General features: G+C 45.4%; 1 protein-coding gene across 1 annotated transcript; it reads left to right on the forward strand.

The window, feature by feature from the left end:
* Positions 1 to 28,775: 28,775 nt before the first annotated feature.
* Positions 28,776 to 219,948, forward strand: LOC128830151 (disintegrin and metalloproteinase domain-containing protein 20-like). Its single transcript, XM_054015910.1, has 21 exons — positions 28,776 to 28,818; positions 31,555 to 31,637; positions 33,753 to 33,817; positions 39,348 to 39,426; positions 52,149 to 52,225; positions 52,756 to 52,963; positions 60,637 to 60,708; positions 69,800 to 69,871; positions 80,655 to 80,824; positions 90,929 to 91,010; positions 109,216 to 109,373; positions 121,163 to 121,337; positions 133,153 to 133,242; positions 138,451 to 138,643; positions 149,183 to 149,288; positions 159,765 to 159,948; positions 169,111 to 169,188; positions 176,079 to 176,190; positions 197,199 to 197,313; positions 212,925 to 212,976; positions 219,892 to 219,948. Exons 1-21 carry the CDS (start codon positions 28,776 to 28,778, stop codon positions 219,931 to 219,933), a joined length of 2,256 nt encoding a protein of 751 aa, XP_053871885.1. The 3' UTR covers positions 219,934 to 219,948.
* The last annotated feature ends 700 nt before the right edge of the window (positions 219,949 to 220,648 follow it).

Genomic DNA, 220,648 nt, shown 5'->3' on the forward strand with positions numbered 1-220,648 from the left:
AAGAAACTGGTGATGGATGCTCCCACACTTGGGTGGGGAACTCACCTGGACCACATTCAAACCCAAACCTATGACAACATGAAACAACTTTTACGGTGCATAAACTATGACCAACATCAGTGGCAGCTTTGTGGCGATTTGAAGGTTGTTGCTCTCTTGCTTGGTCTGCAGACTGGATACACAAAGTACTGCTGTTTTCTCTGCGAATGGGATAGTCGTGCAAGAGATTCCCACTACATCAAGAAAGATTGGCCACTCTGACAGTCATTGGAGCCTGGGAGAAAAAGTGTTCAGCATCCACCACTTGTTGAATCAAGGAAGATTTTGTTACCACCCTTACACATCAAGCAGGGTCTGATGAAGAACTTTGTCAAGGCCATTGACAAAACACAAGCAGCTTTCAAGTACCTCCGTGGAAAATTTCCAAGGTTAAGTGAAGCTAAGATAAAGGAAGGTGTCTTTGTTGGTCCTCAGATTCGTGAACTTCTTCGAGATGATGCATTTGACCATGCACTGCGTGGCAAGGAAAAGATGGCATGGAAAGCCTTCCAGTTAGTGGCAATAAATTTTCTTGGAAACAACAAAGCAGACAATTACAGGTTGTTGGTGGAAAACCTGCTCAAGGCATACAAAAGCCTTGGTTACAACATGTCACTAAAGATACATTTTTTGCACTCTCATCTAGATTTTTTTTCCACCGAACTGCGGAGCAGTGAGTGACGAGCACGGCGAGCGATTTCACCAGGACATTGCAACAATGGAGAAACGCTATCAGGGCAAATGGAGCCTATCAATGCTTGCAGACTATTGCTGGACAGTGACAAGAGATGCTCCATTTAATGAATACAAGAGACAAGCAAAGAAGCGCCGAGTAGACACTGAATAGGTCTAAACTATGTACATAATAGTTTTTGCCTTTTGTTTCATAATAAATTTTATTTATATAACCCTTTTGCTGATTTTTAGTGTTACATAAACAGGACAGGTGAAATATTATCATGTAAAGCAACCATAAACACATGAAAAGACCTGGGTTTACAATTTATGATTAAAACTCTACTATCTACACAATATACATAGACATAAAATGTAAAAACTTAAATATCTTAGAAACAGTAGCCAATCAGTTGTTTTAATTGTCATATTTGAATTCAGCACATCAAAATACATAATAAATAGCACATTTTATCTCTGAAGCAGATGACTTCTCAAAAATTGTAGACCAGTGTAATTACTCGAAACAGTAAGGTGAGTGAGGCAATATCTTTCATTGGGCCAACTTCTGTTGTTGAAAGAGACAACTTTCCAAGCTTATCCAGCGCTCTTCTTCAGTTCCTGAAGAAGTATGTCTTTTTCATCACCAGAAGTTGGTCCAATAAAAGACAATGATTCACCCACCTTTTCTCTCTAATATCCTGGGACCAGCACTTCTACAACAATACTGCAAACATGAAAGAAGAAAGAACAGTTACTTTGCATACACTAACTGTAGTTCCTCAGGATGTGTTGTCCACATGTTTTCCATGACCTGCCCTCCTCCACTTCTGTGGACTCCTACAACAGCTGAGTTCTGTACTGGTGAAGGAGCTGAGGGATGGTTTGGGCCAGTCCACCCTTGATACCCTTGAGCAAGATGGGCTGGACAGGCATAGGTGCAGACACAGCCTCAGCAGACTGTGCTGGCCAAAAGAGTTTTGTCTTGAGTGCATGAGGCACGTGCACACCAGAAGTGGAATACATGGGGACAACACATCCTGAATCACAGTTACTTTAAGGCCAATAAATATTCTTTCTCCCTCTACACAGCAAGTCCTAGCGTCTCCTCCAGAAACTTCTCTCCTGCACAAATATGCAGTTACACATACTCTGATGCTGCTAACATGGAGATACCTGGAGGCAGCCAGATACATGAGTGAAGGCTGTTGCTCTGCAGTATATGTATCTCCCAGAATCCTTTTCCCATGTGGTGCCTTGAGTGTTAGTGCCAGAGCCATAGAGAAGTGCTTCTCTATGTCCATGGGATGGATCACTGGGGGGACCCTGTCTGGCACATATATTCCTTTGCCATGGAGTTGCACTGTAGCTTCCATGCTTCCTGTGAGTCCGAATTTGCTCACGGAAGGTAGTAGGTGTAGAGTACAGTGGGTCTCTTCTTGAACTGAATGGGTTAGCTATTGGCATATCACAGTAATGTTTTGTGATCTTTACTGGGTATCTGTTCATTTGTGGCTGCAGTTCTGGGTGTTGGGTATGATCTTTAAAGCTCTATATAGCCCGGGACACAAGTGTTTGAGAGACAGACTCTCTCACAGTGGCAGCTTAGCATTAGCTGGGGTACTCTGGTAGAATTACCATGATTGGCAGAAAGAGATCATTCTCATTTGAGAATGTGTACATAATTGTAGACTGTTATCATGTCCCCCATTAGTCATTGCTCAACCAAGCTGTAAGTTTTTATCTATTATATTTTCCTTATGAATCAAGCCTTCTAGATCCCTGATAGTTTTGTTATTTTTTCTTTACTCCCTCTAATTTTTAAATATATTTCCGTCACTGTAGTGCTGAAAAATGAACACAATTCTAGGTGTGGTCACTCTAGGCCCATATAGAAAGAAGTATTCCCTCCTTGCTCCAAGGTCTGATGCTTGTACATATACGGCCTGAAACTTCAAGGCCTTTTTGGGGGATGGGGGCAGCTATATTACATCCCAAATTCATGTGCAATATGACAACCATGTAACTGTGTCACACTGCCTACCCAGCTGTTGACAACACGTGGTATTCATGATTAGGGAGAATGCACAGCAGAAACAAGCAGCAGTGCTGGAACCTTGCGTGCAGACAAAACAAATGTGGAGGCCTCGTTGCTAGTATTGTTAGAGAATGTACATATGAGATAGCTAGATGTGTGTGTGAGGCATGCACACTTCATACAGGGACAAGCCTCAGTTTCTACGGAAATGTTTGTTACAGTTATATGAGTAAGTCCTAAGTGCAAACAAAGTGTAATGTTCTGTGTCTGTTTCTTTCCAAGTGTCCAGTAGTGAGATTGTCATTATGGGAATAGCAATAGGAAGCATCCTTCTTCTTCTTCTGGTTCTCAGCTTTGCTGTGCATAAAAGAGCTCAAATTGCTCGGATCTTTAGCAGGTAAGTAAAATTTCATTCACATTTACACTATATGATAAAATTTCTAATCCCAGTTCTCCCAGTGTTACACTTGGCAGTAAGCCTGCCACGCATTGCTGGCCACCTGCAAAAGCACCTCTGTTATATTTACTAACTGGTCCATTATTAGCCTAGGGTACTGCCACAGATCTGGTTGGGCTCCCGGCTGCTGGATGCTCTCCTGACTGTTGTGAGAAAATTCAAACTAGACCGTGTTGGAAATTTTCTTCCAAAACTGAGTGTAGTCAGAAAATACCAATTAGGCAGAATGAAATGTTTCATCAAATCTAGTAACAGATGCAACTAAACTTCATCAATCACCATCTCCCCGCAGTGCCAGGGGATGGGGAAGGACAGCACTGCTGTGCTTTACCTTCCCACCTTTCCCGTAGCTACAGGGGGGCAGGCAGGCAGAGCATCAGAAGCTCTGCCTCCCCACTTTCCCAGCTGGCTCTAGGGGACAGACAGGCAGAGCACCATGACAGCACCTTACTTGCTCTGGGAACTCGAGGGGATTGACAGGGAAGCAGAGGGAAGGGGCTTTCTGCCTCTCCAGCAGCAGGGCTTATGAAATTGATTAGAGCCTTCCTTGAATGTAGCTGGGGTGCTAAAAACATATGTTTTGGTTGTCCCAAAGTGGAATTTTTCTTCAAAGTCTTTCTGCAGTTTTTGGTGGCTTTGACATTCTGTCCAGCTTTGGGATTAAATTTTCTCAAAACCATGACGGCTAGCTGGAACTTCGCTTGCTCTTCAGCAATCTTGGCAGTGTCCCCTTTTTCTTCTTGTAAATAGTTTAGTTAGTTCTAGAGTTAGTATAGATAGATAGTTGTTGGGGGGGTTTTCCCCAATGTACTCGTCGCCTCACTGGGGCATGCCTGGGTCCCCAGGGTTTAAACTCTGCAAGGACTGTGGGAAGGTCATGCCGAAGAGTGACCCGCACTCTTCTTGCCTACGGTGCCTCGGAGAGAGCCACAAAGGGACATGTGCACTATCTGCAGGGCATTTTGCCCCAGGACTCTCAAAGACAGAGAGCAAAGGCTCAAGGTATTGCTAATGGAAGCGGCCCTGCGGCCACATTCGGACCCTGGGCCGGCCGACCCGGTACCCAGCACTTCAACCTCGGTGCGCAGCGCCCTGGTACCGGTAATACGTCATGAGTCCAAAACCTCAAAACCCCGGCACCGGAGAGAGTCGGCACATAGAAAATCGGCATCCATGAGGCACCGTTTACCATCCCTGGTGCCGGTTAAAAAGAAGAGGCCAGTGAGGGGACATTCACCCCACCAGGACCCCACGAGTGCTGAGGGACAAGCCGTGCTACAGACTCATTCTGCTACTCCGTTGACTCCTGCCCCGGAGAGGGTACGGTCAAGTCCGGACAGGCCTACATCCCCGGACCTCGTCGAGGAAGTGCGCCTCCCATCGACGACAAAGGAGTTTGAGGCAGCCTCAGACCTACTAACCCTCCCGGTGCCAGCGTCGCCACACCGGTGGAAAGAGCCTCCAACCATGGCCCGACCCCCTATACAATCACGGGGCAAGCCGGCTATGTTGTCGCCGCGATCCCCGCATCGCGCCACCCCAGCAGCACCGGAGCAGAGAGAACATTCTCCAGCCCAGCAGCACCGCGCTCCAGCAACAGTGGGTACTGCTCCCCCTAGGTCCTCCTATTTGGAAACCTCAGACTCGGAGGCGGAGTCGTACCACTCCAGTAGATCGAGGAGCAGGCGGTCGACCTCACGGGCGAGCCTCCAGCTTTATCCGCAGCAGTGGCAACTGCAGTGGCAATCGCCCCCCCAGTGGCCGTTCTGGACTCCCTGGGCCTACCAGTCCGTGGGACAGGCGTACAGGCCCCGCTCAAGATCCGCATTGATCTCATCGACGTCGATGGCTCCAGCTCAAATGCCTCCACCACCGGCACCGCCGTCTGACAGGAGTGTGCCACAACAGACCCCGGCACCACCTAGTCAGGCACCGGCACCGGAGGGGACCATGGTTCCGACGCCGCAGGCACCGCCCAGCACGCCTCATTGTTCAGTGTCGACCCCGGTACCAGCCGCGGTGCCACATCCTGCACCCGCACCGGCCATGCAACCAGAGTACCGTGTGCCGCAGGCCCCCATGGGAGCCGAGGGTATAGAGGAAGGCCCTTTGCAGGTGATCTCCTCCTCTTCCTCTCCGGATGAGGAGGTCACGGGTACTTCAGCGGCACCGGCCCTAGAGGACAACAGGATCCTCCAACAGCTACTTACACGTGCAGCCCAGAGCCTCTCGATCCAAGCTGAGGAGATCGAGGTGGATACGGATCCAGTGGTCGACATCCTGGCCCCATTAGGCCCATCCAGGATAGCCCTGCCCCTGATAAAAGCTATTGCGGATACATCCCGCACCATGTGGCAGACATCAGCCTCATTAGTCGCCATGGCCAAGAGGACAGAGAGGTGATATTTTGTCCCCTCCAAGGGCCATGAACACATTTATGCCCACCCTCTGCCGGACTCCCTAGTGGTTGATGCGGCCAACCAAAGGGAGTGTCAGGGGTTCCAAGGGGCTACACCGAAAAACAGGGAGGCCAAGAAGTTGGACCTGTTTGGGAGAAAGGTGTACTCCACAGGGGGGCTGCAGTTGCATATAGCCAATCAACAAGCTATAGTGAGCCGATATGGTCACAACACATGCTCGGCACTGTCTAGGTTCACTGAACCCCTTCCTCAGGAATCGCAAACAGAGTTCTCAGCCCTAGTTGAAGAAGGGAATTTAATTACCCGAGCATCCCTCCAGGCAGCCTTGGATGCGGTTGATGCAGCCTCACGCACATTGGCGACTGGGCTGGTCATGAGGCGGGGAGCCTGGCTTCAGGTCTCAGGCCTTCCACATGAGGTCCAACAGATCATCCAGGATCTCCCCTTTGAAGGGCCAATGCTCTTCTCTGAAAAGACAGATAAGAGGCTGCATAGCTTAAAGGACTCGAAGGCTACCCTTCGATTGCCGGGCTTACACGCCCCAGTTACCCAACGTAGGCAGTTCAGGACACCTCAGGCCCTGTGGCCGTACCAGCCTCAGAACTGCACGGACGCTTTGCGTAGGTGGGCCAGGATCGGCAGAAGGAGGCAGCAACAACAGCCCTCCAGCCCGTCATCTGCCCAACCAAGGCCACCACCAGGGCCTAGGCCCCCATTTTGATGGGACAGTTGGGGACGACCTACCGGTCACAACTCTGGATCCGTCCAACCCTACCTTTTTGTCATGTCTGTCCCCCTTCTATCGTGCTTGGGCCCGAATCACATCGGACAGTTGGGTACTCCGCACAGTAGAGAGGGGATATTCTATCTAGTTCTCCTCCCTCCCTCCCCACCAACCCCCCTCCCCGTCCCTCTTCAGGGACCCCTCTCACGAGCAACTTCTAATTCAGGAAGTGCAATCCCTCCTTGCAGCAGGGGCAGTGGAGGAAGTTCCTCAGGGGTTCAGGGGCAGGGGCTTCTATTCCCGCTATTTCCTAATACCGAAAGCGAAAGGGGGCCTCAGACCTATTCTGGACTTGCAGCATCTAAACAAGTTTGTAAAAAAGCTCAAGTTCTGCATGGTCTCCCTATCCTCCATCATACCTTCCATGGGTCCAGGAGACTGGTATGCCGCCCTCGACTTAAAGGACGCATACTTTCATATCACAATAATTCCTCAGCACAGGCGTTGCCTCAGATTTTTCGTAGGCAATGCCCATCTTCAGTTTACAGTTCTACCCTTCGGACTGTCAGCAGCCCCAAGGGTCTTCACGAAGTGCATGGCAGTCGTGGCAGTCTTCCTGCGCAAGCAGGGAATTCAGGTTTTTCCCTACCTGGACGATTGGCTCATCAAAGGCTGTGCCAAGGAAGGTGGAGGCTCAGGTGGTCTTCATCAGGAAGACCTTTCTCGAGCTTGGCCTCCTAATGAACGAGGCCAAGTCCACATTATCTCCAACCCAAAGAATAGAATTTATCGGGGCGGTCCTGGATTCGACACATGCCAGAGCGTACCTCCCAGAGTCCAGATTCTGGACTATGTCCAACATTATTCTCGGTCTCCAATGTTACTCGACCACTACAGCAAGAAATTGCCTCAAGTTAATGGGTCACATGTGGTGAGCCACGCCAGGCTCAGACTGCGCCCGCTTCAGTCCTGGTTGGCAAAGGTGTACCGGCCAGCAAGGGACTCCCTAGACTCCATAGTAATGCTCCCTCAACTGGTGCTGGATTCCCTCCAGTGGTGGCTTGACCCATGGGAGGTCTGTGCGGGAGTACCCTTTCTCAGCCCCCAGCCCTCTCTGTCCCTGGTAACGGACGCGTCGGAGCTGGGGTGGGGAGCGCATCTGGGGAACCTCAGAACCCAAGGTCTTTGGTCACGAGAGGACCTTTCTTTACACATCAATGTCAGGGAGTTATGAGCGGTGCGTCTGGCATGCATGACCTTTAAACCCCACCTAGCAGGCAGGTGTGTTTCTATCCTTACGGACAACACACCAGTGATGTTCTATATCAACAAACAGGGTGGTGCACGCTCCTCTCCCCTGTGCCGGGAAGCCCTCGCATTATGGGACTTTTGTGTACAGAACGCAATTCACCTGACAGCAGCTTACTTACCGGGGAAGCAGAACTGGCTGGCAGACGCTCTCAGCCGCTTGTTCCACGGTCACGAGTGGTCTATCCGCCGGGATGTAGTGCTCTCAATTTTCTGACTTTGGGGCCATCTCCAGATAGACCTGTTTGCCTTGAGAGGGAACAGGAAGTGTCAGCAATTCTGCTCCCTCATGGGACGCAGTCCGGGGTCCCTGACGGATGCCTTCCTCCTCTCCTGGGAAGACGGCCTACTTTACGCTTTCCCCCCGATTCCCATGGTTCACAGGGTAATCCTCAAGGTTCGCAGGGATCACGCTCATGTCATCCTGATAGCGCCGGCCTGGCCGCACCAACACTGGTACACGTCGCTCCTGCACATGTCCATATGGGCGCCCCTCAGGCTGCCCCTGCCCCCAGACTTGATCACACAGGATCGGGGTCGTCTACGTCACCTGAACCTAGAGTCGCTCTACCTCACAGCCTGGATGCTCCATGGCTAAACCCTGTGGAGAAGCAATGCTCTCGTCAGGTGAGGCAGGTCCTTCTTGGTAGTAGAAAACCCTCCACCAGGACCACATACATGTCCAAGTGGAAGCGCTTCTCCATCTGGGCCGAGCAGTGGGGTCAGGCTCCTTTGATCGCTCTGATCCCTCTCATACTGGACTATTTGCTTCATCTGAGACAACTAGGACTCTCCCCCTCTTTGGTTCGAGTCCACTTAGCGGCTATCTCAGTGTTCCACCCTAGAGCGGGAGGTAGCTCAGTTTTTGCAAACCAGTTGGTTAGTTGCTTCCTCAAGGGCCTGGACAGACTGTTCCCACATACTCGTCAACCAGTCCCAGCTTGGGACCTCAATTTGGTCCTATCCGCCCTCACAGGGCCACCTTTCGAGCCTCTGGCTTCGTGCTTGCTGTTATATCTTTCATATAAGGTCGCGTTTCTAGTGGCTATCACATCAGCCAGGAGAGTCTCAGAGCTCAGAGCACTGACATCAGAGCCTCCATACACTGTCTTCTATAAAGACAAGGTCCAACTCAGGCTGCACCCTGCGTTCCTTCCTAAAGTAGTCTACCAGTTTCACATGTGTCAAGACATCTTTCTCCCGGTATTCTATCCGAAGCCACACTCCTCCGCTAAGGAGCGTAGGATGCACTCCCTGGACGTTCGCAGGGCCCTGGCATTCTATATTGAAAGGACTAAACCTTTCAGGAAATCAACCCAACTTTTTGTCGCTGTGGCTGACAGGATGAAAGGGCTCCTGGTCTCGTCACAGCGGATCTCCTCTTGGATTAAAACCTGCATCCGAGAATGTTACCGTCGGGCTAACATACCGGCCCCACCTATCACGGCCCACTCCACAAGAGCGCAGGCCTCCTCCGCTGCATTACTGGCACAGGTCCCGACGCAGGAAATTTGTAGAGCGGCCACGTGGTCCTCAATCCACACCTTTACGGCGCACTATGCCATCACGCGCCAGGTCAGAGATGATGCAGCCTTTGGCAATGCAGTACTCCAGTCTGCAGTGACTCCGACCCCACCACCTAGGTTCAGGCTTGTGAGTCACCTGCTTGGAATGGACATGAACAATCACTCAACGAAGAAAAAAGGGTTACTCACCTTTTTGTAACTGTTGTTCTTCGAGATGTGTTGTTCATGTCCATTCCAATACCCACCCTCCTGCCCCTCTGTCGGAGTGCCGGCAAGAAGGAACTGAGGGGATGGAGGGTCGGCGGGCTCCTATATACAGCGCCATGAAGGCGTCACTCCAGGGGGCGCAGAAGCCGACCCTACGGACACTGCTATGGTAAAAATCTTCCGGCTGGCGTGCACGCGGTGCGCACACACCTGCTTAGAATGGACATGCACAACATATCTCGAAGAACAACAGTTACAAAAAGGTGAGTAACCGTTTTGTTTTTTTTTTGGCCTCAGGCAGCCCCACCATGCTACACCTGCAAGGCATGCCAATCTTGGAGCAAGAAATTAAAAAGGGAGAAGCCCAATTCAAAAAGACCCAGCCATAGGAGGTGGACATATCTCTCCCCACTAGTTTACAGAAAGGAGTACTGTGGAGGATGGAACTGCCAAGGGGGTTCTACAAATATTTCCGGGTAGCCTTTGAGGATACTGAGCTGGGCTATGGCTTGTCAGGTATATCCTGAAAGGAGGGAGGCCAGGGACTTGTTAGGACTATTTTTTGTTGTGTTTTTCCTTTGTTACCTTTCCACTGAGGCCTTCAGAGGGCTTGGGAAGAATATTTTTAAGCAGGCCACAGTAGGAAGACGTCCATGGAAGAAGCAGGAGATCTGAAGAAGTGGACCTTAGGGCTGGAACCTAGGGTAGAGGGTGGGACTGAGTTCCCCTCCTGAACACCAATGGAAACCCTAACAAAGGCTCTGGATAAGTGTCATAATGCCTAGTGGACCTAAAGTCAGTTTAGAACTCTGGAACAAGGCTGACAGACTGTTACTGGAGTGCACACTGACTTACCCTGAAAGGGGTGAGACTAAAGAGTGACTTGGCCAGAAGGTCGAGTCACAAGAAAAAGAGGAGCCACCTGAAAACCTGAATGACTGGTCAGTGAGGCTATGGAGAGGGAAAACCTGACTAGGGGAAAACTTACTCATCCCCAAGGCAGTCATACGGCTGATGAGCCTGTTTGTCTCATTCCCAAAACTTCTGTTCTTCTGTAACAGGGTTCATGACCTGCCCTCTTCCTGGGGCCTGCTTGCTGCCCCCAATAAGGCTCAGAGAGTCTTCAGGGTTGTGCAACACCTGTGTCTTTATTTACTTAAGGTTGTCCCACCACCAGTGTCTATTTATATACAAGCTTTACAGGATTAGTCACCTCCTTTACAGGCAGAGACAGCCTTCAGCTAGGAGGCCTCCACTTCCCTCCCTGACTGTCCCCTGCCTTCTGGCTCCCTCCCAGCCTTTATAGCCCTTGGCTTGTCAGGCCAGCAGGTGTTGCCAATCCTCAGACTGGCATCAGGCCTTTTCCATCAGCCCCAATCTGTTTCCCCTGATTGGACCTGACTGGGCAGGGGCTAATTAGGTGCTTTTGCACCAGCACCCTGCTACACCGTCCAATAGCCTTCCTTTTTTCCCCTCCTGGCAGTCCTTTTTAAAGCCCTGTTATCTGACCTTTGTCCCTTTGTCCTGTTTGGGGATTTTTTTGTTCTTTTCAAGTAATGACCCTATGAGTGTTCCACTTCAGGTGTGAACACACCTTTGATTGGAGATTTTTGATAGCGATGCCTTTTTGGTGTCAGATGACCTGCCCTCAGTTAGTGCTCAATGGTCTTGGCCTGAGATGGGTGACTGTAGCAATACAAGAGACACTCTGATGTTTCTAAAGTCTCAGTACTGACCTCTGCACCCTCCACACCATCCATGGCCTCTGGATCACAGAAAACTACTGTGCAGTTAGATCGCCAGATGCCCACAAAGACCAGAGTAGCACCGGTACTGACCCCTCTCAGCTTGGTCTCCCCTCTTTTCAGTTGACCTCTGGTCCTGGAGAAGTTTAGCTTCCCTAAAGACCTCTTTGTCTCAGATGAATCCAAGTCTCCTCTGCTCATAGGTACGCAGGGTCTTTCGGTATCCCACTCGTCCTCTGTACTGTCTTTTTCCCAAGTACCAACATACCACTCTGTACTGAAAATACAATTCATAGGGACATACTTGGATTCATTGACAACCAGGGTCTACCTCCTCACAGATGGATTCATAACATTAGCATATCTAGTTAGGACCATTCAGGGGAGTCCATGAACCTCAGTAAGGAACTGTGTACAGCTCCTGAGTCATTTGGCAGCCTGCACCTTCGTGACTGATCATGCAAAACTATTCGTCCTAGACGGGTGGAAAAATCAACTCAATGTCTGTGCTGACATTCCTTTCATTTGCCCACCTCCAACAACAACCTTCACAATGGATACATCTCTCTTGAGATAGGGAGCTCACCTCAGTACTCTCACAACTCAGGGCAGATGGTCACCTCAGGAAACCAATCTTCACATCAACCGGTTTGAACTCCTGGGTAGTCAGGAATGCTTGCCATCATTTCTCACCTCTCATCGGGGCAAATCAATTAGATCATGATGGACAATGTGGCCTGCATAGTCTACATCAATAAACAGGGAGGAATAAGGTCCCCATCTCCATGTGCTAAAGCCACAAAGCTGTGGAACTGGTATATAGCCCATGAGACCCAAATTTCAGCTGTCTACCTTCCGGGTGTTCAAAACACCCCAGCAGATATTCTCAGTAGGTGCTTCTCCAAGGACTATGAATGGGATCTGGCCTCTCAAACTCTCCATTGTATTACTCCTGGAGGAATTCTGTGCTACTGCGGAATGCAGAATTTTGCAGAATTCCCTGTTTTTCCTGCAGAATTTCTTGCTGCCATGAGGGGCTACTGGACTCTGCAGAGCCCAGCTTGCAGTGAGCAGAGCACCGAGCCTGGTGGGGTTGGAGGGTGCATGCTCTTTGATCCTAATTCTCCCAGGAGGGGAGAGGACCTTGGAGACCCAGCCAGCTCTGGTAAATGGTGAGGAAGGGCAGGGCCCCACCACACCATGTCCCCTGGCAGTTCAGTAAAGAAGTTGGGGGGAATAAAGGCTCTGGGGGTACTTGTCTCTGGGTTGGCGGCTCCCCTGCAGCTGGGCTCTGTGGAGAAAGGGGGACTGGCATCTGGGGTCTGCCCCATGGCTGGGCTCTGTGGGTAGTGGGGGGATGACATCTCGGAGCTGCACCGGGACTGGGCTCTGTAGGGAGGGGAGGCTGGTGTCTGGGAGGGTGTCCCGTGGATGGGCACTGTAGGGGTGTGTGTGCTGGTGTCTGGGCCAGGGTCTGCCCTGCAGCTAGGCTGTGGGGAGGGGAGATTGGTGTGTGGGCCAGGAGGTGCCCCATGGCTCGGTTCTTAGGGGATCGGAGTGTGAGTGTCTGGGCCAGGGGTTGCCCTTCAGCTGGGTTCTGAGGGGTTGCGACCGCAGGTGTCTGGGCCCCATGGCCACACACAGCCCCCTGAAGCACACTCCAACTGGAACTGTGTTGTTATAGGGGTTTCTTTAACTCTCTACTCCTGGAGGAATCTTTTTTGCTCTTTTCTGTATTGTTGATAGATATTCTGAGATAAATTACCAAATTAATTGAAAATATGCAGAATTTTGCAGAATTTTTAAATATTGTGTGCGGAATTTTTAATTTTTTGGCACAAAATTCCCCAAGGAATACACAGCTCCTAAAGTGGGGACTTCCAGAGGTGGATCTGTTTGCCACCTCAAGAAACAATAAGTGTCCTTTATTCTGCTCAAGAGGAGGTCTAGGCCACCACTCTCTGGGAGACGCCTTTCTCCTGTCATGGATGAAGGGACTATTCTATGTGTTTCATCCAACACTGCTAATACTAAGGGAGTTGAACAAGATCAGGCAGGACAATGCCAGGATTATACTTATAGTACTGACCTCGCTGAGACAGGCTTGGTGTCCTTACCAGTTTCAGCTACATGTCCATCCAAACTTTCGATCATTCCCCATTTCCTCTCCCAGGAAGCAGGTCATGTACTTCACCCTAACTTATATATCCTCTGCCTGAGGGCATGGCTCCTTGTGAGTCACCGGGTTATAATCCACCTGCTCTGCAGTAGTAAACAAGTGTTCCTGAACAGTAGAGGTGAGTCAACCCAAATTACTTGCCTGCAGAAGTGAAATAGATTCAGCAATTAGTGTCAATACCGCTGACATCTGCCAGGATCTGTGTCGCTGTCAGTGATCCTGTATTACCTGTTGGACCTAAAGAAATCAGGATTATCACTTAGCTCAAATAAGGTTCACTTGGCTGCGGTATCAGCCTTTCATCGTCCAATAGCACAGTTTTCTATATTTCTCACTCTATATCTTCAAGTTTATTAAAAGTTTGGGGAACCTCTACCTCCAAGTTAAGGACCCCACTCCAATTGGCGACCTCAGTCTGGTACTTAATATCTCATGAGAACAGTATTTGAAGCAATGGCATCTTCACTTTTATATGAAGACTGCCCTCTTAGTAGCCATCACTTTGGGCCTCAGGTGTTCTTCAAGGAAAAGATTTCTTTACATCCACACCCTGAATGCTTACCTAAGGTACTATCAGAATATCATTTTAAGCAGTCCATTCATCTACCGAAGTTTTCCCAAAAAATTATGTCTCAACCTCTTTTCATACACTAGATGTTACCTTTCTGTCTAGATAGGACCAAACAATTTTGCAGATCACCAAGACTTTTTGTATCCATCAGAGACAAATCCAGAAAGTCTACAATCTCTGCTCAGAGACTCTTGAGGGGCATCTCTGGGTGTATCACCACATGCTATGATTCAGCTGGTGCTCAACTCCCCTAAAGGGTAATAGCACATTCTACCAGATGACAAGCAATATCCACTGCATTACTCAAAAATGTTCCAGTATCTGAGATATTTAGGGAACCTACATGGGGTCCATTACATACATTTTCTAAGCACTGTGCCTTGATCCAGGCTACCAGATCCAATGCGGAACTTGGTAATGAGGCACTATTGTCAGACGGGCTGATTTTAAAATGGCTCACTTTAGTAGCTTCTGTTTAACAGCCTCCAGAGATACTAGTGGAATGGAAAGAGTGTTGCTATCACCATATGATGATATAGTATACCTGTTTTTACGTGAATATAGAACAGAAATATTTATTGAACATAACTGCCTTTTCTGCTTTATTATTGATAATTCTCTAATTTCCATTTAGTAATGGACGAATACCATTGTCTGGATTCTTTTTGTTCTAAATATATTTTCCAAACTCCTTCTTATTGTCCTTAACCATGCTGGCTGTAGGATGTAGGAACATCTTATCTGATCTAGCACTGGGTACCTCAACTGCCACAGTTTCCCTTCTGCCTGAAGTCTTCCACAGTTGGTAGGCTGCTCTGGTGCCTTCGGTGGGTTTATTGGCATTTTTCCCTTTGGCCAAACCTCAATTTAGCCTCAGTCCCCTTTCAGGGATCAAAGTTTATATGAAGTGCTATGGAAAACCTGGAGTGAGAAATGCCAGAGAGATAGAGGATGGCAGAAGGCAGCATTTGCAAATTGGTGCCAGTTACTGAAGATGAAAGAGCAACCCATTCATCCAGACTGGTTTAATCTGAAATACAGAAACATGATTACATGGTTCATTAAGACAGGTTTCAGAGTGGTAGCCATGTTAGTCTGTATCAGCAAAAAGAATGAGGCATACTTGTGGCACCTTAGAGACTAACAAATTTATTTGGGCATAAGCTTTCGTGGGCTAAAACCCACTTCTTCAAATGCATGCAGTGGAAAATAAAATAGGAATATATATATATATATGTATACAGAGAATATGAAAAAATGGGGGTTGCCATACCAACTCTAATGAGACTAATCAATTAAGGTGGGCTATTATCAGCAAGAGAAGAAAAAAATTTGTAGTGATAATCAGGATGGCCGATTCCAAACAGTTGACAAGAAGGTGTGAGTAACAGTAGGGGGAAAATTAGCATGCAGAAATAGTTTTTACTTTGTGTAATGACTCATCCACTCCCAGTCTTTATTCAAGCCTAATTTAATAGTGTCCAGTTTGCAAATTAGTTCCAGTTCTGCAGTTTCTCGTTGGAGTCTGTTTTTGAAGTTTTGTTGTTGAAGAATTGCAACTTTTAGGTCTGTAATTGAGTGTACAGGGAGGTTGAAGTGTTCTCCGACTGGTTTTTGAACATTATAATTCTTGACGTCTGATTTGTGTCCATTTATTCTTTTGCGTAGAGCCTGTCCGGTTTGGCCAATGTACCTGGCAGAGAGGCATTGCTGGCACATGATGGCATATATCACATTGGTAGATATGCAGGTGAACAAGCCCCTGATGGTGTGGCTGATGTGATTAGGTCCTCCGATGGTGTCCCTTGAATAGATATGTGGACAGAGTTGGCAATGGGCTTTGTTGCAAGGATAGGTTCCTGGGTTAGTGTTTTTGTTGTGTGGTGTGTAGTTGCTGGTGAGTATTTGCTTCCGACTGGGGGCTGTCTGTAAGCGAGGACTGGCCTGTCTGCCAATATCTGTGAAAGTGAGGGATCGTCCTGCAGGATAGGTTGTAGATCCTTAATGATGCGCTGGAGAGGTTTTAGTTGGGGGCTGAAGGTGACGGCTGGGTACTCTTCTGGCTCTGTCAATCTGTTTCTTCACTTCAGCATGTGGGTATTGTAGTTTTAAGAACGCTTGATAGAGATCCTGTAGGTGTTTGTCTCTGTCTGAGGGATTGGAGCAAATGTGGTTGTATCTTAGAGCTTGGCTGTAGACAATGGATCGTGTGATGTGGTCTGGATGAAAGCTGGAGGCATGTAGGTAAGTATAGCGGTCAGTAGGTTTCCGATATAGGATGGTGTTTATGTGATCATCACTTATTAGCACTGTAGTGTCCAGGAAGAGGATCTCTTGTATGGACTGGTCCAGGCTGAGGTTGATGGTGGGATGGAAATTATTGAAATCATGATGGAATTCCTCAAGTGCTTCTTTTCCATGGATCCAGATGATGAAGATGTCATCAATGTAGTGCAAGTAGACTAGGGGCACTAGGGGATGAGAACTGAGGAAGTATTGTTCTAAGTCAGCCATAAAAATGTTGGCATATTGTGGGGCCATGTGGGTACCCATAGCAGTGCCGCTGACTTGAAGGTATACATTGTCCCCAAATGTGAAATAGTTGTGGATGAGGACAAAGTCACAAAGTTCAGCCACCAGGTTTGCCATGACATTATCAGGGATACTGTTCCTGACGGCTTGTAGTCCATCTTTGTGTGGAATGTTGGTGTAGAGGGCTTCTACATCCATAGTGGCCAGGATGGTGTTTTCTAGAAGATCACCAATGGATTGTAGTTTCCTCAGGAAGTCAGTGGTGTCTCGAAGATAGCTAGGAGTGCTGGTAGCATAGGGCAAGGAGAGAGTCTACATAGCCAGACAATCCTGCTGTCAGGGTGCCAATGCCTGAGATGATGGGGCATCCAGGATTTCCAGATTTATGGATTTTGGGTAGCAGATAGAATACCCCTGGTCGGGATTCTAGGGGTGTGTCTGTGCAGATTTGTTCCTGTGCTTTTTCAGGGAGTTTCTTGAGCAGGTGGTGCAGTTTCTTTTGGTAACCCTCAGTGGGATCAGAGGGTAATGGCCTGCAGAATGTGGTGTTAGAGAGCTGCCTAGCAGCCTCTCATTCATACTCCGACCTATTCATGATGACGACAGCACCTCCTTTGTCAGCCTTTTTGATTATGATATCAGAGTTGTTCCTGAGGCTGTGGATGGCATTGTGTTCTGCACAGCTGTCATGTAACACAGCTGGTTTGATAGATTTTAATAAGCATCTTCTCAAAACCATGCATAATAATTACAATTTCAGCTTGTTCACCAACTGTATTGTCTAAATAGTATGTGGTTTGTACCGTAGGTTCTCCAGAAAAAGACAGGCAACACAACGTGATTCTGGTGCTGCAGACACAGTAAGTGTTTTTCATATGGATTGCTTCAGTTACTCTCAAATATGTGAAGAGCATATGAGCATTTTCTATTCTGGAAGATAATCAAAACTTCTCTTCCTTTTTTTCTAATTTGAAAAAATGATCATGCATATCTGAAAATAGTAAAGCCAGAATATGACAGGAGGAGCACCAGTATTGCAACTACTACAGATAAGATTCCCAAATCCATCCCATCTTAGGCTTTGGTACACTCGTGGATTCACAGCGCTTCCGCAGCAGCGCTGCCGAGGGGAATAGCTTACAGCGCTGCGAGCGAGCATGCAGCGCTGCAGGTGCTGATTACACTGGTGCTTTACAGCGCTGCACTCACTGCGCTCAGGGGGGGTGTTTTTTCACACCCCTGAGCGCAGCAAGTGCAGCGCTGTGAATTGCCAGTGTAGCCAAGGCCTTAATCTTTTATTTTTAGTTCCTTTTAGCTTTCCATAACATTCACTTTTGGGGATGAAATTTTTGAAGCTCACAGTTTGCTTTTATTTTAGTTGATATGTTTTTGTTTTGTTTTGTTGAATTATAAGCAAAAAAGTTATTGAGCTATTTTACAAACAAGGAGAATGAGAGTGAAATACACTTTCCCAACACAAAAAATCACTGCAAGCTATCTCTCTGAACAGCAATTGTAACGTACACACCTCCTGGGTATGGAGTTCCATCCTATCTAGTGGCACTGAGACCACTTAGGGTAGGTCTTCACTGCAGGGCGGGGGTCGATTTAAGATACGCAAATTCAGCTACGCTATTCGCGTAGCTGAATTCGACCTATCGGAGCCGACTTACCCCGCTGTGAGGATGGCGGCAAAATCGACCTCCGCGGCTCCCCGTCGAAGGAGCTTACTCCCACCTCCGCTGGTGGAATAAGAGCATCGATTCGGGGAACAATTGTCGCATCCCGATGAGACGTGATAATTCGATTCCCGGGAGATCGATTTCTACCCGCCGATTCAGGTGGATTGTGTAGACCTAGCCTTAGAGAGAGAGAAAGATTAATGAGTCTGTTCTATGGTGTTAGCTAAGCGCCATTTGGCTTTTAGCTCATGCAATAAAGGCTCATGCATTTAGCTCTAGAGGTTCCATGTTCAATCCCGCCCGCTGGCAACCGGAATCTGTCAGTGTTACATTGTAGCACAGAAACATTTTGGGGTAGCAAGTTGATATATGAAAGGAAAATAGTCCTTAGAGAGAAGTGCTTTTCAGTGAAAATCAGCTTTGATATGGGCGTAGCATGACAGAAACTCTGGATTCATAACAGTAGAATTCAGTTCAGAATCAGGCCTATTGCCTCACTGAGTTTACACCATGTTCGGGACAGGAGACCCTGGAAATGTCTTAAAAATAGATCCAGATTATAGAATTTCATTTTTATTTTTTTAATTAATAACTAAGAAATACTATCAAAACTACTCTGAGTAAATCATAGATTCATAAATTCCAAGGCCAGAAGGGACCATTGTGATCATCTAGTCTGACCTCCTGTATAACACAGAACTTCCCCCAAATTATTCCTAGAGCAGATCTTGTAGAAAAACATCCAATTTTGATTTTAAAATTGTCAGTGATGGAGAATCCACTGGGATCCTTGGTAAGTTGTTCCAATAGTTAACAGTGAAAGTAATTAAAACTTTACACCATATTTCCAGTCTGAATTTGTGTCATTTCAACTTTCAGCCATTGGATTGTGTTATATCTTTCTCTGATCAATTAAAGAGCCTACTATTAAATATTTCTTTCCTGTGTAGATACGTATAGTCACCCCTAAATCTTCTATATGTTAAACTAAATATATTGAACTCTTTGAGTCTATCACTATAAGAAATGTTTTCTAATATTTCAATCATTTCTTGTGGCTCTTCTCTGAACCCTCTCCAGTTTATTAACATCCTTCTTGACTACTTGATACAGTATTCCAGCAGCAGTTGCACTAGTGCCAAATACAGAGGTAAAATAACCACTCTACTTCTACTAAAGACTCCCCTATTTATCCATCTCAGGATCACATTAGCTTTTTTGGACATGGAATTTAGCTAATTATCCACCATGATCACCAAATCTTTTTCAGAATCACTGCTTCTCAGGATAGAATCCCCCATTCAGTAATTATGGCCTACATTCTTTGTTCCTAGATATATACATTTACATTTAGCCATATTAAAAATGCATACTGTTTGTTTGTGCCCATCTTATCAAGTGGCTGAGAACATTCTGTATCAGTGACCAGTCCTCTTTGTTATTTACTATTCCCCCAATGTTTGTGTCATCTGTAAACTATATCAGTGGTAATTTTATATTTTCTTCCTGGTCATTAATACAAATGTTAAATTAGACCCAAGAACTGATCCCTGTGGGACCCCACTAGAAGCACACCCGTTGGATGATTCCCCATTTACAATTACTTTTTGAGACCTAATCATTAGCCAGCTTTTAATCCATTTGATGTGTGCCATGTTAATCTTTCTAGATTTTAAATCAAAATAGTCACTGTTTAGGGCAACTGCATCTGTATTTCCCCCTCATTGTCCAGCAGTGGCACCCATTGTAGGCTCCTGGCTCTTCAGCCATCATCTCTCTTTGGCAGAGATCTACATCTCTCCTAATCCTGAATGGGGTTTTCTAGGCCACACTGTTCCCTGTCTACACTGTGAGTTCCCCGGTAAGCCAGCACATTTATTCTTAAGGTGAAAGCATTAAAAACACAGATTAAAATAATACAAGTACTAACAGACACATGCTAAAAATCTTCCCAGCGGTCACCCCACTGCAACTCCACCCCAATGGCAGGTATCAGTCCTTCCAAATCTTACCCCCACCTACTGGGGACAAAAGGTCCTGTCCATTTGCTGGATCAGAAAGAAATGCCTGAGTCAGTTTAAACTCAGGCTATTTATCCAAAAGTCCTTTCTTTGTCCATTGGCCTCTGGAGAATCCAGTTTGAACTAATATATGCAAGCATCACCCAGGGAGGTGGTACATCTCTGGAGATGTTTAAGGGTCCTAGGCACCATTTGAGCCTTTCTCTCTCTCTCCATGGTATAATAAGAGCTAATTTAGACACAATTGAAAGTCTTGTTACATACTGCAGAGCTGAAATCACTGATACCTAGGTCTAAGTATTAGACCTACTTTTGGGCAGTGTCTCTATTGCAAGAGACTGCACAGTGTGCACCAGCAGTGAGGCTCCCCCACTAACAGCTGAAATCACTGAGAGCTGTGCTACGTGTGTGTGGGGGGGCCCTGAAGAAATCTTGGCAAGTGGCCAGCCGGGCAGCTGGTGAAGAGATGTGGCAAGCGGCCAGCAGGGTGGCTGGTGGAGAGGCACAGCCAGCAGGGCGGCTGGTGGAGAGTGTCAGAGAAGAGCCCCACAGAGGTGTGGCAATCAGCCGTTGGGGCAATGAGCAAGTGCCCATGCAGTGCAGTGTGTAAGGTGCCTCCTTACCCCTCCCTTGCCTTCCACACAGGGTGGGAGGTGACCTCTGCAGATGAACCTCTGGACTCTGCGGCTGGCCTGGCCAAGGACAGCAACTGTGAGTGGGGTACAGAGAAGGGATGGGCACATTAAAAGGACTTTTGGGTTGATGGACTTAAGACTCTGAGGGGAAAAGAACACTGCCCTACTTACTTGGGGTTGGGTCTTTTGCTCATGGTTTGTGTTTATGATCCCTAGTTGTGGTGTTTTCCCAAATTAATGCTGAGTTAATTCCCTCCTTTTATTAAAAGTTTTGCTACACTCAGACTCTGTGCTTGTGAGAGTGGAATTATTGCCACCTACAGGCACTCAGGGATGGCGTGTAATTATCCCAGGTCACTGGGTGGGGGCTCGAGCCAGTTTTGTGTTGTATTGTTGATAAGGAACACTTAGATACTGAACCCGGCCCTTGTTGCTCCTGGCTCCACCCGGCAGAAGGGTTACAAAAGCATCAAATATATATGTGACTGGTCTGGACTTTATTCTGTTTGCACATTATTAGTGAGACCAAATCATGATCTCTTGTATCTAATTTACCATTAATTTTGAGCTCTGTGATCAGTTCCTTTTTCTTTTTCATGATGAGGTATAATAAAAAAATCCCCCGTGCTGGATTCAACACTCTTTGAGTTAGGAAATGATCATCTGAAAACTGACTATGTAAAAACAGGTCCTTCTTACTTAATAGACTTGCTTCCTGTGTATATCCAGCCACAGCAACAGATGTTCCTGAACAAAGTAAGTTTTTACTCTGTGGCCCTTCATAGTCCAGCAGAAACAACATCACTATGAGAAATCACACATCAGCAGAACTGTGAACTAAGTTCTGAAGACACGTTGCTGGTACTTGAGCAAATATCTCAGCTTGGCGATCAGATGCCATGGGAGTTTATGGTGCTGGCAGTCTGACTGAGAATGTTCAATCCAGAGTCACTGAGACTGATGCAAAGAATTAATGTAGCTTCTCTGTAATGATCTTGTCTTCCTTGAGTGCCCCTTAGCACCTCAATCATCCAGTGGCCCCACTGATTTTTTGGCAGGCTTCCTGCTTCTGATGTACTTAGCAATTTTTTGCTGTTAACGTCTGGGTCTTTTGCTAGTTGCTCTTGAAATTCTACCTAATTAAGAATATAAGAGTGGGCATACTGTATCAGACCAATGGTCCATCTAGTCTACTATCCTGTCTTCTGACAGTGGCCAGTGGCAGATGTTTCAGAATGAACAGAACAGGCAATCGTTGATTGATATCCTTTCTCGTCCACTCCCAGCTTCTGGCAATCAGAGGCTAGGGACACTCCGAGCACGGGGTTGCATCCCTGACCATCGTGTCTAATAGCCATTGATGGACCTATCCTCCATGAACTTATTTAGTTCTTCTTTGAACCCGGTTATACTTTTGGCCTTCACAACATCCCCTGGCAAGGAGTTTCACTGGCGATAGGGTGGGATTCTCCCTAATGGAGCTACTTAGTGGACTGGGATCTAAGTGAACCAAGTTATACTGGAAATTTTACAACTAAATCAGTGTAAATACTCAAGAGTGAAAAATGCATTGCAAGATGCTATACACAGACACACACACAGTTGTAGGAAAAATGTGTAATGATCTATGAAATTTGAAAACCAGCATGTGAGCATGTGATGCAATATCCCAAAGCACTCTCACAAGGGACATAGTTAAGGTTGTTTATGCAACTGGCTGAGGCTTGGAGGCATGAGGATTTTGTATTGTCAATTTGTTTATTTATATCTCAAGTAATCCTGGACTTCGTGGTTATTTATGTTTTAATGTTGCAATAGTTTTCTAAGGGATAAGATGGATGAATAGCGAGACCCTTATTATAAATCTTAAGAAATAAATAAAATGTCCTGACTTGAGGGCTTAGCTTGAGGACTCTTTTGAAATGTTTTGGAATAGTAATACGTATCACACAGAAACTGGTAGGTTTACCAAATAATGTTTCTATGTTGTACAAACTTTTGCTTCTTCAAAAATAGTTCCAAAGGAATATGGCAGCTTAGACCTCTGAATGCTAGATCGTGAATGACTGTGGGCAGGATACATAAAGTTTGCCAGTTACATAGACCATGCTTTAATCATTATACTGTTTTTTTGTTTTGTTTTGTTTTAGAAGAGTGTGAAGAAGAAAAGCAGTATTCAGTCTAAAAAGTAGAGGGGAAGCTATTTGTTTAACAAAACAGAGGATACTGGAAGATTGAAAAAACAATGTTTTTTTTATCAGTTCAGCCACTGAAAGAACATGTGGAACACTGCTGAGATAGTGGTGTGTCAAAATTCCCAGTTACGTGGGATTTATGGAGAATTACCTAGTTTTGAAATTGTCAGTTTATTTTGTTCTTCTGTTCCATTTTATTTGAATAAACAGGTTTTGTCCTTATTTATGCTTTTCTTTCTGTATTCACATAAGTGTCTTCTCAGAGCTTCATAGAATCTCATCCTGCTTCTAAGTTGGTTCTGTCCTCTGTATCCATAAGACGTATCCCTAGAACTCTCTATCCCTAAGAAGCAGAAACTTAGCTGTTCTTTGAGTGCATGCACATATGCTTTCCACTGTATGTGTATACACACCTCAAGTACAGTTCTCAGAGAACTCTTTCCCTCACTGGGGGACTTGAGCATCCTCTGTTGCCACACACCACTGCAGGCTTGCATAAGAGGGTGGAGCAGCTCCCAACCTATCTCGGTCCCTTCTTACCACCAGTGGTGGTTGTGGAAGCAATCTCAAACTTGTTTGGATAAGTGCTTCCCTGACTCATGTCTGTGTGTGTCTGTGCGTGTGTCCCTATCAAATTCACAGCTGCAAAAAACACATTATGGACCATGAAATCTGGTCTCCCCAGTGAAATCTGCTGAGAAAAGGCAGAGCTGGGGGCACCCCAGCTGGGGCTTCTACCATGTACTGGGCTCCAGCTGCTAGTCCTGGCAGGGCTGGGGAGGAGCTGCACTTCCTCTTCTCCTGCAAGGGCTGCTCCTGGAGCTGTGTCAGACTAACCTCTGTGAACCTCCCCAGCTGCAGCTTCTTCACACTCCCCTCTGGCTTCCTTTCCCTATTGCTCCCCAGCTGCAGGGGGAGGGGTCACTACACAGAGAGCAGCCACGGAGCTGCCACTCCCTGGCTCCAGACCCAGAACTTGGGAGTTAAAGGGGCCTCGGACTGGCTGTGGGTGGGGTGGGGTCCACAATGCCCCCTCATTTGTAAGGCCAGCCCTGCACCCCCAAAAAAGTGATGACCCCCCATACCATTCGACCCTCATGTATACGCTATCTGCTGCTCTGTGGTTTCCCAGCTCTATGGCTGCACCTCTGTCTGTAGCAGCACAGAAATAAGGGTAGCAATACCTTGACCCCCCTACAATAGCCTTGCAACCCCCCCCCCCAACCCTCTTTTGGTTTGGGACCTTATGGTTATAGCACCATGAAAGTTCAGATGTAAATATCTGAAACTGTGAAATTGATTATTTTTAAAATCATATGACTGTAAAATTAACCAATATGGACCATGAATTTGGTAGAGCCCTAGAGAGAGAGAGAGAGAGTTGGTTAGTTAAGTTTAAGTTAGTTTTAAGTGCTAGGTTTTAGTTTAGGTCTTTTTGACAAGTTTTTATCTTTCAGAACCAGGCATCACACCTGCATGCTTAAAATGTTTGGGAGAATCTCATATCATAGAGAAATGTCACATTTGTAAAGGATTTAAGCTCCACTCAATGAAATAAAGAGTGGTGAGGCTCAAGTGTTTACTCTCCCCCAACCCCATAGTTGTTGGGCTCCTGCCCAAAGCTCCGGGATTTAAGCCCTTCGGCTCCTGCTCCAAGCCCATGCCGATGGGCGACCACCATGACTCTTGCCTTAACTGTCTGGGGGAATCTCACCAGGTGGAGAAGTGCAGGATCTGCAAGGGTTTCCATCCCAAGACCAAGAAGGAGCAGGACTTTTGCCTGAGACAGCCCCTTATGGAGGCGGCTCTTAGCCCCCAGCCTCCATCAGCGAGACAAGACCCGGCACCCAGTGCTTTGGTGCGCAGTGCTCTTGCTTTGGTGGCAGGAATGGTACCGCGATTAGACTCTGACAAAGAGCTGCGGCACCGGTGCTCCCTGGCATCCGCCGGCACTGTCAGACGAGCCACGGCACTGTTCCCGTTCTCGGTGCCGTTCGCTGTCCCAGCATCTCTTGCAGGCCAAAAGGGCAGGTGAGTTAATTGCCCTAGTGTCAGAGTCTCTATACAGGTTTCCATAATGTTAAGGTTTATCTTCACCCTCACCTGAAATTTCTCACCAAAGTAGTCTCTAATTTTCATGTTAAGGAGGCAATCTGCTAATGTTCTTTTTGTAATATCATGGATTGACTAACCTAGCACTGACCTTACCCTAGTGCACTTGCATAGTTAGTGTGTTGATCAATTTGTATATAGCTAACTTTAGAATAGTTAGTGTAGGTTATTTGGTAGGGGGTTGGGCAGGGATTGATACATTTGTAGTTTTGATAGTATTGGGTTTAATTTTGGGTAATCATTCAGTCCTTTTTGGTTGACCTGGTTTTAGTCTCCATGACCAAACAAATATCTCCCAGTTCTTGAAGTGATTGTCCATAGAGATGTGACACTGGGTATGCACGCCTCCCAGGCTCACGATTGGAATCTTTTTGAATAGCATGTCTGTTGGTGCCCCACCTGCACCCTGGAAGTCCTCACAACCATTATAGCTGGGAATATAATTGGCAGGGTAGTCTCAACTGCCATTCAATACCTTCCTATCACCCTTGGCAGTGACAGGGAACCCTGTGTTTTCTGCATCTCTTGCACCTATAGAGAGATTTATTTAGAGTTAGTTTTCAGCTATTTCCTTAGTTAAGCTTATTTAAACTATTGTTTTTTTAAATACTTAGTTACTCCATGGTATTGATAGGTTTCCTTGCCCCACCCCCACCCCTTGTAAAAAGGCTAGACTCCCCTGTACATAGTCCCAAAATGGCCAAAGTTAAATCACTAGGATTCAAGATCTGCCTGCACTGTGATGCAGCAATGCCAATAAATGATGGGTACTGTTGTATTAATTAAGATGGAATATATTGGCTAAAAGTGTTAACATAACCCAGTCACTGTCTGACATTAAACTTGGACAAAGTTTGGGGGTTGGTATACAGAGACCGCAGTTTGCTTAGTAATATAGCAAACCCACAAATAAAATCCCCATATTATTAAAAATAAAGAAAAGAAGGAAAAATACTTAATCCATTTGAAATATTAAGCATTAAATAAGATGTTCATTTTAACAACGTCCCTTATTCCCTTTCCATTTAGCTAAGAGAGACTTTTTAAAGGAGAAAAAAAACCTCGTTTGACAGTCTCTTTGATGACAATATCTTGTTGGGATACCATTAAAATTAACTGACAACCAAGGCCCCAAAACCAAAGCACCTAAAATCTGTAATAAGAAAAATGGTGATAAGACTTGGCCATACAAAAATGCAAAAATTTTGGAGTTTGAGTAAAATAAAAATCACCTGACAAATGTGTGGTTGCAGAGGATAAAAAATGCTGACATTAAAGAATCATAGTGTGCTCTCCAAAAATCCCGCTTCTAATAGATTGGGGGGTGGAGGGTAATATACACATACTGATCTATAGCACTAAAATGAAGAATTAATAATGATAAGATTTGTTAGTTATACTTTAAATAATTTGTAATTATGGATAATGACTATGTAGAGATTAGGCAGCATGCCGCCAAGGTTTTGCCTGTCATGGATGTATTTTTTTAGTTTCCCTTTGATATAATTTGCTGACTTAATGAATATGATAATACTGGTAAAATAAGTTATGTGTTGTGTTGGAAGATGTAAGCAAGAGGTACAAACATGCAATGATAAATTTTAGAAAAACCTTTTTCTGGGAGACTTAGAAACAAGGTGACCCAGATCAATGTTATCCAGAAACTGCAAATTAAAGAGAAAAAAGGTGGAACTAGATAAATAAAGCTTGAAGGAAAGTTGGGCAATGGAGAATGTGAAAATATATAGGAATCCAAGAGAAACTGGGCCCAAAATTAGAGAAACACTGGACCAAAGAGTGAAGAACGAGGCTGAAGATTATAGCAGAGGATCATCACCAAGCTGGTCAAGGAGACCTTAAAGACATTTATGAGAGAGTTCCATCCCCATGCTGGCCTTATTGGACACCCTAGGAAGTCCCTCAATTGACAAAGATGGATTTGATTATCCATTCCAGACATAGACTTCCTCCACTTCTGTCTGTTTTGGAGGTGTGACGTTATCTGATTAAAATATGATCACATAGACATTGTTGCAACCACTGTTATATATTTGCAACAAATCTTGTACAAAGGTTGTCAAGAAAGGTATCTATGGAAAGGTTATGATTTCCTGAATATGATTACATTATTTGTATGCATGTATCATTTTTGTATTTGAAGCTATGAGTATTGGATCAATACCTGGATTTCAAATGTTTTTTCCTGGGGTAATGCCCACAAGGTATTTAACCTGCACATCTTGAAGGGACTATTCAAATTAAGTGGCTCATGAAAAGGACACTTAACTCATAGTGGAAGACGCCCATCTATGCTGAATGGACTGTCCTGTGAATGTTCTGTCTGGGATATAGGTAATGGCTTCCTGCTATGACTAAGCGAAGTCATGCATGGACATGTGACTTGCCCATGTGACTCCAAAAACCATCTTGCTACCTGTAATTTTCCACAGAGAGCTTTGTTTGAAACAATGGATTTCCCTCCATATGGCAGAAGCTATAAAGGGCACTGGAAGCACCTCCATTTTGCCTCTTTTCTGCTCCAGCCTCGTTCCTGCTCAAGCCGCTGGACTATAAACTTACACTAAAGGAATTGAGGACCTTCCAATGATTTGGAAGCAACCAGAGATTTGACTTACGCCAGCAGTTTATTCCTTAGCCCTGCTACACTGCTGACTGGGAGCCTCCCGAGGTAAGCGCCGCTTGGTGGGAGTCCGCACCCCCTCATCCCCTCCCACACCCCAGCCCCCTGCCCCATCCCCCTCCCCCTCCCGGAGCCAGCACCCCATACCCCCTCCTACACGCCAACCCCCCAGCCACACCAACCCCCCTGCCCCAGCCCTGATCCCCCTCCCAGAGCCTGCACCCCCACACCCTCCTGCACCCCAAACTCCCTGCCCCAACCCTGAGCCTCCTCCCACACTGCGAACCCCTCAGCCCTAGTCCAGAGCCTGCACCCGCTCGTGTACCCCAACCCCCTGCCCCAGCCGGGTGAAAGTGAGTGAGGGTGGGGAAGAGCGAGAGAAAGAGGGGGCAGGGCCTCAGGGAAGGGGTGGGGCATGGGGCATGGCCTTGGGGCAGGGTGGGGCAAGGATGTCTGAGTTTGTGTGATGAGAGAGTTGGCAACGCTAGGTGGGAGGGTGTTGAGCTAGGAAAGGGCGGGGATAGGATGGGGTGGCAGGTGGAGTAGAGGGGGTGGGGCTGGGCCTGAGGCAGTTGGAGGAAGGGGAAGGGAGGGGACGTGGGCCTGAGGCAGTTGGGCTGGAGCGGAGCTGGCACTAGGGCAGTTGGAGGGGAGGGGGCGGGGCTGGCCCTGAGGCAGTTAGAGGGGAGGGGGCTGGCACTAGGGCAGTTGGAGGGCGGGGGGGGTGGCACTAGGGCAGTTGGAGGGCGGGGGGGTGGCACTAGGGCAGTTAGAGGGGAGGGGGCTGGCACTAGGGCAGTTGGAGGGCGGGGGGGTGGCACTAGGGCAGTTGGAGGAAGGGGAAGGGAGGGGTCGTGGGCCTGAGGCAGTTGGGCTGGAGCGGAGCTGGCACTAGGGCAGTTGGAGGGCGGGGGGCTGGCCCTGAGGCAATTGGAGGAAGGGGAGGGGACGTGGGTCTGAGGCAGTTGAAGCAGGGCTGGCACTAGGGCAGTTGAGCCGAGGGGGCGGGAGACACTGTCTCTGCTCTTGCTGCAGGTGCTTGGCCGGTGTCTGTGAGGAGCCGCGGGGATGGGGCTGCAGGTCTGGGCCCTGCTCCTGCTCCTCAGCCCAGGTGAGACGGGCAGGGAGTCTGGTGGAGATGCCAGAGCGGGTAGATATTTGGGGTCATGCTTGCAAGGCAGAGGCCAAGCAGGGAAGGGGGGAGCCAGGAGTCAGAGCAGGGCTGTGAGGGAAAACGGCCAGAACAGGAGGAGGAGCAGGACTGAGGCACAATGCAGGGAACAGGGGCTTGAGGGGAGGGGGAATATGGGGCTTGGGGGCAGCAGGGAGCACTGGGGGTAAATCAAGGAGGTGGGGGGATTTGTGAAGCTGGAGCAGGGTGCACTGACGGGAGATTCAGGAGGTGCCAGAGCGGGACTAGGAGCAGGATCTGCTGAGAGCAGATCAGGGCCCGGAACCAGGCAGGAGGCAGAAAGAGGCTGTGGGCCTGAGGATTCATGGAGGCAAACTCGGAAGGGGGCAAAGGGACTCTCTTGGGGGTAGGAGGAAAGGGAGCATGGATGACCAAGGGGAGAAAGGAGGGGTTAGAGCCAGGGCGAGGGGCTGTGAAGTGTTTGGATCCTGGAGCAGGGTGGCCCTGAGCACCAGCTGGAAAGGGGCGAGTGCTGTAGCAGGGAGGGTGCTGGGTGGGAAGTGGCTGATGTGACTTCTTTTGAGGCTGGTGTGTGTGAGGAACCGCTAAGGCTTCCTCCTGTGGGTTGCAGGGTCGGGCTGATGCTGGGACTTTGCTCCTGCCCCAGATTAATAGGGAGGAGGAAGTGGTGTCTCTCAGGGGATGGGGGAAGACACCGCGGTGTCACATGGGGAAGGGTAGAGGGGCCAATTCATTGAGGCTGAAGGAGAGATGGGGGAGGGGCCTTCCAGGTGGGATTCAAATGGAGGCACTGCAGGGAATGGGGAATCAGGCTCACTGACTTTTCCGGGAGGAAGAGAAGGATTTTTGTGGGGGTAGGGGCAGAACAGGGTGGGGAGCAAGGGCGAGGTGTGGAGTAGGGAGTTTGGTGTCATGGCTGTGGTCAAGAGGTAGTGTGGGGGTAGGGCAGGGCCCACAGAAGGCTCGATTGGTGCTTGAACAGGGAAGGTGGTGTGGGCCCCTCAGAGGGTTAGTGTTCTGGCGGAGAGCTAAGGTGTGGTGGTTGTGAGGGAAATAGGCATGCTGAGGATGTTTGGGAGCAGTCCAAGGGGTTCAGGGTAGCTGAGCATGGAGTGGGGCTCCCTAAAGGAAGTTTTCAGCAGCTGTTGTGAGTGGGGAGCAATGCCAGCTGAGGGCAGTTTGTAGGGGATTGAATCAGGGGCACAGAGTGAGACTAGACTAGGTGAATTTGGGAGGAAAGAATATGGAGGGGACATGGGGTTTGTTGAAGGCTTTATTTGGGGTATGGAGCAGTGAGGCAGAGTGAGTTCCTCTGAGGGGTGGTTTGGGATACACAGGAAGGAGTACAGTTTGCTGAAAGGGGATGTTGCGGGGACTGCAGGGAGACATGGAGCAGGATCTGCCAATGAGGCTTTGAGAGGCACTGAGGAGTGTGGAATAAATCCTGCTCAGGGGCCCAGGTGTACTGGCACAGGGAGCGGGGTAGTGGGGCCTGCCAAGATTAAAACAAAAGTGTTCACGGATAGGGCCTGTGTAGGGCAGGCACGTGGAGTGAGAGTCCCTGGGAGAGGCAAATTTTTGGAGCAGTGGAGCAGGGCCTGCAGACTGGGCAGAACCTGGGGTGGCAAGGTTGGAGAAAAGAGAAGAAAGAGAAAAAGAGAGACTTGCTTAACTGGGGACAGATTAGGTAGTGAACCTTATTAAGAAGAGCTTGATGTGTGAGCAGTTTGGGCAGTGGAGCAGTGACCTGAGTCAGCTGATGAAAGCTTGGGCAGATGGCGAAGGCAGGAGAGGAGTGCAGTCTGGTGAAGATGATGTGAGAGTGGTGCAGCAGGAAAGGGTTTGTGACTGTGAAAAAGGGAATAGCCCTAGAAGGGATATTTATGAGTAATGAAACAGGAAGAAGGAAACTGGTCTTGCCCAGTAGAGTTTCGGAGTGCCTGACAAAAGAGAGGTCTAGATGATGGGGGTATAGCTGGCAGTGCAAAATATGGATAGGGGGAATATGACTGAATAAGGGGGTAGTTTGACACTGAGTAAGGGGGGTAAACGTTCTTCTGAGGAGAGGTTTGCAGTGGATGGAGTGTGGCATACTGAGTGTGGTTTGCAATCGTAGGTGATGAAGTGGTGTCCACTGTGATTGAAGGGGCAGAGAATAGGGATCATTGAAGAGTACAGTGCAGCAGTGGGGCTATGGGGCTTGCCATGGTTGAGAGTTGTGAGATGCAGAGGAGGGATAGAGGAGCAGGGCTTAATGTGGGGTGTATTAGAAGAATGAAGTTGGCTGTGATGGGATAAGATGGACCAGGGAGGGTGTAGTCTGGTAGAGGGGATAAGTGTTTGCTTGGAAGAGAGAACCTATTGATGGGGGAATACAGTGAGGTTGGTCAGAGAATCAGGAGGATGGAAGGGGCCTGATGGAGAAATTGGCTTGGGTTTGGTTTGGGAAAAAGAACCAAAGGAGTAGTAATGCTACTGTGTTCTCTCTGTGTCTAAGCTTATTAAATGATTTACAAATATTATTGAATTGAGACACAGATTTCATCGCTATCCCTGGAATTGTTCCTCCTTCACACATTGTACAGGGTGACTTCTGTATAAAATGATTTGCAGTGTCAGAATCCAGAAGCACGTATCCAAATAACTGTAAACTTATATTCTGTTTAACTTATTTGAAACTATTTCTCTTTCTAGGCTTTTCTGAGACTTTAAAATTATCTTATTCTGAAGTAATAGTTCCAAGAAAGCTGGAACCAAGAGATGGCATAGACAACAAGGTAGTACTACTTTCTAAGAAAATTGGAATTGCTTTATTGACTCGGACTAATGATCCCTGAATCGAGTCTTTGGTAACTGCCAGTACCAAATGTTTCAGCGGGAGGTGTAACCACTTCTATAATAAAGTATGTAGGGCAGAAAGTTTCTTCCTTATCCTGAGCAATTAGTGGTTTGGTTCTCCTCTGAAGCACAAGGTTTGATAATCCTTAATATAGTCTCTGCTTACCTGTGTAACTGCACTTGACATTTTTATGAGTGGAACTCAGTGTGCATTAATAACATTTATAATGTTATGGAAGTAAAACATGTAGTATATTATTCATTGCAAGGAGCTAAGGAATTCAGAAGGTACTTATATGGCTCCCATTAACAAGGGATATAAGCACTACACAATGTTTAAAATCTTTATCCTCACAACACTCCCGTAAAGTAGGGAAGTACCTCTGTGACTTGGCAACCCCCAATTTTAAAGAATAGTTATGCCATTATAAGGATTCTTGTCTGTAACTTCTGGTAGTGGGAAATAACCCATTTGTCTGGACTGGTATAAAACCCCTGAGAAATAGTTCTGGCATGCTGATTTTATTGATAATCTGTCTTGAATTCCTCCTAGAGTACTAGGATTGGAAGTTCATGCTGTACATTCTTTGAAGGGGAATTTTGCTTGGTATGTGAGGTATAGAATTTGACCTATGTTGTCATAGTTTAGGGATTCTTAATATATCTTTTCCTACTGGAAATATTCTACAAGACTTTTCTGAGCAACAAATGGTATAATAAAAATCTAGAAGAATGCAAGTTTTATGACCCAAATCTTAACCAAGTGAGGGTTAAGTACTGAGTGAAACATTCTCCCTGTAACCCTGTAAAGTAAAACAGACAAAAAAACAAAAATGAACTGAGCACTATAAACTGAATTTCAACCTTCTGTGTCCATGTTTGATTCCTCGGGAACAACTCCATCCTCATTTTTGAACTGGAAATGGAGATTTGTGCTGTGGCTAAATGCCACAATATAGCCCTTATAATAAAAGTACGACCCGTAGTCTCTGACTAAGACAGTGACTTAGGGCCAGAGATTTGAAAGTATTTGGGTGTCTAAATATTCAGATGGGAGCCTAAATACCTTTCAAAAGACTTTGGGCTATGGGCCAGATTTTTAAACGCACAAAATCTAAAGAATGCCTGTATCATGGAACACCATAAGGAAGTATGGTGTAAATCAGCTTCCCCTGGCAGCCAGTCCTGAGAATGGACTGGCATTTGTGGAATTCATGCTCTACACTTCATATAATAACTATGAGGTTGAGACCCTTTTTTTTGTGGAGCACGCATGCTATTGAAGAATAAATCACAATAGTCACTGAAAAGGTGTTATCCTGCAGAGCAATGTGCAGTTCTGAGCAGCCGTAAAGATGAGGCTGCTGCCATATTAAGATAGTCAGAGCATCCTACTCTATTCAATTTGATTCTACCCATTATTCCAAAATCGTTATTCAGCCTCATTTTGAGACTGCATAGTAGTGCTGTGGCAATGGTCTCAATTTTTAGGCTCTGTCTTTGCTAGGGGCATTTTCTAAATGTTTCCCATTTTTGCTTACACTGATTGAGCTACACCAATTTTAGCAATGCTGGGGAGCCTCATATAAACAGGATCCTAATACTGCTCATGGTGATCTAGTTGGATCAGTATTGGCAACTTTGGGAAATATTTAGCAAACATAATTGCTGTAAAAAGCAACAGAGGGTCCTGTGGCACCTTTAAGACTAACAGAAGTATTGGGAGCATAAGCTTTCGTGGGTAAGAACCTCACTTCTTCAGATGCAAGTAATGGAAATCTCCAGAGGCCGGTATAAATCAGTATGGAGATAACGAGGTTAGTTCAATCAGGGAGGGTGAGATGCTCTGCTAGCAGCTGAGGTGTGAACACCAAGGGAGGAACACCTTCGTTGCTGTAGCGAGACCTTAAATGAAAGGAGAAGAAAATCTTCTCTGAACACAATCTGAGGAAATGTATGAATACAATTTTTATGAAATGGAATACAGTATAGGGATTGATTAGTCAGAGTTTTAGAATACTATTGAATTCTACTTTTTTATTTGAATGTTCTAGGAGAAGTTGTCTTATCTAATTAAAGTAGAAGGAAAGCTCCATATCATTCATCTACTACAGAAGAAGTAAGTGACTGTTTTCTTCCAAACCTTCAATCTGCTCTTTTTTTAGAGAAATAGGTGTACATGGGGCTTTACAATCAAGTATGAAGACAAAAGCTCCTGGCCCCAGAAGCTGTCAATCTAGATATGGAGAAATAACAGAAGTGGTAAAAAAGTAGAAGACGGGATGCAAGGAAAACTGCTTTTATAGGGGACATTAGTTAGAGCAATAATAATAATTAGAGGGACAAACATCTCCATACTTTAAAATTAAAGCTACTTTTCATTATAAAGTTGATTTTTACATGCTTTCTAACTTTGCCAAGAGCAAACCAATTCACATGAAACTCTACACCCATGTAATCTTATGCCATGGAAGGATATTTCAGAAAGGCTTGAGATATACTAGACAATATATGTTAACTATATGAGAACTCAAAACAGTAGTCTCTTCTTGGAGATGGGCTCTGCATATCAGCACCAATGAGATTTGTGCCTCCCTGTGCTGCTGACCTTTGGCAATCTTCTTGAAAAGAGGTGTCCATGGAGACCACACAATAACTACCTCCCAGAGCTACCATTCAAAGCTAATATTAGTAAATGTCATACAATCCCATATTGCATTGGCTTCTTCTTTTTGGCATGTAACTGCAGGTATTGGAGATCCTCATTCTATGCCTGGAGAGAAGTTCTTAATTTGTATCTGAAATCTCCTGTCAGATGATTCAAGTTACTACAGTTTTAGAAAATGTTGATGCTTTTAGATAGCTCTTGCACTGTTTCTCAGTTTAAATTCCTAGATGAACTGAGACTTCAGTTCCTGGCTCATTTCTGATGAGTAGAGCCCTGCACTGATACAAAATTTACATCCGCGGATGCAGCTATCCGCAGATATAAAGAAGATATCCATGGAGCTGCAGGACTCTAGCGACAATGAGTGAGACCAGCAGGGCCATGGCCAGAGACCGGCAAAAGCAACAGCATATCGGGCCACTGCTCCCAGGAGCCAGTTCCCACACCGGGCAGTTTCATCAGCATAGCTGTGCTGCCCCCAGCCCTACCCACTAGGGTGGGCACAAGGCTCACTGGCAGTTGTCCCTGGTCACGCTAGTGCATACAAACTGCTAACACAGTCCCTGACAGGAGTCGCACATGACTGCGTGGATCGGACTCCTGTTTGGGAGCATGCGAACTGCTTCACACATTAATGTGACTAGGGTCAGCTGCCAGTGAGCCTGGTGACTGCCCCACTGGGCAAAACTGGGGGTGACACAGCAGCACTGGAGGAGCTGGGTGCTGGCTCTGGCAAATGGCAGCCCAACATGCTTCTTTCACCACTGCAGTTCCTGGCCCCATCGCTGGCCATGGCCCTGATGGTCTTGCTTGTTGTCACTAGAGCCCTGCAGCTCCACAGATATCTGCTTTATATCCATGGATATCTGCATCACAGATTTAAATTTTGTATCCGCGCAGGGCTACTGATAAGACCCTAAAGATCCAACAGGAGAGACCTGTCATATCATTTCATGCACCTCTGTCTTGCCAGAATTGGATCTATGTACTTGCTGCCTGATATGCATCAGGGATGTTCATTCTATGGAGTGTTATTCTTTTTGCTGGGCATTTACACCCTGGGCACAAAAGAACAGATACACTCAGCTCCAAGCTTGTCTAATTACAGACCTTAGAATAGAGCTCTTCAGGTTCCTTCTCTTATCAGTCCCCTTTCCTGTGCAAGGAAAGTGTAGGGCATCATCTGCTTTGAAACCCCCTCTTGTATTAGCTTTGATGGAATATATGGGCCCAAAAATCACCATGATCCAGTCACTGTGCAGTGTTAAACAAGGTTTTGTGTTTGGTATACTGAAACCTCAGCCTGATTAGTGCCGTGGCACAAAGGCCATTAAAAAGCCATTTAACATTTTTAATAAAGATACAGCAAAAGAAGGAAGAACAGATAAAGCATTTGAAATGTAAAATATTTAAAAAGGCTTAATATCTCTCTGTAGCCCTGTCTATAGTTACAGGTTACTTTAACCAATTCCTGAACCCCAAGGTGAGGGTTTACATCTATTTTGATCTGTGAGCTCAGCCCCCAAGATCAACTACAGTAGAGAGGTAATCAATAGAAGGGGGACCCCATGGTGCACAACAGAGATTACATAAAATGCTCTTTAGGTAATACAGTGCACTCCTTTTATAAGAATCACATCCATCCCGGATTATTTGATTCCTATAAGTACTTGATACTTACAAGTGTTGTCAGATGTTTGTGTGTGTGTGTTCTTTTTGCATGCTGCATTGACTCTGGATAAATAGCCCATACAGCAGGCTCTGATCAAACTGCCTAATAAAACCACAAGACTTGGTTTAGTAGTGAAGGCGCCCGGCCAAGTTTATTGTTGACAAAGTACGGTAATAGCACCTGGCAGACTCTATGAGGATACTAAGACATGTATGTCCATGACATTGGACACAGCTCAGTCAGTGGTGGGACTTTCCACTGCCCCCTAGGTTGAACGAAGGGTTAAAGCGAGGTATTCCAACATTTATAGACTGAGACAAACAATATGGGATAAACAGCTTACGTATTGTTTTATGTGTTTCATGAGACGTGTTTGTTACCTCCCCTTGTATTTTCCCCCTGATGTTTCAGACAACATATGACTATTCATCACTTTTGTCAAACCATTTTATTGTGTGCCAGGTTGGGGTGTTTTTGTGCTGGACTGCTGGAATGTGTTTACATATTCAGTGTGTTTTACCAATGCTAGCAATACTGGTGCCGAGTTCATTTATCGGACACTGGCTTGCAGGCAAGCATCTGCTTTTGACAGGGCCTGACTCTTGCTCATAGCATAACTTTTGCTGACTTTGGTTCAGGCCTCAGGCCTTGCACCAGGCCATGCTTCAGGCTCCTTTCTACTACATTTCCCCACATGTTGTCTTTTTATGGGGAGGATGTTTACCCATAATGCATGGACTGAAGATGAGCCAGTGGGCTAACACTGTTATTGGCAAAAAGAAGAACAGGAGTACTTGTGGCACCTTAGAGACTAACAAATTTATTAGAGCATAAGCTTTCGTGGACTACAGCCCACTTCTTCGGATGCATATAGAATGGAACATATATTGAGGAGATATATATACACACATACAGAGAGCATAAACAGGTGGGAGTTGTCTTACCAACTCTGAGAGGCCAATTAATTAAGAGAAAAAAAACTTTTGAAGTGATAATCAAGCTAGCCCAGTACAGACAGTTAAGAAGTGTGAGAATACTTACAAGGGGACTAGTTGAGATGTGCTGGAGCTGTTATTGCTTTTGCTATTGAAGTTTGATTCCATTTACTAGAAAAAAAGACTCAAACACAAAAGGAGAAATAAAAAATCAGCAAAGATGAAAAATGAAGTTTCTGTCTCCATTGCTGACTCTCATTTGCAAACTTTCTGCTGGAAAAACTCAGACATAGCACAGGGTCTGAGGAGCCACCTCGAGACCTAGCAAACTTGTAACAGCATTGGGCTGTTTAAGGGTACAGACGCCCCCCGACTTCCGCAATCGTTCTGTTCTGAAAAGCCTTGCGTAACTCAAATTTTGTGTAAGTCGGAAACGTATACCCGTACATTACGCAAAAATTTCTGCAATTCGAAAATCCTATTTCTGGCTTATGGAGCTTTTTCCATAAGTGCAAATTTGCGTAAGTCAGGTCTTGCATAACCCGGGGAGTGTCTGTATTGTGTTTAGCTGCCCTTCTGATCACAGGCTTGCAACAGTGTTGCAGAATATAGTTTTTGCCTGCTTAGCCATACTCTTATTAAAGGAAGGGAAAGGGGGATGTATAAGAAAAAAAATAATTTGGGGAAGTTAAAGGACACTTACTTATGGGAGAGCGGGGGAAGAGACAAAGTCTCACCACCCAGATGGGGTTTGGGATTTAGTTAGAGCCAGTGGAGGTGGCGATGTCATCTGGATCCCTCTCTCTGGCCCATTCTAGTCTGGACATCTCTTGGGATTAAAGGAAAGAAGGCCTGGTGTCTTATGGGATTGGCAGGCATGATGGTGAATTTCACTCCTTCCCTTTTTCTCAACTTTAAGTCAGCCATTGTCACAATACCTCCCCCACCCAAAGTCTCTTATTTTATAAACCTGAAAAAGAAGAATGGGTGGAATAACCCATCTCCTCATTATTTTGTCCACCAATTAGACCTAATTTCTGACACACCGATTTTGGTTTATTAATTTCTGGTTCCACACTTTTTTTGTTTACCAAGGAATCTTAACACAGTCTTTGAGTTATATCTGTGGGCCTTCTTGTTTAGACCAGAGGTTCTCAAACTGGGGGGCAGGTCCCCTTTGGGGGGCACAGAATGTATTGTCAGGGAGCATGAAAAGCTTTAGAGGGGGGAAGTACTATGCACATATTACCCACAACAAAGAATAAGTAGCGAAGTTGATTCCTCCAGACATATTGGGTCCTCAAATGGCTCTATGCATTTTGGTAATGTGTGAGTGATGCCTAGTAGATAAGGCACTGGATTTGGATTCTATTCCCCTCTACCACTGGTCTATTGGGCAACCTTGGATGCGTCACTTCATCATCTTGGGCATTAGTTTCCCCGTGTCTAAAATAGACATAATGGTATCTCTGCATCAGATACACTCAATTCAAGTTTTCACGTTTTTCTTCACAACCAGGAAAACTAGGACTATTTTTGTAATTAATGCATAGATTCTGGAGCACAGCTTTGTGGCAAGAAGCAAATTCTGCAGCAAATTCACTTCTGCAGAATGCATCGGGTCTTGACTAGATTCACAGAAGACCATTTAGGTGAAATCCCACTGACTTCAGTGAGAGCTAGAAACGTAAATACCTTTGAGGAGCTGGGCCTTAGTCCATATGTAATCAACAGTTCACATGTATCAAGACTGCAAGCAGCAACTGTTGTAATTTTTGGATCTGGTTTTATGAATATGCTATGAATAGACAATTCACCAAAAGTACCTTTATTTCCCAAAGGCTGATCAGCTTCTTACCAAAGGAAGTACATCCTGTTTGCTGTACTGAACGTCACTATGATAATGCTTCCCTAAGACTATAAGCAATGGCCTGTTACATATAGTAGAGCTACAAGGAGGACTCACCACATCATCCAGGTGGTCTTTGCTGTCCAATAGGCCCGCTGAGCTGAAGCTTGATGCTCAAATCCCTCTTTTTGTATTCTATGCCAAAGTGCCAGTTGCACATGTTTGTGTCAGCTGGTGTTTTCCTTGTCTCAGACACATCCTCATGCAACAGTTGCAGGTTTCCTCTCAATGCAATTTTAACTAGCTTGAACTATTTTGCGGTTTTAGCTGACCGAAAAATAACCCCTTCCATTCTTATGAAAACAACATTAATTTGCCTAACAACAGCAGAGCTAATTATAACCAATTTTACCTAACGACTGCCTACCATATATTTATATCAAGCGCCGTCTTGCATTATATATATTGCTTCAGCAGGATCCTCTGCTTTTGAATTTCTAATTTTTAAAAACCTTTTATTTTCAGAATGTTCATAGCCCCAAATTTCCCAGTTTTTACTTACAATGAGAAGGGAGACTTGATAACAGATTATCCATATATACAGGTAAGCATGAGACATGTATCTTAGAGAGTACAATAGTGAGTAAAATTAAATTGCCATGCTCTAAAGACTGGATGGATGAAGGTTGTCAGTTTTGATAAATTCCTGGATCTTCAACTGGCTTTTAATTTGCGGGACTTTTCTGTGTAGTGAGACAAGCATATCCTGGGCTGAAAGCTGATGAATTTAACCTTAGGTATGGTTAATAAACCCCTGATTAATAACCTCTCCTTAGGTCTTAGTTCCTTCTGAGCAGCTGACACATCCAGCAGTTGAGTTCCCCCACTGATTAAAGGCCACTTGCTAGTTGTGGTACTTCTTACCAGGTGATACCAGAGCATTCAATATTCTCTGTCACTGTCTTCTGCCAGTTCTTTCATAGCCTTCTTTGCTTACACATTTCATGGTTAATCACCCTGAGGTAAAATACAAAATTTTTAAAATTCATTAGCCAAATTCTAACTGAAAGAGGGGACAACATGAAGAAAATGGGCTGTCAAACTGCTGAAAGATGCAAAGATTTAAAAAAATGTTTTAAAAAAATAGTTGACCATTCCTACTCTCTGTTCTCATTTTCTCCTTCCCTTGTTAAAAGTGAGCAGGGCTCATCTTCTCTGAATAGCTGCAAAATATTTTTGCTTTAAAATCAAATTACTAGAGAGCGGTGGCTATATTCTGCCAAGTATACAAGGAATGTAGAGGCAAATGAATAGTTACTGGAGGGCCAATAGTCTTGCTGACCTGTAGAAGGAAGTAGATTTGGAGAGTACGATGACGGGAAGGGCCCAGTCCTTTTCCCACTGAAGAAAATGTCTGAACTCCCATTGACTTCACTAGGAGGAGGATTGTGCCTGAAGGAACGAAATTGAACAGAGATTTAAAAAAAAAACTTTTAGCAGTTTGAAAGTCTCATTCTCCTTGATTTACTGGTATTTATTCCTTCTTTTGTGTAAGCTTTGTTGCCCTTTAACATCAACTGAAGGGAGTGAGAAGTGGAAGAGGCCAAAATTGTTGCTAGTCATCATCTTAATTTCACCATTCAGGAGCGAATCAGAAGAGAGATCACAGTAGCCAGATGAGCTAGAAAGATATTATTGACATTCTTAGCTCGCCCTTGCACATGCATTGTTGGTAGATGGGCATTATGGAACATGGTGCCCCAATAACCCCTTAATTTCCTTTCCAGTGCGTATATAGTTAAGCTGACTCTTCCTCCATCTTGAGATATGCTTTTTCCATCCCAGTATAAATAGAATCATAGAGTATCAGGGTTGGAAGGGACATCAGAAGGGCATTTAGTCCAACCCTCTGCTTAAAGCAGGACTAATCCCCAAACGGATGTTTAACCCAGTTCCCTAAATGGCCCTCACAAGGATTGATCTCACAACCCTGGGTTTAATAAGCCAAATGCTCAAACCACTGAGCTATCCCTCCCCCCATACATGGAGATATACCTATCTCATAGAACTGGAAGGGGGCCTGAAAGGTCATCAAGTCCAGCCCCCTGCCTTCACTAGCAGGACCAAGTACTGATTTTGCCCCAGATCCCTAAGTGGCCGCCTCAAAGATTGAACTCAGAACCCTGGCCAATGCTCAAACCACTGAGCTATCCCTCCCCCTCCCCAAAATACTGTCAAATGTGGAGCGGGTGCAGCAAAGGAGGCAATGCAATTCACAAAAGTGGAACTGAGGTCTGGGTTCACTTCCCAACTTTATCTCTGACCAGTTGTGTGGCACTGGGAAAGTCACTTTACATCTTGTCTCAACGATTTGTCTGTCTTGTCTATGTAGAATGTAAGCTCTTCAGAGCAGGGACTTTCTCTTACTATGGGCTTGTCTACACTTCAAACACTACAGTGGCACAACTGCAGTGCTGCACCTGTGTTGCTGCAGGGCTTCAATATAGTCACTAGCTACACTGACCTGAGGGATTCTTCCATCTGCATAGGTAATCCACCTCCCCAAGAGGTGACAGCTAGGTTAAGAAAAGAATTATTCCATCGACCTACCGGTATCTACACTGGGGGTTAGGTTGGCTTACATGCCGCTCAGTGTTTGGGGTTTTACAGCCCTGAGCAGCACATCTACGTTGACCTATTTTTTTAGTATAGACCAGGCCTATATGTTTTCATAGTGTTGCTCAGTTAATTTTGATGGAATAAATATGCCCAGAGAGTCAAAAGTGTTAGTGTGAGTCCATCACTGTACAGTGTTCAAGAGGGCATACAGAATACAATACAGAGATCTTGGGCTGCTTAGTGCCATAGCAAACACACCATTAAAATTTTTGTCCACCTTTTATTAAAGATATAGAAAAAGAAGCAAAAAAGAGTTGAAGCATTTGAAATGTAAAGTATTAATTAAGGCTTTTGTGTTAAAAATATCCCTTATTTCTTTTCCCTTTAGCTATAGAGAGTTTTTAGAAGATCCTCACCCCCATCTGACAGTTTGTTAGGTGATATTAAAGATACTGATATATGTCCTTTTTTGTTGTGGGAAAGAGAAACAGTTGAGATGGGATGGAACTGCTGTTGTTTAAAGTCTAATCCTGCTTCCTTTAGGACAAAAAATGAGAAACACACACAAAGGAGGAGAGAAAACAATGGTAGAAATGCAGCTTCTGTCTCTGGTGCTGACTTTTACTTGCAACGTCATTGCTGGAGAAACACAGGCACGGCACATATTCTTATAAGACACTCCTATACCTAGCAGGAGGTTTAGGGCATTGTTTTTCATTACCTTTCTGGTCACAGGCTTACAGCTGTGTTACAAAATACAGTCACGGCCAGCTAAGCCAAACTGTTATTGAACAAAAGGCAAAAGGAGAGAGTTTGGAAAGAGAAGAAATGAGGTGGGGAAGGAAAAGGATGAATATTGGGGGAAGGGGCATGACAGACTTACAGTCCAGGTGGTGGTCAGAATTAGCCAGATTCGGTGGAGGTGGTGATATTGGTGTCTTTCTTTGTCTGTCATCCAGTCTGGTCAGGCTATCTCTCATGAGGAGAATGGTGAATGTCCAACAGTGTTATGGTGGATCCTGGCCCCAGGAGACTGTGTGGGTGGCAGCCATGATGATGAAGCTTGTTCCTCCCAGTCCTCCTGTCTTCCAGCCAGCAGATACATCTCTGAAATCATAATTTCTCCCCAAAGTTTCTTTGTTTTTAAGGATCCCAAAAGGCAGTGATACCTAGAATGTCCCAGAATGTCCCATGCTCTCATTTTAGTCACTCATTAGACCTGATTTGCAACACATCAGTTTAGGACCACTGATTTCTTGCCCCATACTACTTTTGTTGACCAGACATTATTTCAGCACAGTCCTTGAGTTACATCACTACGTTTTTTTGTTTGGATTAATTCAGCCTTTTTGTTTCCCTTTTGTATCTTTCCCCATTAACATTTGTTACAAGTGATTGGAACATTTAAGCCACTGCTGCTCTGGATTCCCCTCAGAGCAGTCCTAATAGGTGTCCAAGAGCGGGTGCTTGCTAGGCTCTATGACAGAATGGTAGCACAGATGAGATCTACATGTTAATCTGTGAATCTTTTTTTAAGACACTTTTGCCAGAGAATTATACTTTTGCTCTTTACACTGAAAGCCGGGAGTAGGTCTGTTAATTTGTCTCATGTATAAGTTAATTAGCAAGCATGAATTATGAACACCTCATGAAAGAGCAGCTTCTAAGCATGTGTGCATTGCTGCTGATCACAAGAAATCTGAGTAGGTGACCATGCGGTGCTCATGCCTTGAGTCAGGATGGGGCACTGACTCCAGACCACAGTCCAGAAGGGCTCCCTTTTTCCTCTGGGAGGCAGGCAGTTGACAGAAGAGATGGTGCCACAGACTTTTTCATGGATGATTCAGCAGACATAGCAGAAAGGGCAAGAGGTCCAGAACTGTGGAGCCTGGAGTGGAGAAGACTGTACTTGGAGGAGAGATTGTTGGAGCTGGTATCCAGGTATCAGAGAGAGCTGATAGAACTGGATCAACAGAAGCTTGTTGACCAGGTCAAACACAGCTGGCTCAAAGAGGAGAAGAGAGTCAAGTCATGCCCATGGGACCAAAGAACAAGGACTTATATATATAACAGGCCTTAACAGCAACTAAAAGGCAATCAGGTGGGGATAGAATGAATCCCATCACTCTGCCTCTAGCCTGAGTCAATATGGACACCAAAGGATGCTCTGGGATTCTGCTTGTGGAAATATGGGAGGTTATTTAATTTGATGTGTTAATCTGCATAATGATGTAATAGGATTAATCTCTGAAGTTTCAGGTGCAAACCATCAAGGCCAGACTCAGAGGCTCAGAGGCTCGATCTCTGTCTACCCTCACCTGGGAAACTAAGTCAATGCTGAGTGTGTCTGTGGCCCAGATTTCAGCTGAGAGCAGCAAGATACTGGTACAGCTAGGAGAAGATCTGGGCCAGACCTCCTCTGGGAGCAGGGAAGATTATGGCACAGCTGACAGGTGTTATGATTCAAAACTTCTCAGGAAAGGGGAAACTCAGGCACAGGCAAAAGGTGCCATGTGTCAGAGTTCCCCTAGATTGAGTGAAACAGAGAATAGTAAAGAGTGTTGCCAAAATTACAATATCACCAGAGGGTGGGAAAAGCTCCCGAGGGGTGTGAAACAACCACTGGAAGAGTGTAATGGAAAGGAGGTAGAAAAATTCTCCTTAATCTATGCCTTCAGGTTATTTGGTCATGATGTAATTAAACTTGAGGGAGATGGAGGAAGAAACACACCTCACCTCTCCCCAGGCGGGGTGAAGAAGGGAATTCTACCTCGCCCAAGGACAGCGACCACTCCTCTCTCAGAAGGAGACCCAAGGCTCTTGGGACCACCTCAATGTATCAGAAATACCAGAGTGATGAGCATAATGGGGGGACCGCTAACTCTGCAGTTAGTTTCCCCTTCTCTGGGATAATGATGGAGGAGATTTATACGATGTAGGTAGGAACCTACCTATGATGTTTTCATGAAATTGTATTTTGGTACGATCATTGGAATCGTTTAATGACTGAATGCATGTTTTAAGTTTGAATTAATAAGTAGTAACAGAAGATGCACTGTCTGAAGCTGGGGTGCCAAAATAGCCCTGGAGTACTGGTCAATAAGGGAGATTCCTGTCAATAAGGGAGAAATGTGATGGATTGGGAATACGTCTGTACAATTTACAAATTCTGGTTCAAGTTGGGAAGTTGTACTATGAAAACCTGCTGTATTATGAGTGCCTATATGCATGTGGATCCATCATTGCTGACAGGTCTGTAGCAGGTATACACAGGTACACACCAGGCAGAAATACAATGGGATGGTGCTTAGGACCCTACGCCTCTATTCAGGATCAATCCACCTGAACAATGGGTGAGCTGCATTCTTTGCAAATCAGTTTAGCTGACTATCCTGAAGGGAAGGGGAAAGAGCAATGGAAAGATACCCAAAGGACAGACTAAAGGAATCCAAGGGGTTTAAATTAGCGAGCCACACAGAAACAGGGAGAGCCACACAAGCAGGAAGCTTTGTGATCAATGAGAGGAAAAAAACACAATCATAGAATCATAGAAGATTAGGGTTGGAAGAGACCTCAGGAGGTTATTTAGTCCAACCCCCTGCTCAAAGCAGGACCAACCCCAACTAAATCATCCCAGGAAGGGCTTTGTCAAGACGGACCTTAAAAACCTCTAAGGATGGAGATTCCACCACCTCCCTAGGTAATCCATTCCAGTGCTTCACCACCCTCCTAGTGAAATAGTGTATCCTACTACCAACCTAGACCTCCCCCACTGCAACTTGAGACCATTGCTCCTTGTTCTGTCATCTGCCACCACTGAGAACAGCCGAGCTCCCTCCTCTTTGGAACTCCCCTTTAGATAGTTGAAGGCTGCTATCAAATCCCCCCTCCCTCTTCTCTTCTGCAGACTAAATAAGCCCAGTTCCCTCAGCCTCTCCTCGTAAGTCATGTGCCCCAACCCCCTAATCATTTTTGTTGCCCTCCGCTGGACTCTCTGCAATATGTTCACATCCTTTCTGTAATGGGGGTCCCAAAACTGGACGCAATAGTCCAGATGTGGCCTCACCAGTGCTGAATAGAGGGGAATAATCACTTCCCTCGATGTGCTGGCAATGCTTGTACTAATGCAGCCCAATATGCTGTTGGCCTTGGCAACAAGGACACACTGCTGACTCATATCCAGCTTCACATCCATTGTAATCCCCAGGTCTTTTCTGCAGAACTGCTGCTTAGCCAGTCGGTCCCAGCCTGTAGCAATGCATGGGATTCTTCCATCCTAAGTGCAGGACTCTGCACTTGTCCTTGTTGGACCTCATCAGATTTCTTTTGGCCCAATCCTTCAATTTGTCTAGGTTATTCCGGACCCTATCCCTACCCTCCAGCATATCTACCTCTTCCCCTCAGTTTATTGTCATCTGCGAACTTGCTGAGGGTGCAATCCATCCCATCATCAAGATCAATAATTAAGATGTTGAATAAAACCGGTCCCAGGACCAACCCTTGGGTCACTCTGCTTGATGCTGGCTGCCAACTAGAGATTGAGCTGATGATAAGTACCCGTTGAGCCCAACAATCTAGCCAGCTTTCTTTCCACCTTATAGTCCATTCATCCAATCCATACTTCTTTAACTTGCTGGCAAGAATACTGTGGGAGACCGTATCAAAAGCTTTCCTAAAGTCAAGGTATATGACTTTCCCCATATCCACAGAACCAGTTATCTTATCATAGAAGGCAATCAGGTTCGTCAGGCATGAGTTGCCCTTGGTGAATCCATGTTGACTGTTCCTGATCACTTTCCTCTCCTCCAAGTGCTTCAAAATATATTCCTAGGGGACCTGCTCCATGATTTTTCCAGGGACTGAGGTGAAACTGACTGGTCTGTAGTTACCCGGATTCTCCTTGTTTCCTTTTTTAAAGATGGGCAATGTGTTGGAACCCTATGGTACAGTGGGGCCTTGCCTACTGTAGCGGGATGATCACCTGCTCCTGCCTGGATGGGCTTAAAACAGCTCTGGAGAGGGCGGGGGCAGGGGGAAAAGCTGGGCTGATTGGGAAGCAGCCGCAGCTGGGGCCACGCCCTAAAGAGGCCCAGCTGACCCTATAAAAGCCAGGGAAGCCAGGAGCAGACAGACTCTGTCTCTGCCTTTAGAGGGAGAAGGGCCTGGCTGCTGGGGAGTGTACCTGGGTACCTAAGGTGGAGCAGGGCTGGGGGAAGGCAAGAGGAGCTGGAGAGCTCTGGCCTGGAAATACCCGAGGCTGCCGGCGTAGTATAAGGCTGAATAGGTACTGAGGTTTCAGGTGCAGCCCAAGGGTAGGTAGAGGCAGCAGGTCCAAACCCACCTGTGATGAGTGGCTTATATACTGAAGTCTGCCCCAGTGATTGGGGGCTAGATGGGGACTGGGCAGTAGCCATATACTGAGGTGAGGTGGGGATAGGGGGTGGGGGTTCCCCTGGAAGGGGGAGACCCAGAGACTGTGGTGTTACTGCCAGGGGGCAGCAACCCAGTGGAAAGGGGCACCGGGGTCTGGGAGGGACACGGGGGCACAGTGATAGTGAGACGTCGGCCAACAGAGGTCTCTCCGAAGGCTGGAAGCTAATTCCCTGAGAGACCTGCTTTTCTGAGCCCAGATGACCCCAAGAACTCTGGGTAACCCAGGGGACTCTGATATGATCCCAAACAGTGCCCTGGTGTGGTAAGTAAACTGATACAGGTATAGTGCATGTAATGCTTACTGTTTTGTATGATCTGTGCTCTCCTGTGCGTTACATACTGGAGTAGGTCTGTTTTGTCCACTTATTACAACAGTGTCTGCACAATGGGTCCTTGATCTTGCTCTAGGTATTTAGGCCCTCCTGTAGAATAAATAAAAAATTAATAGTAAACTTCAGTCCTGCTTGTGAGTATCCTTTCTAGCATCCCCCACGTCTGACAGTTTGACTCTCCCTTTGAGTATCCACTTGTTTTTTTAAGCAATTTGAAGGGGAAGATTGGTTTATTTTCTAAAGAAGTATTCCCAAATCTCTTATTAAGGCTCTGTTGGAAATGACTTGAATCAAATAGTTCTTAACTTTACTGTAGTTGTCTTCCAAAGTGGAAAAATAATATTGTTCTGGAATTGGTCTGCCTCCAGTTGGTGGGCAGAACGGGAAGAGCCCCATGTCTGGATATAGAGGCTCCTAGGAAGAAAATACAAGGTAAGACTGCATTTTCACTTCAGTTTCTTGCTAACACTCCTAATACATCAGAAGCTTGTTTCAGATGGTGTCAGATTTTCATATAAACCTGTAATCTTTCCTGAACCTCTTAAAAACAGAACAACGCTTGAAGCAGAACAACCTGGAACAACGCTTCCTCAGCTCTCGTACACTCACGCCCCTTCTCTACCTACGCTACATTGATGACATCTTCATCATCTGGACCCATTGGAAGGAGACTCTGGAAGAATTACACCACGATTTCAACAGCTTCCACCCCACCATCAACCTCAACTTGGACCAATCTACATGGCAGGTCCACTTCCTAGACACCACAGTACAAATAAGTGATGGTCACATTAACACCACCCTATACCGAAAACCCATCGACCACTATGCCTACCTTTATGCCTCCAGCTTCCATCCCGGACACACCACATGATCCATCGTCTACAGCCAAGCGCTGAGGTACAACCGCATTTGCTCCAACCCCTCAGACACAGACCAACACCTACAAGATCTTCACCAAGCATTTTCTCAAAACTACGATACCCACAAGAGGAAATAAGGAAACAAATCAACAGAGCCAGAAGTGCACCTAGAAGCCTCCTACTGCAAGACAAGCCCAAGAAAGAAACCAACAGAACTCCACTGGCCATCACCTACAGTCCTCAGCTAAAACCTCTCCAACGCATCATCAGTGATCTACAGCCCATCCTGGACAATGATCCCTCGCTTTCACAGGCCTTGGGAGGCAGGCCAGTCCTCGCTCACAGACAACCCACCAACCTTAAGCATATTCTCACCAGCAACCACACACCGCACCATAGTAACTCTAACTCAGGAACCAATCCATGCAACAAACCTCGATGCCAAGTCTGCCCACATATTTACACCAGTGACACCATCACAGGACCTTACCAGATCAGCCACAACATCACCCGTTCATTCACCTGCACATCCACCAATGTGATATACGCCATCACGTGCCAGCAATGCCCCTCTGCTATGTACATTGGCCAAACTGGACAGTCCTTAGGTAAAATGATAAATGGACACAAGTCAGATATTAGGAATGGCAATATACAAAAGCCTGTAGGGGAACATGTCAATCTCCCTGGACACAATAGCAGATTTAAAGGTAGCCATCCTGCAGCAAAAAAACTTCAGGACCAGACTTCAAAGAGAAACTGCTGAGCTTCAGTTCATTTGCAAATTTGATACCATCAGCTCAGGATTAAACAAAGACTGAATGGCTAGCCAAGTACAAAAGCAGTTTCTCCTCCCTTGGTGTTCACACCTCAACTGCTAGAAGAGGGCCTCATCCTCCCTGATTGAACTAACCCCGTTATCTCTAGACTGATTCTTGCCTGCATATTTATACCTGCCTCTGGAAATTTCCACTACATGCATCTGAGGTGCCAGAGGGCTCTTTGTCGCTTTTTGAAAAAGCAGGTGATTCAAGGTTGTGCAGTTTCAGTGTTATGTTGACTATGCTTCAGCACTCTTCCTTCCTTGGACATAATTGTATTAGAAAAATTCATGTAATTTCCAGTTGTCTTATTTTTCTGTTAATAACTAATTCCACTGGTCTACAATTTTCGAGAAATCATCTGCTTCAGAGATAAAATGTGCTATTTATTTTGTATTTTGATGTGCTGAATTCAAATAAGACAATTAAAACAACTGGCAACTGTTTCTAAGATATTTAAGTTTTTACATTTTATGTCTATGTATATTCTGTAGATAGTAGAGTTTTAATCATAAATTGTAAACCTAGGTCTTTTCATGTGTTTATGGTTGCTTTACATGATATTTCACCTGTCCTGTTTATGTAACACTTTAAAAATCAGCAAAAGGGTTATATAAATAGTTTTTTGCCTTTTTGTTTCATAATAAATTTTATTATGTACATAGTTTAGTCCTATTCAGTGTCTACTCGGCGCTTCTTGGCTTGTCTCTTGTATTCATTAAATGGAGCATCTCTTGTCACTGTCCAGCAATAGTTCGCAAGAATTGATGGGCTCCATTTGACCTGATAGCGTTTCTCCATTGTTGCAATGTCCTGGTGAAATCGCTCGCCGTGCTCGTCGCTCACTGCTCCGCAGTTCGGTGGAAAAAAATCTAGATGAGAGTGCAAAAAATGTATCTTTAGTGACATGTTGCAACCAAGGCTTTTGTATGCCTTGAGGAGGTTTTCCACCAACAACCTGTAGTTGTCTGCCTTGTTGTTTCCGAGAAAATTTATTGCCACTAACTGGAAGGCTTACCATGCCATCTTTTCCTTGCCATGCAGTGCATGGTCAAATGCATCATCTCGAAGAAGTTCACGAATCTGAGGACCAACAAAGACACCTTCCTTTATCTTAGCTTCACTTAACCTTGGAAATTTTCCACGGAGGTACTTGAAAGCTGCTTGTGTTTTGTCAATGGCCTTGACAAAGCTCTTCATCAGACCCAGCTTGATGTGTAAGGGTGGTAACAAAATCTTCCTTGATTCAAAAAGTGGTGGATGCTGAACACTTTTCCTCCCAGGCTCCAATGACTGTCGGAGTGGCCAATCTTTCTTGATGTAGTGGGAATCTCTTGCACGACTATCCCATTCACAGAGAAAACAGCAGTACTTTGTGTATCCAGTCTGCAGAACAAGCAAGAGAGCAACAACCTTCAAATCGCCACAAAGCTGCCACTGATGTTGGTCATAGTTTATGCACCTCAAAAAGTTGTTTCATGTTGTCATAGGTTTCCTTCATATGGACTGCATGACCAACTGGAATTGATGGCAAAACATTGCCATTATGCAGTAAAACAGCTTTAAGACTCGTCTTCAATGAATCAATGAACAGTCTCCACTCATCTGGATCGTGAACGATGTTGAGGGCTGCCATCACACCATCGATGTTGTTGCAGGCTACAATATCACCTTCCATGAAGAAGAATGGGACAAGATCCTTTTGACAGTCACGGAACATGGAAACACTAACATCACCTGCCAGGAGATTCCACTGCTGTAGTCTGGAGCCCAACAGCTCTGCCTTACTCTTGGGTAGTTCCAAATCCCTGACAAGGTCATTCAGTTTACCTTGTGTTATGAGGTGTGGTTCAGAGAAGGAGGATGGGAGAAAATGTGGGTCCTGTGACATTGATGGTTCAGGACCAGAAGTTTCATCCTCTTCCTCTTCCTCGTCTGACTCAAGTGAGAATGATTCTGGTGCATCAGGAACCAGCAGTCCTTCTCCGTGGGGTACTGGGCGTATAGCTGATGGAATGTTTGGATAATGCACAGTCCACTTTTTCTTCTTTGACACACCTTTCCCAACTGGAGGCACCATGCAGAAGTAACAATTGCTGGTATGATCTGTTGGCTCTCTCCAAATCCTTGGCACTGCAAAAGGCATAGATTTCCTTTTCCTGTTCAACCACTGGCGAAGATTTGTTACACAAGTGTTGCAGCATATGTGTGGGGCCCACCTCTTGTCCTGATCTCCAATTTTGCAGCCAAAATAAAGGTGATAGGCTTTCTTAACCATAGTGGTTATACTGTGCTTTTGTGATGCAAAAGTCACTTCACCACAAACATAGCAGAAGTTATTGCACTGTTCACACAAGTACGAGGCATCTCTGCTCACTTTGACTAAACAGAAATGTGTCCCTTTGCAAAATCAAACACTGACAAATAAGAGAGCACGACACTGTATGATTTCTAGAGCTGATATAGGGCAATTTGTTCAGCAGAGTGATGTAAGCTTCGTTATGATTGCATCATCCATGACTTCTATGAATAACATGATGCAATTCATATCATATATGATGCAATACCAGCTTCAGATTGCATCATTCATTGTTTTGCCTAAAAAGCAAGTACTGTCCAAACCCAGTCATAGATTTATTCATAGATCCAGTCAAAGATGTATTTTAGTCATTTCTGGTTTAAACTGAGATCCCTTCCCTTTATAACTCACTTATCCTCTGCCATTCCCAAATCAAGGGTCATATATACTGACCCAATAGCATACCTTGAAAACTAGAGCCAATCAACAATTTTAAGCATCATTTTCGTTCTCAGTGACCCAGAATTAGTAAAGTTTGACTACAAGTATTTCAGAAGCATTTTGGCTGTAGAGCAGTATTATTGATGGTAAGGTAGTAGAAGCGTTAATAGTAAGGTATTAGGAATTCATTGTGTGAAAGGTGTAATATTTGAGAACCTCTCTTTGAAGCTCACTCAATCTCTGCTGCATTGTCTCTGCACTGTTAACATGAGTGAAAAGCAGCAAAACTTGGTTTTGACACCAAAGTCAGCAGATCTGACTACACAGGAGAACAGATCTGCTGAGTGAAAAGGTGTCATTTGTACACTCCTTTTTCATATTAGAACCCCATTTTGAGATCAGATGCAAACAAAATTAGACTTTGCACTGTGTATATTTAATTTTGTGTAACTAGTATCTGTTATTCTGTTTGACTAATATTAATGATAGAAAAGAAAAACTTTTTTTTGACCTTGCAGGATGATTGCTACTACTCTGGATATGTAGAGGATGTCCCAGAATCTGTTGCAGTTCTCAGCACCTGCTCTGGACTCTGGTAATGTAGACTCCTCAGTATGCTAGACTGCAAACATTATGAATTTTCTTCTTCTGAAACGGAAAGGTAGATTGAACATAACAGAATAACTGGTTAGTGCCCCTTTATCTTTTCCTAATGCAGATTTCATGCTAATCAGTTGTTAAGTGTCATTTGCTATTACTGCATAGGGCTAGAATCACAAGTCTGTAATCTTAATTTTTATGTGTGTTGTGCAGTATGTAGTGCAGTGATCATGGATCTGTGGCTTGATGGCCATTCGGGGCTCTTCGGGCTCTTAAGTGTGCCTCTCAAAGGTGGCTGTGTTACCAAGAACATTTCTATTCAATTGTAAATTGGAAATGTTTTTCCCTCAATAGCACTTTCCTGTCAGGACGCAAAGGAGGAGATTTCAGTAAAAGTTCTGTAAAATCTGCATTATACATCAAAAATAATTCAGATGGAAAATTCCTGACCAGTTCTAATATGTTTGCAGAGTTTTTTTAATTTTCTCAAGTCTCTAAATCACACTTCAATTTTGCAATTCTTAGGGGCCATTTGATGATTTACGATTTAAACTATGAAATTGAACCTGTTAAATCTTCCTCTACATTTCAACATGTTATTTATCGAATGGCAGCTGATGAAGATTCACCTGATCAATGTGGAGTAACTGATGAAGGTATCAAAGATCAAGCCACTAAAGGCAGAGAACATCAAATATCTATGGTTCAGATGGAGAGACAACTTGAAGTAGATGTAAGTGTTTTTTATGGGCTCACATAAAGTAAATGCATATTATGTAGAACGGGGTAATCAATAGGCAGAATGCGGGCCAAATCTGGACTACCATATGCTTTTGAATGGACTCCACCATCTTTTTTTTTTTTTACTCATTATTTGTTTTTTTAATTATTTTCTCTGGAGTCTGGACCTTGATTATACCTTGACCAAGAAATTTGTGCCTTAACAAAAGATAATTCACTATCTGTGATGTAGAACATACTAAGCTATGCATGTTAGGCCCATTTTTCAAACTCATTGTTGGAAGTAACCTCAGTTGTGCTGGAAATTCATTTTGTAGTCAGGGGAACTAATTAATTCTGTTACCCCTGAGTTTACCATCCATAAGTCTGGTAGCTAAAAGCATTCCTATCTATTGATTGTGAAAGAAGTAGTTTGTCACCATCATGGAATCTATTCAGCGTGTGCCTAAATGCCCCAGTTGGTAGTTCCAGCTCTATTTCCCTTTGCTGATTTCTTTCTAGAAATGTTTTCAATTCTGCTTTGACTTGATTTTTTCAGGGGCAGATAAATTCCAGTATTCCACTTCCATCTGGCAGAAGAAGGTCATTCCTCCCCCCCTCCCCCCGTCTGTTTTACTTAGTGGAGTAGGCGAGCTGTCACACCTTTCTCCTCCTTCTTGCATCTTGACCCATAGGTCTAAATGAAGGGGAGTGCACTGGGAGCAGGTAGGTGAGATTAGGCCTCAGTTCTCCAGTGCCTGTCTCCCCTAGCTGTGGAGATAACCCACAATGCACAGAAGCTACAATACATCTCAGGAGGATCCCTCCTACATGAAAGACTAGGTCTATGCCAGACCCTGCTAGGACCCAGATCTGCAACCATCCAATAAACAGTCCCTGGGAAAGACAGAAGATTCGAAACCAAGGAAAAGGTTATGGTCTGTGGGACATGTGGCTAGACACTAGCTGAAAGAAATCCTCCTGGCATATGCAAGCTCCTGGGCTAAACCCCCTGCTAATAACATTTTATATATGTTATCCCTTCTCCTACCCACACCTAAGTCTCCTCACTCCCCTGGAAGACTACAGTTTGGGCCTCAGTGGGGTACTGTGGTGAGGTCTGTGAACCCCACACTGGAGAAGTAAGGATTAAGGAGCAGCTCTAGGCCCAGAAAGCCCCACCCAGCTGCCCCTACTGGGCATGCTCACAGTCGACGCTGAGCTCAAAACGGAGCAGTTTAGCTCAGTCTGGGAAGATGGAGCAAGAGAACAGTTGAGTGTTGCAGACTCTGGTCGAGAAGCCACAAACGCTCCATGCAGCTGGACCCAGTCCTCCATGCTAAGCCACCACAGGCCTTTCAATCACAGAGCTCAGCAACAATGAGCTGCAACTGTGAGAGGAAGACCCTTTGGAGCATGGATAGGAGAACTCCAGAAGGGACTCGGAGGCAAACCAGCAGCACCAACAGAGGAACAGAAGCCAGTGTAGAAAGTTGTCCAGGGATCAGGCATAGAGGCGCCTGTCTCATTTTGGATTTACTGCTTCATTGGGCCCTGGGCTGGAACCAAGTAGAGTAGGGAGAACCCGGGTTCCCTTACTCCCAGCCATTGATGCTTGCTGCTGGGTGACATAACCCAGAGAACTGCCACCAGGTGATGCTGCTGCGACTGGACCAAAGGCCACCGCCTCCGATACATGGTGGAGAATATGGGCAACACCTGAGTCCTGTGAAAAGTGTAACTCCCCCTCCTGTTCACTGGCCCACTATGAGGTTGTAGAGGTTGTTCAAATAGGGGAAGCCTGCCTTGCGACTTTTTACTCTACTTTGGGAAACTGAGCCTGGGGCTCCTCTATGTGCTCTGCATTGTGTGTCAGTGTGTGTTCACCGCAGACTAGACCCACTCAGACAAACTATCAGGAACAAGGTTTATTCTGTAAAGAACAAAGAACAGGATTACAGTCCAGCAGCCTCCTCTCTGCTTGCCTGCTACATGATCCCAGCTCAGTCAGTGATGAGACCTCCTGCTGAGAGAGCAGAGGGTACATTGTACAACACAATCCCGTTTACAAACATGTTCTAACTCTCACAATATCTAAACCCTAAAACAAATAAGCCCATGTTCTCCTTTTGTCTCATTTAAACTCCTCTCAGGGTGCTTTTTAAGCCCTTTTTGGTCCTACCTATAAAGAACATAGAACAGGATTACAGTCCAGCAGCATCCTCTCTGCTTGCCTGCTATGTGATCCCAGCTCAGTCAGTGCTGAGACCTCCTGCTGGGGGGGAGAGGGTACATCCTGGCAGGAACCAGGAATTTCTCCCAACATGCTGCAGTTTCAAGTCCACAACTTGTAGTTCCCAGGGCTGCTGTTGAAGCACACTGGACCTTGGGCAACAAAAGGACCACTGATTAAATGATCCTAAAGAGGTCACAGATACAGAAAAGCTGATTAAATTAATTTTGGAGAACCCGCAACAGCAAGGGCAGATACTGCAACAGATTGTTGCCCAGCAACAACAGCTAATTTGCGAGCTGGCGGCCCAGAACCAGGCACAACAAGAACACCTGATCCAGCAGGTGGCAATGCTATTACAACTCCAGGGGGCATCCAACATCACAGTTCCTGAGTCTGTAGTAGGTCCTAAAACTGCTCTCCTCTGCAAGATTCCCACCTGGCTTATGAAAATGGGCCCTGGAAATGACCCCAAACTTTCCTGGTCACCTTTGAATGGGTAGCCACCATAACATTGGCCACCCAAATAGCCCCATACTTGACCAGCCCTGTGCAAGAAGCATATAGGAGTTTGGACCCCACTGAAGCACTAGACTACACCAAGGTAAAAGCAGCCTGTGACGTTGTGCAGTCTATATGGTTTTATAAAAATTTAATAAGTGAATATAATGTAACTGAAATATGCTTCATGCAAAAGCTCTCTTGTAAGGTATCATTACAAAACTTATAATCTACTGAGTGTGATCATCCTATTTGTATAAATGTACCACTCTTGTACCTGAAACTAAAAATATAAAATATAACTCTGAGGGCCTATTGTAATTATATTAAGGGTGGGCCATTAATGGTGGTTTGGAATCTTGATCACTCCCATTAACTACGACCATTGTCTGCAAATGGCTGTGTTTTACCTGTAAGTCTTCCTGTATATGTGTGTGCTGGCAAGTGGATAATGAAGTCTTGCAGTGACATGTAATCATGTCACCTGAACTGGAATCCATCTTTAACCTGGTGCTTTTCCAGTGGGGGGGGGGTGGAAACCCAGAGGGACAAAGGATTCCCACCTCATGCAAAAGATATATAAAGGGGTGGAACAGAACAAAGGGAAGAGAGGAGAGGAGCCATCATGAAGAATCCCCTAGCTACCACCTGAGCTGGAACAAGAGTTGTACCAGGGGAAAGAATTGTGCCCAGGCCTGGAAGGTGTCCAGTCTGAGGAAAAAACTTACTGAAGTATCTCTGAGGGTGAGATTATCTGTATTCAGTTTAATTAGACATAGATTTGCACATTTTATTTTATTTTGCTTGGTGACTTACTTTGTTTTCTCTGTTACTACTTGGAACCACTTAAATCCTACTTTCTGTATTTAATAAAATCACTTTTTACTTATTAACTATCTCAGAATATGTATTAATACCTGGGGGAGCAAACAACTGTGCATCTCTCTCTATCAGTGTTATAGAGGGCGAACAATTTATGAGTTTACCCTGCATAAGCTTTATACAGGGTAAAATGGATTTATTTGGGTATAGACCCCATTGGGAGTTGGGTATCTGAGTGCTAAAGACAAGCACACTTCTGTGAGCTGCTTTCAGGTAAACCTGCCGCTTTGGGGCAAGTAATTCAGACCTTGGGTCTGTGTTGGAGCAGACGGGAGTGTCTGGCTCAGCAAGACAGGGTGCTGGAGTCCTGAGCTGGCAGGGAAAACAGGGATAGAAGTAGTCTTGACACATCAGGGGGCAGCTCCCAGGGGGGTTTCTGTGATCCAACCCATCACAGAGCCATACTATATTGTTTAGATACCAATCCCAAGTTGTTTCACTGGAGGTTTCTCAAAGAGAGATCACTAGCCCTGTGTGGTGGTCAAAAGGACCAGTGTTGGCACTGGTTATACCCAGAAAAACAGACCGGAGTGAAGGTGGTGGAAATTATTGTGTTAGGATAGTTCATCCATATTCTCCCAGTCGTGATGAAGGAATGGGTGAAGCGCTATCCACCATCAACCCTCGCAGAGGCCATGACCCTAATGGAGAACTACTAGTGTGCTGAGAGACCAGCCTTACTGACAGTGAGGGAAGTGCCCCTGGAAGCAAGTTTCTGATCCCTAGCAGGTGCCAGTTCAGAGGGAAGGTTGAGAACAGCTAAAATGGTCATCATCCTAGGAGATGGCCCTGGCTGCAGGGAGAGACCTAACTGCAGAGGTGGAACGGCGAGAAGGTTTGTGCTCCCAAAGAGGGGGATATGCCCTATCAGGAGGACCCACGGCACCAGAGGTGGGCCAACCAATAGCAGATCGAGGGACGTGATCATTCCCCTCTATTCGACATTGGTGAGGCCTCATCTGGAGTACTGTGTCCAGTTTTGGGCTCCACACTACAAGAAGGATGTGGAAAAATTGGAAGGAGTACAGCAGAGGGCAACAAAAATGATTAGGGGGTTGGAGCACATGACTTATGAGGAGAGGCTGAGGGAACTGGGATTGTTTAGTCTGCAGAAGAGAAGAATGAGGGGGGATTTGATAGCTGCTTTCAACTACCTGAAAGGGGGTTCCAAAGAGGATGGATCTAGACTGTTCTCAGTGGTACCTGATGACAGAACAAGGAGTAATGGTCTCAAGTTGCAGTTGGGGAGGTTTAGGTTGGATATTAGGAAAAACTTTTTCACTAGGAGGGTGGTGAAGCACTGGAATGGGTTACCTAGGGAGGTGGTGGAATCTCCTTCCTTAGAGGTTTTTAAGGTCAGGCTCCACAAAGCCCTGGTTAGGATGATTTAGTTGGGAATTGGTCCTGCTTTGAGCAGGGGGTTGGACTAGATGACCTCCTGAGGTCCCTTCCAACCCTGATATTCTATGACCCCGAAGGGGAAGTGCTTAGAGTGTGGATGGCAGGGGCAGTTCAGGTGGGAGTGTCCCTTTGTGAACTGCAATTATGGGGAGGCATGGTCAGCAGGCACCTGAAAGAGGACACAACTAGGATGTTGCTACCAGTATGGATCAATGGCACCAAAATAATGGGCCTGGTGGACTTCAGATGTAGCCAGACCATCATGTAGACTAGCCTGCTGGAGTCCCCTGACATGGTGGGGGCACCCTATTGACATCCACTCTACCCATAGCGATGTGCTGCCCTACCCCATCACAAAAGTGCAAGTGGAAGTCGAGGGCCATATTGAGACTCACAGAGTCAGCTTAGTGACCACTCTGATCTACCCAGTAATATTGGGACAAGACTGGAGATGGTTTGGAGAACTCCAGCAGCTGTGGAAAAAGAACCTCCCTCCCCAACACAGGCTGAACAAAACCTAAAAATGAGAGGGCTTATGTGACAGGAGAAGGCAGAGGTCCTGGCTGGCGACCCTCAGGCCAGCCAGGAATGCTGACCAACCAGCCACCACACCCAACCTTCACCCAGTTTTAGGACCTAAAAAGGAACTTCCCACTGGGACTTCAGTCTTTTTCTGCATCAAGGATTGTGGGATTCGGTGGGTTACAGCAAGCAACTGCAGGTAGTTTTGGTTTTCCACTGGAAAAACATAAAGAGCCACGTTTCTAAGGAAACCCATTAGTAAAGGAAAACGATTATATTTTAATAGTAGCACTTACCCAGCACTGTCAGTTAGCTTCATGCAATTCTATCATTCTTCAGAATACTATTTTCTTGGCACCAACACTGAATTTGAGAATTGTAGGACACGATGGGACCTTGAGAGGTCATGTAGTCCAGTCCCCTGAACTCATGGCAGGACTAAGTAGTATTTAGACCATCCCTGACAGGTGTTTGTCAAACCTGCTCTTAAAAATCTCCAGTGATGGAGATTCCACATCCTCCCTAGGTTAACCTGTGTTCAATCACCCTAAAAGTTAGGAAGATTTTCCTAATGTCCAACGTAAGCCACCTTTGCTGCAATTTAAGCCCATTGCTTCTTGTCCTATCATCAGAGGTTAATGAGAACAATTTTTCTCCCTCCTCCTTGTAATAACTTTTTATGTACTTGAAAACTGTTGTTATGTTTCCTTTCAGTCTTCTCTTCTCCAGACTAAACAAACCCGTTTTTTTCATTTTTCCCTCATAAGTCATGTTTTCTAGACCTTTCGTTCTTTTTGTTTCTCTTCTCTGGATGTTCTCCGACTTCTTCACATCTCTCCTGAAGTGTGGGACACAGAAATGGACATTATACTCCAGTTAATGCCTAATAGTGCAGAATAGAGCAGAAGAATCACTTCTCATGTCTTGCTTACAACACTCCTGCTAATACGTCCCAGAATGATTTCTTTTTTTGCAACAGTGTTACACTGTTCACTCATATTTAGCTTGTGATCTACTATGACCCCAGATCCCTTTCTGCAGTACTCCTTCCTCGGCAGTCACTTCCCATTTTGTCTGTGTGCAACTAATTGTTCCTTCCTCAATGGAGTACTTTGCATTTGTTCTTATTGAAAATTTCATCCTATTTCCTTCAGGCCATTTCTCCAGTTGATCCCGATCATTTTGAATTTTAATCCTATCCTCCACAGCACTTGCAACCCCTCCAATCTTGGTATCGTCTACAAACTTTATAAGTGTTCTCTTTATGCCATTATCTAAACCATTGATGAAGATCTTGAACAGAACTGGACCTAGAACTGATTCCTGCAGCTTATGCCCAAATAAATCTGTTAGTCTTTAAGGTGCGACTGGACTCCCTGTTGACTCTATTATCTAGTCTTTTTATAACTAACTTTTACAAAACACAGCGCTCATAGTAGATCACAAGCTAGTAGATCACCTCTCCTAACTTCCATAAACTATTTATCAACAAACATTTCTAACAATCTTAGTCATAATAAACTTCTATATCAAAGACACCCAAATTCAAGGTTTCCATCCACTTATTTTCTTTCAGTATCAATTTGTTAACTCCCATTCTGATGAGCAGAAACTGAAGCCAAAGGCTAATTTTGACCTTGCTTCCAGAAGCCCTGCTTATTCCAATTAATCCTTAACTATGTAGTGTTCTATTTTACTAACTCATGGGGGCTGAATGCATTCAATATGGTTGCACTCAGTTTGATCAAAATCTCGGGGGCACACACTCCTGAAATCCAGAGCAACAGCAAGACCCCAATCGATGTGCCTTTCCAGCTTGACTGTGAACTGTTCTCTGGGAATGGTTTTCCAACCAGTTATGCACTTACCTTATAGTAGCTCCATCTAGGTTGGATTTCCCTAGTTTGTTTATGAGAAGGTTGTGTGAGACAGTATCAAAAGCCTTACTAAAATCAAGGTATACCATATCTACTGCTTCCCCCCATCCACAAGGATTATTACCCTGTCAAAGAATTATAATTCTGTACGATTTTCCTGTTGTGTGGGTGACATAATACAGGAGGGTATGATTCAGAAGTGTATTTCACATGCAGTTAAACACATCAATTTATTTTACGTAACCCTGCTTTACATGTCTTTTCTTCCAGAAATATGAACTAGACACTTTGTACACATCTACCAGATATTTAGAGTGTTATTTTGCTGCAGACAAAGCAAAGGTAAGTATTTTTTTCTAACTTTAAATTATTTTATCAGTGATCCTTCTGCACTTAAGTCACCCATTAAAAGTATATATGCAACATTGACGTTCGATTTAAGCATTAGGATGTGAATCATTCTGCTTAGTCATTGGCTAGAAATATAAATATACCCTTCAGTTGATGAAAGTTGGATATTTTAAAATCAGCCGGTCCAGATAACTTGCATTGAACAGTTTTAAGAGAGCTCGCTGAGTAACCTGCTGAACCACTCATGTTGATTTTCAATAAGTCTTAGAAAACTGGGGACGTTTCAGAAGACTGGAAGAAAGCTAATGTTGTGCCAATATTTAAAAAGGGTAAATTTGATGACCCAGTTAATTATAGGCCTGTCAGACCCGCATCAATCCCAGGCAAGATAATGGACTTGCTGATACAGAAATTGATTAATAAAGAATTAGAGAAGGGTAATATAATTAATGACAATTAACATGGATTTATGGAAAATAGATCCTGTCATACTAGCCTGATACCTTTTTTCATAAGATTACACGTTGGGTTTATAAAGTAATAGTGTTGATGTAACAGACTTCTTTAAGTCATTTGGCTTGTACTGCAGAACATTTTGATTAAAAAAATGGAATGATATAAACTTAAGATGACATACATTACATGGATTAAAATTGGCTAACTGGTTACTTCTTTGAGTAGTGTCCCTGTGGGTGCTGCACTTCAGATTCTGGTGCATCCCTGCATCATAGATTGGAGATTTTCAGTAGCAGTGCTCAGTCGGGGTGTACATGTGCAGTAGTCCTCACACGGTGCCATTGGCATCTCATCTAGCGCTCATGTGACCCAACCCTTTCAGTTTCTTCTCAACCATTCTTGACTGCAGACAGAGCTCAGTGGCAGTGCTGCCTTTTCACTTACTCTAGAAATAAATAAGTTAGTTTTAATTTAGTAAGTCTCTGTACTTAGTTAGCTTAGTTAGATAGTTTTCTCCAAAAATGAAAACCCCCTAAACCCCATTTTTATTGTTCTTTCCCCCTTCCCCACTGGGGAACTTTTAACAGTCATGATGCCAGATTCTCCATGTTTTAAACGATGTGACTCTTGCTGTGAGGCTATGCCAGTCTCCGATGGCCATTCTATGTGTGTCTAATGTTTTGAGGAGACTCATATCCCTCAAAAATGTGCCCACTGCAGTAACCTGAAAGCCAGGGCACAGTGTGACAGAGACCTTCACTTCAAAATGATCCTAATGGAAAAGTTCCTCAGACTACTGATACAGGACCAAAACCAGTGTCATCAGATAGCTCCCTGGGCAAAACCTCTGCTAAAGAAAGTGCTCAGTCTTCCAAAGTTTCTAGGAAACAAGCCGTGATCTCCCCTCACAGGGACACTTAGAAGAAGATGTCCCCAGTGAGGTAGCTGTCCTCGTTGCCAAGCTCGACTAGATTTATTATATTTTAGGCTCTGGGCACCTCCGGCACCATCCCTCTGCGGACTTCTGCTGAGGCCAACCATACCAACAAATTGTCGAGGCACAGACAGTGCGTGACACTAGACCGGGATATCATACAGGAGGATCTGGATGACCTTGTAAACTGGAGTAATAGAAATAGGATGAAATTTAATAGTGAAAAGTGCAAGGTCATGCATTTAGGGATTAATAACAAAAAAATTTGTTATAAGCTGGGGACTCATCAGTTGGAAGTAACAGAGGAGGAGAAGGACCTCAGAGTATTGGTTGATCACAGGATGACTATGAGCTGCCAATGTGATATGGCCATGAAAAAAGCTAATGCGGTCTTGGGATGCATCAGGTGAGGTATTTCCAGTAGAGATAATGAGATGTTAGTACCGTTATACAAGGCACTGGTGAGACCTCATCTGGAATACTGTGTGCAGTTCTTGTCTCCCATGTTTAAGAAGGATGAATTCAAACTGTAACAGGTATAGAGAAGGGCTATCAGGATGATCCGAGGAATGGAAAACCTGTCTTATGAAAGGAGTCTCAAAAAGCTTGACTTGTTTAGCCTAACCAAAAGAAGGCTGAGGGGAGATATGATTGTTCTCTATAAATTTATCAGAGGGATAAATACCAGGGAGGGAGAGGAATTATTTAAGCTCAGTACCAATGTGGACACAAGAACAAATGAATATAAACTGGCCATCAGGAAGTTTAGACTTGAAATTAGACGAAGGTTTCTAACCATCAGAGGAGCGAAGTTCTGGAACAGCCTTCCAAGGGAAGCAGTGGGGGCAAAAGACATATCTGGCTTCAATACTAAGCTTGATTTGTTTATGGAGGGAATGGTATGATGGGATAGCCTAATTTTGGCAATTAATTGATCTTTGACTATTAGCAGTAAATATGCCCAATAACCTATGATGGGATGTTAGATGGGGTGGGATCTGAGTTACTACGGACAATCCTTTCCTGGGTGTCTGGCTGGTGAGTCTTGCCCACATGCTCAGGGTTTAGCTGATCGCCATATTTGGGGTCAGGAAGGAATTTTCTTCCAGGCAGATTGGCAGAGGCCCTGGGGGGGTTTCGCCTTCCTCTGCAGCGTGGGGTATGAGTAACGTGCCGGAGGGTTCTCTGCACCTTGAAATCTTTAAACCATGATTTGAGGACTTCAATAGCTCAGACATAGATTAGGAGTTTATTACAGGAGTGGGTGGGTGAGATTCTGTGGCCTGCATTGTGCAGGAGATCAGACTAGACAATCATAATGGTCCCTTCTAACCTTAAAGTCTATGAATCAATGCCACCGGCACCGACGCAGTCATCGGTACTGACCAACAGACCAAGAACGGCACCGACTGTTCCGACCAAGGCCATGCACAAAACGGTAACACTACCAATCAAATCTACAACAATGGCAACATCAGCACCAAAACAGGTGGCTTCACAACAGTTTCTGCAACACAGAGACACTGAAGTGAGGGGCAGTGACTGTGAGATGGTGAAGTTCAGAATCCTGACAAAAGGAAGAAAGGAGAGTAGCAGAATACGGACTCTGGACTCCAGAAAAGCAGACTTTGACTCCCTCAGGGAACTGATGGGCAGGGTCCTCTGGGAGAATAACATAAGGGGGAAAGGAGTCCAGGAGAGCTGGCAGTATTTTAAAGAATCCTTATTGTGGCTGCAGGAACAAACCATCCCAATGTGTAGAAAGAATAGTAAATATGTCAGGCGACCACCTTGACTTAACAGTAAAATCCTTGCTGATCTTGAACACAAAAAAGAAGCTCACAAGAAGTGGAAGCTTGGACAAATGACCAGGGAGGAGTATAAAAATATTGCTCAGGCATGCAGGAGTGAAATCAGGAAGGCCAAATCACAATTGGAGTTGCAGCTAGCAAGGGATGTTAAGGTGAAGGAGAAGGGTTTCTACAGGTATGTTAGCAACAAGAAGAAGGTCAGGAAGAGTGTGGGCCCCTTACTGAATGGGGGAGGCAAACTAGTGACAGAGGATGTGGAAAAAGCTAATGTAGACAATGTGTTTTTTGCCTCTGTCTTCACAAACAAGGTCAGCTCCCAGACTACTGCACTGGGCAGCACAGTATGGGGAGAAGGTGACAGCCACCTGTGGAGAAAGAAGTGGTTCAGGATTATTTAGAAAATCTGGACGAGCACAAGTCCATGGGGCCCGATGTGCTGCATCCGAGGGTGCTAAAGGAGTTGGTGGATGTGATTGCAGAGCCATTAGACATTGTCTTTGAAAACTCCTGGCGATCAGGGGAGGTCCCAGATGACTGGAAAAAGGCTAATTTAGTGCCCTCTTTAAAAAAGGGAAGAAGGAGGATCCGGGGAACTACAGGCCAGTCCGCCTCACCTCAGTCCCTGGAAAAATCATGTCGCAGGTCCTCAAGGAATCAATTTTGAAGCACTTTGAGGACAGGAAAGTGATCTGGAACAGTCAGCATGGATTCACCAAGTGCAAGTCATGCCTGTCCAACCTAATTGACTTCTATGATGAGATAACTGGCTCTGTGAATGAGCGGAAATCAGTGGACATGTTTTCCTTGACTTTAGCAAAGCTTTTGATACAGTCTCCCACAAGTATTCTTGCCAGCAAGTTAAAGAAGTATGGGCTGGATGAATGGACTATAAAATGGATAGAAAACTGGCTAGATTATCAGGCTCAGCAGGTAGTGCTCAATGGCTCCATGTCTACTTGGCAGCTGGTATCAAGCAGAGTGCTCCAAGGGTTGGTCCTGGGGCAGGTTTTGTTCAATATCTTCATTAATGATCTGGAGGATGGCGTGATTTGCACTCTTGGGAAGTTTGCAGATGATACTAAACTGGGAGGAGTGGTAGATATGCTGGAGGGTAGGCATAGGATACAGAGAGACCTAGACAAATTAGAGGATTGGGTCAAAAGAAATCTGATGAAGTTCAACAAGGACAAGTGTAAAGTCCTGTACTTAGGACAGAAGAATCCCATGCACTGCTACAGACTAGGGACCGAGTGGAGATGCAGCAGTTCTGCAGAAAAAGAACTAGGGGTTAGAGTGGACGAGAAGCTGGATATGAGTCAACAGTGTGCCCTTGTTGCGAAGAAGGTTAATGGCATTTTGGGCTATATAAATAGGAGCATTGCCAGCAGATTGAGGGACGTGATCATTCCCCTCTATTCTGCATTGGTGAGGCCTCATCTGGAGTACTGTGTCCAGTTTTTGGCCCCACACTACAAGAAGGGTGTAGAAAAATTGGAAAGAGTCCATTGTAGGGCAAGAAAAATGATTAGGGGGCTGGAGCACATGACTTATGAGGAGAGGCTGAGGGAACTGGGATTATTTAGTCTGCAGAAGAGAAGAATGAGGGGGGATTTGATAGCTGCTTTCAACTACCTGAAAGGGGGTTCCAAAGAGGATGGATCTAGACTGTTCTCAGTGGTACCAGATGACAGAACAAGAAGTAATGGTCTCAAGTTGCAGTGGAGGAGGTGTAGGTTGGATATTAGGAAAATCTATTTCACTAGGAGGGTGTTGAAGCCCTGGAATGGGTTACCTAGGGAGGTGGTGGAATCTCCATCCTTAGAGGTTTTTAAGGCCCAGCTCGACAAAGCCCTGGCTGTGATGATTTCGTTGGGGATTGGTCCTGCTTTAAGCAGGGGGTTGGACTAGATGACCTCCTGAGGTCCCTTCCAACCCTGGTATTCTGTGATTCTAAGTCTTTTCGATGCCACAATCACCCCTGCTCAGCACTGATGGATCTCTGGGCTGAATGTCGGAGCAGATACCCATTTCACCTGCTCCCCCACCTATCTCCAGTGAAGATGATGAGGATTTACATGGGAGCCACTTCTCTTCCCAACATTCCTCTCCCACAGAATGAAGATCACCATGAGAAGCAATGAAAACTAAGACCTGTCAGAGTCATGAGATGCAGCAATGGTATGGATCTGTCCACCGATGCTCTTTCATATGCAGTGTGCCCCGGGATCTGTGGTGGCATATAGGGCTCACTACACCAGACCCTTTACTCCAACCAGGGACAAGATCCAATCACTACCACCATCCTTAAGCAGGGAGACTTTGGAGGCACCGGAGGCCTTGGCAAACTAGAGGGAAGAGGACACAGACAAAGACGGCATTTCACCGCCCCACAACTCATCCTCTTCCCCTGATGAAGCAGTAATTCCACTGCCTCCAACCATGATGGATGATCTGAATCAATTTCAAGAACTCTTTAAAAGTGTAGCCACCAGCCAACACATCCCACTAGTATAAGAAAGCCACCACAAGTTGCTGCAAATCCTGCACACATCCACATAATCCAGATAGCATTACCACATAATCCAAAATAGCATTACCCATAAATGATGCAATAATGGAACCAGTGGAGAACATTTTGCAGACTCCAGGAACAATACTACCTACCTGTAAAAGAGCAGACAGAAAATACTTCATACCAGTTAAAGGGATAGACTTCCTCTTTTCTTATCCACAACCTAATTTCCTAGTTGTGGAAACCACAAATCACTGTGGCAAACAACCCCAATACCGGTCCACTCCCCAGGACAAAGAAAACAAATGCTTAGACCTTTTCGGCCAAAAAGTGTACTTGTTGGCTACACTACAATTCTGGGTTCTCAGTTATTCAGCCCTGCTAGCCAAATACAACTTTGACAAATACTGTAAACCTTCAGTGCTGCACAAGCAGGACACTGCATCATTGAAGCATTCCACCTCTATGAGAATGGTACCCACAACTCTTTCAGTTCCATCTGCATCTAGGACAACCAGTAAGATGGCCTTGGTACTGGGAAGACAACATACCTCTGTTACAGTCTTGGTGCCCCACAAGACCTCCTCATCAGTACAATCTACTTTGACCAAAGTGGACTTGGCAGAGTGGCATATTCCCTCAGTACCAGCAATGGAATGGGACCCAGCTCTTCAAACTCAGATTCCTGAGGGAACTACTCCTTTGCTAGTCGAAACAGGAGATTATCGGTACTGAGACAAGCATGATCACATGATCTCCTTTCCCTGGTACTGCTTGACTCTCCCACACCTTCAGAGGTGTTAAGGCTTCCCCTCTTGATGAGAACGACTTTTCCTCCAATTTTAATATTTTGATCAACGGTTCCCTGAAACTTCAGACAAGGGATTTCTATCCTGACACTTTTGACAAGAGGAGGGACTTGCATCAAAGAGCGACCCATGTTCCCCTAACCTGGTTCAGGCACCAGTACATGCCACTCCAGGTGCATGGTGGGCCTCTCCAGTGGCCATACTGGGATCGTTGGGCTGCATATCATCAGCAATTTTCCCATACCTCTAGTCTCTCTCATGGGGAATATAGGAGAAATGCATCCCTACTGCAGCTGCTCCTCCTTCATTACCTCAGGCACAAGAATCCTTTGACGAGTAGGAGTCCAGAGCATATAAAGAGGTTACTTCCCCCAAAAATACTTCTTTATCTTCTCCCGATGAAGCGGTTATGCCTCCCACATCGACTGTCGCTGATGACTTCAGACACTTCCAAGAGCTAATGAAGCACATTGCGGATTCTCTCCAGATCCCTTTGGAAGAAATCAGAGAGACACAACATAAGGTCCTGGACATTCTCCAGTGGACTCCCTCTACCTGAGTTGCCCTGCCTATTAACAAAGGCCTGCCAAATCCATCTCATAGACCTCTGTGATGATCCACTGATATGCAAATAGGCCAATAAGAAATATTACATGCCAGCTAAAGATTCTGAATTTTTGTGCATCCATCCAAAACTGAACTTCCTGGTTATGGAGGCAGTGAATGAATTTTGCAGACAACACCATGTGAAGGCCACACCAACTAAGGACCAATACTGCCTAGATCTATTTGATAGGAAAACCTACTCAAACACAACTCCTTAATTGAGGATAATGAACTATCAAGCTCTCATGGCTACATATAATCATTACAATTATGCCATCTTTATTGAGCAGCTGCAGGCTGATCAGTGTGACCAGTTTCAGGATATTATTGATAGTCTAATTCTAGCTATAATTCCATCATTGGAACCAGAGGGATTCATCTTTGGCGATTGACATTCAGGATGCCTATTTTCATATTGCAATTCACCTATCTCAAAAAACGCATGAGTGTTTTCAAAGATTCTGGCAGTGGTTCTGGCAGTGTTCTGACAGAACAAAGAGCAATAGTCTCAAGTTACAGTGCGGGAGGTCTAGGTTGGATATTAGGAAAAACTATTTCACTAGGAGGGTGGTGAAGCACTGGAATGGATTACCTAGGGAAGTGGTGGAATCTCCATCCTTAACGGTTTTTAAGGCTCAGCTTGACAAAGCCCTGGCTGGGATGATTTAGTTGGTGTTGGTCCTGCTTTGAGCAGGGGATTGGACTTGATGACCTCCTGAGGTCTCTTCCAACTATAATCTTCTATGATTCTGTGATTCTATAATTCTATGGTTGCAGCTTGCTTTTGACATATGGGAATTATAGTTTTTTCCTACCTCAACAACTGCCTACTCAAGGGCTGGTCTCACAGTAAGGTTTTTGAATACCATAAAGAGTGAGAGATTTCTGATCAGTGAGCTAGGATTTTCACTGAACTAGGGTTGCAGCTAAACCTTGAAAAATCCATGTTGAGCCTGGTACAAAGAACAGAGTTCTTAGGAGCCGCCCTAGATGCTATATCAGCGAGGGCTTATCTTCCCTCCAGTAGATTCTCTAAGTGTCATCTGCAAATTTGTCTGCTCTCTATTCCTACATCGAGGTCATTAGTAAAGATGTTAAACAATACTGGACCCAGAACAGATCCCTGTGAAACCCCACTTGAGACCTCCCTCCAATCTGATATCATTTTATTAATACTTACTCTTCGTTTGTGTAAGAAGTTGTGTAACCAGTTAATAGTAGTTTTGCCAAGCCAACATTTCTCTATCCTACCCATCAGAATGTCATGTGGAACTGTATCAAAAGCCTTGCTGAAGTCCAGATATATTTTGTCCACTGCATTCCTCCTAACCACCAGACCAGTTACCCTGTCAAAGAAGGAAATCAAGGTGGTTTGGCATGATTTGTTCTTAGTAAATCCATGCTGACTGCTAGTGACTACCCCTTCATCCTCCAGGTATTTTCAAATTGAATGTTTTAAACATAGCTCTAGCAGCTTCCCAGGTATTGAAGTCAGGGTGATTGGTCTATAGTTCCCCGGCTCCTACTTATACCTTTTTTTAAAGATGGAGACTAAGTTCTCTCTTCTCCAGTCTTCCGGGACCTCTCCTGTGATCCATAAGTTTGCAAATATTATTGGCCTTTCTGGGGATGACTTCACCACAATCTATAATTACCTACACGCAGAACAAATATTTGATAATGGGCTCTTCAAGCTATATCAAAGGATGAAAATCCTGACAGAATATTTTAAGAGGAGCAAAATCACAAAAATATAATTGTCATGAAAATGGAAAAGCTAGATTAATAACAAAACATTAGAGAAGTGAAATGATATGTTGGCATTTTTGTGTGAATTACAATTAATTTGGAGAAAATTTTCATGAAACAACTGCTCCTCTTTAAAGATCTCACATAGAATTGATTTTCTGTTCAGAATGGAGATTCTAACGGGTTTTGGTCTTTTTACTTCTAGTTTCTTTTTGAAGATTCCAATGAAACTTTGTTGACATTGAAGATGGTTCAATATATCCATTTGACAAGTGAGGTGAATTATTTACTCTTATTTATTATGGGCACAATTGTGACTGATGTTATACATCTACACTGGGGAATCAGAGGGCATAAGTTTCCCTCTTAGTCCCCTGCACTGGTTATCTGTATAGAGGGTAGAAGCTCTGGTATAGATTAAATCCAAATGATTTATTATTTTCTCCTATTGAAAGAAAAGCCAGTTATCATTTGAGAAGGAAATCTGTATTTTGGAAGAAAGCAAGCCAGCTTTGTTTCTGTACTTCAACTATTTATCATATTCATGTCCTTTTTTATAAGTTCTAACAGTTTTTTCTACTAGGTCATTGGAAACTGGATGGTATGGGGAAATGTAATTGTTTTATCCCATTTGTGTGGGTACTCCTCTTTAGGTGAGTCTGAGTCCCTGCACCTGCGATCAGAGATTCTTAGTAGCAGTATCAGTTTGGGGTACACGTGCTCCCCCGTCTCATGCTGTTCCCTGGTGTCTATATAGCACTGTGCGGCCAAACTCTCCATCACCGTGCCTCAATGGGTCGCAACTGAGAATACCAAATTCAGGACAAACTGCTGAGAAATGGGGCAGACTCACCCCAAACTGGTAGTTATTTTTCAATAAGATATACCAAACCACCAACAAAAGTAAACTTCTGTCTCACTATACTGGCTAACAAGAAGTCAGAAATGCAGTCTCACTAGGTAGCCCAGCCCTGGTTTCACCACCCATATAGGAGATGAGTGGTTAATTAAAGCCAATTTAAACAACCAAAGGGTTCTTCTGATCCCAAAGGACCAATCACATACCTGTTACATAACTGCACTCAGAAACAAAGCAATGTACAACTTTAGAGCTTACAAGTCCACTCGGTCGTACTTCTTGTTCAGCCAATCACTAAGACAAAGAAGTTTGTTTACATTTATGAGAGAGAATGCTGCCTGCTTCTGATTTACAATATCAACTGAAAGTATGGCACTGTTGTAGCCAGCATTGCAAGCAGGGCCGGTGGAAGGATGTTTCGCGCCCTAAGCAAAACTTCCACCTTGCGCCCCCCGTGTCCCCGAGCTCCCCCCCGAGGCGCCCCCCTTGCGGCAGCTCCCCACCCCCCCACCCTCAGGAACCCCCCTCCCCTCCCCATGGCAGCTCCCCACCCTGAGGCACCCCCCCCCGCGGCAGCTCCCCACCCCCCACCCTGAGGCACCCCCCCCCACTCCAGCTCACCCCTGCTCTGCCTCCTCCCCGAGCACGCTGTGGCTGCTTCACTTCAATCAGCTTAGGCGCCGCAAGCCTGGGAGGCAGGAGAAGTGAAGCAGCCACGGCGTGCTCGGGGAGGAGGCGGGGCAGGGGTGAGCTGAGGCGGGGAGTTCCCCTGCATGCGCCCCCCCCTTGCTGCAGGCGGCCCTCCCCGCGCTCCACTGCCCCAGCTCCCTCCGCCTAAATGCCGACGGTGACCAGGGCGGCCGAAGATACGGCCACCGCAGTTGCTGCCGAAGAAAATGGCACCCCCCAAATCCTAGTGCCCTAGGCGACCGCCTAGGTCGCCTAAATGGTTGCACCGGCCCTGATTGGAAGGTATTTACATGCCAGAGATGCTAAACATTCGTATGCCCCTTCATGCTTTGGCCACCATTCCAGAGGACATTCTTTCATGCTGATGATGCTCGTTAAAAAAATAATGGTTAAATAAATTTGTGACTGAACTCCTTGGGGGAGAATTGTATGCCCCTACTCTGTTTTACCCGCATTTTGCCATATATTTTGTGTTGTGGCAGTCTTGAATAATGACCCACCACATGTTGTTCGATTTAAGAACACTTTCACTGCAGATTTGACAAAAGGCAAAGAAGGTACCAATGTGAGATTTCTAAAGATAACTATAGCACTCAACCCAAGATTTAGGAATCTGAAGTGCCTTCCAAAATCTGAGATGGACGAGGTGTAGAACAAGCTTTCAGAAGTCTAAAAAGAGCAAAACTTCAATGTGGAAACTACCGAACCCTAACCACCAAAAAAGAAAATCAACCTTCTCTTGGTTGCATCTGACTCACATTATGAAAATGAACATGCGTCTATCCACATTGCTTTGGATCATTATTGAGCAGAACCCGTCATCAGCATGGAAGCATGTCCTCTGGAATGGTGTGCAAAGTAAAAAGGGACATATGACTCTACCGCATCTGGCACAAAAATATTTTGTGACTCCGGCTACAACGGTGCCATGTGAACGCCTTTTCTCACTTTCAGGTGACTTTGTAAACACGAAGCAGGCAGCATTATATCCCATAAATGTAAACAAACTTGTTTGTCTGAGCAATTGGCTGAACAAGAAGTAGGACTGAGTGGAGTGGTAGACGCTAAAGTTTTATGTTTTATTTTTGAGAGCAGTTATTTCTGATAGATAATTCTACATTTGTAAGTTCAACTTTCATGATAAAGAGATTGCACTACAGTACTTGTATTAGGTGAATTGAAAAAATACTCTTTCTTTTGTTTTTTACAGTGCAAATATTTGTAATGAAAATAAATATAAAGGGAGCACTGAACACTTTGTATTCTGTCTTTAATTGAAATCAATATATTTGAAAATGTAGAAAACATCCAAAATATTGAAGTAAATGATATTCTATTATTGTTTAACTGTACAATTAATAGCGATAATTTTTTAATCACTTGACTGCCCTAGTTCTCAGTCTTTACCCATCCTATCACTAAATGACTCCTTAAGGGTATTTGGAACCTCTGTCTGGAAATTCAAGTTCCCATCCCACGCTGGGACCTTAACGTAGTACTGCGGTGTCTCACTGGTCCCCCATTCGAACCCATAATGATATGTTTACTCATGCACCTATCGATGAAGGTGGCCTTCCTCATTGCTATCACATCCATATGATGAGTGGGAGAACTAGGGGCTCACAGCATACCCTCCATATACAGTCTTCTTCAAAGACAAGGTCACTTTAAGACTGCATCTTAGATTTCTACCCAAAATATCTTTCTCATTCCACCTGCATTCAACCCATCCACCTGCCATCGTTCTTCCCTAAACCTCAGGAGAACAAATGAGAGGCAAAGTTCCACACTCTAGATGTCAGATGGGCATTAGCATTCTATATTGAAAGGACAACTGAAAAAGGCTAATATAGTGCCCATCTTTAAAAAAGGGAAGAAGGAGAACCCAGGGAACTACAGACCACTCAGCCTCAACTCAGTCCCTGGAAAAATCATGGAGGAGGTCCCCTAGGAATATATTTTGAAGCACTTGGAGGAGAGGAAGGTGATCAGGAACAGTCAACATGGATTCACCAAGGGCAAGTCATGCCTGACCAACTGATTGCCTTCTATGATGAAATAACTGGCTCTATGGATATTTTGATAGGGATGGACATGATATATCTTGACTTTAGCAAAGCTTTTGATATGGTCTCTCACAGTATTCTTGCCATCAAGTTAAAAAAGTATGGATTGGATTATTGGACTATAAGGTGGATAGAATGCTAGCTAGATCGTCAGGTTCAGTGGGTAGTGATCAACAGCTCGATGTTTAGTTGGCAGCCAGTATCAAGCAGAGTGTCCCAGAGGTCAGTCCTGGAGCCGGTTTTGTTCAGATTTTTCATTAATGATCTGGATGATGGAATGGATTGCACCCTCAGAAAATTTGTGGATGACACTAAGATGGAGACAGAGGTACATACACTAGAGGGTAGGGATGGGCTCCAGAGTGACCTAGAAAAATTGGAGGATTGGGTCATAAGAAATCCGATGAGATTCAACAAGGACTAGTGCAGAGTCCTGCACTTAGGATGGAAGAATCCCATGCACTGCTACAGAATAGAGACCGGCTGGCTAAGTGCCAATTCTGCAGAAAAGGACTTAGGGATTACAGTGGTTGAGAAGCCGGATATGAGTCAACAGTGTGCCCTTGTTGCCAAGAAGACAACCGGCATATTGGGCTGCATTAGTAGGAGCATTGCCAGCAGATCGAGGGAAGTGATTATTCCCTTCTATTCGGCACTAGTGAGGCCACATCTGGAGTATTGCATCCAATTTTGGGGCCCCCACTATAGAAAGGATGTGGACAAATTGGAGAGAATCCAGTGGAGGGCAACGAAAATGATTAGGGGGCTGGGGCACATGACTTACGAAGAGAGGCTGAGGGAACTGGGCTTATTTAGTATGCAGAAGAGAAGAGAGGGGGGATTTGATAGCAGCCTTCAACTACCTGAAGGGGGGTTCCAAGGGGTTGGTGATAGACTGTTCTCAGTGGTGGCAGATGACAGAAGAAGAAGCAATGGTCTCAAGCTGAAGTGGAGGAGGTCTAGTTTTTATATTAGGAAAAACTATTTCACTAGGAAGGTAGTGAAGCACTGGAATGGGTTCCCTAGGGAGGTGGTGGAATCTCCATCCTTGGAGGTTTTTAAGGTCAGGCTTGACAAAGCCCTGGCTGGGATGATTTAGTTGGGGTTTGTCCTGCTTTGAGCAGGGGGTTGAACTAGATGATCTTATGAGGTGTCTTCCAACCCTAATCTTTTATCATTCTATGATTCTATGCCGAAACCCTTCATGAAGTCACCCAAGCTATTCCTTTCTGTTATGGAAAGATCTAAAGGATCAGCCATATCCAAGCAAAGGCTCTCAAAATGGATTTCCTGGTGCGTTCTCCTTTGCTACCACCAACATGATCTGCAACGCCCACTGGGAACTTGAACACACTCCACCATATCACTACCTCAGTAGCCTTCCTGAACAATGTACCCATCACAGACATCTGTGAATCAGCCACCTGGGCGTAAGCCCACACCTTCAGGGAGCATTATGCAATAGAGCAAGATTCAACCTCAGATGCTCTGTTAGGACTAACTGTCTTATCATTGTTTGCAGGTCCAAGTCTGAAACACCAGCCTTCCAACAAGGGGCACTGCTCTACGGTCACCTAAAGCGGAGCACCCACAGGGACACAGCTTGAAGAAGAAGAGAGGGTTATTTACCTTGTGCAGTAATTGAGGTTCTTCAAGATATGTATCCCTGTGGGTGCTCCACTATCTGCCTTTTTCCCCTCTACTTCAGAGTTCAGACATGCAGAAGGAATTGAGGGTGATTTGGCTGCACAGCACTATATATATAGCCTCCAGTGCGAGACAGGGAGCGCGTGTGCGGCCCAAATGGGCACTGCTACTATGAATCTCCAGGCGGGGGGACACAGACTCACCTAAAGTGGAGCACCCACAGGAACACACATCTCGAAGAACTTCAATTACTGCACAAAGTGAATAACCCTCTTGTATTGTAAGAACCTATGGGACTAGAACCTGGGACCGAGCGGTGGAGGGGTAGGGTCTGTGCTGCTGGCACTTCTGCATCACCAGTGGAAGCTTAGGCTGTGTTGCTGCTGAAAGACTCTGCAGGAAGTACTTCCCAGCAGGGCCTGAGTGGCAGCCCCTTACAGCCCATTGATTGGCTGATGCTCGTATTTAAACCAGGAAGTCATTATGGGAAGCTATCTGAGCAACAATGCAGACTGCCTGCCTGCTTCTTTCTGCTTCAGACCTTGGTTGCTGTAGACCCTGGACTCCAGCTTCTGACCATGGTTTCTCCTCGATCTTGTTATTTGCTACCTGACCCCAACTTCCTGATATCCTGACCTGTTTGGATGCTAACTGGTATCTGCTTCCCCCGTGCAACTTGTTGCTTGACTCTGACTTACTGGCATTCTGACCTGGGTCGCTCCTGACCCCATTACTCATCTCCGGACTACAACTTAGCAGCTGACTGGTGTACACAGGCTACCCATTGCTCAGCCCTGATAGGTGTGAAGCATGGCTCCATTTCTTAATACTCTGGGTAATATAATTAATATCTTGATGATCACTTTACTCCAACTTAAAAGTACTTAAAATGAAATACTTACAGGTCCATCAATGTTGCTGTTGAGGCAAGCAATTTTTCTGGCTTCCATCAACCTGCAGGATACAGACCTCCCTACATCTATCATCCTACTTATTCAATATGAGTCACCATAGGACCTCAGCATTTTCAATATCAGGAGACCTTTCTCCTGTCTTTAGAAGATTTTCGTGATTAGTCGCTAACACTCCTTCACCAGAACTTTCCCATTTTAGCATAGCTGGGCAATTGGCTCATAAAAGCCTCGAAACACCAATTGGTCTTGTGCACATCAAGCACTAATAATCTGTCTCGCCTGTGATTTATTAAGCACAGCAAGAACAAGCACATCCCAGGTCAATGAAAGGTTTGTTGGGGAGCTTTACTCAACCCCAAGAGAGGGGTAGACCCCCTAGGGCAAGACAGAGCCAAAAAGACCACCTGTCAAGTCATGATGCTCAGGGAAATGCAGACTGCATCAGCCAAACAATGCAACTCTTCTGGCTAAATTCCTCCACTCTTGGTGTGTTGGTTGAGTTGTTATGGCAAGAGGTCTTCCTTCTAATATGGGGAACACCCAAAGTGGAACTCTTGTCCTACACAAGCTGCCAAACTTGCACTGGTTCAGTTGAGTCCTGGCAAACTTCACTGGAGATTCAAGTAGTGAAAATCATTGTTTCCTTGTAAACATGTAAGCAAACACAACCCATGAGGCAGGGAGAGTGCTATGAACTATGAGGATCTCCTGGGCCCTAAACTAAATAACTCCTTTCACCATATGCTTTTCCTGAATAAAGGACTGATACCTTCTTGCAAATGGTTGGTCCTTGACTGTTTTAAAATATTTTTGAAAGTTCGCATCCTCCTAGCCTCTTGGAAGCCGTGGTGTTCAGTAGTCACTCTGGGCTCAAGTGCTTGAAGGAAATCCTCTTTATTCATTGACACAGTTCCAGCTGCTTTTGCATAGCAGAACACAGGCTTTTGCAGAACTCCTTTGCCAAACTTCCTGTCTAGGAGGTTAAACCACTTCAAGGTACAGTTCCCACTACCACATCTTTCTTTCCCAGCCAAAACTTAATAATGAGAGCACTTAACAAACAACAATGATATAACACATAATTCCAAATACTTGTAACCAAGCTGCTATCAAAACTTACTAACAATGTTAAATTAATATCTGTGGTTTTTGCACTGTTGCTTGGTCTTGCGAGTTTCCTATGCAATATCAGTACCACTGTTGTCAGAATGTAGTATATTCATTTGTTCTGGCAGGGTCCATGTCCCAGGGCTTGTTTGTGTTTAACCTGTTATGGTTGTGGCCTAGCTGAGACCTTCTAAGGCCAAATGGCAAACTAAGTTCCACTTATCTCCCTACCTTCTTCAAGTAGGAGAAGGTGTTGCCCATTGCTTGGTATATGTCTTTCTGAGATTACCACCCCCTAAAGCTTCAGGGCAATCTCATATGATACCACTGCTGTTTACAACTACTAATTTCCATCATAGATGTGCACTGCATAATTTTCATGAAGTGGTGGCAGCTTGCAGGACACCTAGTCATGTGACTTTTTTGTTGTTTGGTTGTTCAATTAGTTGTTTAGATTAATCTGTCCCTTTGTATTTCTGCAAATCCCCAGTTCCTCTGACAACTTCTGGTATTGCAGACATTTTAGTTGTCAGCTTTCTCTTAAACATAGTATAGGTAGGTGACAATCCATGTTTCATCCTGTAACTTAACAATGCTAAGTATGGCTCAAAGGCCTAGTCTGTAGACTTTTTTCAGTAGCCACTTTATTATTTTTAACATCATTTTCCACCAACGCATAGGAGCTCATGCCCACTGAATTGCAGCCCACTATCAGACATTTAGTGTCGGGTATGTCATGTTTAGGAAGAATATAAGCACAATTGGTTGTTTAGCTGAAGTACCTTCTAGTAAAGCTATCTCAGGTAAGTGAGAATAATACTCTAGGATGAGTAGTACATAGTTCTTTCCAGTTAATGGAAACAAATATATGCCTAATTTTCTCCCAGAGGTTAGTTTTTCGTGGGCAAACAACACAGGCTCTTTTGCCTGACTTGGTCTGCATTTCTGGCATATGCATCAAACCATGACAATTTCCTCAATGTTGGTGTTTATTTGAGGCCAGTATAAAACATCTTTAGGCCTTCTCTTAGATTTTTCAGTCCCTAAATGACCTTCATGTATTCTTTTTAACATATTTTTCTGCAACATCTGAGGGATCGCCATGCTGTCTTTAAACAAAATCCTATCTAGGATGGAGCACTTCCCCCGGAATTGGTGATAGGGGCTGAGGACATGCTATCCTGGCCACCCTATGCTAATAACCTTAATCACTTTCTGCAGGTTCACATCCTGAGGTGTTGCTATGGCAATCACAATCCACATTTCTTTTGAGACAGAGTCGGTGTTTTTATTTATTTTGTTTTATCTAGCTAGCTAGCTATCCTAATTGACATGTACAATGTCTATCTCTGGATTTTTGTTCTAGGGAGTGTGTCTACAGCCACCAAATCTCTCTCGGGTTTGTATTTGTTTGGCAAATCATACATTTGTAATTGAAAAAATTATCTCTATATTCATGGGGGTGGGGGGAGAAAAGAGAGGTTGTCAGCCTCCTGTGGGTAATGGCAATAGTTGATTAATGGTCAGTTATGTGGATTCCCAGAAATAGACTTGAAACTTTATACACCCATGTACATCTTGCTGTGTTAACGTCTCTCCCAGGTATGTTATTTCCATGACATGGAATTTTCATTTTTGTTTGTTTAGCTTTAGCCCTGGAGCTTTTGCTCTTTCCAAAGCTGCCCAGAGCCTCTGGTCATGCACTTCTACTATTTTCCCCCAGATCAGATCATCTAGGAAAACTTTAATACCCTCTATAATAACATCAACAATTTCTTGTGTTTTCCATTGAAACATCTCAGTTGCCAACGCAACCTGAATGGCCGTCTGCAGAAACTGTCCACCCCAAACGGTGCATGGAATGTGCACAAACTGTTTTTGGAAGAGCACCTGCCAGAAATCTGCATCCACTGTAGAAAAATATTTGGCATCAGCCATGTTCCCCAACATATTTCCTCATATAGGTAGTGGAGAAATTTCTCCCTTTTTATATATTTAATTATTTTGTGTTTATACAGAAGTGAAGAGTTCTGTGTCTCTTTTTTTTCCCCCTACAAAGATCAATGAGTGTACATGCTCTGTTGGTTCTTCTGCTTGCTCTGTGATTCCCTGAGCAACGAGCCTGTCTAGATGCTATTTTAGCCTCCGCCTTAGGGTCAGGAGAACTTTCCTAGGGTCATGAATCGTGGGGTAGGTGCACTCTGTACTCTGTTGAGACCTTTGCTATGCCCTGCAAGATGTCCTCAAATTCTTTCTCGGTTGTTTTGGTCCCTGGTCCCCCCAATGAGTGCACTCTGTTGATGAGATCAAGGGCTTCAGTTAAGATACTTTTATCCCAATAATCGGCAGACCCTCCTTATATGGGTTTTCACAGGGAAAAGGTACCCTATTGCCCCTATTCTAAGTTCCTTCCTATGGTTATTTCTGAATTCCATGTCAACCAAAGCATCCTTTTTCTTCTAAAACCCCATGCTTCTGCCAAAGTGAAAAGACTTCTTTCCCTCAATGTCAGACATGCCCTTGTTAGTACAGAGGCAGGGCATGCTTCACAAGAGCACAAGCTGCCTCTACAGACAAAGGGGCTGCTATGCTATGCCTAGCCATAAGGGGACACAGCAACCTGTGCTTGGTCAGGAGCTCTCCAACTTCCAGTAGTCAGATACCTGAAAAGGCTTCTGAATTTCAAACCTCCATTTAAAAATAAAGGGAGTAAAGAAACAGCCCTCACTGCATGCCCATTCTCCCCTGGGCTCCCATTGCTATCCAGCACTGTGCTAAGTGTCTGGGAATATGGGAGTTCTCCTGCCGTATCCCTAAGTTTCCACTGATACCCTGCCATGTTAAGGGATATGGATGATGATAATGAACAGGCTTTGCTCATCTGCCCCCTCTGCTTCTTTCCCCTTTAGGAGTGGGAAGGGGGTGAGTGGGAGACAAAGGCCTTAGCTGGTTTATGGTGGTGTTTCCAGGTCTGTCCATTCTCCCTTGCCGAAAAGACCCTATAAATATCAATGGGGAGAAGAAGAACCATCATGAATAGCTTTTAAAATAATGTTTTTTCCCCCTAAATGTAAGGACATACTTATTTAAAAGTATGTAAGGACATACTTATTTAAAAGCATCTAAATGCTCTACCAGAAACTTAAATTTTGGAAATCTGTTGTTTTTTTTATCTCAATTTTGAATGTCCCTTTAAAAAGTTTGACTTCATATTAGTACAGTTAATACATAGGTCTTCTATCAAGCTTCATTCAGTTTAGCATTCTGCCAACATTTGGTGGATTGTTCTCTGTCGTATAATTTAAAGTCATTAATAGTAACCCCCCCTACTCATTTCCAGTATCAGCATACATGAGGGCCCCCCCAGAGCTGTGCATGAGAGTGGTTATTTCGTGTTAATTCATGAGACAGAACGTAGAAGTGACTTTCACCAGAACAGAGAAACTGCCTGTACACAAATTACAGCCAATTGCACACACACAAAAAACAAATAAAAAATATATTTTTTCTGATAAATTCTTTCCGCTTTAGTAGTCATGAGTTTTGTTTGTAACTATAATATGTAAACATTTTTCCAGCCAGAAATAAGATTATTCAGATCAGCAACAGGATCCCTTTAACGTTATGGTTTTATTCTGAGCTGCAGAGCAGCTTCTGTGGCTGAAGAGGTAAACAGGAACACTGACTGGGGAGTGACACCAGCAATGTGGATTATGTGAAGGATGATAGCTTCAAAGCATTACATGTAGATGCCTTTTTTAATATTTATGTTTTTAGATGTACCGTCCATTTGGTCTTCATGTTGTTCTTATTGGATTAGAGCTTTGGACAGAAAGGGATCTCATTACAATTACACACCGTTTGGGTGACAGTCTTGGATTTTATTCAGCTTATGCTGGAAAGTTCCTTATGGGCCGTGTACATTTCGACCACACAGAATTAATTTTGTAAGGTTCTTTTATTTTAATCTTTTAAATATATGGTAATACTGTTCTTTATATTTATTACTGTCAATATCAAATTCAGACCCTAAAGATATTTTGCATGATTTGGTTTGGAAACTACACAAAGTACCCCGCCCAAAATGCTTCCATTATTCTCCTGCATAGCCCAACTGGCCATTGCAGCATTAGCTTTTCCTTTGGGTTCTGTAGCCTAAGGGGCTTAAGCAGCTTGATAGTCTCCATCTACCTGGGAAAATCCTCAGTTCATTCTTAAAGACTAACAGATTTATTTGGCCATAAGCTTTTGTGGGTAAAAAACCCCACTTCTTCAGATGCATGGATTTTCACTCCATGCATCTGAAGAAGTGGGGGATTTTTTTACCCATGAAAGCTTATGCCCAAATAAATCCATTAGTCTACGGACTCCTCATAGTCTGTAGCCACAAAAACAAACACGGCTACCCCTCTGGTACTCAGTTCATTCTATTTCCTATGCAACAGCACACATGGCTTCCAGACCTCCTGACCCCCACTGGACAAAGCAAATGAGAAACCCAGTTCAAATTCTAAATGTTTGGCAAATTGTACAGTTTTTTATTCAGTTTGTTTCTTGTAATTGATTTTTGGGGCAGATTTGCTGAGGCTTCAGCTCTACGGCACTCTGCTTTATTCACTATTCAGGAACCAGGGCCCCAGTGTGCTAGGAACTGTTCAAACATTCATAGATTATAAATCCAGAAGTGATCATTGATCGTCTTGTCTAGCCTGCACAACACAGCTCAAACGACGTGCCTGAATTAATTCCTGTTTGAACAAGAGCATATCTTTTAGAAAAACACCCAATCTTTGGTAAAGTGTTCCAATGGGTTAACTACCCTCACTGTAAAAATATGTTCCTTATTTCTAGTCTGTTTCGCTAGCCTCAACTTCCAACCATTGGATCTTGTTACAGCTTTGTCTGCTAGACTGAAGAGCCCTCTATTATCAGATTCCAGTTCCTCATGTAGTGTGACAAAGTTCCTCCTCTATCTTGGTGGGTCCTGTGCTTATTGGCGGATTTTCTTGCCTCAGAGATTCACCATGTGGGTTGGGGAACAGCCCAGAGACCTTCCTCTCTGGAAGAACCCACAGTCCAGGTCAATTGGGAGGTTTGGGGGGAACCCGGGCCCGCCCTCTACTCCGGGTTCCAGCCCAGGGCCCTGTGGACTGCAGCTGTCTATAGTGCGTCCTGTAACAGCTGCATGACAGCTACAACTCCCTGGGCTACTTCCCCATGGCCTCCTCCAAACACCTTCCTTATTTTTACTACAGGACCTTCCTCCTGGTGTCTGAGAACACTTGTGCTCCTCAGTCCTCCAGCAGCACTCGCTCTCAGTTCCTTGTGCCTCTTGCTCCCAGCTTCTCACACTCGCACCACAAACTGAAGTGAGCTCCTTTTTAAAACCCAGCTGCCCTGATTAGCCTGCCTTAATTGATTCTAGAAGCTTCTTCTTAATTGGCTCCAGGTGTCCTAATTAGCCTGCCTGCCTGCCTTAACTGGTTCTAGCAGGTTCCTCATTACTCTAGTACAGCCCCTGCTTTGGTCTCTCAGGGAAAAGAAAACTACTCATCCAGTGACCAGTATATTTGCCCTCTACCAGACTCCTGTACCCCACTGGTCTGGGTCTGTCACAGTAGGTATGGACAGGCCTTGATCAAGTCACCCTTTAACCTTCTCTTTGATAACCTAGACAGATTAAGCTCCTTGAGTATTTCACTATAAGGCATGTTTCCATTCCTTTAATTATTCTCAAGGTCCTTGTCTTAATCCTCTCCGGTTTTCAACAACCTTCTTGAATTGTGGACACCAGACCTGGACAAAATATTCCAGTAGCTGTTGGCCCAGTACAAAATACAGGGCTGATATAATCTCTCTCTTCTACTCAATATCCCCCTGTTTATACAGACCCTGCCTCAGCTACTATAGCTAACTGCCCCCAAGAAGCTCGTATGGGTGCTAGGGCTTTGCCCCAGATGACGGTAAATCAGCCTTTTTCTCTTTCCCTTATGTTTCTGTCTAGTACAGGATATATATGAACTCTGATCTGGAGGAATATGAAGAAAAACTCGGGAAAGATTCCTTGATCATAAGGAAAGAATTTAATATCATTCATATACATCTGGGGCCCTCTGCAGAGTCAAAGACAAAACAAGAAAACAAAGAGGGAGAGATGACTAGGTATATTTCCTTTGAACTTCAAGGAAGGGAGATGTGTGTCCCACTGTACTCCTTCCTGGAAGAAGTGAATGTGAAAACAGAAGCGCCGTAATAAATATAAATGGTTCAATGAGAAGGCTCAGGATTTGTATGTTGTGTTCAAAACTGACACTTCCCAAGGTGAATGTAGCCATTTGCTTTTCCGGTAAAGGATTCATTAATTTCACCTGAAGTGTACTTCCTCTTTCTTATATATATGACATCCATGCTCCATAAGTTTTCAGACAGCAGTTGACATGTCAGATCAGGGTCGGCGCACAACATTTTGGCACCTAAGGCGGGGAGCTCAAATGATGCCCCCATGCCCCCTCGCTTGGGCCAAACTCAGCCATCAGATCCACAAATTTAACATTGTTTGGCACATACAGCTGATCTGAAGTACCACACAGTGCTAGGTTTTGAGTAGCAAGCATTCTCACAATGACAATGAGCCTTTTCAAAACATTTTGCCAGTAAAGAGATTCTGATGCAATCTTCTCTTGATGCTGATCATCTATGGTGGCCTTTAACCTTAGTTTCATCTCAAGCTCTTTCTACCTATGGAATGCTTTCTGGTGATTTGCTACCTTCTCATGACATGCCAGATTTCTAGCCAGATTTTTCCAGTCCTTTGTTCCTGTTGAACCCAATGTGGCTGGAACATTAGACTGGAAGAGTTTGCAACAAAAACAGTATGCAGCATTCTGGGTTTTTGAGTACATAAGCCATGGCCTCTCTATTTTGTCACCATTGGGGATTTCACGCCAGTAATGTGTTGGATGGAAACGTCTATTTTCATTGTCTTTGTGGAACATGAAGTTTTTCACTTGCTGTGGCCCATGCAGTACAAGGAAATCCCTCAGGCTATTGCTCAAGTGGGTTCACAGTCCTGGATCATCTAAACTTGAACTAAGCTCAGCAGCAGCTGTTTCTTGAACCTCATCCACACTCTTCTCTGATCTACACTTTTCTTCAGCAATGTACATGGTTACGTCCATTTGAGATGGAGATATGGATGCTGCAGTAGCTGCCAGGTCACCTGCACTCTGACTAACTGGAAGATCAGGCATCTCCTCACCACTCACATTCTCACTGGGGGCAGAAGGCTCACCGTGAACATGTTTTTTAAATATATGGAGCTATACCTATCTCATAGTGCTGGAAGGGACCTCAAACAGTCATGGAGTCCAGCCCCCTGCCTTCACTAGCAGGACCAATTACTGATTTTTGTCCCAGATCCCTAAGTGGCCCCCTCAAGGATTGAACTCACAACTCTGGGTTGAGTAGGTCAATGCTCAAACCACTGAGCTATCCCTCCCCCTCTTCTCAACCTGCTGAGCTATCCCTCCCCTCTTCTGTGTCTATGTATCTCAGAAGAGCTCCTTCCTGATTAGATAGAAAAGCTTCCTTTGCTTCCTTTCTTTTTCTGAATGCTGCCCCAGAGGGGTGTTTTCTTCTTTCACTCATGACTGCTGTTCTGTGCCAGCTATAGTGGCTCTCAACACTCAGTTGAAGGGGACAAATAAGCAGGCTGGTAGCAGGGCCTGAGTGAGGGAAGATATCAGCATCTTAAGGGCTTAACTGGCTCCTACTACTTCAGTTGACTGCCTGTTCTCCTCAAGTGGGTTCAGGGAAGCAGTAGGAATCAGGAAGCTCCCTGAGAAGCTAGTGTTAATCAGTCCAGGCTCCTGAGGGTGCTAGAGAGGTACATAAGAGGCTCCTCCTCCTCTCTCTCCCTGCAGCTCTTGCTGCTTTCTGTTATTCCCTCTCACCTTTTCTCCTGCCTACCTGTTATGTCTCTTGTGCCCTCCTTCCTCCAGCACAGCACTCCACCATCTCTGTGCATCTAGAGCAGAGAGAGTACATATGCACCAGCAGAAGACACGATTTTCTACACTCTGGGTCCTAGTGGCGCCCCAACAGTCTGGCACCTGAGGCGGCCGCCTCAGTTCGCCTCATGGTAAGACCGGCCCTGTGTCAGATGTATTGTTGGACCCCTGTGTTTTTCTCCAAAGCACTGGCAACCAGTACAGTAGCCACAAGACACCTTTTAGTTTGGGTCCCGGAAGGCTGATGTTCAAGCTGATGTTCAGCCTTTATGGTTTCCACCAGCTAGTGGTTCTCAACCAGTCTGGCAGTGTTGACCAGACACCTAGCAATGTGTTCCTGCAGGGTGGGGAGAAGAGAGGCAGGAAGCAGCAGGCTGCCAGCTGACTGCTGGATGAGCTCCTCCCCAACCACAGTGGGCTGCTTCGCCCTCCTTGCTGATAGGAGTGCTTCAGCAGGGCTGCGTGGCGTCATCTCCACCTCAGCCGGCCCCAGCCCCGCCTCCTGCCAGGACCGGAGTTGCAAACTTTGAATGTTTTTACCCCACAGCTGGGCCATAGCTGTGTGCTAATTAGGCCACATGTGGCCCATGGGCCACAGGTTGAGAACCACTGATATATGGAGACATATATGACACTGGAGGATATCTTCCTCCTTTATCTATAGTCTCCCATCCTCTCGGGCCCAGGCCTCCTCCGGGACTTTACTACACCGGAGGATGATACTACTCAGTATCTCAGGAGCTGTCTCTTCTCCAACCATTGGGCAGGAGTACCCTGGTACCGATGGCTCCACCATTGGAAGGGGAGCAGTTTTCTGACTCAGACTCATCAGACCATCTGGCCACTTCTCCATCTTCTTGGACAGAGATGTGTCCTGACTAGCAGTTGAGCAGATCAGATTGCTACTCCCCCAAATATGACTTCCCCAGGCATGACATTGTACCCGATGACATTGGGTCCCTCACAATTAGTGGAATCCTCTTTCTGGCCTTTTTGGGGCCTGTGGGATTTCTATGACAGATGCCTGGGACCCGTGAAGGAATCTTACCACACTTCTCCTTCTCAGCTCCCATCGGATCTGTTGAAGTGTGAGGAGGAGGAGCATATTGTGAGGAGGAACATATTGACCCATATGCACAAGTACTGGGAGTACCAATATGAATCTCATCCTTGTCTCCAGATGAAGCAGTCACTCCTTCCTCTTCATGTCCGCTAGAGAATTGATAGGCAATACCAGGAGCTACTGCAGAGGATTGCCAATGACCTCCAGATACTGCTGGAGGAGGTCCAAGACATACAAAAACAATTCCTGGATATTTTGTAATCTGAGTCGAGAGGTGCTCTTTCATCCCCACCAAGGGAGCTGAATTTCTTTTCTCCCACCCAACACTCAAGTCTCTGGTGGTAGAGGCATGTATGGAGAGGGATAGGTCCCAATACCAAAGAACTACCACCAAGACTAACAAAGACTCAAAGAGGTTGGATTACATGGAGAAAAAGGTCTTTTCCTTTATGGGCCTGGAATTCCATATTACTAACAATCAAGCCTTGTTATCAAAATATTATTTTAACAGCTGTTCCAGGCTGGTGGACTTTAAGGACCACTCCGAGGACAGAGTCCAATTTTGGTCCTTCATATAGGACCAAAGGGCAAGGAGGGAAAGAAGATTCTCTCTTTCATGCTGCAGTGAATGCAGCAAATATGGCATCCAGAAACCTGGCCACTGGCACAGTCACAGGGAGGAATTCTTAACTACAGTCTTTGTGTTTTCTCAGGGATATCCAGAATACCATACAGAACCTGCCCTATGATGAGTTAAATCTCTTCATTGAGAAAATGGATGAGTTCCTATACTTGTTAAAGAATTCAAGATCGACTTTTCACTTCCTGGAGATTTACACTCTAGCTGCAAGGAAAAAACAGCAGAGACAAGCCTACAGGGCAAGGCCACCCCCTCCTCAAGCATTCTACCACCAGCATCCAGTTGAGCCTCTGAGAAAACATCAGAGTGCTCAGAGGCCTTGCTTCAAAGCCCCCTCTACCCCCATAACCTCTACCCAATCCCAACCACCTGCAAAGGGCTACTTTTGACATATTGATTGAGACCCACTCCCACCATCACTCACCTCTTCCCCTATTATTTTGGGGGGCCATATTGCACTCTTCACCCACAATTGGGAATTGATCACAACAGACAGTTGGCTTTTGAAAGGTTGCTATTGCCTACAGGTCAGTTCAGTGATGCAGTTTCTGCTCCATATTCTAGCAGCTTTTGGCATCTGCATAAACAGAGAAAAGTTGGTTTATCATCTATAGAGACAATAAATGTCATCAGACTCTGTTTCATTGAAAGTGTTCCTTCCCACAAAAAGATTTTAGTTAATGAGCAGCCTGATCGCTTGGATTACTTGCAGACCAAGAACTATGGGGAGAATGTGCCTCTCGGTATTAGACTATATGACCTTGTGCACTTATGTAATGCTGTGTGAACACCTTCATCCACAATGTCTGCAGGCCTGGCTCTGGTGAGAGTACTCACCAGATAGAGATTTCATCAACTCCAGAGTGAGTGTTCCCACCAAAGTCATCACCTCCCCCATCTGGTGGTCAGACCCAAAGAGAGTGAGAATGAGCATTCCCTTCAACACTTTCATCCCTACTGCCACCATTAGAACAGACATTTCTCTTCGGGGTCGGGATGCCCACCTGAAAGGCCACACTGCTCAAGGTACCTGAACTCCATGAGAGACCTGAGAGCAGTCTGCCTGGCTTGCACAGCCTTTCTCCCACTTATACATTCAATACATATCTAAGTGGTGTTGGGCAATATTTAGTTGGTGTTGGTCCTGCTTTGAGCAGGGGATTGGACTAAATGACGTCCTGTGGTCTCTTCCAACCCTAATATTCTATGATTCTGTGATTATCACCATGGCCTTTTACATAAACAAACAGCACAGAACAAAATCTCTTTCTGTTTACCTGGAAGCAGTCAGGGTTTGAAACTGGTGCTTCAGAATCTGCATCACCATACAAATTGCATACCTCCCAGCGGAAAACCTGAGCAGGCACTTCTCTGCAGACCATGAGTGAGAGATTCACAACTCTGCCCTGAGCAAACTAGAAGAACAGGAGTACTTGTGGCACCTTAGAGACTAACAAATTTATTAGAGCATAAGCTTTCGTGGACTACAGCCCACTTCTTCGGATGCACTGAGCAAACTATTCACTCTGTGAGGTGCACCTCAATTTGATATCTTTGTGTCCCAAACTAACAGAATACTTCCCTGTTTTTCTCCAGAGGAGCTATGGGCCACAGCTCCTAGGGCAGCACTCTGCTATTGTGATGGAGAAACAATCTCAGATATGCCTTTCTTTCCATTCCTCTGCTAAAACAGGTTCTGAGAAAGATCCATCATGACAGGGCTAGAGTCATTCTCCTAACACCCATTTGACCTAGACAGTTTTGATTCCTAGAGCTCCTAAAAATATCATTCTGTCCCTGAATCATGATCCACCCCTTTCCAGACCTCCTAACTCAGGAGGGGGATAGAATCAGACACCTTAATCGAGACTCACTCCGTCTCACGGCCTGGTGTTCGGACGGGCATTGGAAATAGAATGCTCCTCTTCTGCAGCTGTTCAGGCTGTCCATACCCAAAGTAGGGAAGATTCAACTAGGACCTGCTAACTAGCTAAATGGAGATGTTTCTCTGCCTGGGTGTAGCATAATCATCCATCTACAGGTACTGCAGGTATTCTGGTCATTTTGGATTGTATCTGGTCTCTAAAAAAAGTAGGCCTTTTCATTAGCTCACTGTATGTCCATCTCACAGCAATTAGTGCCTTCCTTCCTCCAGTAGACAGGCATTCTGTTTTCATTCACCCAAGTACCTTTTCTTTAGTGGTCAAATCTACACCTCAATGGGACCTCAATCTCGTCCTGTGAACCCTCACCAGATCTCCATTTCAACCCTTGGTGAAGCCTTTCATGTCCTACCTGTCCTGAAAAGCTGCATTTTCAGTTATCACTTCGGCCAGGAGAGTGAGTGAGTTGAGAGAACTCATGGCAGACCCCCCCTTATATGGGTTTTCACAGGGAAAAGGTACCCTATTGCCCCTATTCTAAGTTCCTTCCTATTATTATTTCTGAATTCCATGTCAACCAAAGCATCCTTGTACCTATCTTTTTTTTCTGAAACCCCATGCTTCTGCCAAAGTGAAAAGACTTCTTTCCCTCAATGTCAGACATGCCCTGGTTAGTACAGAGTCAGGGCATGCTTCACAAGCGCACAAGCTGCCTCTACAGCATCTCTGCAGGAAATTCCAATACTAGACATATGCATGATGGCCAGCTGGAGCTCCATCCACACGCTTGCTAGATATGAGGTGCTGAGTGAGGCTTCTGCTGCAGAGGGGCAGTGGAAACTGAAGTACTGCAAGCATCTTTGCTGCTGGCTTCCTCACACTCCAGTCAGCATTGCTTGTCAACCACTCTTGTAGAATACACTTAGGGACCAGCACTCGAAGAAGAAATGATACTCATCTGTAACTGGAGGTTCTTCGAGATGTGTGGTCCGTATCTTTAATCCACTTCCTGCCCTCTGTACTCTCTGCTCTAAATTCTATTGGGTTTGCAGTAAGAACAGGAACTGGAAAGGCATCAGCCTACGCTGCTTCTTATGCCTTTGGTCGGGAGCATGAGGAGATGTTCTGTGCACGTGTGGGCTGATGGACATTGCTTATTAGAATTTCCAGACTCAGGCACAGGGTATGCATGCAATATCCATGTGTGGAATACTGATAAAGACCACACATTTTAAAGAACTTCCAGTTACAGGTCAGAAAATGGAGGTTACATATTTTTGACATTTTCTAGTTAGTTTTGTTGTCTAGTTAACCAACCACCTGAAAGAAATTTTACAAGTGTTACTAGTTATAGATTCAGATTTGGAGCTGCAGCATGGGTGAGAACCTAGGAGAGGGTACCAAAAGATTTCATATTTTTGATCTGTCAAGGTGCTGTTTGTTAACAGAGAAGGTTTGGGTATCGAGATCCCGGAGTTAGGAATCTGTGTTTGGAGACACAGAAAACAAATTAAGCTGGTGAAACTTTGGATTTCATTCCCTCAATTGTTTTATTCTTTCACAACCCCCTTCTAGCTCTCCGAGACCCATATTCAAGAAAGCACTTAAGCACATGCCTGACCTTTAAGCATGTGGCTAAATCCCACTGAAGTCATTGGGATATACATGGGCTTAAGTACTGTGCTAAATTGGAACGTGAAAGTGCAGGCAGTCATAGTAGGCTTACTCAGAGCCCACCAACAGCCCTATCATTTTAAGCTCAGGTACCAGAATTCTTGAAGGCAATTTCTAGAATTAAATCACCTGTCAGATATCCTATATCAAAATGAAATCAGCAGCTGGAATCAAATAGATATTTTGTTATTGCGTATAAAAGGTCACAAGCTGGGTGTATCTGTATACTTTTACCAAACACTGCAAAGTAGACTTCACCTCATTGGGTGGTGATGGGCCTGTCTAAGCTGCCATGTTTATGTAAATATTTTCATTACCCCTTTTGCTGTACTACTGTAACCCAGCTAACCAGTGGGGAAAATAATTTGGGACAGAAGATCAGATGATAATTTGTACAGTTACATGAAAGCCAATTTAAATCAGCTGAGGATCTGGCCCTAGGTATGTAAGAATGGGACAACTGAATTCTTACATGTGTATTTGTCCTCACATAACATAAGTGACTTATCTTTTAACATGGTCACTGCTCTCAGCAAAAGTCACTTCAGCAAAGATGTTTGCAGTTGGTTTTGATGGGGCAGACTTTAGCTAGTAAGTAACTCTGGATTGGTGCACATTTATGTTATGAGAAGAGGTATTTACAAGTAAGAACAAATTGTTTTCTTATAGTTCTAAATACAGATCTATCACTCTTTTACTTAGACTGAATTTATTTACAACTATAGAGAACAGTTTAATATCAATTGAACATTTTGTATCATTTACTGTATTTTGTATTATAGGGGTGGAAGATATCCAGGGGGTCTTGGATTTTCATATGGAGACAATCTGTGCACTAGAATTCCCTCAGTAGCTGTTGTCAAAGTATGTGAATATATAGTCCATAGTATGTACACTTCAAAAATTGATATCTTAAATAATGTAAATATTTTCATCAGTAAGATTATGCTAATAATTGATTGTTTCATAGCATTTAAGCCTAGAAGTATTAGATCATCTAGACTGACTTCCTGTATATCACAAGGCATTAAATTTCACGCAGTTATCCCAAGATAAAGCCCAATGACTTTAGTTAGACCAAAGCCTTTCAGTCCTTAGGTGACTAAACTGTTATGTGCCACAGGCAGAGAACAGGAGAGACCAAGGTGCTACCAGGGCTCATGCAATGGTAAGGAATTGACTAGGTGAGTTTTACCTAGATGATCCCAGCATGCGATACTCATCCCATGCTGCAGAAGAAGGAGGAAAAAATCCAAAGTCCCTGCCAAGCATATATGGGGGGGAAATTCCTTCCTGAAAATCTGGTGCTCAGTTGGACCCTGAGAATATGAACAGGGCATACCAGCCAGTCATCTAAGAAAGAGGATTCCCTGCACCTCCTCAAAGTCCTGGTCCACCCATCCAGTGTCTCAACTCCAGCTCTGGGTAATTGAATACACTCTGGTGCTTCAGAGAAAGATGGGAAAAACCCAGAGCACATCTGGTCAATTGTGCATTTCAGGAGCAGGAGGAAATCCTTCCTGACCCATGCAAACAACCAACTGAAACCCTGAAGCATTCAATTTAATTATATTCCTTGTCCTATTGCAGAACTGCAAGTGTTATGAGCACATTGAGGGCAATGCAGATCTTTCTGTTCTCTCCATGGCTCATGAAGAGAGATAATGAACAAGGGTTTCATAGATTCACAGATTTCAGAGTCAGAACGGAGCACTTTGACCATCCAGCCAACAACCCATATAGAAAGGCTGTAGAATCTCTCCCAGAATCTTGATTAAAGTATATCTTTTAGAAAGATATCTAATCTGATTTTAAAGACTCCAAGTGCCGATAAACTGTTCCAATGTTTAATTACCCTTTCTGCTAGGAAATTGCATCTTATTTCAAGGTTGAATTTGTCTAACTTCAACTTTCAGCCATTGGATCTTGTTATGACTTTGTCAGCAAGACTGAAAAAAACCCTTTATCAGATATCTGGTCCATGTATGAGAGAGGATCCCCAGGGTGCAACCTGGAACTGGGGTACCCCTGAGTCCTCTGTCCCACCAGACTCGGCTTCCTCTCACTGTGATGTGTGACAAACTGCAAACCTCTGCCAAGTACTGCACTTACACAGGCATCCAAAGGCAAGGACATACCCAGCTGAGTTTTATGAATACTTCTCCCTGCCACTCATGAGCTAACAATAGAGAGGTTCCAGGAAATTCCCTCCAGCTCCCAAGCCTTGCACCCCAGAGCTATACTGTCCTACCCTGGTCAAAAGCCTGACAAGTGTAAGTTTATTACCCAGTCCACCCCTCCCTCAATGTGGAGAGGACATGCACCAGCTTTTGTACCTGAGCTGAGGTTTCCCAAGCACTTCAAGCAAAATACACTGTTTTAGTTAAAATATAAAACAGATGTATTGACTACGGAAAGATAGATTGTAAGTGATTATAAGGGATAGGCATAAAAAAGTCAGAGATAGTTACTAAGGAAAACAAGATAAATGCACAGTCTAAATCTGAGACCTCATTACACTAGGTAGTATTTAGATTAGCAATTTTCTCACCGCACTGAATGTTACAGTCCTTAGTACACAGGCTTCCCCATGAAGCCTGGACCAGTCTCCTCTGTTGAGGTTTTCATCTTCTCAGTGTGCTTGTTGCTTCCAGCATAGGTGGGGGAGGAGAAAGGCCAAGACATGCTGCAATTGTTCCTTATTTTATACTCTCAATCCATGTGCCTGGAAGACACTTGCACAGACATGTCCCGGCAAGCTTTGTTGAGTCACAGTGATCACATGCCTAGTGGGCTTTGTTGAGTCGCAGTGATCCAGTAAGCCTCCATTGTGTGGATTTGGGAAACTCTCACGGAATTGTAAATCCCTTGAGTACAGCTCCCCTGCTGATTAAAGGTCATGGAGCACCCTCCTGGGTGGAGGTACTTTGTATATTTCAGTGACACACAGCAAAATCTTATAACTTTATACACACTAATGATATATCTATTTGGACAGAACAGGAAGTTTCAGCAGGTCATGACCTTTCGTATGATACCTTACATGGTATGCTTTGTGTGAAAGATCACAACCATATATGGATGATGAATATGGGGGTTACAGGGTGCCATGTTGAGGTACAGTGTGTCACAGTGTGTAAAAGCTATACACAATAATCAAGTCATCGCTCAAATGTCAATAAGCTGAATAAGTTAAGCTCCTTAAGCCTCACATCATAAAACTACTTCTTCTTCTGCTTGCTCATATCCATTCCAGGTTAGGTGTATGCATGCCACCTGCACAGTTGTCAGAGATTTTCCCCTCAGTGGTATCCATTGGGCCGGCTCTAGCACCCACTAGTGCTGCATGCTCATGTGCCGATATAAGGGACCTGTCAGTCTCCGCATCCTCTCAGTTCCTTCTTAATGCCAGTGACAGTAATTGGAACCCTCTTGCTTTGGCAAACTCTTACTCACTGGTTTAGTCCTTTTCACTGTTTTTGCTATCCCAGTTCTTTATTTTCTCAGTTTGGACTGTTGTAGATTAATGATATATAGTTAGGTGGCACTTCTTGCCCTGTTAGCGGAGTTTTGTTCGCACCCAGTACTGGAACATGCATTGGTTCTCGGGTTTTAAACCCTGTACCTCCTGCAGCAAGCCCATGCCTGTGAGTGACCCCACTCGTTGTCTGAAGTTCCTGGGAGAGACTCATATAACGGACTACTGCCAGGTCTGTCAAGACTTCAAGCCCCATAAGAACAGCCATACTGGGTCAGATTAAAGATCCATATTCACCAGTATCCTGTCTTCCAACAGTGGCCAATGCCAGGTGCCCCAGAAGGTACGAATAGAACAGGTAATTGTCAAGTGATCCGTTCCCTGTCACCCATTCCTAGCTTCTGGCAAACAGAGGCTAGGGACACCATCCCTTCCCAGGCTGGCTAATATGCGAGATCCCTACCCTCTGTGCTGATAGCGCCAAAGGCAGGCACCTCAGCCCCGGCTCACGCCTCAACTAGGCTCCCACAGACTGTTGAGGCAGAAATTCAACCTCCCGGACAGGGAAAGATTCCGCGGCACTGAGCGCCTCAGCGCTAAAAATAACCGCGGTGCCTGCTGCATGTTCTGCCCCGGTGCAGACAAAGACATCGGCACCGCACGCCTCTGGGCTAAAAATAGCCGCGGTTCTGACCGCGCGCTCTGCCCCTGTGCCAGGAAAAATCTCGGCACCGAGCCTGCCTCCCGCCCCCGTACCCACAGTGGAGCCTCTGCAGAGTACCTCCAACCAACCAGGGCTGGCTCTGGCTTTCTGGCCGCCCCAAGCAAAAAAAAAAAAAAAAACCTGCGGCGCGGCCGGAGCCAGGGTGCAGGGGGACTCCCTGCCCTGCAGATGTGCCCTGGCTAGCGGGGGAAGGGGGAGGGAGCTGGGGGAGAGAGAGAAGGGGGGCGGCCAGGGCTTCATCGGGGCGCTGCCACGTGGCCCCTCCCACCGTGCCCCCTGCCGGGAGAGCTCTACACCGCTCCAGTCGGTTGGGAGGGAAGGACGTGGGCTGTCCTGCCGGGCTTGCTGCAGGGCGCTCCCGTCCTCCACGCCGCTGCCCCCTACAGGGCGGCTGGAGCAGAACAACACCAAAAAAAAAAAAGTGGCCATGCCACCCTAGGATTGGGCGGAATGCCGCCTCCTACAAGCTGCCGCCCCAAGCACCAGCTTGCTCGGCTGGTGCCTGGAGCCGGCCCTGCGCCCCAATCAGCCAAACAAACAAACAAAAAAGAGCCATGATCGCAATCGCGATCTGCAGCGGCAATTTGGCGGAGGTCCTTCACTCCGAGCAGGAGTGAGGGACTGTCCGCCGAATTGCTGCCGAACAGCCGGACGTGCCGCCCCTCTCTGAAGTGGCCGCCCCAAGCACCTGCTTGGTAAGCTGGTGCCTGGAGCCGGCCCTGCAACCAACCCACGGCACCGCTCACACTTTCACTTTCGCTTGTTAACACGCTAGAGCACAGTCCAGGCGCAGCACAGCCCAGGGAGCAGGAGTAACACTTCTTCACTCAAAGCGACCTCTCAGTGCCACCTGAGCCTAACTCTCTGCTCCTAGATATACAGGGCTTACTCTTCGAACACCCGCTCTCACCACCTGAACTGGCTCCTTCACTGGGAGTGAACCTGATCTACAACAGAAAGCAGAGTTCTCCGCACCTCCCTCACCTTCCTCACCTGAGCCTTTTCCACCTCAGGCAACAGTCCACAGCCACCAGCCTCAGTTTCCCTACTTTGCCCCTCCGTGGGCGACACCTGGGTTCTCCTACCCCAGGGGTCGGCAACCTTTCAGATGTGGTGTGCCGAGTCTTCATTTATTCACTCTGATTTAAGGGTTCACGTGCCGGTAATACATTTTAATGTTTTTAGAAGGTCTCTTTCTATAAGTCTATAATATATAACTAAACTTGTTGTATGTAAAGTAAATAAGGTTTTAAAAATATTTAAGAAGCTTAATTTAAAATTAAATTAAAATGCAGAGCCCCCCAGACCGGTGGCCAGGACCTGGGCAGTGAGAGTGCCACTGAAAATCAGCTCATGTGCCGCCTTCGGCACGGATGCCATAGGTTGCCTACCCCTGTCCTACCCCATGCCTTCGCCTCAGTGGTACCCTTGGCCACATCCTCCTACCACTCACCCTCAGACCTCTTCCATGAAACCACTACCTGCTTCTGTGCCTCGATCTCCAGCTCCGTCCATTTCTAGAGAACCTGAACCCCCTTCTGAGAATGTGAGTTTTGAACCATATCCGGACTCACCAAACCCTAACTCTCCATCTGCTCCAGATGGAGCCCTCTCCCCCCGGCCTCCACAGAACATGGATGACTGTAAACAATTTCAAGAACTTGTCAAGAGCGTGGCACTCAGTCAGGACATCCTCCCAGAAGAGCTTCAGGAGACACAACACAAACTCCTCAGAATCCTTCAACCCTCTGCGCCCTCAAAGATCGCGCTGCCTATAAATGAGGCACTCCTGGAACCAGCTGACGCTCTCTGGCACACTCCAGCTTCTTTATTACCAACCTGCAGAAAGGCCGAACGTAAATACTATGTTCTCGCTAAGGACGCTGACTTTCTATTTTCTCACCCACAACCGAACTCTCTCGTCATGGATGCAGTCACACAAAGGAAGAAACAGCCACAATATCGGCCCACCCCGCAAGACAAGGATCTTAAACACCTTGACGTCCTTGGTCGCAAGGTTTACACGTCCTCCACCCTACAATTCAGGATCGCAAACTATTCTGCACTCCTCGCCAGCTATGACTTTGATAACTACAATAAACTTTTTGAATTCGCCTCCTGCATACCAGAGAATAGGAGAGCGGACTTTAAATCAATTCTGAGCGAGGGCCAATTGATTTCCAGAACTGCCCTACAAGCCTCTTTAGACACGGCAGACACGGCAGATACAGCAGCCCGTACGACTGCAATGGCTGTGGTTATGCGCATATCTTCATGGCTATCTGCAGCTGGAATTCCTAAAGATCTGCAGACCAAAGTGGAGGACCTCCCCTTTGATAAAGACAAACTGTTTTCCAAAAAAACTGATGAACTACTTCACACAATGAAAGATTCTAGAGCGACGCTGCACACCCTGGGCATTCACCCATCTCTTCCCAGGAGATAATGATACCAACCCTACCAAAGGCCGGGTACACAACAACATTATCGGCCTGAACCCACACTATACGACATAAATAGGAATCGCACTAGACCCCCTAAGCGCAGACAAAATCAAGCTCAAGCAACCACCTTCCATCCATCCGGGAATAAACAACAATTTTGAAATGTTGGTCAAGGGTCTGTGCGAACACCCCTTGATTCCACAGCCTACTGCCGCAAGAGTTTCCAACATGCCTGGCAGCGAATTACACAGGACCGCTGGGTCCTCAAGATAGTTCAGTCCGGTTACTCTATCCCATTCATATCCTATTCTCCTACCCTTCCCCCTTCCCCGTCCCTCTTCAGGGACCCCTCTCACGAGCACCTACTTCGCGTAGAAGTGGCTCATCTTCTCCAGGCGCAGTGGAGCCTGTGCCGACGCAACATCAAGGAAAAGGTTTCTACTCCCATTACTTCCTGACTCAGAAAAAGACTGGGGGATGGAGGCCTATACTAGACCTATGCCGACTGAACAAATTTGTGAGGATACAAAAATTCAAAATGGTCACACTGGGCACAATAATTCCTGCACTGGATCAAGAGGACTGGTTTACAGCCCTCGACCTACAGGACTCTTATTTTCATATATCAATTCATCCAGCTCACAGATGCTTCCTACACTTCACAATCGGTCATGACCATTTTCAATATAGAGTTCTTCCTTTTGGCCTCTCCACAGCGCCGAGAGTCTTTTCCAAAACTCTAGCTGTGGTCGTGGCTCACCTCCACGAACATGGGATCACCCATACCTGGATGATTGCCTCATCAAGGGCAACTCCTATGGCAAGACACTCCAAGCTACCCGTTTCACTATCGCCCTCTTTCACAGCTTAGGCCTCCAAATAAATGTCCAAAAATCCACCCTGACACCTACACAACAGATCGAGTTCATCGGAGCTCATCTCGACTCAATCCAGAGCAGAACCTCGCTCCCATATCACAGATTCCTCGCTATCATGCATCTCATACGCACGCTCTCTATTTTGTCCCAGGACACAGGCAAGACTCTGTCTACAGCTCCTTGGTCACATGGCAGCCACCACCTTCATGGTCCAGTATGCCAGGCTGCACATGAGATGTCTTCAGGGCTGGCTCAATTCTAATTTCAAACCCAACAGACACACCTTAGGGACGCTGTTAACTCCTCCTCCCAACTTTCTAGCTTCTCTACATTGGTGGACAAGACCAGAGAACCTCTGCACTGTGTTTTCCTTCCAGCAACGATCCCCAACACTCATGCTCACCATGGACGCTTCCCTAATCAGTTGGGGAGCGCATCAAGGGGGACACAGGACACAAGGCCGGTGGTCCGCATCAGAGACGCACCTACACATAAATCTCTTAGAGCTCAGAGCAGTGAGACAAGCGTGCCTTTACTTTCTTCCCCCCATTAGGAACAAATCCATTCAGGTCTTAACAGACAACATAGCATGTATCAGGGTAGCAGCCGTGTTAGTCTGTATCCTCAAAAAGAACAGGGAGTACTTGTGGCACTTTAGAGACTAACAAATTTATTAGAGCATAAGCTTTCATGGGCTACAACCCGGGGAGCCCGATCACATTCCCTTTGCATGGAAGCCATCCGACTATGGAATTGGTGCATACAACATCAAAAACACATCATCGCTTCCTACCTACCAGGCTGCCACAACACTATTGCCGACGCACTCAGCAGGCACTTCTCGACAGAACACGAATGGGAACTGCACCCCACAATACTTCAACAGCTCTTCTCCCTCTGGGGCACCCCGTCAATAGACCTCTTTGCCACAACCCAGAATCAAAAATGTCCCCTGTTTTGATCCAGAGCGGGACTCGGGCCTGCATTCCTAGGAGACGCGTTTCTCATCCCATGGAACAACTCTCTCCTGTAAGTCTTCCTACCAATCCCTCTGCTACACAGGGTTCTTCGGAAGATTGTGGACGACAAGGCCCGGGTCATCCTTATTGCCTCGGGTTGGCCGAGACAGGCGTGGTATGCTTATCTACTCCGCATGTCCTCCCGTCATCCACGGGCTCTCCCCAACAGGCCAGATCTCCTTTCCCAGAACAACGGATGGGTTCTTCACCCCCAGCTCTTAAAGCTCCACCTCACAGCCTGGTTCCTTCATGGTTCCAAACCATGAACTAGCCTGTTCCGAGCAAGTCCGATACGTCCTCCTGCACAGTAGAAAAGACTCCACTCATAAAACCTACCTGCAGAAGTGGAAGCGTTTCGCCCTCTGGTGCTCATGTAATCACTTAACGCCCAATATGGTGACCCTCCCGAACATTCTAGACTAACTCCTAAACTAAAAAAGGACGTATTTTCGCTCAGCACCATCAAAGTGCACCTGGCGGCGCTTACCACCTTCCATGGCCTCTTAGAAGGTTATTCACCCTTTACCCACCCCACCATAAAACTCTTTCTCAAGGGCCTGCAAAATCTCTACCCTGAAATTTACCCAATGGCAGCTACACAGAATCTTAACCTTGTTCTTTATGCTCTCATGAAACCTCCATTCGAGCCCTTGGCTACCTCCTCTCTTCTCCATATGTCCATGAAGGTAGCTTTTTTAGTTGCAATAACATCAGCAAGGAGAGTAGGTGAAATAAGCGCCCTGATGGTCCATCCTCCCTACACAATCATCTCCAAAGACAAAGTCACTCTGAGACCACATCCTAAATTTCTCCCTAAGGTGATATCCACCTTCCACCTTAACTAACCTATATACTTACCTACTTTCTATCCCAAACCTCACAAGAATCCACAGGAAGCAACCCTGCACATTCTCAACGTCTGACAAGCAATCACTTTTTATTTAGACAGGACTAACCCATTTTGCAAATCTCCACGACTCTTTGTCTCCACCGCTGAAAGATTGAAAGATACCGCTATCTCTAGGCAACGTCTGTCCAAGTGGATCTCTGACTGCATCAGATCCTCATACCGTATTCAAAATATTTAACCACCCGAAGGCATTAGAACTCATTCCACTCGAGCTACGTCGACATCCATTGCCTTCCTTCATAACGTACCCATTTCTGACATCTGTAAAGCGGCTACATGGTCATCTGAACTCACGTTTGCCAAACACTATGCTATCACACAAGATAGCACGGCAGACGCCATAGTAGGCCATACAGTACTCTCTACAGTACTCACTGCCGCATCTCCAAAGCCCCACTGGCCATAGTGGGAACTGCTACACATTCACCTAGAATGGAGCACCCACAGGGACAGCACTTAGAATCATAGAATCATAGAATCATAGAATATCAGAGTTGGAAGGGACCTCAAGAGGTCATCTAGTCCAACCCCCTGCTCAAAGCAGGACCAATTCCCAGCTAAATCATCCCAGCCAGGGCTTTGTCAAGCCGGGCCTTAAAAACCTCCAAGGAAGGAGACTCCACCACCTCCCTAGGTAACGCATTCCAGTGTTTCACCACCCTCCTAGTGAAATAGTTTTTCCTGATATCCAACCTGGACCTCCCCCACTGCAACTTGAGACCATTGCTCCTTGTTCTGTCATCTGCCACCACTGAGAACAGCCGAGCTCCATCCTCTTTGGAACCCCCCTTCAGGTAGTTGAAGGCTGCTATCAAATCCCCCCTCATTCTTCTCTTCTGGAGACTAAACAATCCCAGTTCTCTCAGCCTCTCCTCATAAGTCATGTGCTCCAGACCCCTAATCATTTTTGTTGCCCTCCGCTGGACTCTTTCCAATTTTTCCACATCCTTCTTGTAGTGTGGGGACCAAAACTGGACACAGTATTCCAGATGAGGCCTCACCAATGTGGAATAAAGGGGAACGATCACGTTCCTCGATCTGCTGGCAATGCCCCTACTTATACAGCCCAAAATGCCGTTAGCCTTCTTGGCAACAAGAGCACACTGTTGACTCATATCCAGCTTCTCGTCCACTGTGACCCCTAGGTCCTTTTCAGCAGAACTGCTACCTAGCCATTCGGTCCCTAGTCTGTAGCAGTGCATGGGATTCTTCCGTCCTAAGTGCAGGACTCTGCACTTGTCCTTGTTGAACCTCATCAGGTTTTTTTCGGCCCAATCCTCTAATTTGTCTAGGTCCCTCTGTATCCGATCCCTACCCTCTAGTGTATCTACCACACCTCCTAGTTTAGTGTCATCTGCAAACTTGCTGAGAGTGCAGTCCACACCATCCTCCAGATCATTAATAAAGATATTAAACAAAACCGGCCCCAGGACCGACCCTTGGGGCACTCCACTTGAAACCGGCTGCCAACTAGACATGGAGCCATTGATCACTACCCGTTGAGCCCGACGATCTAGCCAGCTTTCTATCCACTTTACAGTCCATTCATCCAGCCCATACTTCTTTAACTTGGCGGCAAGAATACTGTGGGAGACAGTATCAAAAGCTTTGCTAAAGTCAAGAAATAACACATCCACTGCTTTCCCCTCATCCACAGAGCCAGTTATCTCATCATAGAAGGCAATTAGGTTAGTCAGGCACGACTTAACCTTCGTGAATCCATGCTGACTGTTCCTGATCACTTTCCTCTCCTCTAAATGTTTCATAATTGATTCCTTGAGGACCTGCTCCATGATTTTTCCAGGGACTGAGGTGAGGCTGACTGGCCTGTAGTTCCCCGGATCCTCCTTCTTCCCTTTTTTAAAGATGGGCACTACATTAGCCTTTTTCCAGTCATCTGGGACCTCCCCTGATCACCATGAGTTTTCAAAAATAATGGCTAATGGCTCTGCAATCTCACCCGCCAACTCCTTTAGCACCCTCGGATGCAGCGCATCCGGCCCCACTTGAAGAAGAAGGGAAAGTTACTCACCTTGCAGTAACTGAGGTTCTTCGAGATGTGTGTCACTGTGGGTGCTCCACTCCCCACCCACCTCCCCTCTACTTTGGAGTACTAGTAAAATAGCTCCACAGTAGAGAAGGAACTGAGGGGGGTGCAGGACGCAGGTGCTCAGGAAGATTCCAATGAGACGGGAGATACCATCTGAGCGCCTGCGTCCCGACCAGGTACTGCTACGGAAAATCTCCGATCAACAGCGCTGGGATGCACCGACACCTAGAGAGGAGCACCCACAGGGACATACATCTTGAAGAACCTCAGTTACTGCAAGGTGAGTAACTTTCCCTTGGCAGAGCAGGCACTGGCCTATACAGATGCAATGGCCATTTTGGAACCCGTGGGAGTTTTCCACTATGTAAGGGCCCTCTTCCAGACACTCTTATTCCATAGTCCCAGGAAGAAAATTGCTCCCATGCCTATGACCAGAATGCAACCCAGACTCTGGTACCGAGCCCAGTACTGAACCTCAGGACCTAAATATCTGGTACTCGGTCAGTGCAGAAGGAGAGGAGGAGGACCCCCTGCCAGTACAGGCCTCTTCTTCCTCCTCCACAGATGAGGCAGTGTCTGAGGCGTGTGTTTCTCCCTCTTACAATGACTTTGACGCTCAACAGTAGCTGTTGAATAGAGTGGCCTCGAACCTTGGGCTGGAAGTGGAGGGCCTGCAGCGGACAAGATATCAGCTGTTGAAGGTGGCCCTCCCTCTCAGTGAGCCCATGATGGTACCAGTTAAAGCCTTGTGGTAAACTCTATCCTCCCTCGCTCCCATCGCAAAAAGGGCTGAAAAGAAGTACTTTGTCCCTGCCCAGGGCTATCAGTACTTGTACTCCCACCCTACTCCAGGATCCCTGGTGATCGTGGTAGCCAAAGAGAGGGACAGACTGGGACAGCAAGGAGTGACTCCTAAAGCAAAGAATGCAAAGAGACTAGACCTTTTTGGTAGAAAGGTTTATTTTACAGGTGGTCTACAGATCCACATCTCCAATGTACAATCATTGCTGGGCAGACACAGTTCTAACGTCTGAGAGTTGATAATGAAATTGAAGGACTGTCTTCCCCAGGAGTCCAGATAGGAGTTCTCCGCTCTCGTGGAGGAAGGGAAGTCTGTGGCCAGGGCCTCCCTCAAGGCCATGCTGGATGTGGCATTTTCGCCAGATTCGTGAACCTGTTCCACCGTGGGATCTAAACCTGGTCCTGTCAAGGGTCACAGGCCCTCACTTTGAGTCACTGGCATTGTCTCCCTTGTTGTACCTCTCCTGGAAGGTCGCCGTCCTGGTAGCAATTACCTCAACCAGGAGGGTCTCAGAGATCTAGGGCCCTAACATCAGAACCCCAGATATGGTGTTCTTTAAGGACAAGATACAACTTCACCCCCGTGCCATGTTCCTCCTGAAGGTGGTCCCGCAGCTCCATGGTAATCAGGCTATCTTCCTGTCAGTATTCTTCCTGAAACCGCACAGGAATAGGGAGGAGTAACCTCTAAACACACTGGAGGTTAGACAAGCCCTGGCCTTCTATATAGAAAGGACTAAACAATTCCGTAAGTCAACACAGCTCTTTGTAGCAATAGCAGATAGGATGAAAGGTGAACAGACAGGTGCCCCAATTCCTCCTATCTTGACCGCCCACTTATTGAGAGCTCAAGCTTCCTCAGCAGCATTTCTGGCCCACTCCCAATTCAGGACATTTCTAGAGCAGCAACTTGGTCATTGGTGCATACTTTTTCATCCCATTATGCCATCACCCAGCAGGCTAGAGATGATGCTGGGTTTGGTAGAGCAGTGTTGTAAACCTCATGTCTCTGAACCCACCTGCTAAGGTACTGCTTGGGAGTAATCTAACGTGGAACGGACGTGAGCAAGCACTCAAAGAAGAATAAATGGTTTCTAACCTTCCATAACTGTTGTTTTTCTAGATGTGTTGCTCATGTCCATTCTACGATCCACCTTCCTGTCCCTGGTTAAGAGTTAGTTAGGAAGAAGAAGATGAGATGGTGCAGAGCCAGCCAGGCCCTTTATATTAGTGCATGAGCATGAGATACCAGAGTGTGCTACAGCTGTGGATACCACTGAGGGAAAAATCTCCTGAGACTGTGCAGTGCATGCACACCTAACATGGAATGGACATGAGCAACACATCTCGAAGAGCAACCATCACAGAAAGGTTAGGAACTTGTTTTTTTTCCAGCCCTTGGTTCATTTTTATAGCCTTCCTCTGAAGTCTCTCCAGTCTTTCCACAATTTTCTTGAAGTGTGGAACCAGAACTGGCCATAATATTTTAGCAGTAGTCTTACCAATGTTGTGTTCAGAGGCAAGATCATTATTCTAAAAGTGCTGGATATTCCTCTTGTTGTTGTTCATTGGCTGTGGGTGTGTTCTTTCGGCGTGCTGTGCCAGCTCTGCTCAGATAGCCAACACAGCAGACCTCGATTGAACTCCCCAATAAGACCATAGACCTGTTTCAGTAGCGAAGGCACCCAGACAGGTTTATTGTCAATGAAACACGGTCCCAATGCCCTGGCTCAATTGTTACAGGTACACTTACGCAAGTATTCTCATTATAATGGGCTCAACTCAGTGAATGGCAGGACTTTCCATTTCACCCCTCTGCTGGCAACAGACTCTCCCTCCAAGGCTCCTTTTTTATACCCTGATACAACCAAGTTATGTATTTCCCCTCTGACATGATTAATTACCATCCTTTACTTTGTACATGTTGGTTTGATCAAAACATTTTTTTCCATCATGCTATCATCTGACCTTATTTTTGAGAGGTCAACATGTTCCTGTTCCCTTTGGGGAGCGTGTTTGTACAATACTTGCTATTGGTGTGTTATAGTACCACCCTTCTGGACTGTGCTTGTGTGAGTATCTTGTGCGTAGTGCTTCTCAGGAATGTGTGTGCTTTTGCAATACCAGCCCTGTTCTTGCCAGATTCTATGAGCCTACACACAAGCAGAGCCTGGCTTCTGTTCACTGCTTGACTTTTGCTAACTTTGTTTTATATTAGCAGAACTTGACCACTACTTTAGTTCAGGCCTCAGGCCTCACACCAAGCCTCTTATACCAGGCCTCATGTCTCAGGCTCTCTCTTTTTCCTGCATCTCTTTTCATACATTCAAGGACTGCATTAGCCCTGGTGCCACAGCACTGCACTGACAGCTCACATTGAGGCGATTAGCCTTGATGATCCCCAAGTCCTTCTCTTAATCACTGCTTTCCAAGATAGAGTCTTCCATCCTGTAGATCAGTGGTTCCCGAACTTGTTCTGCTGCTTGTGCAGGGAAAGCCCCTGGCAGGCCGGGCCGGTTTGTGTACCTGCCGCGTCCGCAGGTTCAGACGATCGCAGCTCCCAGTGGCCGCGGTTCGCTGCTCCAGGCCAATGGGAGCTGCTGGAAGCGGCAGGAGCTGCAATCAGCTGAACCTGCAGACACGGCAGGTACACAAACCGGCTCAGCCCTCCAGGGGCTTTCCCTGCACAAGCGGCGGGACAAGTTTGCGAACCACTGCTGTAGATACAGCATGAATTTTGTTAATCTTTCTCAGAAGTGCTATCTTACATTTGGCTATATTAAAACACATTTTGTTGGATTGTGATGGTTTGCCCAGGTGATTCCCAATTTCCTGGTGCAAGTGCTGGAGGAACCAACTAGGGGCAGAGCTCTTCTAGACCTGCTGCTCACAAACCAGGAAGAATTAGTAGAGGAAGCAAAAGTGGATGGGAACCTGGGAGGCAGTGACCATGAGATTGTTAAGTTCAGGATCCTGACACAAGGAAGAAAGGAGAGCAGCAGAATACGGACCCTGGACTTCAGAAAAGCGGACTTTGACACCCTCAGGGAACTGATGGGCAGGATCCCCTGGGAGAATAACGTGAGGGGGAAAGGAGTCCAGGAGAGCTGGCTGTATTTTAAAGAATCCTTATTGAGGTTGTAGGAAAAAACCATCCCAATGTGTAGAAAGAATAGTAAATATGGCAGGCGACAAACTTGGCTAAACAGTGAAATCCTTGCTGATCTTAAACACAAAAAAGAAGCTTACAAGAAGTGGAAGATTGGACAAATGACCAGGGAGGAGTATAAAAATATTGCTCAGGTATGCAGGAGTGAAATCAGGACGGCCAAATCACACTTGGAGTTGCAGCTAGCAAGAGATGTTAAGAGTAACAAGAAGGGTTTTTTTCAGGTATGTTAGCAACAAGAAGAAAATAAAGGAAAGTGTTGGCCCCTTACTGAATGAGGGAGGCAACCTTGTGACAGAGGATGTGGAAAAAGCTAATGTACTCAATGATTTTTTTGCCTCTCTCTTCACGAACAAGGTCAGCTCCCAGACTGCTGCACTGGGCAGCACAGTATGTGGAGAAGGTGACCAGCCCTCTGTGGAGAAAGAAGTGGTTTGGGACTATTTAGGAAAACTGGATGAGCACAAGTCCATGGGGCCGGATGCGCTGCATCCGAGGGTGCTAAAGGAGTTGGCGGATGTGATTGCAGAGCCATTGGCCATTATCTTTGAAAACTTGTGGCGATCAGGTGAGGTCCCAGATGACTGGAAAAAGGTTAATGTAGTGCCCATCTTTAAAAAAGGGAAGAAGGAGGATCCAGGGAACTACAGGCCAGTCAGCCTCACCTCAGTCCCTGGAAAAATCATGGAGCAGGTCCTCAAGGAATCAATTCTGAAGCACTTAGAGAAGAGGCAAGTGATCAGGAACAGTCAGCATGGCTTCACCAAGGGCAAGTCATGCCTGACTAATCTAATTGCCTTCTATGAGGAGATAACTGGATCAGTGGATGAGGGGAAAACAGTGGATGTGTTATTCCTTGACTTTAGCAAAGCTTTTGATACAGTCTCCCACAGTATTCTTGCCAGCAAGTTAAAGAAGTGTATGGGCTGGATGAATGGACTATAAGGTGGATCGAAAGCTGGCTAGATTATCGGGCTCAACGGGTAGTGATCAACGGCTCCATGTCTAGTTGGCAGCCGGTTTCAAGCGGAGTGCCCCAAGGGTCGGTCCTGGGGCCGGTTTTGTTCAATATCTTCATTAATGATCTGGAAGATGGCGTGGACTGCACTTTCAGCAAGTTTGCAGATGACACTAAACTGGGAGGAGTGGTAGATACGCTGGAGGGTAGGGATAGGATACAGAGGGACCTAGACAAATTAGAGGATTGGGCCAAAAGAAACTTGATGAGGTTCAACAAGGACAAGTACAGAGTCCTGCACTTAGGACGGAAGAATCCCATTCACTGTTACAGACTAGGGACCAAGTGGCTAGGCAGCAGTTCTGCAGAAAAGGATCGAGGGGTTACAGTGGATGAGAAGCTAGATATGAGTCAACAGTGTGCCCTTGTTGCCAAGAAGGCTAACGGCATTTTGGGCTGTATAAGTAGGGGCATTGCCAGCAGATTGAGGGACGTGATCATTCCCCTCTATTCAACATTGGTGAGGCCTCACCTGGAGTACTGTGTCCAGTTTTGGGCCCCACACTACAAGAAGGATGTGGAAAAATTGGAAAGAGTCCAGCGGAGGGCAACAAAAATTATTAGGGGGCTAGAGCACATGAGTTATGAGGAGAGGCTGAAGGAACTGGGATTGTTTAGTCTGCAGAAGAGAAGAATGAGGGGGGATTTGATAGCTGCTTTCAACTACCTGAAAGGGGGTTCCAAAGAGGATTGATCTAGACTGTTCTCAGTGGTACCATATGACAGAACAAGGAGTAATGGTCTCAAATTGCAGTGGGGGAGGTTTAGGTTGGATATTAGGAAAAACTTTTTAACTAGGAGGGTGGTGAAGCCCTGGAATGGGTTACCTAGGGAGGTGATGGAATCTCCTTCCTTAGAGGTTTTTAAGGTCAGGTTTGACAAAGCCCTGGCTGGGATGATTTAGTTGGGATTAGGTCCTGCTTTGAGCAGGGTGTTGGACTAGATGACCTCCTGAGGTCCCTTCCAACCCTGATATTCTATGATTCTTTGTAACACTAATCTGTCTCCCTCATTATTTATTTCCCCACCAATATGCCATCTGCAAACTTTATCAGCCAAGATATCATATCATCATTGTGATGGGGTTTAGCAGGTCCTGAGCCCCCCTGCTGGAGTCCTTGTGGTCCTGCCACACTCTATGCCAGAAAAGAGTAGGGAAGGTGAGTCCTCTAAGTGGCCTAGAGAGGCTGTTGGGAAGCAGCCAACCCAGGCCCAGCCAGCCCATATAAAAGGAGCTGCAGTACCAGGTTGGTTCAAGGAACTGCAGTACCAGGGACAGAGCAGTTGCTGGCAGGGACTGGGGGAGCAAGAAGGAGCTCCTGGCTGGCTGCTGAGACTTAAGCAAAACTTCAGCCCTACTTAAGGGTGAAGGAAAGGTAATGGGGGACAGCGGGGAAGTGACCCAGAGAAATGCTGCAATTAATATATGGATGCAGCAGGCAGCTGCTCCTTATAGGGTCCCTGGGTCAGGACCCACAGTAGTGGGCAGGCCCAGGTTCCCCCAACGGCCACATGCAGAGTGGCCTTCTCCTCAGCGAGGGAGTCGAACTGGGCTCTGAATGAAGATTGAAGACCCTGAAGAGGGTCAGTAATTTTGGAACTGTGATACACTCTGAACTGAAAGTGACTCAGCTGGAGACATATTTCCCCAGTTGATACACCCAGAACTTAGTGTTTTTGTTATAATAGCTCCCTAGAGGACACTGTGTCACTGGATAATTTTTACAAGTAAATATCCAGGCACTGTCCAAAGTGAGGAGAAATTAAACCATATTTTCTGCTTTAGTCCTTACTTTCAGCAGTATGAACTCAGGAATCCCATAGGTCTGTGTCCTGTGCAATTATTTAAAAATAGTATAAAAAAGATTGTGGACTTCCTACAATCAAGATATGGAAGCAATAGGTACAAGTTATTTACCTACTGTTATCTTATCTGACGTTGATATCAGTGATCCATTATGACTAAGTTCTTCCTCCTAATCTTCCAAACAAGGGTTCTCCACTTTCCCTGGAAGTGGTTCAGATGAGGTATAAGAATGATTCAGTTTGAAAAACCTGCTTTAAAGGGAGAGACTTAAAAAGTTCAATCTGTTTAGCTTATCAAAGAGAGGAATATGAAGCTGGATGAATTTGGATGAGAAATAAGGCACATTAAAGTTAACCATTAGAACAGCTTGATACGTGTTATGGTTGATTTTTCATCACATGGAGTCTTTAAATCAGGAATTGATATCCTTATAAAAGAAATGCTTTAGCACCACCAGAAGTTCTGAATTTGATGTAGGAATTATTGGGTAAAATTCTATGGGTTGAGGACCTTGGCAGAGCTAGACATGTCACTTGTCAGTGGTTCATTTTCCCCCCTCTTAAAAGGATCTCAGAGGGTAATTTGAAGAAATTATTATTCCTTCAATCTGAAAGTTCTCTTCTAGGGTTCTGCTGTGTTCTAGATTTATGTTTGCAAATGAAATTATCCAGTGTGTTCATGCAATCACATAACTCTTAAAATTTGGCTTTTTATGTTCATATGTAATTCAGAACCCCTTCTCGTTTTTGTGTTTTGTTTAATTGTATACAGGCAAGAGGTAAATCAGCACTCTATGATGCAACCATTATTGCACATGAGATGGGTCATTCTCTTGGCTTCTCTCATGATGATGAGCCGCCAAATTCAGCTAGAGGTTGTGTTTGCAAATGCCCCAAAAGAGGAAAATGTATCATGTGGTCATTTAGCCCGTGAGTAATACTTGGTTTTAAAATTTTGTAATACAACAATTATGTCTTTTGATAAGGTCATTGTAAAGGAATCCACTAAGGTTTTACTCTCAGATGGTGAGAGAATCTGACCGCACCCCATTATTTACACTGGGTGGCTCCAGCACAGGCCCCAATTCCTTAAGTTTTGCAAGGAGGCCCTGCCCTTTGCAGGGCTCCTTGAGTCTCTGTGGGTGGGGCAATCAAAAGGAAAGTTAAATGCCCCAGTGACTCGAGAGTTTCCCCTTCCCGATCCTCTCATGGGTGGAAAGAAGGTCTACAGCACTGCCAACAATACAGCACCTGTGTAATGGGTTTTGAGAAATCTCTCTGGCTGGGCTGCTAAATCAGGCTTACTCTGTCCAGTTTACCATGGGAGTTTGCTGCACTGCCCCATAGGTCAGGGAGAAGGCCTCCTGGATGAGAGTTCCCCCTGTGGCTCCAGGAGTCACTCCAGCAGCCTTCTACTTAGGGTAATCTTGCTCCTCCTCCCTCCAGCTGATTGCAGTTTCCTCCCTTTAAAAGACCTCCTCCCTGCCAAGACCAGAGGGGTGGGGCTATCCCTTCCCCCACCACCTCTCTGGCACCTTCCTCATCAGTGGAGTCTATACACCCTATCATAGTCATCTTGGAAAATAGATGTTTTTTTAATGGGTTTGTTGGCCCTGGTGCACATGAGACAGGATGGTCCTTCATCTGCATTGTATATTATATATGAAGCACAGAATGGTAGTTGAAAATGTTTTCATGTTCAGTCACTGACTCCTCTGCCCTTCCTTTTGACAGGGCTATTAGGTTTGCTTCCTTCCTTTGTATAATCAGTTAAATTCAGGAGTCTTTTCTGACTTGTATGTGTGATATTTTTCCCTTGTTTTCTCTCTCTCTCTCTTTTTTTTTTTTTTGCTCCTTATTCCACATTTGACCTGCTATCAATTGCTTTGGGGATTAGTTTTGGAGTTCAGGTTGGATGTCAATAATGGCAAGTGATTATGGGCCCTGCTCTCCTTATACTGGCCCAAAGCACCTTGCAGCAGTGGTTCTCTGTTATAAACATACAGTTAAGGGTTAATTTCTCTTTTACCTGTAAGGGGTTAAGAAGTTCACATAACCTAGCTGACACCTGACCAGAGGGACCAATGTGGGGACAAAATGCTTTCAAAAAGGGGGAGAAAAAAAAAGTCTTTGTCTGTTCTGTGTGTGTTTTTGCCAGACGGAGAGAAGGAACCATCCCACTCCTACCAGGGTAGCTAATAATTAGAGAAGGAATGTATTAAATTACTTATATTTCTATTTGCAATTTCTTTTGCAAAATAGAGGGAGAATCAAATTGGGCTTTTTTGTGTAACTTTAAAGTTTTGCCCAGAGAGAAACCCTCTGTGTTTTGAATCTGTTTGTCTGGGAGATTATCTTGCATGCTAATCTCACAGAGGTATTCCTTTCACCTTTTTTTTTTCTTTAAATTAAATTCTTCTTTTAAGAACCTGATTGATTTTTCCTTGTTTTAAGATCCAAGGGTTTTGGATCGGCGTTCACCAGGGAATTGGTGAGGGAATTCTCTTGAGTCTACCCAGGAAAAGGGATATAAGGACTTGGGGGAGGGGGGGTTAGTCTCAATTCTGCCAGGAAAGGGAGGGGTAGGGACTGGGGAAATATTTGGGGGAAAGCAAAGTTCCAAGTGGCTCTCCCCTAAAATTTAAAACACGCTTGGTGGTGGCAGCTTACTGTGACATAAGCTGGTAAATAAGCTTAGCGGGGGTCGTTCATGCAGGTCCCCACATCTGTACCCTAAAGTTCAGAGTGGGGAAGAAACCTTGACATTCTCCTTGAAGTGATTGCAGATGTATACATTCCATTGTGGGTGTATGTGTCACCAGTGCACAAGAGTTGAAGATTTTTGCTATCATTACCATTGGGAATGCATATGTGCACTATGTCCTTGTGCTCACAGCTGAAGTGTGTAAGGACTGGGCTGCTCCAACGCGCTCTCAGTTCCATCTCACTGGTTGTGATGGAGTTGGAGCTCCCTATGTTCCTTCAAGTCCTGGTTCTTTCAGCTCTCTTTGTCATCTATTGTTACGTGCAAATAGTTAGACAGTCTCTAATGTAAATAGATTGTTAAGTATTTGTTAAATGTTAGTTCTCCTTTAAATCACTGCACATGTGCATTCCACGCTTGGTGTGTGCACATCTCACGCACAGTTGCTAAAAAAAATGTCCCTCAGTAATACCCATCACGGTGTCATGAGTGCCTTCTGCTGCTGTGCACCGCTGGTATAGCTATAAAGGGACCACCCAACCTTGAGCCACCTGAGTCCTTTCTTACCACCTGTGATGGTTGCTGGAAATGCTCTTTTTGTATTTGAAAGTTCTCCCAGAGGACTGTGTTTTCATGTTTCGTGTTTGTTTAGTTAGTTAGATTTTTTTTTACCATCTCAGGATTTCACTCAACTCCCAGTACCGAGGGATGCCTTGGTCACCCAGTTTCAAACCCTGCATTTCCTGCAATAAGGCTATGCCCATGAGCAACCTGCGCTCAAGTTGCTTGATGTGCCTTCAGGAAGCTCATATTGGAGAGTGTTGCCAAATTTGCAGAGACTTTAAACCTCACATGAAGAATGATGCAGAAGCCAGGCTAAAGTTTGTACTCATGAAAGCGTCCTTGAGATCTCCATCTGAGCCAGGTTAGTCAGAGTCATCACTGAATGCCTCAGTGTCAGTAAGGAGTGTGCCTCCTACCATTCCTGAGTCTCGATACTGCTCACCCTGTGTCTAAGACACCCAGTGTCTAAGAAGAGGCATCAGAAGCAGACTGCCAAAAGGGGGAGATCTCTGGCACCACACTCTGCTAGGCAGGGGGATAAGAGTAGACTGCTGTCCAAGCCCAAGCTCTCTTCTGCTTTGGTACTGTAGAATAAGACATTGTTGACTCCAGTTCCTAGGCAATTTCCATTGAGTCCGGAGCCAGAAGGAGCTCCTTCTGCATCTGTGGCACCACAATGACACTATCCCGATATTGACCATGCCGGAGGCATTCGTGGCTGCCAGGAACATCCCGACCCTGTTGATGCCGGTATCGCCAACAGTACAAGAATCGATATTGTTGGTGCCAGCAGACACGGGAGAACAGATAGCATTGCTGCTACGCGTGGTATCGTGCCAGCATGATGTACCCCTGACTGCTTGTCCTTCAATACTGTCAAAGGGAAAACTTGCAATGTTCGCTTCTCTGTGGGCCTCTCCACTTCAGCACTAGTCAGCATCATTGTCTGAAACTGCACCTCTGTGGTCAACGGAAGGAGAACTGTTGTCTTCTGAATCAGAGGTTCTATTCTACATTTCTCATCCTCGGAGCCACTGCCATTGCTCCTTCTCCAGATGTTTCCACTCTTCCATGGATCCTCTCATAGGAGTACCACTGAGTGGTTGGCCAGGAGTTCACTGAGGGCTGCGTCTGTCAAGTGGCCTCTTTGTAATCCATGGGGCTTCCCTCCATTTCCAGATTGTATTCCAAGCCCTCCAATTTGGTGACCTTGGAAAGGGAAGCAGTACCTACCGATCAGGCAGTGCCTGGTCGTCTTCAAGTAGAGTCCCTATGGGTACTCCACTGTAGGTGTGCTTACCTCCCTGCACTGCTGATCAGAGAGGCTGTGAACTTTGGTAGCAGTGTCTGTTGAGCTCGCACATGCGCTGTCTCTCCTCGTTCTCTGCCATGAGGCTAGCCAGTGTGCGTGGGCAAACCCTCCTCAGTTCCTTCTCAACTGTACTGGCTAGAGATGGAGTCACTGGCAGTCTGTTAAGACTATCGTCTTAATCTACATACCTATAGTTAGTTAGTCTCATTGTTATAGTTCTAGCTGTAATTTCCCTATTTCTTTATTTTATCCTTAGCCCCCCCCCCCCCCGCCCCTGAAAATCTTCTGACGACCGTGCACGCAGCGTGCACACACCTAATTGGAATCGATATGAGCAAGCACTTGAAGAAGAAAAAGGGATCCCTACAATCCCTCCACCCAAGTGCCTGACCTCACCTGTATTGCCTGCTGAATCAATACAAGCCAATGTGGCTTGTCAGCAACTAAATCCTAAAGAATAAAAATGGTGCCAGCAGCACCACTTGTGCTTCTACCCCTGTGAATCTGGCCAGACCAGTATGACTTCATTGGGGCAGTCCTGGACTCGAATTTTGCCAGGGTGTGCCTACCGCAGACCCGCTTCCAGTCCATGATGACCATTATACACGGCCTCCGAGGCTTCCCCACCTCGATGGCATGCACGTGCCTTGCTCTTCTCGGCCACATGGCCTCCTGAACCTTCGTGACCAGACATGCCAGACTACGCCTCCGCCCTCTTCAGACCTGGCTCTCGTCAGTTTACCGTCCAGGCCGGGTCAGTTTGGACACAGTACTCACAGTACCAAAGGAGGTCTTATCCTCCCTAGGTTGCTGGCTAACCCCAACCTGGTTTGCGGGGGGGATGCTATTCCTGACCTACAGCCCTCTCTAGTCCTGACCACGGACGCGTCAGCTCTGGGCTGGGGCGTTCACCTCGTGGACCTTCGCATACAAGGTCTTTGGTCCGCACAAGAAATAACCCTGCACATCAATGTCAGGGAACTGAGAGCAGTATGCCTGGCGTGTCAAGTATTCTGTGAACATCTGCAGGGCCGTTGTGTCACAATCCTCACAGACAACACAACGGCCATGTTTTACATCAACAAAGAAGGCGGAGCGCGATCGTCCCTCCTCTGTCAGGAAGCCATACACCTCTGGGAATTTTGCATAGCCCACTCAATCGACCTGGTGGCGTTATTTCTCCCAGGAGTCCAGAACACCTTGACAGATCACCTCAGCAGGTCCTTCCTGGCTCACAAGTGGTCGATAAGCCCGGACGTGATTCATTCCGTTTTCCGGAGGTGGGGATTTCCCCACATAGACCTTTTCGCCTCTCGCGAGAATCGGAAGTGCTAGATGTTCTGCTTTCTCCAGGGACGTTCCCCAGGCTCCCAGTCAGATGCATTCCTAATGCCGTGGAAAGACCACCTCCTCTATGCCTTCCCTCCGTTTCCGTTGGTCCACAAGGTCCTTCTGAAGTTACGCAGAGACAAGGCCCGCTTAATCTTGATCGCTCCAGCGTGGCCCAGACAACACTGGTACACCACAGTCCTCGATCTGTTGGTGACCAAACCAATCACTCTAACATTGTGGCCGGACCTGATCACCCAGGAACACGGCAGGTTACGTCATTCAGACCTGCAGTCCCTCCACCTCACGGCTTGGATGCTGCATGGCTGACTCAATCTCAGCTGCGTTGCTCCACTTCGGTATAACAAGTGCTCTTGGGTAGCAGAAAGCCCTCCACTAGGTCCACATACCTGGCCAAATGGAAGCGCTTCTCCTGCTGGTGTGCCCTAAACAACACTGTCCCGATGGAGGTGCCAGAACCTAGCATCCTAGACTATCTCTGGTCCTTGAAACAACAGGGCCTAGCTGTCCAATCTATCAGAGTCCACCTAGCAGCGATTTCAGCATTTCACCCTGGCTAGAATGGGCGCTCCGTTTTCTCCAGTCCCTTGGTCCGCAGGTTCCTCAAGGGTTTAGAACGTCTACCCACAAGTCCGTCAGCCGACCCCGACGTGGGATCTAAATCTAGTTCTATCTAGACTCATGGGTGCCCCCTTTGAGCCAATGGCCACCTGCTCACTTCTGTACTTGTCCTGGAAAACAGTTTTCCTCATCGCTATCACATCGGCGAGGAGAGTTTCAGAACTTAGGGCCCTTACATCGGACCCACTGTATAAGGTGTTCCATAAGGGCAAGGTGCAGTTGCGACCACACCCCGCTTTCTTCCCTAAGGTGGTGTCTGCCTTCCATGTCAACCAAGACATCTTCCTCCCGTTCTTCTTTCCGAAGCCACACGCTTCGCGACGAGAGCAACAGCTACATTTCCTAGATGTTCGTAGGGCTCTCGCCTTTTACATCGAACGAACAAAGCCTTTTAGGAAGATGTCCCAGCTGTTTGTAGCAGTGGCAGACTGGATGAAAGGCCTCACTGTCTCATCGCAGCGAATCTCGTCTCGTATTACGTCATGCATCCATGCATGTTACAACTTGGCTGGTGTCCCAGTTCCACGACTCACTGCCCATTCTACTCGGGCTCAAGCTTCGTCCTCCGCCTTTCTGGCTCATGTGCCCATACAGGAGATCTGCAGGGCAGCGACTTGGTCATCCGTGCACACTTTCGCCTCCCACTATGCCATAGTGCAGCAGTCCAGGGATGATGCGGCATTCGGTTCAGCGGTTCTTCACTCCGCGACATCTAACTGCGACCCCACAGCCTAGGTAAGGCTTGGGAGTCACCTAATTGGAATCGATATGAGCAAGCACTCGAAGAAGAAAAGACAGTTACTTACCTTTGTAACTGTTGTTCTTCAAGATGTGTTGCTCATATCCATTCCAAACCCGCCCTCCTTCCCCACTGTCGGAGTAGCCAGCAAGAAGGAACTGAGGGAGCACTGGGTCGGCAGGGGAATATATCCGGCACCATAGGGGCGCCACTCCAGGGGGCGCCTCAGCCGACCCACCGAGTGTTGCTACGGTAAAAATCTTCCGACGATATGGAATTGATATGAGCAACACATCACAAAGAACAACAATTACAAAGGTAAGTAACCGTCTTTTCTCTTCTTTTCATTCTTACAGCCTATCATCAATGCAGATGGTAAGGTCCACAAGGGCACCTAGGCCCACAGGTATATCTACATGGGCCAATTCATCTTTGATTTCTTCCTGCAAGCCCCACTGCAATTTGTACAGTTGTGCTGTTTCATTCCACTCTGTATCCACTCTGAGGCAGGGGAAATGTGCCACGTTGGAGGCTACTGTGCCCTGTCCTTGCTGGAATGTCCTCAAAGTTGCCTCACTGGTTCAAACTCAGTGCAAGTGATCAAAGGTGGTTGATACTGACTGGAGAATGGCATTCCAGTTTGAAAGTACTGGCCTATGGCCTTTGAGCATAGGGGAGGCCCAGTTTAACACATCTCCAGTCAGCAGACTGATTAAAAAGAATGGGCTTGGATTGGTCATAGGCATTGATTTTGGGATGTATCAGAAACAGAAGACAGTACTGGTTCATGAAGCCCGGGAACTGCCAGCAGTTCAAGACAAGGTGCTGCAGGCTGTGTTCAAGGCATGGTATTTGGGCACTGAGCTGCCTCATTTGCTCCTGCAGCCACTGTTTTTTTCCCAACCAGTTGTGCAACTTGGGCCTGCAGTGCTGATTATCCACCTGGAGGCAGAGGCCTGTTCAGGTCAGTCTGATGCTTCCAGTGGCTGTGGTGGTGCTGCTGGGTCCACCCTTCTCATACCACGCTTAGTCCCAGAGGGTTATTGTGGCCTGTACAATCTCTCATGGCCAGGTCGTGGGCAGCCAGACCTATTGGTCAGAGCCAGAATCCACACTCACAAGACAGGAGTTGAAAGTCATCGGGGTCAGGATACTGGAAGGTCAGAAGCAGGAGACAAACTTGAGATCCGAACCATGAGTCAGGTCATGTCAGGATACCTTGGCCTTAGAGGTAGGAGGCAAACTGAAGATCAGACCCATGAATCAGATGCCAGGAAATCTAGCTATGGGAGCAGAAGCAGGAAGTTCAAGTTGCAAAGTCCAGAACAGGCAGGGGCCCAGTTGTTCTGAAACCTTCCTCTTTTTGCTGCTGGCTTCAGTAAGGCCAATCAGAGGCTTTAGGACTCCACCAATAGGACCTCAGGGGCAGAGCCTCAAACTGGGGCTGGGCTTCATGGGTTCTTGGTAAGCAGTTGGCAGCAGGCTGTCAGGTGGAGGGTGGAGTTTGGCTTCACCCTGTGCTCTCAGGTTTAAGACCATGAGTCATGAAATACAGCTAAATCTTTAGGTGTTTGTTTTTCAAAAAATCAAAAGATCATCATCTGTCCATTGTTTAGGTATCAGAGATGATACCCACCTTCTTCTTCAGCTTCATACATGTGCCAAAGAAGGAATTATTAAATGGCAAAAAAATGCATTCATGTATTAGCTCCTGCCCTTCCAGAGTATTGAGTTCAGCAAAACTCAAATTTCTGAAAACCAGGAAATACAGAGTTAAAGTAATATCCCACCGAAGCATAACCGTTTTCCCCAGGAGCTGGCAATAGCCCCTGAGAATCATCTGCATTCACTCCTGCGGCATTCACCGTGTTAGGTGGAGCTGTATTGAATGGTGGAGGAATAAATTGGAACAGCTTGCAAGAGCTGTGATTGTGATATATGGAGATTTCATTGTAAGGTGGGTTATGAGATCAGTCTGTGGATTTAAATATTGATAGGGGAAAATATAGGTTTGGGAGGTATCCAGTGTGCAGGTGTGAAGAGGCTGTAAAACAGTATGAAGTGGTTATTAAATTTTACAAGGATAGTATTGGTTGGGGAGAGCAGGATCAGTATTTGAGTGTAGGGGAAGTGTAGGTACCACCTCTCCATTACAGTGAAAATGTAGAATGGGAGTATGTGTTATGGGCATATTGAGGTATCACTCAAAGGTGTCACAGTTGAGGTTGGAATTTTACCTTAACTCAGAATTATCTGGTTTTCAGAAATCTGAATTCTGCCATTTCTGGAAGGGCACAGGCTATCAATGGGTAACCTTAAATCTGCATTAAAAACATTTTTTGGCATTTAATTTAATAGTTTTTAAAACTGAAGGAAAATATTTATTAGTGGAATTTAGTGGACTCTTAGATAGCTGTAGTACTTACCGAGGTTTGCAGTTATTATTATGCTACTGTGGCAAGCCTAGGTACAGTAGAACCTCAAAGATACGAACACCAGAGTTACGGACTGACTGGTCAATCGGACCCCATGTGAAACTAGAAGTAATCAATCCGGCAGCAGCAGAGACACACTCAAAAAAGGCAATTATTATACTGTGCCTGTATTGCATCTAAAAGTTAGGCACATCTGGGCTGCCTGTTCCACTCTCACCCCCACACGTGGGGCAACCGCTTACAGCAAGGCGCTGGGGCTGTCAGCGTAAGGCAGCCGCAGCCAGCAGACCAAGGGCAATGCTGCGATCTGTGCCACTTTCACAACCTGGCCTGGAGTGTCAGCTGCTGGATCTGGAGCCCGAACTGTGCTTTATTCAGAATTACAAACATTTCAGGTGTCCCGAGATGTCCGTTAACTCTCAGGTTCTACTGTAGTAATAATAATAATAATTAATAATAAACCCTAGCTTTTCTATACTGCTTTTTCTTTAGTAGGTCTCAATTTGACATAATTATCCCTATTTTACAGATGGGAAACTGAGACATGGAGAGATGATAGAAGCCTGGCATGTCACCCCTTCATCCCTTATCCCCACCATTCTCTGCAACATCTAGCCCCTTGCCAATACTTAGCTCCCCTTCTTCTTCCCATCCCATAAACCATTAGCGGGCACTGTAGAAGCCATTACCATAGAAGAAGTTGTTCCTTGCTGTCTCCTGCCCTATACTGCTGTGTACACATACTGTAGGTAGCAGCTTACTCGAGGGTCACACGTTACTTGAGGTGCATGTTGAGTTGGGTCCTTTCTGCCTCCTACCCACCTCCAGCTGAGACTCCTGCCCTGGCTTCAGCCAGGCTTCTCCAGCTATGTCCCAGGTTGACCTATTCTACCCTTCCTCCCAACTGGGCCTCTCCCTGACAGTTGTGGATAGTGGAGAGCAAAACAAGGACCCATTACAATAATGGTCCCTGTATAGATCAATGGGACAAGAGTACAAGGTCTGTTGGACTTTCTACCAGGACTAAGGCAGCTTCAATGGCTTTTTCCAAACACTTTCCTCTTGTGGAAATTTGTAGAGCAGCAACCTGGATTTCAATGCATACTTTCACTAAGAACTACTTATTAGACTTAGAGTCTATAGGAATCTGCATCCCACCCTCTTGTGTTAGAGTTACTGCTTGTTAGTCTATCCCATCAGTGGGGGTATGCAGAGGCCCCACAAAGAAATAATAATGAAGATAACGTACATGTAACTGGAGTTCTTTGAGATGGACCCTGCCTATGGACACTCCCCACCCCTCTATCCCCACTTCTTTGGAATCCTACTTACCAGGGGACCTGAATGGAGTCGGGGGGAAAACTGAGGTGGCCGGAGAGCCACAGCCTTTTATACCCTTGCCATGGAATATAAAATGTCTGCTAAGGAAGTGTGTGAGTTATCCAGGTGGCATTACTAGCTTGGGTTTCACCTCTCAGAGCATCCCATGAGTGTGAATATTAAGAGTCCATATTGAAAAACTGATTACAGGTAAGTAATCTTCATTTTTCTAACATTACCTTTCTTAGGCCCTTGCTGGGACATCCTTCCGAGTTCTCCAAAGCCATGATGTCTGGTTCTTTCTGACCATTCTTCTCTTTCCTGGATGCGGCAGAAAGAATTTCTCACCTGGGAATTTTTTCTGTGGACAAAGTGCAAAACTGCACATCCCCCACACTTCAGTTACTGGCTAACCTAAGCTGCAGTAAGAGTTTTGGGAAACTTTGACTGGAGAAAAAGGGAGAGGAGTCAGTGAGAGGGGGGAAATTCTCAACTACTACTGGTGAGCTCTAAGTTGCATATACAGGAAGACTACCAATCAGGTCTGTACTAATGGAATCATTCTGCAGGAAAGAATGACCCAGGTAAGGATTTTTTTTAAACTGTGATTCATTATAAAATCAAAAGTATTTTAATTCATTTCAATTTTAACTTGTTGACCTGGGAACATTCCATTGAAAACGTAATACAGGGTTGATTTGATGCTACAGTATATACATTTTTAATAATCAGTGTTATTCCTGATTCAAGCATAGTCTGATTTTATACCTAAGTGTGTATGGGGAGATGTCAGCAAACCAGTAAAGTGCCTGAAACTGACTTGGCTGCTTAATTGTGTTGAAGTTGCTGATATGTGCATTTTAGAAGACCAGGATGTGCCCCCAGGAATGTCTGTTGGGGCCCCAAGGCTGCAAACTCTGGAAAAACCCACACCTGGTTAATCAATACTCAGAAGAAAACCTCTTGTTGGACCATTGAAACTGTTTGTAACTAGTTTTCTTTAAGGGACATGTCATTGTATAAAATAAGGGGGGAAAGTATAAGGTAGGGGGACTCTCCCTCTGGATGCATCTTGTGTTCCCCACCGGCAGACGGGCTGCTGCTGTGCCACTCAAGAGCCACACTCAGCTTCAGTAATTATTGAGGGTTGGGGTTGTTTTACTAACCTGTTGTGGACGTGTGTAAGTGCTGGAGACTAAGTAAAGATTAGCTTTAAATGAAAGCACTCTTATGCTGTCCTGTGTGTGCCAGCCATCTATCGGTTGGACGACCGTGTCTCCCTTGATTTATTTCCTGACACCACCTCGCACAGAGTAAAAGTTACCAAGAGCTTTGGTCTGAAAGAACCCCAGGTAACAAGTGCATAGTCAGTTTGTCTCCAATCTGTGTTGTGTATTAGAGAAATTAGTATAATTTTAAATCAGATCTCCAAATCTCATCTGGGTGAATGGCCTGAAGGTAATACACCTTTCTACTTCAAGAGTGTTGTTTGGGTTGCAAAGTCAAGCATTTAGAAATTAGGAAAATGCCACGTTTAAAATTCCCATTACACCTTTTTGCATGTAGTTCTATTCTCAATTGTTTGAATTTGTCTAGCTTCAATTTCCAATCATTGCATTTTGATACCAACAGATTAAAGTGCTCTCTAGTATTAAATATTTTCTCCCTGTCCAGGTGGTACATATGCACAGAGTTCAGTAACTGCTCCAGAGCAGCCTATTTCAACATGATAAGAAAACCAGGAAAAACTTGCCTTCTTAACATACCAGAAAAGAAAATATTTGGAACACAGATGTGCGGTAATGGTGTAATAGAAGATGAGGAGGAATGTGACTGTGGTATGGATGAGGTTAGTAATTAAAGTCTTTATTTTTAGGCATATTTTACAGAAGCATTTGTAAGTTGGTTTTATCCAACTTCAAAACTACTCCATGAGACATATGGTTTTATGATGGAAGTGCTATTCATGGTTCCATAGTTAAGACTGGATTGAGTTTTGCACAAAAAGCAGGGATTCAACTATTATGTTATTACATATGAAGAACTCATCTTATGCACATCAAAATTACAGCTTTGAGTACAAAGCAAATTACTCTTTGAGTACACAATTAACTTTATGAGGATGTTTAAAAAAGAAAGTGAACGCCCGCCAGGAATTGTGTATGCCCCAAACTGGCCATCATGTATAATGAGGCATCACTTCGTGTACATTTCTTATGTGAATTCTACTATATGTATTATTTGGCTAAAACATGATTGAGCCCTTTTTATACAAAGCTAGCCCCCATCCTTGATGGCCACAGAGGGTCCTTTTGCAAGAAGCCTGTGTGCTTCCACTGGTGAAGGGAGGGTGCAACAGATGTGGAGGGTTGTGGAAAGGGTGGGCAAAGCACAAGCCATCTGCCACGTTTACTTCAGTCATTGGGTTGGAGCTTCTGTGGAACAAAGAACTGGAAGTCATTGAGTCCAGTCCCCTGCTATCACAGGAATCCCTGTCTCATAATCCCATAAAGCTCCATCTTAAAAGTAGTTAGTTTGCCCCCTACTACTCCTATTGGAAAGCTGTTCCAGAATCTCACTCCTCTTATGGTTACTTCTAATTTCCAGCCTGACTTTATTCATGGCCAGTTCACTAGGTAGGATGGCTTCTTGCCTTTTATGCATCTTCAGAGTGCATGCCATATCGGCTTGGTCCTAGTGTTTAAAATTGGATTTCCCCCACTTGTGTTAATGTCAACGCTCAAGGCTTTTACAGAGTAGTCAAGTCAGGAGAAAGAGTGATGTGTTAGCCATGCACAAAGAGGCAACTGATTGTTCTTCTTCGAGTGCTTGCTCATATCGATTCCAATTAGGTGTGCACGTGCCGCGTGCACGATCATCGGAGAAATTTTCTACCCTAGCAACACCCGGTGGATCGGCTGTGGAGCCCCCTGGAGTGGCACCTTCATGGCGCTGGATATATACCCCAGCCGACCCAGCGCCCCCTCAGTTCCTTCTTACTGCCCCTGACGGTCGTTGGAACTGTGGAGCGCGGCATAGCTGTTCTCCACTCTCCCTAGCTTATCCTGTAATTCTTATAGATAGTTGTAGTTATAGTTGTAGTATATTCTTAGATTGTTTTTAGTAGTTCATTATTTTAAATAGTTGTAAATAGTTAGCAGGGGTTAAGGGGGATATTTCTCCCCCCTTTTCCCCCGGCGCATAGCCGGGCTCATGCCCAAGACTCCTGGCTTTAAGCTTCAGGGTGTAGCCGTGTTAGTCTGTATCTACAAAAACAACAAAGAGTCTGGTGGCACCTTAAAGACTAACAGATTTATTTGGGCATAAGCTTTCGTGAGTATAAACCTCACTTCTTCGGATGCATAGAGTGAAAGCTACAGATGCAGGCATTATATACAGACACATGGAGAGCAGGGAGTTACTTCACAAGTGGTGAACCAGTGTTGACAAGGCCAATTCAATCAGGGTGGATGTAGTCCACTCCCAATAATAGATGAGGAGGTGTCAATTCCAGGAGAGGAAAAGCTGCTTCTGTAGTGAGCCAGCCACTCCCAATCCCTATTCAAGCCCAGATTAATGGTGTTGAATTTGCAAATGAATTTTAGTTCTGCTGTTTCTCTTTGAAGTCTGTTTCTGAAGTTTTTTTGTTCAATGACAGTGACTTTTAAATCTGTGATAGAATGACCAGGGAGATTGAAGTGTTCACTTACTGGCTTGTGTATGTTACCATTCCTGATGTCCGATTTGTGTCCATTTATTCTTTTGCGGAGGGACTGTCCGGTTTGGCCAGTGTACATGGCAGAGGGGCATTGCTGGCACATGATGGCATATATGACATTAGTGGATGTGCAGGTGAATGAGCCCCTGATGGTGTGGCTGATGTGGTTGGGTCCTCTGATGCTGTTGCCAGAGTAGACATGGGGACAGAGTAGGCAACGAGGTTTGCTACAGGGATAGGTTCCTGGGTTGGTGTTTCTGTGGTGTGGTGTGTAGTTGCTGGTGAGTATTTGCTTCAGGTTGGGGGGTTGTCTGTAAGCAAGGACTGGCCTGCCTCCCAAGGTCTGTGAGAGTGAGGGATCATTTTCCAGGATAGGTTGTAGGTCGTGGATAATGCGCTGGAGAGGTTTTAGCTGGGGGCTGTATGTGATGGCCAGTGGTGTTCTGTTATTGTCCTTGTTGGGCCTGTCCTGTAGTAGGTGATTTCTGGGTACCCGTCTTGCTCTGTCAATCTGTTTCCTCACTTCCCCAGGTGGGTATTGTAGTTTTACGAATGCTTGATAAAGATCTTGTAGATGTTTGTCTCTGTCTGAGGGGTTGGAGCAAATTCGGTTGTATCTTAGGGCTTGGCTGTAGACAATGGATCGTATGATGTGTCTTGGATGGAAGCTGGAGGCATGTAGGTACGTATAGCGGTCAGTAGGTTTCCGGTATAGGGTGGTGTTTATGTGGCTTTAAGCTGTGCGCGTCCTGTGCTAAGCCTATGCCAACGGGAGATCCGCACGACTCGTGTCTGAAGTGTTTATGAGAGTCCCACCAGACAGATAAGTGCAAAATCTGTAAGGCTTTCAGACCCAGGACGAAAAAGGAGCGGAACTTTAGACTCCAGCAGCTCCTCATGGAGGCAGCACCTAGCCCAGATCCTCCCTCGGCGCACCAAGTTCCAGCACCGAGCGCCTTGGTGCACAGCGCCCCGGTGGCACCTACCGGTCCTACACCGCGAGCAGACGTGGATAAGGCTTCACGGCACCGTCCTCCCTCGGCACCACGTCCGCCACAAGCGCCTCGATGCCGTTCCCTGTCTCTGGGACATAAGAGACCCCGCAAGACACAGGAGACCGCTGTCCTACAGGCACCGGCTCTCCCGGTACCGGTGGTAGAGCAGTGTCCGCCTCTAGAGCGCCAGAAGACGCAAATATCTTCTACACCGTTGACTCCGGCACCAGGGGTAGGGCCGTTGAGCCCGGTGCGGACTGGCTCACTGCCTCGATCCGTGGTGGAGCCCCGTCTTCCGTCTACTCCAGAGACCTTTGCGACAGCGAAAGACATCGCTCTCATGGAGCCGGCGCCGTCCCAACCCGCGGCACCGCCCGCTCTTCGGACCGTGCAATCCAGGGGCAAGCCTGCCCTGGTACGCCCGCCGTCTCCGAGTGTGGACTCGCGGCACCGCTCCAGGTCTCGGAGCAGGTTCCGACGCCGCTCGCAGTCCCGGCGCCGACTTTCACCCCGGCACTGGTCATACTCGTGGCCTAGATCTTCTTCACGGCACCGATCGGCGTCTCGGCACCATCAAGACCATCGGTACCGGGCGGAATCTAGACGTAGTTCTCGGCACCGGTACAAGCGCCGCTCCAGTTCGAGGGTCCACTCCCGGCACCATGTCTACAAGCGGTCGTCTTCATCTCGGTCCAGATCCGGATCTCGGCACTGACATGGCCAGCGGCACCGATCTCGATCATGGTACCACTCACCGGCACCGCGCAGAGACCGCTCGCCTACGGACCGGCACCGATCGGCACCGTACCGGACCGAGCCGATGCAGCCACATTCGGCACCGCCCTGGCCCTCGAGATCAGCGTCTCGCTCATTCGACGGGGCTTCACGATCAGCATACCCTCCCCAGGGTCAGGCTGCCGCTGACTTGGGTCACTGGCAGGAGGGGGCAGAGGACCCCGCGCAGGACCCTATGCATTGGTCTTTCTGGACCCCGTGGGCGTATCACCAAGCGCCAGGGGGCTCCACCATCGGCCTCTCGCTCGGCACAATCCGAGCCCAGAGTCCCGGAGGCCACCATCTCCCGTCCTCCCCCAGGGGGCATGGAGGCTCCCGTGCCTACACCACCTCAGGCCCTAGACCCTGGGGCAGGAGATCCTCCGCTTCAGGGACCCTTAGAACCGAACCCTCATTTGGACCCCTTGCCCCCGGAGGCATCCTCCTCATCTTCCCCGTATGAGGCGGTGGCGGGCACAACAACCTCAGGCCCACCCCCAATAGATCTTCATGCCCACCAAGACCTATTACGTAGGGTGGCACGTAACATGGACCTCCAGGCGGAGGAGATAGTAGAGGTGTAGGACCCGGTGGTGAGCATCCTGTCGGCTGATGCCCCATCCCAAATGGCATTACCATTGATTCGTACGATTCAGGCTAATGCCACTACCATATGGCAAACCCCTGCCTCCATTCCACCCACTGCCAGAGGGGTAGAGAGAAAGTACTTCGTCCCCTCCAGGGACCATGAATACTTATACACGCACCCTCCATCGTGTTCACTAGTCGTGTCCTCGGTGAACGCAAGAGAGCGTCATGGCCAGCAGGCGGCAGCGCCCAAATTGAAGGATGCTAAACGCTTCGATTTGTTCGGGCGTAAGGTGTACTCGGCGGTGGGTCTGCAGCTCAGAGCCGCGAACCAACAGGCGCTCTTGAGCCGCTACAGTTACAACTCATGGAACTCCATGGGTAAATTCAAAGAGTTGGTTCCCCAGGACTCAAGGGAGGAGTTCGGGGCCTTAGTGGAGGAAAGTAAGAAGGTGGCTAGGACCTCCTTACAAGCCTCCCTGGACATAGCGGACTCAGCCGCCAGGACACTAGCATCTGGCATAGCTATGCAATGCATCTCCTGGCTCCAGGTTTCGGGCTTACCGCCAGAACTGCAGCAGACCCTACAGGATCTACCGTTCGAGGGCCAAGGGTTATTCTCAGACAAGACGGACTCTCGATTGCAGAGCCTCAAGGATTCGAGAATCATCATGCGCTCCCTGGGGATGCATGTCCCAGGGCCCCAGCGCAGACCCTTTAGGCCCCAGCCGCAAAGGTTCTACCCTCCCCCACCTCGTCCAAGACAAGACTTTGCCAGAAGGTGGGGACGAGGTGATAGACGAAGGTCGACCGGTCCTTAACCCGGTCTGAACCAGGGCCCGCCTAGGCCACCTTCAGGTCCTAGACAAAACTTTTGAAGGTGCGCTCGAGGATGGCGCCCCAGCCACTGCCCAGGATCCATCTCCCTCCTTTCGGGATCGCCTCTCCCGTTTCCACCGTGCTTGGTCCCTTATAACCTCGGACCGCTGGGTCCTTCGCACGGTGGAGAGGGGATACGCTCTCCAGTTTTCTTCATTCCCCCGCTCCCCATCCCTCTTCAGGGACCCTTCTCACGAGCATGTCCTTACACAGGAGGTTTTTGGCCTCCTCTCCATGGGGGCCATAGAGGAGGTTCCCCCAGAGTTAAGGGGCAGGGGGTTCTACTCTCGCTACTTCGTGATCCCCAAAGCAAAAGGGGATCTATGTCCCATTTTAGACTTACGCGGACTCAACAAATTCATAGTAAAGTTGAAGTTCTGCATGGTCTCCTTGGGGACCATCATCCCTTCCCTGGATCCTGGAGACTGGTTCGCTGCCCTCGACCTGAAGGACGTATATTTTCATATAGCAATTTACCCCCCACACAGGCGCATCCTTCGATTTGTAGTAAACAAGGTACACTACCAGTTTGCCGTCCTTCCCTTCGGCTTGTCCGCGGCTCCGAGAGTGTTCACCAAATGTATGGCTGTCATGGCAGCATACCTTCGTCGACAAAGGATACAGGCGTTCCCGTATCTAGACGACTGGCTGGTGCGCGGCCGCACCAGGGAGCAAGTTCAAGCTCACGTCCAGATAATACTGCAAACATTCCACGAGTTAGGCATTCTACTCAACAAAGAAAAGTTCACTCTGGAGCCAACGCAGAGAATAGAGTTTATCGGGGCAGTCTTAGACTCCAGACTTGCCCGAGCTCTTCTACCAGACAATCGGTTTCACACCATCACAGACATCATCCGAGGGCTCCAGGTCTTCCCAATTACCACAATAAGGACGTGCCTCGGCCTGTTGGGACACATGGCCTCTTGCACTTACGTAACCAGGCATGCCAAACTTTGGCTTCGCCCACTTCAGGCCTGGGTATCGTTGGTGTACCGTCCTTATCGGGACAACGTGAACATGGTGGTCACGGTACCGAACTCGGTCCTGACCTTTCTCACCTGGTGGCTGGATCACAAGGTGGTTGGCGCAGGAATGCCGTTTCACGCCCCACAACCCTCCCTGCACCTGGTCACGGACGCTTCATCTCTCGGTTGGGGCGCTCACCCAAGAGAGCACCACACCGAGGGCCTGTGGACCGCATCCCAACTAGCTCCACACATCAGTGTTCGAGAGCTGATGGCCATGCATCTAGCCTGTCAGGCATTTCTCGGTCTCCTGCACGGCCGTTGCAGGTCAGTCCTCACAGACAACACCACGGCCATGTTCTACATCAACAAGCAAGGAGGAGCCCGGTCGTCTCTCCTATGCCAAGAGGCCATTCACCTGTGGGAGTTCTGCATTGCCCACTCGATACATCTCATGGCATCATTCCTCCCTGGAGTCCAGAACACTCTAGCGGACCGTCTCAGCAGATCCTTCCAGACGCACGAGTGGTCGATTTGCCCGGACATCATCTATTCCATCTTCCAGAGGTGGGGATTTCCCCAGGTCGACCTGTTCGCATCTCGAGCCAACGGGAAGTGCCACGTGTTCTGCTCCCTACAAGGGCGATCTCCGGGCTCCCTTTCGGACACTTTCCTTCTGACGTGGAAAGACCAGCTGTTCTACGCTTTTCCTCCATTCCCACTGGTCCACAGGGTAGTGCTCAAGCTATGCAGAGACGAGGCATGTTTCATTCTAGTCGCTCCAGCTTGGCCAAGACAGCACTGGTACACCACGCTTCTGGGGCTATCGGTTCAAACTCCGATCACGCTTCCCTTGTGCCCAGACCTGATCTCTCAGGACCACGGCCGACTCTGTCACCCCGACCTGCAATCGCTCCACCTCACAGCGTGGATGCTCCATGACTAAATTGGACAGAGCTACAATGCTCACATCCTGTGCAACAGATTCTGCTGGGAAGTAGAAAGCCCTCTACATGGACCACTTACTTAGCCAAGTGGAAACGGTTCTCCTGTTGGTGCGCACAGCGGGCTACGCCCCCCTTGCAGGCGTCAATTCCCTTTATACTCGAATATCTCCTATCCCTGAAACAGCAGGGCTTGGCGATATCTTCAATCAGGGTTCACCTGGCCGCTATATCGGCGTTCCACCCAAGAGAACTCGCTTCCTCGGTCTTCTCTAACCCGGTGGTTGTTAGATTCCTCAAGGGCTTAGACCGAATGTACCCACAGCAACGCCAACCCGTTCCAGCGTGACATCTTAACCTGGTTCTCTCCGAGCTCACAGGGCCCCCGTTCGAGCCATTGGCTACCTGCTCAGTCCTGTACCTATCTTGGAAGACAGCCTTCCTGGTAGCCATCACTTCAGCAAGGCATGTTTCTGAAATCAGGGCGCTTACGTCTGAGCCTCCATACACAGTTTTCCATAAAGACAAGGTGCAGCTTCGCCCCCATCCTGCCTTTCTTCCCAAGGTAGTTTCACCTTTTCATGTGAACCAGGATATATTTCTCCCGGTCTTCCATCCTAAGCCGCACGCCACCCGTCAAGACCAGCGTATGCATTCCTTGGACGTACGCAGGGCCCTGGCTTTCTATATTGAGCGTACAAAGCTGTTTAGGAAGATGACACAACTCTTCGTTGCAGTGGCCGACCGTATGAAAGACTTACCGGTCTCCTCACAACGTCTCTCCTCTTGGATCACGTCCTGCATTCGTGCTTGCTACGACCTGGCCGGTGCCCCGACGCCGCACCTCACCGCCCACTCCACGAGGGCTCAAGCCTCCTCGACTGCCTTCCTGGCTCGAGTCCCGATCCAGGACATTTGTAGAGCTGCGGTTTGGTCATCGGTCCACACCTTCGCCGCTCACTATGCATTGGTACAGCAGTCCAGAGACGATGCTGCATTCGGATCAGCGGTTTTGCACACAGCGATGTCTCACTCCGACCCCACCGCCTAGGTAAGGCTTGATAGTCACCTAATTGGAATCAATATGAGCAAGCACTCGAAGAAGAAAAAATGGTTACTCACCTTTGTACCTGTTGTTCTTCGAGATGTGTTGCTCATATCCATTCCAAACCCGCCCCCCGTCCCCACTGTCGGAGTAACCGGCAAGAAGGAACTGAGGGGGCGCTGGTTCAGCTGGGGTATATATCCAGCGCCATGAAGGCGCCACTCCAGGGGGCTCCACAGCCGACCCACTGAGTGTTGCTAGGGTAGAAAATTTCTCCGACGATCGTGCACGCGGCGCGCGCACACCTAATTGGAATGGATATGAGCAACACATCTCGAAGAACAACAGTTACAAAGGTGAGTAACCGTCTTTTTTTCTTCTTCTGCTTCTTCCTCTCTACCCCACTAATGGCACCAGACCTGGACTCCAGCAGGATTGGTCAGAAGTACTGGACCCTTACTTCTGCTGCAAACAGAACTGTTATCCTGAACATAGAGCACTGCCCCCCCCAATGAAAGTCAATCCTGAACTGAGAAGGTCCCTTAGATCATGAATGAAAATCTTAATCCAAGAGTCTCCATCAGCGAATGTGAGCAGCCAGTACAGTTACATTGTCAGAGTGGAGTGGTTCCCAGAGGATCAGTTGACAAGAGAAAGGCCTGTAGATCTTGCTTCTGGCCTCAGCCAAAAGGGATCCACTCTGCACTTGTGAATCTTGAATCTTGTTCCCCTGCCTGCTTATCTGGTGTCCCTGAACCCAACTATACTGCTCTGAACTTCAGCAAACCGTGGTACTTCAGGAATGTCCCTTGCTATGCTTGTCCACCCAGAGATCCTCCTGTTTCCGACTGAGATGTTTTTCACACACTCGCATTACAGTCCATGGCCAGCTCCTTGTAACTACGCTGGACACAATAGCAAAGAGGTTGAATCCTGGCTTTAAGTGCAAAGTTGAACTCAGCCAACATTATGAAGTCATTACCAGCACCTCCATAGTAGGCTTGTTGTACTAATTTAGATGGCATACATGAGCCCAAAGAGTCAAAGTTGTTAACATAACCCAGTCATTGTTCAACATTAACCAGTGTAAAACAAGATTTGGTATACAGACACCACAACCTGCTTAGTATTAAGGCAAGCACCCCAAATCCATTGAACCCTCTTATTAACCATGGAGAAGAAAAGGGAAAAACAGTTCAAGCATTTGAAATGTAAAGTATTAAATAAGGATTTTATTTTGACAATATCCCTTTTTCCTTTTCCTTAGCTGGACAGAGTTTTTACTAGGAAAAAAACCCTATTTAACAGTGTTTTAGATGGTGTCAAACATAATAATATCTATTCTTGTTGGGGAGAAGAGAGGAAGGTCAATGGAGATGGATTAGAACTGTTGTTTTTTCATTTTTCTTGAAGTCCGATCCTGGCAAAACAAGACAAATACACAACAGGGGAGAGAAAGGAACACCAAAGATAGAAAATGCAGTTTCTGTGTCTGGTGCCGACTCTAACTTGCAACCTTATTGTCGCAGAAACACAGGCACAGCACAGGGTCTTATCAGTCACTCTTTGACATGACAAACTTGTACCACCATTGGGATGTTTAGGGCATTGTTTTTAACTGCTTTTCTGGTCACAGGCTTACAGCCATGTTGCAAAATATACAGTCTTATCCAGCTAAAGCAGGCATTTATTAAACAGAAGGAAAAAGGAGCGTGTTAGGAAAGAGAAGAAATAAGGTGAGGAAGTAAGAGGACACACAGGGGAAGATTGGGGGCGGGTGTGGAAAAAAAGAGATGAAGTCTCACATCCAAGCTGGGGTTCTGGAGTTAGCGTGTGAAGGTGGCAGTGCTCTTCTGGGTTCCTTTCTCTGGCCTGATTTGGTCAGTGATATCCGTATAACCCACTTTGTTTATATTAATTAATTCTGTCTCCATCTTATATGCAATTGTTTAAGAAAAGATGTAAAGGTCATTGTGACAATATATAAACTTTCAGTTACTTTGAGGACCTGCTTCTTCTCTGGTGAACAGCTGACACATATCCTTTCTATCTGGTATTGTTGCTGCCACCATCCCATATTCACTCCTTGTTTCTTTTAGACTCAGAGTTAAAAGGGTTTAGTCTTTTCTCCCCAGGATCTAGAATACCAAGAGATACGCTCTTGCTTGTAATAATTATTATATAGCATCACTTCAAGAAGTGGCAATCAGGTGCCTAAATAACTAAAGGCTTGTCTACACTTGAAATGCCAGGGTGGCACAGCTGCAGCACTGCACTTCTGTCTACACCGTGGTGTTGTCTACACCGGGGTGAGGTCAACTTAACTTTGTCACTCAAGGGTGAGGATTTTTAGTATAGACCAGGTCTTACACCATTCTACTTATGTGGGAAGCTTCTGGGGCTAGGGACACTAAGGTCAGCTATTTTCAGCCTTTTCAGGTTCCCTTCTCAGAGCTATACCAACACTTCTTCATTTAGCCCATTCTCCAGGCAAGTCTAGCCTCTGTCTGCCATGTCATAATTCCCAGATCTCCCTCTCTCGAGATCCACTTTCCAACTGTCACCTTGACCAAACCCCCCAGTGGTTCCGTCTCCTCTGGTGACATCACCACTGGTGTTGTCACCAGCCTGAGAAGTTCCTTCACACTTACATTTTACAGTTGAGTTCATAATTAGAGTAAATTTGTAGGCTCAATAAGCACAACTGGCTACAAACAGACTCAGGTCAATAGCTTAGATAACTTCACTGGGCCACTGTGACATCAGTGCTAACCCAATCAATCACCACCCATCATCTGCAGCTAATTTATATGCCACAATTCTGTTGGGTAGAATGGCTCTGGTTCAAGGGGAGACTGGAAACATGCAGCTTATGTGGCTAAACTCACTGATCTTTAAAGATTGCATAGCTGCATACTAGCTCAAACATCAGTGCTTAAAAGGCTCCCCACCTTAAAAGGTTATCTTGGCACGACTCCCATTTTGGCAACACAGACAGGAGAACTGAGGCAGGAGTACATGGGGTGCCCTTAAAGCATGGCGACATTGGGACTCATGGACTTTGCTTTCCCCACACGTAATATCACATAGTACCAATCTAACTAACACAACCCTGCAAGCCAGTAAGTCAATTAGAAAATCAGTGCCAGATTCACAAAGTACATTTTGGCTTCTTTGTGTTACTCTAGTGTATTGATGAATCTGCCTTAAAAGTTTACATTGAACTAAAACAAGTTAATTTTGTTTGCACGTATCTTAAAATCATTAGAAATATTACATATATCTATGGTACTTATATAACTATAATGTCTAGCATTCGACAATCTTTTCAATGTATTTATCCTCACAACACCCCTGTGAGATCGTACTTCCCTATTGCCCCCATTTTACAGATAGGGAATTGACAAATAGAAAACTAAGTGACTTGCTTAAGCTCACAGCAGAGCAGACAATTGAACCCAGCACCCATAGTCCCAAGTGGCTGCCCTAACCACTGGACCATCCTTCCTCTCTTGTAGGCAGCATTCTATTTGGATTCCTTGAGTAGAAGAAATAGCAAATAATCGAAGTAATAATAATACCTTTTAAAAAATTCTACGTAATTAGGACTAGGTAAGAAATGGGAGTTGACACATCTCAAATCACTAAGCTTTGTTACTGTTTGAAATCAAACAATAAATGGTAAGAGTGCTGTTATGCCAGGAGAGTCCCACAACAGATTTGTAAGGTGAGGTGCCATTCATTTTGTACTTGAAGGTGTGTCTACGGAGTGGTTGTTGCCTATCCAATTGTACAATAAAACAAGGTGCTGCTTGTGTTTCTGGACTTTGCTGCAAAAACTGTCAGGTAAGAAAAACGTATAGTAGGTTTTGTATTTTATGGTAAACTGAATGTTTCATTACTTGTTTTAAAAATTAGTAGCCAGTGGCAATACTATTCATTTTCACAATTTCCTGCTCAAGTGCTGCATCTGCTAATCCCATGTAGATGGGTTGGGATTAGAGTTGAGCAATTTGTTTTTAGCAAATAGTTTATTTGCTGAAAAAGGAAATTTTAGTCAACCCAAAACCATTCGCTAATTCATGTAGAGTTCTCTGAATGATTTTAATCCAATCAAATATTTTTGGATAACAATCCATTATGCATGTCTGAATCGTCATTGGGCCAGGGAAAGTGAGAATGATTTTATAACTTGGCAGTTAGGGCACTCACCTAGGATGGCAGCTAAAGCTGTCAATGACAGACTGGTGAGAGGTTGAAAGGACCTGCCCATCAACATCCTCTCCAGAATGTTCTGCCTCTGTTGGCAGTGCATGGCTCCAAGCCCTATTGGAATGTCTACTCGGCTTTTGGGAGCAAGCCTCCCAGCCTAGGTCAACAGACTTGTGCTAGTAGTGTGTGCTCTAGTGTGCTGTGTAGACAGTGCTTTGATGTTGTGGCTTGGGCTGGAGCTCACTCTCCAAACCTGGGTTTGAGAGCACAAGCTCCAGCCTGAGTCAAAATGTCAAAGCACTGGCTACACAGCTAAAAAAGTGCACTATCACGAGCCCTCCTAGCACAAGTCTGTGGACCTTGGCTGAGAGGCTCCTTCCCAAATGCTGTGTAGACATACCGTATATGAGTTCAAAACATCCCCCAATTGATATTTTCCCCAATATTATCTTCCTACCTGGACTTCTAATTTTTGTCTATTGTCCTTCTCTTCCTTCCTCCTCATTCTTGGCTTCCCGCCATAGCATGGAGTGCCTATATGTCCAGAGTCATGTGAGCCTGGCCACTGTCAAGATGGCTCACATGAAGGAGGACAGCCTATTCCAGCTCCCAGTGCAAGATATCCTTATTTAAACAGAAATAAGTTCCTCTTCTGCACTCTCTGGAGATCTGTCTGAGATTTCTCAGATCATCTGGAGGAGACCATGGTGACAGCCATTCCCCCAATTTAGGATTCCACAATAAAGGATAAAGTCACCTCCTCTAGACCCCAGAAAAGCCTGTGTCAACAGCAGAGAGTTCTTGTGCTATCACTGATGCAATAAGTGTGGCACCTGCTGCTGCAAGAACCAGTACAGTTGTAGAAAGTGCTTCCATTCAGCCCACCCTACAGATCAGTATCTCAACTGGTCAGGACATATGGGACTCAGAAGAGAAGCTCATGGGATTGAAGAAACTCTATATTCACTTCCACTACTTACCATCCTTACAGCCCTTTACTTCCAACCTCATGAGTAGGAGTCCTCTGACAGCAATCCAACTTCATCACGTCACCCGATCCTTCCATACCAGTTTCTCAGGAAAACTTGGCAAAAGTTCCAAAGGATGTTTTCTGACAGATGTGTAGTGCTTGGCACACTGATAGGCCTTCTTTTTCCTCAGTGCCTAGTTATTCAGAAATATTTGCCACAAGGCTGCATTTACTCAAAGATTCATGGAATCCTCTAGAATTGGCAGAGGAGGAAGCATCCGGACTCTCCTTTCAGATAAAACAAAGCACATTCTTACAGATCTACTTTGCTACTCCAGGCTTGTCTTCCTCTCCCCAAACAGAAATCTCTGATGTATCCTCGTGGAGGTCCAGCCATCAGCTCAAGCTCAACATGGCTAAAACAGAGCTGTTAAACAATAATAGAATACCATTTATTTAAATATTTATGGATGTTTTCTACATTTTCAAGTATAATGATTTCAATTACAACACAGAGTACAAAGTGTACAGTGCTCACTTTATATTTATTTTTGATTACATATATTTTCACTGTAAAAAAATAACTAAATAGTATTTTTCAATTCCCCCATTACAAGTACTGTAGTGCTATCTCTTTATCATGAAAGTTGAACTTACAAATGTAGAATTATGTACAAAAATAACTGCATTGAAAAACAAAACAATGTAAAACTTTAGAGCCTACAAGTCCCCTTTGTCCTACTTCTTGTTCATCCAATCGCTCAGACAAAGAAGTGTGTTCACATTTGCGGGGGATAATGCTGTCCGCTTCTTGTTTACAATGTCACCTGAAAGTCAGAACAGGTGTTCGCATGGCACTGTTGTAGCTGGCATCGCAAAATATTTACTGCCAGATGCACTAAAGAGTTATATGTCCCTTCATACTTCCACCACCATTACAGAGGACATGGGTCCATGCTGATGACGGGTTCTGCTCGATAACGATCCAAGCAGTATGGACCGACGCATTTTCATTTTCATCATCTGAGTCAGATGCCACCAGCAGACAGTTGATTTTCTTTTTCAGTGGTTGGGTTCTGTAGTTTCTCCATCAGCATGTTGGTCTTTTAAAACTTCTGAAAGTATGCTCCACACCTCGTCCCTCTCAGATTTTCGAAGGCACTTCATATTCTTAAACCTTGGGTCAAGTGCTGTATCTTTAGAAATTTTGTTACCCGGAGTTCTTTCAACCCAAAGCTCTTGGTAACTTTTACTCTGTGTGAGGTGGTGTCAGGAAATAAATCAGGGGAGACACGGCTGTCCAACCGATAGATGGCTGGCACAAACAGAACAACACAAGAGTGCTTTCACTTAAAGCTACACTTTACTTAGTCTCAAGCACTTACACACATCCGCAACAGACTAGTAAAACACCCCCAACCCTTGATAATTACCGAAGCTGAGTATGGCTTTCGAGTAACACAGCGGCAGGCTTCCATTGGCGAAATCTTCCGTCTGCCGGTGGGGACTGCAAGATGTATCCAGAGGGAGAGTCCAAAAAGAGTCCAAAAGAGTCCCCAAACGAGTCCAACCATCTCAAGCTTTTTCCCCTTATTTATACATTAGTAATAGAATGACATGACATGTCCCTTAAAGAAAACTTGTTAAGCAAGCAGTTCCAGTGGGCAAGCAAGAGGCTCCTTCTGATTATTGATTAACCAGGTGGGTGTTTTTCCAGAGTTTGCAGCCTTGAGACCACAATAGACATTCCTGGGGGCACAGCCTGCTCTTTTAAAATGGATGTATCAGCAACTTCAACACAATTCTTATCAGGAAGGACATGGGGTCAAGCTGCCCTTTCTGAGGCACCCAAAACTCCCCCCCCTCCTGCCTTGGTCAAGCTGAGACTGCTGAATGGCCAATTTACAGCTGGCTGCCTAGGCTGCCTTTAACAATAAGCCATAGTGGTTTCAGGCACTTTACTGGTTTGCCAAAATCTCCCCATACAATTTCACATTGGTAACTTCTTTGTGTTTTGTCAAATCTGGAGTAAAAGTATTCTTAACATGAAGAACATGTGCTGGGTCATCATCCAAGACTGTTATAACATGAAATATATGGCAGAATGCAGGTAAAACAGAGCACGAGACATACAATTCTCTCCAAGGAGTTCAGTCACAAATGTAAGAAACACTTTTCTTTTAACGAGTGTCATCAGCATGGTAGCATGTCCTCTGGAATGGTGGCTGAAGCATGAAGGGGCATACAAATATTTAGCATATCTGGCATGTAAATACCTTACAATGCCGGCTACAAAAGTGCCATGCGAATGCCTGTTCTCACTTTCAGGTGGCATTGTAAATAAGAAGTGGGCAGCATTATCTCCCGTAAATGTAAACAAACTTGTTTGTCTTAGAGATTGGCTAACCAAGAAGTAGGACTGAGTGGAAATGTAGGCTCTGAACTTTTACATTGTTTTGTTTTTGAGTGCAGTTATGTAACAAAAAATCTACATTTGTAAGTTGCACTTTCATGAATAAGAAAATGCACTACTGTACTTGTCTGAGATGAATTGAAAAATACTATTTCTTTTATCATTTTTACAGTGCAAACATTTCTAATAAAATAATAATATAAAGTGAGCACTGTACAGTTTCTATTCTGTGTTGTAATTGAAATCAAAATATTTGAAAATGTAGAAAAACATCTAAAATATTTTAATAAATTTCAATTGGTATTCTGTTGTTTAACAGTGAGATTAAAGCTGCGATTAATCTTGATTAATTTTTTTAACCATAATTATTTTTTTGAATTAATCTCGTGAGTTAACTGTGATTTATCAGCAGCCCTAATCCTTTCATAATGTTGCTGCAAAGATCATTTTCCTAGTCTGTCGCTTTGACCATGTCACCTGTCTTTTTACTTCTCTCTTCTGTCTCCCTCTTCTATATCACATTAAATATAAGCTACTTTTCTTCACTTTCAAGACCCTTCTTGACAAATCCCCACCATGTCATCTCTCATTTACTACTGAGTGTTCGACGCTCAATCCAATCCACCCCTGGGGTCAGCCTCCATTACCCGCTTGTTAAATTTTCAAACAAGGACTTTCATGCTTTCTCCCATGCTGCCCCTCATGATTGTGAGGAGCTCTCCATAAACGTTGATTAAAACTAAGCAATTACCCTCCAAAACCACCTCAAAACTCTCCTTTTCCTTAATGCCTACCAAAAATTGACAATAGTTAGTCAAATTGTTTCCTTGTATGCTCCCCTATCTATCTGAATCCATCATTTGTCTCTTGTCTTATACTTGGGCTCTGGCTCTTTGGGGCTGGGACTGTCTTCTTGTTCCATATTTGTATAGTGCCGAGCACAGTGAGATCTGGGTCCTTGGCTACAGCTCCGAGGTGCTACAGTAATACTTCTACTAAGTATTCATTCTGTAGAGGATATTGATAGGTGGGTCCCGTCTCCCTCTCCTCAGTGACAGAACACTGTGGGTGAAGAGACCCTAGCTATAGTCTCAGCAGACTCCACATGAAAAAAAAAAAGAGTAGATAGGCAAAAACTATATTTTCCATTGTTCATTGTTATTGATTAAAAATATGAAGAACTTATCATAATTTGGGAGTGGGAAAGAATCATATTTTAAATACTGGAATTAGAGTGCACTCCTTAATTAACAGCACAAGGAGTATTTATGTTGCATCTTCCTCTTACCTGATCTGTGTTAAAATAAATGTCAAAGCAACTGCAGGTGGCTTTTTTTCTTACCTGTTAGATGTTTGGGGACTCCTAGAACAAACATATTTTAAGAAGGCAAATGACAGCTTGTGGAATAGGCCTCCAGAGAGAAATCCCCTCCAGATCCTTGTATTCTTATTTTAACAGTTGCACAGACAAGGGAAAATATGCAGAGAAAGTATTGGTGAGTGTGACCTTCCTGAGTACTGCAATGGGACTTCAAGCTGGTGCCCAGAGAATGTATTTAAGCAGGATGGAACTCCGTGCAGTGACAAAGACCGTTGTTTCCAAGGGAGATGCCGTAACCACGAGAGACAGTGCAAAGCTGTATTTGGCAAAGGCAAGACCTGCATTATTATTTACAAAAACACATAGCAGCATGAATTAACTCTTAGGAAATTGGCCAGTTCTTATATGATTGTTGTCTGGGGGCTAGGCAACAGACTTTTTGGGGCAGGAGGCTCTGCCACAAAGGAGGGAGAGTTTGTGTGGCTGCTGGGAGTGGCTGCAGTATTGTTTGATCCTGCCTCACCTCTGCTGGGAAGTTGACCTTGTTGGATAATCTGTGCCCTGTTGTGTTTTCCCGACAGATGTCTGAGTAGTTGAAGTCCCCCATCACCACCAAGTCCTATGCTTGGATGTTTTTGTTAATTGTTTAAAAAAGCCACACCTGCCACTTTTTCCTGGTTAGGTGGTCTGTAGTAGACCCCTACCGTGACATCGCCCCTGTTTTTTTTACTCCTTTTATCCTTACCCAGAGACTTTCAACAACTCTGGCATCTATACATTTTTAATATATAAGGCAACACCTCCTCCCTTTTTTCCCTGTCTGTCCTTCCTGAGCAATCTGTACCTTTCTATACCAATATTTCAGTCATGTTTGCAGTTCCCTACTTGCTAGCTCCCCTTGGTCACTTAGCCTCTGGCTTTTAAGGCCTTCTCTTCAAGGTTAGCCCTCTTCTCATTCAAGCTTTTTACTATATTTCACTCTATGCTTTTTCACATATAGTGATGCTCCCTCACCAGCGTGACCTACTCTGTCGTTCCTGTATATTTTATCCCCTTTAAAAAATTCTCCTCTAAGTGATGTCTCTGTCTGAATGATGTAATCCTCCACACCTGTTGTCTTTCCCACAGTCCTTAGTTTAGTTTTAGATGCCAGCAATTATTGCATGAGAGTTTATTGGTATTCACATACACCTGGTTCCAAACACACATGTGGGAGAGGCTGCAGCCCAGAGGTCCCAGGACTGTCAGATTCACTCCGTGCGTTCTGATAATGATGGAAAAATTGTGGATCATCTGGGCAGAAAAGTATTTACTTCTGTTGCATTTGGCATAAGAGTGGCTAATTATCAGACTGTGATGGAACGCTACTGCTACCCTCTATGGGGAAAAGATGAAGGTATTTGCAAAATCTGTCCCTGAAGATCAGAGGAAGTTGGGTAATGACCTCATTTCTGAAGGATAACTTGTTGAAAAAACATGATTTAAGGGCATTTGATGCCTCTGACACTTCTGCCAGAGCAGATGCTTTTGCCATCACTCGCTCATGACAAGCATGGCTTAGATCATCCGGACTCCCTCTAGAAAAGAAGACTAGCATGGAGAATCTTTCCTTTGAAGGACATAGATTATTAAGTAATAAGATGGATGAGAGCTTCAAGAGAATGAAAGATACTACGTTTACAGACAGATATTTGGGACTATAGCAACAGCCCAGAAGACAATCTGGTGCACCAGTATTCAGCTATCAGAGGCACCAATACTCAATGTTGTCTTTAACGTGTTATTTTTCACATGAGTACAGCTACCAGCATTAGCAAAGCAGAAGCTATTAAACCCTGTGCAAAGGGTAAACAAACCCCAGGGTCAACATCTGAAACAGCCCTCAGGCTACAAGTTTCTTATGAGTCCTGAGAAGTGCAGACCAATTTTTACACATTTTTTACCTACCCCATTTGAAGACTGCCATATCATGGCTATGACAGCTAGCGTACTATTATCCCAGTATTACTATTATTAGAAATAATACATAGTAGATACCTTATTCAGCTCAATTCTCTCCCTTTATCATAATCCCAGTTCAGATTCAACTCCCATGTCATAGAATCATAGATTAGGGTTGGAAGAGACCTCAGGAGGTATCTAGTCCAACCCTATGCTCAAAACAGGACCAACCCCAACTAAATCATCCCAGCTAGGGCTCTGTGAACCTGCGAGCAGAAGTTCTCTCTTCAGGAAGCAGTGGTCATAGTATAGGGGAGTTCAGTGTGAAAGCATTGTATTCCTGGCACGTCCTATTCCCAAAGGAGGACTGAAATCTTTGTTTTGTAATAGACCTAAAGAAAATCAATTCCTTGACCCTGGCTCAACCAAGAGATCTTCAGTGATCTGAAAAAAAAAGGAGGCCTACAAAAAGTGGAAACTAGGTCAAATTAAAAAGGATTAATATAAACAAATACTACAATAATGTAGAGAGAAAATTAGAAAGCACAAGGCACAAAATGAGATTAAACTAACTAGGGATATAAAAGGTAACAAGAAAAATTTTACAAATACATTAGATGCAAAAGGAAGACCAAGGACAGGAGAGACCCATTACTCAATGAAGGGGGGAAAACAACAACAGAAAATGTGGAAATGCAGGAAGTGCTAAATGACTTTTTTTGTTTCAGTTTTCACCAAATAGGCTAGTAGCAATTGGACATATAACATAGTTATAGTATGATCAGAGGCTAAAATAGGGAAGGAAGACATTAAAAATTACTTCAACAAATTAGATGTCTTCCAATCAGCAGGGCTTGATGAAATATATCCTGGAATTCCCAAGCAGCTGATTGAAGAAATATCTGAGCCATTAGTGATTATCTTTGAAAAGTCATGGAAGATGGAAGATGGAAGAGAATCCAGAGGACCAGAAAAGGGTAAATATAGTGCCTATCTATAGTAAGGAAAATAGGAACAACCCAGGGAATTACAGATCAGTCATCTTAATTTTAGTTCCCGGAAAGATAAAGGAGCAAATAATCAAGCAGTCAATTTGCAAACACGTAGAAGATAATAAGGTGGTAAATAACAGTCAGCCTGGATTTGTCAAGAATAAATCAAGTCAAACCAACCTAATAGCTTTCTTTAAGAGGGTAACAAGCCTTGTGGATAGGGGAGAAGGGGTAGATGTGGTATATCTTGACTTTAGTAAGGCTTTTGATACTTTCTCGAACATCCTTCTCATAAAAAGACTAGGGAAATGCAACCTAGATGGAGCTACTATAAGGTCGGTGCATAACTGGTGGGAAACCTGTTCCCAGAGAGTAACTATCAGTGGTTCACAGTCAAACTGGAAGGGTGTATTGAATAGGCTCCTGCTGGGATCACTTCTGTGTCCAGTTCTGTTCAATATCCTCATCAATGATTAAGATAATGCATAGATTACATTTATAAAGTTTGCAGATGATACTAAGCTGGGAGGGGTTGTAAATGCTTTGGAAAATAGTATTAAAATTCAGTATGATCTGGACAAACTGTAGAAAGGGTATCAGAGGGGTAGCCGTGTTAGTCTGGATCTGTAAAAAGCGACAAAGAGTCCTGTGGCACCTTATAGACTAACGGAAGGTGCTCCAAAATGTCTGTTAGTCTATAAGGTGCTACAGGACTCTTTGTCACTTTTTGTAGAAAGAGTCTAAAGGAAATAGGATGAAATTGAATAAAGGCAAATGCAAAGTACTCCACTTAAGAAGGAGCCATCAGTTGCACACATACAAAATGGGAAATGACTGGCTAGTAAGGAGTACTGTGGAAAAAGATCTGGGGATCATAGTGGATCACAAGCTAAATATGACCCAGCAGTGTTAATACTGTTGCAAAAAAAGCAAACATTATTCTGGGATGTATCAGCTGGAGTGTTGTAAGCAAGATATAAGAAGTAATTCTTCTGCTTTACGCTGATTATGCCTCAACTGGAGTTTCTGTCCAGTTCTGCGTGCCACATTTTAGGAAAGATGTGGGCAAACTGGAGAGAGTCCAAAAAAGAGTGACAAAAATGATTACAGTCTGGAAAACATGACCTATGAGGGAAGATTGAAAAATTTGGGTTTGTTTAGTCTGGAGAAGAGAAGACTGAGAGAGCACATGATGATGAATTTTAAGTACATAAAAGGTTGTTACAAGAAGGAGGGAGAAAAATTGTTCTCCTTAACCATTGAAGACAGGACAAGAAGCAATGGGCTTAAATTGCAGCAAAGGCAGTTTACGTTGAACATTAGGAAAAACTTCCTCACTGTCAGGGTGGTTAAGAACTGTAATAAATTGTCTCAGGAGGTTGTGGAATCTCCATCCTTGGAGATTTTTAAGAGCAGGTTAGACAGTGATGCTCTAGATAATATTCAGTCCTGTCATGAGTGCAGCAGACTGTATTAGGTGACCAAAGGAGGTCTCTTCCATCCTACAAGTCTATGAATATCTTCCCTTTCAGCATAACACTGGTTTCTAGCTTTTGACCTAAAGGACACACATTTTCATATTTTAATCTGTCTGGCACACCACAAGTATCTTTGTTTCCTACGAGGGAAGGATCATTTCCAGTTCAGAGTCCTTTGGTCCTTCTACTGCCTCCATACAATGCACAATATTAATACACATTTATTTAAATAGTGATATACCTTAACATTTATTCAAACTTATCCTTTTTACATTTTAACTGTTAGAAAATGGTGAGTGATGTATTCCTTATTTACTAGATTATTTTGTTTCTGATTTATGCCAAGCTGCATTTGGATGGAAATTGAAATTCATTTTAAAATGCACAAAACCAGCATTTTAATTTTTTTTCAATGTATGTATTTAATTTAAAAAATTAAATCAGATACTTTTACATCATTGATTTTTGTACCAACCAATACTGTCTCATTATTTATGTTCCCCTGTTTATAGTCCCATTCTAAGGGGAGGGCTGGCATCTTTTAAGCTTGGAAAAAGGTACTTGTTTTCCTTAGCTCCAGGGCGAAAAGGTTGGGACTTGAGGGATCAATGATTTTTTTATACGTTGTAAAAGGAGCCAAAATGACCCCCCAAAAAGGAGGTTTCCCTGTTTCCAGTTCCTGGGGCCAGCTCTACACCAAAACATTAGGTGAACCCAGCTATGACACATGTGGTGTGAAGAATCCACATCCCTGAGCAATGTAGTTAAATTGACCTACCTCCCATTATAGAGGGCACTAGGTGAATGGAGGAATTCTTCTGTTGACTTACCTACTGTGTCTCGCAGAGGTGAATTAACTATGGCAATGGGACAACCCCTCCTATCACTGTACTGAGTGTTTACACTGAAGTGCTACAGCTGTGCTGCTGCAGCATGTCTATTGAAGACATAGCCTAAATCTGAATAAATGATAGCAAGCAACAACAGGGAGCTGAGGGCAGCACACCTGCAGAGCCTTGAAGGTGACAGCCTGTAACATCATACTAAGTGTATTAGTGTGACCAGAATAAAGTCTAGAGGGGATTTGCAGGGAGGGGGTAAGGGGGTTCCCTAAATCGTGGTTTTCTGTCTTGTTAGATCATGATTTCTACAGAGGACAGCTTGCTTATTTACCAGATGAGAAGTCAGGAGTCACCAGTGTGTTTAGATGTTCATAGATGTTTGGCTGCATGTGTGTCTTGTTACCAGCTTTGCCCGTTATTTTGGGGTATGCTCATTTATTAGCGTTATTCTTCAGGGTGGGGGGGTGTCTGTACTTCTATCAATGTACTGTTTGTGTCACTTGTGTTCTCATATGGAGCTCTACTTCTCCCTCCAGCAAGTCCCTCCCAGTGGAGCTATCCTGCAGGACCTTGGTTCCTCAGGGCTGGGTTCTTCCAGCCCCAGAATCAGACGAACACACACACATTAACAGAGCACATCTGAGAGGACCAGGTCAATCAGCACTCCCAAGCTGACCCCATATATCTCCCTGGATTCAGTAGGCTGCGTCAAACTGCACCTCCAAGCTTTCAGCATCATATGTCCCAGGTTCAGTACATCTCTATCTCCACTTTCACACTACAATTGTTCTGGTAGTAACCCACTTGATGAGCAAACTCCACAGGATTTTTGGACGCTTCAGGGATCTTTTAGCTTAGGTATGAGGAGCGTTGCTGCAGAGCAAATGAGGAAACCAAAAACTACCCACAGTGGGGCGGGGGGCGGAGAGAGAAGTGACCAGCTTAATCATGAAAGTTATTTATTGCCAGGTAATAACCATAGGGGAGCCAAACAAACAAAACAATTATAATATTAAATCTAACTTAAACTTGATTATAAAAGTCAGGTTTAGAAAACTATAACTGATCTCACAAATCAGGGTGAGAAGGCTATACTTAGAGAGAGAGCTGGGTTCTCACCACTCCGTGAATTTTGACTCCATCCAAGGTCCCAGGTGGTGGTAACTCAGGGTCCAGAGTGCTGGAGACAGGCAGAGCCTACAGCATGATCAGTCAGGAGAAGATGAAGTCCCAATGGAACTGATGCAGATTTTGGATCCAGGTATCAGAACACTTATTTGAGCACGGGGAGGGTTTTTTGTAGAGAAACAACAATGGTTCAAGGGAGAACACTAGATTTGTTTATGTGTAAACTGATGGCTCAAGGGAGTATACCAAAGTTGTTTTGTTCGGGCTAGACAATGGGAGCTGATCATTCCTGGCTTTGGGCGGTGTTCCTTGGAGGGAGCTCACAATGCAATTAGGGAGCTTCACTATTTTGTATACCAATAAAGGATTTATTACTAGAATTGGTCTGATAACTCCTGAGCTGGGTGTGTGTAGGCGTGGTCTCATTAACATCTGGAGCAGAGATTCCCCCATCATGCAGTGATTCCCTGCTTTGCTGGTCCCAGCGTTCCGTGTGGTTCTTGCCTTGGAATCTTTGTTCTCCATTCTGGACCCTACCTCCAGCATCTCAGAATCTCTTCCTACTACAGGAGCCATCTCCTGCATGTGCTTCGTATTTAGGAAAGTAGGTCTAAGAATATTAGGGACTTCTCCCAGTTTGCCCACTGCTTTGTGGATATCAATGTTGGAGTCCTATATCAGCACAGCCTTCTTGCCAGAAGAAATGGTGGCAAAGATTCAGTCAGCCATGGCCTTGCTGCACCATGTCAGGATGTCATTTTCTTGCTCAGATTAATGGACTAATAAATTAATGGATTAATAGACTCAGCTATGCAGGTAAAACATTATACCCAGCTGGAAATGTGGTCTATCCAGTAATGACTGACAAAAGTATAGACATATTTTAGATATGTCTCTAATAGTGATCATAACAAGGAGTGTGACCCTGCCTCTGTCATGATGGACTGTCTCAAGATGAAGAGAGTAGTTTTCAACTGTCCAGCAGAATCAGCAACACTAACCTCAACTACATCCAGCCTGGGCAGGGGAGCTCACATTGATAATTTGTGGCCACTGGAACTCCCAGGAAAATAAACTAGATATCAGTGTGCTAGAACTCAGAGCAATATGCTGGGCTCTCAAATCTTTTCTGCCTAAACTATATTTGAGCATAGTGCCACTTTTTAAGGACAACATAGGCCAGCTACAATCAAGGAAAGTGATGCATTATATAAACAAGCAAGGATATACACATTCCACACATCTATGCAGGGGCAGTGGTGCATTCAACAGAAGATCTCTCCTGTACTGCTACACCTAGCAGGGAAATGCAACAGTATTGCGGACCAGTTGAGCAGAAATACAGTAGAACTCCAGGATTGGTCACTGAACACCTCAGTGATACTGAAGATCTCCAACTTGCGGGGATCATCTGCATGTAGATCTCATTGCATGTAGATCTCATTGCAACCAGGTAAAATGAGGTAAAATGTTCCAGATCTTGCTCAAGAGCAGGACATGACAGCCAATCAAGCTCAGACACATTTTTGATAAACTGGCGGCAAGATCTTCTGTATGCTTTACCCCATTTCTCATCCACAATGGGACAGAGCCAAAGTAATTCTAGTGGCTCCATTGTGGCCAAGTGGTTCTCAGTCCTCCATCTAACAAAAGGAGTTTACCAATCTCTTCTTCTTCCTCACAGATTCGTTGGAGAGTTGATCAGATCTGACAACCTGGGCTGTGGGTCTTTGATAGAATTAGAACAATCTTGCTGTCTGCTGGTTCATGTCCTATTTAACTGTAGGAAAGAATCAACCCATAAGTGTTATAGCTTCAAATGGGAGAGATTCATTTTCTGGGTAAACAGGAGTAATGTAGCTGCAACAATGGCTCCAGTTCATCATATTTTAGAATTACTGCTACAGCTGAAACTTTCAGATCCCTTTTTATCAGCTGTTAATGTCCACCTAGCAACTCTATTGGTATAACGCTCTCATAGATAACAAGTCTGTATTCACACATAACACATTTAAGACCTTTATGAAAGGGTTCAGTAAATCTTCCTACACGTTAAAAACTCTTAACCAGCATGGAACCTCCAGTAGCTAATGAAGCTTCCATTTGAGCCAATAGCAGAATGGTGTTTATTTTAACTCTCAGTTAAAACAGCTTTTATCATAGAATCATAGAAATGTAGGGCTGGAAGGGACCTTGAGAAGTCATCGAGCCCAGCCCCAGGCACTGAGTCAGGACCAAGTAAACCTAGACCATCCCTGACAAGTGTTTGTCTAACCTGTTCTAAAAGCCTCCAATGATGGGGCTTCCACAGCCTCCCTTGGAAGCCTATTCAATAGCTTAACTAACCTTATCGTTAGAAAGTTTTTCCTAATATCTAACTAAAGTTCTCTTGCTGCAGACTAAACCCTTTATTGCAGCAAGTGAGATAGCATTAACATCTGTGTAATTACTGGGGTTGCTATGTGCTGGAGTACATTAAATCCCTAAGGAACTAGGAGCATACATGGTGTACAGCAATTTAGAAGTGCTGTAGGTGCTTCAGCAGCTAAGCCTTGTTGATGATAGCTCTGGTAGGTCCCAATGATTAAGTGAAAGGGTAATGCGCTAGAGCTGGCAGGGGAGGGAAAGTTCGCAAATAACCTAGGTATAGAGGCTTCACAGTTACAGTGCAAAGTTTGCAACAGGGGGTTCTTGTTTTGGGCCTTGGGGCAGTCCTATTGAAAATCAGGGCTCTTCAGGACTAGTGCCTGGGATGCCCTCTCCAGTCTAATCTCTGTTGAAGAAAATAAGCTCTTGTGGGTTTCTAGACCAGGCTCCGTTAGTTTCTCTCATTGGGGCCCTCTGTACTAGCTTTCTTCCACCGTCCCATAAGTCCCATACTGACCTGCACCCAGCTGTAACATTCAGCAGTCACAACCTGTTCCACACATGGCTCTGCCTACAGTGCCTGGGGTTTCTTCTCAACAGCTCCTGCTTTGTCATGTGGCTGCTGCTTTTTAAACAGAGCCCAGCCCCTTCCTGGTTCAGGACCTTTCCCCCTCCTGGCCAGAAGAAAGGGAAATGCAGTGTGAAGGGCTAATGGGGGTTGAAGTCTCTTGCTTAACTGATCCATCACATCTGCTAGAAGAGTGTGTGAATTACAGGTTCTCATGGCTGACCCACCATTCACTGTTTTCCATAAGGTAGAGGAGAGCTACATCCCCATCCCTAATTTGGTGACTGAATTTTACATCTATCTGTCAATTAACTCACTAGTATTTTTTCTAAGGCCACACCTGTGCAAGAGAAAACATGCTTCTTACTTTAGGTGCCCAAAGGTCTTTAGCTTATTATTTCGATAGGGCTAAATAATTCAGATTGAGCCATAATCTATTCATTTCTATCCTGATAACAAAAAGAAACAAGTGCTTTAGTCTCCTACACTCTCAAAATTGGCTAGTCTATGCTTTCATGAGACCTACATTTTAGCATCAGACTCTATTCTGGAGAGAATTCGGACATATTCCACTAGGAAGCTTCAATGACCAGGGGTCGGCAACCTTTCAGAAGTGGTGTGCCGAGTCTTCATTTATTCACTCTAATTTAAGGTTTTGTGTGCCAGTAATACATTTTAACGTTTTTAGAAGGTCTCTTTCTATAAGTCTACAATATATAGCTAAACTATTGTTGTATGTAAAGTAAATAAGGTTTTTAAAATGTGTAAGAAGCTTCACTTAAAATTAAATTAAAATGCAGAGCCCCCCCGGACCAGTGGCCAGGACCCAGCAGTGTGAGTGCAACTGAAAAGCATCTCATGTGCCGCCTTCGGCACGCGTGCCATAGGTTGCCTACCCCTGCCTTAGACAATGGTATGACTTAGACATATTCCTTTTATACAGATTTCTAGTGCTGCAATGTCGAGCTCTTCGCAAACATTTCTCAAACCCCTGTTCTTTGGATTCAGCATCCAGATTGGATGCACAATTTAGCAGGGCAATACTTCAGTCTCCCTTTAATTATAGGACTCACCTTCATCTAAAGGGAGTACTGCTTGTCACACTGTCCCATGGGTAGGAATATGCAGAGGACATTTGAAGAAGAAATAGAGGTTAGTAACCCTGTAACCAGAATTCTTGAAGAAGTATTCTGCATATTTTCACTCAGAACCCACCCTCCTTCTTCCTTGGAGTCCTAAGTACAACCTGGGACTTGGAGGAGGCAGTGCAAGTCACGGAGGTGGGTGAAGCACCATGTCCCCTTTTATAGCCTTGCCCTCAGAAAATTCAGGAATAGTGAGGGCCGGGGTAGGAGAGGATGTGAGAGTTCCAACAGGCACTGCTACCTAAAGGTTCCACCATCACATCTGCACATCCATGCCAAAGAACTCTGGTTACAGGCAAATAACTTCAGTTTCCCCTTAGCCCCTTGAAATTATTGGAGGAATTAGTATAATGCACTGTGCGCTTTATTTGTCTTATAATTTACCTGGTGCTTTCCCCCCCCTTTTCAGCAGCACATCTGGCCCCACTGAGTTGTTTCAAAGCAGTGAATACTGAAGGTGACCGGTGTGGCAACTGTGGTGGGGATGGACTTACTTACAATAAATGTGAAGAGAAGTAAGTTATATATATATTGATGTCTCTGATCCATTGGAAAATGTACTAAGAAACCACTGTAAATAAAACTCTCTTATTTTAAGAAGTAGTGTAGGAAAATAAATCATACACAAGTGAGAAGAGATGCAGAGCAGCCTTTTAATTCAGCTTCAGGAAGCTGGTACACAGTTGAAAAGATTAGTGGTTGTCTACTCAGCTCTGCTGTTTTGTGTTGAACGACTTGTTGGCGACCAGATTACTTGCTTATAGATGTTGAATCTTAGATGTTGCTCGTTGCTGGACCTTGATGGTCAGCCAGGAGGGTGGAGGAAGCACAGGATTCTTTGTCAGACATGGTAACATTGCAAGGCCAGAGGCCTTCAGTCAAGGGCTACAGCAGCAACTATGGCAGCCGCCATTGCAGGCAAGCAACTCATAGTTTGTATCCAACAAGCCAGCAGCAAGGCTTTTTCTTTTCCTTCAGTTTTTGAAGATGGTGGCTGGGTGCTTCCTCCCCCTTGGAATTCCTCCTTGGGACTCCTTTGGCAAATCAGAATGGACCCTCTCCTTCTGGGGTCACTGGCATCACCCAATGGGGATTGATTGGGTCAGATTTATTGAAACAAAGAACCTCCCCATTCTGGTACTTTCAGACTCAGAAAGTCCACTGATCAAGAAACTTATCCAGTCAGTAGGTCCAAAGGTATTTTGAGAAATTTGAAGTCAGGGTTTAGTCCACAGACATTGTCTCAAACATCCTAAAAAATCCCAAGTCAAATTAATAAAGTGATGCAAGCAAGCAAAAAAGTTGAAATTGAAGTCATAGGAAAACACCACTGTAACGATGCTGCTTTTGGTGAGACACTTCGGAGAGTATTAATTCCGGAAAAATTGCTTAGAGCAGGGCAGTTACAGCCGAAGGCTGGGGTTTCTCCACTTTTAAGGCACACCAAACCAGACAGACATAGAGGACTTTGGTTTTACCCCACTGGCTAACCATAAGTCATACAAGCAATTCCCTTAGACATTCCAGTTTCCCAGTATCACCACCAGTACCATTCGTTATGGGGACAAATGGTTATGAAAACCAATACCCCGGTAAAAGAAAAAAGGTTCTCCCGATCCCAAAGGACCAAGCCCCAGACCCAGATCAATATACAAATTAGATCTTACCCACAAATAATGCTATTGCCAGTTCTTTAAAATCTAAAGGTTTACTCATAAAAGGAAAAAGATATAGATGAGAGCTAAAATTGGTTAAATGGAATCAATTAAATACAGTAATGGCAAAGTTCTTGGTTCAGGCTTGTAGAAGTGGTGGAATAAACTGCAGGTTCAAACTCTGTCTCTGGAGTACATCTACAGCTGGGATGGGTCATTCAGTCCTTTGTTCAGAGCTTCAGTTTATAGCAAGGTTCCTCCAGAAGTTAGAAGCAGGATTGAAGGCAAGATGGAGGGGTTTCTAGGGCCTTTTATATTTTCCGCTCGTGGAAGTTCACCCATTTGTTCTTCTGTGGAAAATCACAGCAGCAAGATGGAGTCTGGAGTCACATGCGTAAGTCACATGTCCATGCGTAAGTCACATGTCAGTTTGCAGGCAGACACCATTGTTTACATGTTCGTTTGAATGTTTCCAGGAAAGCTCAGATGTGGATTGGCGTCTCCCAAAGTCCACTGTCAGTTAAGTGTTTCTTGATTGGGCTCTTACTGAGAATAGTTCTTTCTCAAGAAGCTGACCAAATGCTTCACGGAGGCTATTTAGAATCAAACACATTGAGATACAAGTACATAGCCAATATTCATAACTTCAACTACAAAAATGGTACACACATACAGATAGCATAATTATAACCAGCAAATCATAACCTCTTCATAGACACCTCACAAGACAATCTTTGTACAATATTTGCTGCAGATATATAACCATGGTAGCAATAATGATCTATGCAGTCACAATTTGTCAGTAACTTCACAACCACTTATACATATATTCAGGTATGCATTTAGAGCACAGTTCCTTATTCTACAGAGCAATGCTTACAACTTCCCCATTATGTGTTGGTACTCAGTGTCTCAACTTTGAGCAGCATTTTGAAACACAAAATCTGACTGAAAAGTTAGATTTTAATTCACTGAGTAACAGATCTTTTCTTCCTAAAACATAATTTTGGGGGTTCAATTTTAATAGCCTGCTCTATCTGCCTCACACGTCTCATCCTCTGTTAATGGAGGCTGAATAGCTGATCCTGCCAAGCTTCCCAATAAATGTTAATAATTAGTTTGTCTTCATTCATTTTGGTGACTACGTCTCTTTAATTTGTTGCTTTCTTTAGGATTAATTTAGTTCAGTCAGGATGCTCTCCAGTGAAGTGTCCTTTTTACCTTTTCTCACTCATTTAGAGCAGCACTAGGTGGAGATGTGCCCCCCAAGCTGCAGTGTGTCTTGTCCGCTTATTTTTTACCTGACAAGTAACATATGACCTATTTCACCTGCAGACTGAGTTGAATGTCCCTGCCACATAGTCACTCTCTGACTTCTGTTTCTTCTAAACTGCCCGTAAGTTAGTGTTATAGTTACAGGACTAGCAGCTCCTTTTATCTATGGGATGGAAAGGTGGTTGTGTGCCAATTAATTTTATCCCTAAAATTATTAAATTTATTTAGAGACGAGGTGGGTGAAGAATATATATTTTATTGGACCAACTTCTGTTTGTCAAAGAAACAATCTTTCAAAAAGAAAAGCTCTGTGTAGCTCAAAACTTATTTCTTTCACCAACAGAAATTGATCCAATAAAAGATATTATGTCACCCACCTTATCTCTCACATATTCAGGGACCAATATGGCTACAACAACACTGCCAACAAAATAAAATTATTTAGTCCAGAGCAGGGGTGGGCAAACTATGGCCCACGGGCCACATACGTCCTGCCAGCCATTTTAATCCAGCCCTTGAGCTCCCGCTGGGGAGCAGGGTCTGGGGCTTGCCCCACTCCAGCGCTCCAGCTGAGGAGCAGGGTCAGGGGCCACTCCAGGTGGCTCCCGGAAGAAACAGCATGGCCCCCTCTGACTTCTACACAGAGGGGCAGCCAGGGGGCTCCGCTCTGCATGCTGCCCCCGCCCCAAGCACCACCCCCGCAGCTCCCATTGGTCAGGAACCGCAGCCAATAGGAGCTGCACAGGCAGTGCCTGCAGACGGGACAGCGTGCAAAGCCCCGTGGCCGTGCCTCTGCATAGGAGACAGAGAAGAGACATGCCACTGCTTCCACGAGCCGCTTGAGGTAAACGCCGCCTGGAGCCTACACCCCCAAGCCTCTCCCCGCACCCCAAACCCTGCCCCAGCCCTGATCCCCCTCCCACTCTCCAAACCCCTTGATCCCAGCCTGGAACACCCTCCTGCACCCCAAACTCCTCATCCCCATCACCACCCCAGAGCCTGCACCCCCAGCCGGAGCACTCAACCCACCCCGCACTCCACCCTCCACCCCAGCCAGGAGCCCCCTCCCGCACGCTGAACTCATCATTTCTGGCCCCACCCCAGAGCCCACACCCCCAACCAGAGACCTCACCCACTCCTGCACCCCAACCCCAATTTTGTGAGCATTCATGGCCCGCCATACAATGTCTATTCCCAGATTCATAGATTCTAGGACTGGAAGGGACCTCAAGAGGTCATCAAGTCCAGTCCCCTGCCCTCATGGCAGGACCAAATACTGTCTAGACCATCCCTGATAGACATTTATCTAACCTACTCTTAAATATCTCCAGAGATGGAGAGTCCACAACCTCCCTAGGCAATTTGTTCCAGTGTTTAACCACCCTGACAGTTAGGAACTTTTTCCTAATGTCCAACCTAGACTTCCCTTGCTGCAGTTTAAGCCCATTGCTTCTTGTTCTATCCTCAGAGGCTAAGGTGAACAAGTTTTCTCCCTCCTCCTTATGACACCCTTTTAGATACCTGAAAACTGCTATCATGTCCCCTCTCAGTCTTCTCTTTTCCAAACTAAACAAACCCAATTCTTTCAGCCTTCCTTCATAGGTCATGTTCTCAAGACCTTTAATCATTCTTGTTGCTCTTCTCTGGACCCTCTCCAATTTCTCCACATTTTTCTTGAAATGTGGTGCCCAGAACTGGACACAATACTCCAGTTGAGGCCTAACCAGCGCAGAGTAGAGCGGAAGAATGACTTCTCGTGTCTTGCTCACAACACACCTGTTAATACATCCCAGAATCATGTTTGCTTTTTTTGCAACAGCATCACACTGTTGACTCATATTTAGGTTGTGGTCCACTATAACCCCTAGATCCCTTTCTGCCATACTCCTTCCTAGACAGTCTCTTCCCATTCTGTATGTGTGAAACTGATTTTTTCTTCCTAAGTGGAGCACTTTGCATTTGTCTTTGTTAAACTTCATCCTGTTTACCTCAGACCATTTCTCCAATTTGTTCAGATCATTTTGAATTATGACCCTGTCCTCCAAAGCAGTTGCAATCCCTCCCTGCAAACTTAATAAGCATACTTTCTATGCCAATATCTAAGTCGTTAATGAAGATATTGAACAGAGACAGTCCCAAAACAGACCCCTGCGGAACCCCACTTGTTATGCCTTCCAGCTGGATTGGGAACCATTAATAACAACTCTCTGAGTATGGTTATCCAGCCAGTTATGCACTCACCTTATAGTAGCCCCATCTAAATTGTATTTGCCTAGTTTATCGATAAGAATATCATGCAAGACCGTATCAAATGCCTTACTAAAGTCTAGGTATACCACATCCACAGCTTCTCCCTTATCCACAAGACTCATTATCCTATCAAAGAAAGCTATCAGATTGGTTTGACACGATTTGTTCTTTACAAATCCATGCTGGCTATTCCCTATCACCTTACCACCTTCCAAGTGTTTGCAGATGATTTCCTTAATTACTTGCTCCATTATCTTCCCTGGCACCGAAGTTAAACTAACTGGTCTGTAGTTTCCTGGGTTGTTTTTATCAAATCCTCCCAGCCTTAGGGGTACATGGCTTTTCCTCCTCCACCTTTGGGGGGATTCCTCATCACTGGTTGCCAGGGCAGTATAAAGGTTCTTCATCACTGTGATCGGTGGGATTGGAGTAGGGGTGGAGCACTGCCTGTTGCCATAAGTAACCAAAATCCAGTGTCCTCCCTGTGACAGAGCCATATCCTCCTCCCCCGGTGGCATGACAGCAGCCCTCTCTAGCTGGATAGCTTTCTCAGCCTGGAATGTCTCCATATGAATACTCTCAATGAATTCCTCATGGGCATGGATGGAATGCCTCAGCCTAGCCACCTACTCCTGTAACTCTTCCACCTGCTTTCTGCAAGATTCCACCAGCAGGCACCTTTCACACTGGACAGTCGTCCGTGTCCCCCCCCCCCCCCCCCCCCCCTCCCCAGCCTGGCTTTCTGAGAGTGGGAAATGCAGTCCACATTCTCTGCAAATCCACACCAGGATCTGGGAAGAGACATCCATGGTTACGTTCTGTCTGGATACAGTTGCAGGTAGAGGAGACAGGAGCAGTGTTGGTACTGGCGATGTGGCCCTTCCTAAGCATGGTGATTATATTATGATTCCCTCTTACAAATTCTCCTGTTTGCTAGCTCCTCTTGGTCGGTTAGCCTCTGGCTTTTAAGGCCTTCTCTCCTAGGTCAGCCCTACCCCCTTGTTAATCACACAGTGGGAGGGTGATCACAATGCTGACTGAGGCTAATCAAAGATGATCAAGGATGATCCAGGGAACAAAGGATCAAGCAGTCCCCAAACACTCAATCCCAACTGATTCTGTAACTTTAAATAACCTGAAAGAGAGAGGAAAATAAGCAGTCAAACAAACTCACTAACCTCAAGGTTACTTCTCCTGAACTGCCTGTGGGGTGCTTTTCTCTTTTTAAGTTAACAAGAGATATACTTTCCCCAAATGATTGTGAGTCCAGTGTTAATATAGCATTAGAAAACAAGACTGCTAATAAATGGGTATAGAAGGGCAATGAAGGGGTGACCTGTCTCCTCTCCACTCAACCCCACCACCTTCCCTTCCACAAGGATCTGGGCTGGCAGTTTAGTTTAATAAGAAGTCAAGAAACTTTAATGAAAGTCTGTTTCATAAACACAGAGCACATTTGGGCTGCTCCCTTGGCGTGAGAGTCCAAAAACAAACTTAAAAAAAGAATTTTCCCAGTTACTTACAGAATCCCAAAAATCTATCCTGGGATATGCCTCTTACCTCAGAGCCTGAGCAAATGAAAAAGGTTCCTTCCCAGAGTCTCATCAGCTTATAGCTGCCCAGTCCTGCCCTGGCCAAACTAACTCCCTTGTGGCTTCTCAGAGTCAATCTGTCCATCCTCCTTTCCCCAGGACTGCTTGAGTTCTCCTATAAGGAATCAGCTGCTTAAGGTTCCTTCTCTGTGCCAGATATCTCTGGCTGACTCATTTACCAAACCTGCTCCAGGCTTCAAGTCTCCTGCAGGGCAGCTCTCTTGCTCCATCTCACTTTGCTTTCTCACAATGGGCAAAAGAATTATGTTTCAGGAAAGGGAAGTTCTGTTGGTTATCAGGAATAACATACAGTTTGTTTACTATGCTCAATTAGAATCTTAACTAAACCTATGAACTCAAAATATTTAAATTCATTACTTAGAAGAAGTCATTTGAGGAGATGTCTTAAAACAGGCCAATTAAGGAATTTTAAGAATCTAAAATCCAATTAAATCCCTACTTTTTCTGTTACCAGTAATTGGTATTCTCTCCAGGAATTCTAGGTTCTCCAGGAGTATAGGGTCTAACCATTTGGTACCTAAAAGGAGAAACCATTAACATCTTTAATTACAAAAGCATTTCAATATCACAATAATACCAATGACAAGAGTCTTTAAATCTAATCCATTGACAGCATTCTCGTTAACTTCCTCTCACCTCTTCTCCTTTCAGGAGGTTGTCCTTGGGGAGGTTTTCTTGTGGCTTCTCTGATGATAGCTTCTTTGTTCTTCTTTTGTATCTGTAGCACCTTGTTTGTAGAGGTAGACACATGAATTGATGAGTATTATGTGTCATAGCAGAGGCTGTGAGAGTGATGGGTGCTCACTTCCAAGTTTTTTATACTCTTCTTGAAACTATAAAAAATACAAGTTCTTTCAATTTGGTTTATATTTAAAGTTGGCTGCTTGTCATCCTTTCACTTGCTCCATGCTTTCAAGTGTTGATTTTTGTGAAACCTTCAGTTTCTAACTATGCAGTCTGCTTAATGAATGAATAATGCATATGCTTCTAATTGGCTTTGTTCTTCTGTGGCAAAAGAGTACTAGATAATTTTTGGAGTTTTAATTCTTTCTTTTTATCCAGTCCATTTTCTGAGCTAGTCCTTCAATTTTATTAGATTCAACAGGTCATAAAATTCTGTTTGTTTTTTTCAAAAAGACCTAATGCTCCCGTTCTTTAAAAGTTTAGTTTTCTAAACAGTCTCTTTAAAATGCAATAATGTTTAAAGAGCATCTGTAGCTTATATAGTTATTAAAGAAGTTGTTGATTTTTCATAATAATTTATGGAGAAATGATTCCTTTTATCTTCCTGAGTTGGGTTAGGGAGTTGCTTATATATTGTTAAATAATTAAGTAATCCCCCACTAATATAAATATTCTATACTTTAAATGCCTTCTTGTATTATTAATCAGTTTAGTAGTTTATATTATTAGATTCCATACTGGTACATACAACATTTTACCATTGACATAGCAATGATATTAGGAAATTATATTAGAAACTTTGCATTTAGATAACATATATACAAGCATGCATTTCAGAAAGCTGTTTGTAAGAAATAAACAAAAGATTTATAACTTTTCTAACTATATATGTTTTTTTAAAGGCTTTTCTTTGAAAAAAAAGAGAAAGGAAAGGGTTCACTTTATGCTTAGAGAACACATCCCTACATTCCTCTATGGAATATCCTGAATAAAGAACATCTTCACATTCTGTTACAGGACCAAGTTTTCCTAAAATATCTTCTTTACAGTGTTTGTTTTCTTGAGATAAGGATGTATATCTATACCAATCTGTACCAATCTGGTAATCTTATATCAGGCTGATGTGTCCTGGTGTTGATAAGACATTCTTTTTACTTAGTTGCTTTTTACACCAAATGGTGTTTACCAGTTGCTGTTTTCAGAATTAAAATTCCTATCAAATATTATATAGAAAGCACCCATCACTACAACCATGTTTACATCTATAACCAAAAAAAAAGTAAGAAATTGGCATAGAAAGTTAAAGCAAAATAAAATTCAAAACGGGGCTTTACTGAGTTTGTATATACCCTCTTGGGAGTCATAAATATGGTCTTATCTCCCTTGACACTGGGGGACTTATCCTCAGGATGACAGAAAGCAGAAGCCTCTTGGAATTCCTTTGATTAGTTTGAGTACCTCATAACGTAACTAACTAAAAACATAATATGTATTGTTCTATTCACCAAGCATCCTGGTTACAACAGACTTGTATATATATCTTAATATTCAGGAAAGATGTGAATAAGTTTGTAATTAATTTATATTGTAAAAATAATTTAATACTCATTTTTGTTTTGGTATTGAAGTATCTCCACCACAGACCCCTCTCTGGTGTCTCTGAGCACATTCTCCTTGCTTGAGATTCTCCCGCTCTTCAACCAGGTCTTGGGCATGGTGAATCAACCATGATTCCTCAGTAGGTCTGACTGAGTTTTGCACCTTCAAGTCTTTCCTTTGTGGGTTGTGACCAATGGTTAATACAATCACCAGGCAGATGGTGCTGCTGCAACAACCAACTCCTCATCCTCCTCTTCTTGACAACAGTAAAGATGAATGACCTCCTACACTGCACCTTCTCTGAGCTATGAGGAGCAGAAAGGGCTGAAGTGCTGGTTTGTAGCAAGCAGGGTCAGGATTGCAGGAGAAGTTGGCTGCTGTCCAACTAAGACTGTCCTAAGACTGTAGGCTCTATTTCTTAAATGACTCTTCAAACCCCTTCCTTTTTCCCCTGAAAACTTGCTTCCACCCCTTCTGCTTCCTCTTACCACACCTTTAACCTCTGATTCCCCAACTGGCCACATAGTCCAAAAAGATCACATAGAATCATTGAAATTTTGGCATGGAACCCACCCATGTTGATGCAGGGCCAACTAAACCTAGACCATCCCTGATAGGTGTTTATGTAACTGGTTCTTAAAAGCCTTCAGTGACAGGGAATCTACAACCTCCCTTGGAAGCCTGTTCCAGTGCTAGACTACCTTTATAGTTAGGGCCCTACCAAATTCACAGCCATGAAAAATGCATCACAGACCGTGAAATCTGGTCTTCTGTGTGATTTTACCCTATATTATACAGATTTCATTGGGGAGACCAGCGTTTCTCAAGTTGGGAGTCCTGACCCAATAGGGAGATGTACGGGGGTATCAAGATTATTTTAGGGGGTTGTGGTATTGCCACCCTTACTTCTGTGCTGCCTTCAGAGCTGGGTGGCCAGAGAGCAGTGGCTGTTGGCTGTGCAACCAGCTCTGAAAGTGATGCCCTGCTAGCAGCAGCGCTAGAGTGCAGGTGGCAATACTATATCATGCCACCCTTAATTCTGCTCTGCTGCCTTCAAAGCTGGGTGGTCGGAGACTGGCAGTTGCTGACTGAGGGCCTGGCTCTGCAAGCAGCAATGCAGAAGTAAGAGTGGCAATAACAAGCCATGCCATCCTTACTTCCGCAGTGCTGCTGGAGACAGCTCTGGCTTCAAAGCTAGGCTCCCAGCCAGAAGCCACAACTCTCCAGCTTCCCAGCTTTGAAGGCAACACCGCCACCTCTAGCAGCGCAGATATAAGGCTAGCAATACTGCAACCCTCCCTACAAATAACCTTGTAACCCCCCACCGCCACAAGTCCTTTTTTGGTCAGGACCCCTACAATTATAACACAGTAAAATTTTAGATTTAAATAGCTGAAATCATGAAATTTACTATTTTTAAAATCCTATGACTTTGAAATTGACCAAAATGGACCATAAATTTGATACGACCCTATTTATAGTTTTTCCTAATAGCTGACCTAAATCTCTCTCGCTGCAAATTAAGCCCATTACTTCTGGTCCTATCTTGCAGTGGACATGGAGGACAGTGATAACTGTTCTACGTGTATAACAGCCCTTAACTTTGTGGAAGACAGTTTCCAGGTCCCCCTTTTCCCTCCCCTCCCTGCAGCTTTCTTTGCTTAGCGCTAAACATACCCAGTTATTTTAACCTATCCTTCATAGGTCAGCTTTTTAAAAACCTTTCATCCTTTTTGTTGCTCTCCTCTGAACTCTCCAATTTGTCTACATCTTTTTTAAAGTGTGGCTTCCAAAACTGGACACATACTCTAGGCGAGGCCTCACCAATACCATCACGCACCACAACTCTCACACAGAGTACTTCAAATCTCATATAAACCTTTAAGCAACTGTTCTTGTTATTTTTTTCTTTCAGAGATGTCTTGTGTGGAAGACTGCAGTGTGTTAATGTTAAAAAAATACCTCAAATGAAAAGTCTTGGGTCCATAGTTCAAACTCCAGTTGATGATATCTTGTGTTGGGGTACAGAATTTCATGCTGGGAGGGACATGGTGGATGTTGGCTCAGTGATAGATGGCACAGCATGTGGCGATAACAAGGTACTGTAGTAAGTATAGTTAGATTTGTGAATGGGGTGGAACAGAGATTAAATGGAGAGGGAGGCCTTGAACTCTTCCTTCCCAATTCAGGTTTCTTTCTGTCCCCTTACCTGAAAAGCCTCAGAGATCCCTACAAGGACACCCTGTTCTCACCCCCAAGCAGCATGTGTTCTATTCCTTTTTAAGCCGTGGATGGAGAAATGATAAGTAGGGGTCTGGGGTTCACTGCACTTTTGAAAATTCCCCCGAAGGGCCTTTAAAAATCTGTCCCTAGATGTATTCTTCCCTCCTGAAGTTTCTAAACTGTCTGAATCCATCTTCATTTGCTCAGTATATGCCAGAACATGACTAAAAAGACAATATTCTCTAGGAAAAATGTTTTTTTACAAAAAAGTTCATCTTGCAACATTCTCTGAGTATAGTTAGACTTGAATTAAGCCTTCTCTGCCTGGATATCTGTCTGGATTTGAACTACAAATCTAGATGCAAAATCCTTAAGTGTTAAAAAATAGTGAATGCAAAAGAGCATACAATATGGGCAGACATCCAACTGGACAGATATCCAACTGGAACAAATAGACCCTGATAGGGTCTGGGGTCTATTTGTTCCATCACATGTAAAGATACAACTGGTGTGATGACCGAGTCCCATGTTATTCTTCCATTGGGTGGGTATACAGGAGTTTATCCACCTAATTAGCTGCTTATATGTCCACTGTGAATGTATTTTTTTTTGATAGCACAATCCAGTCTCCTAGGTGCATAGTACACACTATCTCGGGTTAAGTAAGTAAATCCATTTATTCATGTCTGAATATTGGTGACAGACATTGTAGCAGAATATTCTGAAGCCTTCAATATCCACTGTAGCTGAGTATTTAAAAGAGCTTTTTAAAATCTGCCTTAAAAATGGGGAAAAAATCCAGGACATTTAAAAATAACACCATTTATCCTTCAGGTACTGACCCTGTGCACGCTCCACTTCCAGTGGCCCATGTGCCTTTGATCAGAGATTTTCAGCAGCAGTATTTGTTTGGCCCTCACATATGCTGCAGACATCGTCAAGCCCCATATTGAGGCTATATAGAGTTACGGGAGCAAACCACTCCCAGTTCCTTCTCAGCTGCCTCTCCCTGAAATGAAGGGTCTGTCATGCCCACTGCTTTGCCCAAAGCTTAGCTTTAGCATCCTCTAGTGTTTAGTTTAGTGTGGTTATTGATTTCTACTTTAAGTATTATATTCTAATTTCTTTACTTCATTTGAGGGTTATTTTTCCAATCCTGATCCCTTCTGTTCCCCTCCTCCCTACCTGCGAGTTTCCCCTTGGCAATTGTAACTAGGGTATGGCAGGGTCTCTAGGATTCAAGCACTGCCTCACCTGCTAGGAATCTATCCCGATCAGTGGTGGTCACTCATTTCCAGTGCATTTGTTGTCTGGGGGACATGCATATCCCACAAAAGTGCAATATTTGTTCAACTTTTAAAAGCATAGCTAGAAAAATATAGGGAAATTAGTCTCAGACTCCTTATGATGGAACACTTCCTTTGCTATGGATCCAGGCCAAGATACCTGCCCCGTACATCAGTCTCTGAGCAAGTATAGTACAGCATTAACTTTCACACCTCGTTCATCCAGAGTTTCATGGCAAAAGACATCAGAGGGTACTAGGAAGGGCCCCAAGAAGAGAAGTTAGAGTTCTCCTCATAAAACGTCTGTTTCAAAAAAGCCTCTGTGTCCTCAGAAATCAAATCAGAGATCTCATGTCCTAGACTGGGTACTGCTTAGGTTCCAGGCTCCTAAGTACTCCGAGCTCTTCAAAGAGCTATGGTACCAAGCATACCTCGGTACTACCTAAGCATAACTGCATCAGCAGAGATTTTAAACATTTGGCTTTCAGAAAGGCTGCATTGACAGAGCTTCCTGTGCTACTCTCGGTAGCTAGACAAGTGACCCAGACTCGTTCGGGACTGACGAAGTCTAACCAGACATCTCATGCTGCTTCAGTACCTCCAAAGCACTTGACAACTTCTGTAATGACAGCTTCCACGAGGCGGGACCTCTTAAAGCAAGCTCCACTCTATTGAAAACTCATTCATTCTCTATGCAAATCCACCTGGTACTGCAGAAGTTTAGATATTCAAGAGACTTGTTGGTCTCAGACAAGCTGAAGTCTTCCACTTAATAGGTGCCAAGTGCATGTTGATACTGAGATTGACAGGGTCACTGGGATTGGATCTTTCTACAGTACCACCTGCTTCTCCAGTACTTTCCGAGCTAGGCAGACCTCCTCCTCTCGATGATGTTGAGATTCCCTCTCTTCAGATTCCCAAATTTCTGAGCAATGTTCCCCTACCTGCCAACATAGGAACCACCTCCCTGACACCTTTGTGGAAAGAGAGGCCCTAGAGACAAGACAACCCATGTGCCTTCTTTTTGGTATGAGCAGCATTGGCTGCCATCTCCTGTGCCTTATGGCTCCCCTCTGTGGCTACACTGGGACCCTTGGGCCACCTATTGAAAACAGTTTTCAAGAGTCCCAAGTTTTCCTTTTGGTGACCACCAGGGGAGATGGCCTCTTGCTCCATCTCCTCTTCCTCAACAAGCTCAATTGAAGGAGAAATTTTGATGAGAAAGAGGCATGAGCAGACAAGAAAGGTCACTCCACAAACAAATATCAACTCTTCTCCAGATGAGGCCATGATGCCTCCCCCACCTTCTTTGGCTGACAATTTTTTAAACAGCTTCAAGAGCAGATGAAACAAATTGCTGACTTGCCACAGATACCGTTAGAGGAGCTCCAAGAGTTACGGCATAAGTTTTAGACATTCTGAATTTGACAGCCTCACCTTGAGGGACTTTACCAGTAAATGATGCTTTACCAAAACCCTTCAAGACAATCTGGCAAACCTTGGCAACGGTACCACCTACATGTAAAAACTACAGAAAAGGATTAAATTTCTGCCAATAAATCTGAATTTTTATTTCTGCAGCCTTCACCCAACTCCTTGGTTGTCAAAGCCGTCAATGAACCTGGCAGACAAAACCAAACTAAATCTATAAAATATGATCCGGAGCAAAAATACCTCAACCTGTTTGGCCATCAGAGTTACTCATCTGCAGCCCTACAATTTTAAGATAGTGAACCACTGAGCTGTGATTGTAAAGTATAACCACACCAACTATATGGATTTCAACAGCTTTATTTAACACCTTTCTGTGGAACATCCTGAACAGTTCCAGGCTATCACAGCTGAGGGTGAGCTCTTAGCAAGAACTTTATTAAAGCATCCTCAGATGCAGCTGACTCTGCAGCTTGTTTAATTTCCATTGCAGTTGTCCTGCATTGAGCACCAAAATACTGTGGAAGACCTTTCCTTTGAGACTGCAGAGATGTGAGGGAGGTTCCCACACCTGACCATTCTTTTTAGGTGACAAATCTGAGGAACTGTCCTGGACTGAGGTGTCAATAGAGGTTGTTTTGGCACAAATTGATAAATTAAACAGTAATAAGTCATCAGGACAAGATGGCATTCACCCAAGATTTCTGAAGGAACTCAAATATGAAATTATGTAACCTGTCATTCAAATCAGCTCATTTAACAGATGACTGGATGAAAGATATATATGATACCAATTTTTTAAAAAGGTTCCAGTGGCTATCCTGGCAATTACAGTTCAGTAAGCCTAACTTCAGTACCCGGCAAACTGGTTGAAACTATAGAAAAAAACAAAATTATCAAATACATAGATTAACACAATTTGTTGGGGAAGAGTCAACAAGGCTTTTTTAAAGGAAAATCATGCGTCGCCAACGTATTAGAATTCTTTTGAGGTCAACAAACATATGCACAAGAGTGATTGAATGGATACAGTGTATTTGGACTTTCACTAAGCCTTTGAAAAGGTGACTCACCAAAGGCATTTAAGCAAAGTAAGGAGTCATGGGGTAAGAGGGAAGAGCCTGTCCTGGATCAGTAACTGGTTAAAAGACAGGAAACAAGGGTAGGAATAAATGGTCAGTTTTCAAAATGGAGAGAGGTAAGTAGCAGTGTTCCTCAGGGATCTGTTCTAGGACTGATGCTGCTCAACATATTCATAAATGATCTGAAAAAAGGGGTAAACAGTGCAGTGAAAACAGATGCAAAAAATCCCTTTAGCTTCTCTGCAATGGCCTTATCTTGAGTGCTCTTTTAGCACCTCGATCATCCAGTGGCCCCACTGACTGTTTGGCAGGCTTCCTGCTTCTGATGTACTTTTTTTTTTTTTTGCTATATAGTTTTTGAGCCTTTTGCTAGTTGCTCTTCAAATTCTTTTCTCACCTGCCTAATTACTTTTTGCACTTGACTTGCCAGAATTTATGCTCCTCTCTATTTTCTTCAGCAGGATTTAACTTCCAATTTTAAAGGGTGTCTTTTAGCCTCTAACCCACCTCTTTTACTCTCTTGTTTTTAGTCATGGTGGCATTTTTTTTTTATCCTCTTACTACTTTGTTTTAATTTGGGTATGCATTTAATTTGAACCTTTATTCTAGTCTTTTTAGAAAGTTCCCATGCAGCTTGCAGGCATTTCACTCTTGTGACTGTTCCTTTTAATTTCCATTTAACTTGCTTCCTCATTTTATTGTAGTTCCCTTTTTTGAAGTTAAGTACGAGTGTTGGGTTTCTTTTATTACCTCCTCCCCCGCCCCCGCACACACACGGATGTTACATTTAATTATATAATGCTCGCTGTTTACAAGTGTTTCAGCTATATTCACCTATTGGACCAGATCCTATGTGCCACTTAGGACTAAATCAAGAATTGCCTCTCCTCTGGTGGGTTCTAGGAGTAGCTGCTCTAAGAAGCAGTCATTAATGGTGTCTAGAAATTTTCTCTCTGCATCCTGGTCTTCAATATCTTACCTAGAAGCCTAAATGTGGCCTCCAGACCCTCTTTCCTCCTTTCTCTATGTCATTAATACCTATATGTATCACAACCACCAGCTCCTCCCCAGCACTGTACATAAGTCTGTCTAGTGCAGTGGGGGGGATAGCTCAGTGGTTTGAACATTAGCCTTCTAAACCCAGGGTTATGAGCTCAATCCTTGAGGGGGCCATTCAGGGAACTAGGGTAAAAATCTGCCTGGGGATTAGTCCTGCTTTGAGTAGCAGGTTGGTCTCAATGACCTGCTGAGGTCCCTTCCAACCCTGATAGTCTAAGATGTCTCAATAAATCCACAGCTTTCATGCCCAGCAAGCCATTCACTGTATGGTTCTCCCAGTCATCACTAAGCCAGCTATTTATGTTTCTAATGTTTGAATCCCCCATTATTATCACCTGTCTCTTCCTAATAACTGGGATTCCCTCCCAAGAGGTATCCTCAGTGCGAGAGGATGCCATGATATGGAAGGAGGATGTCCACTGTGGGACCATTTCCCTCTGTTCCAGTTTGATGTTCTCCTTCCAAGATTTTCATCCTCCTAAACACCACAGAGGCTGTCAGACTGGGGCAGGGACCACTCTACTGTGTCCAAGAAAGGCTCATCTGTGTACTTCTGTGTCCCTTAACTCCTCCAGTTCAGCCTCTCTGGTTTCAAGAGCCCATACTCAGTCACTGAAGGCCATGACCTTTTTGCACCTGATGCACACATATGCTACCTGCCCACAAGGTAATCCTACATCCTGAATTCAATGCAATAAACTGGATAGTCCCACTCTCCTGCTGGACTTCTGCATGCATTCTTTTTACTCCTGCAGCTTTTTTCTTTTGGGGGTTGTTGGGTTTTTTGATTCACAAAACACCATGACCAACAATATCACCAGGCACTTATTCCAGGATTATGAATGGGAGCTGGATTTACATTTTTGTGACCTTAGGGTTTTTAAAGATGGACCTTTTTGCCACAGCCACCAACAGGAAGTGCAATACATTCTTCTTGGGAGGAGGGAGGGGTCCTCACTCATTGGGGGATGTGTTGCTCATTCCTTGGATGAAGGGCCTTCTCGATGCATATCCTGCACTACTGTTGATTTTGAGAGTGTTTAAGATGGTCAAATATGACTATGCCAGGGCCATTTTGTTGTCCAAGGGTGTCTAAGACAAGTCTGGTACCCTTAGGTGATTCACCTTGCCTCTTTCTTAGTGTTGTCTTTTTTGTCCATTCCCCACCTGTTGTCTTAGGACCCCATTTGGACTCTTCAATCCAATCTGGGAATTCTTCATCTCAGAGCTTGGTTATTCAATGGTTCTTGGAGATAGAGGCTTCCCGTTCTGCAGAGGTAAAACAAGTAGTGTTAAACAGTATGAAGATGTCCACACAAAACACTTAGCTTCAGAAATGGAAGAGATTTCACCACAGGTTTATCCAGTGATAGTTTTACCCTGTTAACACTTTTCCTCTATGATTAGTCTTTGGAATTGAAAAAGTCAAGATTCTCCATGAGTTGTGTCAAGATTCACTTGGTAGCAATAACTGACTTTCATTCCTCTGTTGAGGGATTCTCAGTGTTTCCTCACCCCCCTAACAGCAAGATTAATTAAGGGGCTGATGAACCATTTCTCCACCAATTAGAGAGCCCTCCCTTTTATGTGATCTACACTTGGACCTTATTTGTCACATGGACCCCCCCTTTGATCCATCACCTGGAAGATGGCTTTCCGGGTGGTATCACTTCTGCATGAAGAGTTGGGGAACTAGGGGTGTTATCGGGCATGCACCCCACATTGGCCCATCGAGAGCTGGGTGGGACCAGATGGTTCTAAGCTACTAATTAGGCTGCAAGGCAGAGATTTAATTGATGAGGAACAGGCTCACCTGGATAGGACATGTGGGGCCTGTAGAAAGCTAGATTGCTGGAGAGGGGCATGGCAACTAGGGAAGGGCAGTCACTCCATGGAAGGAAGGAGTGTTTGTGGCTGCAGGAAGGCAAGCTGCTCAGACTTCCTGAGAGGAGGTAATAGGGAAGATGGCGAACCCAGAGAGCGGGGGAGCCAATTAGGTAGGAAAAAGCTTGGAGAAAAAGCAGCAAGGTCACAGACAGGCAGGCCTAGGCTATATATAATAGGGTCTCTGGGCTGGAACCCAATGTGGAGGGTGGGCCTGTGTTTCCGTACCAGACACTGGGTAGTGACTCGGGACCCAGGAGATGCCTGCCAGACAGCTGGCCTGGAAAGACTTTGATTTCCCCAGAAGGAGAGGGACTTGGTAACTTGGCGAGAGTGCCAAGCCATGGACTGGAAGTGGCAGCAATGAGAGCAAGAGAGGCTGCCTACAGAGAGAAGAGGAGGGTGCAGCTGAGAGCGACCAGCAGGAGGTGCCGCGAGTACATAGGGAACCTGTCACAGTGGGGCTTTAATTTAGTCTCTCCCATTACAGTATTCTTCAGGAATAAAGTTTCATTACGACCATGTTCTAAGTTTCTCCCAAAGGTATCTTCTGAATTCCATATTGACCAGATTATTCAGCTTCCAGTCTCCTTCCTGAAACCATACCAGACCAGGGAGGGAATTGTTCTCCATGCTTTGGATGTCAGAAGGGCATTAACCTTCTGTCTGGAAAAAACTAAACCCTTTTGAAAGTTTCCCAGACTGTTTGTTTCATTTATGGACAGATCCAGGGAATCCACAGTCTCCATTAAAAGTTTCTCAAGGTGGATCTCTTCTGAGGTGCTAGCCCATTCTGCAAGATCCCAGTCTCTATCTAGAGCATTACTGAAAGATGTTCTAGTGGCTGAAATGTGTGGAGCGGCAGCCAACACTATGCGTTGCTTCACGCAACCAGATCACATGCTGTAATTGGCAAATGAAGTTGTGTCTTCAGTATAGGACTCAAATCCAAAGCTCTGTTACCTTCCCTCCTTCACCTGTGCTTCTGAGTTTCATCTTGTGGGCCTTCATGGTAGAGAAGGAACTGAGGGCAGTTCCCCAGCACAGCTCAATGTATTCTTGGTACCGGGCATGAGGATGTCTGGAGCACATGAATGTGCCGAATGGGTATAGCTACTGAATGTCTCCAATCAAAGGCACATGAGGTGCATGCACAACTGAAATGGAGTACCCATAGGGATGCAACTCTTGAAGAACTGCAGTTACTGCACAAGATGAGTGATCTCTCCTTCTGTACAGTTTCTTTAACTCCGGCGCTGGTAACTTTTCAATCAAAGAATCTTTTCAATCAAAGAACATCAAAGAAAATCTGTAGTTTGAAGTAGGACCTACCTCTTTTCCCCTCATCTTCTAGGAATTTCAGGATGATGTCCCATCTGACCCAGTAGCTACTCACCTCCTTGCTTTCACCTCCCCATATGATCTTCAACTATGGATTGATTTATAAAGCACAAATCTTAATCCTAAATGTCCATTTGATAGTCAAGAGATTCTCTTTTGTGCAGCTGCTCATTGGGAATCTCCCCAGCAGGTATTCTCCTTAATCCTGCAAAAGGCACAGGTTATAAATGACAGGCTAGTTGTCTCTTGAGTAATCCTGAAAATATGGCCAAAATGATTAAATCTGACCAGGTGACAAGGTAACAGGTGAAGATAAGAAATGTAAATGCAATGCAATGAATAAAGGGGGAGGCAGTAGAGGAATACAAAGGAGGGGGAGAAAAATGAGCTACGATGATAATTTTCAATGTATGGGGAGCAATGTGGAGACACTAGAAAAAAGGATATTGCAGTAGTCAAAAGGCTATGGATGACTTTTAGCTGTTACCACCTATAGCTGCTCCTTAAAACTTAATTCCTACCTTCATCCAGCATTGCTCTCTTGACTGGCAGCTGATACCTATTTCAAAAAAGCAATAGTGCAAGGCTTTACACTAAAAATACTTAAAGGAGAAATGCTATTTGCATTAGATTGTCCAAATAGATTCACCCTCCCCACTTCTTCAGAGTCTCTGATATGGATTCTGAAGAAGTGGAAGTAACTCTCTTCTGCAAATGAGCACATACATGACCTTAATGCTTCCTGCTTTCCAGAGGGTTTTGACTGTGGTGCCAAGGTCATACACACTCTCGAGAGTGTGACTCTGTGCTAAGAAATTTTGAAAAAACAGTTATTTACTATTAACCTTTCTTTTCGACTTGTACCGTGGTTTCCACATTGAATAACCAGTCAGAATACAGGCTTTCCTAATGTCATCCTATTATCTAATTTATATTTATTTGTGAACTTTTACAGATATGTATAAACAGGACATGTGTCAATGTAAAAATTCTGGATTACGATTGTAATTACACAAAATGCAGTAACAGAGGGGTAAGTAGGAAAGATTTTAACATCCTCAGATTTTCAGAGTATAATACGTAGAGCACTGAACTTAGTCTCTTACAAGTGATGCTTCACATTAGACTTAATAAGATTATTTTAGTTAGACAAGATCTTAAAAAGTAGTAATTAAAGTATTTTGAGAAGGAATCTTATCAACTATACACCATCTGATGTAAAGCCACATATGACACATGATACAGTCAGATCTGCAAAATAGCCAGATCTCATGCCATTTGGGATTTAATTGCCAATAAATTATTTCTATATGTTGCACTGACAGTCAGCTGGGGAGTCAGTGCAGAACAAGAAACTTGTGTGTTACATTCTCATAGCACAAGATTAAAGTTTCTTGGAGTCTTCAACAATAGCCCTAAGTGGAGCATAATACATGATAGGATTTAGAAATTGTAGAGGGTTGCACACTTCATTGCTTCCAGAAGCAAGCTCAGTGCTCGCACTATCTTGCATCCCGTTTTTAGAGAGTGAACTGCTGCAGAGGGGAAGGGGGGAAAAAAACCCCAAGCAGCTGTCTCCAGTTAAGAAGTCCTCTCAGAGCCTGATGGGTATGAGAGAGTTTTAGACCTACATAAGCTAGATACAATTCATTCTAAGGAAGGAGAGAAAGGTGTGATGACACTATAGAAGACTGAGATGCTGAAGCAGTACTTTTGGAAATAATTTTCCTAATACATTTACTAATGTTCACCATAACTTAGCTTCTACTCAAGTATTCCTTTATTAGTCTAAAGGCCAGTTGGTGTTTGATTACATTCAAAACACAAATACCAGCATATACACATTTATATTTTATCAATGATATAGTTATAAACCGTGCACAAATATGCACAATAGGATCAGACTTGGGTGATACCTTCCCAGCTCCTGTATTAAGCAGTTCTTTATAATAAATCAGTATATGTAATCAATAATTTACTGTACCTGGTACCCAATTAATGATGTTTTCTTTATTTTTAAAGAATTATTTACTGCATCTGAACCGAAACCTTAAATAAGATAATACTGTTATTTCCAGGGTCACTGCAAATTTAACATGAACGTCCTTTCTTCTCATTTCAGCCTCTTTTCTTCTCATTGTGTTTGGTCACAAGCTTTGGGCCTGTCACTTGCACTAACATTCAAATTCAATTTAAAACTGTAGTTCACCAAGTCTATATTCCTACAAGTACCTAGGGAAAAGAGCTCCAGAAACTGTCACGAGAAGAAAGAAAAACTGATGGGGAAAAACTAAATAATCATACACCCCTTTTTAAGTACACTGCTCTACGCCCAAAATGCTTCTGAAATAAATGTAGTCAAACTTTACTAATTCTGGATCACTGAGAACGAAAATGATGCTTAAAATTGTTGATTGGCTCTAGTTTTCAAGATATGCTATTGGGTCAGTATATACGACCCTTGACTTGGGAATGGCGGAGGATAAGTGAGTTATAAAGGGAAGGGATCTCACTTTAAACCAGAAATGACTAAAATACATCTTTGACTGGATCTATGAATAAATCTGTGACTGGGTTTGGACAGTACTTGCTTTTTAGGCAAAACAATGAATGATGCAATCTGAAGCTGGTATTGTGTCATACATGATATGAATTGCATCATGTTATTCCTAGAAGTCATGGATGATGCAATCATAACAAAGCTTACATCACTCTGCTGAACAAATTGCCCTATATTAGCTCTAGAAATCGTACAGTGTCGTGCTCTCTTATTTGTCAGTGTTTGATTTTGCAAAGGGACACATTTCTGTTTAGCCAAAGTGAGCAGAGATGCCTCGTACTTGTGTGAACAGTGCAGATAACTTCTGCTATGTTTGTGGTGAAGTGACTTTTGCATCACAAAAGCGCAGTATAACCATTATGGTTAAGAAAGCCTATCACCTTTATTTTGGCTGCAAAATTGGAGATCAGGACAAGAGGTGGGCCCCACACATATGCTGCAACACTTGTGCAACAAATCTTCGCCAATGGTTTAACAGGAAAAGGCAATCTATGCCTTTTGCAGTGCCAATGATTTGGAGAGAGCCAACAGATCATACCAGCAATTGTTACTTCTGCATGGTGCCTCCAGTTGGGAAAGGTGTATCAAAGAAGAAAAAGTGGACTGTGCATTATCCAAACATTCCATCAGCTATATGCCCAGTTCCCCATGGAGAAGGACTGCCGGTTCCTGATGCACCAGAATCATTCTCACTTGAGTCAGATGAGGAAGAGGAGGATGAAACTTCTGGTCCTGAACCATCAATGTCACAGGACCCACATTTTCTCCCATCCTCCTCCTCTGAACCACACCTCATAAAACAAGGTGAACTGAATGACCTTGTCAGGGATTTGGAACTACCCAAGAGTAAGGAGGAGCTGTTGGGCTCCAGACTACAGCAGTGGAATCTCCTGGCAGGTGATGTTAGGGTTTCCATGCTCCGTGACCATCAAAAGGATCTTATCCCATTCTTCTGCATGGAAGGTGATCTTGTAGCCTGCAACAACATCGATGGTGTGATTGCAGCCCTCAACATTGTTCACGATCCAGATGAGTGGAGACTGTTCATTGATTCATCGAAGACGAGTCTTAAAGCTGTTTTACTGCATAATGGCAATGTTTTGCCATCAATTCCAGTTGGTCATGCAGTCCATATGAAGGAAACCTATGACAACATGAAACAACTTTTGAGGTGCATAAACTATGAGCAACATCAGTGGCAGCTTTGTGGCAATTTGAAGGTTGTTGCTCTCTTGCTTGGTCTGCAGACTGGATACACAAAGTACTGCTGTTTTCTCTGTGAATAGGATAGTCGTGCAAGAGATTCCGATTACATCAAGAAAGATTGGCCACTCCGACAGTCATTGGAGCCTGAGAGGAAAAGTGTTCAGCATCCACCACTTCTTGAATCAAGGAAGATTTTGTTACCACCCTTACACATCAAGCTGGGTCTGATGAAGAACTTTGTCAAGGCCATTGACAAAACACAAGCAGCTTTCAAGTACCTCCGTGGAAAATTTCCAAGGTTAAGTGAAGCTAAGATAAAGGAAGGTGTCTTTTTTGGTCCTCAGATTCATGAACTTCTTCAAGATGATGCATTTGACCATGCACTGCGTGGCAAGGAAAAGACGGCATGGAAAGCCTTCCAGTTAGTGGCAATAAATTTTCTTGGAAACAACAAGGCAGACAACTACAGGTTGTTGGTAGAAAACCTCCTCAAGGCATACAAAAGCCTTGGTTGCAACATGTCACTAAAGATGCAGTGAGTGACAAGCACGGCGAGCGATTTCACCAGGACATTGCAACAATGGAGAAACGCTATCAGGGCAAATGGAGCCCATCAATGCTTGCAGACTATTGCTGGACAGTGACAAGAGATGCTCCATTTAATGAATACAAGAGACAAGCCAAGAAGTGCCGAGTAGACACTGAATAGGACTAAACTATGTACATAATAGTTTTTTGCCTTTTGTTTCATAATAAATTTTATTTATATAACCATTTTGCTGATTTTTAAAGTGTTACATAAACAGGACAGGTGAAATATTATCATGTAAAGCAACCATAAACACATGAAAAGACCTAGGTTTACAATTTATTATTAAAACTCTACTATCTACACAATATACATAGACATAAAATGTAAAGACTTAAATATCTTAGAAACAGTAGCTAATCAGTTGTTTTAATTGTCATATTTGAATTCAGCACATCAAAATACATAATAAATAGTACATTTTATCTCTGAAGCAGACGACTTCTCAAAAATTGTAGACCAGTGGTATTAGTACGTTAATGATTATCTGGCAAACCCCCTGGTCCAAGCAAGAATCCACTGGTTCAAATCCTCCATTTCTCTCTATAAGCTCCCTATGCGCCACCTTCCAATCCTCATACCAGGGACTCTGTATTACCCTCCATGCTGTGCCTTCCCGCCCCCCACTCCACCTGTGGCAGGTGCTCTTTCTTCTCCCCCTTCCCCCCAAGGATCTGTTTCCCCAACAACAACCATGGAACAGACTTTGGGGAGGCTGCACACACAGAGAGAGGAAGGAAGAGAAATACTGTGTAGTTGAGTGTAGGACCACTTCACTTTGCTCAGCCAAAAATTGAGCTGATGTCTCCATCTGACAGCAAAGATCATAATCTCCAGGACCACAGAAAGTGATTAAAAAAAACAAAAAACATTTTCAACCATCTTTATCCCCTGGGATTCCTTGGTTTACTAATGGATACAGTAAAACCCATATTCCTCACAGAGGGGTGTGAGGCTTGCAAATATCGGTTAACTAAAGTCCTCTCCTGCTGACATAGCTAATGCCGCTCATAGGGGTGGTTTAATTATGCTGGCAGAAGAGCTCTCTCCTGCTGGCAAAGAGCAGCTACACGGGACACCTTACATTGGCACAGTTGAAATGGTACAGCTGTAAGGTCCATAGTGTAGACATAGCCTAAGTCTATTCTGTGCTAACTTTAAAGGAGAAATTTGCTCTGCAGGATGAAGGGCTGTTATTTGTAGGTAGTAGCTTAGCTTACACACCAAAATTAATGGGAGGAATCAGGAAGAGATGAACATTGTCATTCAGTCCAAAAAGATTTGAAATAACTGAGAAACAGCATGACTTAACTTGCCCTCAAATTCCAGTGAAATGCGATATCTATGTGTATCACTGCAGCAAAGTTTTAAATATCACCTCAATGGCAGTGGAGTCACTGGGATTCCTGGTAAACTGTCCAAAGTCCCAGCGTAACACAGACTAGATAGGATACTTACTAGACATAACTATAAGGCTTGGAGAGCTGGGACTAGAACCCTGATCCTCTGGCTCCAAAAAAATCTAAGTCTCTACAGCTTGTGATAAAGGAGAGCTCCTGTAGTAGCTACTAAAGGAACTGTGAAGCTCATTAAAAAAGCAACGTGAGACAGTCAGTCCATTACTTACCCACCAACCAGTTAGACAATGTTCAGCCTGAGCAGCCGACATTCTCAGGAGTTGGTGTCTAGCAGTCAGATGCCCGTCTGTAAGGTGATCTATGCAGATCACAGATGCAATTACTATTTAAATCAAACACACACAAATGGGAAGCTGGAACGAGAAGCCCAAGATGTACATGCCCTAGTCTTAGCTGCACTGTGAGGCAGTTAAACTCTTCAGTGGGCTGAGTGTAAGAGCCCAGCCTGTAAAGATCACCTTAAGTACCAGGCTAGAGAAGAAGATGTGAGGGCTGCCGCACATTAGCTGGCTGAATGGTACTGACAGAGGCAGCCATAAGAGATTAAGGGGTTCAGTAGGAAGCAGGTGCTCCTGGGAAGAAGCACGGCTTCTGCCCAAATGGAGGGGAGAGGATTTTGTGTGTGGATTGGAGCCTGAAAATGGGACAATCACTCTCTTCTTTAACACCCTGAAGAAAAGAGGGCCCAGATTATTCAGCTGTCCTGATTAAAGGGAATGGAGAGATTTTAATTGAGAAACCTTAGAAAAAATAAATGTGGTGCATGAAATTCTAGTAACAAAAAATATTTACTAAGAATGTTTCTTAAAACCTAGTTCTACAGTATAAAAACCATCTGGCTGATTTCTGGCCTGACAGGGCCGGGGCTTCCATTTAGGCGACCTAGGCGGTTGCCTAGGGCACCGGGATTTTGGGGGGTGGCACTTGCTCCGGGACCCGCCGCCGAAGTGCCCCGAAGACCGGGAGCACGGAAGGACCCCCGTGCTGCAGAATTGCCAACAATGACTGGGAGCGCAGAAGGACCCCTGCCTAGGGCACCAAAAACCCCGGTGCCGCTCCTGCCTGAGGACACTGTACTACTGAGCATTAACCTGAGCTGAACCAACTTCTAACCATGCTTTTTTGGCAGAAACTGTCATTTATCACATATTTGTGCATAAATTAACACAATGGGAGCCCACCCTTCCTCTGTCCTTTAGGCAATACTGCAAAGTAAATGTTAAATTATAATAATGAGCACTGTGTCCTGACGTCAATTTACTCCTAGAAGTAGAAAACCTGTTTTATAATCCATTGAGTCCTTCTCTACTTTACGTCAGCCAATGAGCCAACACCTGCTTTTCAAATTGCATTCCTAGCACCACATGGTGTAGTGCAAAAATAGAAACAATAGCATTTGCATGGCTGAAAATGGTGTTCAAGGCTTACAGGTTAATACAACCAGCTTCCCCTGGCTCTGAGGGTAAAACATACTCCTCCAGGATAAGAATGTCCAGATCTCTACTTTTTATAGTACAGGCCAGAGAGAAGGAAGAAACCAACTCTGCCATATGGAATCTGCTGTTGCTTTCTTGCTCCCTATCTTGCCTCTTGAGGCTTGACACGTGATTTCACTAAGGGTTTCAATAACATTAAAATGTCTTTTATAATAAATTAATAATTCTAAACATTGGATTTTCTCATCTGAAGAGAAGTTTGCTCTATCATGTACTCTATTTTCAAAAGCTTGGTGATACCTACCAGAGTGGGTATGCAGTGATTCCATTACATTTTGTCTTTCAGCTCCAAAATATAGCCCTATAGAATGTAAACTAAAGGAGAACTGATTTAAGTGGTTAGAGAAATTGGTTCCATTTTTAGATCTTTTGGTCAGTCACTAGATGATAAGATTGCACACTAATAAACCAAAGTCAGTATATTGACTCCTCCCACCAAAAATGGAGACTCTGGATAACTAGTTATCTTGGTGCTCCTATCAAGGGAGTTGGAGAAACTTAAAGTATCAGCTAAGAAACTACCATTCTGTTTTTTATTTTAGTATGATGCCATAGAGTACAGGGCAGTTAGACTGTATTAAGAGCTCAGAAAGGCCGTATTTTCATCAAATTGCTCATTTGGTTCATGTTATTTATACCCTTATTCTATTTCAGCTGTGCAACAGTAAGAAAAACTGCCATTGTGATTTTGGTTGGGCCCCTCCAGATTGTAAATTAAAAGGCTTTGGAGGAAGTGTTGACAGTGGACCCCCTCCGACTGCCAGTAGTAAGTGCTGTGAAAAACTAAGACCTTTATATTTTAGCCTGTTTTTTAGTCTAAAGCCAGGAACCTATAACCTGTATTCTAATGTGGTCCATGCAGCTGTCACGTCCAGGCTATGCTACAGCAATGTGATCAGTTGGAGCAGCCCTTGAAAGGAGCTGGAAGTCATTACTTATATAACATTCAAAAGGCCTGATTCTGATATCCTTACTCATACCAAGTGTAGCCCGATCCATAGATTATGTATTAATTATATTGATTACTTAAGAATTCTCAGTTATCACTCTGAGATTTGACAAGTTTTTGTTCCAAGATCAGGCCTAGTATTATTAAAATTACTCTATAGCTGTGAGCTCCGATGTGCACAGTTGCAACACTCACACTGTAGGAACCCTTCTACAATAGTTTATTAATACATTTAGCAAAGTCACAAACACTTGAACCCAGTAAAGTGGATAGAGATAATACAGAATGTACATCTGAACATCCATATACTCACACCATCCCTGGCAGAACAACCTGAAAATGTTAACCATTATTTTTCCCTTCACCATCATCGTCCTCATTACCTCCAATGGCCATCATCCTGGCACCTCCCAAGGGCTACACCTCTCTCTTCTCCCACACACAGGCTTGAATGGAACTTTTATAATATATTACACTGATGCCACTACATCTAATGCATATTCAATAGGGGTTTCTCCCCTCTTCTTTATTTCTATTCCTTCACCCTACTAGTGTTAAGGTGCCCTTCTCCTATTGGTTAGTATAGTAATGATCTCAACTTCTTATCATATACATCAGTTCGTTGCTATGGCACTCTTGTGGTCAGATATCTGCAGATGTTCTATCCAAAAGCCAGTGTTAGCTCATGTTCCTGTCGTTGGCTGGTGTCGTTATGGCCAAAATCCCCCCTTACACACACTATTTCTAGTTCTCCAAAACTTAGGGGTGACTGTTAGGCCATTTATCCTATAGGTTACAGGCCTGTAGGTTCCTTGCATTACTGCCAAATAAAATAAATGCTAAAGCTAGCCCCTTGGGCTACACAAGTAACACCTTACTTTACAAATGGATCAGTGGGGTCTTGTGGAGATAAGGTACTATTCATAATGAATGAGTGTATCAAAATCTGGCCCTAAATAGACGTCAGAGGCAAAAGAATAGTGTGAAGAAGGTGATGCACTTTTTTCCTGCCTACCTTCCAGGGGGTTCCTACCCAAACCCCTTGAATTTTTCTTCTTCCTTATGTAGAATTTCTCCATTTTACCATTAACTGGTTATTACTTTCCAGCTTTTATAAACTCACTGAATTCCCATATCTCCCCAATTCTTCCAGTGATTGTCCACATATAGTCCATTTCTGGGGTGCATGTGGGGTAGAAAGGACTGTTCCAAGTTGCTGAGCACCAAGTAATTTAATCTTTAAAATGACTAAAATTTCATAGTCTTGAGTAATACAAAATAATAGGCCAAATCATAATAAATGTCTCTCTTAATGCCAGTGCAGGGACATGACTCCCATTGTTTAGGCGTATGAGGTTCTTTGCCAGGCCTTAGCAGATACCACAACTAAAGACAAGCAAAATAATCATAATTATTAACTGTGACTATTGTTAAGGAAAGGGGAAAAATTAAAACCAAAACAGAACACAAACAATAAACAATGGTTACTTCAGTTACAATCTTGTCCATATGTCTCTCTATGGAGAGCTTTTGACAGAGATTACACCTTTTCAGAGTTGGTCTACCCTTGGAAGGGGGCCAAAGTACCTTGTTCCCCAAAATTGGTAGTGAGCCTTGTCTTAGTGTATCATAGATAATAAAACCATTTATAGATGGGCAAAATACTTCTGTTTAAGGGCAGGTGAGCCCATTTTGAGTTATCACGGATAACATAACAGGTTATAAATGGACAAAAGTGAGTAATCTTAACTACGTCCTATGAAATAAAAAAAACTATTTCAATCAGTTACTCAAAAGAAGTCATTCAATGAGCTTCATTGAAAGAGGCAAATCAATGAAACCTTAAATCCAAATTAAATCCCACTATTTCTCTTTGTTTACCAATGTTAATTTATGTCTTCTGTTCAGGAATACATTGGTGTCACTGTGCCTCAATGGGTCACAGCAGAGAATATCAGATTCAGAACAAACAGCTGAGAAATAGGGCAGAATCACCCTAAGCTGGTGGTTATTCTATTATTAGACATACTAACCCAGTGACCAAAGTAAATTTCTGTCTCACCAAATTGGTTAACAAGAAGTCAAAATACAGTCTCCTTAGGCATTTTAGCGTTCATCTCACCACACAGACACTGCGCTGTATGATGAGTGATTACTGAAAACCAATTTCATCACATTTAGGGTCCTTCTAATCCCAAGAGTTCAGCCACTTAGCCAGGTGAATATTCCAATAATCACTCTGCTACCAATCCTTTAGTAACTAAATCTAAAGGTTTATTAATAAAAAAGAGTTACAGGGTTAGTAGATCATATACATAAAATAATCATAATGTTGTTATATCAGGTTTGTAGCAAGTGATGTTATAGACTGCTGGCTTGTAAAGTCTTTCTGGTAACTTTCAAAAGATTGGAAGGTCCTCAGTCCATAGTTCAATATGCTCCTTTTAGTTGTAAATCCAGAGAATAGAGCAGGAAAGAGACAAAATGGAGTCATCACAGAGGTCTTTTATATGCTTTGCCATATGCCTGGAAATTTTATGTTTCAAACAAAGCTCACAACCCAGTTTGTGGAAAGTTACTGGCACAAGATGGAGTCCAGGGTCACATGAGCATATCACATGTCCTTATATGGCTTGATGACTCACAGAGGGTAGCCATTGGCCCCTTGGAGGCTGAGGGGTTGGTCAGAAGAACTGTGTGGGCAGAATGAGCTTCTTCTATGGTCTATTGTGAGAGCTAACTGTCTGTAATGGGCCAACTCAAAGCTGTCTAGCCTTGATATACATCTTCTCTTGTGGGTGTTACCCAGGAATACAGCACATATGTAAGATAACAGTGTATAGTCAATATTCATAGCTCCATATACAAAAATGATACATGCATATAAACAGGATAATCATACTTAGCAAATCATATCTTTTCCATTGACACCTTACATGCCATGCTTTGTACAAGATTTGTTGCAATTGTCTAATGGTGGCAATATCAATGATATAGATGGTCATATTTCAATCATGCAACATAACAATAGGCTAAATAATTTGGTTTAACAGAAGAAGCTGTTATATCTTAAATGACAATAGTATTTCAATGTTTGCAGTGTTGTAGCCATATTGGTCCCAGGATATTAGAGAGAGAAAGTGGTAAAGTAGTATCTTTTATTGGACCAATTTCTGTTGGTGACAGAGACAAGTGGGCTTCTTCACCTTGAATGGTCCCTTAGAATTTGTGCTCACTACTTATGCTAAACAATTTGTTCCACCTTGTATTTAGTGTGACCCCCAAGTACTACTTTTCCCAGACCTGAAGAAGTGTTCTGCTTAGCTCAAAAGTTTCTCTCTTTCACCCACAGAAGTTGGTCCAATAACAGATATTACCTCACCCATCGTGTCTGTCTAGTAGCATTTTGGTACCATTAAAACCATTACAAGAAAACATGAAATGCAGTCCCTTGACAGGGCTTTACAACTTCATTTCACCATACATGTTGAAATCTTGATGATGTTGTCATCTGAACTGGAAGGTTGCTTCTTCTTGATGCTGCTCTTTGACTGTTTTCTCCTTAGCTGGCTTGCTTGTAGAGACAAGCTAAGCAGAGATGAGAGGCTATAGTCAATGCTGTAAAGTTGAGGATAGGAGCAGAAAGAGTTTGCTTAATTCAGAGGGTTTTTACATCCTTTTCTTTCTGTAACTTCATGGAAGGATGAAAACACCCCTTTCAGACTTGCCTGGATTCAAAATTTTTGGTTGTCATCCTTTCATTAGCTCAACACCTTCATGGTTTGGTCTTGGGAACAGTTTCAGCTAGTGAACGGTGATCTGCTACTACCTGTGCAGTAGGATTATTATCTTTCCTGAACTTGATAATTATACTGTCTTTCTCTTTGTGGTGGGAATTTCTCTGAACACTGTTTAAAGTTAGAGTTATACCTCTATTGTATTCAGTCCATTTTCTGAGATATCTGAGTTTCATCAGGGTTTAATAGGACTTTATATTCTCTTTCAAATAAGTCCAAACACTCTTACTTTCTATATAAACATTTTTCAGTTTTCAAATAGTCTTTTTAAACTTAACTAATTCTTAAAGTGTCTTTAAATTTAAATAGCCATTTACAAAGACATTGTTGCTTCTTTTTTGCTGTCTTTGGAGAGGTGGATCATGTATTTCTGGGTTTAGTAAGGAAATTGCTAAGCATTTTCAGATTGCTATTAATTGGGGAATTAATTAGTTGTTGTTTGAGTGTTCTGCACATCCCCACTTACGGGTACTCTCTCAGCACCCAAGAGTAGAACCTTCTCCAAGCAGTGCCTGATAGAGCACACGTGTCTCCACTCCTTCCCCTCCCATTGGTGTCCCTAAAAGTTCTGAGCAGAAGACTATATGAGAGGGCACTGTGCTCTCTACCACCTCAGTCCCTTCCAGCTACCAGACAGAAGTGAACTGTTCCTGTCCTTTGGATCCAGGGTTTTCTCCATTTATAGTGCCTGGTTTAGTTTATAGCTGTTGTTCTTAGTGTAGTTTTTAGTATACAGTAGTTTTAGGTATAGGATAAAAGAGACAGTGTAATTTACTCTGTACAGTCAGTTCCTTGTGTTATGGCAGAACCATAGAAGAAGAATGTGATGGGCAGCTCCCTCTCTGGGATGCCACCTGATATACTGGGGTACCACTGAGCCTGCCCCAGGATGACAGCTGAGAAGATCTAAGAAACAAGGACTGAGGAGGGGAGAAGAGTTGAGCTTGGGCCGGTAAAGGTGTTTGGCCTGTGAAAGAAATGCCTAGAACAACATTTAGGGTGAGAAATTATTACTTGTAACCAGTTTCTTTAGTGTATTGATCTTAATTTGCATGTTTGTTTTATTTGCTCAGTAATCTGCTTTGATCTGTTTGCTAACCCCTATGATCACTTAAAATCTATCCTTTGTAGTTAGTAAACTTTTGTTTTCTTTAAAACAGTTTGTGCAATTCATAACTGGTGGGAGGGAGGGCAAAAAGCTGTGCATATCTTCCTCCACATTGAGGGAGGGGGGATTTTCATGAGCTTAAGCTGCACAGATTTCTGGGTAGCACAAGACAATACAATTTTGGATTTACACCCCAGAGGGGGTGTGCACTTCAGTGTCTGTGTCTTTCTGTGGCTGGGTATGTCCCTAACTCTCTGTGTGTGCTGGAGGAGGCTTGAGAGCCTGACTCAGCAGGACTGGATGAGGGAGCACAGGTTGGTGGAACAGGTGGGCTCAGTGGTACCCAAATATATCAGGTGGCACCCCAGAGTGGGGTGCAAGCTGTCACAAAGAGCATGGGCTTTAAGAGATGTGCTTCATGCCTTGCTGTTTTTCAAGCATCAGAACACATGAGCTATCTTGAGTGCCTGAAAGAAGAGCACTCTCCCTCCGGGTGTTCCATTTGCTGAACTAACACTCCCAGTGCACACAAGAACAGGCAGACCAGACTTTAAGTACTGCTGCTTAAGTAGCTGAATGTTTCTCTGGATCCACTATTTTCCAGGCCTGTGGTACTGATCTCATGTTCTGCTCCAGTTCCAGGACCATCATCAGAGCCGAAGAGAAGATTAACAGTAGAGACTGATGTCCATCTTCCTCCACCTGAGCGATCCTCAGATCTGACCAACAGAACATTGACAAAGGAGAAGAGACCGTCTTCTTCAGTTCCAAGGTCTGCTTTGTCATCACCTGAAAAGAGGAGAAGAGTAGAGGAAATGATTAGGGTTTCTCCAGATCCTTCTATGTGTCCTCCTAAGATTCCTACCGGATCTCTGGGAAGATCTTTTTCACCCTTTATTTCTCTTCATCCTCCAGTTGCTATGTTTTCTCTGATGACATCCATAGCACATCTAAGGTTAGATCTGTCCTGAGGGCAGGATATTGGAGGAATCAAGAGACCCATTTAATCCTAGGTTATGTTACCCTATCCATTTGTTCCTCTTCCCATGGGTATGTTTCCAGATCCCACCTACTGGAGACACTGGCAGCCATAGACTCCATGGCCCTATTGGGTTCCACCACAACAATTTTTGAGGGAGAAGGATGGAGAAGTGAAGTATCATGTGTTGAGGATCCGGTGCTCAACAGTCCTCAGATCTAGTTCTTCCAGATGCACTGGTAGTTCAGACAGTATTGCCTGATACTCTTTCTGAGAACAAGATGAGGAGATACCTCCTCTTTTTCAACAGGAGCAAATGAATACTGATTTTGATTTGTCACCTGACCAGCATGTGGGTGTGGCTTCAGTATCCTCCCCTTCTGAGGCTATTTTGGAATTCCGTGAACATGTGGATCACACAGTAGTCACTTTGGAATCACCTTCGGTGTCTGTGCAGGAAATCACCCATCCAGTGTTTGACATCCTTGGAGCTACCTCCACAAACAGGTCATTCCCTATTTTGGATGATCTTTGGCAAGCTTCTAAAGTAATTTGGTCAACTCCTGCTTCTTGTCAGCCTGTTTCCAAGAAAAGTGGATGAATTGTATCAGGTCTTCAATAAGGTTTTTCTTATTTTCTCACCCATCCTGTACCAAATTTGCTGGTGGTGGCTGCTGCCAGAAACAGATTTAGGTCTGGCCAAGCTCACTCTACCCCTGTGAATAGAGTGGGCAGGAAGATTGATGCAGTTGGGAGAGAGGATTTCTTGTCCTTTTCTTTGGTAATTAGAATGGCTAATTAACAGGCAGTGATGGCCCATTACCATTTCCATCTGTGGGAAAGAATGGCATTCTTTGTTAGGTTTGCCAGAGGATAAAAGAAGAATGACTAATGCTATTCTGACAGAAGAACAGAACATAGCAAAGCCTTCAGGGCATCATTTGGTGCTTCAGATTCTTCTGCCAGAGTTTGGTATCTGCAGTCTGCTTGAAGCGGTATGCTTGGCTTTGTCATCTTCCCTGGCTGAGCACACTAAAGTTCTTTATTTTATTTATCTATTAAAGCAGTCTTCATTATTGCTATAATATCAGCCAGAAGGGTGAGTGAACTGCAAGCCCCCATGGCTAATCCACCATTTACAATTTTGCATATAGATAATGTAGTACTTAGACCTGATTCCATGTTTCTACCAAAAAGAATGTCTGAATTTCATATCAATCAGATAGTTAATTTACTGTTTTCCCCATGAAACCTCATAATAATAAAGTGGAGTTTGCATTACATACGTTAGATGTTAGTTAGGCTCTTGCATTTTACTCAGATAGACCTAAGAGTTTTATGAAGTTTCTTTCTTACACAAAGAATCATAATGGTCATGGTATGTTTGCTTATACTATTTCCAGATGAATTAATCCGGGCATCATTCAGTGTTACAAATTCACAGAAATCCCTTAGCCTCCCATTGTATGGTCTCATTCTACTAGTGCAGTAGCAGCATCTTTTGCTTGTCTTAAACATATTCCTGTTAGGGAAATGTTCAAGACTGCTACTTGGAACTCAGTGCATACATTCACTAAACATTATGCCCTGGATCCATCTTCTAGAGTAGATGACAAATCTGTCAGAAAGGTGTTACAACTGTCATTTACTTAGGACTCTGTTCCCACCCCTGAAGGTTTTTCAGCACTGCTTGTCAAACTACCCATAAGTGGAAATATTCAGAGCCACTCAAAGAAGAAATGAAGGTTACTTATTTGTAACCAGAGTTCTTCAAGATGATTCTGCATATTCACACTTCCCACTCACCTCTCCCTCTTTCTCAGAGTCCTGTTATGGTCTTCTGGGTTAGCGGTAGAAGGAACTGAGACAGTAGAGGGCACCGCACCCTATATATGGCCTCACCATTGGCATGTTCGGAGACAAAGAGGGGAGAGGTAAGAGGGGGCACATGTATGCTCTAACAGACACTGCCTGAGAAGGTTCTACTGTTTGGTGCCACCAGGCGACACATTACCCATTAGTGTAAATGTGCAGAGTCATCGTGAAGAAATCCGGTTACAAGTAAGTAATCTTCAGTTATATTTTATACTCAAATGCCTTCTTGCATTAGTAACAGTTGTAGTATTAAATGATCTTGCTATATTTGTACATAATATATCTCCTATTCACATAACAATGGCATTAGGAAGTTATTATATGAGATTTGTACTTAGATACAAAGTGTTTGCAAATATACATCTCAAAAGACTAATTTAAGCCATTATTGAAATCCAGAGGTGAAATCGTATTTATACCAAGCAGTATCTTATATAAGAGATGTGTCCAGTTATTTGAAAGACCTTTGGCTTTGTTTGTGGTTTCTTTGCTTTCTGACCAAAATGGTCCTTGGATTTATGGCATGCCATTTGCAATATATTTACAACTTGTAACTAAAAACTTCTATTAAATATTTTAAAATAATAATTTTAAGCACAAATCACAATAGTCAATGCTTATATACATTTCAAAACATCACATAAAAATAATACAGGAAGTTAAAGCAAGATAGAAGTTATAAAAGCTGCATATTAGAGTCTGTGTAAACCAATGTGGGTGCAAAAAGCCAAAGAGGTGTTATCTTCCCTGACACTTGGCTTCCCACTGTGTCACAAGAAAACAGAAACCTGCATTTTTTTAAATTCGCCTGAACATGTCATTTAATAAAATAAGCAACCAAAAACATAAGTGGTGGTGTTCTATTCTACAAGCATCATGTGTATGTAAGCAATCACAAGTGGTATTTAACATTCAGGAATGTCAGAGGCAAGTTTACAATGACCTAAAATTCTAAGAATATATTATAATAATTTCTGATAACCTTTTTTGCATCAATACTGAAGTCTATTGTCCACATTTGCAAGCACCTCATGCACTCAAGATTGGATTCTTTCAGTCAGCAGTGTCCAATGGGGCCAGGCATGCACCCTGTGTGTCCTCATACCTCCCTCCACCCCCACCTGAGGGCATAAAGAATGGAGCAGCCCCAACCATTGTTCAGTTCCTCCTTATCACCCAGCTATGGTGGCCAGATGAAACCCTTGGTAGTGTCTACAACTCTTGTGGACTGTGTGACCCAAAACCTATTTTTCTTAATAACTAGTTCATTTGTTAGTGTAGTTTGAATTACTACTTAATGTCCATTGCCTATTGCTAGTCTAAGAGTAAAGATTTCTGATCAATCTATCTCACGTGCCAGTTCTTTTGGTATTCTGGGATGCAGATTATCCAGTCCCCGCAATTTGAGCACATTAGGAACTTTAAGTTGTTTTCTTATACACAGCTTTGCATTGTTGTGTGAGATGAACACATTTCCAGGGATCATATTAAGAATCCAAAACTCATTTGTGACCTAGGTCAGGTTTGAACTGAGGTGAAATGTTAGTGCAATTACAGATTTACTAATCTGTTTTAAAAAGAAATGTAAATGCACAGCTTCCACCTCAGATGTGGTAATTTCCATGGTAATTTTATGAATGTGGAGTGAGTGGTTTATTTTGTAAGCAATAAAGAGTATTTGTGGATATATACCAACCCTGTGTCCAGTATCTGCCTGCTCCCATATCTTGTAAGGAGACTCCTACTGCAGGTCTAACAGACTGAGGCAGCTCCATCCCTTTATACCCTCAGCTAGCAACATGAGCATATGGAGGGCACATATGCTCATGTTTCCCCAGTGCGGGAAAACATCTCTGGGTTCAGGACACTGGCACGCACACACACACACACACCTGAACTGGAGTGGACATGTGCAACACATCTCAAAGAAAAGACGGTTACTCACCGTTGTAACTGTTGTTCTTCGAGATGTGTTGCTCATATCCATTCCATTAGGTGTGTGCGCGCCGCGTGCACGATCGTCGGAAGATTTTCTACCCTAGCAACACCGGCGGGTCGGCTGTGGAGCCCCCTAGAGTGGCGCCTTCATGGCGCTGAATATATACCCCAGCCGACCCGGCGCCCCCTCAGTTCCTTCTTGCCGGCTACTCCGACAGTGGGGACGGGGGGCGGGTTTGGAATGGATATGAGCAACACATCTCGAAGAACAACAGTTACAACGGTGAGTAACCGTCTTTTCTTCTTCGAGTGCTTGCTCATATCCATTCCATTAGGTGACTCCCAAGCCCAACTTAGGTGGTGGGGTCGGAGTGAGACATTGCCGTGTGCAAAACCGCTGATCCGAAGGCAGCATCGTCCCTGGACTGCTGCACTAGTGCATAGTGAGCTGTAAACGTGTGGACTGATGACCAAACCGCCGCTCTACAAATGTCCTGGATCGGAACATGTGCCAGGAAAGCAGTCGAGGAGGCTTGGGCCCTCGTGGAGTGAGCGGTGAGGTGCGGTGCTGAGACACCTGCCAGGTCATAGCAAGTCCGGATGCAAGACGTAATCCAGGAGGATAGGCGCTGTGAGGAGACCGGTGAGCCTTTCATTCGGTCGGCCACTGCAACGAAGAGCTGCGTCGTCTTTCTAAAGTGCTTTGTGCGGTCAATATAGAAGGCCAGGGCCCTTCGTACGTCCAGGGAATGCAAGCGTTGATCCTGGCGAGTGGCATGTGGTTTGGGATGAAAGACCGGGAGAAAGATGTCCTGGTTGATGTGAAAAGGAGAAACCACCTTAGGGAGAAAGGCAGGATGTGGACGAAGCTGCACTTTATCCTTATGGAAAACTGTATAAGGGGGCTCGGATGTCAGCGCCCTGAGTTCAGAAACGCGCCTTGCTGAGGTGATGGCTACGAGGAAGGCTGTCTTCCAGGATAGGTACAGAAGTGAACAGGTGGCCAGTGGCTCGAATGGAGGACCTGTGAGCTTGGAGAGAACCAGGTTGAGGTCCCACGTCGGGACGGGCTGACGTTGTTGTGGGTACATCCGGTCTAAGCCCTTGAGGAATCTAACGACCATCGGGTTAGAGAATACCGAGGACGCGAGTTCCCCTGGGTGAAAGGCCGATATAGCGGCCAGGTGAACCCTAATTGAAGATATCGCCAACCCCTGATGTTTTAGGGAGAGGAGATACTCCAAAATGAGAGGAATGGGTGCCTGCAACGGGGACGTGGCTCGTTGTTCACACCAACAGGAGAACCGCTTCCACTTGGCCAGGTACGTGGTGCGTGTTGAGGGCTTCCTACTGCTCAGCAGAATCTGTTGGACAGAGTGCGAGCATTGCTGCTCTGCCTGGGTGAACCATGGAGCAGCCACGCCGTGAGGTGGAGTGATTGCAGGTCGGGGTGACGCAGCCGGCCGTGGTCCTGCGTGATGAGATCCGGATACAACGGAAGCGGGATCGGTGTCTGAACCGAGAGTTCCAACAGTGTGGTGTACCAATGTTGTCTCGGCCACGCTGGAGCGACCAGAATTACCTGTGCCTGGTCTCTGCGCAATTTGAGCAGTACCTTGTGGACCAGAGGAAACGGAGGGAAGGCGTAAAACAGGTGGTCTTTCCAGGGAAGGAGAAACGCATCCGAGAGGGAGCCCGGAGCTCGACCTTGTAGGGAGCAGAACACGTGGCACTTCCTGTTGTCTCGGGATGCAAACAGGTCTATCTGGGGAAACCCCCACCTCTGGAAGATGGAATGTATGATGTCCGGACGGATAGACCACTCGTGCGTCTGGAAGGACCTGCTGAGTCGGTCCGCTAGAGTGTTCTGGACTCCAGGGAGGAACGATGCCGTGAGGTGGATTGAGTGGGCGATGCAGAAGTCCCACAGGCGAATGGCCTCTTGGCATAGGATTGACGAACGTGCTCCTCCTTGCTTGTTGATGTAAAACATGGCCGTGGTGTTGTCGATGAGAACTAACACACATCGGCCACGTAGGAGGTTGAGAAATGCCTGGCACGCCAGGCGCACCGCCATCAGTTCCCGAACATTGATGTGCAGGGCTAGCTGGGATGCAGTCCACAGGCCCTGGGTATGGTGTTCGTTGAGATGGGCGCCCCAACCCAGAGATGAAGCGTCTGTGACCAGGTGCAGAGAGGGTTGTGGGGCGTGAAATGGCATCCCCTCGCAGACCACATTGTGATCTAGCCACCAGGTGAGGGAGGTCAGGACCGAGATCGGGACCGTGACCACCATGTTCAGGCTGTCCCGATGTGGACGGTATATTGATGACACCCAGGTTTGAAGTGGGCGAAGCCGAAGTCTGGCATACCTGGTTACGTACGTGCAGGAAGCCATGTGGCCCAGCAGGGTAAGGCACGACCTCACCGTGGTAGTTGGGAACGCCTGGAGCCCTTGAATGAGGCTCATGATGGTGCCAAATCGGTTGTCTGGCAGGATGGCTTGTGCACGTCTGGAGTCTAGAACTGCGCCTATGAATTCTATTCTCTGGGTAGGTTCTAGAGTGGATTTGTCCTTGTTGAGTAGGATGCCCAACTCGTTGAATGTGTGCACTATTATGTGGACGTGAGCTTGAACTTGCTCCTTGGTGCGACCGCGTACCAGCCAGTCGTCTAGGTACGGGAACACCTGTATCCCTTGCCGACGAAGGTACGCTGCCACGACAGCCATACATTTCGTGAACACTCTTGGGGCCGAGGATAGGCCGAAGGGAAGGACTGCAAATTGGTAGTGCACCATGTTTACCACGAATCGCAGGAAGCGTCTGTGAGGTGGGTAAATTGAGATGTGAAAGTATGCGTCTTTCATGTCGAGGGCGGCGAACCAGTCTCCAGGATCGAGGGAAGGGATAATGGCCCCCAAAGAGACCATGCGGAACTTCAACTTTACTACGAATTTGTTGAGTCCGCGCAAGTCCAAGATGGGCCGCAGACCTCCTTTGGACTTGGGGATCAGGAAGTAACGGGAATAAAATCCCCTGCCCCTTAACTCTACTGGAACCTCCTCTATGGCCCCCATGGCCAGGAGCGTAGAAACCTCCTGAATAAGAAGTTGCTCGTGAGAAGGGTCCCTGAAGAGGGACGGGGAAGGGGGGTGGGAGGGGGGGATAGAAGAAAATTGGATAGCGTATCCCCTCTCCACCGTGCGGAGGACCCAACGGTCCGAAGTTATAAGGGACCAAGCACGGTGGAAGTGGGAGAGGCGATCCCGAAAGGAGGGGGTTGGATCCTGGGGGATGACTGGGGCGCCGTCCTCGACCGCACCTTCAAAAGTTCTGCCTGGGGCCTGAAGGTGGTCTAGGTGGCCCCTGGTTTGGGCCGGGTTGAGGGCCGGTCCACCTTCTTCTACCACCTCGCCCTCGCCTTCTGGCCGAGTCCTGTCTCTGACGAGGTGGGGGGGGGTAGAAGCGCTGAGGCTGCGGCCTAAACGGCCTGCGCTGAGGGCCCACAACATGCATCCCCAGGGAGCGCATGATTGTTCTCGAGTCCTTTAGGCTCTGCAGGCGAGAGTCCGTTTTGTCTGAGAACAATCCGTGTCCCTCAAAGGGGAGATCCTGTAGGGTTTGCTGCAGCTCCGGAGGCAAACCCGAGACCTGAAGCCAGGAGATCCTCCGCATAGCGATACCCGAAGCCAGGGTCCTCGCAGCTGAGTCTGCTATGTCCAAGGAGGCCTGCAAGGAGGTCCGAGCCACCTTCTTGCCCTCCTCTACCATGGCTCCAAACTCTTCCCTGGACTCTTGGGGAATCAGCTCCTTAAACTTCCCCATAGAGTTCCAGGAGTTGAAACTGTAGCGGCTCAGCAGCGCCTGTTGGTTCGCTGCTCTAAGTTGTAGCCCTCCGGCTGAGTAAACCTTACGGCCAAACAAATCGAGCCGCTTAGCCTCTTTTGATTTAGGCGCTGCAGCCTGCTGGCCGTGGCGCTCTCGTGCGTTCACTGATTCCACCACCAGTGAACACGGTTGGGGGTGGGTATACAAGTACCCATAGTCCTTAGACGGGACAAAGTATTTCCTTTCCACCCCTCTCGCTGTGGGTGGGATAGAGGCAGGAGTCTGCCATATCGTATCCGCATTCATTTGAATCGTGCGGATCAGGGGTAATGCTACCCTCGATGGGGCATCCGCTCCAAGGATATTCACGATCGGGTCGTGAACCTCCACTATCTCCTCCGCCTGCAGGTCCATATTACGGGCCATCCTGCGCAGAAGATCCTGGTGAGCCCGAAGATCTATTGGAGGCGGGCCTGTGCACGATGTGCCCGCCACTGCCTCATCGGGAGAAGAAGAGGAAGATGCCTCCGGTGGAACAGGATCCAAGGGCTGGTCCTGGTCTCCCTGTTCCTGGGCTGGAGCATCACCTGTGCCTGGGTCCAGGGTGTCAGGTGGTGCGGACCCAGAGGCCTCCATGCCCCCTGGCGGAGGCCGAGAGATGGTGGACTCCGGGGCCCCTCTGACGGAGTGACCGGAGCGAGAGGTCGACGCAATTGGAGCCCCTTGCGCCTGATGGTACGCCCACGGGGTCCAGAACGACCAGTGAGATGGGCCATGAGCAGGGTCCTCTGCTACCTCCTGCCAATGGCCTATGTCCTGCTCCTCGGCTTGACCCTGAGGGGGGTATGCCGATCTCGATACTTCCTCAGAGGAGCGGGACACCGATCTCGATGGCCATGGCGGTGCCGAGTGCGTCGAGACGAATCCCGTGGGATGCGGTGCCGCACGGTGCCGGTCCGGGGATGTTCTATCTCCACGCGGTGCCGGCGATCGGTGCCGGGACCGCGACCGGTGCCGATGACCTCGTCGGTGCCGGGAGTCGGATCTGGACCTCGACGAGGACCTGGAGTATGCCCGGTGCCGGGAGCGGCCTCTCGACGTCGAGCGTCGACCGTAGCGGTGCCGAGAGCTACGTCTCGACGTTGATCGGTGCCGACGATCATATCGGTGCCGAGACGTAGAGCGGTGCCGCGAAGAAGATCTTGGCCGCGAGTACGACCGGTGCCGAGATGATATTCGGTGCCGGGACTGCGAGCGGCGTGGGGACCTGCTTCGGGACCTGGAGCGGTGCCGAGGTTCCAGTCCTTGTGGAGGGCGCATCAAGGCAGGTTTCCCCCTCGACTGGACCGGGCGAGTCAGCGGTGCAGTCGGTGCCGGTGGTTGAGGCGGTGCCGGCTCCGTGAGAGCTATTAAGTCTCTCGCCGCCGCGAAGGTCTCTGGAGTCGACGGTAGGCACTGTATCACCGCCGGCCTCGGTGGAGACGCTATCTGCACCGGACTCAACGGCTTCGGTGCCGGAGTCGACGGTGCTGGAGGCACCTGTTTCCTTTGCTCCACCGGCGGACGCGGCTCTACCCCCGGCACTGGGGGAGCTGGCGTCTTCGGCACGGACGTCCCCGTTTTATGGGCTTTTTTATGCCCCGGGGATAATGATCGGCGCCGAGGCACTGCTTGCGGTGCCGACGAGGTCCGGTGCCGGGGAGGCTTGTCTGACGCCACTCGCGTGGTCGTCAAAGCCGGTGCTGCCGGTGCACTGCGCACCGAGGTGCTAGGCGCCGGGGTCTGGCCCGTAGAGGGAGTGTCCGGGCTAAGTGCCGCCTCCATCAGGAGTTGCCTGAGCCGAAAGTCCCGCTCCTTCTTGGTCCTTGGTCTGAAGGCCTTACAGATCTTGCACTTATCTGTTTGGTGGGACTCTCCCAGGCACTTCAGACAGGAGTCGTGCGGGTCGCTCGTGGGCATAGGCTTCGCGCAGGAGGCGCACTGCTTGAAGCCGGGAGCGTTGGGCATGAGCCCGGCCCCGCGGCCGGGGAAGAAAGGGGGAGACGACCCCCTTAATCCCCTGAGCTACTTAGAACAACTATAACAACTTTTTTAAAACTATTTAACTATTTAACTATAAACACTATAACTATAACTGCTAATAACCAACAAAGCTAGGGAGAGTGGAGAACAGCTAAGCAGCGCTCCACAGTTCCAACGACCGTCAGGGGCGGTAAGAAGGAACTGAGGGGGCGCCGGGTCGGCTGGGGTATATATTCAGCGCCATGAAGGCGCCACTCTAGGGGGCTCCACAGCCGACCCGCCGGTGTTGCTAGGGTAGAAAATCTTCCGACGATCGTGCACGCGGCGCGCACACACCTAATGGAATGGATATGAGCAAGCACTCGAAGAAGAACAACAGTTACCGAACAGGTTTCTAACAGCTTTTTCTCTGCCTGTGACATACACAATATTTTAATCTCCTGAGGCCTGTAATACTTTGGTCTAATTCTGATTGCTGGGCTTGGTGTGGGAATGGCAAGTGGTGTTAGTGTCCTGTACTATACAGGAGGTCAGTCCTTTGTCAGGGTTCTCCCCCACACTCTGAACTCTGAAACCCTCTTTGTTGCCTAGCAGACTGTGAATCTGCCCTGGGGTTTCCCCTTCCTCCCAGGGATAGCATGTCTCTCCCTGAATTACAAGCACACAGAGCCTTAGGAACCTAGTTAAGTTCCTTGGGGATTACATTCACATTATTTTCCAGTCCTAGAGGAGAAAGGGGGCTGGTATCCACTCCTGGACTTAGATGGCTCAGTGCCTTCACCCACCATTTCAAGTTCAGGATGGTATCTCTAGCCTCTCCTCATGACTGGTTTTCAGCTCTCAACCTGCAAAGCACATATTTTCACAGTTTCCCCAAATGGGAAATTTTCACTATCAGTACAAAGAACAGGAGTACTTGTGGCACCTTAGAGACAAATTTATTTCAGCATAAGCTTTCGTGGGCTACAGCTCACTTCTTCAGATGCATAGAGTGAAACACACAGACAGAAGATACTTATACATACAGAGAACATGAAAAGGTGGAAGTACGCATACCAATTTTAAGAGGCCAATCAATTGAGATGAGCTATCAGTAGCAGCAGAAGAAAAAACTTTGAAGTGATAATCGAGATGACCCATAGAAGGTGTGAGGAGAACTTAACATGGGGGGAAAAAAATTCAATTAGTGTAATGACCCAACCATTCCCAGTCTCTGTTGAGACCTAAGTTAATTGTGTCTAATTTGCATATTAATTCGAGTTCAGCAGTCTCTCTTTGGAGTCTGTTTTTGAAGTTTTTTTGTTGCAAAACTGACACCTTCAAGTCTGTCACTGAGTGATTAGAGAGGTTGAAGTGTTCTCCCACTGGTTTTTGAATGTTATGATTCCTGATGTCAGATTTGTGTCCATTTATTCTTTTGCGTAGAGACTGTCCAGTTTGGCCAATGTACATGGCAGAGAGGCATTGCTGGCACATGATGGCATATATCACATTAGTAGATGTGCAGGTGAACGAGACTCTGATGGTGTGGCTGATGTGGTTAGGTCCTATGATGGTGTCACTTGAATAGATATGTGGACAGAGCTGGCATCGGGCTTTGTTGCAAGGATAGGTTCCTGAGTTAGTGTTTTTGTTGTATGGTGTGCGGTTGCTGGTGAGTATTTGCTTAAGGTTGGGAGGCTGTCTGTAAGCGAGGACTGGTCTGTCTCCCAAGATCTGTGAGAGTGAGGGATCATCTTTCAGGATAGGTTGTAGATCTTTGATGATGCGCTGGAGAGGTTTCAGTTGGGGGCTGAAGCTGGCGGCTAGAGGCGTTCTGTTATTTTCTTTGTTGGGCATGTCCTGTAGTAGGTGGCTTCTGGGTACTCTTCTGGCTCTGTCAATCTGCTTTTTCACTTCAGCAGGTGGGTATTGCAGTTTTAAGAATGCTTGATAGAGATCTTGTAGGTGTTTATCTCTGTCTGAGGGATTGGAGCAAATGCGGTTGTATCTTAGAGCTTGGCTGTAGACAATGGATCGTGTGGCGTGTCCTGGATGGAAGCTGGAGGCATGTAGCTAAGTATAGCGGTCAGTGAGTTTCCGGTATAGGGTGGTGTTTATGTGACCATCGTTTATTAGCACAGTAGTGTCTAGGAAATGGACTGCTTGTGTGGATTGGTCTAGGCTGAGGTTGATGGTGGGATGGAAATTGTTAAAATCATGGTGGAATTCATTGAGGGCTTCTTTTCCATGGGTCCAGATGATGAAGATATCATCGATGTAGCGCAAGTAGAATAGGGGCGTTAGGGGACGAGAGCAACTGCGAAAACTATCAGTACAGAGTCCTGCCCTTCAGTCTAGCAACCACTCCAAGTGTTTTCACCAAGTGCTTGGCAGTAGCAGCTGCTCACCTGAGAAATCAGAGGATCCAGGTATTCCCTGTGGTGCTGGAACACATTTTATAGAGGGGGTGCTGAAAGCCAGCTAAGGAAACTGTGAACCCTTTGTGTTCAAAAGCAATGTGAAAAAAGTGCAATTACTGCTCACACCACACGGGTGCAGCACAGCTCTGAGATTCTCAAGAATGGCAAAATAATGCTAATTTCTTTCTGACAGCACCAGCAAACTTTTCACAGTAAAATCTGGGGGTGCTGCAGTACTCCCCACACTCCTAATTCTCACGCCTATGGGTATTCCTGTACACTGATGATTGGTTCATTCAAGGAAGATCAGCAAAGCAGGTAAATGACTCCATCCATCATATCTTGCAACTTTTCATCACATTAGGCTTCGGAATCAACAGTGGGAAATTATTTTTATTCTCAACTCAGAGAACAGAGTTCACACAGCAGTAGATTCCACAATAGCAAAGGCTTATCTGCCGCAGGATGGATTCAACACCATAGTAGATCTCAGCCAGCTGCCAGCTTACCCTCAAACACTGGAGAAAAGTCTGTTTCAGACTTCTTGGACATATGGCCCCTGCATATATGTAATACAGCATGCTCGCCTTTACCTGTTCTGCATGCAGGGATTGTTAAATTGGGAAATTGTTATATCTACTCAACAGACATTACATTGACACAAGGGTGCAGGTCTGCCAAGAAATCCTCTCTCATTATTAACTTAGTGGAAGGATCTTCTCTGGGTATGCAAAGGAGTACCATTTTCTTCGCCTCTACCTACCAAGAAACTGGTGATGGATGCTCCCACACTTGGCTGGGGAGCTCACCTGGACCACATTCAGACTCAAACCCACTAGACTCCTGAAGAAACTCACTTTCACATAAATGTGCTAGAGCTCAGAACTATTCATTTAACCTTCACATCATTTCTCCCCATGTGATGAGAAATGATAGTCTAGTCCCTGACTATTCCCTATTTGAGGCCTCAAAATCTGATGCCCACTTTGGCAGGGCTATCCTTCAATCTTTATTTAGGTAGTTTCTGAGCACCAACCTCCTATCTATGAGGTCACGGCTTGTGGATAATTACTCAAAAAAGTAAGGTGGGTGAGGCAGTATCTTTCATTGGGCCAACTTCTGTTGTTGAAAGAGACAACTTTCCAAGCTTATCCAGCGCTCTTCTTCAGTTCCTGAAGAAGTACGTCTTTTTCATCACCAGAAGTTGGTCCAATAAAAGACAATGATTCACCCACCTTGTCTCTCTAATATCCTGGGACCAGCACTGCTACAACAATACTGCAAACATGAAAGAAGAAAGAACAGTTACTTTGCATACACTAACTGTAGTTCCTCAGGATGTGTTGTCCACATGTTTTCCATGACCTGCCCTCCTCCACTTCTATGGACTCCTACAACAGCTGCGTTCTGTACTGGTGAAGGAGCTGAGGGATGGTTTGGGCCAGTCCACCCTTGATACCCTTGAGCAAGATGGGCTGAACAGGCATAGGTGCAGACACAGCCTCAGCAGACAGTGCTGGCCAAAAGAGTCTTGTCTTGAGTGCATGAGGCACGTGCACACCAGAAGTGGAATACATGGGGACAACACATCCTGAACCACAGTTACTTTAAGGCCAATAAATGTTCTTTCTCCCTCCACAAAACAAATCCTAGCGTCTCCTCCAGAAACTTCTCTCCTGCACAAATATGCAGTTACACATACTCTGGTGCTGCTAACATCATGGAGATACCTGGAGGCAGCCAGATACATGAGTGAAGGCTGTTGCTTTGCAGTATATGTATCTCCCAGAATCCTTTTCCCATGTGGTGCCTTGAGTGTTAGTGCCAGAGCCATAGAGAAGTGCTTCTCTATGTCCATGGGATGGTCACTGGGGGGACCCTGTCTGGCCCATATATTCCTATACCATGGAGTTGCACTGTAGCTTCCATGCTTCCTGTGGGTCTGAATCTGCCTCCAGAAGGTAGTAGGTGTAGAGTACAGTGGGTCTCTTCTTGAACTGAATGGGTTAGCTATTGGCATATCACAGTAATGTTTTGTGATCTGTACTGGGTATCTGTTCATTTGTGGCTGCAGTTCTGGGTGTTGGGTATGATCTTTAAAGCTCTATATAGCCTGGGACACAAGTGTTTGAGAGACAGACTTTTTCACAGTGGCAGCTTAGCATTTGCTGGGGTACTCTGGTAGAATTACCATGATTGGCAGAAAGAGATCATTCTGATTTGAGAATGTGTACATAATTGTAGACTGTTGTCATGTCCCCCTTAGTCATTGCTCAACCAAGCTGTAAGTTTTTATCTCTGTTATATTTTCCTTATGAATCAAGCCCTCAAGATCCTTGATAGTTTTGTTATTTTTTTCTTTACTCCCTTAATTTTTAAATATATTTCCGTCACTGTAGTGCTGAAAAATGAACACAATTCTAGGTGTGGTCACTCTAGGCCCATATAGAAAGAAGTATTCCTGCCTTGCTTCAAGGTCTGATGCTTGTACGTATACGGCCTGAAACTTCAAGGCCTTTTTGGGGGATGGGGGCAGCTATATTACATCCCAAATTCATGTGCAATATGACAACCATGTGACTGTGTCACACTGCCTACCCAGCTGTTGACAACACATGGTATTCATGATTAGGGAGAATGCACAGCAGAAACAAGCAGCAGTGCTGGAACTTTGTGTGCAGACAAAACAAATGTGGAGGCCTCGTTGCTAGTATTGTTAGAGAATGTACGTATGAGATAGCTGGATGTGTGTGTGATGCATGCACACTTCATACAGGGACAAGCCTCAGTTTCTACAGAAATGTTTGTTACAGTTATATGAGTAAGTCCTAAGTGCAAACAAAGTGTAATGTTCTGTGTCTGTTTCTTTCCAAGTGTCCAGTAGTGACATTGTCATTATGGGAATAGCAATAGGAAGCATCCTTCTTCTTCTTCTGGTTCTCAGCTTTGCTGTGCATAAAAGAGCTCAAATTGCTCGGATCTTTAGCAGGTAAGTAAAATTTCATTCACGTTTACACTATATGATAAGATTGTGACACTTATTTCTAATCCCAGTTCCCCCAGTGTTACACTTGGCAGTAAGCCTGCCACACATTGCTGGCCACCTGCAAAAGCACCTCTGTTATATTTACTAACTGGTCCATTATTAGCCTAGGGTACTGCCACAGATCTGGTTGGGCTCCCTGCTGCTGGATGCTCTCCTGACTGTTGTGAGAAAATTCAAACTAGACCGTGTTGGAAATTTTCTTCCAAAACTGAGTGTAGTCAGAAAATACCAATTAGGCAGAATGAAATGTTTCATCAAATCTAGTACAGATGCAACTAAACCTTCATCAATCACCATCTCCCCGCAGTGCCAGGGGATGGGGAAGGACAGCACTGCTGTGCTTTACCTTCCCACCTTTCCCATAGCTACAGGGGGGCAGGCAGAGCATCGGAAGCTCTGCCTCCCCACTTTCCCAGCTGGCTCTAGGGGACAGACAGGCAAAGCACCATGATTGCACCTTACTTGCTCTGGGAACTCGAGGGGATTGACAGGGAAGCAGAGTGAAGGGGCTTTCTGCCTCTCCCGCAGCAGGGCTTTTGAAATTGATTAGAGCCTTCCTTGAATGTAGCTGGGGAGCTAAAAAAATATGTTTTGGTTGTCCCAAAGTGGAATTTTTCTTCAAAGTCTTTCTGCAATTTTTTGGTGGTTTTGACATTCTGTCCAGCTTTGGGATTACATTTTCTCAAAACCATGACAGTTTTAACAGAAAGAGACCCACGTTCCCAGACACACACACAGACACTTCCTCTTTTTGCCCAGTTCTAAACCACACATTGATTCACACGTGCCCTTTGCTTGCTGGGACAGGGTTGAGCTTAGGTACTGTTCCTAGCTTTGTGTGGCTAGAGGCACAGTACCTAAGCTCAACCCTGCTGGAGCAGATCTCAAGTCTGACACCTTTCTTGGCAGAGATGACCCCTGCAGTCCAAATGCCGAGGTGCTGAAATGTGCAGTCTCCCCAACAGCTTTTGCACATTCCTCAGAATCCCACTGAAAGGGTGAGCTGTCTGGTTTACAGTTTACCTCTTCAGGGGTACCTCTAGTGAAAGCCAACAGACATACACAAACTTTGCCCAGCTTTCCAAAACACCACTACTCTTTACTTAGTACTATGAGAAAACCAGATCTATACAAAATAACAGACACTCCAAAAAGTGTTTCCCTGTGTCATGTTCCTCACCACTGTGAATTTTCTTTGGGGTTGGTCCTGTGGCACCTTTAAGACTAACAGAAGTATTGGGAGCATAAGCTTTCATCAGTAAGAACCTCACTTCTTCAGATGCACCTCACTTCTTCCCTTGCATCTGAAGAAGTGAGGTTCTTACCCATGAAAGTTTATGCTCCCAATACTTCTGTTAGTCTTAAAGGTGCCACAGGACCCTCTGTTGCTTTTTACAGATTCACGGCTACCCCTCTGATACTTTGGGGTTGGGCAGAGTTTTCTGTGGTGTCTAGAATCTTTCCCCTGCAGCTCGTGACTTCTCTTCAAATTCTTGGAGCCTTTTCATCCAAGCTAGCTGTTTCTGACATTGATTGATTCACAAACTGGATTCTCCTCCCCCTTGTCCCCGCTATGAAAGCATGCCCATCTCTCCCTGTCTCCTGGCATGTGATGGAGTGTACACCCTCTACACCAGTCAGGAAGGGGTTAAAATGCAGTTTTGGCCTCAGGCAGCCCCACCATGCTGAACCTGCAAGGCATGCCAATCTTGGAGCAAGAAATTAAAAAGGGAGAAGCTCAATTTAAAAAGACCCAGCCATAGGAGGTGGACATATCTCTCCCCACTAGTTCACAGAAAGGAGTACTGTGGAGGATGGAACTGCCAAGGAGGTTCTGCAAACATTTCTGGGTAGCCTTTGAGGATACTAGCTGGGCTACGGCTTGTCAGGTATATCCTGAAAGGAGGGAGGCGAGGGACTTGTTAGGACTATTTTTGTTGTGTTTTTCTTTTGTTACCTTTCCACTGAGGCCTTAAAAGGGCTTGGGAAGAATATTTTTAAGCAGGCCACAGTAGGAAGACATCCATGGAAGAAGCAGGAGGTGTGAGGAAGTGGACCTTAGGGCTGGAACCTAGGGTAGAGGGTGGGACTGAGTTCCCCTCCAGACCACCAAGGGAAACCCTAACAAAGGCTCTGGATAAGTGTCATAAGGCCTAGTGGACCTAAAGTCAGTCTAGAACTCTGGAACAAGGCTGCCAGACTGTTACTGGAGTGCACGCTGACTTACCCTGAAAGGGGTGAGACTAAAGAGTGAGTTGGCCAGAAGGTTGAGTCACAAGAAAAAGAGGAGCCACCTGAAAACCTGAATGACTGGTCAGTGAGGCTATGGAGAGGGAAAACCTGACTAGGGGAAAACTTACTCATCCCCAAGGCAGTCATATGGCTGATGAGTCTCTTTGTCTCATTCCCAAAACTTCTGTTCTTCTGTAACAGGGTTCACGACCTGCCCTCTTCCTGGGGCCTGCTTGCTGCCCCCAATAAGGCTCAGAGAGTCTTCAGGGTTGCGCAACACCTGTGTCTTTATTTACTTAAGGTTGTCCCACCACCAGTGTCTATTTATATACAAGCTTTACAGGATTAGTCACCTCCTTTACAGGCAGAGACAGCCTTCAGCTAGGAGGCCTCCACTTCCCTCCCTGGCTGTCCCCTGCCTTCTGGCTCCCTCCCAGCCTTTATAGCCCTTGGCTTGTCAGGCCAGCAGGTGTTGCCAATCCTCAGACTGGCATCAGGCCTTTTCTGTCAGCCCCAATCTGTTTCCCCTGATTGGACCTGACCGGGCAGGGGCTAATTAGGTGCTTTTGCACCAGCACCCTGCTACACCATCCAATAGCCTTCCTTTTTTCCCCTCCTGGCAGTCCTTTTCAAAGCCCTGTTATCTGACCTTTGTCCCTTTGTCCTCTTTGGGGATTTTTTTTGTTCTTTTCAAGTAATGACCCTATGAGTGTTCCACTTCAGGTGTGAACACGCCTTTGATTGGAGATTTTAGATAGCGATGCCTTTTTGGTATCAGATGACCTGCCCTCAGTTAGTGCTCAATGGTCTTGGCCTGAGATGGGTGACTGTAGCAATACAAGAGACACTCTGATGTTTCTAAAGTCTCAGTACTGACCTCTGCACCCTCCGCACCATCCATGGCCTCTGGATCACAGAAAACTACTGTGCAGTTAGATCGCCAGACGCCCACAAAGACCAGAGTAGCACCGGTACTGACCCCTCTCAGCTTGGTCTCCCCTCTTTTCAGTTAACCTCTGGTCCTCGAGAAGTTTAGCTTCCCTAAAGACCTCTTTGTCTCAGATGAATCCAAGTCTCCTCTGCTCATAGTTACGCAGGGTCTTTCGGTATCCCACTCGTCCTCTGTACTGTCTTTTTCTCAAGTACCAACATACCACTCTGTACTGAAAATACAATTCATAGGGGCATACTTGGATTCATTGACAGTCAGGGTCTACCTCCCCACCGACAGATTCATAACATTAGCATATGTAGTCAGGACCATTCAGGGGAGTCCATGAACCTCAGTAAGGAACTGTGTACAGCTCCTGGGTCATATGTCAGCCTGCACCTTCGTGATTGATCATGCAAAACTATTCGTCCTAGATGGGTTGAAAAATCAACTCAATGTCTGTGCTGACATTCCTTTCATTCTCCCACCTCCAACCACACCCTTCACAACGAATATATCTCTCTTGAGATAGGGAGCTCACCTCAGTACTCTCACAACTCAGGGCAGATGGTCACCTCAGGAAACCAGTCTCCACATCAACCTGTTTGAACTCCTGGGTAGTCAGGAATGCTTGCCATCATTTCTCACCTCTCATCGGGGCAAATCAATTAGATCATGATGGACAATGTGGCCTGCATAGTCTACATCAATAAACAGGGAGGAATACGGTTCCCATCTCCATGTGCTAAAGCAACAAAGCTGTGGAACTGGTGTATAGCCCACGAGATCCAAATTTCAGCTGTCTACCTTCTGGGTGTTCAAAACACCACAGCAGATATTCTCAGCAGGTGCTTCTCCCAGGACTATGAATGGGATCTGGCCTCTCAAACTCTCCATTGTATTACTCCTAGAGGAATTCTGTGCTACTGCGGAATGCAGAATTCCCTGCTTTTCCTGCAGAATTTCTGGCTGCCATGAGGGGCTGCTGGACTCTGCAGAGCCCAGCTTGCAGTGAGCAGAGCACCCAGCCTGGTGGGGTTGGAGGGTGCACACTCTTTGATCCTCATTCTCCCAGGAGGGGAGAGGACCTCGGAGACCCAGCCAGCTCTGGCAAATGGTGAGGAAGGGCACGGCTCCACCACACCATGTCCCCTGGCAGTTCAGTAAAGAAGTTGGGGGGGAATAAAGGCTCTGGGGGTGCTGGTGTCTGGGTTGGGGGCTGCCTTACAACTGGGCTCTGTGGAGAAAGGGGGACTGGCATCTGGGGTCTGCCCCATGGTTGGGCTCTGTGGGGAGTGGGGGGCTGACATCTGGGGGCTACACCAGGACTGGGCTCTGTTGGGAGGGGAGGCTGGTGTCTGGGAGCTGCCCCACAGCTAGGCTCTGTAGAGAGGAGAGGGCTGGTGTCTGGGGGGGTGCCCCATGGATGTGCACTGTAAGGGGGGGGTGCTGGTGTCTGGGTCAGGGGCTGACCTGCGGCTAGGCTCTATGGGGAGGGGAGATTGGTGTCTGGGCCAGGAGGTGCCCCGTGGCTCGGCTCTTGGGGGATGGTGGTGTGCGTGTCTGGGTCAGGGGTTGCCCTTTAGCTGGGCTCTGAGGGTTATGACTGCAGGTGTCTGGGCCCCGTGGACCCACACGCACACTCCAACTGGAACTGTGTTGTTATAGGGGTTTCTTTAACTCTCTACTCCTGGGGGAATCTTTTTTGCTCTTGTCTGTATTGTTGATAGATATTCTGAGATAAATTACCAAATTAATTGAAACTGGAGTGATTATATTGCGTTATTTTGACATATAAAATATGCATAATTTTGCAGAATTTTCAATTTTTTGGCACAGAATTCTCCAAGGAATACACAGCTCCTAAAGTGGGGACTTCCAGAGGTGGATCTGTTTGCCACTTCAAGAAACAATAAGTGTCCTCTATTCTGCTCAAGAGGCGGTCTAGGCCACCACTCTTTGGGAGACGCCTTTCTCCTGTCATGGATGAAAGGACTATTCTATGTGTTTCCTCCATACTGCTAAGACTAAGAGAGTTGAACAAGATCAGGCAGGACGATGCCAGTATTATACTTATAGTACTGACCTCGCTGAGACAGGCTTGGTGTCCTTACCAGTTTCAGCTACGTGTCCATCCAAACTTTCGATCATTCCCCATTTCCTCTCCCAGGAAGCAGGTCATGTACTTCACCCTAACTTATATATCCTCTGCCTGAGGGCATGGCTCCTTGTGAGTCACCGGGTTATAATCCACCTGCTCTGCAGAAGTAAACAAGTGTTACTGAACAGTAGAGGTGAGTCAACCCAAATTACTTGCCTGCAGAAGTGGAATAGATTCAGCAATTAGTGTCAATACCTCTGGCATCTGCCAGGATCTGTGTCGCTGTCAGTGATCCTGTATTACCTGTTGGACCTAAAGAAATCAGGATTATCACTTCTTCTTCGAGTGCTTGCTCATATCCATTCCATTAGGTGTGCGCGCGCCGCGTGCACGATCGTCGGAAGATTTTTACCCTAGCAACACCGGCGGGTCGGCTGTGGAGCCCCCTAGAGTGGCGCCTTCATGGCGCTGAATATATACCCCAGCCGACCCGGCGCCCCCTCAGTTCCTTCTTACCGCCCCTGACGGTCGTTGGAACTGTGGAGCGCGGCATAGCTGTCCTCCACTCTCCCTAGCTTACTTAGTCATTCAAAGTTATAGTTATAGTTGTAGTTCTAGTGTTTATAGTTAAATAGTTTTAAAGTTGTTATAGTTGTTATTGTAGTTCAGGGGGTTAAGGGGGTCGTCTCCCCCTTTCTCCCCCGGCCGCGGGCCCGGGCTCATGCCCAACGCTCCCGGCTTCAAGCAGTGCGCCTCCTGCGCTAAGCCTATGCCAACGAGTGACCCGCACGACTCCTGTTTGAAGTGCCTGGGAGAGTCCCACCAAACAGACAAATGCAAGATCTGTAAGGCCTTCAAACCAAGAACCAAGAAGGAGCGGGACTTTCGGCTCAGGCAACTCCTAATGGAGGCGGCACTTAGCCCGGACACTCCTTCCACGGGCCAGACTCCGACGCCTAGCACTTCGGTGCGCAGTGCCCCGGCGGCACCGGCTATGACGACCACGCGAGTGGCGTCAGACAAGCCTCCCCGGCACCGGACCTCGTCGGCACCGCAAACACAGCAAGTGCCGCGGCGCCGGTCATTATCCCCAGGGCATAAAAAAGCCCATAAGACGGGGACGTCCGTGCCGAAGACGCCGGCTCCCCCAGTGCCGGGGGTAGAGCCACGTCCGCCGGTGGAGCAACGGAAACAGGCGCCTCCAGCACCGTCGACTCCGGCGCCGAGGCCGTCGACTCCGGTACAAATAGCGTCTCCACCGAGGCCGGCGGTGATACAGTGTCTCCCGTCGACTCCAGAGACCTTCGCGGCGGCGAGAGACTTGATAGCTCTCACGGAGCCGGCACCGCCTCAACCGCCGGCACCGACTGTACCGTTGACTCGCCCGGTACAGTCAAGAGGGAAACCTGCCTTGATGCGCCCTCCATCACAAGGGCTGGAACCTCGGCGCCGATCCAGGTCCCGAAGCAGGTCCCCACGCCGCTCGCAGTCCCGGCACCGAATATCGTCTCGGCACCGGTCGTACTCGCGGTCAAGATCTTCTTCGCGGCACCGCTCTACGTCTCGGCACCGATATGATCGTCGGCACCGGTCAACGTCGAGACGTAGTTCTCGGCACCGCCACGCTCGACGCTCGACGCCGAGGGGCCGATCCCGGCACCGGGCATACTCTAGGTCCTCGTCGAGGTCCAGATCTGACTCCCGGCACCGACGAGGTCATCGGCACCGGTCGCGGTCCCGGCACCGATCGCCGGCACCGCACAGAGATAGATCATCTCCGGACCGGCACCGTGCGGCACCGCAGACCACGGGGATCGTTTCATCTTTCGCGGCACCGCCATGGCCGTCAAGATCGGCGTCTCGCTCCTCGGAGGACCTGTCGAGATCGGCATACCCCCCTCAGGGGCAGGCCGAGGAACGAGACTTGGGCCATTGGCAGGAGAGGGCAGAGGACCACTCTCATGGACCATCTCACTGGTCGTTTTGGACCCCGTGGGCGTATCACCAGGAGCAAGGGGCTTCATTACCATCGACCTCTCGCTCGGGTCACTCGGTCAGAAGGGCCCCAGAATCCACCATCTCTCGGCCTCCGCCTGGAGGCGTGGAGGCTTCTGTGTCCACACCACCCGACACCGTGGACCCAAGTGCAGGTGACGCTCCGACCCAAGACCAGGGGGACCGGGACCCCCCCTTGGATCCACTACCACCGGAGGCGTCCTCCTCCTCCTCTCCGGATGAGGCAGTGGCGGGCACTTCATGCACGGGTCCCCCTCCGATAGATCTTCGGGCTCACCAGGATCTCCTGCGCAGGATGGCCCGTAATATGGACCTGCAGACGGAGGAGATAGTGGAGGTGCACGACCCGATCGTGAATATCCTTGGATCGGATGCCCCATCGAGGGTGGCGTTTCCCTTGATCCGCACGATCCAAACGAACGCGGATACGATATGGCAGACTCCTGCCTCCATTCCACCCACAGCGAGAGGGGTGGAAAGGAAATACTTTGTCCCATCTAAGGACTATGGGTACTTGTACATACACCCCCAACCGTGTTCACTGGTGGTGGAATCAGTGAATGCACGAGAGCGCCACGGCCAGCAGGCTGCAGCGCCAAAATCAAAAGAGGCTAAGTGGCTTGATCTGTTTGGCCGTAAGGTTTACTCAGCCGGAGGGCTACAACTTAGAGCGGCGAATCAACAGGCGCTACTGAGCCGCTACAATTTCAACTCCTGGAACTCTATGGGGAAGTTTAAGGAGTTGATTCCCCAAGAGTCCAGGGAAGAGTTTGGAGCCATGGTTGAGGAGGGTAAGAAGGTGGCTCGGACCTCCTTACAGGCCTCCCTGGACATAGCGGACTCGGCCGCAAGGACCCTGGCCGCAGGTATCGCTATGCGCAGGACCTCCTGGCTCCAAGTTTCGGGTTTGCCTCCTGAATTACAGGAGACCCTACAGGATTTGCCCTTTGAAGGACAGGGGCTGTTCTCGGAGAAGACGGACTCTCGATTGCAGAGCCTCAAAGACTCCAGGACAATCATGCGCTCCTTGGGGATGCATGTTGCGGGTCCCCAGCGCAGACCATTTAGGCCGCAGCCTCAACGTTTTTACCCCCCTCCACCTCGTCAGAGACAGGACCCTGCCAGAAGGCGAGGGCGAGGTGGTAGGAGAAGATGGGCTGGCCCTCAACCCGGTCAGAACCAAGGGCCACCAAGACCACCTTCAGGTCCTAGACAGAACTTTTGAAGGTGCGGTCGAGGACGGCGCCCCAGTCATCCCCCAGGATCCAGCTCCCTCCTTTCGGGATCGCCTCTCCCACTTCCACCGTTCTTGGTCCCTTATAACTTCGGACCGTTGGGTCCTCCGCACGGTGGAGAGGGGATACGCTATCCAGTTTTCTTCTATCCCCCCCTCCCACCCCCTTTCCCCGTCCCTCTTCAGGGACCCTTCTCACGAGCAACTTCTTATACAGGAGGTTTCTACGCTCCTGGCCATGGGGGCCATAGAGGAGGTTCCGATAGACTTAAGGGGCAGGGGATTTTATTCCCGTTACTTCCTGATCCCCAAGTCCAAAGGAGGTCTGCGGCCCATCTTGGACTTGCGCGGACTCAACAAATTCGTAGTAAAGTTGAAGTTCCGCATGGTCTCTTTGGGGGCCATTATCCCTTCCCTCGATCCTGGAGACTGGTTCGCCGCCCTCGACATGAAAGACGCATACTTTCACATCTCAATTTACCCACCTCACAGACGCTTCCTGCGATTCGTGGTAAACACGGTGCACTACCAATTTACAGTCCTTCCCTTCGGCCTATCCTCGGCCCCAAGGGTGTTCACGAAATGTATGGCTGTCGTGGCAGCGTACCTTCGTCGGCAAGGGATACAGGTGTTCCCGTACCTAGACGACTGGCTGGTGCGCGGTCGCACCAAGGAGCAAGTTCAAGCTCACGTCCACAGAATAGTGCACACATTCAACAAGTTGGGCATCCTACTCAACAAGGACAAATCCACTCTAGAACCTACCCAGAGAATAGAATTCATCGACGCAGTTCTAGACTCCAGACGTGCACAAGCCATCCTGCCAGACAACCGATTTGGCACCATCACGAACCTCATTCAAGGGCTCAAGGCCTTCCCAACTACCACGGTGAGGTCGTGCCTTACCCTGCTGGGTCACATGGCTTCCTGCACGTACGTAACCAGGCATGCCAGACTTCGACTTCGCCCGCTTCAAACCTGGGTGTCATCAATATACCGTCCACATCGGGACAGCCTGAACATGGTGGTCACGGTCCCGAACTCGGTCCTGGCCTCCCTCACCTGGTGGCTAGATCACACTGTAGTCTGCGAGGGGATGCCATTTCACGCCCCACAACCCTCCCTGCACCTGGTCACAGACGCGTCATCTCTGGGTTGGGGCGCCCATCTCAACGAACACCATACCCAGGGCCTGTGGACTGCATCCCAGTTAGCCCTACACATCAATGTTCGGGAACTGATGGCGGTACGCCTGGCGTGCCAGGCATTCCTCAATCTCCTACGTGGCCGCTGTGTGTTAGTTCTCATCGACAACACCACGGCCATGTTCTACATCAACAAGCAAGGAGGAGCACGTTCGTCAATTCTATGCCAAGAGGCCATTCGCCTGTGGGACTTCTGCATCGCCCACTCAATCCATCTCACGGCATCGTTCCTCCCTGGAGTCCAGAACACTCTAGCAGACCGACTCAGCAGGTCCTTCCAAACGCACGAGTGGTCTATCCGTCCGGACATTATACATTCCATCTTCCAGAGGTGGGGGTTTCCCCAGATAGACCTGTTTGCATCTCGAGACAACAGGAAGTGCCACGTGTTCTGCTCCCTACAAGGTCGAGCTCCGGGCTCCCTCTCGGACGCCTTTCTGCTTCCCTGGAAAGACCACCTGTTTTATGCCTTCCCTCCGTTTCCTCTGGTCCACAAGGTACTGCTCAAACTGCGCAGAGACCAGGCACAGGTAATTCTGATCGCTCCTGCGTGGCCAAGACAACATTGGTACACCACACTGTTGGAGCTCTCGGTTCAGACACCGATCCCGCTTCCGTTGGATCCGGATCTCATCTCTCAGGACCACGGCCGGTTGCGTCACCCCGACCTCCAATCACTCCACCTCACGGCGTGGCTGCTCCATGGTTCACCCAGGCAGAGCAGCAATGCTCGCACTCTGTACAACAGATTCTACTGAGCAGTAGGAAGCCCTCAACACGGACCACGTACCTGGCCAAATGGAAGCGGTTCTCCTGTTGGTGCGAACAACGAGCCACATCCCCGTTGCAGGCACCCATTCCCCTCATTTTGGAATATCTCCTCTCCCTAAAACAACAGGGGTTGGCGATATCTTCAATTAGAGTTCACCTGGCCGCTATATCGGCCTTTCACCCAGCGGAACTCGCGTCCTCGGTATTCTCTAACCCGATGGTCGTTAGATTCCTCAAGGGCTTAGACCGGACGTACCCACAACAGCGTCATCCCGTCCCGACGTGGGACCTCAATCTGGTTCTCTCCAAACTCACAGGTCCTCCATTCGAACCACTAGCCACCTGTTCACTTTTGTACCTATCCTGGAAGACAGCCTTCCTCGTAGCCATCACCTCAGCAAGGCGCGTTTCTGAACTCAGGGCGCTTACATCCGAGCCCCCTTATACAGTTTTCCATAAGGATAAAGTGCAGCTTCGTCCACATCCTGCCTTTCTCCCTAAGGTGGTTTCTCCATTTCATATCAACCAGGACATCTTTCTCCCGGTCTTTTATCCCAAACCACATGCCACTCGCCAGGACCAACGTTTGCATTCCCTGGACGTACGAAGGGCCCTGGCCTTCTATATTGACCGCACAAAGCACTTTAGAAAGACGACGCAACTCTTCGTTGCAGTGGCCGACCGAATGAAAGGCTCACCGGTCTCCTCACAACGCCTATCCTCCTGGATTACGTCTTGCATCCGGACTTGCTATGACCTGGCAGGTGTCTCAGCACCGCACCTCACCGCTCACTCCACGAGGGCCCAAGCCTCCTCGACTGCTTTCCTGGCACAAGTTCCGATCCAGGACATTTGTAGAGCGGCGGTTTGGTCATCAGTCCACACGTTTACAGCTCACTATGCACTAGTGCAACAGTCCAGGGACGATGCTGCATTCGGATCAGCGGTTTTGCACACAGCAATGTCTCACTCCGACCCCACCACCTAAGTTGGGCTTGGGAGTCACCTAATGGAATGGATATGAGCAAGCACTCGAAGAAGAAAAGACGGTTACTCACCGTTGTAACTGTTGTTCTTCGAGATGTGTTGCTCATATCCATTCCAAACCCGCCCCCCGTCCCCACTGTCGGAGTAGCCGGCAAGAAGGAACTGAGGGGGCGCCGGGTCGGCTGGGGTATATATTCAGCGCCATGAAGGCGCCACTCTAGGGGGCTCCACAGCCGACCCGCCGGTGTTGCTAGGGTAAAAATCTTCCGACGATCGTGCACGCGGCGCGCGCACACCTAATGGAATGGATATGAGCAACACATCTCGAAGAACAACAGTTACAACGGTGAGTAACCGTCTTTTAGCTCAAATAAAGTTCACTTGGCTGCAGTATCAGCCTTTCATCGTCCAATAGCACAGTTTTCTATATTTCTCACTCTATATCTTCAAGTTTATTAAAAGTTTGGGGAACCTCTACCTCCAGGTTAAGGACCCCACTCCAATTGGCGACCTCAGTCTGGTACTTAATATCTCATGAGAACAGTATTTGAAGCAATGGCATCTTCACTTTTATATGAAGATTGCCCTCTTAGTAGCCATCACTTTGGGCCTCAGGTGTTCTTCAAGGACAAGATCTCTTTACATCCACACTCTGAATTCTTACCTAAGGTACTATGAGAATATCATCTTAACCAGTCCATTCATCTACAGATGTTTTCCCCAAAAAATATGTCTCAACCTCTTTTATACCCTAGATGTTAGCCTTCTATCTAGATAGGACCAAACAATTTTGCAGATCACCTAGACTTTTCATATCCATCAGAGACAAATCCAGAAAGTCTACAATCTCTGCTCAGAGATTCTTGAGTGGCATCTCTGGGTGTATCACCACATGCTATGATTCAGCTGGTACTCAACTCCCCTAAAGGGTAATAGCACATTCTACCAGATGACAAGCAATATCCACTGCATTACTCAAAAACGTTCCAATATCTGAGATATTTAGAGCACCTACATGGGGTCCATTACATACATTTTCTAAGCACTGTGCCTTGATCCAGGCTACCAGATCCAATGCGGAACTTAGTAATGAAGCACTATTGTCAGACGGGCTGATTTTAAAATGGCTCACTTTAGTAGCTTCTGTTTAACAGCCTCCAGAGATACTAGTGGAATGGAAAGAGTGTTGCTATCACCATATGATGATATAGTATACCTGTTTTTACGTGAATATAGAACAGAAATATTTATTGAACATAACTGCCTTTTCTGCTTTATTATTGATAATTCTCTAATTTCCATTTAGTAATGGATGAATACCATTGTCTGGATTCTTTTTATTCTAAATATATTTTCAAAACTCCTTCTTATTGTCCTTAACCATGCTGGCTGTAGGATGTAGGAGCATCTTATCTGATCTAGCACTGGGTACCTCAACTGCCACAGTTTCCCTTCTGCCTGAGGTCTTCCACAGTTGGTAGGCTGCTCTGGTGCCTTCGGTGGGTTTATTGGCATTTTTCCCTTTGGCCAAACCTCAATTTAGCCTCAGTCCCCTTTCAGGGATCAAAGTTTATATGAAGTTCTGTGGAAAACCTGGAGTGAGGAATGCCAGAGAGATAGAGGATGGCAGAAGGCAGCATTTGCAAATTGGTGCCAGTTACTGAAGGTGAAAGAGCAACCCATTCACCCAGACTCGTTTAATCTGAAATACAGAAATATGATGACATGGTTCATTAAGACAGGTTGCAGAGTGGTAGCCATGTTAGTCTGTATCAGCAAAAAGAATGAGGCATACTTGTGGCACCTTAGAGACTAACAAATGTATTTGGGCATAAGCTTTCGTGGGCTACAGCCCACTTCTTCAAATGCATGCAGTGGAAAATACAGTAGGAAGATATATATATATATATACAGAGAACATGAAAAAATGGGGGTTGCCATACCAACTCTAGAGAGACTAATCAATTAAGGTGGGCTATTATCAGCAAGGGGAAAAAAAAACTTTTGTAGTGATAATCAGGATGGCCCATTAGAAACAGTTGACAAGAAGGTGTGAGTAACAGCAGGGGAAAAATTAGCATGCAGAAATAGTTTTTACTTTGTGTAATGACTCATCCACTCCCAGTCTTTATTCAAGCCTAATTTAATAGTGTCCAGTTTGCAAATTAATTCCAGTTCTGCAGTTTCTCATTGGAGTCTGTTTTTGAAGTTTTGTTGTTGAAGAATTGTGACTTTTAGGTCTGTAATTGAGTATACAGGGAGGTTGAAGTGTTCTCCGACTGGTTTTTGAATGTTATAATTCTTGACATCTGATTTGTGTCCATTTATTCTTTTGCGAAGAGACTGTCCGTTTTGGCCAATGTACCTGGCAGAGGGGCATTGCTGGCACATGATGGCATGTATCACATTGGTAGATATGCAGATGAATGAGCCCCTGATGGTGTGGCTGATGTGATTAGGTCCTCTGATGGTGTCCCTTGAATAGATATGTGGACAGAGTTGGCAATGGGCTTTGTTTCAAGGATAGGTTCCTGGGTTAGTGTTTTTGTTGTGTAGTGTGTAGTTGCTGGTGAGTATTTGCTTCAGGTTGGGGGCTGTCTGTAAGCGAGGACTGGCCTGTCTGCCAAGATCTGTGAGAGTGAGCTATCGTCCTTCAGGATAGGTTGTAGATCCTTAATGATGCGCTGGAGAGGATTTAGTTGGGGGCTGAAGGTGACAGCTAGTGGCGTGCTGTTACTTTCTTTCTTGGGCCTGTCCTTTAGTAGATGACTTCTGGGTACTCTTCTGGCTCTGTCAATCTGTTTCTTCACTTCAGCAGGTGGTTTTAAGAACTCTTGATAGAGTTTTAAGAACACTTGATAGAGATCTTGTAGGTGTTTATCTCTGTCTGAGGGATTGGAGCAAATGCGGTTGTATCTTAGAGCTTGGCTATAGACAATGGATTGTGTGATGTGGTCTGGATGAAAGCTGGAGGCATGTAGATAAGTATAGCGGTCAGTAGGTTTCCAGTATAGGGAGGTGTTTATATGACCATCACTTATTAGCACTGTAGTGTCCAGGAAGAGGATCGCTTGTGTGGACTGGTCCAGGCTGAGGTTGATGGTGGGATGGAAATTGTTGAAATCATGGTGGAATTCCTCAAGCGCTTCTTTTCCATGGATCCAAATGATGAAGATGTCATCAATGTAGCACAAGTAGAGTAGGGGCATTAGGGGTTGAGAACTGAGGAAGCATTGTTCTAAGTCAGCCATAAAAATGTTGGCATATGGTGGGGCCATGCGGGTACCCATAGCAGTGCCACTGACTTGAAGGTATACGTTGTCCCCAAATGTGAAATAGTTGTGGGTGAGGACAAATTCACAAAGTTCAGCCACTGGGTTTGCCGTGACATTATCAGGGATACTGTTCCTGATGGCTTGTAGTCCATCTTTGTGTGGAATGTTGGTGTAGAGGGCTTCTACATCCATAGGTGCCAGGATGGTGTTTTCTAGAAGATCACCAATATATTGTAGTTTCCTCAGAAAGTCAGTGGTGTCTCGAAGATAGCTAGGAGTGCTGGTAGCATAGGGCAAGGAGAGAGTCTACATAGCCAGACAATCCTGCTGTCAGGGTGCCAATGCCTGAGATGATGGAGCATCCAGGATTTCCAGATTTATGGATTTTAGGTAGCAAATAGAATACCCCTGGTCGGGATTCTAGGGGTGTGTCTGTGCAGATTTGTTCCTGTGCTTTTTCAGGGAGTTTCTTGAGCAGAGGGTGCAATTTCTTTTGGTAACCCTCAGTGGGATCAGAGGGTAATGGCCTGCAGAATGTGGTGTTAGAGAGCTGCCAAGCAGCCTCTCGTTCATATGCCAACCTATTCATGATGACGACAGCACCTCCTTTGTCAGCCTTTTTGATTATGATATCAGAGTTGTTCCTGAGGCTGTGGATGGCATTGTATTCTGCATGGCTGTCATGTAACACAGCTGGTTTGATAGATTTTAATAAGCATCTTCTCAAAACCATGCATAATAATTACAATTTCAGCTTGTTCCCAAACTGTATTGTCTAAATAGTATGTGGTTTGTATTGTAGGTCCTCCAGAAAAAGACAGGCAACACAAGGTGATTCTGGTGCTGCAGACACAGTAAGTGTTTTTCAAATAGATCGCTTCAGTTACTCCCTAATATGTGAAGAGCATATGAGCATTTTCTAGTCTGGAAGATAATAAAAACTTCTCTTCCTTTTTTTCTAATTTGAAAAATGATCATGCATATCAGAAAATAGTAAAGCCAGAATATGACAGGAGGAACACCAGTATTGCAACTACTACAGATAAGATTCCCAAATCCACTCCATCTTAATCTTTTATTTTTAGTTCCTTTTAGCTTTCCATAACATTCACTTTTGGGGATGAAATTTTTGAAGCCTACAGTTTGCTTTTATTTTAGTTGATTTGTTTTTGTTTTGTTTTGTTGAATTGTAAGCAAAAAAGTTATTCAGCTATTTTACAAACAAGGAGAATGGGAGTGAAATACAGTGACTGTAACCCACACACCTCCTGGGTATGGTGTTCTGTCCTATCTAGTGGCACTGAGACCACTTAGAGAGCGAGAAAGATTAATGAGTCTGTTCTACAGCCTTAGCTCAGTGCCATTTGGCTTTTAGCTCATGCATTTAGCTCTAGAGCTTCCATGTTCAATCCCGCCCGCTGACAACCGGCATCTGTCAGTGTTGCATTGTAGCACAGAAACATTTTGGGGTAGCAAGTTGATATTTAGAAGGAAAACAGTCCTTAGAGAGAAGTGCTTTTCAGTGAAAATCAGCTTTGATATGGGCGTAGCATGACAGAAACTCTGGATTCATAACAGTAGAATTCAGTTCAGAATCAGGCCTATTGCCTCACTGAGTTTGCACCATGTTCGGGACAGGAGACCCTTGAATGTCTTTAAAATAGATCCAGATTATAGAATTTCATTTTTATGTTTTAAATTAATAACTAAGAAATACTATCAAAACTACTCTGAGTAAATCATAGATTCATAAATTCCAAGGCCAGAAGGGACCATTGTGATCATCTAGTCTGACCTCGTGTATAACACAGAACTTTCCCCAAATAATTCCTAGAGCAGATCTTGTAGAAAAACGTCCAATCTTGATTTACAAATTATCAGTGATGGAGAATCCACTGGGATCCTTGGTAAGTTGTTCCAATAGTTAACAGTGAAAGTAATTAAAACTTTACACCATATTTCCAGTCTGAATTTGTGTCGTTTCAACTTTCAGCCATTGCATTGTGTAATATCTTTCTCTGATCAATTAAAGAGCCTACTATTAAATATTTCTTTCCTGTGTAGATACGTATAGTCACCCCTAAATCTTCTCTATGTTAAACTAAATATATTGAACTTTTTGAGTCTATCACTATAAGAAATGTTTTCTAATGCTTCAATCATTTCTTGTGGCTCTTCTCTGAACCCTCTCCAGTTTATTAACATCTTTCTTGACTACTAGATACAGTATTCCAGCAACAGTTGCACTAGTGCCAAATACAGAGGTAAAATAACCACTCTACTCCTACTAAAGACTCCCCTTATTATCCATCTCAGGATCTCATTAGCTTTTTTGGACAAGGAATTTTGCTAATTATCCACCATGATCACCAAATCTTCTTCAGAGTCACTGCTTCTCAGGATAGAATCCCCTATTCAGTAATTATGGCCTACATTCTTTGTTCCTAGATATATACATTTACGTTTAGCCATATTAAAAATGCATACTGTTTGTTTGTGCCCATCTTATCAAGTGGCTGAGAACATTCTGTATCAGTGAGCAGTCCTCTGTTATTTACTATTCCCCCAATGTTTGTGTCATCTGTAAACTATATCAGTGGTAATTTTATATTTTCTTCCAGGTCATTAATACAAATGTTAAATTAGACCCAAGAACTGATCCCTGTGGGACCCCACTAGAAGCACACCCATATGATGATTCCCCATTTACAATTACTTTTTGAAACCTAATCATTAGCCAGCTTTTAATCCATTTGATGTGTGCCATGTTAATTTTATATCTTTCTAGATTTTAAATAAAAATAGTCACTGTTTAGAGCAACTGCATCTGTATTTCCCCCTCATTGTCCAGCAATGGCACCCACTGTAGGCTCCTGGCTCTTCAGCCATCATCTCTCTTGGGCAGAGACCTACATCTCTCTTAATCCTGACCGGGATTTTTTTAGGCCGCACTGTTCCCTGTCTACATTGTGAGTTCCCTGGCAAGCCAGAAGGCCTAAATTGGCCTGTGTCTGCACTTTGCTTTCTCCTCAGAGGCTATGAACTGTTATAATTGTCCACAGTTCTAAGTTACCACACAGCCCTTTCTAAGCAAGCACATTTATTCTTTAGGTGAAAGCACTAAAAACACAGATTAAAATAATACAAGAACTAACAGACACATGCTAAAAATCTTCCCAGCAGTCACCCCACTGCAACTCCACCCCAATGGCAGGTATCAGTCCTTCCAAATCTTACCCCCGCCTACTGGGGACAAAAGGTCCTGTCCATTTGCTGGATCAGAAAGAAATCCTTGAGTCAGTTTAAACTCAGGCTATTTATCCAAAAGTCCTTCTTTGTCTGTTGGCCTCTGGAGAATCCAGTTTGAACTAATATATGCAAGCATCACCCAGGGAGGTGGTACATCTCTGGAGATGTTTAAGGGTCCTAGGCACCATTTGACCCTTTCACTCTCTCTCTCTCTCCATGGTATATATAATAAGAGCTAATTTAGACTCAATTGAGAGTCTTGTTACATACTACAGATCTGAAATCACTGATACCTAGGTCTAAGTATTAGGCCTACTTTGGGAGAGTGTCTCTATTGCAAGAGACTGCACAGTGTGCACCAGTAGTGAGGCTCCCCCACTAACAGCTGACATCTCTGAGAGCTGTGCTAAGTGTGTGTGGGGGCCTGAAGACATCTTAGCAAGTGGCCAGCCGGTCAGCTGGTGGAGAGATGTGGCAAGCGGCCAGCAGGGCGGCTGGTGGAAAGGGCCAGAGAAGAGCCCCACAGAGATGTGGCCAATCAGCCATTGGGGCAATGAGCAAGTGCCCATGCAGTGTGTAAGGTGCCTCCTTACCCCCCTTGCCTTCCACACAGCGTGGGAGGTGAACTCTGTGGATGAACCTCTGGACTCTGGTGCTGCCCTGGCCAAGGACAGCAACTGTGAGTGGGGTACAGAGAAGGGACAGGCACATTAAAAGGACTTTTGGGTTGCTGGACTTAAGACTCTGAGGAGAAAAGAATACTGCCCTACTTACTTGGGGGTGGGTCTTTTGCTCATGGTTTGAGTTTATGATACCTAGTTGCGGTATCTTACCTAGTGTTTTCCCAAATTAATGCTGAGTTAATAACCTCCTTTTATTAAAAGTTTTGCTACGCTCAGACTCTGTGCTTGTGAGAGTGGAAGTATTGCCTCCTACAGGTGCCCAGGGATGGTGTGTAATTATCCCAGGTCACTGGGTGGGGGCTCGAGCCGGTTTTGTGTTGTATTGTTGAAAAGGAACATTTAGATACTGAACCCGGCCCTTGTTGCTCCTGGCTCCACCCCGCAGAAGGGTTACAAAAGCATCAAATATATATGTGACTGGTCTGGACTTTATTCTGTTTGCACATTATTAGTGAGACCAAGTCATGATCTCTTGTACCTAATTTACCATTAATTTTGAGTTCTGAGATGAGTTCCTTTTTCTTTTTCATGATGAGGTATAATAAAAAAATCCCCCATGCTGGATTCAATACCCTTTGAGTTAGGAAATGATCATCTGAAAACTGACTATGTAAAAACAGGTCCTTCTTACTTGCTTCCTGTGTATATCCAGCCACAGCAAAAGATGTTCCTGACCAAACTAAATTTTTACTCTGTGGCCCTTCATAGCCCAGCAGAGACAACATCACTATGAGAAATCATGCATCAGCAGAACTGTGAACTCAGTTCTGAAGACACGTTGCTGGTACTTGAGCAAAGATCTCAGATTGGTGTTCAGATGCCATGGGAGTTTATGGTGCTGGCAGTCTGACTGAGAATGTTCAATCTGGAGTCACTGAGACTGATGCAAAGAATGAATGTAGCTGTTCTGTAATAATCTTGTCTTCCTTGAGTGCCCCTTCAGCATCTCAACCATACAGTGGCCCCACTGATTTTTTGGCAGGCTTCCTGCTTCTGATGTACTTAGCAATTTTTTGCTGTTAACTTCTGGGTCTTTTGCTAGTTGCTCTTCAAATTCTACCTAATTAAGAACATAAGAGTGGGCATACTGTATCAGACCAATGGTCCATCTAGTCTAGTATCCTGTCTTCTGACAGTGGCCAGTGGCAGATGTTTCAGAATGAACAGAACAGGCAATCGTTGATTGATATCCTTTCTCGTCCACTCCCAGCTTCTGGCAATCAGAGGCTAGGGACACTCCGAGCACGGGGTTGCATCCCTGACTATCTTGTCTAATAGCCATTGATGGACCTATCCTCCATGAACTTATTTAGTTCTTCTTTGAACCCGGTTATACTTTTGGCCTTCACAACATCCCCTGGCAACGAGTTTCACTGGGGATAGGGTGGAATTCTCCCTAATGGAGCTACTTAGTGGACTGGGACCTAAGTGAATCAAGTTATACTGGAAATTTTACAACTAAATCAGTGTAAGTACTCAAGAGTGAAAAAATGCATTGCAAGATGCTATACACAGACACACACACACGGTCGTAGAAAAAATGTGCAATGATCTATGAAATTTGAAAACCAGCATGTGAGCATGTGATGCAATATCCCAAAGCACTCTCACAAGGGACATAGTTAAGGTTGTTTATGCAAATCAAGGAAAGTGTGGGCCCCTTACTGAATAAGGGAGGCAACCTAGTGACCGAGGATGTGGAAAAAGCTAATGTACTCAATGATTTTTTTGCCTCTGTCTTCACGCACAAGGTCAGCTCCCAGATTGCTGCACTGGGCATGACCAACCCTCTGTGGAGAAAGAAGTGGTTCGGGACTATTTAGAAAAACTGGACGTGCACAAGTCCATGGGGCCGGATGCGCTGCATCCGAGGGTGCTAAAGGAGTTGGCGGGTGAGATTGCAGAGCCATTAGCCATTATTTTTGAAAACTCATGGCAATCGGGGGAGGTCCCAGATGACTGGAAAAAGGCTAATGTAGTGCCCATCTTTAAAAAAGGGAAGAAGGAGGATCCGGGGAACTACAGGCCAGTCAGCCTCACCTCAGTCCCTGGAAAAATCATGTCGCAGGTCCTCAAGGAAAAAATTATGAAACATTTAGAGGAGAGGAAAGTGATCAGGAACAGTCAGCATGGATTCACGAAGGGGAAGTCGTGCCTGACTAACCTAATTGCCTTCTATGATGAGATAACTGTCTCTGTGGATGAGGGGAAAGCAGTGGATGTGTTATTCCTTGACTTTAGCAAAGCTTTTGATACGGTCTCCCACAGTATTCTTGCCGCCAAGTTAAAGAAGTATGGGCTGGATGAATGGACTGTAAGGTGGATAGAAAGCTGGCTAGATCGTCGGGCTCAATGGATAGTGATCAATGGCTCCATGTCTAGTTGGCAGCCGGTTTCAAGCGGAGTGCCCCACGGGTCGGTCCTGGGGCCGGTTTTGTTTAATATCTTTATTAATGATCTGGAAGATGGTGTGGACTGCACTCTCAGCAAGTTTGCAGATGACACTAAACTAGGAGGCGTGGTAGATACACTAGAGGGTAGGGATCGGATACAGAGGGACCTAGACAAATTAGAGGATTGGGCCGAAAAAAACCTGATGAGGTTCAACAAGGACAAGTGCAGAGTCCTGCACTTAGGACGGAAGAATCCCATGCACTGCTACAGACTAGGGACCGAATGGCTAGGTAGCAGTTCTGCAGAAAAGGACCTAGGGGTCACAGTGGACGAGAAGCTGGATATGAGTCAACAGTGTGCTCTTGTTGCCAAGAAGGCTAACAGCATTTTGGGCTGTATAAGTAGGGGCATTGCCAGCAGATCTAGGAATGTGATCGTTCCCCTTTATTCGACATTGGTGAGGCCTCATCTGGAATACTGTGTCCAGTTTTGGGCCCCACACTACAAGAAGGATGTGGAAAAATTGGAAAGAGTCCAGCGGAGGGCAACAAAAATGATTAGGGGGCTGGAGCACATGACTTATGAGGAGAGGCTGAGGGAACTGGGATTGTTTAGTCTCCAGAAGAGAAGAATGAGGGGGGATTTGATAGCAGCCTTCAACTACCTGAAGGGGGTTCCAAAGAGGATGGAGCTCAGCTGTTCTCAGTGGTGGCAGACCACAGAACAAGGAGCAATGGTCTCAAGTTGCAGTGGGGGAGGTCCAGGTTGGATGTCAGGAAAAACTATTTCACTAGGAGGGTGGTGAAACACTGGAATGCGTTACCTAGGGAGGTGGTGGTGTCTCCTTCCTTGGAGGTTTTTAAGGCCCGGCTTGACAAAGCCCTGGCTGGGATGATTTAGCTGGGAATTGGTCCTGCTTTGAGCAGGGGGTTGGACTAGATGACCTCTTGAGGTCCCTTCCAACTCTAATATTCTATGATTCTATGATTCTATGAACTGGCTGAGGCTTGAAGGCATGAGGATTTTCTATTGTCAATTTATTTATTTATATCTCAAGTAATCCTGGACTTCATGATTATTTATATTTTAATGTTGCAATAGTTTTCTAAGGGATAAGATGGATGAATAGTGAGACTCTTATTATAAATCTAAAGAAATAAATCAAATGTCCTGACTTGAGGGCTTAGCTTGAGGTCTTTTTTGAAATGTTTTGGAATAGTAATACATATCACACGGAAATTGGTAAGTTTACCAAATAATGTTTCCATGTTGTACAAACTTTTTCTTCTTCAGAAATAGTTCCAAAGGAATATTGCAGCTTAGACCTCTGAATGCCAGATCCTGAATGACTGTGGGCAGGATAAATGTGATTACATAAAGTTTGCCAGTTACATAGACCATGCTTTAATCATTGTACTGTTTTTTTGTTTTGTTTTGTTTTAGAAGAGTGTGAAGAAGAAAAGCAGTATTCAGTCTAAAAAGTAGAGGGGAAGCTATTTGTTTAATGAAACAGAGGATACTGGAAGATTGAAAAAACAATGTTGTTTTTATCAGTTCAGCCACTGAAAGAACATGTGGAACCCTGCTGAGATAGTGGTGTGTCAAAATTCCCAGTTTCGTGGGATTTATGGAGAATTACCTATTTTTGAAATTGTCAGTTTATTTTGTTCTTCTGTTCCACTTTATTTGAATAAACAGGTTTTGTCCTTATTTATGCTTTTCTTTCTGTATTCACATAAGTGTCTTCTCAGAGCTTCATAGAATCTCATCCTGCTTCTAAGCTGGTTCTGTCCTCTGTATCCCTAGAACTCTCTATGCCTAGGAAGCAGAAACTTAGCTGTTCTTTGAGTGCATTCACATGTGCTTTCCACTGTATGTGTATACACACCTCAAGTACAGTTCTCAAAGAACTCTTTCCCTCACTGGGGGACTTGAACATCCTCTGTTGCCACACACCACTGCAGGCTGGCATAAGAGGGTGGAGCAGCTCCCAACCTCACTCAGTCCCTTCTTACCACCAGTGGTGGTTTTGGAAGCAATCTCAAACGTGTTTGAATAAGTGCTTCCCTAATGCCTCTGTGTGTGTGTGTGTGTGTGTGTGTGTGTGTGTCCCTACCAAATTCACGCTCATGAAAAACACATCATGGACCATGAAATCTCCCCAGTGAAATATGCCAAGAAAGGGCAAAGCTGGAGGCAG

Source organism: Malaclemys terrapin, chromosome 1 (assembly GCF_027887155.1).
Source record: "Malaclemys terrapin pileata isolate rMalTer1 chromosome 1, rMalTer1.hap1, whole genome shotgun sequence".
Lineage (NCBI taxonomy): Eukaryota > Metazoa > Chordata > Testudines > Emydidae > Malaclemys > Malaclemys terrapin.

What these genes read in the sequence shown, in the direction of transcription:
- LOC128830151 (XM_054015910.1), top strand. Translation starts at nt 28,776, where the DNA reads ATGGGGCTGCAGGTCTGGGCCCTGCTCCTGCTCCTCAGCCCAG. An exon ending in ATATCCATTTGACAAGTGAG is followed by an intron (nt 69,872 to 80,654) that starts GTGAATTATTTA and finishes TTATGTTTTTAG; the next exon opens with ATGTACCGTCCATTTGGTCT. An exon ending in ACCCCCTCCGACTGCCAGTA is followed by an intron (nt 176,191 to 197,198) that starts GTAAGTGCTGTG and finishes TTTCTTTCCAAG; the next exon opens with TGTCCAGTAGTGACATTGTC.